Below are 281,792 nucleotides of genomic sequence, written 5' to 3'. Positions count from 1 at the left end.
TTGTAGTTGCTGATGTTCTTTCAGATTATGATTTAGAGCAGAATCACATCATTGTCTACTAATCCCATCTGACCTCTACTGAAACCTTGTGATTATGAGTATGGGACTAATGAAAGGTTAATTCAATTTTATGTCACTCAAACCAGTGTATGTGTGTTTGTGTGTGTATCTGTGTTTGCCCACATATGTACGCTTGTTTATTCCATGTGTAACTCTGTGTTGTTGTTTGTGTCGCACTGCTTTGCTTTATCTTGGCCAGGTCACAGTTGTAAATGAGAACTTGTTCTCAACTAGCTTACCTGGTTAAATAAAGGTGAAATTTAAAAAATATATAATTATAAATCTGTGTGTGCATGTTTTTGTGTTGTGTGCCTGTGTGACTGCGTGTCTGTCTTTAAGTGCGTCTGTGCGTATGTCTGTGTCATGGTGCTATGAGGACGGTGCCTGGTGTTTAGAATCCACGGACCCATCTAGTTAAGTAGACAGAAGCCTTGGCCAAACTACTATCAATGTGTGGCACGTACCGCAACAATAGTCTCACATAGCCTTTATTGAGACAGCATACAGACACTAACTATTGATTAATACTTTTAGTGAGACACATAGGTGCACAGTACCTACACATTCAATTTAAAAGACCAACACAGTGATATTTCAGAGCAATAACAGAGTCATTTGCGAGTATTGTACCCTCACAAAATATGGATTGAGAATCAGTCAAAGTAGAGTAAGAGCTTAAAATGACCTCTTGAGGGCGCACTTGTCAAGCTATTTGAATGACTAGACTGGTGCATTGGAATGACAAACCTTGTTCAAATCAAAGCAAATTTTATTAGTCACATACACATATTTAGCAGATGTTATTGCGGGTGTAGCGAAATGCTTGTGTTCCTAGCTCCAACAGTGTAGTAATATCTAACAATTTACAACAGTGCACACACATCTAAAGTAAAGTAATGGAGTTAAGAAGTATTAGGACAAGCAATGTCGGAGTGGCATTGACTAAAATACAGTAGAATAGAATACAGTATATACATATGAAATGAGTGTATGTAAACATTATTTAAGTGACTTGTGTTCCATTTTTAAAGTGACCAGTGATTCCATGTCTATGTATATAGGGCAGTTTTAACATTCATAGGCTTTAGCATTTGCACACAATGCACTCATCAATGGTTTGTCAGTAATGTGTGAAGAAGGTGTTAATTACTTTCCCTGCTCTGAGGGGTAAATTGATGGATTGGTCTCTAAGGGAGTGATAAGAGTTGCAGATAGAAACTATTGTAGCTTAGGGAGGGGATATTGAAATAGAGAAATGCACATAATATAAAAAGCTATTGCATCATTAAAATCACATGAAAATAACCATAACTGTCTAATTTTACACAATGACACTTCACTTATTATTGTCCCTGTACAAATGAATACTGGACTAAATATTATGATTTGTGCAGGATGTTCTACATCCTGCTTGAATATGTCAGAAATGCTCTGAAAAAAATTGTATCGTGGCAGAGGAAAACAGCTACGGTCTCTCTCAGAGTTGCTCCAGGCAAGATTGGCTATTGCCTGGCTGCATAAACATGTATGAAGATGAGTCAGAGGGAGGTTCAAGTCCTTTCACTTTTAGATGCAGTTAGTATGCCTACAGATATCAAGCTATAGGCGAGATCAATAAAGAAAGATTCTTTGGGTTGTTTTTTTCAACAATGTGACTTGTGGAATTTCTGTCCATAAACAGCCTTTTATGAATTAAAATACTGACACAATGATTGGGTTAATCAATACTGTCATTATTACTCTAGGTTCTTATCCGAAAACAAACTGACAGTAACACTGCTTTATGCTTCTGTGTGTGTGTGTGTGTGTGTGTGTGTGTGTGTGTGTGTGTGTGCGTGCGTGCGTGCGTGTGTATTTTGATGCAGTTAGTTTTGGGGTATAGGATCTGACAAAGTTGTATTGCATTCTATATTTGGCACTTAGTGACAAAGGGAAAATCTCAATTGCATACTCCTTGCGTCCTCCCTCCTTTCTTCTCATCTCCTTCTCAAAACCCATTGGATGAGAAAGCCAGAAGTCCCTCCCCTCTGTTCTCCTCCAATTGGTTTTGAGAAGGAGATAATGGGGGTGCCACAGGGTTTAATTCTTGGACCGACTCTCTTCTCTGTATACATCAATGATGTCGCTCTTGCTGCTGGTGAGTCTCTGATCCACCTCTACGCAGACGACACCATTCTGTATACTTCTGGCCCTTCTTTGGACACTGTGTTAACAACCCTCCAGGCAAGCTTCAATGCCATACAACTCTCCTTCCGTGGCCTCCAATTGCTCTTACAGTGCCTTGCGAAAGTATTCGGCCCTCTTGAACTTTGCGACCTTTTGCCACATTTCAGGCTTCAAACATAAAGATATAAAACTGTATTTTTTTGTGAAGAATCAACAACAAGTGGGACACAATCATGAAGTGGAACAACATTTATTGGATATTTCAAACTTTTTTAACAAATCAAAAACTGAAAAATTGGGCGTGCAAAATTATTCAGCCCCCTTAAGTTAATACTTTGTAGCGCCACCTTTTGCTGCGATTACAGCTGTAAGTCGCTTGGGGTATGTCTCTATCAGTTTTGCACATCGAGAGACTGAGATTTTTCCCCATTCCTCCTTGCAAAACAGCTCGAGCTCAGTGAGGTTGGATGGAGAGCATTTGTGAACAGCAGTTTTCAGTTCTTTCCACAGATTCTCGATTGGATTCAGGTCTGGACTTTGACTTGGCCATTCTAACACCTGGATATGTTTATTTTTGAACCATTCCATTGTAGATTTTGCTTTATGTTTTGGATCATTGTCTTGTTGGAAGACAAATCTCCGTCCCAGTCTCAGGTCTTTTGCAGACTCCATCAGGTTTTCTTCCAGAATGGTCCTGTATTTGGCTCCATCCATCTTCCCATCAATTTTAACCATCTTCCCTGTCCCTGCTGAAGAAAAGCAGGCCCAAACCATGATGCTGCCACCACCGTGTTTGACAGTGGGGATGGTGTGTTCAGCTGTGTTGCTTTTACGCCAAACATAACGTTTTGCATTGTTGCCAAAAAGTTCAATTTTGGTTTCATCTGACCAGAGCACCTTCTTCCACATGTTTGGTGTGCCTCCCAGGTGGCTTGTGGCAAACTTTAAACAACACTTTTTATGGATATCTTTAAGAAATGGCTTTCTTCTTGCCACTCTTCCATAAAGGCCAGATTTGTGCAATATACAACTGATTGTTGTCCTATGGACAGAGTCTCCCACCTCAGCTGTAGATCTCTGCAGTTCATCCAGAGTGATCATGGGCCTCTTGGCTGCATCTCTGATCAGTCTTCTCCTTGTATGAGCTGAAAGTTTAGAGGGACGGCCAGGTCTTGGTAGATTTGCAGTGGTCTAATACTCCTTCCATTTCAATATTATCGCTTGCACAGTGCTCCTTGGGATGTTTAAAGCTTGGGAAATCTTTTTGTATCCAAATCCGGCTTTAAACTTCTTCACAACAGTATCTCGGACCTGCCTGGTGTGTTCCTTGTTCTTCATGATGCTCTCTGCGCTTTTAACGGACCTCTGAGACTATCACAGTGCAGGTGCATTTATACGGAGACTTGATTACACACAGGTGGATTGTATTTATCATCATTAGTCATTTAGGTCAACATTGGATCATTCAGAGATCCTCACTGAACTTCTGGAGAGAGTTTGCTGCACTGAAAGTAAAGGGGCTGAATAATTTTGCACGCCCAATTTTTCAGTTTTTGATTTGTTAAAAAAGTTTGAAATATCCAATAAATGTCGTTCCACTTCATGATTGTGTCCCACTTGTTGTTGATTCTTCACAAAAAAATACAATTTTATATCTTTATGTTTGAAGCCTGAAATGTGGCAAAAGGTCGCAAAGTTCAAGGGGGCCGAATACTTTCGCAAGGCACTGTAAATACAAGTAAAACTAAATGCATGCTCTTCAACCGATCGCTGCCTGCACCTGCCCGCCTGTCCAATATCACTACTCTGGACGGCTCTGACTTAGAATACGTGGACAACTACAAATACCTAGGTGTCTGGTTAGACTGTAAACTCTCCTTCCAGACTCACATCAAACATTTCCAATCCAAAGTTAAATCTAGAATTGGCTTCCTATTTCGCAACAAAGCATGCTTCACTCATGCTGCCAAACATACCCTCGTAAAACTGACCATCCTACCGATCCTCGACTTCGGCGATGTCATTTACAAAATAGCCTCCAATACCCTACTCAACAAATTGGATGCAGTCTATCACAGTGACATCCGTTTTGTCACCAAAGCCCCATATACTACCCACCATTGCGACCTGTACGCTCTCGTTGGCTGGCCCTCGCTTCATACTCCTCGCCAAACCCACTGGCTCCATGTCATCTACAAGACCCTGCTAGGTAAAGTCCCCCCTTATCTCAGCTCGCTGGTCACCATAGCATCACCCACCTGTAGCACGCGCTCCAGCAGGTATATCTCTCTGGTCACCCCCAAAACCAATTCTTTCTTTGGCCGCCTCTCCTTCCAGTTCTCTGCTGCCAATGACAGGAACGAACTACAAAAATCTCTGAAACTGGAAACACTTATCAGAGCAGCTCACAGATTACTGCACCTGTACATAGCCCACCTATAATTTAGCCCAAACAACTACCTCTTTCCCTACTGTATTTATTTTATTTTATTTATTTTGCTCCTTTGCACCCCATTATTTTTATTTCTACTTTGCACATTCTTCCACTGCAAATCTACCATTCCAGTGTTTTACTTGCTATATTGTATTTACTTTGCCACCATGGCCTCTTTTTTTGCCTTTACCTCCCTTATCTCACCTAATTTGCTCACATCGTATATAGACTTATTTTTCTACTGTTTTTTCTACTCCATGTGCAACACTGTGTTGTTGTATGTGTCGAACTGCTTCGCTTTATCTTGGCCAGGTCGCAATTGTAAATGAGAACTTGTTCTCAATTTGCCTACCTGGTTAAATAAAGGTGAAATAAATACAAAATAAAAAATAAGGAGAGAAGAGTGAGGACGCAAGAATTATGCAATTGAGATCTTCCTAAGGACTTGAGGACTCTGTCTAGAGGACTATGTAATGTCTTAATAAGATGTGAGCATAAACAGCCCACTGTGCCATTATGACAGCCCGATCATAGACTACTCCAGACTTCCAATAGTTGCTTTAAAATGAGACTTGGAAGCTGTCTTCTTAACAATATGATTCAGGTGGCTATTGTATGGTTAGAGTTGAAATATTTTGTATTGGTTCAGGAGGAAGAAATAGATTGCATTTATTTGGATAAAAAACATACCACAATATGTACAATGTATTTCTAGAGGATAGTATTAACTATTAAGTATTTATTGAACACTTATTTAATCATAGAACAAGTAAAAATCTGTGGCACTAGCACCCCTGTATATTGATCCATTTTGTGAGATTTATAATTAAAAATGTAGTATTCTTTTATAATATCAGACCCTTTCAAGGTCAAGTTCAAGTTTCAACTTTATTTGTCCCAGAAGGCAATTGGTTTTGCAGCAGAGGAGCATATGAGACATAAGAAACATGTAAAAATCCACATACACAATGATACTGAATAACAATGGACTAGCACATCGTCCATGGGCTGACAGCCATCGATGTAAATATGTACAATACTAACATTAGCAGCAGCACACAAGTATAGCAATAGTACAAAGTTACATAACAAGTAGAGTGCACTGTGCACATCTTTGAATCATCACGTCAATATCATCAAAACTATGCTGACCAAAATCATCATCATCATCACAGTCATCAACCTCACTGTCACATTACCATCATCATCATCATGTTATGACAACCAATGATAATGATGCCAGTTCAAGTTTGGACAGACTACAAAGGGCAATAGAGTACCACAGTAAGAGTCATAATACCCATAAAACCTAGCGGTCAAACATGGAAATGGTTCCAATCATTTTTACACCATTAATTCTGCCCATAGGGGATTTAAGAAACAGTTAAAATAAGGGCTGTGTTTCATGTAGGCCTACCCTCACGTGACGTTTTGATAACTTTGTAAATCTCTCTAGGATAAGGTGACTTTTATCAATATAAAAGCTGTTAATGTGGCTATTATAAAGAACTACAAATGCCATGATGATATGGATGAGACTGACAAATCGAGGCAAAGGTAAGAATCTCTGGATTAACTCTCTAATGTTAGCTAAATGTAGTAATAAATAAATTGGCTTAATTTCTTTTAATGGACAATTCTGTGAACTGTCTTGTACTAGTTTTAAATTGACACAATACCTGTTCTCAAAAGCTAGAGATGCCATGCAGGAACTTGTACATATTTGTAGTTTTGTATGATGTCTACTTTGATGCTTATTACCATTTTTCATCTGAGAGTAAATAGAGCCTACACTAAACACTAAAATCCCCAATGTGAAAAATGAATGGTAGAAAAATGATTGGAACCATTTCCCTGTTTGACCACTAGGTTTTATGGGTATTATGACACCTCCACTGTGGAGCTCTATCGGATCTGGCAGGCAGCCAGGCAGTATTAAAAGTTCAATGCAGCCATTTTTATCTCAGAATAAAATCCTTTCTGGGTAACAATTAAGTACCTTACTGTGTTTGTAGCACATTGTAGCAATTTCTCAAGTCACAATTTTGCTAGAACTGGTAGTGGTCTGAGTGGGGAGGGGAGGGAAAACTGAAAACTAGCTGTTATTGGCAGAGAGGTTTGGAACTCTCTTTCACCAGGCATGCCAAAACTCCATCCCACCCAAACTGGCTGAAATTTCAGGTGGTCTTTTCAAACAGCTCTTACACTAAAAGGGAATTATCATCATCTTCACAATATCACAGTATTATTCAAACCTCGTAGTTTGGAAATATATATAAAACATAGGAAATCACTTTTTTGACTGCAATGGGCCTTTAGTAGAGTGCTGAGTCAGAGCTGGCCCACAGACTGAGCAGAGGATTTATTTATTTTATTTAACCTAGGCAAGTCAGTTAAGAACAAATTCTTATTTACAATGACGGCCTATCCCAGCCAAACCCGAACGACTATTGTGATCAGGGACGGAGAAAGAGAGGGAGTTATAGTTAACAGCTTTTAGAATCCTAGCATAAGACAAAGAAGGACATGTCAATGACAACGTTATGAAGGATACATGAAGCTACTCACTGGAGCCAAAGTTTCTAAGATGATCTGGTCCATTTTCTACCATTCTCCCCACCACCATATACACTGTGTATATGGTGGTGTACAAAACATTAGGAACACCTTCCTAATATTGAGTTGCACCCCCAACTTCGGCCCTCAGAACAGCCTCAATTCGTCAGGGCAAGAATTCCACAAGCTGCCAAAGCGTTCCACAGGTATGCTGGCCCATGTTGACTTCAATGCTTCCCACAGTTGTGTCATACACAATCCATGTCTCAATTCTCTAAAGGCTTAAAAATCCTTCTTTAATTAATCTGTATGCTCCCCTTCATCTACACTGATTGAAGTGGATTTAGCAAGTGACATCAATAAGGGAGCATTGCTTTAACCTGGATTCACCTGGTCACTCTATGTCATGGAAAGAGCTTAATGTTTTGAATACTCACTGTATTTCCTAGATCATATATAGTGTAGAGATTGATATAATTGTCCAATTCCCCTTCATTTGATCCTGGTCTGTATCTGGGTGCATTACACGTTGGCACTGGTTGGGCACAATGACAGGGGTTTTCAGTATGGAATCCACATCTTAGTTCTTGGCCCTCCTCCACCTCCCTCTATCTATCTCTCTCCTCTCTCTCTCTCTCTCTCTCTCTCTCTCTTTCCCTCTCTCTCTCTTGCTCTCTCTCTCTCTCTCAGATTCAGACTCAGATAAGCTTTATTAGCATGAATGACAAGGACAACGCTAAAGCGAAGTGAGATACATTTATAATTCTCTCTCTCTCTCTCTCTCTCTCTCTCTCTCTCTCTCTCTCTCTCGCTCTCTACGGCCGTCAGAATCATCCGCCTCTAGTCAGCAGCTACTGGCAGGCAGCGACAGAACCCACTGAAGGACACTCATATCTCTCTCTCTCTCTCTCTCTCAGAATCATCCGCCTCTAGTCAGAAGCTACTGTGAGAAAGAAACAGAATCCCCCGAATGGCGCTCATCTCTCTCTCCTCTTTTCTTACTCTCTACCTACTGCCTATCACTCTTCTCAGCCTGCTGCGTTTCACTGGACATGTTTCAAGTGAATATGTAGGAAATCATTTACATGTTATCAGTGGTGTAATTGCGTTGGCTCATTGTTGAATGATGCATTAGGAAAATGATGAGTAAGAGACTTGGAGGTGATGTATAATGGTGCTATATGGTCTAGGCTAGCAGATGTAGTAAGAACGGGCTGAAAGGACCTGTCAGTAAAGGATGGCCTTCCATAATGAACATGACACAAATACATGTGCTTATTATTCATAGAAACTCTATAACAGACAGAGAGAAGCAAGGTTACCATGCCGATAGAGAAGAAGAAAGTGAAAGATGGGTCGAGAAGTAAATAGAATACGGCATTGAATGAGGAAGTCTGAGAAAAAGAAACAATCTTTTTCAATTTCTCTTTCTCTTTCTCTTTCCCTGTTATTGATCTTTTTATATGAATATACGCCCTCAGTGCAACAGAGTTGTCTGTCCCAAAATGTCTTGCTATATAAAGGGTGGCAAGGAGGTTATGACACATTTGGCAAAGCACCAAGTGTAAATACCTTTTATTTCACCCTTTATGTGGTATGATTTTGCTTATAAATTAGTTGTAAAGCATCTATATAGCGCTTATGAAGACTCCATTAATGCTTTATAAGTTGTTACTTTAAAGTGTGACAGAGTTGTGGGACAGAGTTATCACCAGTCGTTTCAGAACACAAACTCAGGCATGAGGCATAGCCACTACTTCCTGTGTCGGTCAGCTTTCTATTGTAAAAACAACTGATGACAAGAAGCTACAGTCTCAGTGATACCAAAAGCAAATCATCTCTCTGTGATAATGTTAGACAACTGTAACATAGGTATGTGAGAATGAGAAATGTGAGTGAAAAAAAGCCTAAAATAATGGACACCTCTTTGTTTCTATCCTCAAGATCAGACAGCATTGAGACATGATAATGTCTACAGCCATCTGCCTTGCAATTTAACCATGAATGAAAGCAGAAGAGTTAAATATATACTTAGTGAGCACAGTTTTGAGGGAGAACTGTACAGGGATGTTAGTTCACCTCAGCCATTATGACACAGATACAGAGATGTTATGTCTATCTAAGTCTATGGTCCTGGCCCATCACCTTATACAATATCATTGCACCCTAGTGTCAAAACAATCTATAGGCCTACAACACATACTGTAAATGGCTCCTAGCCTTCTACGCATACAGCTACTTTCTGTCCCTAACACCAAAAGGGAAAATGAAATAAATATAAAAACTAAATATAAATGTTTTTATCAAACTGACACTAAATAAAAACTAGGGAAAAAATTGAAAAAATTGGAATAGAATTAAACACACCTGATTTCTGTGTTGTGATGCAGTAAATCAGACATTGTGTTTCTACAGTTTCCTGATTTCTGTGTTGTGTAGGGAGGGGGGAAATAGATAAGACTACATGTAGCACTCTGAATGCTTACAAACATTCCATGTTCCACTATAGCAATTCTCATCTTCTCGCTCGTCATGAATGCTTTAGACACTGCACATTCTAGGCAAAATGTTCTCTTAAATGTGACTGAACAGAAGGATACACAAACACGAATCAAACACGCAACACTAGATTTCATACTCGCAAAAAGTCATGATTAATTAATGAGCTAATTTTAAAACTGTACTGTAGTACGCCCTTAGAGTACCCCAGGAAGAGTAGCTGGTTCCTTAGCAACAGCTAATGGGGATCCATAAATACAAATACAGTTGAAGTCGGAAGTTTACATACACCTTAGCCAAATACATTTAAACTCAGTTTTTCACAATTCAATTTTTGTTTCATCAGACCAGAGAACATTTCTCCAAAAAATACAATCTTTGTCCCCATGTGCATTTGCAAACCGTAGTCTGGCTTTTAATGGCGGTTTTGGAGCAGTGGCTTCTTCCTTGCTGAGCGGCCTTTCAGGTTATGTCGATATAGGACTTGTTTTACTGTGGATATAGATACTTTTGTATCTGTTTCCTCCAGCATCTTCACAAGGTCCTTTGCTGTTGTTCTGATTGATTTGCACTTTTCGCACCAAAGTACGTTCATCTCTAGGAAAGAGGACACTTCTCTTTCCTGAGCGGTATGACGGCTGCGTGGTCCCATGGTGTTTATACTTGCGTACTATTTTTTGTACAGATGAACGTGGTACTTTCAGGCGTTTCGAAATTGCTCCCAAGGATGAACCAGACTTGTGGAGGTCTACAATTCCTTTTTTGAGGTTTTGGCTGATTTATTTAGATTTTCCCATGATGTTAAGCAAAAAGGCACTGAGTTTGAAGGTAGGCCTTAAAACACATCCACAGGTACACCTCCAATTGACTCAAATTATGTCAACTAGCCTATCAGAAGCTTCTACAGCCATGACATAATTTTCTGGAATTTTCCAAGCTGTTTAAAGGCACAGTCAATTTAGTGTATGTAAACTTCTGACCCACTGAAATTGTGATACAGTGAATTATAAGTGAAATAATCTGTTTGTAAACAATGTTGAAAAAATCACTTGTGTCATGCACAAAGTAGATGTCCTAACCGACTTGCCAAAACTATAGTTTGTTAACAAGACATGTGTGGAGTGGTTGAAAAATGAGTTTTTTAAATAATTTTTATTTTACCCACTTTTTTCCCCAATTTCGTGGTAGTTACTATCTTGTCTTATCACTACAACTCCCGTACAGGCTCGGGAGAGACGAAGGTCGAAAGCCATGCGTCCTCCGAAACACAACCCAACCAAGCCGCACTGCTTCTTAACACAGCACGCATCCAACCCGGAAGCCAGCCGCTCCAATGTGTCGGAGGAAACATTGGAGCGGCTGGCTTCCGGGTTAACCTGGTTAACGTGCACTGCGCCCGGCCCGCCACAGGAGTCGCTAGTGCGCGATGAGAAAAACCCTCCCTAACCCAGATGACGCTAGGTCAATTGTGCGTCGCCCCACGGACTTCCCGGTCGCGGCCGGCTGCGACAGAGCCTGGGCGCGAACCCAGAGTCTCTGGTGGCACAGCTAGCACTGTGACGCAGTGCCTTAGACCACTGCGCCACCCAGGAGGCCCGAAAAATGAGTTTTAATGACTCCAACCTAAGTGTATGTAAACCTCTGACTTCAACTGTATCTGTTTTTCTTCTCCCAAGGCAAGGGAATAGCAGTCTGCACGTACCTTGTAGTGTATGAATGTCTGCTATCTCCCGATTTTCAAGTCTCTCGGGAAACTTTTTAGCTCTCCTCTCCTCCCCTTTCTTGGGTTCGCGCCCAGGCTCTGTTCAGGGAAGTCAGGAACCAATACACGCAGTCAGTCAGGAAAGCAAAGGCCAGCTTCTTCAGGCAGAAATTTGCATCCTGTAGCTCTAACTCCAAAAAGTTCTGGGACACTGTAAAGTCCATGGAGAACAAGAGCATCTCCTCCCAGCTGCCTACTGCACTGAGGCTAGGTAACACGGTCACCACCGATAAATCCATGATTATCGAAAACTTCAACAAGCATTTCTCAACGGCTGGCCATGCCTTCCTCCTGGCTGCTCCAACCTCGGCCAACAGCCCCCCCCCCCCCCCCCCCCCGCAGCTACTCGCCCAAGCCTCTCCAGGTTGTCCTTTATCCAAATCTAGATAACAGATGTTCTGAAAGAGCTGCAAAACCTGGACCCGTACAAATCAGCTGGGCTTGACAATCTGGACCCTCTATTTCTGAAACTATCCGCCGCCATTGTCGCAACCCCTATTACCAGCCTGTTCAACCTCTCTTTCATATCATCTGAGATCCCCAAGGATTGGAAAGCTGCCGCAGTCATCCCCCTCTTCAAAGGGGGAGACACCCTGGACCCAAACTGTTACAGACCTATATCCATCCTGCCCTGCCTATCTAAGGTCTTCGAAAGCCAAGTCAACAAACAGGTCACTGACCATCTCGAATCCCACCGTACCTTCTCCGCTGTGCAATCTGGTTTCCGAGCCGGTCACGGGTGCACCTCAGCCACGCTCAAGGTACTAAACGATATCATAACAGCCATCGATAAAAGACAGTACTGTGCAGCCATCTTCATCGACCTTGCCAAGGCTTTCGACTCTGTCAATCACCATATTCTTATCGGCAGACTCAGTAGCCTCGGTTTTTCTAATGACTGCCTTGCCTGGTTCACCAACTACTTTGCAGACAGAGTTCAGTGTGTCAAATCGGAGGGCATGCTGTCCGGTCCTCTGGCAGTCTCTATGGGGGTGCCACAGGGTTCAATTCTCGGGCCGACTCTTTTCTCTGTATATATCAATGATGTTGCTCTTGCTGCGGGCGATTCCCTGATCCACCTCAACGCAGACGACACCATTCTGTATACTTCCGGCCCGTCCTTGGACACTGTGCTATCTAACCTCCAAATGAGCTTCAATGCCATACAACACTCCTTCCGTGGCCTCCAACTGCTCTTAAACGCTAGTAAAACTAAATGCATGCTTTTCAACCGTTCGCTGCCTGCACCCGCACGCCCCACTAGCATCACCACCCTGGATGGTTCCGACCTAGAATATGTGGACATCTATAAGTACCTAGGTGTCTGGCTAGACTGCAAACTCTCCTTCCAGACTCATATCAAACATCTCCAATCTAAAATCAAATCTAGACTCGGCTTTCTATACCTGGTTAAATAAAGGTGAAATAAAAAAAATAAAAATAAAAATCCTCTCCTCCCCTTCCCTTCCCACAAAACTATAATAACCTTGTTGCACACATGTTGTTACACATCATTTAATATATTGATGCACAAATTACAGGCAGTAGCCTACAATTAGCAACATGGAACTAAATTTATTGAACATGAAATGTGTATCACATAATTGAAATATATTGGTCTATGTAAGCTTGATTGTGAGTTGATTATTTGAATCAGCTGTGTAGTTGTGCTGGGGCAAATTGCCAACATGTCCACTCCTTGGGGTCCCCAGGACCGTGTTTGGGAAACGCTGCTATTGGTCCTTGAACGAGTCAGCTGTCCAATCAATCAACTCAGGAAGAACCTGAAAGAAACGGTAGCTGGACAAGTGGGGAGTTGCAGTAGGGTCTAAAAGCAGTTGGTCAGTGGTAGAACAGGACAAGTGGGGTCATGGTTCTAGGTTGACTCAGAATGGACAGCTCTGTGGGAACAGTAGGAATATAATACAAATATGGAGTTATATGTCAACTGGGCAGCAGACACCATTTGTTACACAGAAAGCCAAGCCAATAGCACATGGTTGCTGTTCCTGATGACTCGCTAACTTCTTCCCTGTGTGTGAATAGATTGACAGGGTGTGTCAATGTGTGTGAATCAGTGAATGTATTGTTGGGCACTTCAATATGCCATCATTATGTTGTTTTACATATTCATAAGCATGATCAAGTTGTCTCAGATTAACTTTTAATTAGTAATTTCATACTTCACATTTTCTTTACATAACAACTATAAGATTATCTTGACCCATCATCATAACAACTGTGCATTTTTACACAATTAAAAAATGGCAGACGTTTTACGTGCCCCCAGCCAATTGTGTTTTATTGTTTACTTATTTGCGTTGTTTGTAACTTATTATTTTACTTATTTTTGTACATTACTTATTTTTGTCCATGATGGCGCTACCGTCTCTTATGACCGAAAATAACTTATAGACTCAGGAATGCAATTACTCACCATGGACTAGCAGAATCCTCTTTTTCCTTTCACGACTGACAAGCCTTAAGCGAAGGATATGCTGATTCCTCGGGAAAAGACCCCAATCCCTGTGATATGCGTGAAGAGGAGGCGGAGAAAGAGGGGCCGAAGGTCCAGCTGCTTTCTGAGAGTTTGCAGGCGATCGAATAAACCCCCACTTTTCTCCATTCTGCTAGCAAACATGTAATCTTTGGATAATAAAATTGACGAGTTACACGGAAGATTAAACTACCAACGGGACATTAAAAACTTCCACATTTTATGCCTCACAGAGTCGACAACATCAACATACAGGTGGCTGGTTATACGATGTACCGGCAGGATAGAACAGCGGCGTCTGGTGGTCTTTGTATTTTTGTAAACAACAGCTGGTGCACGATATCTAAGGAAGTCTCGAGCTATTGCTCGCCTGAGGTAGAGTTTCTCATGATAAACTGTGGACCACACTACCTACTGAGAGAGTTTCATTTGTATTCTTGGTAGCTGTTTTACATACCACCACAGTCAGAGGCTAGCACTAAGACAGCATTTAATGAGGTGTATTCCGCCTTAAGCAAACAAGAAAACGCTCACCCAGAGGAGGCGCTACTAGTAGCCGGGGACTTTAATGCAGGGAAACTTAAATCAGTTTTTACCAAACTTCTATCAGCATGTTAAATGTGCAACCAGAGGAAAAATAACTCTGGACCACCTATACTCCACACACAGAGACACATACAAAGCTCTCCCTTGCCCTCCATTTGACAGACCTGACCATAATTATATCTTCCTGATTCCTGCTTACAAGAAAAATGAAAGCTGGAAGCACCAGTGACTAGATCAATAAAAAAGTGGTCAGATGAAACAGATGCTAAGCTACAGGACTGTTTTGTTATCACAGACTGGAATATGTTCCGGGTTTCCTCAGATGGCATTGAGGAGTACACCACATCAGTCATTGGCTTCATCAATAAGTGCATCGATGATGTCGTCCCCACAGTGACCGTATGTACATACCCCAACCAGAAGCCATGGATTACAGGCAGCATCCGCACTGAGCTAAAGGCTAGAGCTGCCGCTTTCAAGGAGTGGGACTATAACCCGGGAAGCTTATAAGAAATCCCGCTATGCCCTCTGACGAACCATCAAACAGGCAAAATGTCAATACAGGACTGAGATTGAATCGTACTTTGACGCTCATCGGATGCGGCAGGGCTTGCAAACCATTACAGAGTACAAGGGGAAGCACAGCCAAGAGCTGCCCAGTGACACAAGCCTACCAGAGGAGCTAAACTACTTCTATGCTCGCTTCGAGGCAAATAACACTGAAACATGCATGAGAGCACCAGCTGTTCCGGGAAGACTGTGTTATCACGCTCTCCGCAGCCGATGTAAGATCTTTAAACTAGTCAACATTCTCATGGCCGCAGGGACAGATGGATTACCAGGATGTGTACTGCGAGCATGCGCAGAGCAACTGGCAAGTGTCTCCACTGACATTTTCAACCTCTCCCTGTCCGAGTCTGTAATACCAACATGTTTTAAGCAGACCACCATAGTCCCTGTGCCCAAGAACACGAAGGTAACCTGCCTAAACTACTACCGACCCATAGCACTCATGTCTGTAGCCATGAAGTGCCTTGAAAGGCTGGCCATGGCTCACATCAACACCATCATTCCAGAAACCCTAGACCCACTCCAATTTGCATACCGCCCCAACAGATCCACAGATGATGCAATCTCCATTGCACTCCACACTGCCCTTTCCCACCTGGACAAAAAGAACACCTATGTGAGAATGCTATTCATTGACTACAGCTCAGCGTTCAACACCATAGTGCCCTCAAAGCTCATCAATAAGCTAAGAACCCTGGGACTAAACACCTCCCTCTGCAACTGGATCCTGTACTTCCTGACACCCCGCCCCTAGGTGGTAAGGGTAGGTATCAACACATCCGCCACGCTGATCCTCAACACAGGGGCCCCTCAGGGGTGCGTGCTCAGGTCTTTATTTGCTAGGTTTCCATCCAATTTGCGACAGATTTTCATGCAAATATTCTAACATCTGCATGAAATAATATGCGCATTTTCCCACCAAGAAATGTGTTTCCACCGAACTGACTTATAGCAAATAAAAGTCTGTGCGTGATGATGTCGTGTTTAATGGAAGTTAATGGAAGTCCTCGGATGGGGCCACAGTGTCTCCTGACCCCTCCTGTCTCAGCCTCCAGTATTTATGCTGCAGTAGTTTATGTGTCGGGGGGCTAGGGTCAGTTTGTTATATCTGGAGTACTTCTCCTGTCCTATTCGGTGTCCTGTGTGAATCTAAGTGTGCGTTCTCTAATTCTCTCCTTTTCTCTTTCTTTCTCTCTCTCGGAGGACCTGAGCCCTAGGACCATGCCCCAGGACTACCTGACATGATGACTCCTTGCTGTCCCCAGTCCACCTGGCCGTGCTGCTGCTCCAGTTTCAACTGTTCTGCCTTATTATTATTCGACCATGCTGGTTATTTATGAACATTTGAACATCTTGGCCATGTTCTGTTATAATCTCCACCCGGCACAGCCAGAAGAGGACTGGCCACCCCACGTATGCTCTCTCTAAAATTCTCTCATTCTTTCTCTCTCTCGGAGGACCTGAGCCCTATGACCATGCCCCAGGACTACCTGACATGATGACTCCTTGCTGTCCCCAGTCCACCTGACCGTGCTGCTGCTCCAGTTTCAACTGTTCTGCCTTATTATTATTCGACCATGCTGGTCATTTATGAACATTTGAACATCTTGGCCATGTTCTGTTATAATCTCCACCCGGCACAGCCAGAAGAGGACTGGCCACCCCACATAGCCTGGTTCCTCTCGAGGTTTCTTCCTAGGTTTTGGCCTTTCTAGGGAGTTTTTCCTAGCCACCGTGCTTCTACACCTGCATTGCTTGCTGTTTGGGGTTTTAGGCTGGGTTTCTGTACAGCATTTTGAGATATCAGCTGATGTACGAAGGGCTATATAAATACATTTGATTTGATTTTATTTAATCCAGGTAGAATCAGGAATTCCCCAGGGCAGATGTCTAAGCCCCTTACTTTTTTTAAGTTTTTACTAACGACATGCCACTGGCTTTCGAGTAAAGTCAAATCTGAGAGGTGCCGGATCCTGTTCTGGCAGGATCCAGCTCAAATTAAGCACTGACTGAAAGCATAAGCTACAGCTACAGTAGCCAGTGCATAAAATGTGGTGAGTTTTTGACTCAAAGAGAGAGAGAGATATTTCGTAGTATGTTTTTTTTAAACTTTCACTTACTTAGCTAGCATTGAATGCACCTGGCTCAAATGGAAAGGGATGCTATGCTAATTAGCTGGCTATGGCTATCCAATACTGGAACTCTTCCAAGTCAAGGTAAGCTTCTGGTTTTATTAATGTATTGCCACTGGGGCCTGCCGGTGTAGGTGCTAAACTGCTTTCTGCTGACTGTACACTATACTGCATGATTGGAGCGGTTTTACTAACGTGTTACATGCTGACCACTCCACTTGCGTTGTGTGCATGAGTTTTGCAAAATAAATGTACACATACATGTTATTCAACCATTGCACCCAGATTGCTCATGCATGTCAACAAGCGTCTGCATAGCCAGGGGCTAAAATAGAACTTGGCTGCAAGTCCCGCCTCTCCCATTTCCTCATTGGTTTTTAGGAGCATATACCCATGTGAGTGATTGAAAGATTAACTAAGGTCCACACTCCAGTCCAGTTGGTGGTGGTAATGCACCTTAAAGTTGGTTTCCAACCGCCATTTTAAGTCCAAAGAAGAAGCCTGAAGGAGGAGAGATTAATTCAGGGTTCGAAATTAATGTAGTTGATTCAACCTGCTTGTCCTGATCGCGCCTGGTGTGGGTGGACAAAATCAACATGGTCTGGTCAGCGCGGTCTGGTCAGCATGTTAGTTCAAGTAGCTATCTATGTTGACTATGAAGTTAGCTAATATGGTGACAACAATATAGGCTGTGTGTAGCAGTTAACGGTCAGGATATGAATGTTTGGAAAGTTTGTTTTGCCTGGTCACAGACAGCTGATGTGTTGTGCACTGAAGTAGATAGATCCGAGAAGGAATTGTGTATATACAACAAGCTGTTTGTATGTGGTTGCTATGAAAGGGAAGTTGCTTGCGTGTGATCAGGGGTGTATTCTTATTGTTCAAAAATGTGGTGGGTACTCTCTTCGTTCGCTGGACATTATCCTGCTTACTGTTCCAAATGTCCGAACTGAATTTGGTAAAAGGGCTTTTAGGTACTCTGTGCCATCGTCTTGGAACGCCAAACAAAATACTTTTAAATTGGAACAACTTGTCACGATTGGTATTTCTAAATCACTGATGAATGATCTTAAGACTAATTCCCTGACCTGTCAATGTTTTTAATTTGCTGTTTTTGATTTTGTTATACTCTTGTGAATTCTATGGTTTTTACTAGATTACTTGTAGTTTTTCATGTTGTTTGCCTGTAATTTTTGTAATGACTTGGTGCTGCCTATCTTGGCCAGGACGCTCTTGGAAAAATAGAGATTTTAAATCTTTATGAGCCCTTCCTGGTTAAATAAAGGTATAATAATAATACAAATTATTTTCTCTGATTCTATTGAAAAACATTTCTTTAACAGAAGCAAACGGAACAAAACTCTTGTTTGCAACTACACACTATATCAGCTAGATTCAGGCAAGAGTGTGCAAGGCGGTATTGAATGTGTCACTCTGTCACATTGATTCCTCAAAATTCTCTCGACCTGTTTACCTTCATTGTAAACTTTCATTCATAGGTTAGATTAATGCAACCGTATGATGGATAAAGGAAACATTTGAGTATTATGTAGCAGCCTAAACCTATCGATGTTACATTGAGCTGGGTGAATGGAATATGAATGACAGTCATCCAAGATGATGCAACAGAACAAGGTGACCGCCACTGACACACAATGACTATTGCAGCTGGAAACGGCTGTTTTTAATGGAACCTGATTTTAGTTGGAACTCAACTTGTCTAAAGAAGGCCAGTTTTATTGCTTCTTTAATCAGGTCCACAGTTTTCACCTGTGCTAACATAATTGCAAAAGGCTTTTCTAATGATCAATTAACCTTTTAAAATTATAAACTTGGATTAGCTAACACAACGTGCCATTGGAACACAGGAGTGATGGTTGCTGATAATGGGCCTCTATATGCCTATGTAGATATTTCATTAAAAACACCCGTTTCCAGCTACAATAGTCATTTACAACATTAACAGTGTCTAAACTGTATTTCTGATCAATTTAATGTTATTTTAATAAACGAAAAATGTACTTTTCTTTCACAAAGAAGGACATTTCTAAGTGACCCCAAACTTTTGAACGGTAGTGTATGTTTAGATTTAATTTTGATTACTTTTACAAATGCAATTTGAGTTAATTGGATTCGTTTTGACATTTCTTGATTACTTGTGTTGTTTTGTGTGATTATTTGTGTACTTGTTTGACATTTTACTGCATTGTTAGGAGGTAGTAACATAAGCATTTCACATAACATCTTCTAAACTGTGTACGCGACCAGTAAACTTTGATTTGATACACCACCATCAAAACATACATGTCACACACGTATGCGTACACTCATACACGCACGCAGAGAAAAACAACACGAAAATAAGTCATGGCAAATGGTGTATTTATGAGCATGCATAAACAACCTAGGAAATACTGAACAAGACATTCCACTTTTTCAGAGTCCACATCTTACAAAGGCTATCGTTCCATCTTCTTAATTTTGTAAATTAGACTGGATAAATTGAAACACTGCATGAAAATGACTTTTTTTTTATCATCCTTGTGCAAAACAAATCATGCTGACTTGCACAAATGCAATATTGTATCGATACATACAGGTCCAACCCAATTAAAAATATTTTTTTGTGGCAGCAAAAAGGCTACGGCTAAAATAGTTTGGTTCCCAAGTCCATAATATCACAAAAAAAATAAACAACTAAAAGAGATTATCAGCAGAAGACCAATAAATGAAATATATGAATGAAGGCATACACTAGGTAAACTCAGCAAAAAAACAAACATCCCTTTTTCAGGATCCTGTCTTTCAAAGATAATTCGTAAAAATCCAAATAACTTCACAGATCTTCATTGAAAAGGATTTAAACACTGTTTCCCATGCTTGTTCAATGAACCATAAACAATTAATGAACATGCACCTGTGGAACAGTCGTTAAGACACTAACAGCTTCAATTAAGGTCACAGTTATGAAAACTTAGGACACTAAAGAGGCCTTTCTACTTACTCTGAAAAACACACAAAAAAAGATGCCCAGGGTCCCTCTTCATCTGCGTGAACGTGCCTTGGGCATGCTGCAAGAAGGACTGCACATGTGGCTAGGGCAATAAATTGCAATGCCCGTACACCTAAGACAGCGCTACAGGGAGACAGGACGGACAGCTGATCGTCCTCACAGTGGCAAACCACGTCTAACAACACCTGCAAAGGATCGGTACATCTGAACATCACACATGCAGGACAGGTACAGGATGGCAACAACAACTGCCCGAGTTACACCAGGAACACACAATCCCTCCATCAGTGCACAGACTGTCCACAATAGGCTGAGAGAGGCTGGACTGAGGGCTTGTAGGCCTGTTATAAGGCAGGTCCTCACAAGACATCACCGGCAACAACGTAGCCTATGGGCACAAACCCACTGCCACTGGACCAAACAGGACTGGTAAAAAGAGCTCTTCACTGACGAGTAGTGGTTTTGTCTCACCCGGGGTGATGGTCAGATTCACGTTTATCGTCGAAGGAATGAGCGTTAAACTGAGGCCTGTACTCTGGAGCGGGATCGATTTGAAGGCGGAGGGTCCGTCATGGTCTGGGGCGGTGTGTTACAGCATCATTGGATTGAGCTTGTTGTGATTGCAGGCAATTTCAACGCAATGCGTTATGGGGAAAACATCCTCCTCCCTCATGTGGTACCCTTTCTGCAGGCTCATTCTGACATGACCCTCCAGCATGACAATGCCACCAGCCATACTACTCATTCTGTGCGTGATTTCCTGCAAGACAGGAATGTCAGTGTTCTGCCATGGCCAGCAGAGAGCCCGGATCTCAATCCCATTGAGCATGTCTGGGACCTGTCAGATCGGAGGGTGAGGGCTAGGACCATTCCCCCCAGAAATGTCCGGAAACTTGCAAGTGCCTTCGTGGAAGAGTGGGGTAACATCTCATAGCAAGAACTGGCAAATCTGGTGCAGTCCATGAGGAGGAGATGCACTGCAGTACTTAATGCATCTGGTGGCCACACCAGATATTGACTGTTACTTTTTATTTTGACCCCACCCCCTTTGTTCAGGGACACATTATTCCATTTCTGTTAGTCACATGTCTGTGGAACTTGTTCAGTTTATGTCTCAGTTGTTGAATCTTGTTATGTTCATAATATATTTACACATGTTAAGTTGAAAATAAACGCAGTTGACAGTGAGAGGACGTTTCTTTTTTTGCTGAGTTTATAAAGATATCAGGTATAATACATATTTTGTACACTTCAGTGAACATTCATGACTTTACCCAGACTGCATAGGTTTACTCAATGACTTTAACCCTCCAAAATACATTACATTTGGCTCACAAAGGCACAAACATAAGAGATCTTGCATGCATGCATGCATGCAATGCACACACACATGCACAGACACACACACATGCACAAACACCCAGAGACACACACGCAATCATCCGCACATACCCACGTCACACACACACACACACACACACACACCCATACACACACAAACACAGTGTCAATGGTAAGCCCAGGCCTGATGGAGACTTCTCACAGATGTTGTTCAGTCAGTGAGGCATGAAATAAGCATCATTACCAAACCGACAGTGTCTGTTTGGTTAATGCTTATTGCTGCAGGGAAGGCAAACAATATGGAATACACATACACATCTATCATGAAACTGCTAGCCTCAAACTAATCAAAACCTACTTTTGAAATTTATTTGGATAAGATAAATATTTAACCCAGTAGAAAAATCCCTGATCTAGACAACAATGATGCTATTTATTTTACATAATAGCCCATTTCAACGACAGCAGAAATATATTCATTTGGAGTCCAGTCCATCTCAACAATTGGTAGTTTTAACAATTGATAGTTTCCAGCAGAAACATACAAACAACATAATTGAAAGGAAATCAAAGAGCTTCCTAACGTCTCTTTTCTTAATATGCAAATGGACTAATCATGTGTGGACACATTTCAAAACCGTTAGAAAACCATTTCATACCTTCAAAGTACTGGGCAATATTTTGATCAAGTACAATTAAAAACATTTCAAAAGACAACAAGGGGTAAAGGTTGACAGACAGGAGGAAAGAGGAACGGGGGAAAAGAGGAAAAGGATGCAGAAGAGAAAGAGGAAGGTGAGGAGTGGTGGAATAGGCAGAAAGAAAAGAAAGAAACTGACAGCAGTGAGAACCAATAACATTAGATATACGCCAGTGTGGGCTCTCAAGCATTATGATTAGTTCAGTGGAAGAGAAAAGGTGGTAGAGACATTATAGAAGTCTTTGTAAATATGAATAAATATCAACACTACCACATTTTCTTTCTTTGAGTCATCAATGATCAAAATGTCTCCAACGAGCACATTTACCTCCCTCAAATAACATTTACTGCAAATACTGTAAATGAGGTCACCCAGATAGGACCTAATTGTGTGTATAGAAGTTATTGTCATCACAGATAAAGCTTATATGTAGGTCTAACGCAGCCTTAGACAGTAGGCCCTGATCAGGAAAAACTCTTGTCAGGAAAAACTCCTGACCTTACTTATATGGCTTCATAAAGCCAGGCTTTACAGATTCAAACAGGAGTTGAGGGCCTTGATAGATAGCCCTCAATAGAAAGGGCTCCAGCTGAGGGTCCCTATAGAGATGAGGGTCTGACAGGCGCTGGACGACAGCCACACCGTCTCCACCAGGCTGAAGTGCAGCAGGCCAAGGGCGAAGCCACACGCCATGTCGGTTAGGTGGTGCCTACCCAGCAACACCCGGGACATGCCCACCAGGAAGGCCCAGAGCACCAGCAGGATGCGGAGTGGAACGGCCAGGACCAGGTGGGAAAGCAGGAACTTGGACACCATGGCAGCGCGACTGGCGTGGGCCGCCGGGAAGGAGTACACGTCCATGGCACAGTAGTCCAGGAAGCCAGGAGTCATCTCCCAGGGTCCTTTGCGTTTGATCAGCTTCTGGACACCGGCCACAGTCATGATGTCAAGTAGGAGGGCTGAGGAGGGAGGATTTTAAAAAAAACAATGTTGCATGAAAAAGCCCAATTAGATCAATTAACCATAGGGCAGTAAACCACAACACGCAATATCAGTAGTCAAAAACCCATGGAGATTAATTACATTCTCAATTATGCAATATCTGTTACAAGGCTAAGCATCAGTGGTTAAGCAAAGAGCCAGGCCAGGCAGTACCTCAGCAATGCCGCAGTGGATTTAACGAAGAGCCGAGAGTTTGTGGAACAGTAGCGCATCGCCTCACCCCCCCTCTCTTCCCTGTATGTGATCAGAATGTATGAGCCTCTATGCTACAGCATCCCAATGGCAACATTATCAGGCTAGCAGCCTAGGTACTCTATAAATAGGTCTGGAAGCTAGCACAGGACTGGGAGAGTTCTTAGCTTATAGTTAGTTCAGCTTTGGCTTAATTTATGTGCACTGTCTGTGTAGTCATTTGATCTGAGGCGACTGTCGCTGAGAGTATTTGCAAGTGAAATACTGAGATAGAAACATTTTCCTCCTCAAACCCTTGTAATAAGACTGTAATAAACTGGTAATAGATGTATAATAGACTTACTTAACCATGCTTGGGTGTGATATAGATACCTATGAATGATTTAAATATGTTTGACTTGATGCAGGCCTAAAGTTGATATTTTCATGTCATGTCTTCTGCAGACCTCTTTTTAGAAGCATCCAACCCTCTTCGTGCAGCCCAAAATATCCCCACAATCACCACCTTTCATTTTTGATTACCCAGCTACCACCCCACCCTGTGGAATCTGTCAGGACTCAGGATTACAACATTGATTACGCTGTCTTCTTCCTGTATACCCACACACACATAACCCCCTAGTTCTGGACTAAAGTAAACTGTTAGCAATTAAAGAATTTACTGTGGTCACCGACATTAACATTACATAACATGGAATGGGACAAAAAAACTGGGTTAAGGAAAACTGGGTTAAGGATGAAAAAGGAAAAGGAATTTGGGGAAAATTAAAGAAGGCAAAGAGAAGAAAATGGACAGCATGGAAGTGAGTAGGTGGTACATTGGGGTCATTCTGGGACAGTGGGGACACAGCGCTGAGTCGCTTGGAAAGAAAGCAATTGGTACCAACTATAGGACCCAGCTCTGCTCCCTGATACAGCCCACCTCAGCACAACTGAAGGTAAGGGAGGAGACCCATGGATTTCACCAGTCTAGAATGTTATGTACTGTATGATGCCCTTCAAAGCAAAAAGATGTGTATCTTTTCTAAAATTGAGCACACAGCCATGTAATCTTCATAGACAAATATTGGCAGTAGAATGGCACGTACTGAAGAGCTCAGTGACTTTCAACGATGCCACCTTTCCAACAAGTCATTCATAAAATGTCTGCCCTGCTAGAGCTGCCCTGGTCAACTATAAGTGCTGTTATTGTGAAGTGGAAATGTCTAGGATCAACAACGGCTCAGCCGTGAAGTGGTAGGCCACACACACAAGCTCACAGAACAGAACCGCCGAGTGCTGAAGCGCAGAATGTGTAAAAATCATCTGTCCTTGGTTTCAACACTTACTCCCGAGTTCCAAACTGCCTCTGGAAGCAACGTCAGCACAATAACTGTTTGTTATCTTCATGAAATGGGTTTCCATGGCCAAGCAGCTGCACACAAGCCTAAGAGCACCATGTGCAATGCCAAGCGTCGGCTGGAGTGGTGTAAAGCTTGCCGCCATTGGACTCTAGAGCAGTGGAAACAAGTTCTCTGGAGTGATGAATCATGCTTCACCATCTACAGTTTGGGTTTGGCAGATGCCAGGAGAACGCTACCTGCCCCAATGCATAGTGCCAACTGTAGAGTTCGGGCGGAGGAGGAATAATGGTCCGGGGCTGTTTTTCATGGTTCAGGCTAGGCCCCTTAGTTCCAGTGAAGAGAAATCTTAACGCTACAGCATACAGTGACATTCTAGATGATTCTGTGCTTCCAACTTGTGGCAACAGTTTTGGGAAGGCTCTTTCCTGTTTCAGTATGACAATGCCCCCTTGCACAAAGCGAGGTCCATACAGAAATGGTTTGTCAAGATTTGTGTGGAAGAACTTGACTGGTCTGCACAGAGCCCTGACCTCAACCCAATCGGACTTTTGGGATGAATTGAAACGCAGACTGCGAGCCAGGCCTAATCGGCCAATATCAGTGCCCTACCTCACTAATGCTCTTGTTGCTGAATGGAAGCAAGTCCCTGCAGCAATGTTCCAACATCTAGTTTCAAGCCTTCCCAGAAGAGTGGAGTCTGTTATGGCAGCAATGTGGGGTCCAACTCCATATTAATGCCCATGATTTTGGAATGAGATGTTCAACGAGCAGGTGTCCACATAGTGTATCTGTCTATTTGACTGTGCCTGTCTATTCCTTGCAAAATTAAGTCAAAGAGAAGTGTTATTGAGAATTATACTGCATTCACAGCTCGCCTTAATCAGGATGTTTGTTTAGGCACAGTGGTTCCCTATCCCACCCTGGTTCACTATTAATGACCTGAACAATGACCTGAACACAATATCCCAAACGGTCCCAAATTAAACAGATTATAGACTGAACACAATACAGCTTCAGTCCACAGATTTGCAGTGTTTTTCTGAGTAATCCCACCTAAACCAGGCATCCGGCACAGGAGTAAAAATTAAATCCCTCAGGGGGGATATGGTGAATTCACAGGTATGAACCAGTCAACATGGTGGGCCTAATATAGCAAAGGGGTGTGTAGTAGTACACATAGCTGAATGAGAATAATACACACACCTGTGGCAATCTGTTGGATGTGTGTGGGCCTATAGCACTTTTGAAGTATCACACGCACACACGGATGTACACACACAAACACACACATGCACACACACACAATTTGTCACAGTGGCCCCAATTTGTTCTGAGAAATGCATAATTCACTCAAATCAATCTGGGGGATAGTCTGCTGCTCTCCTTCACAGAAGTGTGTAAAAATAACCACCTAAAATGAGTTCACCATCTAGGAGGATTCCATTACCTCTAGTTAGAGAAATCAGGGTCGTACTTTATGTTGGCTATGTCACATTCGTTTGACTAAAGCAACTGTAGGGAAATAACCTATTGATCCTATATCAAGGAGGTAAGTATCATAAAGTATTTATTACTTTCATAAGGTACTTTGGAAAATTATTCTACTGTAGCTTCTGTAGTAGCTGCCATAGTGGGGATAAGAAGTGCAAAGCAGTGTGTAGGCCTGTATCTTCATATAGGCCAATGCTTGACACTAATGATACTGACTTCACTGAGTCTTTCGATGTAGGCCCCTGGCTTGTTAAAATGTCTACTTATAGTTCTTCAGTCCAAAGTTGAATCATGATGTGTGGAGTCTTAAGCCTTGCACCTGTTCCCCAGGCCTGGTTCTGTGCTGGGTGATGGAGAGAGTAGAGACCATGGAGGGCTAGGATTTCATAATGACCTGCTTCTGATACTCTAAAATGATACTCTAGAATGCTCTAAAATCATATTCTGGTGGACAAGGACATCCTTTGGTGAGATGTTGTTAACAACGATGCTTTAAATATATCCTACATTGACATGGATTATATAGGCCTAATACAGGGTCTGGGTCCAGGGATAAGGAAGTAGAGGGAAATGTGATCATATCAGTAGGCTACACCAGAGGTTCCCAACTTTTTTTGCCCAGGCCCCCCTTTTTCATATTTGAAGAATATCACACCCCCTTAGGAAAATGTGGTTGTTTTTGAAGCTCAATTCCTGCAATTCTACATAGTTTAACAAGATGCATTACATATTTTAGGTAGGCTATATAATTATAATAATATTAATAATTATCATTATTATAATTTCCCAAATGGTATTCTGCTACCAAATATAGTTTATTATGATAATTTATATGAAACCCCAATTGAATTATACATATAGTTTTTTACAGAAAGTAATTAATTCAATTGATAGTGACAGAGTCACATATTGTATAAGATTACTTTCTAAGTAAATGAGGGTGGGCGAGCCCCTTAGGTTGGGGACCCCTGGGCTACACCTATTACAAATGCACTGATAGACACACTATAATAACCAAGCCATTAAAGAAGAGCTGAGTCACACATGTAGCGTACAATTCAATAACATAATTATTACACAATGTGTTTTGGGTACAGAGTGAGGAGTGCATTTACCAAGTAATAGATTGACCAAGACCTCTTGTCCAGCCAGCGTATTACTCCTTGTCAGACACACGATAGTGCCAAAGATCCACGTGATTCCGTGCCCTGTAAGCGCGAGCAGGGTGATCATGGAACGAACGCTGCCCCAAGACGACGACGTGTAGGCGCAGACCCCCAGGCGCTTGGACAGACAAATGTCAATGGCGAGGAGGGAGCTCATCGCTATCCCTTTGAAGGAAGGGTTCAGCTGGATACAGTCCTCATCGGGCAGTTTCGCGGGCTCTTTCCGATCCTTGTTGGCACTGTCGGTAGGTTCCTGCGGGTCGCACGGTTGGCTTGCTTGGTGTTTGGGTTGGGCCGGTCGCCTTGCGGTGCCACGGGTTTCAGAGTTAACGCACCGGAGAGGCTGATTCAGGGACATGAACTCGGGTCTGCTCAGGACGTTGTTCCGATCCCGCGTCCTGGACCTAGAACTCGGAATTGCGGGCATTTTGGATTGGTCTCACTTTACTACGTTTCAGAAGGACAATTTCTCGTTTTACGCACTTAGGCTAAATGTCCAAAGCTAAGCCCTGTCGCCCTGTCCTTCCCCTCCTGTGGCCCTATCAGATATATTTAGCCGGTTGGAATGCGCGCAGCCCATGCTGCTGTGTTTAGCCTGCAACGGGATCCCTGCAGGCATGAAGAGTCTTGACTGACATCTGCCTGGGCCAATCGAACGAGACACAATCTACAGCGAAAACAGAATGTCATCATCAGCTTTTAACATGTCATGAACTAAAATATACAATAATGAGCAACTAACATGGAATAGCATAGAGGTTTTGTCTTAATCCTGAACGGCAGGTGCAGTGGTGCAGTAGGCCTATCATGAACAGAAACTGAAGACACTGGTTTTATGCATAAATAGATGGGCCATATTGTACGTCTGTTATGCTCAAGGAGAAAGACAAATGGTATCATCTTACCAGGCCGAAGTATAGGAATGGGCTATCGTTCAGATCCCTTTCGCGCGCTGCACAACACTGGCTCTTGGATTGGAATTTAGAGAATGCGGAAAGAATTCTAGCTAGACAGTGTCGAGTTAATTAAAGGCAATCAACAAATCCATAGTCATCTCGGCGAGCCAGGTAAAATAAATGCAATATTTAGAAAACAATGAGAGCTCTTAGGGCCGTGTCAGTCGTGGACATGACGTAGCATACGCAACCGTGCTTATTCACGGACACGCTCTTCGGGATGGGAGTTCTCCAAGGTTCTTAAATTGACAGCAACAGAGACGCACACTCTCAGCACGAACCCATGGCACGTCTTCGTCAATTTGGCAATGACCAAATATAGAAGAAAATAAACCGCAAATCAAGAAGCAATAACAAACATTAAATTATGAAAAGTGACTTGATCAATTTCTTAAAAGGTTTCTTCTCATGAGGACTGAGGAGCATACATAAGTGGGACTATTATCAGGCGAAAACAATGGGAAGCAATTTAATTCAAAGTAGGCCTAAATGTATATTATTTTATTTTTATTAAATATTCACCACTGTATTTTTTATAATTAGACATGCAGCCAAACTGATGTGAGCTATAGCCTATAACATCATCCAAAACAGCTATTCGCTTAACATTGACATATAGAATTGGCCTATTATAGCCTATAATTATGTTATATTTAATAAGCGTAGCGAGAAGCCATCACTACATTTCCCAGAATGCTTGCAGTGGCGAGGGGAAGTGTCGTCTCAAAGGTACTTAAATAAAGGAGCTGAAGCTCAAGCCGCTAGAATAGACCAATGCGGGAGGGCGAACCTGCTGTGGCCGCGATGGGACCAGCACACAGAAATGACAGTCTGTCTTGGAATTGGGACTAAATTATATTCAAAGGACAGGGATCGAGGAGGGAGCCTGGTTGGGTTATCGGACATTCCATGTTTTAAAATAGTTTTTTATTAGTTGATCTACAAGAAGATATGGATCCAAACGGAGAGGGGAAAGTTAACCTGGTTGCCTTTGAATATTTCCGGTGTTCATTGTAACCCACGATTAAATAAATGTAAGTTGAAATTATACCACTACCGGACCTTGAAATTGAATGCAACAAAAAAAGAGAAGGGAACCAACTGGGAAGATAACGGAATTACCACTCGAACCATGCGCGCACGCATCTAGGGCAGTCCTAAAAACTGTCTTGAGGGGACAATTCACAAAGACGGGCTTGCATTGGACAAAAGTGTGGTAAACCTCTATTTCCAAAAAATAAAAAAATAGATTTGGTTTATGCTACCACAGGTTTTTTGCAACGAGACTACATTTATATTTACATTTGAGTTATTTAGCAGATGCTCTTATCCAGAGCGACTTGCAGTTAGTGCATTCATCTTAAGATGGCTAGGTGGGACAACCACAAATCACAGTCATAGTAATTACATTTCTCTTCAGTAAAGTAGCTATCAGCAAAATCAGAGTTAGTAAGGGGGAGGGGAAAGTCCAGTGCGAGTGTTAGTTCATTCAGCAAAGTAATATTTTCCAATTGTTTTATTGTAGGCTAAACGTCACTTTACCAATTTCCTTTTGCATACCATGTCTACAATTTGCGGCGTTGTAAGGACAGCAATATTTATGATAGATTTATTCTTATCCCTCATATAGTCCCCGTGCAAAGAGTTATTGTGGGATTGCACGCGGGCTGTGTATCTATTGTAGTGTGAACCTTAAACAACATATTCTAGAGGGGTCATTTTATATGTATAAAGGAATACTTTTGATACATATGATTAAATTAATGTGCACGTGCTCCTCATGTAGTCCATTTGTATGTGGCATTGTGGCAAAGGGGGCCTATTATAGCCTACTGTGGTATTAAATGTCAACAGTTTATTGTTACACAATTAAGACGTTGTTCAACACAAGCCATTGCTGACCTCCTATCCACACCAAAACTACTTTTTTTTGGAATGGAAACCTTTCACCAGTGTAAAAATGCTTAATTGAGGCAAAAGTTGATTTTACGCATGTTCATAATGAAAATTGACTTGAATAGGCTAAAAAATGAGTGGCGCTGAGCTCGGCCAATATGACGTCGAAATGCTATGTTAGCAGTTTTTGTAAATTATGCTTAGGTCACAATTATCAATTAAGTCTGCTTAATTAGACCACAAGGCACATGTGAGCAGTGGCTGTTGCACATATCCAACGGTCGCAAATTGCCAGTAATCCCGGTCGATTTCGCGCTGCTTGTGGAGGTGAGAGAGAGCACACAGCACACATCTGGAGGCACTTCTATTGATGGAGGAAGCTTCAAGACACGGAAAAGAAAGTTGCATCGGCTCTGTTTTGGTGATGTGATCTGATGGCCAATGAAAAGCAGAAAGCATGCTGATATGAATTTAATCACAACTCTTCCATTATTGAGTAAATTATTACATTTTCCATCATAGTGTTGGAATACAGAACTGGTTGCAAAGTGCATGGTTTTTATGAACATGCCAGCAAAGAGATAGCCTAGTCATTCTCAACGGAGAACACTGGCCATTTGACAGTGCCACCCTTTTTCGTTTTTTTTGTCTTTTTTGACTATTGAAAATGTGGATGCAATTGTGAATTTCTTGCTGTTTCCATGCGTCTTTCTCCTCCAGACCTCGGGACGTTGTTGTGGATTGTATTGCTATTTAATGCAATGGGCTGTATCCAGAGTATCAGGTGTAAACCCAAGAGTTTCCGTGAAAGTATCATCGTTCTCGAGGTGAACTCCTCCATTGACTCCACGCCAACCAGCATCGACGAGTCATCCAGCGTGGTTCTGCGCTATCGGACACCGCACTTCCGAGCCTCTGCTCGGGTACTAGTGCCGCCCGTGGCCGGAAAAGAGACGTGGACCGTTGGCTGGATTCAAGCATGCAACCACATGGAGTTCTACAACAAATATGGAACCAAAGGGATGTGAGTATCAACCTAAATCTAAACCCAACCCACATTACAATTAAATTATTATCACATTTGATTAGACAAAGGCCTAATAAAAAATAACTCAGAATTAAAATGGCAGACAATACCTGCCACTCGCAATCTACTTTATTATTCATGTTCACCTCTCAATGGCGCTGGGGCATTTGGAAAGTATTCAGACCCCTTTACTTTTTTCACATTTTTTTTTACATTACAGCCATATTCTAAAATGGATTGAATAAAATGTTCCCTCATATATCTTCACACAATATAAAATAAAGACTGAATTACCTTATTTACATAAGTATTCAGACCATTTGTTATGATACACGAAATTGAGCTCAGGTGCATCCTGTTTACATTTATCATCCTTGAGATGTTTATACAACTTGATTGGAGTCCACCTGTGGTAAATTCAATTTATTGGAAATTATTTGGAAAGGCACACACCTGTTTATATAAGGTCCCACAGTTGACAGTGCATGTCACAGCAAAAACCAAGCCATGAGGTCGAAGTAATTGTCCGTAGAGCTCCTAGACAGGATTGTGTCATGGCACAGATCTGGGCAATGGTACCAAAAAATGTCTGCAGCATTGAAGGTCCCCAAGAACACAGTGGCCTCCATCCTTCTTAAATGGAATCCTTCTTAAATGGAAGAAGTTTGGAACCACCAAGACTCTTCCTAGAGCTGGCAATCGGAGGAGAAGGGCCTTGGTCAGGGAGGTGACCAAGAACCTGATGGTCACTCTGACAGAGCTACATAGTTCCTCTGTGGCAATGGGAGAACCTTCCAGAAGGACAACCATCTCTGCAGCACTCCACCAATCAGGCCTTTATGGTAGAGTGGCCAGATGGAAGCCATTCCTCAGTAAAAGGCACATGACAGCCCGCTTTGAGTTTGCCAAAAGGCACTTAAATACTCTCAGACCACGAGAAACAAGATTCTCTGGTCTGATGAAACCAAGATTGAACTCTTTGGCCTGAATACCAAGTGTCACATCTGGAGGAAACCTGGCACTATCCCGGGTGAAGCATGGTGGTGGCAGCCTCATGCTGTGGGGATGTTTTTCAGTGCCAGGGACTGGGAGACTAGTCAGGATTGAGGGAAAGATGAACGGAGCAGAGTACAGAGAAATCCTTGATGGAAAACTTCTCCAGAGCACATAGGACCTCAGACTGGGCCCAAGGTTCACCTTCCAACGGGACAACGACTCTAAGCACAAAGCCAAGACAACGCAGGAGTGGCTTCGGGACAAGTCTCTGAATGTCCTTGAGTGGCCCAGCCAGAGCCCGGACTTGAACCCCATTGAACATCTCTGGAGAGACCTGAAAATAGCTGTGCAGCGACACTCCCCATCCAATATGACGGGAGCTTGAGAGGATCTGCAGGGAAGAATGGGAGAAACTCCCCAAATCCAGGTGTGCCAAGCTTTTAGCGTCATACCTAAGAATACTTGAGGCTGTAAACATGGTCAAAGGTGCTTCAACAAAGTACTGAGTAAATGGTCTGAATACTTATGTACATTTGATATTTATTTCATTTGCTTTGTCATTATGGAGTATTGTGTGTAGATTGATGAGGGAAAAAAACTATTTAATCCATTTTAGATTAAGGCTGTAACGTAACAACATGTGGAAAAAATAAAGGGGTCTGAATACTTTCCGAATGCACTGTATTTTCAGATAGATTGGAGGTGAGGTGTTAATTCTAGAACATCAACAGTCTACTTTAGGCTTCCTCGTAGCTGGATCACTGAACCATGTGTCATGATGAGTTAGTGATAATTAGAACTTAGAATTAGAACTTAGAACAGAATTAGAATTTAGAATTATAATTTTTATTCATACTGCAAATCCATCCTCTATTGCAGAATCAAATCAATTATTACACTGAACAAAAATATAAATGCAACATGTAAAGTTTCATGAGCTGAAATATAAAATCCCAGAAATTTTCCATATGCACAAAAAGCTTATTTCTCAGAAATTTTGTGCACACATTTCTTTACATTCCTGTTAATGAACATTTCTCCTTTGCCAAGATAATTCATCCACCTGACAGGTGTGGCATATCAAGAAGCTGATTAAACAGCATGATCATAACAGAGGTGTACCTCGTGCTGGGGGCAATGGGGACAATAAAAGGCCACTCTAAAATCTGCAGTTTCCCCTCATGTTTCAGCATGATAATGCACGGCCCCATTTCACAAAGATCTGTACACCATTCATGGAAGCTGAAAATGTCCCAGTTCTTCCATGGCCTGTATAATCACCAGACATGTCACCCATTGAGCATGTTGGGGATGCTCTGGAGCGACGTGTACGACAGCGTGTTCCAGTTCCCGCCAATATCCATCTACTTCACACAGCCATCAAAGGGGAGTGGCACAACATTCCACAAGCCACAATCACCAGCCTGATCAATTATATGCAAAGGAGATGTGACGCACTGCATGAAGCAAATGGTGGTCACACCAGATACTGACTGGTTTTCTGATCCACGCCCTTACTTAAAAAAAAGGTATCTGTGACCAACAGATGCATATCTGTATTCCCAGTCATGTAAAATCCATAGATTAGGGCCTAATGAATTGATTTCAATTGATCGATTTCCTTATATGAACAGTAACTCAGTAAAACCTTTGAAATTGTTGCATGTTGGGTTTATATTTTTGTTCAGTATAATTTTGATTTACGTTTGGTTGAGTTGTCAACTAATGTGAATTCAAAGTGAAATCAACAAAAAAGGTCACCATATCATTGGATTTAGGTTCAAAGTTGGTTAAAAAGAATACAAAATTCTTATGTTTATTACTTTTTGCAAATGCGATCAGTTAACCACATTGATTCCAAGTTATTATATACATTTTTGGGGTTGAAATTACGTTGAAACACCGTTGACTCAACCAGTTTTTCCCAGTGAGAAGGCTTTCACAAATACTGTTTGTAAAATGTATCAACTCAAGCTGGGTTTCATTGTGAGGTAGGCTACTGGAGTCAACACAAACTGTGTGGTATGAGAAATCAAATTATTCTCAAAATATTAGGAAATTAATTAAAGGCCAGACAATTCATTAAAATACCCCTTTCGTTCGGCTCGGTGACTGTTTACAGATGTCTGTGACTTACACAATGTTACACAAATTCAGTTTGTCCCACATCCTGTGGAGGCGACCACAAGTTGAGGTATACCCTGAGGGTTTATCTTCACCCGTTACAGCATGTGATGTTTGGGTCTGCATGTCACAGATTACACACACCATCCCAATACTGCGATCTCCTCCCCTACATTGCCTTCTCCCCTTTCACTAGTCTGGCTACGTGTGTTTGTCTGTGCGTGTTTGTCTCTGTGTGTGTGTGTGTTAATCTCTCGCTCTGGGCCTAAAGAGACACTGAATCGGAAAAACAATATTAATGCTGTGTGAGATTAGAGAGACATGTCCCTCTGCTCTGCAAACAAAACCTAATTTGAAGAGAGACTAGAGTAAGAGAAAAAGAGAGTGAGAGAGATGAAACAGGCATTAACAACCTCTCTCTTTCTCAGAGCAGCTATGACCTCAAAGCGACACATTTCTGCTGATTTGAGGTATAAAAAATGCCCCGGTAGTCAGATTTGTAAATATAGTAGCATTTCCCCCTTATGCTTTTCTGTGTAGTATAGAGCCTATTCTCTGAAAGAGAGAACCATGATTTCCCTGTAAAACTTGTCGTTAGTCTTGACAAATGCCTTCATACATTTAAGCTCATTGCCATTATCATTCAGTGTTGCCCTTTTGACTGCAATCTCAGAGAAAGACAAAATGTACTTAGTAGCTTCTTAATAACCCAGAGCTGTGTCATCCATGTTTGAGGAGTTAGTTAAGATGCAGGACGTAAGCTCTCCCTCTATTGAGACTCCTGTTCTGAGGTCTGTCAATTACTGCGGTAAACTTCCAGGATGCTCTGGTCTAATTGGACAGAGTGACTCAGGATAATACCCTGGATGATTTCTCTGTCAGCTTAGGTGCGTGCCCTGGTTTCTGAATTTGCCAGACACCCCAGTCTTACAGCTGCGGAATAGATCAGCAGTAGTCTATTATTCACTTTTAGTGGTATAGGAGTGTTAGGTGTATAGACACAGTGATGTAATGCAACACACACACACACACACACACACACACACACACACACACACACACACACACACACACACACACACACACACACACACACACACACACACACACACACACACACACACACACACACACACACAAGCATACAAGCATACAAGCACATACAGTGCCTTCAGAATGTATTCACACCCCTTGACTTTTTCCACATTTTGTTGTGGTACAGCTTGAATTTAAAAAGGATTACATTTTTTACACTAGAACAATACCCCACAGACATTGAATATATAATTGAAATGCATTCAAGGTGACTACCTCATAAAGCTGGTTGAGATAATGTCAAGAGTGTGCAAAGCTGTCATCAAAGCAAAGGGTGGCTATATGAAGAATCTCAAATCTCAAATATATTTTGATTTGTTTAACACTTTTTTGGTTACTACATGATTCCATATGTGTTATTTAATAGTTTTGATGTCTAAACTATTATTCTACAATGTAAAAATAGTAAAAATAAAGAAAAATACTTGAATGAGTACGTGTTCTAAAACCTTTGCCCGGAAGTGTAAATGACAGAGTGAAAAGAAGGAATTTTTTCATTTTACCTTTATTTAACTAGGCAAGTCAGTTAAGAACAAATTCTTATTTTCAGTGACAGCCTAGGAACAGTGGTTAACTGCCTTGTTCAGGGGCAGAACGACAGAATTGTACCTTGTCAGCTCGGGGATTCAATCTTGCAACCTTCCGGTTACTAGATCCAACGCTCTAACCACTAGGCTACCTGCCGCCCCCGGAAGCCTGTACAGAATAAAACATATTCTAAAACATGCATCCTGTTTGCAATAAGGCACTGAAGTAAAAATGAAAAAAAAGTGTCGCAATTTTTTTAACTTCATGTCCTGAATACTAAGTGTTAAGTTTGGGTCAAATCCAACACAACACATCACTGAGTACCACTCTTCATATTTTCAAGCATGGTGGTGGCTCCATCATGTTATGTGTATGCTTGTCATTGGCAAGGACTAAGGAGTTTTTGAGGATAAAAATAAATGGAATAGAGATAAGCACAGGCAAAATCCTAGAGGAAAACCTGGTTCAGTCTGCTTTCCAACAGACACTGGGAGACAAATTCACCTTTCAGCAGGACAATAACCTAAAACACAAGTCCAAATATACACTGGAGTTGCTCACCAAGAAAACATTGAATGTTCCTGAGTGGCCTACTTACAGTTTTGACTTAAATCAGCTTGAAAATCTATGACAATACTTGAAAATGGCTGTCTAGCAATGATGAACAACCAACTTGACAAAGTTTGAATAAAAATGTAATAATAATGTGCAAATATTGTACAATCCAGGTGTGCAAAGCTCTTAGAGACTTACCCAGAAAGACTCACAGCTGTAATCGCTGGCAAAGGTGATTCTAACATGTATTGATTGACTCAGGGGTCTGAATACTTTTGTAAATGAGATATTTCTGTATTTCATTTTCAATACATTTGCAAACATTTCTAAAAACATGTTTTTACTTTGTCATTATGGGGTATTGTGTATAGATGGTTGAGAAAACAATTATGTTTAATCCATTTTGAATTCAGGCTGTAACACAACAAAATGTGGAATAAGTCAATTATGAATACTTCCTGAAGGCACTGTAGGTGGGCACCATAGGAGGCTTGATAATTGCTGGAATGAAATGAACGGAACAGAGTCAAACATGTTGTTTCCATATGTTTGATGTGTTTGATACCGTTCCATTTATTCTATTCCAACCATTACAATGAGCCCGTCCTCCTATAGCTCCTTCCACCAGCCTCCACTGGTGGGCACGCATGCTGTATACATGCACACACACAGACCCCACACACTGTGGTAAGACTCAAGGGGGCTGTCCCAAGCAGTTTTTCCAGACTGTGCACACTCGCATCGGCACAGAGACACAGGTTCAGACACATCACATCCACTCGCCCACAACATCCAACAGACATACTAACACACCCACATTGTTTGTTGAGGATATGTCAAGAAGCCCAGACACAATCACACCCATTTATGTGTACACACACACGCAGACACGCATACAAATTCTCAAGGATGCTATGATTGATTACCCTGAATTAGTCAACTCGCCACCCATGTGTCTGAGTATCCCGTCTAAATAATCTCTCCCTTCACTGTTTGGTAAAAAAATTGTAATAAAACCTCCTTTATACTAGCACAATTGAGATATACAGTTGAAGTCGGAAGTTTACATACACCTTAGCCAAGTACATTTAAACTCAGTTTATCACAATTCCTGACATTTATTCCAAGTAAAAATTCTCTGTCTTAGGTTAGTTAGGTTCACCACATCATTTTAAGAATGTGAAATGTCCGAATGATAGGAGAGAGAATGGTTTATTTCAGCTTTTATTTCTTTCATCACATCTCCAGTGGGTCAGAAGTTTACATTTTAATTGTTTAACTTGGGTCAAACGTTTCGGGTAGCCTTCCACAAGCTTCCCACAATAGTTGGGTTAATTTTGGCCCATTCCTCCTGACAGAGCTGTTGTAACTGAGTCAGGTTTGTAGGCCTCCTTGCTTGCACACGCTTTTTCAGTTCTGCCAACACATTTTCTATAGGATTGAGGTCAAGGCTTTGTGATGGCCACTCCAATACCTTGACTTTGTTGTCCTTAAGCCATTTTGAAAGTATGCTTGGGGTCATTGTCCATTTGGAAGACCCATTTGCGACCAAGCTTTAACTTCCTGACTGATGTCTTGAGATGCTGCTTCAATATATCCACATAATTTTCCTCCCTCATGATGCCATCTATTTTTTTAAGTACACCAGACCCTTCTGCAGCAAGCACCTGTCACGCCCTGACCTTAGAGAGCTGTCCTTATTTCTCTATTTGGTTAGGTCAGGGTGTGATGTGGGGTGGGCATTCTATGTTCTATTTTCTATGTTTTGTATTTCTTTGTTTTGGCGTGGGTATGGCTCTCAATCAGGGACAGCTGTCTATCGTTGTCTCTGATTGGGAACCATACTTAGGCAGTCCTTTTTCCCACCTGTCTTTGTGGGTGGTTAACTTTGTTTGTGGCACATAGCCCTTAAGCTTCACGGTTGTTCGTTTTGTTTCTTGTTTTGTTGGTGTCATTCCAAAATAAAAAGGAAAATGGACGCTCGGTCCACTCGCTGCACCTTGGTCCACTTCTTACGATGGCCGTGACAGCACCCCCACAACATGATGCTGCCACCCATTTGGTATGGTTGGGATGGTGTTCTTCAGCTTCCAAGCCTCCCCTTTCTCCTCCAAACATAATGATGGTCATTATGGCCAAACAGTTTTATATTTATTTCATCAGACCGGAGGACATTTCTCCAAAAAGTATGATCTTCGTCCCCATGTGCATTTTCAAACCGTAGTCTGGCTTTTTTTATGGCAGTTTTGGAGCAGTGGCTTCTTCCTTGCTGAGCGGCCTTTCGTTATGTCGATATAGGACTCATTTTACTGTGGATATAGATACTTTGTACCTGTTTCCTCCAGCATCTTCACAATGTATTTTGCTGTTGTTCTGGGATTGATTCACACTTTGCACACCAAATTACGTTAATCTCTAGGAGACAGAACGCGTCTCCTTCCTGAGCGGTATGGTGGCTGCGTGGTCCCATGGTGTTTAAACTTGCATACTATTGTTTGTACAGATGAACATGGTACCTTCAGGCGTTTCGAAATTGCTCCCAAGGATGAACCAGACTTGTGGAGGTCTACAATTCTTTTTCTGAGGTCTTGGCTGATTTATTTTGATTTTCCCATGATGTCAATCAAAGAAGCACTGAGTTTGAAGGTAGGCCTTGAAATACATCCACAGGTACACCTCCAATTGACTCAAATGATGTCAATTAGCCTATCAGAAGCTTCTAAAGCCATGACATAATTTTCTGGAATTTTCCAAGCTGTTTAAAGGCACAGTCAACTTAGTGTATGTAAACTTCTGACCCACTGGAATTGTGATACAGTGAATTATAAGTGAAATAATCTGTCTGTAAACAATTATTGGAAAAATGACTTGTGTCATTCACGAAGTAGACCGACTTGCCAAAACTATAGTTTGTTAACAAGAAATGTGTGGAGTGGTTGAGAAACACGTTTTAATGATTCCAACCTAAGTGTATGTAAACTTCTGACTTCAACTGTGTAACTTTATAAGAGGGTATAGCAAATTGTTGGTGTCTCTGCTTGTCATGTATCTAGTCCGTCACTCAACATCAAAAGAAGCAATGCTCATCACTACAGTTGATTGGCTGTTTAGTCCATTGGGTCCTTTCTACAGATGTAAGATCTTAATTTTCCTTCTGTAGCCAGTTTGCTATAGTAGGAAAATAATCCTGCAGCAACAGGAAATATGAATTACTATGTGGATTATAATTAATGGGCATTTTGTAGGGGAAAATAATTAATGGACCATTTCTTTCACAAGGGCAAATCAGGTCTGACATTTCTATGTGGAAATGACAAACTTTAAAAGCCTTTTTAAAAGTCAAATACACTACAAGTTTGCATTTCCTGGAAAATTCTCAGCAACAACAGAGTGATCAAATTAAGATCCTACATCTGTAGGATCTATTTCAATAGAGCATCTCCCATGGTTTTGAACGAGAGCACTATACTGAAAATAGTATAGTACTGTAATAAAAATGCCATCAATAAAGAGTAGGTAGATCCTGTAGTATCATTCGACCTCCAATAGGGGGAGAGAGAAAAGGAGCATGATGAACACAAGGCAAATGTTCTTGCGCTTGGGCATGTTCTGTCCTCAAGAAACCATGTGTTATCAAGATAAAAATACGAGGAGAGTGCTTTGTTGCCATTGTCTGCAGTCGTTGGCCCTTCACAGTGGAATTGATGTAACAGTTTGGCTCCTGTCTGAGATATACTGTATTTATAAATAGAAAGATTGTTCAACTTGTTTTGGAGACAGATTGATAGAGGATATAGTGATTTGTAGCGACAAGAATGGACATGGATGAAACATAATCCTTGTTCTGTACAGACACACACACACACACACACAAAGAAAAACAATATTGCCCACTCACACCCACTCCCATAGACACACACACACGCTAAAATGTATATTCTATTCTACTGAGCCATTAACTTTATGTTCGTATTCTTATCTTTTATTAGTTCTTATTGATGTTGCATTGTCGAGAAGGAACCTGCAAGTAAGCATTTTGTTTATCTGTCGGCCCCAACTTAGGCCCTGTGTGTAGTTAACAGACCCTCTCTGCCCATTCATCGCCATTTTACCTGTTGTTGTTGTTGTTGTCTTAGTTGATTAGCTGTTGTTGTTGTCTTACCCGTTGTTGCCTTAACCAACTCTCCCAATCAACACCTGTGATTGCTTTATGCCTCGCTTTATGGCTCTCTCAAATGTCAATATGCCTTGTACACTGTTGTTTAGGATAGTTATTATTGTCTTCATTTACTACGGAGCCCCTAGTCCCACTCAACATGCCTCAGTTAACTCCTTTGTCCCACCTCCCACACATGTGGTGACCTCACCCAGCATAACTAGCCCGTCCAGAGATGCAACCTCTCTTATCATCACTCGGTGCCTGGGTTTACTTCCACTGTACCCACACTCCACCATACTGTACATTATGCCCAGAATCTATCCTACCACGCCCATAAATCTGCTCATTTTATTCTCTGCCCCCAATGCACTAGACGACCAGTTTTGATAGCCTTTAGCCGTACCCTCATCCTACTCCTCCTCTGTTCCTCGGGTGATGTGGAGGTTAATCCAGGCCCTGCATGTCCCCAGGCACTCTCATTTGTTGACTTCTGTAACCAAAAAAGCCTTGGTTTCATGCATGTTAACATCAGAAGCCTCCTCCCTAAGTTTGTTTTTCTCACTGCTTTAGCACACTCCACCAACCCTGATGTCCTTGCTGTGTCTGAATCCTGGCTTAGGAAGGCCACCAAAAATTTTGAGATTTCCATACCCAACTACAACATTTTCCGTCAAGATAGAACTGTCAAAGGGGGATGAGTTGCAATCTACTCCAGAGATAGCCTGCAAAGTTCTGTCATACTTTCCAGGTCTATGCCCAAACAGTTTGAGTTTCTAATTTTAAAAATGAATCTCTCCAGAAATAAGTCTCTCACTGTTGCCGCCTGTTATAGACCCCCCTCAGCTCCCAGCTGTGCCCTGGACACCATATGTGAATTGACTGCCCCCATCTATCTTCAGAGTTTGTTCTGTTAGGTGACCTAAACTGGGATATGCTTAACACCCCGGCAGTCCTACAATCTTAGCTAGATGCCTTCAATGTCACACAAATTATCAAGGAACCCACCAGGTACAACCCTAAATCCATAAACATGGGCAGCCTCATAGATATTATCCTGACCAACTTGCCCTGTAAATACACCTCTGCTGTTTTCAATCAGGATCTCAGCGATCACTGCCTCATTGCCTGCATCCGCTATGGGTCCATGGTCAAATGACCACCCCTAATCACTGTCAAACGCTCCCTAAAACACTTCTGCGAGCAGGCCTTTCTAATCGACCTGGCCCGGGTATCCTGGAAGGATATTGACCTCATCCCGTCAGTCGAGGATGCCTGGTCGTTCTTTAAAAGTAATTTCCTCACCATCTTAAATAAGCATGCCCCTTTCAAAAGGTAGAACTAAGAACAGATATAGCTCTTGGTTCACTCCAGATCTGACAGCCCTCGACCAGCACAAAAACATCCTGTGGCGGACTGCACTAGCATCGAATAGTCCCCGCGATATGCAACTTTTCAGGGAAGTCAGGAACCAATACACACAGTCAGTCAGGAAAGCAAAGGCTAGCTTTTTCAAACAGAAATTTGCATCCTGTAGCTCTAACTCCAAAAAGTTTTGGGACACTGTAAAGTCCATGGAGAATAAGAGCACCTCCTCCCAGCTGCCCACTGCACTTGAGGCTAGGTAACACTGTCACCACCGATACATCCACGATAATCGAGAATTTCAATAAGCATTTCTCTACGTCTGGCCATGCTTTCCTCCTGGCTACCCCAACCCCTGCCAACAGCTCCGCACCCCCCGCAGGTACTTGCCCAAGCCTTCCCAGCTTCTCTTTCACCCAAATCCAGATAAGATGTTCTGAAAGAGCTGTAAAACCTGGACCCGTACAAATCAGCTGGGCTAGACAATCTGGACCCTCTCTTTCTAAAATGATCCGCCGCCATTGTTGCAACCCCTATTACCAGTCTGTTCAACCTCTCTTTCGTATCGTCCGAGATCCCTAAAGTTTGGAAAGCTACCGCGGTCATCCCCCTCTTCAAAGGGGGTGACACTCTAGACCCCAACTGTTATAGACCTATAGCCATCCTGCCCTGCCTTTCTAAATTCTTCGAAAGCCAAGTTAATAAACAGCTCACCTACCATTTAGAATCCCACCGTACCTTCTCCGCTGTGCAATCCGGTTTCTGAGCTGGTAATTTCTCGGTCCGACTCTTTTCTCTATATATATCAACGATGTCGCTCTTGCTGCGGGTGATTCCCTGATCCACCTCTATGTAGACGACACCATTCTGTATACATCTGGCTCTTCTTTGGACACTGTGTTAAATAACCTCCAAACAAGCTTCAATGCCACTCAACACTCCTTCCGTGGCCTCCAACTGCTCTTAAACGGTAGTACAACCAAATGCATGCTTTTCAACCGTTCGCTGCTAACACCCGCCCGCCCGACTATCACTACTCTGGACGGTTCTGACTTAGAATATGTGGACAACTACACATACCTAGGTGTCTAGCTAGACTGTAAACTCTCCTTCCAGACTCATATTAAACATCTCCAATCCAAAATTAAATCTAGAATCGGCTTCCTATTTCGCAACAAAGCCTCCTTCACTAATGCTGACAAACATACCCTCGTAAAACTGACTATCCTACCGATCCTCGACTTTGGCGATGTAATTTACAAAATAGCTTCCAATACTCTACTCAGCAAACTGTCCACAGTGCCAATCTGCATTGTCACCAAAGCCCCATACCAACCTGTATGCTCTAGTCGGCTGGCCCTACATATTCGTCGCCAGACCCACTGGCTCCAGGTCATCTATAAGTCTATGCTAGGTAAAGCTCCGCCTTATCCCAGCTCACTGGTCTCGATAAAAACACCCACCTGCAGCACGTGCTCCAGCAGGCAAAGCCAACACCTATTTGGCCACCTTTCCTTCCAGTTCTCTGCTGCCTGTGACTGGAACGAATTGCAAAAATCGTTGAAGTTGGAGACTTATATTTCCCTCACTAACTTTAAACATCAGCTATCTGAGCAGCTAACCGATCGCTGCAGCTGTACATAGCCCATCTGTAAATAGCCCACCCAATCTACCTACCTCATCCCCATATTGTTTTTATTTACTGTTCTGCCCTTTTGCACACAAGTATTTCTACTTGCACATCATCATCTGCTTATCTATCACTCCAGTGTTAATTTGCTAAACTGTAATTACTTCGCTGCTATGGCCTATTTATTGCCTTACCTCCTCACGCCATTTTCACACACTGTATATAAACATTATTTTATTTCTATTGTGTTATTGACTGTACGCTTGTTTATTCCATGTGTAACTCTGTGTTGTTGTTTGTGTCGCACTGCTTTGCTTCATCTTGACCAGGTCGCAGTTATAAATGAGATTCTCAACTAGCCTAAACTTGTTCTCAACTAGCCTACCTGGTTAAATGGGGGTGAAATTAAAAAGACAGTGTATACGACGTGGATACTGTACACAACTAATAACACTTTCAACTGAAACACACACACTTTAACCCCCCCAACACACAGACTGGGGCTTACCTTTTACTATTATTATTATCCTAGAGATCATAATCTAGCTCCTCTGTGAATAAATGGCCATGCAGGCCTGCATGTGTCTGGTGATCACTGTTATCTGTAGTAGTTCTGCTGATTCCTTTACTTCTTCCTGCCGAGGGGGAATCTATAGGCGGACAGACCGGAGTGTTTATGATGTGCCTCTGTCCCACATTGTCCCCCACAGCGTCTCAATACTCCAAAGGGGCCTCCTTTCATAGTTTCCTTCACTTAATTCACTCAGATCTGAAATAATAGTGGATGAGGTAAAGCAATCCTGATAGGCTTTGGACATATTGCTTTCACCTATCCTGTGTTGACAGATCAGTAGTCAGTGCAGAGGTGGTAAAGGAAATGAGAAAAGAAAGCCACGTAAGACTATTGAGATGCACCTATAGTGACTTACTACACAGGTTAGACAGATGGGAGGCTCTTAACAATGGGAACCTGTGGTGTGCTGTGATTGTGCTGCCCTGACCTGAATCGCAATAGCTACTGAGCTGATGTTTGTAGAGCAAACCCACTCAGTCAGGCTGTTTGAGCCTCTCATGGACATAGATAGTCTCCTCCACTCTTCTTATCCTCCAGCTTTTATTTAACAGTGGGTAGGAGCCTATTACGATTGATATCTCTCTCAAGCGATTCTAGGCAGGAAAGCAGTAGCAACATGCAGAGAGATTCTCACTTGTAAAACAAGTCTCACCTTTTTGTTTCCACTTCCACGTTAAAGGATTTGTCCACCTAAAATCAACAATTTCTTCCTGTTTTCACACCGTAAAAGTGGTTGACAGTTCACATCACCTGTTGTGTAGATTTAGCTATATATTAGGATACTTTATTCCCATATGAATGGGAGTGATTCGCATCATTTTTTATCTTGTCGTGAACTATCCCTTTAAGCTTCACTCTGTTTTCCCTTCCGGGTAAAATCTCACTGCCTGCTTTTCCATGTCCAGGTCGAGCTGGGAACTCCCTGACCTACGGGATGGCAAGATCCAGGCCATCAGCGACTCGGACGGCGTCAACTACCCGTGGTATGGAAACACCACGGAGACGTGCACCATCGTGGGTCCCACCAAGAAGGCCACCAAGTTCACGGTTAGCATGAATGACAACTTCTACCCCAGCGTTACATGGGGTGTGCCTGTGAGCGATAGCAACCTGCCGCAGCTCAGCAGCATCCGCCGCGACCAGAGCTTCACCACCTGGCTGGTGGCCATCAATCAGGCCACGGCCGAGACCCTGGTGCTGCAGACCATCCGCTGGAGGATGCAGCTCCACATCGAGGTGGACCCGGACAAGCCTCTGGGCCAGAGGGCCACGCTGCGTGAGCCTGTGGCCCAGGAGCAGCCCCATGTCCTGGGCAAGAACGAGCCCATCCCCCCCAATGCCATGGTCAAGCCCAACGCCAACGACGCTCAAGTGCTCATGTGGCGGCCAAAGACCGGGGACCCCATCGTGGTCATCCCGCCCAAATATTGAATGACCTTGGTGGGGTTAAACACTCCTCCTCTTCTCCCACTCCTCTACCTACTCTCACTTTTCATTTTCTCTCTCTTTACCTACTTTTCTTTTTTCTCCTTTTCTCCTTCCCTCAAGCTCCTTGCCTCTATTTGCCTCTCTGTTTCTCTCATCTCCTCTCCTCTTTTTTTTGTAAGAACTGAGCAAAAGAGGGAGAGAGGGAGAGAGAGAGAGAGTGAAACAAGGACAAGAGCAGTTTGGAGAAAGAGGACGTCCCCTATAAGTGGGAGCTGGAGCTGACTTTAAAAACTGGAGTGAACAAACTGCAACCATTCTACCTTCAAACGGGGTCGGGTTTCACTGTGCTAGATAAAGTCATTGCAAAAAAAATCTAAAATAAGAAACTTTGCTTTTTGGGATTGGGGTTTGGGGTGGGAATGGATGGGGAGTGTGTGTGGGTTGACAAAAATATAGTATTTATGTTCATATTTATGTACATGGTACATACATGTATACATGCACAAAGTTTGCGTATACCAGTTGAGTTTTTATTTATGGGCTGGGAGAGAGCATTTTTTGTGAATAAGCGCTATTTTGTGCTCCACATGAGTGATATGTGAATACGAACCGTATCGGGGTGACATATGTAGTTTTAGTACTTTTTTAAACATGAGAGTCATTCAATCCATGCTGCCTTAAGTTTAAATCGCTTTCCACTGCAAATGTTTAGCCTTAAACCAAGTGCAATGCAGTATTCCTTCACCTGTCCTCTCTCTTCTTCCATCCAGACTGTTGGTGCTGGTGTGTGTGGGTTTAGGAACGGAACAGTGGCTTGTGGACAATGGGTTATCAGGAACCAAATTGGGTCCTAAAACTGCTGGAACCCTTTTTCTACCACAGAACAAAAGAGAATAGACATTCAAACAAACCCTTTCAAATAGTCAGTTAGGTCGTCATCTCATCATGCATGGCTGTGGAGAAGGTTTTTCTGACAACATTCAATTCCATTGAGACTGATATTCAGCTGACTTTTAGAGTTGTCAACAATCTCCCTTTACAGAAAGAAAACAGTATTTCATCATGTTATCTTTCATTTGCTTTATTACCACTCCCTCCATCTCAGAGCCCTGTCGCTGTACTCCTCTCTCCCTCTGCCTTTCTTCTCTCCTCTCCACAGATGTCGGAGGGGACAACCCTGCTAGCACCTGATCAATACTGTTATTACAGCAAGCAGCAGCCAGGGGAAATGACTGTGCATTTCATAACAGGGGCAATAAAAAATTGGTCCTCCATGCGATGCTATGCGAGATAAATAATCTCGGCTTTAGGGTGCCTGTGTGTGAATCCACATGGTGCAGAGGTGGTTGCAGCACACCGCCCTCCATCTCTGCTCTCTCTTTCTGTAGTCCCCCCTTGCTCTCCTCGCACTCTCTCTCTCGTCTGATGTTCATCCCCATTCATACTCTCTCACCCTGTCCCTACTTTCTCCTCTCTGATCCATCTTTCTCTCTCTGCTCCCATTGATTGGTCTCTATTTCCTCCATCCATCCCTCCACCCTTCGCCCTGTCCTCTGTCCTCTTTGCAGCAGTAGGCATGTGAGGCTCAGCCTGGCATGTAGATGACCCACTTCTGGGGTTGCCACTACCAGTTGTAGCCCGCTGCAGAAATGTGGTGCTTTTTTTCTCCTCTCACAGAGCCCCAGCTAGCTAAATACCTCTATAAACGTGACGATGCCCAGCCACTCGTTAATCTATGGGCAGGGCAGCTTTACCCAGAGCTGAAATCTCTCATGGAGGAGGGAGGGAGGGGGTGGGGGTTTAGAGGGATAGCTGGGGGATAGAATTTGGCATCAGGCTTTTTATCTCCTTATAATATCAACGACAACAAGAACAACAGCATCAGCAGTATGAGCTAAAAAAAAAAGGAACAGAGACTGATGTTTGAAGTGGTTAAGAAAACTGCATCTCTGCTTTTGTCACTGAAGGTATTGTTTTTTCATTAAGTTTATGCTAGTTATGATGTTGTGATATTTTATTGATGCAAAGCTTCCTTGGTAGAGGAATAGCATTTCCATCAAATGCCACCAACAACTGGGCAACATTGTTTGCTCATTATTTCAACCTACCTTATCAACGTTATCACACTGCATCAACCTGGCTACTTGATTGAGTTTGCCAAAAGTCATTGACATTTTGTCTTGATATAACCAAATAGTGTCGACAGGTTTTTGTGGTTTGGTATATTTCAAATTAAACTCAAATCTATTGACATCTCAACCAAATATCACCTGTAATTTGAAGTTTATCTGACATCTTTACCTGGTTAGAAAAGACAGAGCAGCAGGTCAGTAGCAGCTGAATAGAATTAAGAAAAACCAGGGCTCAGAAACCAGAGAGACTGATAGCCTGCTCTGGACTCAATCATCTGGGCCGGGAAGGAGGAGGGAGGAGGGGTCTGGTGGGGAGAAGTGCTGTCATTAATAGATTGTCTGTGAAATACTGAGCACCCTTCAGATGCATTGTGCTGTGCCAAGGCTGGCTATAGTAATATATGATGGCCTCTTGGGGCTAGAGGACAAAGGTCAGTGTTAGAAGGGGTTGGGGGTCGGGATTGAGGTGGAAGGGGGTAATGGTGGTAGTCAGGGTGATAGAGTGACAAGGAGGTGGGGTGGTGTCACAATCTGCACACTGCTGAGTGGTTTATTGGAAAGCCTAGCAGGGATTGCTTGTTACCATGTATAAAACACCTTGACACATCAGTAGCTGGCTAGCTGTCCTTAGTCACTGCATGACCTAAATACTCTCATTGATCTGGTGCAGCTGTAGCTGTTGTTGAACTATGGCTCCGTCTGTTCACTCACACAGGGCACATCCTTGTCATAAGACAGCAGGGGCGGTCTCTCCTTGCATGCTATCTGATCATCACAGCATCACACTGGAGCCGAGTGTTAACAGCGTTTATCAGCAGAGCACGTGGCCCCCAGCAACACACACACACACTAGAGAGAGGGAGGTCACGGGAAGGCGATTGCCTCGATTTGTGTCTTCACTCTGACAGTGTTATGTGCTACTGATGAGTCTATCTCATGTACAACTACTTCCTCAAAACACATCTCTAACCAAGTTCTGTTTTTAGAAATGGACAAATGGACATTTATGTAAATATTAATGAGATTTCGATTCCATCATTGAACAAGTGAAATTCATAGACTTCAAGTCTCCTTCTGGGGTTGTGCCACTGAGTAGCCTTCCATTCCTAAACCCACAGCTCTTAGTTCTGAGGGCGCCCACCTTTTCTATAGATCTTTATGTAAAAGAGTAATGTAAACTACAGCCCACTACACGTCATAGACCAGCAGAAAAGGTTTCTCTTCTAGTTACAAATAACAAGCCCAAGCTCACTCAGGATCACCCATCGTTGTTTCCTATCCTTTACTATTAGTTTACCCCATATAAACAAAAGAGTTGTCCGTCTATCTTGCCATTCGCTCCCTGCAACTCTGACTAGGTTTTCAGTAGAGTAGCCTTATGGCTAACTGTAGCAGACTATACACAACTGGCTACAATGTATTTCAAATGTTGGGTGTTTTTGATTTGTCTTCTGAAAAATCATCTAATATATTTTGCAGCACTGAAACAAAAATACAGTATGTTTTTTTTGTATTTGTCATTGACACTGATACTTGATACTTGAACACAGAACAGTACTGGCAAATATTTAAAACTGTGAAAATGCACAATGTTTAAAAAAAAAAAATGAAGAAAATGGAAAAGTATTTTTCATGAATAAATAAGAATGTGCGAATGTTATCTGTTCCCTGTCACTTTTCTCCAAACGTGTGGATAGACCTGTGTGGATAGACCTGTGTGGATAGACCTGTGTGGATAGACCTGTGTGGATAGACCTGTGTGGATAGACCTGTGTGGATAGACCTGTGTGGATAGACCTGTGTGGATAGACCTGTTCGGATAGACCTGGCTTTCACCTCAGCAGTGTGATGGGGAAATATGCATCCTGTAACATATGGGGATTCTTTCTACAGAAACGCCTTGTCAAGATGCTTCACAAACACCACCAACACCTTAGCTTTTATTAACTGTGATACCATGTCTGAAAAATCACACTTTTAACACTGAGACTTTCTCCCTTCTTTATGAGGAAAAAGAGTTGGTGACACTTTATTTGAAGGTCTGCTTATAAACTGCTTATTAACCATAATCAATAGTTAATAATAACCATTAGTAAACGTTGGAATACATAATCTATGAACAAAAGTAAATACAGTAAATAAACCATTTATTGCAATCCTATACAAATCACGAACAACAATCCATATACATGTACTTATGTGGTTAACAAATGATATTTACAGGCAGTTTATAAGCAGTTTATCGTCAAATAAAGTCATACTGAAAAAAAAGGATGTGGTGCATTTCCTATCACTTTTTTTACACTAAAGTTGACTTGTTTTAGAGCGTACGTGCATTAATTGAAATCCCTATTGAAGACCATAGGCGTTCATCCTTTCCCTCTGCTCTGGCCCTGCTAAGATGGACTTCCAAGGCGTTTGATCAGAAAGCCAGAGACATAATGGGCCATTTTACCACTGTAAGTATTTGACTAATTCAACCTCAATCTAGTGTTACACTTGTTTAAGGAAGTTGTTCTCATTTGTGCCCCATGACTCAAGCCTAGGAAAAGTAGACTCAAAGAAGTCCATGATGTAATTTGTTACCATATATGCTAGCTTAATTCACAACACTGGAGTACAAAGTTTCAAATGTTGCAGATAGAAATGCAATGTATAGAGCTGACACACTTCCCTAATCTACAAGGTGGAATGTCATTTCTGTTCTACACAATACATTTCTATCTGTGTAACGTTGCGCCACCCTGAATAAGTGGGGGAATCAGTCTATTCAAAGTCACAAGGACCATGTCACGTGTCTGCTGGTTTTTGCCTCCTCTTACTGCTGAACTGCTGATTCAGAGCAAAACCAGGTGAGTAGACACCTCCATGACTTCAGTCAATCCTTGGCTTTCATTCATTTACCTATAGTGTCAAGGGAAAGAACCCTGTATGCACCTCCTAGGGACAGGAGTTGGACACCTTGCTGTGCACAGCAAACACATTGCTGAACATTACTTATATTGATCGTATCAGTTTTGATTATGTAAGTCGTATACAAACTAGAGGGGTGGAAAGAGAGTGAAAGTATAGGGGAGGAATAGAGAGAGAGATGGTCGAAGAGAAAGAAAGAGATGTTCAAAGAGAGAGAGATGGTCAAAGAGAGAGAGAGATGGACAAAGAGAGAAATAAAGAGAGAGAGAGAGAGCAAGAGAGAGAGAGAAAGGAGAAGAGGTTATTGGCCAACCTGGCATCAGAGGATTATTCTGTACGTAAATCCGAGGCACTACATTTGCTATGATACTGTATGTTATGTTTCGTATGGTACGTATTCATTTGTGGATCTCCATAACCCATTTTGTACAATATGTTATGAATTACAATTCATATTATATTATTATATGAATTTGCTAAATGTACTATATGTAACAAATTTGCTAAATATATGACATGATACGGATTCTAGCTAGGTGACTAGGTGGCTAATATTAGCTAGCTGTCTAATGTTAGCTAGACCAGGGGTTAGGGGTAAGTTTAGGAGTTACAGCACCAGTCAAAAGTTTGGACACACCTACTCATTCAAGGGTTTTTCTATATTTTTTCAATTGTCCTACATTGTAGTATAATAGTGAAGATATCAACACTACAAAATAACACATATGGAATCATGTCATAACCAAAAGAGTTTCAAATCAAAATATATTTTATATTTGAGATTCTTCAAAGTAGCCAGCCACCCTTTGCCTTGATGACAGCTTTGCACACTCTGGGCATTCTCTCAACCTGCTTCATGAGGTAGTCACCTGGAATGCATTTCAATTAACAAGTGTGCCTTGTTAAAAGTGAATTTGTTTAAATTCTTTCCTTCTAAATGAGTCGGAGCCAATCAGTTGTGTTGTGACAAGGAGGTGGTGGTATACAGAAGATAGGGCTATTTGGTAAAAGACCAAGTCCATATTATGGCAAGAACAGCTCAAATAAGCAAAGAGAAATGACAGTCCATCATTACTTTAAGACATAAAGGTCAGTCAATCCGGAATATTTCAAGAACTTTTAAAGTTTCTTCAAGTGCAGTCGCAAATACCATCAAGCTCTTTGATGAAACTGGCTCTCATGAGGATCGCCACAGGAAAGGAAGGCCCAGAGTTACCTCTGCTGCAGAGGATAAGTTCATTAGAGTAAACTGCACCTCAGATTGCAGCCCAAATCTCTTACTATTGGAATTCTCTGTATGAGTAGCTACCATTTTTTCATATACAGTATACATACATTTTTTCATATACAGCTTCTAAAGCCATGACATAATTTTCTGGAATTTTCCAAGCTGTTTAAAGGCACAGTCACTTAGTGTATTGTGATACAATGAATTATATGTGAAATAATCTGTATGTACATTTTGGGGGGAAAAATTACTTGTCATTGCCAAAACTATAGTTTGTTAATAATACATTTGTGGAGTGTTTGAAAAACACATTTTAATGACTCCAACCTAAGTGTATGTAAACTTCCGACTTCAACTGTAGGAAGGTAATTGACCTCTCCTAAAACACATAAAAGAGTGTTTCTAAAGTGGTCAAAATAGATAATTTGGTGGGTGCTAATATTTGTCCTGTTTTTGGAGGGAAAAAAATATGTTTTTTTGCATATCCCAACTCCCCCTGAGACACCCTCAGAGAGTGGGGTCACGGCCAGGGTCCGCCATTATCAATTGCGACCCTGGAGCAATTAGAGTTAAGTACCTTACTCAACTGACAATTTTTAACCCTGTCAGCTCTGGGATTCAAACTAATAACCTTTCAGTTACTGGTCCAACGGTCTAACCCCTAGGCAACATGCCACATGTAGGTGGTTGTGGGGCAGACCGTTTTAGACTGGGAAAAAATCAAGCTTCTCAATTGTAAATATTTGAAGGAATGCCTCTACGGTAAGTCAAGTTGAAATTTAAGTTCTTCAAATGAGCCCCCTTTCATTGTATAATTCCATTACTCTAAATAATTGTCCTGGGTCATTTGGAAACTATATGCATCAGTCTGAGGAAGAGAAATCTCAGACTTCACCCATATTTTTATTGACAGTGCTGATTTTGTGAAGAGACTTCAAGACCAATTCTTCAATTAGAATTACCTAGAATGAGATCAGCAAGCAACATAAAAAATCTTACTTGATTGATTTCGACTTTCCTTGTGTGTGTGTGTATTCGTGTGTGTGTGTGTGTATGTGTGAGAGAGTATCTCTGGCAGGCCTCCTTCAAGGAGCAATCAGCAGTCCAGACTGATTGAAATATGACATCAAGCAGACCAGCCTTGGGGCTTATGGTATTAGAGGGAGAGGTGACATTTAGATTGGATCCCAAGGCTGTTCCTCTGCGACATCTCGACAAATGATATGAAAGGGCAGGCAAATAGAATCACAGCCACTGCACCGTCAGCAAGTTTTCCCAAAAGTATGACTTCTGAATATTCGATGTTATATAGTTTTGCTGAAGCCACGTGTTCATGAATTATGAATTACATTTGTATGGAATAGCTCCTTTCACCAGCTTCATAACTTACTTATATGTTGTACATGTTTAATTGACATGTGCATATTTTCTACCCTGCTTCAATATAACTACACAGCATGAGTGATAAAAAGGCATGTATGGTGTGTGGGAGGGATGATCTGATCTGGGAGGGATGATCAGTAATTTCATCCAATTGCAGCTCTCTTCATCAACTACCTTCTTTTAGCCATCAGTGGTAATTAATTGACAGCCCAGGTTGTGAGAATCCAGCCTTTCATCTCTGGGTGATGAAGTAAATAACTGAAATAGTAATGATGGATGTTCTTTGACTGATGCCGAGTCTATGTGACTGACTGACTGGCTGGTGCTTTTGATGCAGGGGTGGGACCAGGGGTGTGTGTGGTATTGTCCGCTGCTGTGAGCAGAATATCAACTCCTCCACTGGCCCCGTTGGTCTCTTTCCTAAGGGAATAGACAATCTTTGTCCAATAATGAACATAAAGCAACACAAAAGAAATGTACAAACAACTTGTTCCCACCATTTAACAAAAAAAACAAGTATATAAATGGGTAGAGAATATTGATTCTCAAAGGTTACAGTATCACAGTAAAGTGGAAGTAAAGGCAGACAGACACAAGGCAAGAGAAATAGCTGTTCCCCCCCACCTGTCTGTTGTCTGAAAGTCCCTCTCCCCTTGGACTTGTAACACTGGGCCCTCTGCTTTGTGTCTGTCACAGCGCTGCCAGTGTGGTGTGGGGAATGAGAAGTGGCATGGAACATGGACTTCTATGTGTGTCAATCAAAGCCCACCGTGTGTCACCCATGGAGAGAGAGGAGCGTTGGGATGGAACGGTCTGCTCCGTGGGTCACCAATCAGACGGCTGATACTGGCTTAGGCCATTCCACTGGGAGTGGGGTGAGGATGCATGTCACATGACAGACGAGTAGAGACTGACAGAGAGGAATAGATATAGCTAGCCAGACAGACAAACATTGGAGATACAACAGGAAGATATGACAGGGACTCTTCAACCTCGGCCTGTCCTCGAGAGCACACAGTGTTCTACAGGAGCACCATCGAGAGCATACTGTTGGGCTGCATCACAGCCTGGTACAGCAACTCCACTGCCGTGAACCTCAAGGCTCTACAGGGGGTGGTATATTGGGTGCACACTGCCTGTCTTACAGGACACCTACAACATCAGGTGTCGCAGGAAGGCCAAGAAGATCATCAGGGACCCCAGCCACCCAAGCCACTGCCTGTTCTCCCTACTTCCATCACTCAGACGCAGTATAGCAGTATCATGGCTAAAACGAACAGACTGGCCAATAGCGTCTACCCCAGACCATCAGGCTGCAGAATAACCACCACTAGTCAGCTAGCTACCTGTCCCCCTCCTGCCCCTCCAGAAAAGTATGTGGACACCTTCTTGTCGAACATCTCATTCCAAAACCATGGGCATTAATATTGAGTTGGTCCCCCTTTGCTGCTACAAAAGCCTCCACTCTTCTGGGAAGGCTTTCCACTAGATGTTGGAACATTGCTGCGGGGACTTGCTTCCATTCAGCCACAAGAACATTTGTGAGGTCAGATACTGATGTTGGCCGTTTAGGCCTGACTCGCAGTAGGGGTTCCAATTCATCCCAAAGGTGTTCGATGGGGTGAGGTCAGGGCTCTGTGCAGGCCAGTCAAATTCGCGCACCAGCGACTCCTGTTGCGGGCCGGGCGCAGTGTGCACTAACCAAGATGCACAGTGTTTCCTCTGACACATTGGTGCGGCTGGCTTCCGGGTTGGATGTGCGCTGTGTTCAGAAGCAGTGCGGCTTGGTTGGATTGTGTACAGTATCGGAGGACTCACGACTTTCATGTCTCTCCCGAGCCCGTTCGGGAGCTGTAGCGATGAGACAAGATAGTAGCTACTAAAACAATTGGATACCACGAAATTGGGGAGAAAAAGGATTAAAAAAAAAAAAAGAACATGCTTTTCCACTGCTCCAGAGTCCAAGTTGTGTGCTTGGCCATGGAAGCCCATTTCATGAAGCTCCCAACGAACAGTTATTGTTGCTTCCAGAGTCAGTTTGGCACTCGGTAGTGAGGACAGATGATTTTTACGCGCTATACTCTTCAGCGGTCCCGTTCTGTGAGATTGTGTGGACAACCACTTCGCGGCTGAGCCGTTGTTGCTCCTAGACGTTTCCCCTTCACAATAACAGCACTTACAGTTGACCGGGGTAGCTTTAGCAGGGGAGGAATTTGACAAACTGTCTTGCTGGAAAGGTGGCTTAATATTTATTTGATATTTTACCTTTATTTAACTAGGCAAGTCTGTTATGAACAAAATCTTATTGACAATGACGGCCTACCCCGGCCAAGCCTAACCAGGACGACGCTGGGCAAATTGTGCGCCACCCTATGGGACTCCCAATCACGGCTGGTTGTGACACAGCCTGGAATCGAACAAGAATCTGTAATGACGCCTCTAGCACTGAGATGCAGTACCTTAAACCGCTGTGCCACTTGAGAGCCCAATGATGGTGCCACGTTCAAAGTCACTGAGCCCATCTACTACCAATGTTTGTCAGCAAGGCTGTGCGTTCGATTTTGGCCACTCTACCATAAAGGCCTGATTGGTGAAGTGCTGCAGAGATGGTTGTCCTTCTGGAAGGTTCTCCAATCTCCATAGAGAAACTCTGCAGCTCTGTCAGAGTGACCATCGGGTTCTTGGTCATCTCCCTGACCAAGGCCCTCCCCCGATTGCTCAATTTGGCCGGGCGGCCAGCTCTAGGAAGAGTCACCCAGCTATTTAAGAATGATGTAGGCCACTATGTTCTTGGGGACCTTCAATGCCCCAGATCTGTTCCTAGACACAATCCTGTCTCGGAGCTCTAAGGACAATTCCTTCGACCTCATGGCTTGGTTTTTGCTCTGACATGCACTGTCAACTGTGGGAGCTTATATAGACAGGTATGTGTCTTTCCTAATCATGTCCATTCAATTTAATTTACCACAGGTGGATTCCAATCAAGTTGAAGAAACATCTCAAGAATTATCAATGGAAACAGGATGCACCTGAGCTCGATTTCGAGTCTCATAGCAAAGGGTCTGAATACTTATGTCAATAAGGTATTTGTTTTTAATTTTTTTCCTTTATGCGGTATTGTGTGGAGATTAATGTAGAAAAATATTTATTCAATCAACTTTAGAATAAGGCTGTAAAGTAACAAAATGTGGAAAAAGTCAAGGGGTATGAGTACTTTCCAAATGCACTGTTAATGTAAAGATTTAACTATATTTACATATAAAGTCATCCCCTTAAGAATGTCATAGCATATTTCTTGTTTGAATTTGTAGTGCATCTTAGTACTGAATGTGTCTTTTCTTTGAGGGGATCTAGATTTGACCCCAACTGCAGATTGCCCCGTCTGGATAGTTCAGTAAAATGCCCTCCTCAACCCCGTATACCAGAGGTATTCAACTACAATTTGAGAAGGTCCAGTCACACATACAGTGCATTGCGAAAGTATTCGGCCCCCTTGAACATTGCGACCTTTTGCCACATTTCAGGCTTCAAACATAAAGATATAAAACTGTATTTTTTTTGTGAAGAATCAACAACAAGTGGGACACAATCATGAAGTGGAACGACATTTATTGGATATTTCAAACTTTTTTAACAAATCAAAAACTGAAAAATTGGGCGTGCAAAATTATTCAGCCCCTTTACTTTCAGTGCAGCAAACTCTCTCCAGAAGTTCAGTGAGGATCTCTGAATGATCCAATGTTGACCTAAATGACTAATGATGATAAATACAATCCACCTGTGTGTAATCAAGTCTCCGTATAAATGCACCTGCACTGTGATAGTCTCAGAGGTCCGTTAAAAGCGCAGAGAGCATCATGAAGAACAAGGAACACACCAGGCAGGTCCGAGATACTGTTGTGAAGAAGTTTAAAGCCGGATTTGGATACAAAAAGATTTCCCAAGCTTTAAACATCCCAAGGAGCACTGTGCAAGCGATAATATTGAAATGGAAGGAGTATCAGACCACTGCAAATCTACCAAGACCTGGCCGTCCCTCTAAACTTTCAGCTCAACCAAAATTGAACTTTTTGGCAACAATGCAAGACGTTATGTTTGGCGTAAAAGCAACACAGCTCATCACCCTGAACACACCATCCCCACTGTCAAACATGGTGGTGGCAGCATCATGGTTTGGGCCTGTTTTTCTTCAGCAGGGACAGGGAAGATGGTTAAAATTGATGGGAAGATGGATGGAGCCAAATACAGGACCATTCTGGAAGAAAACCTGATGGAGTCTGCAAAAGACCTGAGACTGGGACGGAGATTTGTCTTCCAACAAGACAATGATCCAAAACATGAAGCAAAATCTACAATGGAATGGTTCAAAAATAAACATATCCAGGTGTTAGAATGGCCAAGTCAAAGTCCAGACCTGAATCCAATCGAGAATCTGTGGAAAGAACTGAAAACTGCTGTTCACAAATGCTCTCCATCCAACCTCACTGAGCTCGAGCTGTTTTGCAAGGAGGAATGGGAAAAAATGTCAGTCTCTCGATGTGCAAAACTGATAGAGACATACCCCAAGCGACTTACAGCTGTAATCGCAGCAAAAGGTGGCGCTACAAAGTATTAACTTAAGGGGACTGAATAATTTTGCACGCCCAATTTTTCAGTTTTTGATTTGTTAAAAAAGTTTGAAATATCCAATAAATGTCGTTCCACTTCATGATTGTGTCCCACTTGTTGTTGATTCTTCACAAAAAAATACAGTTTTATATCTTTATGTTTGAAGCCTGAAATGTGGCAAAAGGTCGCAAAGTTCAAGGGGGCCGAATACTTTCGCAATGCATTGTATTTCCTAGATCGCAGAGGTCCGGATTATTATTTTTAATTTACCTGCGTAGCAACAAACCCCCAACTCGCACCCCATGTGACCCCAAACTGTTGAAACTGTTCCCAACCCACTTGTTGGCGGAGAGGAAATACTGCCATTTTAAAGCTCAATCGCTGCAATTCTAACCATTTTGCCATGGAGCGGAGAGAACATTTTGATGTTTTAAAGCAAATTTCCTGCAATTCTATACATTTTTCCATGTCTTGTGTGTGTTATGATACCTGAGTGACTCAACAAAATCAAAATGGGGGCCCCCTCGGGGCATGTAATCTGGCCTTGAAAACTACAAACAATATTTTAAAAGCTGGTACGTCTAATTTACCCATTTAGCTAATATGGCCAGTAGTTGATCAACTGGCCATTTCTAAAAAATAGCTCTCTAAGGTCTGTCAGTGAATGACATATCATGTGGAAAACTGCCGATGCACTACCAAATTTAGAAATTGAACCTTGTGCATTTTACTATTACGTCTCTCAAAAGCGGTAAGTTAAAAGTCTGTACTGACCTTGTTCTGGGGCCAGATCCAGTTGAGTATGGCTGCCGTATACTCTATCTGGCCCTGCCAGCATTCCTCGCTTTCACATTCACAGCTATATTTATAAGGGTCAGTGCTTTATATACTGTAAACTGTGTGTAGCATGTGTGTCCTTGATGTCACAGCCCCATACACACACGCACATACAAACACACACACTCACCATATACTCTCTATTACACCAGGCTGCACACCTGTCCTTCTCTGTAATACGAAGTAATCACATTGCGACTTCCCTGTACTGTAGCTTTGGCACCAGCCACAAACTATTAATACCAGCCTGTGCTAATATTACGCTAGCAATAGCAGTGTGCTAGTACCCTGATCCCCCAAACAATGCTGTGTGTAGCAAGACACTGAGCCATGGATCTCTATCGTTCAGCCTCTCTGGCCCTATGGGGCTTATAGCTCCATCTCACTGCATCTCTACTGACCCCCGAGTGTTTTCACTGCTTCCCTGTTAGGACCTTCTCCCCCGATTGCTTAGTTTGGATGGGCGACCGGCCTGCTCAAGGAGTCTTGTTGGTTCCAAACTTGCATTTAAGAATGATGGAGGCCACTGTGTTCTTGGGGACTTTTAATGCTGCAAAAATGTTTTGGTACCCTTGCCCAGATCTGTGCCTCGACACAATCCTGTCTCAAAGCTCTACAGACAATTCATTTGACCTCATGGCTTGGTTTTTGCTCTGACATGCACTCTCAACTGTGGGTCCTTATATAGACATGTGTGTGTCTTTCCAAATCATGTCTTGTAAATTGAATTTACCACAGGTGGACTCCAGTCAAGTTGTACAAACATCTCAAGGATGCTCAACAGAAGCAGAAAGCACCTGAGCTCAATTTCGAGTCTCATAGCCAAGGGTGTGAACACTTATGTAAATAAGGTTTTTCTGTTTTTTATTTTATTTGTATAAATTTGTAACAATTTCTAAAAAAAAAAAAAAACTGTTTTTATGCTTTTTTTATGGAGTATTGTGTGTAGACGTATTAAATTGATGAAATAAATGATTTAAGAATAAGGCTGTTATGTAACTAAATGTGGAAAAAGTCAAGGGGTCTGAATACTTTCCGAATGCACTGTATATACAGTACCAGTCAAAAGTTTGGACACACCTACTCCTTCAAGGGTTTTTATTTTGAATACTTTCTACATTGTAGAATAAAAGTGGACATGAAAATGATGAAATAACACATGTAATCATGTAGTAACCAAAAAAAGTGTTAAACAAATCTAAATATATTTTATATTTGATATTCTTCAAAGTAGCCACCCTTTGCAGTGATGACAGCTTTGCACACTCTTGGCATTCTCTCAACCAGTTCATGACGTGGTCACCTGGAATGCATTTAAATGAACAGGTATGCCTTGTTAAAAGTTCATTTGTGAAATTTCTTTCCTTCTTAATGCGATTGAGCAAATCATTTGTGGTGTGAGGTAGGGGTGTTATACAGAAGATAGGCTTATTTGATAAAATACCAAGTCCATATCATGGCAAGAACAGCTCAAATAAGCAAAGAGAAACGACAGTCCATCATTACTTTAAGACATGAAGGTCAGTCAATCCGGAAAATTTAAAGAACTTTGAAAGTTTCTTCAAGTGCAGTCGCAAAAACCATCAAGCATCTCAACATTGTGAATCAGGCCTTCATGTTCGAATTGCTGCAAAGAAACCACTACTAAAAGGACACCAATAAGAAAAGACTTGCTTGGGCCAAGAAACCAGAGCAATGGACATTAGACCGGTGGAATTCTGTCCTTTGTGAAATCTGTCTTTGTGAGACACAGGTGAACGGATGTGTGGTTCCCACCGTGAAGCATGGCGGAGGTGGTGTGATGGTGCTTTGCTGGTGACACTGTCTGTGATTTATTTAGAATTCAAGGCACACTTAATTAGCATGGCTACCACAGCATTCTGCAGCGATATGCCAACCCATCTGGTTTGCACTTAGTGGGACTATCATATGTTTTTTAACAGGACAATGACCCAAAACACATCTCCAGGCTGTTTAAGGGCTATTTGACCAAGAAGGAGAGTGATGGAGTGCTGCATCCTCTACAATCACCCAACCTCAACCAAATTGAGATGGTTTGGGATGAGTTGGACCGCTGAGTGTCGGAAAAGCATATGTGGGAACTCTTTTAAGTCTGTTGGAAAATCATTCCTCATGAAGCTGGTTGAGAGAATGCCAAGAGTGTACAAAGCTGTCATCAAGGCAAAGTGTGACTACTTTGAACAATCTAAAACACTACATTTTTTTGAAACCCTTTTTTGGCTAGTACATGATTCCATTTGTGTTATTTCAAAGTTTTGATGTCTTCACAATTATTCTACAATGTAGAAAATAGTAATAATAATAGAAAAACCCTTCAATAAGTAGGTGTGTCCAAACTTTTGACTGGAAATATAGGTAACGGCCAAAATAAAGGAAACACCAACAAAGTTTCTTAATAGGGCGTTGGGCTACCCCAGCCGCCAAAACGGCTTCAATGTGCTTTGGCATAGATTCTACAAGTTTCAGGAACTCTATTGGAAGGGTGTTTTGTTGATGGTGGTGGAAAATGCTGTCTCAGGCACCTCTCCAGAAGTGTTCAATTAAACCCCCTACACTCCTTTGAGACCCCACTTTCAAAGTCACTGAGATCTCATCTAGCTACAGTAGCCAAAATAATGGCCAGCATTTGCATGTATGGACCTAAGCATGATGGGATGCTAATTGCTTAATTTACTCAGGAATCATACCTAAGTGGAAGCATCTGCTTTCAATATACTTTTTCAGTGCATTCAAAAAGTATTCAGACCACTTCACTTTTCCACATTGTTACGTTACAGCCTTATTCTAAAATTGATTAAAAATTTTCCTCAATCTACACACAATACCCCATTATGACAAAGCAAAAACCGGTTTGTAGAAATAAAAAAACAGAAATAAATTAGTTTCATAAGTGTTCAGACCCTTTGCTCTGAGACTAGAAATTGAGCTCAAGTGCATCCTGTTTCCATTGATCATCCTTGAGATGTTTCTACAATTTGATTTGATTCCACCTGTGGTAAATTCAATTGATGGGACATGATTTGGAAAGGCACACATTAGTCTATATTAGGTCCCACAGTTGATGGTTTATGCTCTGACATACAAAGGTTTAAGGAATTGTCCTTAGAGCTCAGAGACAGGATTGTGTCGAGGCACAGATCTGAGGAAGGGTACCAAAAAATGTCTGCAGCATTCAAGGTCCCACGAACACAGTGGCCTCCATCATTCTTAAATGGAAGAAGTTTGGAAACACCAAGACTCTTCCTAGAGCTGGACGCCGGACCAAACTGAGCAATCAGGGGAGAAGGACCTTGGTCAGGGAGGTGACCAAGAACCTGATGGTCACTAACAGAGCTCCAGAGTTCCTCTGTGGAGATTACTCTGCAGCACTCCACCAATCAGGTCTTTATGGTAGAGTGGCCAGATAGGAGCTACTCCTCTGTAAAAGGCACAACAGCCTGCTTGGAATTTGCCAACAGGTACCTAATTGACAATAATAAACAAGATTATCTGGTCTTATAAATCCTAGATTGAACTTTTCGGCCTGAATAAGCTTAACTTCTGGTGGAAACCTGGTACCATCCCTACGGTGAAGCACGGTGGTGGCAGCAACATGCTGTAGGGATGTTTTTCAGCGGCAGGGAGAATAGTCAGGATTAAGGGAAAGATGAACAGAGCAAAGTACAGAGAGATCCTTAATGAAAACCTGCTCAAGAGCGCTCAGGGCCAGACTGGCAAAAATAAATATCCAAATGTGGACCCCAAGTGTTTGAGATGCCACCAGAGTCCAGTGACTGTGAGATACATGTTTTGGTCATGACAATCTTTGAGTGGCTTCTGTGACCCCATTTTTGAGGCACTCTCACATATGTGTAATACAACTGGTAGCCCCAACCCGTTCACTGCCATTTTTGGGGTACTTCCCCTAGACCAGAATGCTACAATGCATCAGGCGAATGCGAGAGCATTTTCCGCCGCCTTGTCCTCATTCACTGGAAGTCTGCAAAGCCGCCCTCCTTTATGCAGTGGGTTAAGGAGGTGATGTCATCTCTGCCTCTGCAGAAGGTTAGGTACACTGTACCTGGGTCCCGACAAAAGTTCAACTTAACCTGGTCTCCATTAATACAATACGTGGAGAGCCTGTATTTTACTTAGTGTAACTTGCATATTTTGGCAACAAGTCATGTCTGCTCTAGTGGCCATTTGTGCTGATAATAATTTTTACTGGACTTTTTCCATTGTTTTTGTTTCTATTACTGTTTTTCTGTTTGTTTTTGTCCTATTGAATTGACTTGAATACTATCTACTTGTAAGATGCCTTGGTGGATTGAAGGGAGGTAGGGTGGACAGGAGGGAGGGAAGGATGGGTGGGAGAATGAGAGTATGGGGTTATACCGTTTTTGTTCTCATATTTGAAAATCTATAAATAAAGTAAAGAGCGTGCTTTTAAAGACTGGGGCGAAGGTTCACCTTCCAATAGGACAACGACCCTAAGCACGAAGCCAAGACAATGGGACGAATGTCCTTGAGTGGCCAGATCCTGGACTTGAACCTGATCGAACATCGCTGGAGACCTGAAAATAGCTGTGCAGTGACGCTCTCTATCCAACCTGACAGAGCTCGAGAGGATCCGCAGAGAAGAATAGGAGAAACTCCCCAGATACAGGTGTGCCAAGCTTGTAGCGTCATACCCAGAAGACTCGATGCTGTAATCGCTGCCAAAGGTGCTTTAACACTTTAGTTTTTTTTTCTTCATAAATTTGCAAAAATATTCAAAAAACCTGTTTTTGCTTTGTCATTATGGGGTATTATGTTTAGACTGATGAGGGAAAACATTATTTTCATCAATTTTAGAATAAGGCTGTAACGTAACAAAATGTGGAAAAAGTCAAGGGGTCTGAATACTTTCTGAATGCACCGTATACCCCATTTACTGAAGTGTTTTCTTTATTTTGGCAGTTACCTGTATATGTACAATACATACTGTCGACAATCGGTGGCTCATGCAAGAATCTACAATTGAAATGTAAAGTGCCAATTGTATTTCCAGCCATTACTAATGATGTGGGGAAACTGGGAGGGAATTAGTCCTGTGTAATTTCCATATCCAAAAGAGTTAGGAAAAATAATACCATCCATAGCACTTTAATCGTGGTAAACAACCACAGTTAGAGAGCAATAAGTCATGATTTGACCTCTGTAGTCATCCTGAAATCTTCCAGTCACCAAAAAGGTTAGAAAAACACCTATGTACAGAAGTAGGATCTTAATTTGAGCCAGTTTAACATAGCAGGAAAATAATCCTGCTATGGAAATGTCAATTTTGTCTCATCGCTACAACTCCCGTACGAAGGTCGAAAGCCCCATTTTTGAGGCACTCTCACATATGTGTCATACAACTGTTAGCCCCAACCCGTTCACTGGCATTTTTGGGGTACTTCCCCTGTTGTCCAGGCCAGCACTGTTTCTTAACCCAACCCGGAAGCCAGCCGCACCAATGCTCCCGGTGACCTTGGTTAGCGTGCACTGCCCGCCACAGGAGTCGCTGGTGCGCAATGAGACAAGGATATCCCTACCGGCCAAACCCTCACTAACCCGGACGACACTAGGCCAATTGTGCGTCTGGGCGCGAACCCAGAGTCTCTGATGGCACAGCTAGCGCTGCAGTGCTCTAGACCACTGCGCCACCCGGGAGGCCCCAATTAATGGTAATTTTTGTAGCGATTGCTAGAAATAAAAGTGTAAGTGGAAATCACATACTTCAAAAGCCTGTTTTTACTCTGGTGTCATGGAAAGGTCAATAATGTGCTACCCTTTCTGGAATTGGCAAGGCTCCAATCTATTTCAGCAATGAAGGTACAGTAAAACATGATGGCTACAAAGATCAAATTAGAGTTTTATTAAGCTCTTTTACTGTGATTAAACAAACAATACATGTTTAAAACAGACACTGGACAAAACTTTCATATCAAACATTTTTGTAGGCAAAAAAACTAAACAGAAAACCGTCTTCAAAAAATGACAAAAAGGGTATATTCTTTATTGTTGTCCAGGCCATCTTGGTCTGTGAAAGCACAGAAACATCAGTGTTAGACATGGCATGGCTGTACTGGCATCCATTATCAACTGTAGCAGGTTTGTTCTCAACTCGAAAACACACCATTTTGTTTCCTCCTGGATTAGGGGACCCCACTGGATCATCTGAAAGAAACAACTTTTTAGGGTATTCATGTTTAAACACAATTTCCTACTTGATAGGTTAATGTCCAAACAATGAACGTGGGGGACACCATTAACTAACACCAACCGAAAAGGGGGAGTTAAATCATTGGCTGAAATAAGAGGAAATTCACTCATCACTAAGCTAATACTTTATGATCACATGGGATTCAATCAGAGGCTGAATTCACAGTAAGCCGTCTACAACCAGGGAATATATAAACATACACACACACACACACACACACACACACACACACACACACACACACACACACACACACACACACACACACACACACACACACACACACACACACACACACACACACACACACACACACACACACACACACACACACACACAGTACTGTATTATCAGAGGGGAGAAAAAAGAGAAGATGTTTTCATAGTAGCGAGAGTTTCCACTCAGTGCATAAATAACTAGTCTCCACTAATAGAGCTAAGGCTGAGAGCCTCTTAAACAAGATTACTGCAGCCTTCAGTGGACACTAATGTTGATTCATATTCATTTACGATGTCCGCCACACTCCTCTCTCGACTGAGGTCAAATCGATACATCCATAGAGAAACACAAACAGTACAGATTGAGATACGGAAAATGATTTCTCTGTCCTCAGTCAGTGGATTATGTATCTGTCAGATAACTGGCTGGCTGCTGTGATGTTCGTGTCGGACAGCATCGGCTGATTTCACTGGCGCACACTCGCACAGACGCCGATCAAATATGAAACGTTCGCATGGAATTACTGTAAAAGCCCTAGAGGGCACAGAGACTGATGCCTGCACTTACCGTCCAATCAGACAAGGCCATACAGACAAGTATCTATCACACACACTAAACAATATACGCACACAGATGCATACACACACAGAGCAGTACTTCAAAACCTCTGACCACGTGAAGGGAACTTTGACCAGGAACATTGGCTACATGCACTTGACATGTTGTTGTTTGGATAGATAGCACTGGGCAGCTGGGAGATTGGAGGTCAACCAGGTCAAACAGCCTCCATGGTCAGAATTACTCTACTGTATGGTAAACACACTCATCATCTAACTACACCTCTAATGCCACTGTATATTAGGCAATAGGAAAACAATGACAGAAGTTTACAGCGCAAATTTGCAAACCTCTCAATAATCTTACATATGAAGCCTCTGATGTGCTCCTGTTTACTTGCATCTCATTGCACAATAAATAAGCTGCCAGCCACAGCAAGACTATGGTGATTACACTTTCCAAATCAGCCTCTAAAATGTCTGTTTACTGCTCTCCCGGTCTAATCTGTGTGGTGGGTCGTTTTTACCTGTCACTCCACCACTCTACCCTCACCTGGCACCCATGCCTCTGTCACCCCCCTCAAAAATAGTTTTTTTGTGTGAAGACAATCAATTCCAATTCTCCAGAGATGAACGGGTTGTAAAGCAAGTAAGTCCTTTCAGGGCTTATAGCTCTAAATACTACATAGAATGTCTTTGGGTAAATTAACATAGGTTGACCCCCCCCACACATCACTTCAGCACGTTGACTGCATTACAGTCTCAGACGGCTTGTAGACGAGCCAGTGAGTTGTAAGGGCCGGACCGACAAAGCAGCGAGAACAATGCCAATCATCCCTCCGTAAAAAGAGAGGTAGAGAGAAACAGAATGCTTCTTTTTATCTGGATTCCTCAAACAGCTGCCATCCCCGCGAGTGTCTGTGTGACTGGCCTGCTCCCTCTGCCAGGGCGATGCACTGACGGCGAGAAAAGAGAGCGAAGACAGTGCTGCACTCGGAGTTGTCATTGTTGAGCACAACGTGACACGGGAGTATGAGTCAGTGCTGCACAGCTACAACACCAAGTAGACGGTCCTTGACATGTTCAAATGAGTCAATTGTGGGAAGGAGAGAGGGTACTGTGCTGAAAACCTCTTCAGCTTAACCTCTTTAGCTACAAATCACATCAGTGCAGAGTTTTAGCTCCATGACAGGCTGCGTCGCAAAATCTATAATGCATTGCCAAGTGAGTCATCAAAACGTATCAGCTATTCCACATATGTATACCTATGATTTACATTTCACACACGCACTGTGCCTCCCTGAACCGGGAAAACATACATCAGTATGAAGGACAAGCGGTAGAAAAACATCCAGAAGCCCAATACAAATGTAACTCCCTCTCTCTAGTCTTGCCCACCTCTAATACCACTGTTATCCATCTCTAATATTAGCTGCCCTGAACACAGTGTGTGTGACCAATCATATCATAGCGGGCCTGGGAGGAGAATTCCACTGTTACAGTGGGAAGCGAGGACTCTTGGTCACATGTTGTGAACCCAACATTCCCCAACCACTTCAGTGTCTGATTGGCAGGGCCAGCGGGCCTGCAACATTTCCATCCATCGCCGGGCACACCAGAGGGGACAGGGCGACAGTGACATTCTCCATGGCGGTGACCATTGATGGTAATCTGATGACAGCCACATGCCAAAGAAAAGATGCCACTACACAAGACCAGCACCCCTCTATTCAATATACCCTCATTCCTGCAATGTCTTAGGCTTACATCCAAATGTCTATTAATTAATAATGGCCAGTGAATTCCTTGATGAAGGAGAGGGCTACAAAACCAAAACGAAGGCTGCTCCACGTCAAAGATGGTATGCTAATTAGCAGCTAGCAAAGCCCCCATCACTGTCTAAACATAGCCCAGAGCTTCCTTACCTTTCTCCATGCTGCGTTAAAATGATTACATTTATTACATTAACAGGCCTGCTAATGCCATAGACAAAACCCCTCAGCGCCTCTTTTCTCTGGACTAATGACTCAAATACTTTTAATCAAAGGTTGACTCATGAAATACATCAACATTTAGTCCAAAGGTCTAATTGTTGGGCCTTTTAAACAGTAGGCTAATCGTAAATGAAATCTCTGTTTAATAAGCACACAGCCAGACACAAAGGCAAGAGGAAAATAGCCAGAGGCTGTCATCATTAAAACAACACAGGCGATCAATTAGTGCTCATCATCAGTAGGATGCCAAAAAAAAAGAAAGGGACTACATTAGATACAGATTTTAGAATTGCCAAGTTTATTTCCCATTTTCCATGTATAAAATATACACATTTATAGGAATAGGGGGTTCCAGCAGTATGGATTTTAAAAAGCAGCATACATTTTTTCCTAATATTTCAGTTCATTGTATGCAATCAAGAGAGGATACTTTTATCAACGACCTGTCCAAGTCTTGCCTAGAGTCAGTTACTGATTACAGTATTTAAAAAAAAAAACTTTCTTTACTAAGAAAATACACGAGTTTTGAGAAACAGAGGACATGTTTCTTATCATAATTGCTAAAGCTTGGAAAATATGATATCTTAAAACTTCAAATGAAAGCATAGAACTTTTCCCTGATTCAAAGTGCAAACAAGGCTTCATTACTATTTTATAGAGCAAAGCAAAGTCCAGATGGATGAACATAAATCTACACTAGAGTTACAGTCCACAGTGGATAACAGATATATACAAACAGTATTCTATGTCATATGAATACAGGTGTTATTCCAAGAAAGTTCATGATACATTTATTATTGAATTATGACCAAAACCTTTCATTTGATTTTGCTACATTAGGTGCCCTTAGAGATGTTTCCTAGTCGATGATAAACTTAATAAATAATTACTGTACTGATTTAAAAAAATTGATACACAAAATGCCAATTAATTAATCCAACTACACATTCCACATTTTAGTTGGCCACTGACGTACTTCACGTAAGCTTATGCGATGGTCTGTAAGGTCAGTTCCATACTATACAACTAGTTTTGACCTGTCATCTCAACCATCCCACCCACCCTCTCCATCCACCCTTCCCCCTTTAAGAGACGTCTACTCAGAGAGCTTGATTGCAGAGAGCAGTGTTGACTGGCCACACACAGCATGGGTGCACTTGCCAATGGGGGGGGCTGGGGGGGGGGGGTCTACAAAAACTAGCTTCTCCAACCCGAACTGGCTCCAAACATTTGAGAAGATCTGGAGGATAAAAATGAAGACAAACCAACATATATATAAAAAAGAGGTTGATGAAAATGGGAGGCTGGTTGGGAAGCTAGCTACCTTTGTGAAGGTTTGGACTTTTCCCTTAGCCCCTGCCTGGCCCCGACTGATCAATATGAGGAGTACTAGTGCTTTCTGACAGTAGTGTGAGGGATGTACGTAAGTATTGTATACCAAGGTTATTGTAGTTTTGAGATTTTCTATTTAAGTGATAACGCCCTCAAAGCCGGTGTTTGGAGGATATATTAGCATGGGTGTTAGGCTCTAAACACCGGCTTAGAGGGCATTATCACTTTTATACAACGGTTACCAACATATTCAAATAACGATTGACATATTTTCATTAAAAACGTTAGTCCCGACACAAATTGTTCAGAGGAGCTAGCCAACAACACAGCTAACACAATCACTTCAAATATTGAAGCTGTAAAGACTGCAAAAATAAATGATGCCAGCTGATTCATGATTTCGAGTGACTGAGAAACGCTGCCTGCCTGTCTTGTCCCGACCCATTCATTACTATGGGAAAGCTGGAGATTGAATTTGAATATGGAAAACAATGTCGCAAATGTCGGAGACACAAGGTTTATACAAATCTCCGCTGTTGAAACCGAAATGTTAGTCTAAAAGAAATGTGAGATAATGTCTAGATGCTTTTTATAGTGGAGATCAAGTTTATAAATTGTCTGGCTGGGCTGATGAGACAGTGGATTGCGCAGTCAGATGGAACAGAGTAAATAGGCATTTTAACGTCATAGATTTAGCCGGTGGTAACTTGTAGAATAGACACTGGCTGGAATGTGGTTTTAACCAACCAGCATTAGACACACCCGATATATTTTTTTGTTCGTATTAGTTTTTAGATGTGTATTTGAAATTCAGTTAGTTTCAGGTAGATATCATACTTGATTTACTAGTTTTTATTTAATTAGAGTTTAATACAATTATTTATATTAGTTTCTATATTATTTTAGTTTTAGGGACAGAAACTAGCCTATGTGCGGCAGGCTAAGAGCCATTTATGTGTTGTAGGCCAATAGTCAGCTTTTTTTGTGATGTCACTGTTTGCCACTGGGGGTGGATGGTCTGGTCATGGGTTTGGTTAGGTTTAAATCAATCTTAATGTGACTTGGATTTAAAAGGATAATCGTCAGTGTCTGTTTCTGTTCTTTTCACGCAAACTGCTCAAGTTGGTTGTCCTGACTTGCAGCTACTAACAGCTGTTGGCATTCTAACCTTGTCTTTAGCCTGAAATTCTGTTGGTGCTGTTCAGATGAACTTTGAGCTTCGTTGGGTTTTTCCCCTTTGATCTCTGTTCCACACAGGCTGCCATCTTCTGACACAACAATCCAGTTGCTTTTGTCCTTCCTTTTGCTGCCGCCAATGTACAAGCCTATCGTTTATGTTCACGCTCACGCTCCGCACTCGCCCTCGGATTTCTTCCGTTAGCTACTGATACACAAGCTAGGCCTATTTGAAACAATGCCATCTACTGGCAGCATTTAACTGCCAGATAAAACATTTAAAAAATGGATTATAATTTTATTGCAGTCAAAGGTAAGTCTCAGGATAGTTCATCACTAAATTGTTTTTCCAATGTTTGTTTTTATTTTTGTTTCAGTTTTCATTTACTATAATAACCTTGCTGTTTACACACAAAATATAAGGAGGGAGTCCTGGACGGAACACATATCCACACATACTACAGTAGAGGGAAGACGTAGGCGTAAATATAGGGGTGGAACAGAAAATAATAGAGGGGGTTTAGAGAGGGGTATAGACCTGAGTAGAGAGGGGTATAGACCTGAGTAGAGAGGGGTGTAGACCTGAGAGGGGTATAGACCTGAGTAGAGAGGGGTGTAGACCTGAGTAGAGAGGGGTGTAGACCTGAGTAGAGAGGGGTATAGACCCGAGTAGAGAGGGGTATAGACCTGAGTAGAGAGGGGTATAGACCTGAGTAGAGAGGGGTATAGACCTGAGTAGAGAGGGGTGTAGACCTGAGTAGAGAGGGGTGTAGACCTGAGTAGAGAGGGGTGTAGACCTGAGTAGAGAGGGGTATAGACCTGAGGAGAGAGGGGTATAGACCTGAGTAGAGAGGGGTATAGACCTGAGTAGAGAGGGGTATAGACCTGAGTAGAGAGGGGTATAGACCTGAGTAGAGAGGGGTATAGACCTGAGTAGAGAGGGGTATAGACCTGAGTAGAGAGGGGTATAGACCTGAGTAGAGAGGGGTATAGACCTGAGTAGAGAGGGGTATAGACCTGAGTAGAGAGGGGTATAGACCTGAGTAGAGAGGGGTATAGACCTGAGTAGAGAGGGGTATAGACCTGAGTAGAGAGGGGTGTAGACCTGAGTAGAGAGGGGTATAGACCTGAGTAGAGAGGGGTATAGACCTGAGTAGAGAGGGGTGTAGAACTGAGTAGAGGGGTGTAGAACTGAGTAGAGGGGTGTAGAACTGAGTAGAGAGGGGTGTAGAAGTGAGTAGAGAGGGGTGTAGAACTGAGTAGAGAGGGGTGTAGAATTGAGTAGAGAGGGAGGTAGAACTGAGTAGAGAGGGAGGTAGAACTGAGTAGAGAGGGAGGTAGAACTGAGGGAAGTGGAGAGAAGAAAAATAGGAATGGGACTAGAAGAAAAGAGAAAGAGAGGGAAGAGAGGAAAGCAGGAATGATGAGATGGACTTCAGACATGAGATCTGTCCAGATAAAGTCAACACTGTTAAGCAGATACATGAAGAGTGGTATCAGTTTCTATGGAAACGGAGGTGAGAATGAAATGCACTAAAATTAAGAAGTACATTTCGCTGTAGTTGTTATGTACTATACGTTCTGTCTACATGAAAATGCTTTGCCGCTCATAAAAATGTATTCAGAATGATATAAGAACTTACTAAATAATATGCACCAAAGTGACTCGAAAGGTCATGTTTACTTGTGTTGAAGTGTATTAATATAAACCTTGTTTCTTTAAACATACATTCTATTTTGAACAAATTAAACTATACTGAACGAAATATAAACGCAACATACAAAGTGTTGGTCCCATGAGCTGAACTAAAAGTTCCCAGACATTTCCATATGCACAAAAAGCTTATTTTGTGCACACATTTGTTTTACATCCCTTATAGTGAGCATTTCTCTTTTTCCAAGATAACCCTGACAGGTGTGGCATATCAAGAAGCTGATTAAACAGCATGATCCTTACACAAGTGTACCTTGTGCTGGGGACAATAAAAGGCCACTAAAATGTGCAGTTGTCACCATAGATGTACATAGCCCATCTATAATTTAGCCCAAACAACTACCTCTTTCACCAACTGTATTTATTTAATTTAATTATTTAGCTCATTTGCACCCCATTATTTTTATTTCTACTTTGCACATTCTTCCACTGCAAATCTACCATTCCAGTGTTTTACTTGCTATATTGTATTTACTTTGCCACCATGGCATTTTTTTGCCTTTACCTCCCTTATGTCACCTCATTTGCTCACATCGTATATAGACTTGTTTCTACTGTATTATTGACTGTATGTTTGTTTTACTCCATGTGCAACTCTGTGTTGTTGTATGTGTCGAACTGCTTTGCTTCATCTTGGCCAGGTCGCAATTGTAAATGAGAACTTGTTCTCAACTTGCCTACCTGGTTAAATAAAGGTGAAATAAAAATAAATAAAATAGTCTCTAGGGAGCGTGCAATTAGCATGGAGACTACAGGAATATCCACCAGAGCTGTTGTCAGATAATTAAATGTTAATTTCTCTACCACAAGCCGCCTCCGTCATTTTAGAGAATTAGGCAGTACGTCCAACTGGTCTCACAACCGTAAACCACGTAAAACCACACCAGCCCAGAACCTCCACATCCGGCTTCTTCAGCTGCGGGATCATCTGAGACCAGCCACCCGGACAGCTAATGAAACTAAGGAGTATTTCTGTCTGTAATAAAGCTCTTTTGTGAGAGAAAAACTAATTCTGATTGGCTGCGCCCCTGCCCAGTCATGTGAAATCCATAGATTAGGGCTAAATGAATTTAATTTAATTGACTGATTTCCTTATATGCACTGAAATCATTGAAAGTGTTGCATGTTGCGTTTATTTTTTTGTTCAGTATAAAACATAAACAGATATCCCTTCTCAGAGCATGTTGGCACAGAATTTTGCTTTCATCAATAATAATAAATGGGTATGATGAGAGGAAGAGGACGAGGAAGAAAGGGACAAAGAGGAGAGTGAGTGAGGAGAGTGGAGAAGGAAGAGGAAGATGGGGGAGATGGAGGGAGCAAAATGGGGAGGAATAAAGAGGGGAGAGAAAGGAATAGAAGAAGACGAGAACAGGAAGAAGAGCAGGAGGGGGAGAGGGTGAAGCAGAACAGAGGGAGAGAGAGGAGCTTATCTAACAAAGCCCGGGCTGCGTCGCCACTCTCCTGAGCACTTCAGATCGCATTCCACTAAAATGCACCTTGGGGGAAGCGGCTATGTGACACAGCAGCACAGGGAGAGGAGGAAGGGGAGGAAGAGGAGGAAAAGGAGGGGAGCGGGAGAGAGGGAGGAGGTAGAGTGTAGATAGTGGTAGATGAGGTAGGGGGAAAAGGAGAGCAATTAGGGGGTAGTGGGGGCGAGTGTCTGGGGTAAGGGTACAGAGATCAGTGGTTTGAGGGAGGAGAAGGGCGAGGGTTGAAAAAGGTACAGGAGGGAGAAGAGAAAGGAGTGAGGAAGACTAGAGGGGGAGAAAAGAGTGGAGGGGGGATGGTGGGGAAGGAGGGAGTAGGAAAGCCAGCTGTGACTTCATGCTGCCCTTCAGATTCTCAGAAGTGTGCTGTGGTCACACTTTTCCTCCAAACACTACTGACAGAGACACACATGCGAGTGTGTGTGTAGGGAGGGTTCAAACACTTAGACAAATGTATACACTCAAGCACAACGAGACACACTCTTATGTGAACACAACAAATGAGCGCACACTACCGAAACACGTACCCCCACACAGAAGAGCCCAACGATGAGTGATACTTACTGATTGGACCCAAATCCACCAGCAGACCCAAAGCCTGCAAGAAAACCAACAAACACAATTAACCATGTAGATGAAGACGTATCAGTGGAAAAAATTCAAACACCTCTGTATAATGTAGACTGAATCAGAGAGAAAACTACTACCATTTCCACCGTATTACCAATGGTACAGAGCCAGTCAACCACATAAGACAAAACACAAACCACAATAATATGACTTGTTCTAGACCTAACGATCGGACATACGCAAACAGCACCATCCAGGGCTCCAGAGCAGGAGTGGAGGGAGACAGAGGGAAAAATAAGAGGGAGGCTGAACGATTTGAATAGTAAAAAGTGTGTGTGTGTGTAAGTGTGTGTGTGTGTAAGTGTGTGTGTGTGTGTGTGTGTAAGTGTGTGTGTGTGTGTAAGTGTGTGTGTGAGAGAGTGACATTTTGAGAGCAAGACACAAAGCAAGAGGGAGAGAGGGCAAGCATGTGAGGGAGTAGAGGAATGAGAGAGAAATACAGTGAGAGAACAAGAAGAAAGAGAGAACGAGAGAGTGAAACTAAGATGTTAAAAGTGGTCTTCCCACCCTCCTCTTCCTGTTTTGAGAAAACTGGGCCATATACAAACATTATTCTGACAGAAAGTAGCTTGCGTGGCGGCATGCGGCCATAGCAGGTATTTGGGTTAATAGGAAGTCGCTGGTGGGATTCCACCATCCCCACGGCTATCCTAGCATTAGCCTAGCACTGCATCTTGTGGCCCTGTTGTACTGCACAGCAGACAGAGTGCTGGGGGATAGCATTAGCCACTAGGCTAACTGACTGCTATTTATCCAGCCACTAATGAGTTGAGCTAACCAGTGGCTCTACTTCGGGGAATATTGGAAGAGACTCATTGGCAGCACTTCAAACGAAGACTTGAGCTCTTTTGTTTGTTCCTTGTTAGCATGGCTGGGAGAGTGGGGAGGAGACCGCAGGGGCAGATAAGACTAAGCCGGGTGTTGGAATCATTTCATACGCTTTGTACAGTTTTAGTCACTAGAAGAGGGAGGGAAGGGAACATGTCAATGAAGACTTGGAGTGCATCCTCTAGAGTGGCATCCTCTGCACTGATCTGAAAGAACTGAATGGGTGAGATAGTAGTACACACCTCCTCCTCCCTGCTGTCCGAACGCAGAGAAGCCGCTGAGCTGAGGAGCTCCAAACCCTGACCCCTGCTGCTGCTGGGCCAGGTTACCAAAGGACGGGGCACTCTGGTTGGCCAGTGCACCAAACGACGGTGTGCTTTGTTGAGTGGAGGCAAAGCTGTGAGGGGAGAGAGAAACAAACGACTAAAAATAGATTCAGATTGAATAGATCTAACAATAACCTAATCAAAATTCAGGAAGATGTGTTGCTTAGAAAAACAATTGGTACAATTGATTTATTACATTATTGACACACAAACTGGGAAATATACTGGTCAGTTTCCATCCACCCTAAATACTACATCAGTCCTGAACCCCCTGACGCCATACAGAGGGAGGTCGAATTACTATGACCTGTGCTCCTCTCTCCTCCAGGTTACAGACTGTCTAGTATAGTCACTGTAGCACACTGCCCCAGTCCCTCTACTCTGCTCACATTACCATTCTAACCCAGAGGACAGGTTCCTAAAATATGCAGAGAAACAGCCTTGCCTGGAAAAATATCAGAGCCCATTACATCAAAGCATATTGCAATAATAGTTTATTTGAATTACAATGGAATAAGCCGCTGACGCTCCCACGGCACTTCCCTTACTGATCTGGGATCTGTATGTGGAGGCTGGGTCACTGTCAGGGAGAGGAGTGTGTTTGAATGTTTTATTCAGTTTAAATGTGTAGTAGAACAGTCTAAATGAAAGCTAGATGTCTTCTGTAGCTCAGTTGGTAGAGCATGGCTCTTGCAATGGCAGGATAGCTGGTTTGATTCCCGGGACCACCCATATGTAGAATGTATGCACGCATGACTAAGTCGTTTCGGATAAAAGCATCTGATAAATGGCATATCTTAAATTATTATATTTTGACATGGAGGCTTCATTTGCCCTGAGTGAGATACAAGAGCAGCACCAGTCACACAGCTGTACCTCCAGGATTAGTTTTCGAGAGTCAAACATCAGCAGAGACGAGGGGAGGAGGAAGGGGAATTGACGTAGAATATAGCATGTGTGTGTGTGAGGCCGTTCAGAGAGGAGAGAGAAGGAAAGAGGGGAAGATAACAGAAACAAGGGCAAAAAGATAGTGACATTAAAGAAGAGAGTGAGACAGAGTAATGAAGAGAGAGGGGTAGAGAATAGTCCAGGCCACAGCCAGCTCAGCTGCTCTGCTGGTTCTAATCTGGGAAGCAGACCCCTGGACCGAAATATAGGCTGACCTCTGACCTTAATACGGGAGCCAATCACTTGCCGGCCGGCCTGCCGGCTGTCTTTAACCGCTCTTGGGTCAATCCGGGACCAGGTTCATCTTTAACTACAAGGCTTGGGAGATATACGGTTTATACCGTATACAGGGTTATTTACAAATACCACCGGTATGATTTCCAATACCTCGCGGGGGCTTCGTGCAAAGCCACTGCTTATTACTATAGGTTGATTATAACTATAATAAATCTAAGAGGTGTCAAATAAATGATATCCAACTCAGGGTTCCAGCTAAGCATTAGGTTAGCTAACTTGCCTACTGCCTAGATGTCAAAATCACGCTTCTTGGTTACAGCAGGGACATTTAATACCCTCCTGGATCAAGATCCCTGTCGCCTAAATTGTTTTGTGCATCCCCACAAAAAATATATATTTTTGGAAATAGCACCCCTTGTGTGTACTTCCGGTAATAGCTTACACCCCGGTAGGGTACAGAAACGGTATGAAAATCTGGAAATCGCCCAAGCCCACTGCTAAATTGAGGAACCACTTCTAAAGATAGGGAGGGTGACATTTACTGGCTGTAGGGAGTCCTGAGGCGTTTTATCTTTGAACTATCTTTTAATAAATCTCTGCAGAGGTTTGGAAAACAACTAAACTAGGACCGGCATTCGTAAACAACCTAAATATTTATCTTTGTGAACAGGACGACGGGTGATGACAAGCGAAATAAAGAGCGGTAAAATATTACCTCACGAGTCCTGACATTATGAAAAGAACTAGACTGAAAAAAACTGACTGAACCGAGGAAAGGAATGACTGAAAACACTAAGCCTGCTGCCATTTGACAGTCCCATGGGATTAAACCCTGACAAGACAGAACTGAGAAATGACTTCAGGGCAAGGCTAGCTCGTCTTCCTGAAACCAACAGGACCTAAGGCAGAGGTTGTAAAGTGTGTGTGTGTGTGCACGCGAGTGAGAGTAGGGGGTGGTAGAGGATTGAGGGGTGGGGATTTAGCCGGTAATCCCCCCCCTGACAACTTGTGCCCAATACACGACCCCCAGGGGTAGATAGAAGATAGATAGAAGGAAGGAACCAGCCCCTCTTAAAATCATCTGGCAGTATGACCCCAGAGTGGGATTATCTGGGTGGAATAATCTCTCTTTGCATGGCTCCGTGGTTTGGGTCTTGGCAGAAGTGCACAGCACCCCAGCAGGCCTGCACGTGGGGGGGGGGGGGGGGGGGGGGGGGGGGGGGGTCGCTGAACGGTAGGGGATGGAGGAATAATCCCATTTTCTCCCATAATCTTACAATGAGGGTTGCAGTTAAACTCGGAATAGAGTTTGACTCAGCAGGGGTCTGGGTGGTTAGAGCTGACTGAATCCCATCCCCTGATGAATTGTGTTTAAAACATACCAGCAATGCTTGCCCTCAACTATTGTGGACTTTTCTAAACAAAATTTCAAACTCATTGAAGGCAAGACGAAGCACACAATGTGTGCCAGTAACCATATTCTCAAGTCATACCGTATTGAAAAACAGGACATTTCAGTACAATTTTATAAATGCTGACAGATCATTTGTTCATTCGACATGGTGGGAACTTTTTGCGTCTGAAAAATGTGTTATGAGAGAAACGGTAGTGGAAAGGCCTTAATGCGAAAATATTGATATAATAACCATCATATTGAAGTCAACTTGGAGTCACCCGATGACATGGTGTGTCGTCCTCCCAATACAAATCTGGAAACCATGCAGTTTATTACCCTACAGATGAAATAAGTTATGATGAATGTTACAGAGTGGTGAAAGTGTAAATTGATGAGCTTTATGCTCCTCTCCAATAGACAGACTCAGGGTCTTATTCTGGTGACATGATTGATGCTTGAATGTCATTAAATGATCCATAATAATGTCATCATGTAGACTACCCGCACTGCATCTGTGAGCTGTTGGGTAAAGCGCACATACCAAGACCAGACTGGGCACATTTGTTATTTAACGCAACAGCTGTGACAAAACTATCGGTTGAAAATGAAATGGAAACACATTGAACTTTAGATTTTTATTCAGTACAGTGCCTTCAGAAAGTATTCATACCATTTGACTTTTTCCAAACACTATTGTGTTACAGCCAGAATTTTAAAAATGGCTAAATTGAGATTGTGTCAATGGCCTACAAATAATGTCAGAGCAGTCAAGCAGTGAATTCCCAACATAGATTCAACCACAAAGATCAGGGAGGTTTTCCAATGCCTTGACAAAGGGCACCTATTGGTAGATGGGTAAAAAAAAAAGCAGCAGCAAACATGGACTACCCCTTTGAGCATAGTGAAGTTATTAATTATACTTTGGATGGTGTATCAATGGATACACATTGTAGTTACTCCACAATACTAACCACTTGACTTTTTCAAAATTGTTTTACAAGGTGGTATTAAAATGGTTTGAATCGTCTTTTTGTGTCAACAATCTACACAAAATACTAATGTCAAAGTGAGTAAGTAAGTATTCTAACCCCCAGAGTCAAAAATACATGTTAGAATCACCTTTTGCAGAGATTACAACGGAGTCTTTCTGGGTATGTCTCTAAGAGCTTTGCACAACTGGATTGTACGATATTTGCACATTATTCTTTAAAATATTCTTCAATCTCTGTTAAATGAGTTCCTGATCATTGCTAGATAGCCATTTTCAAGTCTTGCCATAGATATTCAAGCAGATTTAAGTCAAAACTGTAACTAGGCCACTCATTAACATTCAATGTCGTCTTGGTAAGCAACTCCAGTCTATATTTGGCCTGGTGTTTTAGGTTATTGTCCTGCTGAAAGATTAATTAATCTCCCAGTGTCTGTTGGTTTTCCTGTAGGATTTTGCTTAGCTCTATTCCATTTATTTGTATCCCAAAAAACATCCTAATCCTTGCCGATGACAAGCATACCCATAACATGATGCAGCCACCACCATGCTTGAAAATATGAAGAGTGGTACTCCGTGATGTGTTGGATTTACCCAGACATAACGCATTGTATTCAGAACATGAAGTAAAAAAAAGAAGACGTTTTTTTGCCGTTTTACTTTAGTGATTTATTGCAAACAGGATGCATGTTTTGGAATATTTTTTACTCTGGATAGGCTTCCTTTTCACTGTCATTTAGGGATAAATACTTTCTGAAGGCACTGTACATGAAAACTTAAGCAAAAAAGTACCTTGTGTGCACTACATCATCACGCACTGATTTGTATCCACAACAAGTCAGTTTGGTGGAAACACCACTGGTAGGAAAATGCACATATATTCTTTATGCTAATGTTTTAATATTTGCATGAAAATCTGTCACCAATTGGATGGAAACCTGGCTAGTGTAGCTGAGCAGGGCTTAGGGCGGTATGCCCAAGTTGAGAAATGAGGTCGGGGGTTAGCCTGCAATTGCTTATTTACCATGTGTGAATATGAAAACACTGTCAGGGACGTGTCATCGTGCTGTCAGCTGGAACGTGAGGTGTTGCATAACTAGCCCCTCAGGTGGCTGAAACCCTTGCCCATAATGCTTTCCTTTTATTAGTCAACCTTTTTAATATACATGACAACCAACCCAGACAATATCACATACACAGCAATAAATGCATAAAAACATTTAAAGACATTCTGAAGCCTGTATGGTCAGTATTATCAAGAATATTCAGCTGTAATTTCAGAACAATTCTAAAAGTCTTCACTCTTCATATCCAATACATGTCTAACAGGGGTGTCTCTCTTACCCGAATCCTCCCACGTTGGCGGCTGCCGTTCCCTCTCCAAACACCTTGCTGGCTGAGGAGCCCATGGGACTGCTAAAAGAGGGTGCCGAGCCAAACGCTGCTGCCCCCCCAAAAGCCGGGGAGCCCCCAAAAGCAGGGGGGCTACCGAACACAGGGGCGCTCCCAAAACCACCTGTAGGGGTACAGAGAGAGGGGTGTGTGAGGAAGGGTCAGGTGGTTGACTTTGCATTTGATAAAATACGTGTGAGAGGGATGGTTATATGAATACACTTGACATGTGTATGAGCAATATTGTTGTATTGGTTGAGACGGGGGATGGAAGAACGTCTCAGGGGACACTAACCATACATAACAGCAAAAGCTTAAAAAATAGAGACACCGTTTACCTTATTCCTACATTTTGAGCCATGTGTATATGTCATGTGATGTGATGCCCTAAAACTAACATCCCAACATGATTAATAATGTTGTATTATCATCTGCTCTACAACACTCCATTTCCGGTCAGGGACAATTGCTCTCACACACACATAGCATAAGGGCTAGGAGGGCTTGACGGGAATTGATTGCCAACCACACACTCTTTGGGGCTGAGAAAGGAGGAGGAGTTAAAGAGAGGGAGCACTGAAATTACAGCCTGGCTACGAGACGAGCACGGCCCAGTGAATAATTGATTGAGCTAATGTAATAGGATTACATTCCTTGGAGCAGCACTGAAAACCCCCAGGTCCCGTATTCACAAAGCCTCTCAGAGTAGGAGTGCTGATCTAGGATCAGTTACTCCTACTCTGAGAGGCTTTGTGAATATGGGCCCAAGAGTTTAGGGGGTAGATGCCTATGATAAAGCTAGGAGAGGTGATGTCCTTTGGCAGTGCCAGCTGAGTAAAATGCCAAGGCAAAACTGCAGTGGTAATAACTTTTGGGGAACACTATGACTTTCTATTTGCTAAGACATGCTATAATTTTAGCAAGCTTGAGGAAATATTAGAACTGCGTTGACAAAATGTATGCTATGACTGCTCTGGCCAAATAGACACCAAGACTGTTCACTAGCTATGAAAGACGCAGCATTGTGGAATGTAGCCTGACCATGTTCCACTAGTGCTGTACTGGCAGAAAGAGATAAGGTGACTCTCACTGTAGCTCAGATGATAAAGGAGGACAGAGTGAGTCTCTCCTTTGGGAGCTAGAGCTGAGGGCAGCTGAGGTTGCAGGGAGTGGAGCCACCCCCACCGCATCGCTGGGGAGGAAGTGATGCGTGTGTGGAGTGTTCATCCATCAGCACCTGCCCCACTCTCTGACCCTCACACGACACTGAGCCAACCACCGCACCAACAGACAGAGGAAGACAGGACGACATCAGAGACGGAGCCAAGAATGTAAAGGGTCGTTACTATCACTGTCAAAAAGACTAGAGGGGCTAGTGATGGGGAATGTGTTTAAAGAGGGTAGGTATTGCAGAATAAAGTACAACTACCCTATTGTACCACCCTGTATTGTGTAAGTTAGGCCGGCAGGTGGGATATTACCTTGAAGAAATTTAGCAATTGAAAGATATTTGCTTGAAAAAGTTAGAATCGACATACTCTTGAAAGTGATATATTTTGTAAGATAGGCTATTGAGACCCAAAGTTTAATAACAGATGGGTTATTTGTGACATCGTTGGACAACACTTTTGAAAATAACCATGGACACAAGTCTGTAGTTGACAGAGCTGTGTGACTATTGTCACTGATTTTGGGTTGAGGGTGTAGCCTACCTGTCTGTTTGGCAGGGGTGGAGAAGGAGCCGAACCCCTGAGCGGCCACACTCCCGCCTCCCGTGCTAAAGGTCCCACTGGCCGTCTGCTCCCCCCCTCCGAATGTTGATGCTGGAGAGCCAAAGCCAAAGGTTTTGGCCCCGCTGTTCCCAAACAGGGTGGGTCCTCCTGTAGGACAGACAGAGGTTAAAAGTGGAGTTATAGCAGTGAATTTATAGCAGTATAGCATGTAGACAGAAATAGGTGCTGTGCAAATGTTTTGTGCCGGTCCGGTTCATATTTACAGTGCATTCGGAAAGTATTCAGACCCCTTGACTTTGTCTACATTTTGTTACGTTACAGCCTTATTTGAAAATTGATTAAATATTTGTTTTCCTCAGCAATCCACACACAATACCCCATAACGACAAAGTGAAAACAGTTAAAAGGTAGAAAATATATCACAAATAAAATACAGAAATACCTTATGTAAGTATTCAGACCCTTTGCTATGAGACTCGAAATTGAGCTCAGGTGCATCATGTTTCCGTTGATCATCCTTGAGATGTTTCTACAACTTCATTGGAGTCCACCTGTGGTAAATTCAATTGATTGGACATGATTTGGAAATATCTCACAGTTGACCGTGCATGTCAGAGCAACAACCAAGCCATGAGGTCAAAGGAATTGTCCGTAGAGTTCCGAGACAGGATTGTGTCGAGGCACAGATCTGGGGAATGGTACCAAAAGATTTCTGCAGAACACAGTGGCCCGGCCAAACTGAGCAATCAGGGAAGAAGGGCCTTGGTCAGGGAAGGGACCAAGAGACCGATGGTCACTCTGACAGAGCTCCAGAGTTCCTCTGTGGAGATGGGAGAAACTTTCAGAAGGACAAGCATCTCTGCATTACCTTACCAATCAGGCCTTTATGGTAGAGTGGCCAGACAGAAGCGACTCCTCAGTAAAAAGGTACATGATAGCCCTCTTGGAGTTTGCCAAAAGGGACCTAAAGAACTCAGACCATGAGAAACAATATTCTCTGATCTGATGAAACCAAGTTTGAACTTTGGCCTAAATGCAAAGCGTCACATCAAAGAAACCTGGCACCATCCCTACGGTGAAGCATGGTGGCGGCAACATCATGCTGTGGGGATTTTATTCAGTGGCAGGGACTGGGAGACTAGTGAAGGGGAAAAAAGATTGAGGGAAAGATGAACGGAGCAAAGTACAGAGATACACTTCAGTAAAAACTACTCAAGAGCACTCAGTACCTCAGACTGGGGCGAAGGTTCACCTTCCAACAGGATAACAACCCTAAGTACACAGCCAAGACAACACAGGAGTGGCTTCGGGACAAGTCTTTGAATGTCATTAGGGGTCCAGCCAGAGCCCGGACTTGAACCTCTGAAAATAGCTGTGCAGCCACGCACCTCATCCAACCATGACAGAGCTTGAAAGGATCTCCAGAGAAGAATGGGAGAAATTCCCCAAATACAGGTGTACCGAGCTTGTAGTGTCGTACCCAAGAAGACTGTAATCGCTGCCAAAAGTGCTACAACAAAGTACTGAGTAAAGGGTCAGAATACTTATGTAAATGTGATATTTCATTCATTAAAAAAAAGTACTTGCAGAAAGGTCTAAAAAGCTGTTTTTGCTTCGTCATTATGGGGGTAGTGTGTGTAGATTGATGAGGGGAAAAAACAATTGAATCAATTTTAGAATAAGGCTGAAATGTAAAAAAAAATGTGGGAAAAGTCTGAATACTTCCCAAATGATCTTCAGGTACAGGAACTCTGCAATTGTTGAACTAACATTCTATAACAAATGCAGGACCTCAGAGAGGTCTGGAACTCTTTGTTATTGGTCTATTAACTAACTTACCGCACATACCACGATGTTGCCATGGAAAGTCGAAACTACCGCACATGCAAACCTGCTGATTAGAAGGTCCTGTGTAGATTGTATTTTCAAATTATCAAATGTTTTCACTCTAACAGTTTGCTTCATCCTCTGTTGTACAATATGATATAAAACAAAGAAAAAACAGAATTTTGACGCAACTGGGCCTTTAAAATCGACGTAAAAGGATCCCAAAAGATTTCTAGACAGGGCGCCACTGAGCAAAGCTTCTCACCTAAGTAATGGAATGGGAAACCCTAAACAAGTTATCAAATTGGCTATTGGTCCCCTCCAAGAGGATGAGTGCGAGGACAAGAGAGATGTAGCAAACCTGAATAATCCTCTATTGCATGAGTAGGGCACCTAAATACAGACATTTTTATCGGAACAAATAAATCAAATCAACTAATCAATTTTTATTTTATTTTTCGCAATACACCAAATACAACAGGTGTAGACATTACAGTGAAATGCTTACTTACAAGCCCTTAACCAACAATGCAGTATAATATTATTTTTTTAATAAGAAAGTAACAAATAATTAAAGAGCAGCAGTAAAATAGCAACAGCGAGGCTATATACAGGGGGCACCGGTACAGAGTCAATGTGCGGGGGCACAGGTTAGTTGAGGTAATATGTACATGTCGTTAGAGTTATTATAGTGACTATGCATAGATAATAACAGAGAGCAGCAGCAGCGTAAAAGAGGGGTGGGGGGGTAAGGCAAATATTCTGGGTAGCCATTTGATTAGATGTTCAGGAGTCTTATGGCTTGGGGGTAGAGGCCTCTTGGACTTAGATTTGGTGCTCCGGTACCGCTTGCCGTGCGGTATTAGAGAGAACAGTCTGACACCGCCTAGGATAAAGGACCTGGATGGCAGGAAGCTTGGCCCCAGTGATGTACTAGGCCTTATGCACTACCCTCCGTAGTGCCTTGCGGTCGGATGCCGAGCAGTTGCCATACTAGGCAATGATGCAACCAGTCAGGACGCTCTCGATGGTGGAGCTGTAGAACCTTTTGAGGACCTGAGGACCCATGCCAAAGCTTTTCAGTCTCCTGAGGGAGAATAGGTTTTGTCGTGCCCTCTTCACGACTGTCTTGGCCAGGTCACTGACCTCCTCCCTATAGGCTGTCTTGTTGTTGCCGGTAATCAGGCCTACCACTGTCATGTCATCGGCAAACTTGATGGTGATGTTGGAGTCGTGCTTGGCCATGCAGTCATGACTGAATAGGGAGTATAGGAGGGGACTGAGCACACACCCCTGAAGGGCCCTCATGTTGAGGATCCTTACCTACCCTTACTACCTGGGGGCGGCCCAGAAGGAAGTCCAGGATCCTGTTGCAGAGGGAAGTGTTATGTCCCAGGGTCCTTAGCTTAGTGATGAGCTTTGAAGACACTATGGTGTTGAACGCTGAGCTGTTGTAAATTAATAGCATTCTCACATACAGTGGGGCAAAAAAGTTATTAGTCAGCCACCAATTGTGCAAGTTCTCCCAATTTTCATCATAGGTACACTTCAACAATGACAGACAAAATGAGAAGAAAAAAAATCCAGAAAATCACTTTGTAGGATTTTTTATGAATTTATTAGCAAATTATGGTGGAAAATAAGTATTTGGTCACCTACAAACAAGCAAGATTTCTGGCTCTCACAGACCTGTAACTTCTTCAAGAGGCTCCTCTGTCCTCCACTCGTTACCTGTTTGAACTTGTTATCAGTATAAAAGACACCTGTCCACAACCTCAAACAGTCACACTCCAAACTCCACTATGGCCAAGACCAAAGAGCTGTCATTGGACACCAGAAACAAAATTGTAGACCTGCACCAGGCTGGGAAGACTGAATCTGCAATAGGTAAGCAGCTTGGTTTGAATAAATCAACTGTGGGAGCTATTATTAGGAAATGGAAGGCATACTATCCTGTTCTATCCTGCCGATACAATGTAAAAACCGCCAGCTGTATGTTATTCATGTCGTCGTTCAGCTATGACTTGGTGATAGTTTTTAATGTCCCGTTGGTAGTTTAATCTTGTTCGTAGGTCATCGATTTTATTTTCCATTGATTTCACGTTAGCCAATAGAACGGATGGCAGTGAGGATTTACTCGCTCGCCCTTGAATTCTCAGAAGGCAGCCCGACCTCCGCCCCATTTTTCTCAGTCTTCTCTTCACGCAAATTACGGAGATTTAGGCCTGTTCCCGGCAAAGCAGTATATCCTTCACGTCGGACTCGTAAAAGGAAAAAGCTTCTACCAGTTCTTGGTGAGTAATCTCTGTTCTGAAGTGATTTTTGGTAGCAGCAACATTATGTACAAAATAAGTAAACAAATAAGTTATAAACTATGCAAAAAAAACTAACAAAATAACAGCTGGTTAGGAGCAAGTAAAATGTCAGCCATCCTCTCCGGCGCCATTACACTAAGCCCCAAAATAGATTATTTTCAAATACAATCATTTCATACTTTGATTACATTCAGACATGATCAAGTGTCTTTTTGTGTGTGAATACTTGGGAACAGATTTCCTAAATTAAACACATTTTAGCTGATTTAAATACGTTTGTTTTTTTAACCAAAATAAACAAACAAATAAAAAAAAACTGTGGGCCAAAAAATTTTATATTGGTGGGCCGGTTTTGGCCCGCAGGCCTCCTGTTGCCAATCCCTGCTCTACAGTTTACTGAGCATGAAGAGGACAACATTTTACAGAATTTCCAGCCATGAGTCATCACTCACTGATCACCATTTCAAAATTCAATCATGCAAGGAAAATGTAAACTTCTCTCCCTCCACGTTCATTAGATATTCATCTCCAGAACGATGTGGTGGAATATCGTTTCAGGGGTGTCATGACAGCAACACACTTTACAGTTAACCCAGGTCTCCCTCAGTCTTTTTATATTTACAGCGTGTTTCACTTTTAATTGGCTGGGAATGTCGGTCTCTTCATCTGACCTGGCTTTTATACATCTCTCCAGTGGTATAAAAAAAGAGGAAAGATTAAATGGGTCTTGAAACATTAATTTCCTGCAATTCTAAAGACTTTGCGATTGGGCAGAGAATAATTAGCAGCTTTATAACACACTTTATGCAATTCTACTCATTTTTCCATAGGGTGGAAAGAAATGTTTGCAGTTCTTAATTTGATATCTGAGTGAGAGTAACTAACAAAATCAATGGGTCGGTAATTCGACCGATTTTGCCTTGATGACAGCTTTGCACACTCTTGGCATTCTCTCAACCAACTTCATGAGGTAGTCACCTGGAATGGATTTCAATTAACAGGTGTGCCTTGTTAAAAGTTAATTTGTGGAAATGTCTTTCCTTCTTAATGCGTTTGAGCCAATCAGTTGTGTTCTGACAAGGTAGGGGTAAGTATCCAGAAGATGTCCATATTACGGCAAGAACAGCTCAAATAAGGCAAGAGGAACGACAGTCCAGTCTCTCTTTTTTATACCACTGGAGAGATGTATAAGGATTCTATCGTTAAATCCTCTCTGGGCTTTTAGCAAGGTGCTAGTGAGAGTCCGCTGGTGACAGACTGGAAATGGCCTTTCGCGTTCATAGAGGAGGCTATTTTCTAGGGGCCATTTTCATACTTTTCCAAGGCTGAGTGTTTTTGCACAATGCATTGGCCATATGGTAATACTGCTCACTGCAAGTACTTCACTACATTTAAGGTGTAAATGACACAGAACACTGCAATCTCATTGGAGATTCTGCACAGGTGGAACATTTCCAAACATCACATCCACTTTCAGCAATTTAGCACTTTCACGCTCCAACAATTTACAAGACAGTAACTTGAAGGCAACCAATGTGAGAGAAAAGAAAAGAAACACCTTTCAAATCAAAATGGATTCTCAAAGAGTTGGGTGATTACATGGACAAGTTACATGACTGACTGACTGACTGACTGACTATGATGCCAATCAATAACTGGGGGCAGGAGAAGAAGACATCTTTGGGCATTAAGGAGCTTGATCAGCAATATCAGATAAAGGGTTTCACTTTTCATCAGTAACAGGCAGAAGGAAGAAATGGATATGTGACTGCCACAGTGGCTGAATGGTATTAGGTGTGTGTGGAAGACATTGGGACGGACACTTGATGTATTACGCAGCATGGCACAATGCCTACTGTCCGTTAAGAGCTACTCAAGGAAATTACTCATTTGCAGTGCTCTTCCCAAAGGTGAGTGTCAAAGAAGTAATGGAATTTAGGAATTTGACTAAAAGCTAAAATAGTCTACATGCATGTCATGCAGCGCATTGAGAAAATAAACATGGGTGAAGACATGGGTGAAACAATGTGGGTTGGGATATATGTTCAGGGAAAATGTCCTAGAAGGCAATACTTGAGTGGCAGAGAATGACATTTCTCATAAGAATCAAAGCTTTGGGCATGCAAGGGAATACTATCCTATCAAATAGTCCCCTTGAAATGGGTCATACATATTCAGATAGCCATAATCAGAATTCTGCCCCATTTCAATTTGGAACAAAAGAGGGTACAGTAGAATGGTACGGGGGCGGCTCAAATGCATATCAAGGTGGATATTTCTACTCATCTAGCCTACATGTTTAACAGAAATGAATCACGTACCACCACAAGGTTGGGAAAATATGAACAGATTTGCATTAATCTACAGAACAAACATGGATGATTAGATGCTGTTTGTGTGCATTAGAATAAGAAAACGTGCAGATAGTAGCCTATTTGCTATGTAAAACTATGCCAGTCAGTCTGTTGAGCAGTAACATGACCAGGAGCTATAGAGGATGGTGCAGACTCGTGCTGTCACAGATAGGACAACACATACACTGTCAGTGCCTCCGGCATCAACAGGTTAAATCACACCGCTATGTGACACTGTGTTCATAAACTAAATTGATTATATTGGCTACTTCCCTACATTTACATGAACATATTTACCTTGATAATATTTGTGCTCTTATCAAAGCTCTGGTGATTCTCATTGTATTGCTTGCTGGTATGAAACAAAGTGAGTATATCAGTCAACTTCATCATCCTGTCAATCAAAGGGTATCTTGCTAATGATAACTGTCCTAAAATTACACAGGAAGTTTAATTATAAGATGAGTCATCCTTTCTGCTACAACTTCTCCACCCCTATGGGTCTTCTCACCTGTCTGGTTGGGCTGACTGAAGCCCCCGGAGGCGGCGGTCGTGCCGAAGGGGTTCTTGTTGGCGGCGTCCTCACTGGGTTTCCCCCCCAGGCCACTGAAGAAGCCTCCCCCTGCCTGCTGGGAGCCTGCTACCGTGGCAGAGCTAGACCCAAACAGACCCCCACCACTGGATGGTTGCTGCAGGGGAGAAGGGAGGGGGCACAGTCACAACAAGGTCATAATGATCATAATTGGTTATGCAGTAGTTAGTGTATGGGCTCTCGGCTGAGTTCTTACCCAAATGCAATAATACATCTACCGTGTATGTGAGTGGTGTGGTCGCATTTGAAGAGGGATATTTGGGGGTCTTCTACTGAAGTGTTACATATCAAATGGTAGGAAGGTTTCATATTTTACACACATAGTAAAATGTGAATGTTACCTGTCCAAAGACACTCCCACCACTGGGCTGTTGACCAAACACTGAGGTAGTGGAGGAGCTTCCGAAAGCTGGGAGCGAAGAAGACAGAAAACAAATTAGATATATACTGAGAGAACAAAACATTAGGAACACCTTCCTAATATTGAGTTTCATCCTCTTCTGCCCTCAGAACAGCCTCAATTAGTCGGGGAATGGAATCTCCAAGGTGTTGAAATAGCTCCACAGGGATGCTGGCCCATGTTGACTCCAATGCCCATGTTGACTCCAAGTTGTGTCAAGTTTGCTGGATGTCCTTTGGGTATTGGACTATTCTTGATAAACACGGGAAACTGTTGACTCAAACTGGTGTGTCTGGCACCTAGTACCGTTCAAAGACATTTAAATATTTTGTCTTGCCCATTCACCCTCAATGGCACACATACACAATCCATGTCTCAAGGTTTAAAAATCATTCTTTAACCGGTCTATTTCTCTTCATCTACACTGATTTGAAGTGGATTTAACATGTGACATCAATAAGGGATCATAGCTTTCACGTGATCAGTCCGTCATGGAAAGTGTTCCAAATGTCTTGTACTCTCAGTGTATTTTGCAGGCTATGCACTTCTACAATAAATCCATGCACAACATCACAAATTACGCTTGGGATGTGCAGTCTTAAGGTTAGCGATGATGACAGTGGTAGGAAGTAAGAAATGTGGGTGTGTGTACACTGCTAGTGCAGTCATTTGATGGCTGGTCTCGTTCCAGTAGCATTAGACTAAGGCGACAGAGAACCCTTTTCCTCACAGGTTATTGATGACTGAAGGGGGGGGGGGGGGGGGGGGAGACGATGGAGCAGAAAGAGACAAATTCCCACCCTCTCCACTAGGGTTGCACATTTTGGGGAATATTAAGAGGTGGAAACTTTCCGTGGGAATTAAAGGGAATATATGGGAATTAACGGAAATATATGCAAACTAATATTAATACCATTTAAATGTAGATGTTTTTTTGCATTGGATATATTTACCATATCATATGGAGACAGAAACAAACCCTTTACCTTATCATAAGCAGACAACTGCAAATGATTAAATCATTCCAATAGAAATAAAATAAAAATATTTAGTTACGAATTGAACTTTAATTCAATGAGTCGACTCTCCACATTGGATGATTTCACTGAACAACAAAAAGGGAATATTGAATGATCCCCAATGATCCATTGCATCTCCCAAAAACATTTTCAACATACATCTGTAAAATTATAGTCTAGAAACTAAAGCTTTGGTTGTCTTCCTCTCAGGCTTTCATGTCTTCTCCCTGGACCTCCTCAATGTCCACCTTTTGAACATCAGACTCTGAAGCCTCATCTTCACTGTCACTTTCCAACCTTGAGGATGGCTCGTTGTCGGGCTCAAAAAGCCTCAAATTTGCCCGGATGGCCAGGTCAGCCTATTGCGTGCTTTGGTGTGTGTGTTCCCAAACAAGGACCAGTTGCGCTCTGAGGCGACTGATGTTGGTGGGATTTGGAGGATGGAGGCAACAGGGGAAAGAGCCTCAGATGCAAAGTCCCTTCCACCAGGTGGCTGATGAGATATGTTGGCACAACTGCCATATTGCATCTCCATCCCAAAGCCCTTGCTTGGAAGTGTACTTCGCCAGACTGCCAAGAACCTTGTCCTCATCCAGGCCAAGGAGGCGAGACAAGGCAGTGATTACACTATAGGCCTTGTCGATTTCTGCACCAGACAGGATGCTCTTGCCAGCATACTTGGGGTCCAACATGTACGCTGCGGCGTGTATGGGCCTCAGGCAGAAGTCTTCAAGACTTTTGATGCATTTCAGAACTGCAGTTTCTTCTTCTTGGAGCAACAGTGAAGTGGGAAGGGCAGTACGGATTTATTCTCTTACATCTGCAAGCAGAATCTGAACATCAGACAGGATGGCATTGTCTCCCTCAATCGGTGCAATGGCTAATGCTATAGGTTTCAGGCTGCTTACCACTCTCTCCCAAAATATATCATCCAGGAGGATCCTCTAGATGGGGCTGTCCATATCGGCAGACTGTGATATGGCCATTTCTTGGAGAGACTCCTTTCCCTCCAGGAGACTGTCATAAATGACAACACCACCCCAACGGGTATTGCTGGGCATCTTCAATGTGGTGCTCTTATTCTTCTCACTGCTTGGTGAGGTAGATTGCTGCAAAAACTTGATGAACCTTCACATACCTAACCATTTCTCTTGCACAGTGTATCCATTGTTCTCAGTTCCATGATGTCCTTGAGGAGCAGATTCAATGCATGAGCAGCACAGCCAATGGGTGTGATGTGAGGGTAGGAATCCTCCACTTTAGACCAAGCAGCAGTTCGTTTTTGCTACCATGTGGGTTTTAGCTTGTTTGAGCCTGCTAACTGAGGAGTGTTAATTCACCTGTTTCCATACATGTTTCATTTTAAAACATTTATCTTACTAAGGAGTTGTTAAATTGAACTGCTTAACTATTTATCTGTATATGAAATTGTTTTTTTCAACTAATCTTTACAGGAAAATGCCACTGGCACTATCTGATGTGTGGAGACATTTCACTGCAGCTAATATAGAAATTGTTAAAAAGTTAGAAATGATTTAAACACTTTGTTGCAGGCTACTATTTACTAGAAAACAAAAAAATCCTGTATGTCATCTAAAATATATTCACCCCACCCAGTATTGTAATCAAACCTTACCAGAAAGCATGTAGTCCTTGGCTCAGACAGTGTAGTAGTGTGGGTTCAAAAGCATCTCATTAGTGTGCAAGATCTTGAGAATCAGGTGTACATGTGATGGAAGAATGCACTGTGCATGCAGAGGTTTGCGATTCCATTGAATTCAGGATACTTTAACCAAAATATGCCACAAGACCTAGAATTGCCTTGTGTATCTCACCAAAAAAGGTTCACTGTTATAAGCTAACTTTTTAATGAATTTAAGTAAAAATTCCAGAAACTTACCGGAAAGTTTACGACCCTTTGTAACCCTACTCTCTACTTATATTTCTGACACAATGCCCCTGGGTACACTGGAAATGTATGAAGTGTGATCAGCCTTCTGACAAATTCTAGATGGATGGAACTTTTGTGTGTGCGGCAAAGCGTGTGCTGTGTGTGAGAAAGCCAGCGGATCCCAGGATATCTCCCAACTCCCCATATCCCTGGGCCTCTGCTCATTCCCTGTTTAAAATTGGCATCTTTTAGAAAGCTGGCTGTACGACTGTCCATAAAATCCCTCATGCCCAGAGTCAATTTCCCCATAATAATCCATCGGAAAATGTTGTCTTTTCAGCGTATGGGGACTGCCCTTCAAATGAATGCTGTGACTGCCTTTAGTCTGGGCCCAGGAACTTGGCAATGGAACTCACCCATCTCTGAAATTACAAAACTAATTCAAGACACCCACGCACAACATTGTGTGGGGCTCGAATTAGTCCATGTGTGGTGTTTTTTTTTTTTTAAACAGGCAGAGGCGTAAAATAAATGCTTCTGACTCTGTATACACATTCTCTAAAAAGTAACACTATTTGTCAATGGGGCATTAACAGTTTTTTATGAATGAGCGTTCATAGGCACAGTTTGAAAACGTGCTCCAAAATAAAAACGTAACAGTCCGTTGGCAAGTTCACATACCGTATCTACACTGACAATATGCTGAGTGTAATAACTCCCCAGCCATGAAGGGGACAGACATAATACATGGGAATGAAGAACACGCATCCAGACTCAATAGGAATTCTAGGGACATTTACAGTGTGACATGTTGCTGTACTGGCGTGGCTAGTTGGCTATTGTAGATCGAACACAGCCTGCTGGTCACCTCAGGCCCACACAAAGACATTTAGAAACAGACAGACTATGACCCTGGCTATTAACACTCCCTTAGATATCACTCAGCATCTCTCTACATAATGAATTCATAAAAATCACCCCTAGGGATATACTGCAAAGTATCTCTGATTTCCTCAAAATGGAGCATTCTTATTGGACAAGTTCAGGTGGTTAAGCCTACTCCTCGGTTTCAAGACAGATTCCACAGTCTGGTCTTCGGCTATGTCTTACTCAATCAAGCTCTGTTAAGTGTGACAGGGACCAGGCCTGCTCTGATGCAGGGTAATGTAATTCATGTTGAACATTCTATAGGCTCTGCAGTGCAGACAAATGACCGTCTGACCCAGGGCTGCTCTCCTCACTGCATCGATTGCCTTGCTTAAACAGTAAAAACTGACAAAGGCATGTAAACCAGTGAGCACACACACCTTAGTTCAATTAACCCCCCATCACAACCTCCTCCTTTACAGATAAATAGGAACATATTTTCTCTTCACCTCATGACTTTCAGACCGTGTGACCCTGCTTCCTCCAAACAATATCAACATAATGCATGCGTCAGGCACAACTTCCTCTAGGTAGATCTGATTATGTCCAGTTAGCCGGAACAATTATGGGGGATTAAATGTTAAGAGCTTTGTATAGATAAAAGGAAAAAGTAATCACATCATGGAATGTAAGCCTCTCTCTACTATTTGCAATGTAGGCCTACGGCCAGACAGATACACTGAGGTAAAACAGAATTAACCTATCTGGTTGGGAACACTTAACCCTAGGACAGACACAGTGAACTTGGTCCTGTAACTGCGGAGTTGTACCACATAGAGATCAGCTGTCTCTCCCTGCGGCCAACCCATCCTTTTGGCACGCGGGAGAATTCAGAGAATCCCTGGGAATGGGGAAACTCTCTCAGCCCAACACCCCAATTTTCTCACCCACTGCCACGCCTTAGCCTACACTGCCGACAACATTCACAGTTCACACCCTCTCCTTTTACCCACCCAACAGTCTCCAACCCAAAGCCACCCCACATATCCCATCACTCCCACCCCCTCCATCTGACTGACTCCAGTAACCCAGAGAGGCCAGCCAGCTGCTGGGCTGTCTGGGACACACTAACCTCTGACCTGGGTTACTTTCCCTAGCAGTCAAATCCACACTTTGACAGCCCACTTCTGCTTAATTAAAAAGGTTCAGTATATAATCTCTTCAAAACACATTACAAGGGCTTAGTTTATTTCATCATCATTATGGCACTTGGTTAGTGGTAGTGTAATTTTTTTTATTTTAAGGGGTGGATCAGCTTAATATTGCAGAAAGATTGTTGCTTCCATCAATGTAATTGTCTGCATCATTTCATTTCATTTTTGGTAAATACACTGCTCAAAAAAAATAAAGGGAACACTTAAACAACGCAATGTAACTCCAAGTCAATCACACTTCTGTGAAATCAAACTGTCCACTTAGGAAGCAACACTGATTGACAATAAATTTCACATGCTGTTGTGCAAATGGAATAGACAACAGGTGGAAATTATATGCAATTAGCAAGACACCCCCAATAAAGGAGTGGTTCTGCAGGTGATAACCAGACCACTTCTCAGTTCCTATGCTTCCTGGCTGATGTTTTGGTCACTTTTGAATGCTGCCGGTGCTTTCACTCTAGTGGTAGCATGAGACGGAGTCTACAACCCACACAAGTGGCTCAGGTAGTGTAGCTCATCCAGGATTGCACATCAATGCGAGATGTGGCAAGAAGGTTTGCTGTGTCTGTCAGCGTAGTGTCCAGAGCATGGAGGCGCTACCAGGAGACAGGCCAGTACATCAGGAGACGTGGAGGAGGCCGTAGGAGGGCAACAACCCAGCAGCAGGACCGCTACCTCCACCTTTGTGCAAGGAGGAGCAGGAGGAGCACTGCCAGAGCCCTGCAAAATGACCTCCAGCAGGCCACAAATGTGCATGTGTCTGCTCAAACGGTCAGAAACAGACTCCATAAGGGTGGTATGAGGGCCCGACGTCCACAGGTGAGGGCTGTGCTTACACCGTGCAGGACGTTTGGCATTTGCCAGAGAACACCAAGATTGGCAAATTCGCCACTGGCGCCCTGTGCTCTTCACAGATGAAAGCAGGTTCACACTGAGCACATGTGACAGACGTGACAGTCTGGAGACGCCGTGGAGAACGTTCTGCTGCCTGCAACATTCTCCAGCATGACGGGTTTGGCGGTGGGTCAGTCATGGTGGGGGTGGCATTTCTTTGGGGGGGCCGCACAGCCCTCTATGTGCTTGCCAGAGGTAGCCTGACTGCCATTAGGTACCTAGATGAGATCCTCAGACTCCTTGTGAGACCATATGCTGGTGCGGTTGGCCCTGGATTCCTCCTAATGCAAGACAATGCTAGACCTCATGTGGCTGGAGTGTGTCAGCAGTTCCTGCAAGAGGAAGGCATTGATGCTATGGACCGCCCGTTCCCCAGACCTGAATCCAATTGAGCACATCTGGGACATCATGTCTCGTTCCATCCACCAACGCCACGTTGCACCACAGACTGTCCAGGAGTTGGCGGATGCTTTAGTCCAGGTCTGGGAGGAGATCCCTCAGGAGACCATCCGCCACCTCATCAGGAGCATGCCCAGACGTTGTAGGGAGGTCATACAGGCACGTGGAGGCCACACACACTACTGAGCCTCATTTTGACTTGTTTTAAGGACATTACATCAAAGTTGGATCAGCCTGTAGTGTGGTTTTCCACTTTAATTTTGAGTGTGACTCCAAATCCAGACCTCCATGGGTTGATAAATTTGATTTCCATTGATCATTTTTGTGTGATTTTGTTGTCAGCACATTCAACTATGTAAAGAAATAAGTATTTAATAAGAATATTTCATTCATTCAGATCTAGGATGTGTTATTTTAGTGTTCCCTTTATTTTTTTGAGCAGTGTATATACAGTGGGGCAAAAAAGTATTTAGTCAGACACCAATTGTGCAAGTTCTCCCAGTCCCTGGCGACGTAGTGTGTTACTGATGGTAGGCTTTGTTACTTTGGTCCCAGCTCTCTGCAGGTCATTCACTAGGTCCCCCCGTGTGGTTCTGAGATTTTTGCTCACTGTTCTTGTGATCATTTTGACCCCACGGGGTGAGATCTTGAGTGGAGCCCCAGATCGAGGGAGATTATCAGTGGTCTTGTATGTCTTCCATTTCCTAATAATTGCTCCCACAGTTGATTTCTTCAAACCAAGCTGCTTACCTATTGCAGATTAAGTCACCCCAGCCTGGTGCAGGTCTACAATTTTGTTTCTGGTGTCCTTTGACAGCTCTTTGGTCTTGGCCATAGTGGAGTTTGGAGTGTGACTGTTTGAGGTTGTGGACATGTGTCTTTTATACTGATAACAAGTTCAAACAGGTGCCATTAATACAGGTAACGAGTGGAGGACAGAGGAGCCTCTTAAAGAAGAAGTTACAGGTCTGTGAGAGCCAGAAATCTTGCTTGTTTGTAGGTGACCAAATACTTATTTTCCACCATAATTTGCAAATAAATTCATTAAAAATCCTACAAATGTGATTTTTTGTGGAATTTTTTTTCTCATTTTGTCGGTCATAGTTGAAGTGTACTTATGATGAAAATTACAGGCCTCTCATCTTTTTAAGTGGGAGAACTTGCACAATTGGTGGCTGACTAAATACTTTTTTGCCCCACTGTATATCCATGTACATACACATATGCATACCTATATAGATTTTTTTTATTTTTTATATACATTTATTATTCCCCGCAAACCCTACTGGGGGTAGGGTTTGCGGGGAATAATAAATGTATATTAAAAAAAAAAAAAATCTATATAGGTATGCATATGTGTATGTACATGGATATACAGTGGGGCAAAAAAGTGGAGTAAACAAATAAACAATAACACTTAGGCTTCTTCCTTCAGTTTATACATCTTATTACACATTTTACAGACACAATCTATTTTACAATAATTATATTTTGTTTGTTTTTAGTCCTGGCCTTCCTCTATTTCTGACGTCCATCCAGTTTCATTTCTATTTGTAACTGTGCTATTTTACAAAATGTTTGAACCTATATACATTTTACAGACCCCATATGTTTTACATTGGTTATCTTGTTATTAGTCCCACCCTTCAGCTCCATTCAACCTCTCCCATCTATCTCTCAACACCATCCATTTTGGATTTCTATTTGCCATATATTTTTCAACTGTGCTGTGATGCATCACAAAAGTACATAACCTTTCTATTCTCATAGCTTCTACAGATTGTAAATTAAAAATAAACATTGTTGCTAAAATAATTATTTTATTATTGATTGATTGACTATGGCTTTTCAAATCACCCAGTATTACCATCTGCAGCATTAGTTCTAGGCAAACGTTGCAATTCTTCAGCCATTCCTGGACCTGTGACCAAAAACGAGCTACATTTTGGACAGTACCAAAATAAATGATCTAATGACTCTGCCTCCTCACAGCAAAATCTGCAGAGCTGGGAATATTGTATCCCCATTTATATAACATTCTATTGGTTGCAAGAATTTTGTATTGTAATTTAAATAGAAAAATTTGAAGTTATGAATCCGGCTTTGTTTTGCGCATCAGTTCATAAACCATGTGCCATGGAATGTGTACATTGAAAATCACTGGTGGTAGTGTAATTTGCATGTAGCCTAAAGTGTGCACCTTATCATACTGGGGGTTACAGTGTCAAAGTCGAACAAACTTGCCCCTATATGTACAGATCGGTAATCAGCTAACCACCATTCCAACCCTAACCATATCTGTACCAGGTGAAACACAAAACTGACCCTAGACCTGTGTTTAGTGCCAACTTCCTCCAACATAGTAGTTTACAGAGTCCCTATTTGTATTTATATTGGATCCCCTCTTCCTGGGATCCAGCAAAATTGAGGCAGTTACAGTGCCTTGCGAAAGTATTCGGCCCCCTTGAACTTTGCGACCTTTTGCCACATTTCAGGCTTCAAACATAAAGATATAAAACTGTATTTTTTTGTGAAGAATCAACAACAAGTGGGACACAATCATGAAGTGGAACGACATTTATTGGATATTTCAAACTTTTTTAACAAATCAAAAACTGAAAAATTGGGCGTGCAAAATTATTCAGCCCCCTTAAGTTAATACTTTGTAGCGCCACCTTTTGCTGCGATTAAAGCTGTAAGTCGCTTGGGGTATGTCTCTATCAGTTTTGCACATCGAGAGACTGACATTTTTTCCCATTCCTCCTTGCAAAACAGCTCGAGCTCAGTGAGGTTGGATGGAGAGCATTTGTGAACAGCAGTTTTCAGTTCTTTCCACAGATTCTCGATTGGATTCAGGTCTGGACTTTGACTTGGCCATTCTAACACCTGGATATGTTTATTTTTGAACCATTCCATTGTAGATTTTGCTTTATGTTTTGGATCATTGTCTTGTTGGAAGACAAATCTCCGTCCCAGTCTCAGGTCTTTTGCAGACTCCATCAGGTTTTCTTCCAGAATGGTCCTGTATTTGGCTCCATCCATCTTCCCATCAATTTTAACCATCTTCCCTGTCCCTGCTGAAGAAAAGCAGGCCCAAACCATGATGCTGCCACCACCATGTTTGACAGTGGGGATGGTGTGTTCAGCTGTGTTGCTTTTACGCCAAACATAACATTTTGCATTGTTGCCAAAAAGTTCAATTTTGGTTTCATCTGACCAGAGCACCTTCTTCCACATGTTTGGTGTGTCTCCCAGGTGGCTTGTGGCAAACTTTAAACAACACTTTTTATGGATATCTTTAAGAAATGGCTTTCTTCTTGCCACTCTTCCATAAAGGCCAGATTTGTGGTCTTGGTAGATTTGCAGTGGTCTGATACTCCTTCCATTTCAATATTATCGCTTGCACAGTGCTCCTTGGGATGTTTAAAGCTTGGGAAATCTTTTTGTATCCAAATCCGGCTTTAAACTTCTTCACAACAGTATCTCGGACCTGCCTGGTGTGTTTCTTGTTCTTCATGATGCTCTCTGCGCTTTTAACGGACCTCTGAGACTATCACAGTGCAGGTGCATTTATACGGAGACTTGATTACACACAGGTGGATTGTATTTATCATCATTAGTCATTTAGGTCAACATTGGATCATTCAGAGATCCTCACTGAACTTCTGGAGAGAGTTTGCTGCACTGAAAGTAAAGGGGCTGAATAATTTTGCACGCCCAATTTTTCAGTTTTTGATTTGTTAAAAAAGTTTGAAATATCCAATAAATGTCGTTCCACTTCATGATTGTGTCCCACTTGTTGTTGATTCTTCACAAAAAAATACAGTTTTATATCTTTATGTTTGAAGCCTGAAATGTGGCAAAAGGTCGCAAAGTTCAAGGGGGCCGAATACTTTCGCAAGGCACTGTATATACAATAAAACACCATTACATTTCTCAACACATTAAGTGTGTGCCACTACTATACTACCACATATCCACAACACAAAATCCATGTGTACGTGTGTGTACAGTGCATATGTTATCACGTGTGTGTCTTGTACCTGTTATCATGTGTGTCTGTACCTATGACCCATGAACATACGGAGCAGTATGGCCTGCCAGTACCAGCAGATCCTAACAGGCCCAGATGGATGGACTGGATGAGGCTGTATCAGAGAGTAGAGGGCTCCTCTCCTAGCTGCATTATCCTAATGGCCGTGATAAACACCTAATGATGCTGTTCAGTCCCAGACGGAAAACATCCATTTAAACACTTTGGCCGCAGCTCTGACTGTCAAGGATGCCCCATTGCCTATTTCCCTACCTATGCTATGTTTGTATAGGTGAACATAGTATTGCTAAAATTATAGTAGTCCTAAATACGGAATTTGGAGAGTATTTGTCGAAATCAACTAGAATCTGGTGATCCAATCCTGAAGCATTGAAGGTATTGTCTGATCCCTAAACAGATTGTAAATCCAGTCTAGAAGAGATAGAATGGCAGCTTGAGATGCCATCTGTGTAAATACTAGACTGGCTTAAAACAACCTCATACAGTTACGTGGTGACGTCCAAGGGACGGACCAAGTTCCAATAAGACGCTAACCTGAGCTGTCTGACACTACACTACTACATACAATACATTGGTGATGAATTCAAGGATGGAACCAGTATTAGTGCCTTTTCACAAACACAAACACACTCACCTGCAGTCTGTCCAAAGCTGAAACCAGTGGAGGATGTAGTGGTGGTGTTGCTTCCAAATGCAGAGCCTTGTCCAAACCCAGCACTCTGCTGCCCGAAGGCCGGGGTGGCGCTCGGCTGCCCAAACAGGCCTGTGCCCGTACTGCTGGCCGTACTGGCGCTGGGGGAGCCAAAGGAAAAGCCACTTGCATTGCTGACACTGAGGGCTCCAAACAAACCACCTCCACTAGCAGCGGTACTGGCAACTGCAGCAGGGGAGGCCACTGCGGGCTGTCCAAATCCGGGGTTGGCCCCAAATGCAGACTGGCCAAAACCGAAGCCACCGGCTACATTAGCAGCAGGCTGGCCAAACCCGCCTACTGTCTGTCCGAATACGGGTTTCCCGAAGCCAGCTGCTGCGCCTGTAGCAAGGGGAGCACCGAAGCCGGTGGAACCAAAGCCTCCAGCAGCCGATGAGGCTGGAGCGGGCTGCCCAAATACAGAGTTGGAGTTGGTAGGGGTGGTGGAGGCGGGGGCTGCAGTGTTGATGACCGGGGTGAGACTGGTGACGGCTACAGTTGTGCTAACTGCGATGACGGCTGGTGGCTGGGTGAAGATGGAGCCAGGTTTGTCCGAGCTGGGGGCCGGGTAGGCTAGTGGTGGGGCCTCCGGGGTGGGGGTGATTGCGGGTGGTGAGGCCTCAGGGGCAGGCGTGGACTCATGGACAGGCTCTGGGGTGGTGCTTGGGGCTGCCTGGGCTGGTGGGGTGATGGAGGCAGGGGGGAAAGAGGTGGTAGAGGTGGCGGGGGGAGCTGGGGGCGTTGGGGCTTTTTCAGGGATGGTAGGGGTGGGGGTGACAGAGGACTCTGGGGAGGTAGTAACCTCAGGCTCAGCAATAGGGGGGCTGACGGAGGGGCTGGGCTGTGAGGAAGAAGGCTCTAGGGGTGGAGTGGAGTCTGCCGGGGTGGTGGGGGTTTTGTGGTGCTCATTCTCCAGGGTGGTTGAGGGGGAAGAGAGGGGTGCCGCTAGGAGGCTGCTGAAGGAGGTGGCTGCTGATGTGGAGAACACAGGTTTAGTGACAGACAGGGCGGTTGGTTCGGGAGGCTTAAATGCAGCCTTGGATAAGTCTGTCAGGGTAGAATCTGCCTCACCAAATGCAGCCTCGGCTAGCTTCCCTTGCTGGAGGGCCAACCCAAAACTAAACTGGGCTGCCCCCGTGCCTAACCCTAGCGCCGCTCCGTTGTCCGGCTGACCAAAGCTAAACGCGGCCGCTGAGGGCTTCTCTTCGTCCCCCTGGCCAACACGTAGACCTGAGAAACTCCCCAGGGTCTCTCCTCCTACCACCTTGGGGGCCTGGGGCTCCACTCTGAGGGTGGGGGTGATGGAGGTGGGCTTCACAGGCTCGCCTGACATGCTGGGAAGAGGGGTCGGGGAGCCGTTGGCCCCCAGGGCGAGGGAGGTGGATTTGGGGGTGAAGGAGAAGGGTTCCTCCCCGGTAGAGGAGCCAAACATCATCTTGCCTGTGCTGCCGCCAGCGCTGCTGAAGGAGAATTTACTCACATCCTTTACTGGGAAGAGAGAAATGAACAGCAAATTTACAAACTACGCCCAACTCTTTCGAGTAATGGATTTCATAGATTATTACTTCATTGATATGGCATTCAACACACTATAACACTGACTTTACTGTCTACTAAAACTGATGTGTGGCATACATGGCTGTGCATGAGCGAGAAAGGTACCTGGTGGAGCTCCTTGGGGCGCAGAGGAGAAACTGAAGCCCCCGGCAGACCTGTCCAAAAGCATCATATAGTATGAGAAAACACAGTCAGCCAGTGGTCTATTTCTTTGATTCAACTTCCCTGTTTTCTAATCAAGGTCTGAAATGAAGTGTCCCTCTTTGACCCCTGACCCCAGAGACTCACGCTGCGATGAAGGAGAAGGCTTTGCTGCTCTGCTCCCCCAGTGACGGGGCTGAGCTGGAGGGGGGCAGGGAGACTAGGGCATCAGCTTTAGGGGGTCCGCCTGGGGGAGAGGAGATGGCATTAAATGAAGTATGATAATTAGGTTCAGTACACCTTTTTATACTAAGAGCTTATCAAATATGTAACGTACGGAATGTAATCAAATGGATGTAATGTATGAATGGTTCACTCAGATATTTTGTAGATTTCTAGTATATAAAAACCCTGGGAAAAATATATCAACTCTAGGTGGAAGGTGTTTTCCAGCATGTTTTGATGAGCATCTAAAACATCTCATCTTTACAGTGTGTACTTACCAAACACAAAACCCTGGGGGGAAGCTGAGCAGACACTCTCAGCGGACACCTTCAGTATGCCTTGAGTAGAATTCTGACAAGAAAAACAACAGAAGGACAGTTTAAACGTCTCTCTTTGCCAAGGCTTCAAAAACAACTACTAACAAAGAGGGTGAAAATAAGGCGGAGAAAAACACCCCCCCAAAAATGAAAAAGCCATGTTATTTTAGAGAACCCCAAAATCTACTTTCATGTTTATCATAAGTCAGAGCAAAATGTCATTTAGTTAATCTCAGTACTCAGACTTTGGAAACTGTTTATCACAAAACAGTGTTTTAGTGTTAACATTGTCTGTGTTTTTTCTGTGAGTGTATCGGTGTGTAGGCTATGCGTCATGAGTGCTTGGGTCTTCCCGTAAACTTGAACCTGGTTCGGAATGGGGTGTAATGTGTGTGTGAGAGTTCCCCTGTATGATTCAGTTCCCACCCAGTTGCGACTTCTATCGATCCATCGCTGGGACATGGGAGGAACCTGGGGCATTTCACAGCCCTGTGCACTCTAACCCATAACAACGCAGCCCAGCAGTCAGCCAACTAGACTGGAACTCCAGGAACTACACAGAGTTGGGGTGTAGGAGAGATATTCGGCCACTGATAGCACACAGATGAAACTCCTTGGTATTTATAAATAAACAATAACTTTCTATTGAACTTCCATTTGCCTCCGGTTGTAGCTGAATATCTCTTGCACGTGTATTCAGTTGGTTCCGTCTGCAAGTTGGTGACGTTTTACCTTGACTTGACTTTCTTAGAGCAGGGAGAAATGAGGCCTCTAGCTAGTAATACCCAGACAGCTGGCTTAAATGTATGGGAGTGTGATGTAGTTCACAGGATTTGACAGTTGGGAGGATGCCATACGGGCTGCTGATACTCACTCGTTTGGCCTGGTTGGTGTTGGCCACTGTAGCCAAAACCTGCTGAACAACCTGACCGACCGGGGCTGGGACTGAGGAGCTGAGAGAGGGAGAAAGAGGAAATAAAAAGAACCGTGCGCAACGAGTTGGATTCAAAGCATACATCACATTTCAAATACAGCCTAATTTCTCATCTCCTCCACTCCATTTCATCAGGAATTGCTTTCCGAAAGTTAACGAATACAAGTCAGCGATGAGGAGACACGCACATACTTACAACTGAGGTGTGATTGCTATTCACGCCACAAGTGATTAATTGGGGTGTTTGAGTGTGTGCATCAGCGCTTTGCATCAGCCTATAATTTACTACCCCACCTGCAAACACGCTGCATAACCCAAGGATAGTCTCATCCCAGACAAAAGCCAAGGCCATGTACGATACCTACAGTAGCGGATAGAATACAGAAGACAAAAGCCATAGAGCAATAGGCCTGCACTGCATTACTAAATATTCTTCAACATCAACCACTGCCACGGACAGACTATAGACAACTGAACCAAAACCATACTGGCGTGGATGGACACAATACAGGCCCAGTGTTGTGTCTGAGGGACCGACTGGCAGGGGAATGCATCTCTAAAATAAGCTGCCTATCAGACTGTCTGGCTGTGGTGGACTCGTTATTGTGAGCAGGGCTAATTTGGAAAATGGCCCCAGGGAGAATCCTGCCAAAATATTCAACCGCATCACAATAGAGCAGCAAGGCCTAGTAGAGAGTGAGGACCATCAATTACATCCTCTCAGAGAAACAGGGGCAGAGGGTTAGAGAACGAGCAAGGGTGAGATAGGGAGGCAAAGACATTGGGAGAGGGCAGAGAAGGAAAGAGAGCATGGCAGACAGTGACCGATTGGGAGAGAGGCATGGGAGAACTAAAGATGAAGAGGGATGGAGATAGAGGACAGAGAGAGAGCTGTTTGTGAGAGAGGTGATAAAAGAGAGGGAGATTGGGGCAGTGAATGCCGTGGGGGATGGCGAGACAAAGATGCACTCAGATTGCTAGCCTCTGCCGGCAGTGAATCAGATGTGATGGAGGCAGTGACCTGATAAAGCCGCCTAGCTGGAGCCTGTTTCTCTCGGCTGAGGCCCACATACACAAACCAGGGATGATGGCTCATCTCATGTGATGGACTCACCTCCAATAAGCTAGGACTCCACATCAGAGAACTACTGTACAGGGGACATCAACCTGACTAGGGACATAGTGGATCTTCTCTCTGGTGGAGGTGTGTGTATTTGGTAAAGTGACTGTGTTTCCTATGAGGTAGGTAGTGGTGATGAGTATGTATGTATGTATGTGTATAGATGCATAATATTTGGGTTAAGTGTGTGTTTAGTGGTTCTTTCAATGTGGGTGTCTGTCTGGTGGTTCTTGTAGTTCTGGATGAGGGGGCACAGAGCAGGTGGCAGAGCTGGGGATGATTACTCCGCTCATCAGCAACTCTACTCACGGCCGTCTCAGTGCTGCATCAGTATGAGCACCGCATCACCACAGGGCCTTGGGCAGCCCGCATCGATCAATACGCACAGGCACACACACAAAAGGAATGTGTGTGTTGAAGAAATGGCCTAAGCACTAAACAAAAGAAGAAACAGGCACACTGAACAGGCCTGACAGATAAGAGGTGATCAAAAAGCTAATGGGAAGCTCTACAGATCCTAGATCTTCCACTACAGATGTAAGCCGCTAAGGCCAGTGAGTTAGTAGAGAGGAGGATGTGTAGTGTAAAGTAACAGCTGAACCTGTGACAGGTTCAATCAAACGTTGATGAGTTTGAACTGTGAGGTACCAATGCTGTCATCTTGAGCCCCCACTTACTCAAGCATGCCCAAGTCAGGCCAGGAATGGCCACTGAAATCTCATTGACAACAGGGCCCCCTCCAGGGAGAAAGAGGTAGTGCAGGCTCTCCCCGTTAGCCAGTACTGTGCAGGAACCGGAGTAGCCTACATAACAGTAGTAGTCAGTAAACAGTGAAGCAAGCTATACATTTTAGAACTACTCAAACACCAGACACAACAGAGCTCCACACACTGCAGGAATTGGAAAGGTGTAATCGAAATGGTCTTCAATTGGAACCTCCATCATTTTGCTTATACCCATCTTATTCTTTCAGATCTGCAAAGGTGGGGGCTAGGAGTTGTTTAGGAACAGGGCCAAGTTCTCTTTGCTACAACATTTCCATAGTTACAAACATGTCCGTTTGGTGAGCGGCGTCTGTGTGTTGACCACTCCCCCTGTGCAGTGTGGACCTATCACCTTGGGTCAGCAACACACACTGTCAATTATTCAGTATCTCTCCATCAAAGTTGCATGGGCAGGCCTTACCCATGCATTAACTCAGAGAGATGGAAGAGCGCTCTGCCGTTGTCTGCTGTTTCCTTGGTACTAGAGGTCAAGCACAAACATAAGTACGCGCACGCACTGTAACCTGGCACCAACAGACATTTAGAAGCACTGCCATATATCAGCCTAGGTTTACAACTTGGCCGGCTTCATCACTGCCAGGCAGGCTAGGCCAGGCACCAGTGACCACCCTCTCCAGTGCAATGTTCCTGCTGCTAACACACTATAACTCTATCACACAGCCACTGAAGCCTAGAAATGGAAAGACCACCCCACAGATAAAATGAAATGAATTAATTGAAGTAAATCTTAATAGGAAGGATGCTACAGCTGGCTATATGCTTTGAGGTGTTCTGCTCTGTTTAAGTCATGTTGTGTGTGTGTGTGTGTGTGTGTGTGTGTGTGTGTGTGTGTGTGTGTGTAAGTAAAAGGCCATTAGATGACAGACGTGACACGAAAGAGAGAGACAGGGAAAGAAAGGGAGAGCGGAGGACAAAAAAGACAGAGGAGTTAGAGAGAGAAGTTGTGTGAGAGAAAACCCTATACTGCTGCGGCTGTGTTTTCCCCCATACACCAAATCCCATTCTCTGTCCGGATGTTGGCATCTGGCTGGCAGCAGCGCCTCTGATAATCTATACTGTCCACCCCAGTTCCACACTGTGGCTGGGGCAGGACAACACTACTGCAGTGAAGACAGGACAGGCTGGGGATATGGGTTCCTGCATATAACTCGTCTGAGAAGTAATCAGACCGGTTGTTATGGGTGACTCTTAGCTATGGGTGATTTAATGTGATGTCATGGGGAAAGATAAGGGACCAGGGTGAGACTAAGAGAGAAAGAGGATCTCCCTAGATAAGGATGATGGATAAAGTGCATTTCACACTCAAACGTAAGACTAACAACTATTCAAAACTCTATTTGTAAGCAAGGAAGGTCTTCTGAATAAACTGACATTTGGTGCAGTCAAACAATTTCATTCCAAAATACCAGATATTATCTAGAAAGAGCAGAACGTGTGCATTTATTTCTTATCGGCACTTAAGCATAAAATGAACTTTCCTTTTCCCCTTCCCCCAATAACATTTATTATAAAAACAAACTGCTGACGGTGCCAATTAAAGGGCCCCTCTCCCTCCAGTCTGACTGTGACATTGGGGACGTTGACATTCTCCCTCTGTCACTTTATGGGAACAGTTATACAGGGCTGTGCCAACATCTGTCCATCCTGGCGCCCCTTAGTCACTCCGGTATTGACATGACATGCACAGATGTCATCAACAGCCCTTTTATCACCAATGGCAGGGACTATTTAACTATTTAGTGCTACATAGTTAAATAGTTAACTAAATGGCTACCTGGACTGTCTGCATTGACTGTTTTTCCACTAACTCTTTTTTTTTTTTTTACCCCTTTTTCTCCCCAATTTTCGTGGTATCCAATTGTTGTAGTAGCTACTATCTTGTCTCATCGCTACAACTCCCGTACGGGCTCGGGAGAGACGAAGGTTGAAAGTCATGCGTCCTCCGATACACAACCACTGCGCCACCCGGGAGGCCTTCCACTAACTCTTGACTCATCACCTACGCTGCCGTTTCTGTTTATTATCTATCCTGTTGCCTAGTCACTTTATTCCTATCTACAGTAGGTACATATCTACCTCAATTTCCTCGTACCCCTGCACATCGACTCAGCACTGGTACCTCGTGTATATAACCAAGTTATCGTTACTCATTGTGTATTTTTTCCCTTGTGTTATATCATTTGTAAAATATTTCTCTGCATCGTTGGGAACCACTCACACTGTACACTGAAGTACAGTATGCAGCCCCACACACACAACCAGCATAGGCTCGTGCTGAAGTGGGCCCTCGTCCCTCAGGACGTAAACTCACCCACACACACACTTTATAACACGGTCCATTGCCCATGTGTGTGCCCATCCCCCACACACATGGACCCTTCATGCAGCACCAGTCTAGTCCCGTCACTGTCTGTACAGCACACCCGCTCACCCTGTTCTTTCTATTGCCCTTATTTGTGTGTGTAGCTGTCTCTTTCTGCATCAGCGAGTCATTGTAAATTTGCCTCGCCAAGCTAAAATAGCGATAACCCCTCTCTCCATCCACCATAGAGTAATCTGGCCCTCAGCAGAACCTCATTTTAAAGCCTTGCCTATCAGAAGACCCTGCATGGTTCAAACTAAAATACAGTATATACTGTACACCTTACGTTTATTAGACTACAAAGAGAGACTTTGTATTTCCGTGACTTTAAAAACATGTTTGTTTTTTAAAAGAGACAGTCTGTGGCAGACCCTGAGGGTCACAGCACTGTCAGCAGACCCTCACACTGCAGCACACAGAAGTTTTCAAATTAGACAAACAAAAACAAACAAGAAAGCTGCAGTGTACAGTAGTTATGTGGACTGTAGGTTATTTTTTACAGTAATGGTTAGATTGGAATCAGCCAACTATTGTAACGATATTAGATAGGACCCACTCAGCCCGTTCCTAATGAAATGTATTCACTGTCTACACATTTCTTATCTACATAATATTTTGTTTCATTTAATGTCCTTTCTAACTTTTGGGAATTTTAATCAGAAAAGGTGCCAAGCATTCTTGAGCCTAGACCCAAGGTGACGCCCTGATGAAGAGGGATAGTAATATTGATGATGATGGATTACCTGATCACAGTGGAGACAGGCGGTGGCAATCCTTTGTCATTGAGCTCCTGTACGTTGACCACCTGGGGAACAGTCTTCAGGGTGGACTCTGTCAGAGAGCCACTGACTGCTGGTTGACCACAAAGAAGAAACGTCAATGACAATTTGTCATTACAACTGACATTGGGACAACCAGACGCACATATTTTGTCACCTTTTCATTCAATCAATTCAAAATCATACCGGTCATGTTATTTTGGGTTAGCAACAGACTGATGTACACTTTATTCAGACGAATAGTCTCAATTGATTAAAACTTTAAACGTACTGTTTAAATAATTTAATGTAATAATTGAATTTATTGATTAAACTATTGTCAACCATTATTCTGCATAGTAAAGTCATGAGGCTGTCAGTTCACCTCTGATCCTGAGGTCTTTGTCTCCCCCTGGTGTCTGAGTATGAACATAGCATTGAGTTTTACTGTTCAAAGTGAACCGACAGTGAGCAGAAGACGCTCTACCGGTCTTCAAACTGTTTTATTGTAGCGAGATTAACAATGAAAGTTTCTTCCTAGCTTGTTCTTTTTTCAAACTAGAACATTATACTGTTAAGGTAACAGAGCCTAACATGGTCACACAACACAGAAACAGGTCCCTCAGCCCATGTCCTTTGCAGAGCAGAAAATAAAAAATTTAAATAAATGTCATAATAGGTCTCAAGGCAACGTTGTATGTTGTTACAGTGACAGAAAAACGATCACAAATGCAATGTACTTCCCATTAACTGCAACCCACCTACCTGGTTTCTGATTGGCCATTTGTCTGAGGAAAGCGGCTTTAGCAGCAGCCTGTTGGGCAGGAAGGGGGACGGGTGTGGCCTTCTCAGTAGGCGGGGCTCCGTGCTTCACCGTCTTAGTGGCTAGTGCCGTGCTGTCGGCACCTCCCATGTTGATCTTATTGGTTGGAACTGGAGAAAAATTTGATGACTTACTGTACTACAGAATAGCTCTCTTAAAACCACATAGTACAGCACTTTGACATAAGGTTGGCTGTCCTCTCTGTGACCTGACGGTTGATACTAGAGGGTAAAACATACAATATAAATGACATACTACTTCACAACAGCAAAGTTGTATTACCTGTTGTTCTCCGACCAACCTGGTTAAATAAAAGTAAAATAAGCTCAATAGTTTCCTACCTGGGCTCATGATGGGGCTGAGGCCCAGGCCTTGGCGCACCTTGCTGAAGGGAGTGGACTGGATGGCCCCAAACCCCGGGGCTATGGAGGGGGTGCGTACCACCGTGGGGTGGCGGGGCATAGAGAGGGGGAGCATGGGGAGGGGGGCAGGCTCAGGCTCTGGTTCTTCCTCTGCAAAATAATGGGAGTATTCTGGGTCTAGGGCCTGAGACAGGGAGGAGGTGGAGCTCACATCGTCCAGGTCTGCGTAGTATTTGGGAGAGAGGAAGGCCGAGCGGGACAGGTTGACTGGGGAAAGATATAGGACAATCAGGAGGGGTAAACGCCACACGTTACTTATATTTCACTGCTCAGCACTGGTCACTGTGTTCTGTGTGTTGGTGTTGGGAGTACCTGGAGCGGTGGAGCGGACTGGTGGTGTCTGCCTCTTGGAGAGAAAGTTACGCAGCTGAGACTGCTTCATCGGAGACATTTTGGCTGCAGAAGTTGAAGGAGTCAAATTACATTTACATCACTCAAGCACAATAGATAATACAGTGACACGTGTTGGAAAATGTAAGTATTTTGCCTGGCGATTTCGAGGTGGTCTTGGGAATGGTCTCCAGACTGGCTTTCAGGAGTGCATCCCTCAAACTCTCCAGCTCGTTGTCCAAACTAGTAAACACAGAGGTAATTCATAAGTGACCATTGATTTTTAAGCCACTATGCATAAATAAATAAAAACACGACTTTGTACCACACATACCCCAGTGAAAAATTTGACATAAATCTTTAAAAAAAGTTTTACTTACTGCCTTTAAACAGATCCTCATGCTACAATAAATCTGCCCATTGTATTTCAGGTATACACCCTTGTACATACCCCTGTTCAGTGGGGGTGGTAGCAGCAGGATGGCAGGGCTGGCTGGGGGCAGGAGTGCTCCAGGCTGCAGTCTTGTTGTAGAGCCGCAGGGCGTGGAGGTCTTTGACCAGTGTGTCCAGCCTCTGCTTCTGCTGGTTGATGATGTCCAGGTTGTTGGCCAGGGCTGTGAATAGAGCCTCCCTCTCTGGGACAATCATGTGTCTGGGAGAGACAGAGGAGTACCACAGAGGAAACTGGTTAGAAAGGAAACATACAATGACAATTGGAAATTGACTGTGAAAGAATTCTCACTCACTTCTGTTTCTTCTTCTTCTCCAGATGTTTCTCCCACTCCAGATCCAACACGTCGTTCACATCCTCCACAGCAAACTTTACATACTGGTACAGCCTGCGGATCTCCTGGTTATGGGGAGAAAACCCAAAAATAAATGACGGTCCAACAAAAAGTCTTCTACACGGTGAATGATTTTCAATAGTGTTCTGCTTTTGACATTTCTACCACATCCCGCCTGAGGAATGATAGACGTTCGATATACACATCTAACCATCCATTCCTTATCTATCCAGAGGCTTACCTTGAGTTGGTCTTCACTGCGTGGGTCCAGTGGTTTCTTGTACAGCAGCTGCAGGTAGCCCCGGTGTCTGTTGAGCTCACTCTGGGCCTTTGCGTCCTCCGCCCCAGCAAAGCCCTCCAGCATGGTGGTCTTCAGAGTGCTGATGTCCCCGTGGAGAGACTGGGGACAACAAGCACACATACACATGGTAAGAGCCTACGAGGTCTAGGTGGCTGTACTTAAGTTGAAATGGCTCTTTTTGTTGTCATAGACCTGGCAACACCAGGGGGTGTGAGTTCATGGGCCACGTGAATGCAGCTGATTGAATTTGACACGACAGGGTACATTAATTAACAATGGCAACTAGAGAGAGCTTCATATTCTGACTCACGCGGGCCTTATCTCTGAAATAATTACATCTAATCAAATTAAATTAAATCCGTACTGTACCTCAGTGGTGTCTTTGATCTCCAGGGTGAAGACATGGAGGTCCTCAGACTCCTTCCTCAGCTCCTTCATCTCCTCTGTGGTGCCCACTCTGAAGTCTGCCTTGTGGCTGCGTGCCTTCAGGTCATCCAACTCCTTCTGGAAGTGGGCGATCTGAGAGGAACACAACCTGCATGAAGCTACATTGATGAACCATATGGGTCTTTCTATAAACTCGGGTACATGTGAGGATTTCCTACACTGGACAACTTCTTACAGTTGATAATCTGCCATTATTTTTTATGTCAATACATTAAGGGGGGAGCCAGCTACATTCAATAAAATGTAAGTGTTGATTTAAAACCTGTTTAACCCTTTCTCATGGTTGGTGTCTGGGCGGATGTGTCTAAAATCACGTGACAAAACATTACTCTTCAGTCCTTGCAATTATGGCAGTGCAAGTTGTCATTTATCATTATATTAGGCATTAATCAGTCAAATTAGCCATTGAACGAGTGTCTTCTAAATGAGTAACCTTACCTACATACTTAAAACCTAAATCAATACCGTCATGAACGTGGTTCTTCAATAATTATGCACAATATTTGTTGGACGCGCATTGGTGAAGAGCTATTTTCACACAAATTCATCTTATCCAGGAAGATATTTTCTTATTGATAGTCAAGTGACAAACAGCTGATGTGATAGCGCATGCAACGCAACAGCCCTGCTGGAAGTGCTGGAAAAAAGGTGCTAATGAGGAATGTCCAGAATATTTTACAGTCTCATTCTTTACACTGGTGAGGACAGTTGTGTCTGGATCCATGTTGGATCTAATATCCCTAATGAACTGATCTTGAACATCAGTTGTTTGCTTTATTTACAGTCAGGTCTCGTTACACTTAACATCAAGGTAACGAGTTCATGTTTTCATGCGTTCTTGTGCCTTGGATTGGACGCCGAGTCTACTGTGCGCAGTTGTGTAGAAAAGACTATTGCACAACACAACGCTTAATTATTCTGGATATAATTACATTGCCTAGTGGGCTTCTTCACAAAATGATGGTAATGAAATAACATGACAAATACATTTTGGTGTTGTTACACCGGTCATTTTAGAAACAATACAAGGGGCTTGAAGTAGCCTACCTGAACTTGGGAGCTCAGAAATTAAAGTACTCCAAAAGGCTAACCTTGAAAATCAGACATTTCCTCAGATAGGTGTTTGAAAAGTCCTTGTAATTACTGTAACCAATTAAAAAAGGATCCTGCTCCCTTATAATTGTCCTTGCTTTCATTCTTTATCCATTTTTGTGAGAGATGTGACCACTTTCGTTTGTTTCCCACAGCTTCATATGAAGGGTGTTGTGCTACTCTGTTGCAGTAAAACCATATGGTTATTATGAGGACAACATTAATGTTGGCTTCAACTTGGCCATAAATACAAATCCTTCCATTAAAAAAGGAACCTGGTCTTTGGTCACTTTCTCATTATAAAAACAGCAATGGTGAGATTCAAATGGTGAGATTAATGCTACAGCAAGTCATGGCTTTATTATGTGTGCCTGCGTTGGCCACATAGGCTACAGAAAAATCGGCACGCATCCAATTTACACTCAACAACAATATAAAATGCAAGAAGTATAGTGTTGCTCCCATGTTTCATTAGATTAAATAAAATATCCCATACGCACAAAAGGTCTCAAATTTTGAATACAAATTTGTTTACATTCCTGTTAGTGAGCATTTCTCCATTGCCAAGATAATCCATCCACCTGACAGGTGTGGCATATGAAGAAGCTGATTAAACAGCATGATCATTACACAGGTACACTTTGTGCTGGGGCCAATAAAAAGGCCACTCTGAAAATGTGCAGTTTTGTCACAACACAATGACACAGATGTCTTAAGTTGAGGGAGCATGCAATTGGCATGCTGACTGCAGGAATGTCTACCAGTGCTGTCGCCAGAGAATTTAATTGTAATTTCTCTATCATAAATCACCTCCAACGTCATTTTAGGCAATACGCTCAACTGGCCTCACAATCTCAGACCACGTGTAACCACGCCAGACCAGGACCTCCACATCCGGCTTCTTCACCTGCAGGGTAGTCTGAGACCAGCCACCCAGACAACTGATGATACTGTGGGTTTGCATAACTAAGACTTTTGCACAAACTGTCAGAAACAGTGTAAGGGAAGCTCATCTGCGTCCTCACCAAGGTCTTGACCTGACTTCAGTTCAGCGTCGTATCCGACTTCAATGTGCAAATACTCACCTTTGATGGCCACTGGCACAATGAAGAAGTGAGCTCTTCACAGATGAATCCCAGTTTCATGTGTACTGGGCAGATGGCGTCGTGTGGGCGAGCGGTTTGCTGATGTCAACATTGTGAATAGAGTGCCCCATGGTGGTGGTGTGGTTATGGTATGGGCTGGCATAAGACACGGACAACGAACACAACTGCATTTTATCGATGGCAATTTGAATGCACAAAGATACTGCGACGAGATCCTGAGGCCCATTGTCGTGCCATTCATCAGCCACCATGACCTCATGTTTCAGCATGATAATGCACGGCCCCATGTCGCAAAGATCTGTACACAATTCCTGGATGCTGAAAATGTCCCAGTTCTTTCATGGCCTGCATACTCACCAGACATGTCACCCATTGAGTTTGTTTTTGATGCTCTGGATCGATGTGTATGACATTGTGTTCTAGTTCCTGCCAATATCAAGCAACTTAGTACAGCCATTGAAGAGGAGTTGGACAACATTACACAGGGCACAATTAACTGCCTAATAAAGTACATTTGAAGAAGATGTGTCGTGCTGCATAAGGCAAATGGTGGTCACACCTGATATTGACTGGTTTTCTGATCCACACCCATAAGTTAAGGTTTCTGTGACCAACAGATGGATATCTACAGTGCATTTCCTTAGAGTATTCAGACCTCTTTCCATTTTTCCACATTTTGTTACATTACAGCCTTATTCTAAAATATTCTAAAATGTCTAAATGTCCTCAATCTAGATACAATAGCACATAATGAGAAAGCTAAAACAGGTTTTTAGAAATGTTTGCACATATATGAAAAATTATAGAAATACCTTATATAAATAAGTATTCAGACCCTTTGCTATGAGATGTGAAATTGATCTCAGGTGCATCCTGTTTCCATTGATCATCCTTGAGATGTTTCTATAACTTTATTGGAGTCCACCTGTGGTAAATTCAATTGACTGGACATGATTTGGAAAGACACACACGTCTATATAAGGACTCACAGTTGACAGTGCACGTCAGAGCAAAAACCAAGCCATGAGGTCAAAGGACTTGTCCGTAGAGCTCCAAGACAGAATTGTACCGAGGCAAATATCTGGGGAAGGGTACCAAAACCTTTCTGCAGCATTGAAGAACAGTGAACAGTGGCCTCCATCATTCTTAAATGGAAGGAGTTTGGATCCACCAAGACTCTCCCCAGAGCTGGCAACCCAGCCAAACTGAGCAATGAGGGGAGAAGGGCCTTGGTCAGGGAGGTGACCTGATGGTCACTCTGACAGAGCTCCAGAGTTCCTCTGTGGAGATGGGAGATCCGTCCAGAAGGACAACCATCTGTGAGCACTCCACCATTCAGGCCTTTATGGTAGAGTGGCCAAACGGAAGCCACTCTTCAGTAAAAGGCAAATTACAGCCTGCTTGGAGCTTGCCAAAAGGCAACAAAAAGGACTCTGACCACAAGAAACAAGATTCTCTGGTCTGATAAAACCAAAATTGAACTCTTTGGCCTGAATGCCAAGCATCACGTCTGTCTGAAACCTGGCACCATCCATACTGTGAAGCATGGGGGTGACAGCATTATGCTCTGGGAAAGTTTTTCAGTGGCAGGGAGACTAGTCAGGATCGAGGGAAAGACAAATGGAGCAAAGTACAGAGAGATCCTTGATGAAAACCTGCTCCAGAGCGCTCAGGACCTCAGACAGGAGGTCAGGACAACGACCCTAAATAGCCAAGACAACGCAGTAGTGGCTTCGGGACAAGTCTCTGAATGTCCTTGAGTGGCCCAGCTAGAGCCTGGACTTGAACACGATTTAACATCTCTGGAGAGACCTGAAAATAGCTGTGCAGAGACGCTCCCATTCCAACCTGACAGAGCTTGAGGGGATCTGCAGAAAATAATGAGAAATTCCCCAAATACAGGTGTGCTGTAATTGCTGCCAATAGTGCTTCAACAAAGTACTGAGTAAAATGGTCTGAATACTTATGTAAATGTCATATAAATTTGCTAATATTAAAAATAAATAAAAAATATTTATTGGGTATTGTGTGTAGATTGATGAAAGAAAACAGCATATTTAATACATTTTATAATAAGGCTGTAATGTAACAAATGTGGAAAAAGTCAAATGGTCTGAATACTTTCCAAATGCACTATATATTCCCGGTCCATAGATTGAAATAAATACATTAGGACTATTTACTGATTTCCTTAAATGAACTGTAACTCAGTAAAATCTTAGAAATTGTTGCATGTTGCGTTTATACATTTTCTTTCAGTGTATTTAGTGAAGTCGAGGGGGGGGGGGGGATCTATATTAGGCCCTATATGTACAATTATAAAATGTATAAAATTGTATAACATTGAGGTCCTTGAAAATATAAATGAAGAGCTTGAAAAAAAAAAATCACTAAAAGTCCTTGTCTGTATGAACCCTGCTTAAAGGATGTATAGTCCTAGGCCCATGTTGTAAAGGTGGAATTATGGGCCAATTTGCAAATATATTCCCCCAAGTACACAAGTGGAACTGCATTAAAAAAAAAAAAAGTTTTGTTGTTGTTTCAAAGCATTTTGAAATGTTTATACCAACGTCACACATTAGACCCATTATTTATAGCAAGACCCATATCTCGTAAATTGGTTGGAGCATGGTGCTGGGTTCGATTCCTTTGTGGGTTAACTCCACTGAATGTGTGTGGTTATGATAATAAATAGGATTCATAATCAAATAAAAAAGTTATTAAGAACAGTAGTTTGAGAGAAATACTACTGGATTAATCTGTTACCTCCTCCAGTATTCCAGCCATGACTGGGTCTGAGCCCTTCCTCTGCTGCAGCTGCCTTTCCAGGGCATTCACACTCAGCGCTGCCTAGAGGACGGCAAACAGACAGATGTCTCGAGACACTGCATTTGTCTCTACTATTATGACCTGTACTACAATAAATTGATTGCTGGTCTAATATCTTATTTATTTGAAAAGGCAGATTATGTTTTTAGTACCTGTGGTGTGGGTGCACTTGTCTGGGTGGCTGGGGAATATTTCTGTACAACCGTGGAGGGTGTACCGGTTTGGACTGGGCCTGAAACAGAAAGACAGAATGGATATCAACAATATCACAAACCAAAACAATAAAGATGCTAATGTTGAAAAAACAAGTACAGTGCCTTCAGATATTATTCATACCCCTTGACTTTTCACCACATTCTGTTATGTTACAGCCGGAATTCAAAATAGATTAACATTAATTTATTTAATCTCACCCACCACACACACACACACACAATACCCCATAATGTCAAAGTGAAAACATGTCACATTTTTGGGGTGCAAATGTACAGTTAAAGTCGGAAGTTTACATACCCAAATACATTTAAACTCAGTTTTTCACAATTCCTGACATTTAATGTAAGTACAAATTCCCTGTCTTAGGTCAGTTTGGATCACCACTTTATTTTAAGAATGCGAAATAATAATAGTAGAGAATTATTTATTTCATCACATTCCCAGTGGGTCAGAAGTTTACATACACTCAATAGGTATTTGGTAGCATTGCCTTTAAATTGTTTAACTTGGAACAAACGTTTCAGTTAGCCTTCCACAAGCTTCCCACAATAAGTTGGGTGAATGTTGGCCTATTCCTGACAGAGCTGGTGTAACTGAGTCAGGTTTGTAGGCCTCCTTGCTCGCACACGCTTTTATCAGTTCTGCCCACAAATGTTTGATGGGATTGAGGTCAGGGCTTTACGATGGCCACTCCAATACCTTGACTTTGTTGTCCTTAAGCCATTTCGCCACAACTTTGGAAGTATGCTTGGGGTCATTTGGAAGACCCATTTGCCTCAATATATCCACATCATTTCTCTTCCTCATGATGCCATCTATTTTGTGAAGTGCACCAGTCCCTCCTGCAGCAAAGCACCCCCACAACATGATGTGCCACCCCCTGTGCTTCAAGGCTGAGATGGTGTTCTTCGGCTTGCAAGCCTCCTCCTTTTTCCTCCAAACATAACGATGGTCATTATGGCCAAACAGTTCTATTTATGTTTCATCAGACCAGAGGACATTTCTCCAAAAAGTACTATCTTTGTCCCCATGTGCAGTTGCAATCCGTAGTCTGGCTTTTTTATGGCGGTTTTGGAGCAGTGGCTTCTTCCTTGCTGAGCGGCCTTTCGTTATGTCGATATAGGACTCGTTTTACTGTGGATATAGATACTTTTGTACCCATTTCCTCCAGCATCTTCCAGCAATTGACTCAGGCTAATTGACATAATTTATCAGAAGCTTCTAAAGCCATGACATCATTTTTTGGAATTCTCAAACTGTTTAATGGCAGTCAACTTAGTGTATGTAAACTTCTGACCCACTGGAATTGTGATACAGTGAGTTGTAAGTGAAATATGTTTGTAAACAATTGTTGGAAAAATGACTTGTGTCATGCACAAAGTAGATGTCCTAACAGACTTGCCAAAACTATAGTTTGTTAACAAGACATTTGTGGAGTGGTTGAAAAACAAGTTTTAACCTAAGTGTATGTAAACTTCCAACTTCAACACTATAACACTCCAAACTGAGCACAGGTGCATGCCATTTCATTTGATCAGCCTTGAGATGTTTCTACAATTTGGAGTCTACCTGACAATTCAATTAACTGGACATGATTTGGAAAGGCACACACCTGTCTATATAAGGTCCCACAGTTGACAGTGCATGTCAGAGCAAAAACCAAGCCATGAGGTCAGGGGAATTGTGCGTAGATCATCAAGGTAGAATTGCAATGAGGCATATCTGGGGACAGTTATGAAACAATTTCTAGAGTGTTGAAAGTTTCCAAGAGCACAGTGTTCTTTAGCATTGGGAAATTGAAAATATGGAACTACCCAGACTCTGCCTAGAGATGGCCATCCGACCAAACTGAGCAACCAGGCAAGAACGACCTTGGTCATGGAGGTGACCAAGAACCCAATGACCACTCTGACAGAACTACAGCTATCCTTGGCAGAGATGGGAGAACCTGCCAGTAGGACAAGAGTCTCTACAGCACTTCACCATTTTGGGCTTTATGGGAGTGGCCAGACAGAAGCCACTCCTGAGAAAAATGCACATGACAGCATACCTGAAGTTTTCAAAAAGGCATGTGAAAGACTAAGAGCATAAGGCCAAAGATTCTGTGGTCTGATGAGATTTTTTATAAACTATTTGGCCTGAATACAAAGCTCTATTTCTGGAGATAACCTGTCACAGCTCATCACCTGTCTAACACCATCCCTATCGTGAATCATGGTGGTGGCAGCATCGTGCTATGGGATGCTTTTCAGCGGCAGGCACTGGGAGACTGGTAAGGATAGAGGGAACAGTGAATAGAGCCAAATCCTTGATGAGAACCTGCTTCAGTGTAAAAATGACCGGGGGCGTAGATCTATGTTCCAACTGGACAATGACCTCAAGCATACAGCCGAAGCAACACTGGAATGGCTTCAGAACAAGAATGTGAAAGACCTTGAGTGACCCAGCCAAAGCCCGGACTTGAATCCCATTGAAAATCTACGGAAATAATTGAAGATTGCTGTTCACCGCAGCTCCCTATCGAACTCAACAGAGCTTGAGGAAATCTGCAAGGGAAAAAAATGGGAGAAAGTCCCCAAATCCAGATGTGCAAAGCTGATAGACATACCCAAGACAACTCAAAGCTGTAATCACTGCCAAATGTACTCATACAAAGTATTGACTCAGGGGTGTGAATACTTATGTAAATTACATTTAATTTTCAATACATTTGCTAACATTTCTTTGTCATTATGTGGTGTTGTGTGTATATGGGTGAAAACATGTTTATATTTAATCAATTTTGAATTCAGGCTGCAACAAACTGTGGAATAAGTCAAGGGGTATGAATACTTTCTGAAGGCACTGTACAGCTGTATGAATTATGCTGTATAAACAAAGCTTATTATTCTCCTTACCTGGCATGGCTGCAGACTTGGTGACTATGGGCAGAGGAGCAGAATGGCTGCTGGGCTCAGAGAAGGCAGCTTTGGGTGTGGAGTTGAAGGAGAAGGGCTGGGAGGCTGGAGCTGCAGCAAGGGTCTCTACTGCCATGAATCTGAGGGACAGAAACATAAGCATATCTAGCTAAGCCAGCCAACAAACATCTAAGTCAGGGATGGGCAACTTTGATGGGGGTAGGGGCCATAAAACACAGAACTCATCATGAGGGGCCGGCAGTGGCTCGTGGGTCTGCGTACCCACATCCAGACGCTGCACTTGATGAATTTATGAAATTGCTTCTTCCAATTATTGATAAACATGCACCTGTTAAGAAACTGACTGTTAGAAGGGTTAAGGCTCCATGGATTGATCAGGAAATGAAAAACTGTATGGTTGAAAGAGATGGGGCAAAAGAAGCAGATAATAAGTCTGGCTGGGTGACTTACTGCAAATTGAGAAAAGATGTGACTAAACTCAACAAAAAGAAGAAGAAACTGTATCATGAAGCCAAGATCAATGATATAAAGAATGATGGGAAAAAAACTTGAGCACTTTAAATGAAATGATGGGCAGAAAGAGAAATTTAACTCCTTCTTTCATTGAATCAGGCCCAAACAAAAAACCATTTGATGTTGCCAATTAATTTAATGATTATTTCATTGGCAAAGTGGGCAAACAGTGAGCCATCGTATTCATGCATAAAAAAACAAGCATTGCAAGTTTGAATTTTGTAAAGTTAGTGTGGGAGGTGGAAAAATTATTGTTATCGATCAATAATGACAAACCTCCTGGCGTTGACAACTTAGATGGAAAGCTACTGAGGATGGTAGCTGACTCTATATCCACTCCTATCTGTCATTTCTTTCATCTGAGCCTAGAGGAAAGTCTTCATTCTCAGGCCTGGAGGGAAGCCAAAGTAATGCCGCTACACAAGAGTGGTAAAGGGGCCTTTACTGGTTCTAACAGCAGACCTATAAGTTTGCTGCCAGCTCTTAGCAAACTCTTTTTTTTTTTTTTTACCAAATACAATGCTATTTCTCTGTTAACAAATGAAGAACAGACGTTCAGTATGCTAATAAAGGGCACTCAACATGTACTGCATTGACACAAATGGCAGATGTTTTATTGAAAGAAATTGATAATAAGATTGTGGGAGCTGTACTGTTCGATTTCAGTGCAGCCTTTGATATTATTGACCATAACCTGTTGTTGAAAAAAACGTGTGTTTTATGGCTTTTCAACCTCAGCTCTGAATCCAGGATATGGCAATCTACAAAATATAACTCAAAGGGTTTTCTTTAATGGAAGCTTCTCTAATATAAAACATGTAAAGTGTGGTGTACCGCAGGGCCCTCTACTCTTTTCTATTTTTACCAATGACCTGCCACTGGCATTAAAACAACATGTGTGTCCATGTATGCTGATGTTCAACCATTTACACATCTGAAATCACAGCTAATGAAGTAATTGAAACCCTTAACAAAGAGCTGCAGTCTGTTTTGGAATGGGTGGCCAGTAATGAACTGGTCTTGAACATCTCTAAAACTAAGAGCATTGTATTTGGTACAAATCAATTCCCTAAGTTCTAAACCTCAGCTGAATCTGGTAATGAACAGTGTGGCTGATGAACAAGTTGAGACTAAATTACTTGCCATTACCTTAGATTGTAAACTGTCAAGGTCAAAACATATGGTTGTAAAAATGGGGAGAGGTCTGTCCGTAATAAAAAGAGATGCTCTGCTTTTTTGACACCATACTCCAAAAAGCAAGTTCTGCAGACTGTAGTTTTGTCTTTTCTTGATTATTGTCCAGTCATGTGGTCAAATGCTGGCGTAGTTAAGCTCCAGCTGGCCCAGAACAGAGTGGCACGTCTTGCTCTTCATTGTAATCAGAGGGCTGATATAAATACAAGACTGACTGCATCACTTCTTTTAATAAGAAACATTAAATGTGTTGAAAATCCCAAATTGTTTGCATAGTCTACTTATAAACAGCTGACACACACACTTACCCCACCAGACATGCCATCAGGGGTCTTTTCACAGTCCCCAAATCCAGAACAAATTCAAAAAGCGTACATATTAGAGTCATTATTGCATGGAACTCCATTCCATCTTATACTGCCCAAATAAACAGCAAACCTTGTTTCAAAAACAGATAAAGCAACACCTCACAACGCCTCTCCCCTATTTGACCTAGATAGTTTGTGTGTATGTACTGACATGTAGGCTGTGTGCCTTTACACTTTTTTTATGTAGTTCTGTCCTTGAGCTGTGCTTGTGTATTAATGTTTTGTATTATGTCATGCTTCATGTTTTGTGTGGACCCCAGGAATAGTAGCTGCTCCTTTGGATCCTAATAAAATACCAAATTCAGCCCCCCCACCACCTAGCGAACAAAACATTTATGTGACACTCCTCATGACATCAAAGAGGATAAAAAGTATATTTGAAAGATTTTTTGCGATGGGGCGGAGAGAAGATTTAGCAATTTGATAACTAATTTCATGCAAATCTACACATTTTGCCATAGGGTGGATGATAAGTGATGATCAATGGGCCCCACCCCAGTCGGTAATTCATCCATGCTTACTACAAGTTTAGATAGCGGGCCACTAGACTAACTTAACAGTAAATAAATAAGTAAATAACAAATTAAATAAAACAAATTTGCCGACATGGGCTAATTAAGTTACTGCTGGTGCACAAACAAATTTCAAAACTGCACCTTGTGTATTCTATTACTCGAACTCTCAACAGTAAGTTGAGGCCCTAACGGAGTTGTTTTTAATAGAGTTGAAATTGGTCCGCAAGCCTACAAAAGGGGGGCCGTCAAAGTTATTCAGGTACTTATATCAACCTCTCACCTGTCATTGAGGTTCATCTTCACAGCGGGAGTGGTTGGCTCGGGGGTGCCTCGGAGCACCATGATGGGGGAGGCGGTGGCCAGGCGCTGGGGGATGGGCTTTGGAGTGGGGGCCGGAACTGGAGCCATTTCGACCACTGGAAGTTTGGGGGCACTGACGGAGAAGGCCGAAGCTGCGGCTGGGGTCTCTGTCAGGGGCTTGGAGGAGAAGGAGAAGCTACCCGAGGTGCCTAAGGCTGCGCTCGCGCTGAAGGCCGTAGAGCCCCCCAGAAAGAAGGCGTGGGGAGCAGTGGAAGAGGGGGGCATGGAGAACGAGAAGCCGGATGAGGAGGCTGGAGCTGGGGCTGCGGTGAACAGTGAAACAGAGGCAGGGGAGGAGGCAGGGGGAGGAGGGTTTGGTGTGGTGGCCAAGGGGAGGCGGAGCGGAGGGAACGCCGCCGGGGCTGATGGGAGAGAGGAGGTAGGGTAAGGGGGTGGGGGAGCTGCAGATCCTGCAATGCAGAGAGGAGAGCTGCTTTTAGTGGATCCTATCAAAACACTATTATAAATACTTTAGGTATTGCAAGTTTCATAAGACAAATGTATTCAGTGAGATAGAAAAAAAATACACGATATGAAAAAGCTGGAGGTCATCCAGACCTGCAGGGGGCAGTCTCTCTCCGTCCAGGGCCAGGCTGGTGGGGGCAGCGACCAGCTGCTTGACCCCAGGGCCAGGGTTGAAGTTGAGCAGTGAAAAGGGGCACAGCACTCCGTCTGTAGACAGCAGCAACAGAGTGGGCGCCGGGGGCAAAGTCTTCTCATCGGCTGGAATAGCGGGAAAGAGAGACATCAAGTACAGTATATGTTTTTATTTTACCTTTATTTAACTAGGCAAGTCAGTTAAGAACAAATAATTATTTTCAATGATGGCCTAGGAACAGTGGGTAGAACGACAGATTTGTACCTCGTCAGCTCGGGGGTTTGAACTTGCAACCTTCCGGTTACTAGTCCAACGCTCTAACCACTAGGCTACCCTGCCTCCCAGTATAACTAACTAAGTATAACTATTGGTAGTAAGAGAGAAACACACATGAATACACACACTTTAACTTAAACAAAAAGGCAAACAGCCAGACAGACACACACACACTGAAGCTCATGGAAGATGCCCACCCACACACAAGTACCCAGGACATTAACAAAAGCTGAGACAAGTACAAGGACAGAGCATATGAATTGCTATATTGCTGTGAGACGTGAGAGACCTTGAGTTCTTAGTAAGAAACAAAGCCCAGAGCACTTGGAGAAAAACCAGCACTAAAGCCAGTGTGATGAGACAAATAATGAGTCTGCTTGCCTGAGACTGCTCTCCAGAGAGAGAACAACAGTTTGTAAAGCTCAAGGTAAACCTCATCAGCATTCTCAGACATGCTTGTCTGGTTCTGTTGTTTGTTGATGTTCTCTCATTCGTCCGAGTCATTGTAATGAACGTGGGCCTCCACCCCCTCTCTTTCTATCCAATACAGCCTAGGTCTCTCGAGACAGGGTTTGATCAGAATACAATCATTTAAAAATGCTACTCAAATTGATAGTTTGGTTTGCTGGTGGAGTCTTTTAAGCAGGGAGCCCAGACAGCAACATCAGATACCAGATACCAGTAGATACCGAGACAGTAGACAGTAGCTTATCACTATTCATCTGACAGCTGCCAAAAAGCTGCCAAAAAGAATGTGCAAACCAGCGTCGCATACCAAATGCTACTGACTGACACTGAGGAGCGGAACATTGCATAAAAAAAAAAAACTTCACAGACGAGAGTAGTGTTTTCTTTCGACCAATCGATTGGTAGACATTTTAAAATGTATATTTTTTCCCATATATAGACAAACCCCATGTGTTTTAATAAAATCAACTATACAGTGCTTTCGGAAAGCATTCAGACACCTTGACTTTTTCCACATTTTGTTACATTTACAGCCTTATTCTAAAATTGGTTTAAAAAAAATAATTATCATCAATCTACATACAATACCCCATAACGACAAAGCGTAAACAGGTTTTAAGAAAAGAAAACAGAAAAACCTTATTTACATAAGTATTCAGACACTTTGCTATGAGACTCTAAATTGAGATCAGGTGTTTCCACTGATCATCCTTGAGATGTTTCTACAACTTGATTGGAGTCCACCTGTGGTAAATTCAATTGACAAGACATGATTTGGAAAGGCACACACCAGTCTATATAAGGTCCCCCAGTTGCCAGTGCACGTCAGAGCAAAAACAGAACAAAAACCAAGCCATGAGGTCGAGGGAATTGTCCGTAGAGCTCCGAGACAGGATTGGGTCGAGGTACAGATTTGGGGAAGGATACCAAAAAATGTCCTCAACATTGAAGGTCCCCAAGAACACAGTGGCCTCCATCATTCTTAAAATGGAAGACTCTTCCTAGAGCTGGCCGCCCAGCCAAACTGAACAATCGGGGGAGAAGGGCCTTGGTCAGGGAAGTGACCAAGAACCTGATGGTCACTGACAAAGCTCCAAAGTTCCTCTGTGGGGATGGGAGAACTGTCCAGAAGGACAACCATCACTGCAGCATTGCACCAATCAGGCCTTTATGGTAGAGTGGCCAGACGGAAGCCACTCCTAAGTAAAAGGCACATGACAGCCTGCTTGGAGTTTGCCAAAAGGCACCTAAAGGACTCTGACCATGAGAAACAAGATTCTCTCGAACTCTGACCTGAATGCCAAGCATCACATCTGGAAGAAACCTGGCACCATTCCTACCGTGAAGCATGGTGGTGACAGCATCATGCTGTGGGGATGTTTCTCAACGGCAGAGACTTGGAGACTAGTCAGGATCAAGGGAAAGATCAATGGAGCAAAGTAGAGAGATCCTTGATGAAAACCTGCTCAGGACCTCAGACTGGGACGAAGGTTCCCTTCCAACAGGACAACGACCCTAATCACACAGACAAGACAACGCAGAAGTAACTTCGGGACAAGTCTCTGAATGTCCTTGAGTGGCTCAGCCAGAGCCCAGACTTGAACCTGATCAAACATCTCTGGAGACCTGAAATTAGCTGTGCAGCGACACTCCCCATTCAACTTGACAGAGCTTGAGAGGTTCTGCAGAGAAGAATGGGAGAAACTCATCAAATACAGGTGTGCCAAGCTTGTAGCGTCATACCCAAGAAGACTTGAGGCTGTAATCGCTGCCAAAGGTGCTTCAACAAAGTACTGAGTAAAGGGTCTGAATACAATTGTCTTAAGGCTTAAAAATCCTTCCTTATTCCCCTTCATCTACACTGATTGAAGAAAATTGAACAGGTTACATCAATAAGGGATCATAGCTTTCACCAGGATTCACTTGGTCAGTCTGTCATGGAAAGAGCAGGTGTCCTTAATGTTTTGTATACTCTTAATATTGAATGCATGAAGAGAAATGACCATATCTACAATGTTTGTTTGGTTTAGAAATTATGGGAATTAACGGTAAATGTAGGCTACTACTGGTGATATATGTCATGGGGAATTGATAGACACTAACCATCACAAGAGTACTCCACTATAACTTGTCCTGCCATGGTTGTAGGGCTGTCCCAGACTAAAATAAAGATCTTGGTCTGCCTAGAAGGTCAGCATCCTGGAGTCGCCTCTTCACTGTTGACGTTGAGACTGGTGTTTTGCATGTACGATTTAACGAAGCTGCCAGTTGAGGACTTGTTAGGCGTCTGTTTCTCAAACTAGACACTAATGTACTTGTCCTCTTGCTCAGTTGTGCACCGGAGCCTCCCACTCTTTCTATTCTGGTTAGAGCCAGTTTGCGCTGTTCTGTGAAGGGAGTAGTACACAGAGTTGTACAAGATCTTCAGTTTCTTAGCAATTTCTCACATGGAATAGCTTTCATTTCTCAGAACAAGAATAGACTAACAAGTTTCAGAAGAAAGGTATTTGTTTCTGGCGATTTGGAGCTTGTAATCAAACCACAAATGCTGATGCTCCAGATACTCAGCTAGTCTAAAGGCCAGTTTTATTGCTTCTTTATATATATATATATGGGGCGGCAGCGTAGCCTAGTGGTTAGAGCGTTGGACTAGTAACCGGAAGGTTGCGAGTTCAAACCCCCGAGCTGACAAGGTACAAATCTGTCGTTCTGCCCCTGAACAGGCAGTTAACCCACTGTTCCCAGGCCGTCATTGAAAATAAGAATTTGTTCTTAACTGACTTGCCTGGTTAAATAAAGGTAAAAAAATAAAAAATAAAAAAATAAAAAAAATATCAGGACAACAGTTTTCAGCTGTGCTAACATAATTGCAAAAGGATTTTCTAATGATCAATTAGCCTTTTAAAATGATACACTTGGATTAGCTAACACAACGTGCCATTGGAACAGGAGTGATGGTTGCTAAAAAATTGGCCTCAATGTCTATATAGATTTTTTTTTTTTAATCTGCCGTTTCCAGCTACAATAGTCATTTACAACATTAACAATATCTACACCGTATTTCTGATCAATTTGTTATTTTAATGAACAAAAAATGTGCTTTTCTTTCAAAAACAAGGACATTTCTAAGTGACCCCAAACTTTTGAACGGTAGTGTATATGGATGATGATATAGGAACGGTAGTGTATATGGATGATGATATATGAACGGTAGTGTTTATGGATGATGATATATGAACGGTAGTGTATATGGATGATGATATATGAACGGTAGTGTATATGGATGATGATATATGAACGGTAGTGTATATGGATGATGACATATGAACGGTAGTCTATATGGATGATGACATATGAACGGTAGTGTATATGGATGATGATATGAACGGTAGTGTATATGGATGATGATATATGAACGGTAGTGTATATGGATGATGATATATGAACAGTAGTGTATATGGATGATGATATATGAACGGTAGTGAAAGGTAGTCTATATGTATGACGATGATTGATGAACGGTAGTGTATATGGATGATGATATATGAATGGTAGTGTGTATGGATGACGATGATATATGAACGGTAGTGAATATGGATGATATATAAACGGTAGTGTATATGGATGCCAAAGATATATGAACGGTAGTGAATGGCAGTGTATATGGATGACGATGATATGAACGGTAGTGTATATGGATGACAATGCTATATAAACGGTAGTGTATATGGATGACAATGCTATTTAAACGGTAGTGTATATGGATGACAATGCTATATAAACGGTAGTGTGTATGGATGACGATGATATATGAACGGTAGTGAATATGGATGATATATAAACGGTAGTGTATATGGATGACAATGCTATATAAACTGTAGTGTATATGGATGACAATGATATATGAACGGTAGTGTATATGGATGATGATATGAACGGTAGTGTATATGGATGATGATATATGAACGGTAGTGTATATGGATGATGATATGAACGGTAGTGTATATGGATGATGATATATGAACAGTAGTGTATATGGATGATGATACGAACAGTAGTGTATATGGATGATGATATATGAACGGTAGTGTATATGGATGATGATATATCGTCATATAGACTTCCAGCACCGACAGAGATGGCTGTCTCGCTTCATGTTCCTAGGAAACTATGCGGTATTTTGTTTTTTTTACGTGTTATTTCTTACATTGGTACCCCAGGTAATCTTAGGTTTCATTACATACAATCGGGAGGAACTACTGAATATAAACGCAACGTCAACTCTCCATCATTACGACCATTAATGTGACTTTCCCGAAGCGGATCCTGTGTTCTACCTTCCACCCAGGACAAAGGATCGGATCCCAGCCAGCGACCCAAAACAACGACGTCGTAAAAGAGGCAAAACGAAACGGTCTTCAGGTCAGGCTCCGGAGACGGGCACATCGCGCAGCACTCCCTAGCATACTACTCGCCAATGTCCAGTCTCTTGAAAACAAGGTTGATGAAATCCGAGCAAGGGTAGCGTTCCAGAGAGACATCAGAGACTAACGTTCTTTGCTTCACGGAAACATGGCTCACTCGAGAGACTATCGGAGTCGGTGCAGCCAGCTGGTTTCTTCACGCATCGCACCGACAGAAACAACCATCTTTCTGGTAAGAAGAGGGGCGGGGGGTTATGCCTTATGATTAATGAGAGATGGTGTGATCATAACAACATACAGGAACTCAAGTCCTTCTGTTCACCTGACTTCCTCACAATCAAATCAAAGAATTCCTCACAATCAAATGTCGACCGCATTATCTACCAAGGGAATTCTCTTCGATTATAACCACAGCCGTATATATCCCCCACCAAGCAGACACATCGATGGCCCTGAACGAACTTTATTTGACTCTATGTAAACTGGAAACCACATATCCTGAGGCTGCATTCATTGTAGCTGGGGATTTTAACACGGCTAATCTGAAAACAAGACTCCCTAAATTGTATCAGCATATCGATTGCGCAACCAGGGCTGGTAAAACCCTGGATCATTGTTATTCTAACTTCCTCAACGCATATAAGGCCCTCCCCCCGCCCCCCTTTCGGAAAAGCTGACCACGACTCCATTTTGTTGCTCCCAGCCTACAGACAGAAACTAAAACAAGAAGCTCCCGCGCTCAGGTCTGTTCAACGCTGGTCCGACCAATCTGATTCCACGCTTCAAGACTGCTTCGATCACGTGGATTGGGATATGTTCCACATCGCGTCCAACAACAACATTGACGAATGCGCTGATTCGGTGAGCGAGTTCATTAGAAAGTGCATTGACGATGTCGTAGCCATAGCAATGATTAAAACATTCCCAAACTAGAAACTGTGGATTGATGGCAGCATTTGCGTGAAACTGAAAGCGTGAACCACCGCTTTTAACCAGGGCAAAGTGACCGGAAACATGACCGAATACAAACAGTGTAGCTATTCCCTCCGCAAGGCAATCAAACAAGCTAAGCGTCAGTATAGAGACAAAGTAGAGTCGCAATTCAACGGCTCAGACACAAGAGGTATGTGGCAGTGTCTATAGTCAATCACGATTACAAAAAGAAAACCAGCCCCGTCGCGGACCAGGATGTCTTGCTCCCAGACAGACTAAATAACTTTTTTGCCCGCTTTGAGGACAATACAGTGCCACCGAAACCTGCGGACTCTCCTTCACTGCAGCCGACGTGAGTAAAACATTTAAACGTGTCAACACTCGCAAGGCTGCCGGCCCAGACGGCATCCCCAGCCGCGTCCTCAGAGCATGCGCAGACCAGCTGGCTGGTGTGTTTACGGACATATTCAATCAACCCTTATCCCAGTCTGCTGTTCCCACATGCTTCAAGAGGGCCAACATTGTCCCTGTTCCCAAGAAAGCTAAGGTAACGGAGCTAAACGACTACCGCCCCGTAGCACTCACTTCCGTCATCATGAAGTGCTTTGAGAGACTAGTCAAGGACCATATCACCTCCACCCTACCTGACACCCTAGACACACTCCAATTTGTTTACCGCCCAAATAGGTCCATAGACGACGCAATTGCAACCACACAGCACACTGGCCTAACCCATCTGGACAAGAGGAATACCTATGTGAGAATGCTGTTCATGGACTACAGCTCAGCATTTAACGCCATAGTACCCTCCAAACTCATAATCAAGCTCGAGACCCTGGGTCTCGACCCCGCCCTGTGCAACTGGGTACTGGACTTCCTGACGGGCCGCTCCAAGGTGGTGAGGGTAGGTAACAACATCTCCACCCCGCTGATCCTCAACACTGGGGCCCCACAAGGGTGCGTTCTGAGCCCTCTCCTGTACTCCCTGTTCACCCACGACTGCGTGGCCACGCACGCCTCCAACTCAATCATCAAGTTTGCGGACGACACTACAGTGGTAGGCTTGATTACCAACAAGAACGAGACGGCCTACAGGGAGGAGGTGAGGGCCCTCGGAGTGTGGTGTCAGGAAAATAACCTCACACTCAATGTCAACAAAACAAAGGAGATGATTGTGGACTTCAGGAAACAGCAGAGGGAGCACCCCCCTATCCACATTGACAGGACAGTAGTGTAGAGGGTAGTAAGTTAAGTTCCTCGGCGAACACATCACGGACAAACTGAATTGGTCCACAGACAAAGACAGCGTCATGAAGAAGGCGCAGCAGCAGTAGTGTATATGGATGACAATGATATAGGAACGGTAGTGTACATGGATGATGATATAGGAACGGTAGTGTACATGGATGATGATATAGGAACGGTAGTGTACATGGATGATGATATAGGAACGGTAGCGTACATGGATGATGATATAGGAACGGTAGCGTACATGGATGATGATATAGGAACGGTAGCGTACATGGATGATGATATAGGAACGGTAGCGTACATGGATGATGATATAGGAACGGTAGCGTACATGGATGATGATATAGGAACGGTAGTGAACATGGATGATGATATAGGAACGGTAGTGAACATGGATGATGATATAGGAACGGTAGTGAACATGGATGATAATATAGGAACGGTAATGAATGGTAGGGTATATGGATGATGATATGAATGGTAGTGTATATGGATGATGACATGAACGGTAGTGTATATGGATGATGATATGAACGGTAGTGTATATGGATGATGATATGAACGGTAGTGTATATGGATGATGATATAGGAACGGTAGTGTACATGGATGATGATATAGGAACGGTAGTGTACATGGATGATGATATAGGAACGGTAGTGAACATGGATGATGATATAGGAACGGTAGTGAACATGGATGATAATATAGGAACGGTAGTGAACATGGATGATAATATAGGAACGGTAATGAATGGTAGGGTATATGGATGATGATATGAACGGTAGTGTATATGGATGATGATATGAACGGTAGTGTATATGGATGATGATATGAACGGTAGTGTATATGGATGATGATGATATAAATCCAGGCACATTTCACGGTTAGGCGATTTTGATTATAGACCTAATTAAGTTGGTGTTACCTCTCTCCTCACTTTTCTTAAACAATTAAGACAGGGGCTATTTTCTCATCTCCTAACTCTGCTGTTGCCTCCGGCACATTGTTCTCCACACCAATATGCTGGTTAAATGTGCTATTATGCACATTGCAACATGGTCTAGGAAAAGGTGCCAATTCAAGTGCACCGATGTGTTTCAGAACCGCAGACAGCGACCACTATCCAACGCAGGAGAAAGCACATCTGTTATAAAATAATATCATTTGTATTTGTGTTGCACCATTGTTCTTACATATTATAACAATATACAATTTCAGTAGCACGTCTTAGACTGATGGACTGGGCCATCCCCACGGCTTCCACAATGGATCAGTCCACTCAGACAGGTGTCTTGCTTTTTTTTTTGCTACTGCTCGAGTAAAGAAATCTTGGTCGACCATCAGCCTATCGACCAAACAATCGACCAGTCGACGAAATGGGGTCAGCCCTACATTGTTGACAAACATATCAGCTGATTCCAAATGGTTCACCAGCTTCTTTTGCTTGACCCTTTCTGCCTACGCCACACTCTTAGATCTGAATGAACTGGTAACAATATGGCAAAGTCCTTTCATTCAGCGAGGGGAGAATTACAAATCCATCAAGGAGAAAGTGACCGGTTTGGAATGGGGTCAGAAGAATGTGGAAAGCTGGAAGGGGAGAGAGCAGCAACCACTCACTGATGTGGATCTCCTGCTGGCTGGTGTAGTCGATGGCCAGGCCCAGGGGCAGCGTGTCATCGTTATTCTGAGAGACAGGCAGCTCTCCCCTGCTGGCATCCTCCAGCAGCCACAGCTCCCAGTTAGTCTGAACAACACAAAAGCACATTGCACAGAGAGGTTACATGACAACATAGACACTCAGGGGCTCAATTGATCAATATCAGTTGGCCTTTGATTAGGGCTTTACTATTCCATAATCATTTATCAGAAGATGCTAAGGTGATGTCTTGTCCAATGGATGAGACTATGTTCTGCACAAAGATATCTGAAATCCACATCGAACTTGAACTGCTTTAGTTTCTAAGGCCCAGAGTGAGAATCAAGCCTGATTGACAAATATTACCTTATCTTCTTGCTTGGCGATGACACTGACTTCAATGGAGGCTGCTGATGCGGCAAGAACAACATCCCTGAACGAAGAAAAAATAACAATGAGCATAAGTGATTCACCAACCTCACAGCTGTTCCTCGAACATTGAAGTTGAGAGCCAGAGGGAAATGGAACAGAGCTTATACCAACTGAGTTTGCATACAAAAGCCACTTTCTACAAACAAGAAAATAAAAAATATCTGCAGACAGGCAGGGCAGAATACAGAGTGAGGAGCGTCTCACCAGTCCTCTATGTGGCTGAGGAAGTAGTGGTGCTGTCTCTCTGTGCAGGTGCCGTACACCGGGTCGTTGAAGTTCAGGTACCTCTCCTCCCTCTTCTCTGTCTTTGTCTGACATATCAAAATATTAATTGTCAAAATGGTTTCAGTAATAATGAAAAAGACAAATCCATAAATTATCATTTAGGAGAGAAAACATTTCAGTCACTGAGTGAAATGACCCTATTAGTATTAGAACAGTGAACAATTAGCACTGCAAAATGATCTCATAATCATTCAGATGCATGACATCTGGTACTACTCACAGGGAGGGAGATCACCACCAATTCAGGAGGTGTTTCCGGACAGCCGTCTGCTGCTGCATATGCCACAGCAAACACAAACGTACTCAGCCACTGCACATCCAGCACTGACAGAGAAAGGACAACACAAAGAAAACATATAATTGAGATTAAGGTTATCAGGCAGGAAAATAAAGGCACTGAAATGTTCAATTTCAGGTTTATTACTTCAGGCCAGCCTGATCTGTGTCAAGTTTACCTTTGACAGGGTTGTCAGAGCTGTAGAAGCTTGGGCAGGGGATCACTTTCTTCTCCTGAAGCCCCTGTTCAGGAGAGCAGAGTTAGACCAGGGCATAATCAATATAAATCACAGGAACGGAGCAAATGGAATGGCATCAAACACCTGGAAACCACACGTTTGATGTATTTAATACCATTCCACTATTTCAGCTCCAGTCATTAAGGTGCCACCAACCTCCTGTGGGCAAAATACATCATAAACTCCAGACTTCACAGGAATAATAAGTGTGTGTAACGTTGTTAAATGTATTATACTGAGAGTTGTTGGTACAGACTTACTGGAGTATACTGACTGACTGTTGCATTCATTTTTCCTGCTGCTACTTGCTTTCCTTTGGGACTCCAGCATACTGTATTAAGGGAGAAGATGACAAAAAGCGAAAACAAATTGTATAAAATTCCAATCACATGAAAAATGTATTCCTCAAAGTTATTACACACTATGTCACACTTACCACAGGTGATGCCCGCTGTGGCGGGTAGCTGGGCCTGCACTGTGACGCTGTCTGTGACCTCCAGCACCATCATGCTGCCGTCAGACAGACAGGTGGCCAGCATGGACACCTGCACAGGGTTCCATTTGAGGTCCTGCACAATAATGCCCAGGCCGGCTCTCAGTTGCAGAGTCGCAAATGGCAACTTCTGCGGTCGGGCCTGGAGAGAGGGGGCAGCCATGGAAGTGAGGGGATTAGGTGTGTGGGAAAAATATGGAACTGAAGAAGTTGGGGTGACTAGTCTTGATGTGCTTTCAAACGATATCAAAGCATGGACTCTGAACTCTGTTTCACCATGACGAAACCGTACCACCCCATTAGCAGTGGGGGGTTGTTATGAGAGTTAATCACCTTGTTGATGAAGGTGCGGACGTCATAGAAGGCCAGTGACAGGCCTGATGCTTCTGACATGCCACTGACTGACAGGGTGAGCTCATCACTGCTGAGTCCCAGGTTGTGCACAGGCAACTCCACATGAACATCAGCTAAGGCTGCTATCCCCTCAACTGAGAAAGAGTAAGATTGAGAGAAAAAAGTAAAGTCAAGTTACATTGGCCAAGGCACGTCATAACTGTCATTGCTTAGGAAAACTGTACGAGACAGAATGACCTATGTACAGAAAATCTTACCTATTTCATTGGAGTTTCCATCAACTTTGTCTGAAGCTAGGATGTCTCCTGTGAGGTACACCTTGATCTTTCTGTCTAGTCCGACAAATGTCAGTCCAAATTTGTTGGAGATGGCGAGCAGACTTGATCTATCCTTCGGCAGGTCATCAGGTGAATCAAAGACACGGGTTTTCTTCATTTGCCGGAACTGAAAATCCTGCATAAAATAATAGAATACTTCATGACTGTGATGGCACTGAATTTAGTCTCATGTATGCTACTCGTTTAACCCTTGTCTAATCTTAACATTCTGTATACTCACTCCCCTTGTCCTAAGGGGAAAAAAAAAAAGAAGACCCGCCTTCACTAAACCCCTAAAATAAAGCATTTTAACTGAATTTTAAACCCCAAATCTATTTTGCATGAAGAAACAATTCAAACTTTGTGAATATCTGGGTTTCCCTCTTCACAATGCAGAAAGAATTTATTTATTACAATACATCTGTCATAATTATTTTCTTTACTAAAGTAGAGGATCATAATTGTTATTGCTAAAGGTACTGCATAGGTGTAAACCTACATTTTTAACAAGAGATAGCACTAGTATGGCCTAAGAAAGTAGCAGACATGTGCAGAAAGTAGTTTTGAATGCATTTTATTGAAGGGAAACAATAAGTCTTGAACATTTTTGGCAAAATAGTAATATATTCTTATATACTGTACAATGACGAATTCAACTACAAAATACTAGTCTTCTCCCATTTTTTAACCATTGCCCCCAGCCAAAAAGTGCATAAACAACAATAAATAAGATAGATTTATGTTCTTCACATTTCTGTTTTGCATCTATCAACTAATTAGCACATGTAGGACAGTATGCAAGTGTGTGTGCATGGACTTTGCAGATGTATTTCTCACATGTGCAGCACATAGTATTTGTTTTACAGTCCTTCTTTGGGGGGCAGAATTGGCATCTCCTCCTCTTGCCTGCCCCAGCCTCAGGTGGATCAGGACAAGATTCAGCCCCCTGAAGAGCTTTCACAAGCGCTGCAGAGGCTGCTGTGCAGGGGAGGAGGTGCTCCCTTCAGTGAATGTGTGGGGTTACAAGTGCCTTTCCCAGATGCTCCAGGAACACCCTCCTCTTGTTCCGCTTATCAGGCATTCAGGTAGGGTTGATCTTGCTCCATATCATGAAGGCATTGTATGAGGACACATTAATTATGTTATGGAAGATGACCAGGGGCCGACGGGCAGTTATCCTGCTGCAGCTGTAAGTTCAATCACCTTGTCCATGTTGTCCATGTTGTCCACGCCTCCTTTGTTGTGGTTGTAGTCCAGGATGATGGCTGGCTTCCTGTCCTCACGATCACTGCAGTGTGCTCAGGAGGACCACATTCTTGTTCCTCTTTGGGAGGTAAGAAACTAGAGTGGTGGTGGGGTGAAGGCAAACTTTGATGAGATGGCCTCTCTCCCCCTTGTTGAGAGGAGCTACACTCCTCACCCTACAGGTGGAGCTCAGGCTTGTTCTTTCTAACTGTGCCAACCATGGTGATCTTCCTCTTCAGGAGCTGCTGGCTGAGTTCATAAGAGTTTAAGAAATTGTCATTTGATATTGTGCCCCTTCAGTCCATCTGTCACATCAAGCACAGCCCGCATCCCCTGGTTCTTCTCCAGGCCTCCACTGGTCAGCTTCTCTGTGTAGACTTGCATCTTCCAAGCGTAGATGGATTGTGCGTCACAGACCACCCACATCTTGATGCGATACTTTGCTTGCTTGCTGGGCATATACTGCCGGAAAGGACAGTGACCTTTTGACAAAAGAGATTACTATCAGTATTTAGTATCAGTGTCACAGAAAACAATCACATAAATCAATGATATTACAGCAATACATAATCAAATTAACTGTGAAAATCACTTACATTACAGATATGAAAATAAAAATGTACCTCAATGGAACCAGTTGCTCATCCGCTGTTACTTCATGCTCAAGGTTGTAGAGGTATGGCAGACGCTCCACCCACTTCTCCCAGACCTCTCTTTTGGCCGCCAGTTTGTCTCTCACATGTCTTGCAGGTCTTGACTCACGGTTATCAAATCGCAGCACTCTTGAGAAAGTGTGAAAGACTTTCAGTGGCATCGTGGCACAAACATTCACCTTTCCACTCTCTGCATTCCAGAGACTACATGTAGCCTCGCCTTGGGACCTATACACACCCAACTGCATGTCTTGTGAGCCCTGGAGTCATCCTTATGCCATGTTGTGCTGCCATCCTGCCCTGGTTGTCATATGGTGACAAGGACCATGTTATTTTGTTTTTCTTTGACAGAAACGTCTCTCTTTCAGCTTGGGGGATTTCTTCATCTGAAGATGATGCATTGCACTCTGGGTTGTATTCTTCCCCATCTTCTTCTTCAGATACCACCTGCACATCTAAATCATTCTTCTCTTGTTCCTCCTGGACATCTAAAAAAAATCTGATCTAAGACTTGTTGGGCACTGAATTTCACACTTTCTCAATTACTCATTTCTTCAGCAAAGAGAGTACTGGGGGGACTGTCATCAGAAGCACCTTGATGGCCTCTGACTGCATTCCCCATTAGTAAACAATGCTTAAGTGAAAATACTTAATATTTGTTGTTGTTGGTATCTGTACTTTACTTCACTACATTCCAAAGAAAATACTGTACCTTTTACTCCATAAATTTTTACTGACACCTAAAAGTACTCGTTACATTTTGAATGCTTAGCAGGACAGGAAAATGGTCCAATACACGCACTTGTCAAGAGAACATCCCTGGTAATCTACTGCCTCTGATCTGGAGGACTCACTGAACACAAATGCTTTGTTTGTAAATTATGTCTGAGTGCTGAAGTGTGCCCCTGGCTATCCATAAATTAAAAAAATGGTGCCGGCCTCCCGGGTGGTACAGTGGTCTAAGACACTGCATCGCAGTGCTAGCTGTGCCACCAGAGATTCTGGGTTTGAGCCCAGGCTCTGTCGCAGCCGGCCTCAACCGGGAGGCCCATGGGGCAACGCACAATTGGTCCAGCGTCGCCCAGGTTAGGGAGGGTTTGGCCGGCAGGGATATCCTTGTCTCATCACGCACTCGTGACTCCCGTGGTGGGCCGGGCGCAGTGCACGCTGACCAGGTCGTCAGGTGTACAGTGTTTCCTCCGACACATTGGTGCGGCTGGCTTCCGGGTTGGATGTGCATTGTGTCAAGAAGCAGTGCGGCTAGGTTGTGTTTCGGAGGACGCATGGCTCTTGACCTTCGCCTCTCCCGAGTCCGTACGGGAGTTGCAGCGATGAGACAATACTACTACCAATTGGATACCACAAAATTGGGGAGAAAAAAGGGGGGTAAAATAAGGAAATTATTTAAACTTTTACTTCTGATACTTAAGCACATTTTATCAATTACATTTACTTTTGATAGTTAAGTATATTTAAAACCAAATACTTTTACACTTTTACTGGGTAATTTTCTATTAAAATATCTTTACTTTTACTCAAGTATGACAATTGGGTACTTTTTTCACCACTGCAATATAGTGCAGGAAATGCAGAAATGCTGAAATTTGTTTTGGTTGAAGTTGAATTGAACAGTATAAAACAATCAGAATGGAGCAAGACACATTGAAATCACTTAGAATGTATGTGTTGCCACCCTAGGATCACTCACTACCAATAAAGCAAAAGTAGAACTTGTATTATTCAAAAACTAAAAATACCTTCATACCATCCTTTTTTAAAATTTGTATAAATACCGTGATATATTTTGGCCATATTGCCCAGCCCTACCATGGTGGTGTACAGCCTTCATGGAAATATGAACAAAGGCGATGTTTCACTTTTTCTAAATGTTGGGGTCTCTAGGAAATGTTGAAAAAATATCATTTCGGGGGTTTTCTCTGCTGTTAAACATAGTGGCGGTCTTCTTTTTTTTACCCATTAAACAACACAAGGGTTAATATCCGTAAAGCCCATTTTGACTATGTTAACAACAAAATATTGTTGACAGGACGAGGTGGATTTGGAAATAAATTACGTTGGGATAGCTAGCAGCTGAATGAATGCCTCCTAGAATAAATGCTACTAATAGCAAAAACAATATTATTTAGGTAGAGCACAATAGCATTCATAAATGGATGTAACTAACTAGTTAGCTTGTAGGTAGCTAATGATCTGACATAGCTAGTTACTGTTGAAGAAAGTCAGTGTTAGACACCCAAATGTATACAGCTAGCTAGCTAAACACTTGTTAATCCATACATCGTTTAGTTGTTTCATGTTCATGACTTTGTTGTTAGCTAGTTGAGTCTGGCTTAGCTAGCCATCTTTGACTAAAATATAGGATAACTACTAGCTAGTAACATTATGAGAATTGGGCAGTAAGAAACAGACAATAACGTAACGTTACTTCAGTTGGAAGGTTATCCCCAGATCGCTATCTAACTTACTAACTAGCAGAAACACTAGCTAGTTGACAGGCTAGCTAGCAAGCTAATGCTACAAGCTTGTTAACTTGCTAGCTACGTAGCTACAATAGTTTGCCTTACCTTCATTTCCCTTTCGGGAGGAGAGTCAGGGTCTTCACTCATTTTGAAATTAACAGCAGATATAATTATTTTAGCTACAACAGAACTTTACGAAATATACACGGGCTGGTTCTAGCCTTTCCTTTCCACATGAAACGAAATCATACCGCGCTCGAATTTGCGAAATACAATAAGGAAGTGACGTACAAAATCTGCAAGGCAGAATAATCCATCCCAGAGCGATTGGCTTGCTTGTTCAATTCAGACAAGAGTAATCGGCCTAAGACTCACATGTGACGTGACTTCAATGATTTCAAATTTGGAAGTGTAAATCAATGATCCAACATTAAATGATCTCAAAAGGCCTTGGCAGTCAGATTAATGGGGAAAGGTGACTAGAAGAGCGGGACAGCATAACATTACTGTCGATCATAAACCCTAGAGCCGATGGAAAGATGGCGGAATCGGATGATGAAGTGGATTCGGAATACAATGGCTGTAGAATCAAGGAGAATTGGAGTATTATCCAAAATAATGGAAAACAAAGCAAAGTAGTGTACAGTGATGAGAATGATCCTTTGTATTGAGTACTGTTTCTTAATGAGGAGCAGCTGAGCAGAGTACCAATCTTAAATAAACCATTTGAGTTATTCAAACTGGTGGAGAGATTGCTGGGTAAAGTGAAGGCTGTAAGGATCACGAGATGTGGGCTTGTTTAGATTTTTTGTGCTTCTGCGGATCAGAGGGAACGTGCATTGTGTCTTAACCGATTTGACAAGTTTGAAGTGTCGTGTGTGTCAGGCTACCCCTCAAGGGGGTTATATCTGACGTCTCGTGGGAAGTCAATTTTGAAGAGATGAAAAATATTCCTGGAGTGATTGAAGCATGTCGGATGAATTGTGTGGTGAATGGTGAACAAGTGAAGTATCTATCTGTTCTTTTGTTTTTTGATATGGAGTCTCTCCCGAGTGGCGCAGCGGTCTAAGTCATTGCATCTCAGTGCTAGAGGCGTCACTACAGACCCTGGTTTGATTCCAGGCTGTATCACAACCGGCTGTGATTGGGAGTCCCATAGGGTGCCGCACAATTGGCCCAGCGTCGTCTGGGTTAGGGTTTGGCTGGGTTAGACTGTCATTGTAAATAAGAATTTGTTCTTAACTGACTTGCCTAGTTAAATATAGGTTATAAAAAAATCAAAAATACTCAAGTACAGTTAGGGTATATTAACTACAGAGTCAGAGCATTTATCCCAAGACCAATGCAGTGTGATCATTGTAAAGCTTTTGGTCATGTATCAAGCGTTTGCAGAAGGGATAAGCCGAGATGTCGTGGAAAATATCATATTATGTGTTTTAAAAGTGATAAAAATGTGACATGTTGCAATTGCGGTGGGAACCATGAAGCCACGTCTTTCAAATGCCCCACAAGGGTGAAGGCGAATGAGGTGGCCAAAGTCAGGGTTGTACAGAGCATTTCATATGCAGCAGCTGGGTTGGGTTGGGAGTTTGAATGGTGCACCAGAAGAGTCCATGGTGGTGGATAGGCCTACACTGCAGGCTGCAGGGATTGCCTTTCATCAGCAGGATCCTGACATTTTAAAGGTTTGGACTTTGTTGCCTTTTATAGCTATGGTAATTAATGGCTCTGCCAAGGTGGAGAGAAGGTCCAGGAAGATAGAAACCATAGTGGATACGGCGGAGCGGTTCCTGGGGCTGAAAGATTTCTCAGCATAGGAGTTACATGGAATATTGGAACAAGCCATACCACCCTCTCGGGTCCTAGAGCCTGAGAAGGGAGATATGGATAATTAAAAGAAGGAAGAAGTGGGAGTTTTGTTTGTTTTGGTAATGTTGGTGGCGGCAATACACCTTTTGGGGTTGTAGTCCGCCATAAAACTCACAGAAGAAGAAGAAGAAGAAGAAGAAGAAGAAGAAAGGATCTCAAGCCAAGATGGCGTCGCTGTGAGAGGGACTGTTTTCTCGCTTGTCCAAGCAACTTTGAGGGTTAGGTGGTTAACAGTCAAATATTGGCAATCAATCTAGCAAGAAATTAACTATAACTTGTTTCAGCTACAAAATAAAATCTAACGGCACTCAAAATGAATGATGTATTATGCAAGGATCCCATTACAATATCAACATTGGTCAATTATGAAGGTTTTACAACTCACAATTTCAGGAAGATGGTTATGAAAGCTACATTTGCCACATTCAGAATTATGTCCCTGCAATTGAGGATGATTTCCACTCAGGTCGCAATTTACCAATGTCAATCGAACAAACCCAAGAATATATTTAATAATTGGCTACAAAGGGATATTTCTATACTTGGGAGAGTGCTTCTGTCCAAGGCAGAGGGACTGTCTTCGCTTTGTATACCCCTCGTGATCTTTATTTGTAAATCCCTCTACCTGTAAAGAGATCAACAAGACGTTTCTTGACATCATCTGGAAAAATAAGTCTCACAAACTAAAAAAGTCAGTCCTCTCAAATCAAAGATCTGAAGGAAGTCTGGAAGTGTTGGATTTTGTTCACATAAATAACACTTTCAAGATCAATTGGTTGAAAAGATGTTTGAATCAATTTGTTATTTCATTCCAAACAATGTTTAATAAATTGGGAGGTCTTTAATTTTGACTGAAAAATAATTACATTCCCGAAAGATTACCCGCTAAATTGGCTAGGTTTCACCAACCAGCTTTAATGTCCTGGAAAATGTGTTTTTGTCCCCACATTTTGTGGAATAATTCAGAAATACCATAACTGTAAGGAATACATCATTGTTCTACCCTAGCTGGCATGATAATAATATTAACTTTGTTCTTGATGTTTTTCAACAACAGGGGTAATATTCTTTCATATAAACAATTTATAACATTGAATGGGTTTCCAATACCTTTCAGAGAGTTTATTTCTGTGATCAAAGCCATTCCCAGTGGTCTAACTACACAGATTAAAACTCATCTTAGCTTTGGTGATGATCACAGAGTTTATCCAGAACTCAGTTTGGAAGGCGTGGGCGTACTTGAGAAATCTTGTAGCAAATACATAAGACACATTTTCCATTCACAGAATCAATTTACGCCTGGAGGAAAACATTTCTGGAACATGCTTATTCCTGACATTGTCTGGAAAAAAGCTTTCTTGATCCCTTACAAATATTGTATTCCAAACAAATTTAAGGACGTGCACTTTAAGATTCTACATAAGATATATCCTTGTAATTCTTTGTCCAAATTTGTTGATATTGATGATATCTGCGTTTTCTGTTCAAATCTGACTAACTTGTTCTATGAATGTAAATCTGTGATAGATTTTTGGAAAAACCTTGCAGAATACTTATTTACCTTTCTGAACACTACCCATGTTTTTTTTATTGTTGTTGCCAAATACTTTATACATGAACAATGATTACAGAATTCCATACCAAATATTTTTTATTGAATTTAACAATTTTGTAAAGACTTATCCAGAGTGAATAACAAAAATAATAACATATTCCGGAATCATTATAATGAGATATTTTTCTGAGTGAATACAATTGCACTGGAATGATCATATTTAAAAAAAATGTTTTAATATATATTTCTGTATATTATGTATTTAGTATATTGTTTGATGTAGGGATGTAAATTGTTGATAATTTTGTATAATGAATAAAAATTATCTGTGGTCCAAATCAGACAGGAGCTTCTGATGGAGCAAACCAACCTTGAGTCTGTAAGAGCCAGAAAAACAATCCACAAATATTGGTAGAATGATGGAAGTTACAGATAAAATCCTGTTAGTGTCACGCCCTGATCTGTTTTACCTGTCCTTGTGATTGTCTCCATTCCCTCCAGGTGTCGCTTATTTTCCCCAGTGTATTTATCCCTGTGTTTCCTGTCTCTGTCCCAGTTCGTCTTGTATTTCTACCAGTGTGCTTTTCCTGTGCGCCTGCCTTTTCTATTCTCTTTTTGCTAGTCCTCCCAGTTTTGACCCTTGCCTGTTTCTGGACTCTGTACCCACCTGCCTGACTATTCTGCCTGCCTTGACCTCGAGCCTGCCTTCCACTCTGAACCTCCTGGATTCTGAACTAGTTTTGACCTTTTGTCTGTCCACGACCATTCTCTTGCCTACCCCTTTTTGGATCAATAAACATCTAAGACTCCAACCATCTGCCTCCTGTGTCTGCATCTGGGTCTCGCCTTGTGCCCTGATAGTACGTACTGGCCATGACAGACCCAGCAGACTTGGACCAGCTCCGCCACGTTGTCTCCCTGCAGGGAGCCACTATTGGCAGGCATGAGGAGCTACTACAGGACCTGTTGGAAGGGCTTAATTCCCTGACGGAACGCCACGACCAAGGGTTTAAGGGTACCATGGAGCTAATTAAGGAGTTAACTCATAGGCTGCCTGCCATCCCTGAGAATCCCCAATCTCCCGGTACATTTTCTTCCTTTTAGTGGTGAGTTGTGTTAGTGTTCAAATACTGGAGAGTTGAGACCAAATCACGGACGCTGGACAGAGTGGATTTCAGTTGTAACAAAAGACAGTTTTAATGAGTCAGAGATATCTTGTCCCGCAGTTTTACGTGCACGGACCTAGTTCACATAACTCGGCAAGGAGCCAGGTGAAAAAGAGGCCTATACAATGGTTACATTCATTTTTATACATAGAATAAAGTAGGTGGAGTCTTGTCGTTTCGGTCTTCTTGACTGGTCGGAGGGTTGGAGGCGGGCCTTGCTCTAGCCAGAGCGGGCCCCATTGGTGCACAGCAAAAGTTCTTTGCTCTTGGGACCGGCCAGTTAGAGGGAGATGAGATGTGTGTTTATATAAGGAAGAGGGGGTCAGTCTTATGGCTGGGTGTATGTGTTCTTACGACGGAATGTCTTTGTTTATATGAGCTATGTGTATGAATATTTATATAACAGTTGGTATAGCCTACACCGGTTCCCCAAGAACCCTGCTTACCTCCTCCGGAGAGACATTCTGGGAATTTTGGTACCTGTCAGGGTTTTCTTTCTCAGTGCTCTCTTATTTTTGAGTTACAGCTATCTTCATTCCCTTCGGACCGATTGAAGATAGCGTATATTATTACGCTAATGTCGGGAAGGGCGCTCTCCTGGGCCATGGCTGTTTGGGAGCAATAATCCACCCTTTGTTGTCATCTGGAGGAATTCATGGCAGAGGTGAGAAAGGTATTCGATTCTCCGGTATCCGGAAAGGAGGTTGCCAGTAAGCTTCGTGAATTACGTCAAAACTCCCGTAGTGTGGCAGACTACATGGTTGATTTTTGTATGTTGGCCACCAAGAGTGCCTGGAACCCGGAGTCTCTTTCGATACCTTTCTTCACGGACTATCTGAGGTGGTTAAAGATGAGCTAGCTGCTCGGGAATTACCGGTGGACCTCAACTCCCTCATCGCTCTCACCATTAGAATTGATGGACGTCTAAGGGAACGCTAGAGTGAGAAGAAGTCTGGCCTCGGGCACACTCGTTCATTCGCTAGGGCTGGCTCACCTTCGAAGGAATCCAGAAGTTTCCAAAGGCAGTTTTTCTGAGAGGATCCGACGCCACCTGAGTCCCCTCGTGAATCATCATCGACGGGTGAGTTGGATACTCCTGAGTCAATGCAACTGGGAAGAGCTCTGTTATCGGTTAGGGAACGCTCACGAAGGTTGAGTTCTAACTGTTGTCTGTACTGTGGTGAGGCAGACATTATATAGCTAACTGCCCTATTAGGAAACCCCTGTATCTGGTCGGTACAAGTACTCTGGTTAGCCAGACTGGGAATTCCTTCATTCCCATCACCCACACACCTTTGTTTGTGCTTTTGCTGTGGGGAGACCAATCTAAGTCTTTCCGAGTGCTCATTAACTCTGGGGCTGATGAACGTTTTATGGATGCTACCATGGTTTCTGAATTGGGTATTCCCACTCAACCTCTCTCTGTCCCCATGAATGCAAGGGCACTGGATGGCCGTTCTATTGGAAGAGTCACCCATAGCACTGTGCCCGTTCATATTTGGGTATCAAGAAACCATAGTGAGACTATACAGCTCCATCCAGGGTTGGAGTCTGTTTTGTTATTCTCATTGCCTTAAAACGGCACACAGCTGTGCTTGAGACAGGACGGGAAAAAAACTGGAAAAAACTGGAAAAAAAACTTTCAGGCTCAGGACGTGAGCAAAGGCAGTACCATGACCTCCTGGAGGCACGGCCTACTTCTTTTCCTCCGCACCGTCCTTATGATTGTGCCATTGATCTCCTCCCAGGCACCACACCACCTCATTGTCGTCTATATTCTCTATCCGGCCCAGAGACCAAGGCCATGGAGGAGTATGTTGAGGAATCTCTGGCTACTGGAGGCATCTGTTCGTCTGCATCTCCTGCCAGTGCATGGTTTTTCTTTGTGGAGAAGCGTCCGTGCATTGACTACAGGGGTCTTAATGATATAAAGAATCGTTATCCCCTACCACACCTCGGCCTTCGAACATCTCCAGGGAGCCACCATTTTTTCCAAACTGGACCTTCGGAATGCCTACCACTTGGTTCGGATACGCAAAGGAGATGAGTGGAAGACAGCCTTTAATACAGCCAGTGGACATTATGAGTACCAGGTCATGCCGTTTGGACTCACCAACGCACCCGCTGTTTTTCAGGCTCTGGTAAACAATGTGCTCCGGGACATGCAAAACCGTTTCGTGGTCGTTTACCTGGACAACATCCAGTTTTTTTCCCAGTCTGCCCAAGATCACATTCTTCATGTCAGAGAAGTCCTTCCGTGTCTCATGGAGAACCAATTGTTTGTGAAGGACGAGAAATGTGAGTTTCACCGCTCAAAAATCTCCTTTATGGGATATGTCATCACGGATGGGAATGTCCAAATGGATCAGGAAAAAGTGAAAGCGGTGGTGGGGTGGCCTCAGCCTACGTCCAGGGTGCAGTTGCAACATTTCCTGGGGTTCGCTAATTTCTACCGCCGTTTCATTCGGGACGATAGCACTCTGGCGGCCCACCTGTCAGCACTCACCTCTCCCAAAGTTCCGTTCACATGGTCTCCAGCGGTTGATAAAGCCTTCGTGGACCTGAAACATTGGTTCACCACAGCACCCATCTTTGTCCATCCGGATCCATCCCGTCAATTTGTGGTAGAGGTTGATGCTTCTGATGTTGGAGTGGGGGCCATCCTGTCCCAGTGATATGCACAGGACCAGAAGCTCCATCCTTGTGCCTTCCTGTCTCATCGTCTCAGTCCGGCATTGAGGAACTATGACGTTGACAACAGAGAACTCCTGGCTGTCAAGTTGGCACTGGAGGAGTGGAGGCATTGGCTAGAAGGAGCAGAACAGCACTTCGTGGTCTGGACCGACCATAAAACTTTGGAATATCTCTGTACAGCCAAACGCCTTAACTCCAGGCAGGCCCGGTGGGCTTTGTTGTTCACCAGATTCAACTTCACCATTTCCTACCACCCAGGTCCCAAAAATGTGAACGGATGCCCTCTCCAGCATATACAGTTCCTCTGCCACACCCTCTGTCTCCGAAACCATTCTTCCTACCTCACACCTTGCTGCTTCAGTGGATTGGGGTATTTAAACCTTGGTTCGCAAGGCCCAACGTTCCCAACCTGAATCTGAAGCGGGCCCAGCTAAACGGTTATTTGTTCCTAACTCAGTCCGGTCCCGGGTCCTGGAATGGGCTCATTCCTCAAGGCTGACCTGTCATCCAGGTTCCCGTCGTACCTAGCCTTCATCCGATAACGTTTCTGGTGGACCACAATGGTTCCTGATGTCTCTGCTTTCGTCACCGCGTGCACAGTGTGTGCTCAGAACAAGACTCCACGGCAAGCTCCTTCTGGCCTCCTTCAGCCACTACCTGGTCTCATATTTCTCTGGACTTTGACACTGGGCTCCCTCCGTCTGATGACAACACTGTCATTCTGACGGTAGTGGATCAATTCTCTAAGGTCGCTCACTTCATCCTTCTCCCCAAACTACCCTCTGCCAAGGAGACTGCCCAGCTTATGGTGCAGCACGTCTTCCTGATCCATGGACATGGTCCCAACCGGGGTTCTCAGTTCTGGAAGGCATTCCGGATTTCATCCCCACTCCAACGGCCAGTCGGAGCGAGCCAACCAGGGCCTAGAAACCACCCTGAGATGCCTGGTCTCAACCAACCCCACTACCTGGAGCCGACAACTGGTCTGGGTGGAGTAAGGCCGGAACACTCTTCCCTGTTCGGTCACAGGACTCTCTCCTTTTGAGTGCTTTTTGGGGTATCAACCTCCACTCTTCCCGGAACAAGAGCAGGAGGTCAGCGTACCCTCGGCCCAGATGTTTGTCCGCCGCTGTCGACGTACCTGGAGAAGAGCTCGGGCGGCAATTCTCAAGACCAACTCCAGGTATCGTCGACAAGCGGACCGTCATCGGACCCCAGCTCCCCGCTACCGCATTGGGCAGAGGGTGGGGCTTTCCACTCGGGACCTGCCCCTTCGGTTGGAGTCACGCAAACTGTCCCCCTGTTTCATTGGTCCTTTTCCCATCTCTAGAGTCCTTAGTTCCACTGCTGTCCGTCTTGTGTTACCCCGTACCCTCTGTATTCACCCTACCTTCCATGCGTCTAGGATTAAGCCCGTGTCTCACAGTCCTTTGTCTTCTGTTTGTAGGCCCCTCCCTCCCCACTGGGTCATCGATGGCCAGCCAGCGTATACGGTGAGACGCCTCCTGAGTGTTCGACCACGGGGCAGGGGTTTCCAGTACCTGGTTGACTGGGAGGGTTAAGGCCCGGAGGAGAGGTGCTGGGTCCCTGCTAAAGACATCCTGGACCCGGCCCTCATTGCTGATTTTCACCGTCGACACCCCGGTCAGCCAAGTATACGCCCGGGTAGGACGCCAGGTGGCGCCTCTAGGGGGGTACTGTCACACCCTGATCTGTTTCACCTGTCCTTGTGACTGTCTCCACCCCCTTCAGGTGTTGTTTGTTTTTCCCAGTGTATTTATCCATGTGTTTCCTGTCTCTCTGTGCCAGTTCGTCTTGTATGTCCAAGTCAACCAGCATGCTTTTCCCGTGCTCCTGCCTTTTCTATTCTCTTTTTGCTAGTCCTCCCGGTTTTTACCCTTGCCTGTTTCTGGACTCTGTACCTGCCTGCCTGCCTTGACCTCGAGCCTGCCTGCCACTCTGTACCTCCTGGACTCTGAACTGGTTTAGACCTTTTGCCTGTCCACGACCATTGTCTTGCCTACCCCTTTTTGTTTCAATAAACATCTAAGACTCCAACCATCTGCCTCCTGTCTCTGCATCTGGGTCTGGCCTGTGTATAGCCTCACTATAGTTATTTTATTGCGTAACTTTTTTTAAAACTTTAGTTTATTTAGTAAATATAAAACCATTTTTGCATTGTTGGTTAAGGGCTTGTAAGTAAGCATTTCACGGTAAGGTGTTGTATTTGGCGCATGTGAGAAATACCATTTTATTTTATTTAAGGCTGAAAAGATTTGTCATGGGCCCTCAGATCCTCAAAGTTATTCAACTGCACCATGACTGGCTGCATCACCGCTTGGTATGGCAACGGCTTGGCATCCGACCGCAAGGCGCTATAGAGGGTAGTGCGTACGGCCCAGTATATCACTGGGGCTGAGCTCCGTGCCATCCAGGACCTCTATACCAGGCGGTGTCAGAGGAAGGCCCAACATTTATCAAAGACTCCAGCCACCCAGAGCCACTTTCACCACATACGCTGCTGCTACTGTCTATTATCTATCATATTGCCTAGTCACTTTACCCCTACCTACTGTATATGTACAGTTCATAGTTGCCTTAATTACCTCGTACCACTGCACATCGACTCGGTACTAGTACTCCCTTTATATAGCCATGTTTTTCCACTCCCTATATACAGTACCTTCAGAAAGTATTCATGCCCCTTATTTCACATATTGTTGTGTTACAACCTGAAATCAAAATGAATTAAATTGATATTTTTCTCCCCCATCTACACACAATACTACACAATTCTTTTTAAACAACTGTCTTCTTGGTAAGCAGCGTCAGTGTAGATATGGCCTTGTGTTTTAGGTTATTGTCTTGCTGAAAGGTGAATTAATCTCCCAGTGTCTGGTGGAAAGCAGACTGAATCAAGTTTTCCTCTAGTGTTCTGCCTGTGCTTAGCTCCATTCCGTTACTTTTTTTATACTTAAACTCCCCTAGTCCTTAACGATTACAAGCATACTCATAACATGATGCAGCCACCACTATGCTTGAATATATGGAGATATGTTTGTGGCAAATCCAATAAAACATAACACTTTGTATTAGGACAAAAAGTTAATTGCTTTGCCAAGTCTTTTGTAATATTACTTTAATGCCTTGTTGCAAACAGGATGCATGTTTTAGAATATTTGTATTCTGTTCCTTATTTTCACTCTATCAATTAGGTTAGTATTATGGAGTAATTACAATGTTGTTGATTTACCCTCAGTTTTCTCCTATCACAGCCATTAAACTCGAAATGTTTTAACATCACCATTGGCCTCATGGTAAAATCACTGAGCAGTTTCCTTCCTCTCTGGTAACGCTCCCCTAACCCGGACAATGCTGGGCCAATGTGCGCCGCCCTATGGGACTCCCGATAACTGCCGGTTGTGACACAGCCTGGGAATGAACCAGTGTCTGTAGTGACGCTTCTAGCACGGCTATGCAGTGCCTTAAACTGCTGCGCCACTCGGGAGGCCAGGACTTCTGTATCTTTGTAGTGACTGAGTCTATTGATACACCATCAATAGACTCAGTCGAGGGTTATTCGATGTCTGCTTTAAAAAAAAATATCCATCTATCAATAGTTGCATTTCTTTGTGAGACGTTGTGGTTGAACCTGAGTTTGAAATTCACTGCTCAACTAAGGGACCTTACAATTATCTGTATGTGTGTAGTACAGAGATGAGGTAGTCATCTCATGCTTTTACTCCTGAACTTATTTAGGCTTTCCATAATAAAGTGGTTGAATACTTATTGACTCAAGGCATTCCAGCTTTTCATTTTTAATTAATTTGTTTAAAAAAATGTTAACTATTCCACTTTGGCACACTTTGTGTGTAGGCCAGTGACCAACAAATCTCAATTGAATCCATTTTAAATTCAGGCTGGAACACAACAAAATGTGGAGAAAGGGTTGTGAATACTTTCTGAAGGCACTGTATAGCCATGTTATTTTTACTTGTTATTTTTATTTGCTATTCACTTTGTATTTATTCCTATATATAATATACTATATATTTATTCCTATATATAATATATATATATATATATATATATAATGTGTATCTTATCTTTAACTCTGCATTGGAAAAGGACACCTAAGTAAACATTTCACTGTTAGTCTACACCTGTTGTCTACAAAGCATGTGACAATTTTTATTACATTTTTTATTTATTCCACGTTGTTTCAATGTCATAACAACATTGAATCAACAAAGTGTATGCCCAGTGGGGAATTTTGCTGTTTTAGAGCAAATTTCTTGTAATTTTACCAATATCTTATTATCTTATCTTATAAAATCTTATCTTATTTTTTGGTTTGGGTGATCGAACCAAAAAGTAACGGAATGGAGCTAAGCACAGGCAGAACACTAGAGGAAACCCCATTGGCCTTGGCTTTGTCCCAATAGCTTTTTATTTTCCATACTGTCGTGTGACTAAAAGTGATACACCTGAGCAGGGGTATATCTTACCCTATGATTGAGGTGGGGAGTACTGCTGGTTCTGTTCTACCTGATAATGAATTGCACCTTCCTGGTGTCCCAGGTCTAAATCAGACCTTGATTAGAGGGAAGGAATAAGAATAATAAAAGAAGCAGTGAAACCGCTTCGAGGTCTAGATTATAATTTGAGGGACCTAGAGTAACTACTAATCATTTTGAGAAACCTTTTCTATTTGTTTCCAGAGTTTTCTGAACACTGTATTGGACTACCATGCCAATTGCTCTATTCATGTTGATACCAGTTCAACAAGGACTGGTACATGTTGAAGTGGCCAGTTTAAAGAAGAAGAATAACGACAAACAGGGAATATAAAACAAGAAGACTGGAATATATGTTGAAGTAATGAGTTTTATTAGAAGGCAGACTTCAAAGTATTGCATTTGAAAGAAATCAATTTACTCGTGAACTACACAATGTCAACCTCAACTAAAACTGGCGGTGGAAGGAAAAAACATATTTGGAATGGAGATTTGTTTGTTCTTTATGCAACATCGAAAGTAGCATCTTATGTTTCTCTTGTATATATTATTGATGCTTGAGTCAGAAGGCGCATATACATTTGAATCATTATCTTTTAAAATATAAAGTGGTCACAGAGTTCCACCCCCATTAAAACCAACCCCATTCTCCTGTCCCATTTTGACAGGTTCCAGCTTAATGGAACTCAATCTCTCAGACATCGACAAATGTCAAAAGTCACTTCCCACTGGGGACAAGCATCAATTTAACGTCTATTCCAAATTGGTTCAACATCATTTCATTGAAATGATGTGGAAACAACGTTGATTCAAGCAGTGTATGCCCTGTGGGTTGTCATAAAGGCCTAGATTAGTCAAGTAAGCTAAGTTACCCCAAAGTGCTGCTCTAGAATCAACTTAAACTATCCACATCCTGACCGTGACATTTAGGAGTAAAAAACACAGCAGGTCCTAGATCAATCAGGTTCTCAGTCAAATCTACAGTAGCTGAGAGAGGTGCACAGAGAACATGCAGTTGCCTAGGCAACCCCGAGGGCCAGAGTTGGCACTGCCACAGGCCTCCTTTCTGGAGTAGGTAGCTCACATGGACCAATAGCAAAGCTGGAAGCAACAAGGCAGGAATTAGCAGGAGCCCAGCTATTGATGACACATCTCCCATAGTGCAGGTGGGTCTTCCCTGTTCTGATTGTCAGCGCTCTAAGAACATGGCTTTAAAGGTTGCTCCCAGAGACTTAAGACTGTCCTCCAACCTTCACTCTTACATTTTGAAAGATTTTTTTATTTTGTTATTTCTAAAGTGCTGGCATTATGTTCAAAGACAAACAAACAATCTTAGTGCAGTTATTTTCCGAGTCTGTCTATAGGTTCACATGCACATCCATTACAGTAGTCAGTCTTACAATACCTCAAGCCTTACTGTAGTTATTACAATTTCTGTAAGCTGGGTGGGTTTATGCAAACGGTCAATAGGAGGTTTTGTATCGGTAGACGAAATGCACTCAAATATAATATTTTTCTTTGTCCTAGGCTCAGAGCTGACCATAGCAAAGAGCCTGATATACAGTGCCTTGCGAAAGTATTCGGCCCCCTTGAACTTTGCGACCTTTTGCCACATTTCAGGCTTCAAACATAAAGATATAAAACTGTATTTTTTGTGAAGAATCAACAAAAAGTGGGACACAATCATGAAGTGGAACGACATTTATTGGATATTTCAAACTTTTTTAACAAATCAAAAACTGAAAAATTGGGCGTACAAAATTATTCAGCCCCTTTACTTTCAGTGCAACAAACTCTCTCCAGAAGTTCAGTGAGGATCTCTGAATGATCCAATGTTGACCTAAATGACTAATGAGGATAAATACAATCCACCTGTGTGTAATCAAGTCTCCGTATAAATGCACCTGCACTGTGATAGTCTCAGAGGTCCGTTAAAAGCGCAGAGAGCATCATGAAGAACAAGGAACACACCAGGCAGGTCCGAGATACTGTCGTGAAGAAGTTTAAAGCCGGATTTGGATACAAAAAGATTTCCCAAGCTTTAACATCCCAAGGAGCACTGTGCAAGCGATAATATTGAAATGGAAGGAGTATCAGACCACTGCAAATCTACCAAGACCTGGCCGTCCCTCTAAACTTTCAGCTCATACAAGGAGAAGACTGATCAGAGATGCAGCCAAGAGGCCCATGATCACTCTGGATGAACTGCAGAGATCTACAGCTGAGGTGGGAGACTCTGTCCATAGGACAACAATCAGTCGTATATTGCACAAATCTGGCCTTTATGGAAGAGTGGCAAGAAGAAAGCCATTTCTTAAAGATATCCATAAAAAGTGTTGTTTAAAGTTTGCCACAAGCCACCTGGGAGACACACCAAACATGTGGAAGAAGGTGCTCTGGTCAGATGAAACCAAAATTGAACTTTTTGGCAACAATGAAAAACGTTATGTTTGGCGTAAAAACAACACAGCTGAACACACCATCCCCCCTGTCAAACATGGTGGTGGCAGCATCATGGTTTGGGCCTGCTTTTCTTCAGCAGGGACAGGGAAGATGGTTAAAATTGATGGGAAGATGGATGGAGCCAAATACAGGACCATTCTGGAAGAAAACCTGATGGAGTCTGCAAAAGACCTGAGACTGGGACGGAGATTTGTCTTCCAACAAGACAATGATCAAAAACATAAAGCAAAATCTACAATGGAATGGTTCTAAAATAAACATATCCAGGTGTTAGAATGGCCAAGTCAAAGTCCAGACCTGAATCCAATCGAGAATCTGTGGAAAGAACTGAAAACTGCTGTTCACAAATGCTCTCCATCCAACCTCACTGAGCTCGAGCTGTTTTGCAAGGAGGAATGGGAAAAAATTTCAGTCTCTCGATGTGCAAAACTGATAGAGACATACCCCAAGCGACTTACAGCTGTAATCGCAGCAAAAGGTGGCGCTACAAAGTATTAACTTAAGGGGGCTGAATAATTTTGCACGCCCAATTTTTCAGTTTTTGATTTGTTAAAAAAGTTTGAAATATCCAATAAATGTCGTTCCACTTCATGATTGTGTCCCACTTGTTGTTGATTCTTCACAATAAAATACAGTTTTATATCTTTATGTTTGAAGCCTGAAATGTGGTAAAAGGTCGCAAAGTTCAAGGGGGCCGAATACTTTCACAAGGCACTGTACCTTTGAAATGAATTGCATGGTGTGTCTGGATCATGGACTCAGTTACGTAGGACTAATTTAATGGGCGTCTCAATGTTTCAGCATGCATTATATAACAGTCATTGAACAAAGACCTGTTGTTATTTCGTCACTGATCCTAAGAAGAAACACACAGGGATTTCCTGACGGATTTCGTCATATCGGCAATCCATACGAAAGGACCTGTAGTTAGTGTAGAACCTCCCCTTCCATGACCACCACACTAGAGGAATGAACACTGTATAAGTGGGTTCTGTAGGAATTGGGTAACCAAATGGCACACAAAGCAGTTGGTACGGGGAACACTTAACAGCTCAGTGTAGGCTACTGTGTGCAGACCATCCACAGCGCGTTGCCAAATTGGTGGACCTCAGCACCCACTCGCTACAATCCCACAATCTTTCCTGCTCATTGTGTTCATTCAGTTTTGTTGGACAAGTTGGACTAAAATGCAGTTTCAGATTAGGCCTCTATTTGAAGAAATAGCTAAGTGCTACACTAAGTAAACATTGTAAACTAGAACATTATATTACATACATATGGGACAGCATTCTTTTCAGCAACCACAAACAGAGCTCACTCTCTTTAGGTTAGCCACAACATTCTCTGAGTTTCACTCAGTTTTCTAGCGCAGCATAATTTCATTTATAACTTCGACCCCACATAAAGTGGGGTTAAGTTATTTTTTGTTGTGTGGCTTGGAAAGATTTAGGTACAACAGATGCAGTAAGGCAGGCAGGAAGTGAATCAGATATAAACAGGTTGAAGCATTAAACAAAGACAATGTATAAAAACAAGGGTTCCTATGGGTAAAGTTTGTACTACTGTAGCCTACTCCATGGCTCATTTGAAGCCTTTCCAGTCTGTGATCATTCATGGTGATAACTGTTGAGTGTGTGATATATATTTCAGATTGATCAAGTCTACATGTTATTCAGGTGGTTTTGAAATAACAAATGACACCAATAACTAAATATTCTGCTACTCAGGCAGTATAGATCACTACTGACAAGAAGTGGAGTAAACTTAGTCATTATTTGATCAAGTAGCATGAAACTAACAAAGGTTTCTAATCTACTGTGTATGTGATAATATGCCACTATTCTAGCCTGTCAGAAATGCTAGACCTATAGAAGCATGCCCATGCAAAACAGTATAGTGTTTCTCGTGTTGACACATACTGTGCTGCAATTCAAGAAGGCAAATGGATTGGAGCTAAAGTCCAGAATATGGAGCGATTTCAGTGTCAACAGAAATTGTGTGTGAATTCCATACTTTTGTATTTGTATTAGGATATTTAATTTAAATTTAATATTTTTGAATTTGTAATGCACAAATGTAATCATTGAATTCATAAATTGAACTTGTATTTCAAGATTTGAAACTGAATTGAATGAATATTGCATTCCGTTTTAAATTCTATTTAAATTTAATTGAATATTAAAATTCAATATTTATACATTCAGTTTCAATATGGTAGATATTGCATTAATTGTATGTGTATCAATTTGACAAAGTAGCATTTCAAGGGTATCAAAGTTTCATACATTCAAATGATCAGATGCATTCAGATTTAGTTTTCAAATTCATTTTTTCAAATTTTATTTTACTTTTATTTAACTAGGCAAGTCAGTTAAGAACAAATTCTTATTTTCAACGATGGCCCGAGGAACAGTGAGTTTACTGCCTTGTTCAGGGGCAGAAGTTCTCTAAATTCAGATTCAAAACCAGAGACAACATTCTGATACTTTCCCAGCCAGGAAAGGTAGAGGAGAACAGATAGAATCAAACACTCTCTGTGGTAAACGGAAGCTTCTAGAGCCAATGTGACATGTTGAATTGATTTTCTTTCTATGGATTTGGCTCTAGTGTTTGAATAATTTTTGGTTATAAGCTATTATGACCCGGTTCCTGAAAGCTAAGACAGTCTGGAACATGGACGTGCCTTCTGTTCACCTCTATAATGATCACAGGCTGCGCAGGACACGTAAGAAGGGAGTGTCACAAAAAAACACAATTTGGCCCCCATAAGAATATATAGTTGAATAGCCCCGGTCATAGCCCTTCTAAGGATAGCCTTTCCACTCCCTATTTAATATTTATCTTGTGAGTGAAAAGGTTTGAAACAGATCTCCTGCATGTCACAAGACTGTGTTAGCCCATTTAGCTAAAGCCTAGAAATTTGAATAGATTTTGATTTGATTATAGGTAAAAATTCAAGAAGTTCATGTAAAGGACGACTCGCTGCTGGCTTATTAAAGGAAAACTCCACCCAAAATATATATATATTTTTTTTTAAAGTCCACTGTTGATACAATCCCAAAATGTTTTGCATGTCAGCAGTCAGGTTTACAAGATATAGGATTTTCAAAAAGCAAAGTGTCACATGCCATATGTCTTTTGCGTCATATGATGCATTTTGCATCATCATGATGATGTGGCAAGTGACACTTTACTTCTTGAAAGTCCAATATCTTGAAAACTTAACAGCTGACATGCAAAACATTTTGGGACTGTATTATTGAAAAAAATACAAAAATATAGTTTTTAGGTGGATTTTTCCTTTAACGTTACTGCTTCCCAATGATTCAGCTCATACTGAGACTCGAACTCAGGTTACTCATGAAATGAGCGTGTTTGGTGGTTCACGCTCATTTGATGAGTCACCTTGCCTGAGACCTAAAGATGTGTTAGTTTGACATGTCTGAGTTTGTGTTAGAAGTGTTAGTTTCAAGTCTCTGGTAAGGATAGTCATTACAAGAGTAACGTGATTTACTGGGTTGACTGTGTTAGCCTAGACATTGGTTCTGTGACTTGGAAGGGTCTCTTCAAGGAGGAGGTCAAAGGGGGGTGAAGTGTAAGACAGGTGGTTCGGTGACCACGCTCGCATAATGAGTAACTTGTCTTGAGACCTGAAAAATTGCATTGTCTGGCGCACATGAGCCCTGGGTTAGAACCCCATCAGTCAAATAAACACGTCTTCAGGTCTCAGGCAAGGTTGCTCATCACATGCATGGATCACCAAACCACCTCTGTTGCACTCTCATTAAATGGGGTGGACAGATCCTTCTGCTTCTGTTTGCCACAGAATGTTGTGCAGTAGGCCTGATTTCAAACCCAGTTAGCTATATTGGTGCCGTGATCTCTGAGTATGAGGTCAAAGGGGGTGAAATGTAACTGAGGTGGTTCAAAGAACCACGCTCTTTTGATGAGTAACCTTGCTGAACACATTAAGACTTGTGTTAGCTTCCTGAATTCATCCCTTTGAGTTTCAGCTTAGAGGGCTAACACAGTCTTGTGACATGCAAGAGACCTGGTTCTAACCCAGTCAGTCACAAGAACAATAAGAAATAGGGAGTGGAAAGGCTATCCTTAGAATAGCTATGACAGGGCTATTCTACTATATTCTTATGGGGACCAAATAGCATTTTTTGTATGACACTCCCTTTTAACGTGTCCTGTGCACCTGTGATTCATCATAGACGGGAACAGAAGGCATGTCCATGTTCCAGAGAGTCTTAGCTTCCTGGAATGGGGTTATAATAGCTTATAGCCAAAACAGCTGAGACAAATTCATAGGAAGAAAATTGGCTTTAGAAACCGCCAGAAGCTTTGGTTTACCACAGAGAGCATCTGTTCTCCTCTACCTCTCCTGGCTGGCAAAGTACAAGGATGTTGTCTGTAGTTTTGAATCTACATTTAGAGAGTTTAATTTGAAAACTAAATCTGAATTAATCTGAGAAATTGAATATATGAAACTTCGATGAATTTTAAATTATAGTTTGTAAACTTGATAAACAGACAATGAATGCAATATCTACCATATTGAAACTGAATGAATTGAAATATAATTTTAAAACTGAATGCAATATTCATTCAATTCAAGTTCAATTCATGCATTTGTGCATTACAAATTCAAAAATATTAAATTCAAATGTAATATCCTAATACAAATAAAATATTATGGAATTCAAATACAATTTATGTTGAAACTGAAATCACTCCATACCAGAGTCTTAATATTTGTATTATTTGCTTACAGGAGCACACAGTAAAGGGGTACTTTTCTAAGCAAGTCCCCTCCAACATTCTAACCTCGCCTGCCAATGTATTCTGTGAAAACAAAGCCTATTTATTGTCAGCACTTATTTTACCTTAGCATTCAGAACTGTACATAAAAAACAATACCTGGCTCTCCATTCTGTCATCATGACTCTAATAAAGCTAGTTTAATTATTTGTCGAAGTCCCAAAACAAACAGATGATTAAGCACAATACACTCTTCCCCTGCAGTCTCGATTAAGGCACTGATCCCCCCGCCCCTTCTTCAGAACAGGACACGTATCAACATTTCCCATCACAGGGAAACTCCCTACCTGATGACAGTATTGCACTGGAAAGCATTTCACTTCCCCTTAGAGCCAGTAGTGGTTGCACATGCAAATCGACCAAAGGAGAAAGCAGTTATTACTTATATTACAGGCTTGGTATTCGGACCGTCTATCTGTCCTATCTTATTAATGAGTTGCAACAAGCAGGTTTAATTATAGATGAGATAAAGAACAAGGAACATAATTGGTTTCTTGTTGGGGATGTAGATAGAATAAGTGAACAACCTATCAATAGGCCAACAAACATGGCAAGTTTGACTGTATATTTGGGTATTCACCGACATCGGCAGACATCTTCACCATCCTTCTTTATTGAAATCACACAGCAGCTCTAGTGCCCTTAAGACGGAAAGTCGGTCACCTTTCTTTCAAATAATTGTTAATGTTATTCCATTCTCCGGCCCACTTTATATGAGCAGATGCAACAAGATGCTAGAAAATAATTGTATCTTGTGGCACCAAGATCCTGTACTTTAATGTACAGTACTGTTCCTATGCTCTACCAGGGCTAGAAACCAGCTGAAGCAGTGCTACAGTTTACATTCACCCACAGTCTCAAACAACCGTTCACTCATCCCACTTCCCTGCAGGTCACATTTCTCAAAAAATACTCTTGTAAACTTATTTGTTTTCTCATTTCCTAGCTAGTGCAATTATAAATCTGGACTCCTAATTACAGAAACAGGACCATCCCCAAAAGAACCATACGACAGGATCATATATATATTAAACACAACACAACTGGCCCAATCTTGAAAATGGCACATATAATAAAGCATTGGAAAGAGGAAATGTGATCTTGTTTGTTCTCTCTTGTTTCATTGTTATGTTATGCCAAGCATGCCAGCGTTTTGAAAGTTGGCCCAGTGTAAGCTGTAGTCGAATGACATTGGGGACAAAAATAGATTTGTTTCTGAAACCAGATCAATCTTGTTTTTTTTAGTAAATATAGATGTTTCCAGAACAATAATATCTAACAAACATGATGTGCTTTCCCATCATGCAATTATAAAACAACAAAAAAAGGCTGTCCATTCAAATGACTGTTTTGGGAGTTGATTAAACCTCATGTTTTTAACCAGGTGTTAGATTAAGTACACATTCATAAACTATAACATACATACCGTGTGGGTGTCTGATAGGCCTATCAATATGTTACCCCAAGCAACCCTTCCATTTAGACTCCCTACTTGTGGCAGCTAGAACAGAAAAAGTGCGACAAAACTAGTAAATGCCGCTGTGCAACATTTTGTCTCTCATCTCCCTAACTGTCGTCGTCAGCATGACCGCCCGTCCAAGTCCACTAACCTCAAACCTTCCAAGATAAGGGGGCAAATGTCAGTTACTTCTTTAGAACAGTCATATCTCAGCAGCTCCATAAGTTTATCATCAATACCCTCCCTATAACCTCTTCAAATAAGCCAGAAGAAATTTCTCATATTAGTTTCATTCAATAATTTACAACAACAAAAATTTGTTGGAGGATGAAAGGAAGCTGTAGGCTGGGTGCTGCAGTCGGTGTCAATCCTTTCTTCTCAGCATGTCTCTAGCATGCCTCCACCCCAGGCCAAGGCCAAACCCAGGTTACACTAATCTGGGTCAAACGTAGGCCAAACGCATGACTCCGAAGAGAAACACATATACCAGTCTCTCCTCCTTGGAGTATTAATGATCTATCTTCAGGCAACTGCTGATTGTTTTCTGTATGCAGATTCATAAATGGCTCTGTTGTTGTTGTTGATTCTCTGTACTCATTTTGCATGCAAGCGTTGTGTTAGTGCATGTTTGTGTCTCTGCCATTGTGATACTGTGTGTTTTTTTGTAAAGGTGTGCTAAATGATGCAAACACTGTTAAGCTGGTTGGTCAGTGTCTCAGATGCATCTGTACTGCACCAGATGTTAAAATCACAAGGTGTGTGGGAACAGTGTGTGTATATACGTGAGTCTATCCACCAAAAGACACAGGCATTGCATTGACTGGCTAATAGAAGAAATCATCTTGTATAAGGATGATCCATAGACAAAAAAGCCCTTCATATTTCCAGATCAAGTGTTCAATCAGTTGGAAAACCACAACCCTTAAGCAACAGGGTAAGAGGTTAAAAGTTTCTCTTCTCTGTCACAAAATCACATGCTTGGTTTTTCCCCCACATGCAATTGTTCAACTGATTTGTTGCTCTGTATGTTGAGATGAGATCATATGATATCTTCCAAGAATTTGTGTGGCACTTAAAGAAGGAACATGGTCATTTGTGTTAAATACACTGATCCATGTTGTTCCTGTAGAGAACTGTACGTTCAGTCTTTTACACAGCCAGTGCAGTGTGAGCTGCTTCAGCGTTACTGAGGTTATTTTCAGAACCCATTCTGCTTTCATTTGAAAAGCGCAATACAGGTTAAACAATAATGTATTCATTATTATTATATCTGTAACCCAAGTATGTCTGGTAGTTTAGGTCTACTGTGTACCCTAGGATTACTATGTTTATGTTTTAACCATTTATTTAAGAGGATCACAATGGAGATATGTTTTCAAACTTTTTTTGTGTCAAACTTGATGATTTTAAATGCATTATCCACATGTGTGGTTGTATTGTGTTTTAAATGATCATATACATCTATCTATCTATTCCAAGAAGAGGGCTATCATTTTACAGTCTTATCTGATCTATTCCATAGATGAAACTGTTATGTAGCAAGTTCTACTGCTATGCAGGAATGATAACACAACAGTGTTACTTTGTTCAGTTTTCTACAATTGGGTCTTGAAGATGAACCAGAACACAAAAAATTATCTAGAGAAATAGTAAAGTAATGTTTTTCCATTTTTAAATGAGAGATTTCTTATATTCGCTAAGTCATTCTGCTTGTTCCCCAGCAATGCCTGTGTCTGTTCAGCATAAAACATCTTGTACTTCTTGTACTCCCTGTCCTGCTAAAGAATACACTGCAGTGTGTGTGTTTTTGTGTGTGTGTTTGTTCATTGCACAGTACTATAAGTTCTGCAAGCGTGGCTTCTCGTGCTGAGAGGTTCCCTTTGGAGAGCGTGGAGGAGGACAAGAGATGGAGGAGAAAAGAAATAGCAAGCGATAGACAAAGTGTGGCGCTGGATGGATCGGAGACAGTAGTCAGGGGATATTCACTGCCCGTTCACTATCAGGCCGTCTCAAAACTCCTCCCCTTCCTGTCCCGGGGCCATGTTGCCCCGCTCTCCGGCCTCGCCTCCCGGCATCATCGTTCCCTCCACACCATCCAACCCCATTTCCTCCTCCTCCTCCTGCTGCTCATCCCCCCCTGCCTGGGAAACAACAATCTCTGCATCCACGTCCTCCCCTACAGCCACCCCCGATCCCGGGCTGCCCATGTCCAACAGGGCGTGAGTTCTGAGTGGGTCCTTGAGTTCCGGGTACAGCCTCTGGTCCAGGGAAAGGCTAGAGGGGGTCAGGGATTTGAAGTCGGTTTCGAAGGGGAGCACCACCCCGGGTCCGGCGGCTCCCAGGGCCAGGCCCAGGCCCACACCAGCGGCCACCCCCACACCGGCCCGGTAGACCTCCATGCCGTCGGGTAGCATGGACTTGATCTTGGGCAGCCAGCGTTTGCGGACGCGCCGCGCGTTGGTGCACATGTCAGCGGCGATCACGTTCATCTCACTCTCCTTGAAGTTGGGCGCAAAGTTCTGACAGTAGACTAGAGAGAGAGGGGGGGGGGGGGAGTTGGAAGACATTCAGCTTTGTAAATCAGTAGCCGTTTTGCCTGTTGCTCAGTCAACAGTACCAGTCAAAAGTTTGTACACACCTACTCATTCAAGGGTTTTTCTTTATTTTTAATACTTTCTACATAGTAGAATAATAGTGGACATCAAAACTATGAAATAACACATATGGAAATGATGTAGTAACCAAAAACTTTTAAACAAATCAAAATATATGCTATAATTTAGATTCTTCAAAGAAGCCACCCTTTGCCTTGATTACAGCTTTGCACACTCTTGACATTTTCTCAGCCAGCTTCATGAGGAATGCTTTTCCAAAAGTCTTGAAGGAGTTCCCACATATGCTGAGCACTTCACTTGGCGGTCCAACTAATCCCAAACCATCTCAATTGGGTTGAGGTTGGGTGATTGTGGAGGCCAGGTCATCTGATGCAGCACTCCATCACTCTCCTTGGTCAAATAGCCCTTACACAGCCTGGAGGTGTGTTTTGGGTCATTGTCCTGTTGAAAAACAAATTATAGTCTCACTAAGCGCAAACCAGATGGGATGGCGTATTGCTGCAGAATGCTGTGGTAGACAGTGTCACCAGCAAAAGACACAGACAGTGTCACCAGCAAAAGACCCCACACCATCACATCTCCTCCTCCATGCTTCATGATGGGAACCACACATGCGGAGATTATCCGTTCACTTACTCTGCATCTCACAAAGACACGGCGGTTGGAACTAAAAATTTCACATTTGGACTTATCAGACCGAAAGACAGATTGCCACCTTTCTAATGTCCATTGCTCGTGTTTCTTGGCCCAAGCAAGTCTCATCTTCTATTGGTGTCCTTTAGTAGTGGTTTCTTTGCAGCAATTCGACCATGAAGGCTTGATTCACACAGTCTCCTCTGAACAGTTGATGTTGAGATGTGTCTCAAGTCAATTCACAAGGTGCAGTTAACTCTAATGAACTTATCCTCTGCAGCGGAGGTAACTCTAGGTCTTCCTTTCCTGTGTAGGTCCTCATGAAAGCCAGTTTCATCATAGTGCTTGATGGTTTTTGCGACTGCACTTGAATAAACTTTTAAAGTTCTTGAAATGTCCTAAACGCATTAAGAAAGAAAGAAATTCCACAAATGAACTTTTAACAAGGCACACTTGTTATTTTAATTGCATTCCAGGTGACTACCTCATGAAACTGGTTGAGAGAATGCCAAGAGTGTGCAAAGATGTCATCAAGGCAAAGGATGGCTACTTTGAAGAATCTAAATTATAGCATATATTTTGATTTGTTTAACCCTTTTTTGATGACTACATGATTCCATGTGTTATTTCATAGTTTTGATGTCATCACTATTATTCTAGAATTAGATTTTTTTTTTTAAACCTTCAATGAGCAGTTGTGCCCAATTTTTTGACTGGAACTGTATATGCATAGTTGATCGTTGTTTTTTAAAATAATAAAACAAATATTACACTTAAACAAGTGATGTTAAAATGTACTTGAACTTCCATGAATTCACACCTCTTCAGTCATAATCTCACAAATCATCTACAACAGTTTGACTCTTAAACAATAATCATTCAACAGAGGCTGCCATCCCCATGAACCATTATCCTCCATATTTCACAATGTAAGATCAACATTTGACCAGCGCCAGACTCACGTTTGACAGCATTGAGCACACGGCTGTCCAGAGGTTTTCTACTGGGGTCACTGGTAGAGGAACGGATGCCAGTTCCACAGCTGTTAGCCAGGGTGTTCCTGCAGGCACACAGAGCCAACACCAGAGGGCAGCGGTAACACCAAACCCATAGGATTACATGTCTCAACACGATTGACTGTGCTGCACTCCAAAACCATAGATTTATGCTGACTTGAGAATATACATTCATACATATATATTACACTTAGAAAGCAAGGAATGTAAATGTAAGTTGGATATGTGGAAAGATTTTGAGTATGAATATGACCCCACATGAAACAGATCATTATAAATCTATACTGACAAGGTTAACATCTTCTGAATCTGAGTCACACCTAAAACATGTAAATAATGTCATTATTAATCAATACCTTCAGACTAGCTTTGACTTACCTGTCGAAGAACGTGGCGAGCAGGCGACGCAGTAGGACTTTGTGTTTGATGCCAGCACACAGGTGACAGTTCATCAGCTGGCCCCGTGTCATAAACACAGATGTACCTTGGGTGGTATGATAGAGAGCTCCCTGAGTGAAATAGGTTTCCCTATCACTAGTCCATTACCCTGTGTTTCTGTCACTACTCCATTACCCTGTGTTTCTGTCACTACTCCATTACCCTGTGTTTCTATCACTAATCCATTACCCTGTTTCTATCACTACTCCATTACACTGTGTTTCTATCGCTACTCCATTACCATGTGTTTCTGTCACTACTCCATTACCCTGTGTTTCTATCACTAATCCATTACCCTGTTTCTATCACTACTCCATTACACTGTGTTTCTATCGCTACTCCATTACCCTGTGTTTCTGTCACTACTCCATTACCCTGTGTTTCTTTCACTAATCCATTACCCTGTGTTTCTATCACTAATCCATTACCCTGTTTCTATCACTACTCCATTTCACTGTGTTTCTATCGTTACTCCATTACCCTGTGTTTCTATCACTAATCCATTACCCTGTTTCTATCACTACTCCATTACACTGTGTTTCTATCGCTACTCCATTACCCTGTGTTTCTGTCACTACTCCATTACCCTGTCTTTCTATCACTAATCCATTACCCTGTTTCTATCACTACTCCATTACACTGTGTTTCTATCACTACTCCATTACCCTGTGTTTCTGTCACTACTCCATTACCCTGTGTTTCTTTCACTACTCCATTACCCTGTGTTTCTATCACTAATCCATTACCCTGTTTCTATCACTACTCCATTACACTGTGTTTCTATCGTTACTCCATTACTCTGTGTTTCTATCACTAATCCATTACCCTGTTTCTATCACTACTCCATTACACTGTGTTTCTATCACTTCTCCATTACCCTGTGTTTCTGTCACTACTCCATTACCCTGTGTTTCTATCACTAATCCATTACCCTGTTTCTATCACTACTCCATTACACTGTGTTTCTATCACTACGCCATTACCCTGTGTTTCTGTCACTACTCCATTACCCTGTGTTTCTTTCACTACTCCATTACCCTGTGTTTCTATCACTAATCCATTACACTGTGTTTCTATCATTACTCCATTACCCTGTGTTTCTATCACTACTCCATTACCCTGTGTTTCTGTCACTACTCCATTACCCTGTGTTTCTATCACTACTCCATTACCCTGTGTTTCTATCACTAATCCATTACACTGTGTTTCTATCGTTACTCCATTACCCTGTGTTTCTATCACTACCCCATTACCCTGTGTTTCTATCACTATTCCATTACCGTTTCTATCACTACTCCATTACACTGTGTTTCTATCACTACTCCATTACCCTGTGTTTCTGTCACTACTCCATTGCCCTGTGTTTCTATCGCTACTTTACAACCCAACTCTGCCAGCCTCTCATTTCTTTCATGAAACATTTATGCTGTAAAAGTACTCTATCACCCTGACAGTGCTATTTCACTCCATCACTTATTTTGTAACCCTTTATTCCCATCACTTATGTGACAACTCTTATGAATACGATTTCCAAAGTATTTATAGCAAATGGCAAATCAACTTGAACTTGAACATTTCATACAGCATTTGATCTAATCTCAACCTGACTAGGTATCCCCCTTTCCATTCCTTTTACCTCAACCCTTTTACCAAAGACCAACAGAGACCTTGCACTATTCATCAATCTCCCCTGCAGCATACCTCCCACTAGCTCCAGTTTCTCCCCCGGGTCTCCTTCGGTGTAGAGCTTGGGGTGGCAGCGGTATCCGATCTGGCTGATGAGGCTGGCGGGCAGGGCCACCAGGTCCCTACGGACCAGCACACAGGAGCGGTTCTCCAGGGACAGGGGTATGGCTGCCATCTCTGGCTTGTCCTGGACTGGAGAGGGACAGGTGAGGAGAGGGGGAGGGTTAACTCTGTAGTGTAGGAATTCATAGGGAAGAGTTATGGATAGAACTATAAACCCTTTCTATAGAGAGGGAGGCGTTCACCCTACGTGAAATACAGAGAGACAGAATGACAAAGAGAATGAGAGTCACACACATACACACACTACTATCTAGTCGTGAGGGTGTTTAATACATTCTAAGTTCCAGAGGGACACAGGAGAGAGAGTTACTGGTTTCAAACTTTGGATTCCCTCCCAAAAACATCCCATTAACCTCAAGATACTGTACATACAAACACTTACACCAGACACGTCCACACACACCAGATGTGCTCTCTCACACACACACACATTTCTTCTTCTATCCTTGTGGGGACCAAACAATTGATTCCAGTTCAAAATCCTATTTTCCCTAAACCCTAACCCCAACCCTAATTCTAACCCTAACCCTAATTCTAACCTCAACCCTAATTCTAACCCCAACCCTAATTCTAACCCTAACCCTAATTGTAACTCGAATCCTAAACCTAAGCCTAAAATAGCAATTTTCCTTGTGGGGGCCAGCAAAATGTCACCACCTGTCCGAATTGTACTTCTGGTCTCCACAAGGATAGTAAAAACACACATGCTCGTGCACGCACGCACACAACGCACGCATGCACAAAACACATGCACGAAACGCACACACACACACACACACACACACACACACACACACACACACACACACACACACACACCACTCTCAAATATCCCACAATGTCACCCTGGGGTGCTCTGACTGATTGCAGATAGAATGCTGAAACTCTAGACTTTGACAAACCTGTCCAATAACAATGCCTTGAGCAGCAAAAAATATGAAGCACTGCAGTAGAGAGAGTGAAGTGTGTGTGTGTGTGCATTAGAGTTGTGATAAAGGAGCTGTTGTTGGTCACGATGTACAGTAAAATGTATAACTTCATACAGCGTTCCCAAATGCCTATATAAAGTCCCATAAGCAGTGGCGACCTGTCATTCAGTGCCTGTTTTGAGCCCCACAGCAACAACATTTTTCCATTAATACGTGTCACATATCAGTTTGCAATCAATGTAAAAGAAAAGTCAAATACATTTCATTGAGTTAATAAACCCTCCATACAAACATGGTCTTTTTTATGCTTTCTTGAGTAAGGCAGCTCCAAAATGCAGGGGTTTCAGCCTAGCTCAGTGCTTTCTGTGGTGGTGAGGCAGCCAGCGGAAAATACGGAGCGTAGGGGTTGGTAATGTTCTCTAGGTGCGCCGTGATTGGCTCAGTGTTCTGTCACTCATGGTGACACTGCTTCACTGCCAAATCTAAGGGTAGAGCTCGAACATTCAAGTCCCTTGGATGCTGCCATAGAGTTACATTAGAAGTGCCCATCCAAGAAGGCTCAAGATTATTGGCTACAGATAAAATCAAGTTATATCTACAGTAGCTTTGTTGGGACTGATCATGTCAACATCATACTTTCAAATTCTTAGCTAGCAGTCATCATCATGAATCAAGTCAAATCTACTGGTAAATCATTTTTAATCCTTGTCATATGAAGACAAATAATGGAAAGAAATTCTAGATAAAACAATGCTCTTCGGCCTTTGGACATAAACATTACACAACCAGTTCTAAATCGCAAATTCAACTATGAGTGGTTTGGAAGGAATCAGTGGCTAACTGTAAGCATTGCAAAGCAATCACTGGTCTGCAATTCAGTGGAGTGGGTGTGTGGTACCAATTCTGGGTTTAAGGGTCTCTTTTCCAAGCTTAAAATTATAAACATTCAACATTAGCCATACTTTCAATCCAGCATGATTTCTGCCTCTCTCAAAACAACTGTTTACTCAGAACTGGGAAATCAGACCTAAGTGAGTTCAAGACAACTGGGAACTCGGGGAAAAAACGTTTGGAATGGTCATCCAACTCGGAATTGTAAGTCGGGAACTCAGGCCTCTTTCTAGAGCTACGACCTGAAGATCACTGACGTCATCATGATTCTACCCCCCCCCCCAGAGTTCCCAGTTGTCCTGAAAGCACCATAAATCCAGAGAATGCCAGACTTTGATGACAAAGTTTGATGACAAAATTAGTCCAACGAAGGACCGCCGCGCCACCTTCCTGTTCCAAGTAAGCACAGCACAATAAGGTAAGTCCAGAAATGTCTTGTATGCTGCTGCATAAATGATGTAATATGCCAGGGAGATATGTACACTGTAGATAAGAAAGTAATACCAAGTGTATGTAGTGTAGTAAGCTGTCAGTAGTCCATGTGCCTCACCCTAATAATTTGGTCTATTTTCCCCTCTTAATTTCGCCTACTGTTCTGATTTGGTGGTGCACATGTAGCCTGTAACCTGTTTTAGAGAAATATAATCATTGAATTTTGTAAGATCTTTCATTGTCTGCTTATATGCCCCCTATATTTATTCTATGGTTCTTACTTGGTGTAAAGGGAGAACACTGTAAGAACGGCCCATGTTCTGAATTCTGTCGCTGTACATTCAAAAGTGCAGAACAAATACTGTAGTTATATTGACTATGTTCGTCCTAACTCGCTCATTAATGTATTAATCGAAATTACAGATTGCATCTTATCTGCTTGTTGTCCCCTTATGACATAGTTTGTACATCTCAATTGTCAGTAGAAACCACATTTGTTTAAGCAAGTCAGCCATATCAGCTATGCTTTTTTTTAAAGGCAGTAAATGTGGTTGAACTGTTTCACTGCCAGACAAGACTCAGCTGATAGCCAGGTGAAACAGTGGTAAGGTGTTGGGACTGCTGTTGGGACTCTGCTGTTGGGACAGCTTTATGTAAGCCCTAGCAGTTTGTGGACACCGTTTGTCACCGTTATAGTGCAATTAATCTATTGTTTAGTGTTGTGTAGTGGTTTTGCTGGCATGCATCCCCCAACATTGCTTTGGGTTTTCCCCACCAAGATTTACATGCTAAAATCACCACTGACTATAAACATGACATGATGCAATGCTAATGTTAAGCAGGCCTAAATTATCTATATCATTTATGACATGCTATGAGATGCATTATATGAAACCCATTTTATGAAGCCACATGTGACATTATTTATGACACATCCATTCATGATTTTGTAAGAACAATGTATAGGACAGCTTACAAAACTGGCACGCTTGGATATCAAATGTGTTACCTGATACAAGAGTACTAACCTGATCCATTCTCCAGCTCAACATTTAGTAATACGTTTCTTAAATATTGCCCCCTAAAACCATTTTTCTACATGGCTGTTTTTGTCTGTATAATACGCAACATATTCTTTGATTCTTACATTTCAAAATGAAAGGAATATTGCTTCATTTGACTCATGAAGTGAGATATTGCAAGGGAGCCTTTGCTTTGACATCAAAGGATATTCTCATGCTAAGAGGTTATCAGAGAATTGGGCAGCACTTTATGTGACGCAGTCCTGGAAAGTATTTTCTAGAAAACTACAATTGCTAGCATGTAGTTCTAAGGTAAATACCAGGTAAAAGATATACAGTAACAGCATTATCAAGCAACAGTTGATACTTACTTCCGTATGGGTTGGCTGAGCGCCCATAGATCTGACTGTAGGCCTCTTCCGTGATCCCGTCGTACGGTTCTTCCTCAAACTCCTCATCCTCGTTCTGGTAGGAGGTAGGGCTGTCTGTGGTGGGCAGGCTGGAGGCCCCAGGACTGGACCTCTCTCCCCCGGCCATTGGGTAGGGCTGCATCCCCGGGAAGATGGTGGTCCCGACCGAACCTGTGTAAAACAATGAGCTTCCCCTGGAGAGCCGTCCCCCCAGCTCAGATGAAGAGGACCCTCTCTTATGATGACTCAGGCTGGGCAACCCCAGTGGGGTCGGATCGCATCCCTCCAGTTTGATCTTCCGTGTGGGCAGCACCAGGGACGGGGACCAGCCCTGCGGCCTCAGGATGGAGGTCCCTGCCCCAGCCATGGTGTTGTTGCTGGGACTCTGTGGCTCTGAGCCTGATTGCTGCTCCTCCATAGCAGCCGTTTGGGAGTCGCAGTGGGGCGAGTTGGCCTTGAACATCAGGTCCATGCCTCTCTCCACAATATGCTGGATCTGAAGATACCCGGCGGTGTACATCACCACCAGCTGCTCGCTGGCTGCCATGGTCAGCTTGCCCGTGTAGCAGAAGGATAATATAAGCTGGAAGCAGGCAGGAGTCACCGATGAGGGCAGCTCGAACTGGCTCTTGGATGAGCCACTGAACAGGTCTCGGAAGTAGAGGCTGCTGGCGGCTAGTACAGCCCGGTGGGCCTTAAAGGGCTGGCCTTTAACCAGGATGGAGACATCACAATACTGGCCCAGCAGGCGCTGCTCGTTGAGGGAGCCCAGCACGGTGCTGCCGAAGCTGGGGATCTCCACGTGGAGCAGCTGGGACATGGTGGTGGAGGAAGAGGAGGAGGAGGAAGAGGGTCTTTAAAGAGTCACCACAGACAAGATCAGTGAGAGGGACATCTGTAGAAGGAAAGGGATGGATTAGACAAATTGGAAAAGTTGAGAAGAAAGGAGGATACAGTTCAGTGTGTTAGAAACAGAGCAAAAAGAGAGGAGAAAGACAAGTGAAAGAGATGTGTGACAGAGAGGCTAGAGTGGGCTGGGGTGAGAGAAAGAAAGAGTGAAGTGAGAGATCAGAAAAAGAAAGGTGAGAGAAGAGTGTGTGAACAAAGAGAGAGAAAAGAGGGTGGGAAATAGACAGAAAGAGAAAAAGGCAGAGGAAGCTATTTAAACACATGAACATCGATTCCTTTGAATGAGGGCATTGTAAAACGCCCATTTTGGTTAAGATGGCTTGATTTCACAGAACTATAAAAAGCTGAAATTCTTAAAATAATATTTTAAAAAATCACATTTTCTGCAAAGTATGAAATAATTAAATGATGTCATCATTTTGGCAGACCTCACTGAAAACATAGAAACTGCAGAAATATGGTATAAAAACATGAATGAATAATGTTCTGTTAATATGCAAAGTAAGAATTCAAAGTAGTTGAATTCAGTGATAAAAGGAAGTCAATATAACCAGAGTAATGATATAATTGACACATATTATTCACACTCGTAAGTGTGATCCCTTCACTTTGACTATATAAACTAAACTGTAGCCAGCAAGGAAACATATGCATTATCCCTGGAAACACATAACTTCGGAGAGACAAATATATTTAACTTTGATAGCTCCCTTTACAATAACAACCAGTTACAGGTCGACAAGCTCCCCAGATGTATTTGCATACGCTCCTTCATTCCATGAACCTTATCTTTGTGTGCTTCCCCACTCACTCGCCAGTTTCATTATTGAGCAATGCTGCAGAAAGGTTTCCAGGAATACAAACTGAAAAGTGTCATCCCCCTCTCCCGCCTCCACAGACACACACACATCCCTCTCTCCCGCCTCCACAGACACACACACACATCCCTCTCTCCCGCCTCCACAGACACACACACATCCCTCTCTCCCGCCTCCACAGACACACACACATCCCTCTCTCCCGCCTCCACAGACACACACACATCTCTCTCTCCCGCCTCCACAGACACACACACATCCCCCTCTCCCGCCTCCACAGACACACACACATCCCCCTCTCCCGCCTCCACAGACACACACACATCCCTCTCTCCCGCCTCCACAGACACACACACATCCCTCTCTCCCGCCTCCACAGACACACACACACATCTCTCTCTCCCGCCTCCACAGACACACACACATCCCTCTCTCCCGCCTCCACAAACACACACACATCCCCCTCTCCCGCCTCCACAGACACACACACATCCCCCTCTCCCGCCTCCACAGACACACACACATCCCTCTCTCCCGCCTCCACAGACACACACACATCGCTCTCTCCCGCCTCCACAGACACACACACATCCCTCTCTCCCGCCTCCACAGACACACACACATCCCCCTCTCCCGCCTCCACAGACATACACACATCCCTCTCTCCCGCCTCCACAGACACACACACATCCCCCTCTCCCGCCTCCACAGACACACACACATCCCTCTCTCCTGCCTCCACAGACACTCACACATCCCTCTCTCCCGCCTCCACAGACACACACACATCCCCCTCTCCCGCCTCCACAGACACACACACACATCCCTCTCTCCCGCCTCCACAGACACACACACATCCCCCTCTCCCGCCTCCACAGACACACACACATCCCTCTCTCCCGCCTCCACAGACACACACACATCGCTCTCTCCCGCCTCCACAGACACACACACATCCCTCTCTCCCGCCTCCACAGACACACACACATCTCTCTCCCGCCTCCACAGACACACACACATCCCTTTCTCCCGCCTCCACAGACACACACATCCCCCTCTCCCGCCTCCACAGACACACACACATCCCCCTCTCCCGCCTCCACAGACACACACACATCCCCCTCTCCCGCCTCCACAGACACACACACATCCCTCTCTCCCACCTCCACAGACACACACACATCCCTCTCTCCCGCCTCCACAGACACACACACATCCCTCTCTCCCGCCTCCACAGACACACACACATCTCTCTCCCGCCTCCACAGACACACACACATCCCTTTCTCCCGCCTCCACAGACACACACATCCCCCTCTCCCGCCTCCACAGACACACACACATCCCCCTCTCCCGCCTCCACAGACACACACACATCCCCCTCTCCCGCCTCCACAGACACACACACATCCCTCTCTCCCACCTCCACAGACACACACACATCCCTCTCTCCCGCCTCCACAGACACACACACATCCCTCTCTCCCGCCTCCACAGACACACACACATCCCTCTCTCTCGCCTCCACAGACACATCCCTCTCTTCTCTTCTCCTCTTTCTCGCACACACATGGATGGACACACACAGACACCACACACACACACACACACACACACACACACACACACACACACACACACACACGCACATGCACACACATCCCATCCATCGCAGACAGCTCTGACCTGTACAACCCAATCCTCAGGAAAGGAGAGTGGACACACCATGAAGCTTTCACGCGCCAACACCAGAAAAGAAAGCAGGAAGAGAGAAAAAAGCACTCTGTTGCTCTCTCTTATTCTCAAAGCCTCCCTCTCTGACTCTATCTTGCTCTCTGTCTCACTTGAGCTCGGAGCTTTTCTCCCTCCCTCTGTTTTCATTCTCTCTCGCAAAGCTTTTCTCCCTCGCTCTTTTCTCTCTCACTCTCCTTTTACTCTCCCTCTCCCTCACCTTCTCCCTCTCCCAGGGCTGAATTCAACAAGTGCTGCTGCAGCTGGAGAGAGCGCATCAATGATGAAAGGAGTGGGAGGCTCTCTGTGTGCAATCAATGCAGCATCTATACGTATGTCACAGGGAGAGGGAGGGATGGAGCGAGAGAAAAAAACAGGGTAGAGTTACAGACAAACAGAGACGGAGACTGGGTGGAGGGGGTTGGGGGGGAGTTGAGACAGAGGGAATGTCGCTAAGAAAGGCAATTGCGTTGTAGCAACTTCAGCTCCTATCTGAACCTAAGCAGCGGCCAAAAAATAGAAAACGTCATAAAAATAGCAAGTTAATAAAATAAGAGTTGAATGAGAAAAAAGTAAGGAGAGAAAAGGAGCTCATTATACTGTCTGAAATGTGCAGTTGAAAGTAGCCCTGTCATTCACCCTGAAATCTCCAGTTTGATGCAAGAACATATTGAGAATGTGACTCATACTTAAACAGCTCATACCACTACCACTACTGATTCTGAATGCCGGAAAATATTAATCTTGCTAGCGTTTGTGCAAGTATCACATTGGGAGTGTCTGTTAAAACGCTGTGACTGTCTCTTGGGGGATTTTAAACATGAGTGAGTGAGTTCTCTAAGTGAGATGTCACTGGGTTCACTATGTTAGCTTGTTCAGGTAGACAGCTCCCTCTGTTGTCTGGTTGCATTTTTGGACAGGCACTGAGCAGGTCTCCCGGACTGCTGTTTGTCGGTGGATTAGAGCGGGAAAAAGGACCCCAGACGTCATTGAGTGTGACAGAGGAAAGCCCAGGGAAACGTTAGACAGCAGCTTACTGTACAGAGAGTGTCTCTGCTAAGGACTGTGAAGGAAGCTGTGAACATAAAACAACCATGACACAGATTGACACACGTAAGAGAGAGAGAGACTGAGAGAGGGAGAGATGAACGGGAACAACTGAGTGAGAGGGATAGAGAGAGGGAAAGAGGGAGTGTCTAGTGTGTGGGCAACATGATGTGTGTATGTGTGTGTGTGCCAATCCTTTTTTCCCTCTTAACATTTGGCATATTAAGAAAACTTGTAGATTCACTGGTAATTTACTCACTGCTTAGCAATGTAAACAACACCAGCTAGAATACACACTGTAGGCGCAATGATGGCACAAATACATGAAATTACAGATAATCGGAAATTAGATAAAAGTATCTTGTTATTCTTGTCATGTGGTATTTCCCCCCTCCCTCCCTCCCTCCCTCCCTCCCTCCCTCCCTCACTCACTCCCTCCCTCCAGCCAGACAACGACCCAGCCTGCCAAATGTAATGCAAATAGAGATATCCAAACTGGGCAAACTTCTCACTTCACATCCCCACAGGGAAAGACATCACCCCCTTTCTCTTCCCCTCTTCCTCTCTTCATATCACGGCACTTTCCCTCTGAGCTGCTGTCTTTCTGCCAATTAATGCACACAGGGCTGCAATGCAGTGAGTCCCACGCGCGCCACAGCACAGAGAGAAGTGAAGCATGCTGGGTATAGAGTCTACAGACATGCATGTACGTGCCAGCCTGGGCAGAGAGGGGGAGGGGGATCCAGAAATATGTTGAGTCAGGCAGACGGGAGGACACAGCACTGCGCACAGCACATCAGCTCTGAAACAGCCCACTAAATTTAGACTTTGTACATCTCTGATAACAAACATAAAGAAATGAACTCCATCAACCGGCTGTCTATTTCTGGCTAATCTTGGTTAAATCAACCGGCTGTCTATGTCTGGCTAATCTTGGTTAAATCAACCGGCTGTCCATTGCTGGCTAATCTTGGTTAAATCAACCGGCTGTCCATTGCTGGCTAATCTTGGTTAAATCAACCGGCTGTCTATGTCTGGCTAATCTTGGTTAAATCAACCGGCTGTCAATTTCTGGCTAATCTTGGGTAAATCAACCGGCTGTCTATGTCTGGCTAATCTTGGTTAAATCAACCGGCTGTCCATTGCTGGCTAATCTTGGTTAAATCAACCGGCTGTCTATGTCTGGCTAATCTTGGTTAAATCAACCGGCTGTCAATTTCTGGCTAATCTTGGTTAACCCAGAACTAAAATCTCATGTAATTTAGTCAGATTTATGTTTACGTGGTCTGTCCACGAGAGATTAATGTTTGGCTGTCGTGTGCTCTGTGTGTATCTGTTTGTGTCTCTGAAGTTGAGAGAGGGAGCGGGATAGAGAGAAATATATATATTTGAATATATATATATTTGAGAGAGAGAGAAACAAATAGAGTGCCCTGTGTCAGAGTGTGTGTGTGTTTGTGTGTGTTTGTGTGTCCACGCCCGCACGCTGCTCTACGTCAAAGCCTCATTGACAGCGCCCTCTCTTTTTTTTTTACTAGGTGTGTTTTTAGAATCATGTCTTTATGTGGCACTGTGAGTTATGAGTGTGTAGGTGTAGTTTATGGAACGGGAGATTTGAATGCTGTTACTGCTCCTACCAACTGTATTGGAATGTGTTAATCAGGGCTGCACTCTGGTTGCTGGTGCTGATTATTTGTAATAGCAGGCTGGAGTATTTGAATATGCAATGCAGGCTTATAGACCAGATGGTATAGGTCAACCCTACTCCCTACTCTCCACACACACAACACTGAAATTATAAAATTTTAGAGAATATGCACAAAGGGACAATATAACACAAAACATGTTTTAAAGCACAGCAGCACTTTTTAATGTTTGTAATGGGAGCTATTGTTTAAACCTGTGATGATTCTATGTCCCTTTGATGAGTCCATTCAAATTCTTTGCAATATTAAACTGAGGCAATATATGCTAAAAGCCTTCCAGTGTAAAGTCTATAGCCACCGCTATAACGGTGAGGCTATACAATCTCAATATGAACAATCCATCTCTATAAATATTCAGATACTGCAGTTGTTCTCATGTCTAAAGTGTAACAGACAACAGATTCCATCCACGTTGTTGAGACGGCCGACTCCCTGGCAACAGTTCTACCAATCGGGACGGACTGACGGAGCGTCTGCCACGGCTCTCGTTGATGCATTGAGAGAAGAGAGCGATTGAGGAGAGAGTGAGAGAAGAGAGATGTCTGACTGCTTATAGCTGCTTATAACGCAACATCAGGCATGACCTCCCCTGGGATAAGTTGTCTATACAAAGTCAATGTCAGATCATTTTTGTTTGACGTTGGAATCGGCTGAATCACCGGCTTATGTAATATGGATACAGTGATTTTTTTGTTGGTGATATGATATTGTCTAGATTTTCTTTCTAATCTGAAGCAGAGCACTTAGACTAAAACTTTGGATGGAAGGTTTTGTCTAACATTGGATGGAAACAGCCAAGTTCCAAGTTTTTAAGCTGTCTCCAAGCTCTCGTTGTCATCACAATGGGAACACATACAGCACAACATACAGTGTAAACGTATAGTGCATAATACATATTTATCATACAATGCATCATCCACATATTTCTTACCTAGTCTGGTGCATATGCTTATTGCAGTAACTAACTACCTTCAATTCCCTCAACCTAAACACTAACATTTCAACCACCCTCCACTTGAGTCCCTCTACACAGGTTTCTGACAGTGTACTCCTGTAGTGGTACCTGTCTCTATCCCTCAGTAGCAGAGATGAGGGGGTAGACTCAGAAGAGGGACTGCCAGTGAGTTCTAGGCAGGCAGACTGGTGTTAGACTAATGGACTCCAAGTGGGCGTAGGAGGTAAACAAACAAACAGTCACAGCAGCTACATCAGCCCCACTGACAATGACAGCAGGACATCAGGGCTTTTAGAAATACAGCATGAGAAAGAGGGATAGAGAGAGAGAGAGAGAGAGAGAGAGAGAGAGAGCGAGCAAGCAAGCGAGCGAGGCACAGTGAGGAATGAGTAAGATAGAGATATAAACTGTAGTAGGCTATACGCATATTGAAATTGGAAAGTGAGCGAGAGAGTGAGAAAAATGTATTTTACAATAAACATATACAAATTCCAATTGGCTACACTTAAACTATTTAACACCATCCTCAGCTCTGGCATCTTCCCCAATATTTGGAGCCAAGGACTGATCACCCCAATCCAGAAAAATGGAGACAAATTTGATCCCAATAACTACTGTGGGATCTGCTTCAACAGCAACCTCAAGTAAATCCTTTGCATTATCATTAACAGCAGACTCCTATATTTCCTCAGTGACAACAACATCCTGAGCAAATGACAAATTGGCTTTTTACCAAATTATCATATGACAGACCACGTATTCACCCTGTACACCATACCTGACAAACAAACAAAACAAACCAAACCAAAAACTATTCTCATGCTTTGTTGATTTCAAAAAAGCTTTTGACTCAATTTGGCATGAGGGTCTGCTATATTAATTGATGGAAAGTGGAGTTGGGGGCAAAACATACGACATTATAAAATCCATGTACACAAACAACAAGGGTTTCTGTTAAAATGTTTAAAAAAAACACACTTATTTCATTTCTCAGGGGTGAGACAGGGATGCAGCTTGAGTCCCACCCTTTTCAACATATACATCAATGAATTGGCGAGGGCACTAGAACAGTCTGGTGCATCTGTCCACAACCAAGGATGGTATACAGCAGCACCTAGCTCTTCTGCACATATTCTGTTAGACCTGGGCCCTGACAGTGAATCTCATTAAGACAAAAACAATTCCAAAAAAAGTATATTTGCCAGGACCACAAATACAAATTCCATCTAGATACCCTTGCCCTAGAGCACACAAAAAACGATACCTACCTCTGCCTAAACATCAGCACCACAGGTAACTTTCACAAAGCTGTGAACGATCTGAGTGACAAGGTCAGAAGGGCCTTCTACGCCATCAAAATAAACATACATTTCAACATCTCATTTAGGATCTGGCAAAAAAATACTTGAATCAGTTATAGAACCCATTGCCCTCTACGGTTCTGAGGTCTGGGGTCCACTCACCAACTAAGAATTCACAAAATGGAACAAACACCAAATTGAGACTCTGCAAAAACACCCTCCATGTACAACGTAAAACACCAAATAATGGATGCAGAGCAGAATTAGGACGATACCCACAAATAATCCAAATGCAGAAAATAGCTGTTACATGCTACAACCTCCCAAAAGGAAGTGATTCCCAAACCTTCAATAAAAAAGACATCACCTACAGAGAGATTAACCCACAGAAAAGTCGGCACAGCAATCTGGTCCTGGAGCTCTGTTCACAAACACAAACAGGACAGCAACACAATTAGACCCAACCAAATCATGAGAAAACAGAAAAAAATATTACTTGACACATAGGAAAGAAATAACCAAAAAACAAAGCAAACTGGAATACTATTTGGCCCTTAACAGAGAGTAACCAGTGGCAGAATATCTGACCACTCTTGACTGACCTAAATTTAAGGAAAGCTTTGACTATGTGCAGACTCAGTGAGCATAACCTTGCTATTGAATGAGGCTGCCGTAAGCAGACCTGGCTCTCGAGAGAAGACAGGCTGTTTGCCCACTGCCCACAAAATGAGGTGGAAACTGAGCTGCACCTCCTAACCTCCTGCCAAATGTATGAGCATATTGGAGACACACAGACTATTTGAAAACCAATCCAATTCTGATAAACTCCCATATCTATTAGGTGAAATACAACAGTGTGCCATCACAGCAGCAAGATGTATGACCTGTTGCCACAATGGCAACCAGTGAAGCACAAACACCATTGTAAATACAAACTATATTCATCTGTCTATTTATTTTCCCTTTTGTACTTCAACTATTTGCACATTTTTACAACACTGTACATTGCCAGTAATATAACATTTGAAATGTCTCTATTCTTTTGAATCTTTTACTGTTGTGTATAATGTTTACAGTTCATTTCTGATTAATCTATTTATTTCACTTTTGTTAATTATCTATTCCACTTGCTTTGGCAATGTAAACATGTTCCCATGAGAGAGAGCGAGAGAGAGAAAGAAAAAGCATTAGTGTGGGCTATGCCACTGCTTATAACTAACTATAAGTTAAGTATAACTACAAGAAATCTGAGACGTGTCAAATAAATTATATCCCGCTATGCATTTTGTTTGCTAACTTGCTAGCTAAGTGGCTAGATGTCAAGATCAAGCTTCTTGGTTACAGCACAGACATTATATCCCCTTCCGGTAATACTGTATACCTCGGTATGAAATGGTATGACGGTATGAAAATCTGGATGCCTCCCAACCCTAGTGTGTGTGCATGTGTGTGTCGTGTGTGTGCATGTGTGTGTTGTGTGTGTGTGTGTAGAGTCACTGTGATGTAAGTGTGCACTTAATACTTGTGTGTGTGTTAGAGAAAGATGCAAGTCAGCATTTCACGATACCATTTACACCCTGTATTCTGTATATGTGACCAATAAACTACCATCTAGAAGGCGGAGACAGTAGAGATGCATCAAAGCTGGGACTGAGAGACTGAAAAACAGCTTCTATCTCCAGGCCATCAGACTGTTAAATAATCACCACTAGCTGTCCTCCTGTACCCTGCCCTGAACTTAGTCCCTGTTACTAGCTGGCTACCACTGGTACTCTACCCTGCACCTTAGAGACTGCTGTCCTATGTACATAGTAATTGAACATTGGTCACTTTAATTATGTTTACATACTGTTTTATTCACTTTATATGTACAGTGGGGAGAACAAGTATTTGATACACTGCCGATTTTGCAAGTTTTCCCACTTAAAACGCATGTAGAGGTCTGTAATTTTGATCTCGCGATACATGTCCCCATCCATCCTCCCCTCAATACGGTGCAGTCGTCCTGTCCCCTTTGCAGAAAAGCATCCTCAAAGAATGATGTTTCCACCTCCATGCTTCATGGTTGGGATGGTGTTCTTGGGGTTGTACTCATCCTTCTTCTTCCTCCAAACACGGCGAGTGGAGTTTAGACCAAAAAGCTCTATTTTTGTCTCATCAGACCACATGACCTTCTCCCATTCCTCCTCTGGATCATCCAGATGGTCATTGGCACACTTCAGACGGGCCTGGACATGCGCTGGCTTGAGCAGGGGGACCTTGCGTGCCCTGCAGGATTTTAATACATGACTGCGTAGTGTGTTACTAATGGTTTTCTCTGTCTGCCTGATTTATATAGCAAGCCACGACCACGTGACTCACTGTCTGTTGTAGTGATCAATTTTCATGAATGGGGTGGTGTACCTAATAAAATGACCACTGAGTGTATGTATATATATATATATATATATACATACACATATATACATACACTCAGTGGTCACTAGTTCCATACATTTTTATTGGTCGTTGACACATATTTGCTGATGTTATCGCATTAAGATATTAAATGAATACATTTAGAAATATCAGAACAAGCAATGTCAGTGTCCAGAATATATATATATAGATATATAGATATATAGATATATATATATATATTCTGGACACTGACATTGCTTGTTCTGATATTTCTAAATGTATTCATTTAATTTCTTAATGCGATAACATCAGCAAATATGTGTCAACGACCAATAAAAATGTATGGAACTAGTCAATCCTAATAACAGCTACAGTAAGATGACAGTCACATAGAGTATATGTCATAGACCTTGTGCGAATCCGGTGTAACAATCAACACAACAGATACTGTATGTACATGATTCCATGGCCAAATACATAGGGCATTCATTGAGAGACCTTCAAAGGAAGTATCTGTATTATAAGATCCATATTCATACATCATCAAATATGGCTTATGTATTCTTAGGGTTCAATTCAATCCGTATCGCGGAATATCCGTGTTCTAGCTTGATTTAAATTTAAAGGCAACGTTCACGCGTTCGAGGAGACTGCATTCATGGTAAACGCTGCATACAGTATGTCGGCTCAATTGTAAATGACCATTAAAATGTAATGAGGAACGTCTGCGATATGGATTGACTCCAGCCCTTAGTGATCATAAAACTGCAGTAACAATACGATGTAGCAACAGTATCCCCTAATAGCAATCTAGCCAGGGACACAAAGTTTGCTGTAAGCATTGGATCAATCACAGCAATCAAAGGAGTAGTGCTGTAACATGGCTCCCTTCACTGCTTGCTCTCCTGGCTTGTCCTCTAGACATATTCCATGCAAATGTGTCATTGTCATTTACATGCATACTGCCAATGGTGTGGCCTTGTGATTCAGGACAGCAGGGTCATCAACAGACTCAGGCAGGCAGAATGTCACTGTCTTATACAGGGACGTAGTTTCCGCTCAGTCTGAGGTAATGTGAGGTGTGTGTATGCATGTGTGTGTGTGTGTGTGCGTGAGTGTGTGTGTGTGCGTGAGTGTGTGTATGTGTGTGAGAGAGGTGGTGAGAAAGTGTAGCATGTGCATGAGAGTGAGTGTGTGTGAGTTTGAAAGAGAGAGGGAGAGAGAGTGTTGGCTTGTGCATGAGTGTGATTGTGTGTGCATTTGAAAGAGAGAGAGAGACTGTTGGCTTGTGCTTGAGAGTGAGTGTGTGTGAGTTTGAAAGAGAGAGGGAAAGAGAGTGTTGGCTTGTGCATGAGTGTGATTGTGTGTGCATTTGAAAGAGAGAGAGAGACTGTTGGCTTGTGCTTGAGAGTGAGTGTGTGTGAGTTTGAAAGAGAGGGAGGGGAGAGTGTTGGCTTGTGTGTGTAATATATGACACACAGAGAACGACAAGGGTAGACGTGTGTGTGTGTGTGTGTGCATGCGTGTGTGGAGGACAGAGCTCGGTACACTATCCTCTGCAGTGTTCCTGTGCCATTGAGTCACCTGTTTTTAAGAGCGGACCTCCCTGATTCTATATGAGTCAGCAGAAGAGAGGGGAGAGAGAAAGGGAAAGAGTGAGAAACGAGATTTGAAACACAGAGCTACAGTACATGTTATGTGCAGGGAAAGTGAGTGAGCCAGAGAAAGGGGGAGAGAGAGAGAGAGAGAGAGAGAGAGAGAGAGAGAGGGAGGGAGGCACAGTGAGGAATGTGAAAGTCAGAAACTGTAGTAGGCTATATGCATATCAAGATTGGAAAATAAAAGAGTTTAAAAAATGCTAGTCAGTGAATTATATCATGTGACGCATGTCTGACATCAGAGTGGGACAACATGGCTGCTGAAAGGAGGACATCATTCAGCATCACCGGTCACTGTCAGTGCACTCCCGTCACACCAAAACTTGCACAACGCCCTCAGTATACTTCTGAACTGGGGCACAGAGAAATGGTTACAGGGAAACAACTATATTGAATTCCACATCCATATTGAATTCCACATCCAGCAAGGTCTATCACATAACCTACAGAACTTCCATGATAAGGACTTGATACACTTCTGCTGTACTTTGCTGTGGGTCCGTCCATCTAAAAATTGGGACACACACATACACACACAGGCACGTCGCTTTCCACGAGCACATACAGTGCCTTGCGAAAGTATTCGGCCCCCTTGAACTTTGCGACCTTTTGCCACATTTCAGGCTTCAAACATAAAGATATACACAACAGTATAAAAGCAACACAGCTGAACACACCATCCCCACTGTCAAACATGGTGGTGGCAGCATCATGGTTTGGGCCTGCTTTTCTTCAGCAGGGACAGGGAAGATGGTTAAAATGGATGGGAAGATGGATGGAGCCAAATACAGGACCATTCTGGAAGAAAACCTGATGGAGTCTGCAAAAGACCTGAGACTGGGACGGAGATTTGTCTTCCAACAAGACAATGATCCAAAACATAAAGCAAAATCTACAATGGAATGGTTCAAAAATAAACATATCCAGGTGTTAGAATGGCCAAGTCAAAGTCCAGACCTGAATCCAATCGAGAATCTGTGGAAAGAATTGAAAACTGCTGTTCACAAATGCTCTCCATCCAACCTCACTGAGCTCGAGCTGTTTTGCAAGGAGGAATGGGAAAAAATTTCAGTCTCTCGATGTGCAAAACTGATAGAGACATACCCGAAGCGACTTACAGTTGTAATCGCAGCAAAAGGTGGCGCTACAAAGTATTAACTTAAGGGGGCTGAATAATTTTGCATGCCCAATTTTTCAGTTTTTGATTTGTTAAAAAAGTTTGAAATATCCAATAAATGTCGTTCCACTTCATGATTGTGTCCCACTTGTTGTTGATTCTTCACAAAAAAATACAGTTTTATATCTTTATGTTTGAAGCCTGAAATGTGGCAAAAGGTCGCAAAGTTCAATAGGGCCGAATACTTTCGCAAGGCACTGTAGATCGATATGTAGGCACTATTGCGTATTTTCCAGAACATGTATGGCCATTATACATTAGAGGAGCCAGCAAGAATAACGCACTGTACGTGTGCTCTGGGTCATTAGACACCATTAGACATGCACCTGTCTGGGGAGTGGACATGACTGTTTATTTCTGTACTAGTGCTATAGCCTAATAATTACTGTTGCTGTGGTTACGCCTATTGGAATTTTTCCAGAACATATGTGTTCATTTCTGAGGAGTTAGCAGGATGACATGTCTTTTTATTTTTGTACCATTGCTACGGCCTAATGTTTACGGTTGCTATGGTTACATCTATGACCTACATTCATGCACCCGTCTTAGGCGAGAGCATGGCTCTGTTTCCATGCCCTTAATATGAAAGGCAAAAAGGATAACGGTGGCCAAATGCCAGAGGGGATGAATCATAAAGAGGAGTTACTATGTGTGTGACGTAAGGATATAACCTGTATAAAGAGTGTGTGCCAAGACTGGAAAGGGAGTTGTTTTAATGAAACAGCTCGGCTTTTATTATATTGTAATAAAAATATATTTGAACTCACAGGCTCCGGTATTTGAGAAATATTATTGACTGAATATTTCCACGACAGCACACGCACGCACGCACGCACGTACACACAGAATTTCACGTCAGCGGACTACCAGACTTGGCTAGGTACTGTAGCAGTTACACCCCTCCATACTCCACATATACGTGTACTCAAATTACATGTCCCCTTAAATAACCTGTATTACTGGACACCCCTGGCCAGTCCAATCATAGGAGCTGTCTTTTCCTATAGACTTGGAGAAGGTTGCCTAAACACTATGCAAATAAACAGCATAGACAAACAATGACCTGGACGTGTTTTTACATTAGATTTCCTTATATTTACATGGGATCGACCTCGAGTGAGCTTAGTTAAGTTGAGGAGGGAGATTCACGGGTTTTGCGTAATTTGGCCAGATGCTTGATGCTTATGCTGTCTGTCCAAGAGAGATTAGTCTCCATGTTACATGGTAGGATTCATATTAAGATTTTTGATTGTGGCAGTGTAGCAATGTAGCAATAGCATATTATAGTAATAAATACACTGAACAAAAATATAAACACAACATGCAACAATTTTGAAGATTGACTTCCTTCAATGAACTCAGTACAGTCAAATGAAATAAATTCATTAGGCCCTAATCTATGAATTTCACATGACTGGGAATACAGATATACATACATCTGTTGGTCACAGATGCTTTCAAATAAAAGGTAGGGCATGGATCAGAAAACCAGTCAGTATCTGGTGTGACCACCATTTGCCTCATGCAGCACGACACATCTCCTTCTCATAGAGTTGATTAGGCTGTTGATTGTGGCCTGTGGAATGTTGTCCCACTCCTCTTCAATGGCTGTGTGAAGTTGCAGGATATTGGCGGGAACTGGAACTTGATGTTGTACACGTCGATCCAGAGCATCCCAAACATGCTCAATGGGTCTGGTGAGTATGCAGGCCATGGAAGAACTGGGACATTTTCAGCTTCCAGGAATTGTACAGTGTACAGATCCTTGTGACATGGGGCCGTGCATTATCATGCTGAAATGTGAGGTGATGGCAGCGGATGAATGGCACAACAATGGGCCTCGGGATCTTGTCACATTATCTCTGTGCATTCAAATTGCCATCGATAAAATGCAATTGTGTTTGTTGTCCGTAGCTTATGCCTGCCTATACCATAACCCCACCACCACCATGGGGCACTCTACTCACAATGTTGACATTAGCAAACTGTTCGCCCACACAATGCCATACACGCTGTCTGCCATCTGCCCGGTACAGTTGAAACCGGGATTCATCCGTGAAGAGCACACTTCTCCAGCATGCCAGTGGCCATCGAAGATGAGCATTTGCACACTGAAGTCTGTTACGACGCAAACTGCAGTCAGGTCAAAGGTGAGGACGACAAGCACGCAGATGAGCTTCACTGAGATGGTTTCTGACAGTTTGTGCAGAAATTATTTGATTGCTCAAACCTACAGTTTCATCAGCTGTCTGGGTGGCTGGGATCTCAGACGATCCCGCAGGTGAAGAAGCCGGATGTGGAGGTCCTAGGCTGGCTTGGATACACGTGGTCTGCGATTATGAGGCCAGTTGGACTTAATGCCAAATTCTCTAAAATGACTTTGGTAGAGAAATTAACATTCAATTCTCTGGCAACTGCTCAGGTGGACATTCTTGCAGTCAGCATTCCAATTGCGCCCTCTCACAAAATTTGAGACATCTGTGGCATTGTGTTGTGTGACAAAACTACACATTTTAGAGTGGCCTTTTATTGTCTCCAGCACAAGGTGCACCTGTGTAATGATCATGCTGTTAAATCAGCTTTTTGATATGCCATACCTGTCAGGTGGATGGATTATGTACAAAATTGTTCACCAAATTTGAGCAAAACAAGTTTTTTGCGCATCTGGAAAATTATATTTTATTTCAGCTCATGAAACATGGGACCAACACTTTACATGTTGCGTTTATATTTTTGTTCAGTGTATACTACTTCTAAAGTGTTACTGCACATTTGATTTATATTTCTATAACATGTTTCCTATCCTAATGACGCTACTCACAAACTGCAAAAAGCCAACCAATTGCTTAATCAGCGTTATTCTGTGAGTTGACCGGACTTGAATTTGAACTAATGTGTTAAAGTTTGTTTACTCAACAAACTCTGCTCGAAGTGAGCTGAATTTGAACAAGCTTGTTGAGTAATATTGTTGAGTATAATTACAAATTCATTCTGAAAACCACACCCATCCGTATCATATTTCCCAGCATGCTCTATTACAGGTTGATTTTCAGAAGTGTTTATTTCAATACTTGTGTTTTTGCATGTATATTCATTAGTTGATTAATCTTATGCTACACAAACAAAAATAATCATCATTTCCCGAAACTAATCCAGCACAGTTAACAGTCAAGACATAATTACAAAAATTCCAGCAACACAATGACCATGACAGGATCATTCGGAGCATCAGATAATGCTATGCTAATTTGCAGTGGTATAAGGGGGCTGTGTAGCAGAGACTGTGGCCGACTCAGATTCCAGGCTTTTCCACTGCCCTGCACTGGCAGTCCACCAAGCTCTCTGGCACAGATTGAACATACAGAGTACATACAGGGCAGGACTCCAGAGAGAGGGTTACTGGTGCTAACTCCTGCTGAGGTCTGACTTCTCACAGAGGTTTGATTTAGGTTAAGCATTCGCTCTTCAGAGAAATGCGTTTGTTACAATGTCATAATAATATCATGACTGTGAGGGTCTAACTGCAAAAATAACTTCTACATATAAAGGCTTTATACACTGTATCATACTTGAAGTCTTCATAAGAATGACATAGATGCTTCACAAATCATCTATAAGGTTATATCATACTTTACAAAGTGTATGACGGGTGACATAACAGCTCCCTATGTCGGGTGCATTGCCTAATGTGACATAACCCACTATATCAATTCCCCCCAGGGCTCAAAACTGCGACCAAAACACTCGCATTTGCGACCCTTTGACTTAGCAGTGCGACACTAATTTGTTAATGATCGCGAGGGTGCCAGTAAACAAAAATATAGCTGGTCACATTATTTCTTTGTTGACAATTACATGTTTTTATTAACACGATTTAACAGTAATGTGCAATTGACCAAAAATAAACCATATGAAAGCATCTGCCTGCCCCTATTTCGCTGTCAGACTACTGTGCGCATGGAGAAGAGAGAGATGCATCCTAATAAGCACAAGGTTATGACTGTTGCTCAAAATGCAATTGCGGGAAAAATACAGTTTTCAAAGCAACTACGGTTGTCCTAGTTACAGAAAGTTACAGCTTTCTGTGAGTATATCAATTATTTTGCACCTGTATTGACAAATACATATTGAGTTCATGGCATCACTTTACGACCAGAGTCGGCTATGAATATGGTTTTGTTCCACCTGCAGAGCGGAGCGCGCCATTTGGGTGAATAGTCCTACATCAAGTAACCTATATAGGCCTAGGCTTGGAAAGGTTTTGTAGGACATTGCATTTAATGAAAGATTAATCAATTACCCTACATGGCTATCTAGCAACATGATCATATTTAGAGTTAGCAATCTAGTGTTTTGAGTTCCCACTTCCTCAGGTGGTGAATAATATAGCCTAGTGCCCTAGGTCAAAATGCAAAGATATAAAAAGTAAGCATACATGACTCCAATGCATTTACAAACTGCCAGTGAGAAAAATAGTTACCTTTGAACCCTTTGTAAATCTATCCAAATCAATGTAAGAACAAAAGGGCATGCTAATTTAAAAGATGACTAGTCATTATTTGCCTGGTTCTGTATAGAATGCATTATGGGACCCAGATCAGGCCATTATCGTTGCGCAGTGGCGAATATTTGGTGCGACCAAATCATGTACTGGGGCTATCAACTGAAAAAGTTAGTCTAGAGCCCTGTTAAGATGCAATTGCTGATATTACATGTGAGATTACACATTACATTATGTGCCCTATAAACTTGGTGCTTACCTCATGCTCTGGCCTGGAGCAGGGCAGGTAAACAGTCATGTGAGGCCTACAGTGTGCTTTATGCTAAACTAAGGCTATAACAGCTAACAGTAAACTGGAAAAGTAAAATAAAGGCCAGGGATCCCCAATTACATTCAGCCGTGGGCCGATACTCCTTGAGCGAATGGTCGGGGGCCGATACTCCTTGAGCGAATGGTCGGGGGCCGGAACATAGTTCTAAATCATTTGTACACTAAAAAATGACTGCAAGAATCCCAAACAGATAATAGTTTTTGACAAAAACAGAATCATTTCAAACCTTGATTACATTGGGATACGATCACATACAGTGGGGCAAAAAAGTATTTAGTCAGTCACCAATTGTGCAAGTTCTCCCACTTAAAAAGATGAGAGAGGCCTGTAACTTTCATCATAGGTACACTTCAACTATGACAGACAAATTAGAAAAAAAAATCCAGAAAATCACATTGTAGGATTTTTAATGAATTTATTTGCAAATTATGGTGGAAAATAATTATTTGGTCAATAACAAAAGTTTATCTCAATACTTTGTTATATACCCTTTGTTGGCAATGACAGAGGTCAAACATTTTCTGTAAGTCTTCACAAGGTTTTCACACACTGTTGCTGGTATTTTGGCCCATTCCTCCATGCAGATCTCCTCTAGAGCAGTGATGTTTTGGGGCTGTTGCTGGGCAACACGGACTTTCAACTCCCTCCAAAGATTTTCTATGGGGTTGAGATCTGGAGACTGGCTAGGCCACTCCAGGACCTTGAAACGTTTCTTCCTTCGTTGCCCGGGAGGTGTGTTTGGGATCATTGTCATGCTGAAAGACCCAGCCATGTTTCATCTTCAATGCCCTTGCTGATGGAAGGAGGTTTTCACTCAAAATCTTACGATACATGGCTCCATTCATTCTTTCCTTTAGACAGATCAGTCGTCCTGGTCCCTTTGCAGAAAAACAGCCCCAAAGCATGATGTTTCCACCCCCATGCTTCACAGTAGGTATGGTGTTCTTTGGATGCAACTAAGCATTCTTTGTCCTCCAAACACGACGAGTTGAGTTTTACCAAAAAGTTATATTTTGGTTTCATCTGACCATATGACATTCTCCCAATCTTCTTCTGGATCATCCAAATGCTCTCTAGCAAACTTCAGACAGGCCTGGACATGTACTGGCTTAAGCAGGGGGACACGTCTGGCACTGCAGGATTTGAGTCCCTGGCGGCGTAGTGTGTTACTGATGGTAGGCTTTGTTACTTTGGTCCCAGCTCTCTGCAGGTCATTCACTAGGTCCCCCTGTGTGGTTCTGGGATTTTTGCTCACCGTTCTTGTGATCATTTTGACCCCACGGGGTGAGATCTTGCGTGGAGCCCCAGATCGAGGGAGATTATCAGTGGTCTTGTATGTCTACCATTTCCTAATAATTGCTCCCACAGTTGATTTCTTCAAACCAAGCTGCTTACCTATTGCAGATTCAGTCTTCCCAGCCTGGTGCAGGTCTACAATTTTGTTTCTGGTGTCCTTTGACAGCTCTTTGGTCTTGGCCATAGTGGAGTTTGGAGTGTGACTGTTTGAGGTTGTGGACAGGTGTCTTTTATACTGATAACAAGTTCAAAAGGTGCCATTAATACAGGTAACGAGTGGAGGACATAGGAGCCTCTTAAAGAAGAAGTTACAGGTCTGTGAGAGAGAAATCTTGCTTGTTTGTAGGTGACCAAATACTTATTTTCCACCATAATTTGCAAATAAATTCATTAAAAATCCTACAATGTGATTTTCTGGATTTTTTTGCTCATTTTGTCTGTCATAGTTTAAGTGTACCTATGATGAAAATTACAGGCCTCTCTCATCTTTTTAAGTGGGAGGACTTGCACAATTGGTGGCTGACTAAATACTTTTTTGCCCCACTGTATGCCTCTCTATTTATTCATGTGTCTATGTGTTTGACCAAAACTGGCTCTTCTTCAGCGCCATGGAGTGGACAGGTATTATGATCGCTGTCCTTTCAGCCCCATGAACCTGACACCTTTGATGTGTCACTTGTTGTCGCTATTGATGACAGTGTGACTGTGGTGTTAGGCTACCATAGGTTGTTTAAAAAGTTCTGTTTTGCTGGTCGCATTATTTTATGCTGTGTGTCAAATGTTTTGTCGGTGCCAGTTCTGTCTCTGTGTGATTCATTCATAATGTTTTCAAAAAGCATTGCTCTTCCTTCATTAGGAATAGGATGGTCCAACTACAGCAGATAAAATGTTGGCCGCATTAACTGATGTTATGCTTTCTGTTATTTTCTAGATTTCTTTGTTTGACACAACATTTTGGAAAATGTTTGGTCCCTCTGAAGGGGGTCCTATAGTCATAGTTCCCCACTGGCGTATACTATATAAAGCATTTATACGTTGTACTTCATTTTAAGGGGGACTAAGATACTGTGCGGAGTGAATAACATGGTAATTGAGATATCTTAGCATGCAATTGAGCCATCAGAAAAAGACAAGGTAAATTCAAATGCTGTCAAGACCACACAATCTCAAGACCCATTTAGTGATCGCTGGAGAGATGACTCCCATTGTATTGTGTTCCGCCTTAGAACAAATGAATTTACATTTCACCTCAAGGTCTATGGACAGATAGGCTACAGAAAAGTAATACCATTGACAGAGTGCTTCTGTATAGCCAAGTCTTATAGGTACTGTAGGGAACACTTAATTTCGAAGGTCTGCTATACGTTTTATACACATTAATCTAGTTTGTTCAAAACCTATGTAAATTAATTTACTATTATGATGACAAGTCCTCATAATAAATTATTAATATGTAGTGTATTGTATGTATTCACAAATGCTAATGATACCATACATGAACAATGACTTACAATGATTACACAACTATTCATGGTCTACAAACTATTTACTGATGGTTTTATAAGTGGAAACCTTTAGGAAAAGTGCAAATAGATTCTACTGATTTCTTTTCAGTCACACCAAGACAAATCTACTCTTGAGTTTTAGTATACATTGTAAAGGGAAACTGGACTCGTGATGCTATCAAAATGTCATTCGAATTCCATAATCATCCCACCCCTCAGTACTTCTCTTCATTTGCTGTAATGTCTATGTGCTGTCATTCATAGTGAAACACTTGGAACAGTAAAAGGCACACATGCTCTCTGCCGCTCTCTCATTCTCCTCCTCTAACACACACACACACACACGCACACACATACACACGCACACACATACACACGCACACAGACGCACACACATACACGCGCACACACGCACACGCACACACACATGCACACACACGCACACACACACACACACGCGCACACACACACACACACACGCACACAGACGCACACACAAACTGGCGTGACATCCATGCCATGTGATCTTGCCAGGCGTTATGCCAAAGGCCAACCATGTCACTTACCAGAAACCTCACACAGAGAGTAAGAGAGAGAGGGAGAGAAAGGGAGGGAGAGAAAATGGCTTTTAGTTTTGCAAGAGCTACTTGTCAAACCTCTCCACATGGAACACTGAAAAAGCGTATGAAGCATTATGACATTTCTCTGTTATCGTCAATGTTCTTGAGGCAGTAGGTTCCAAGTCAAAAAGGAGCACATTAGTTAGTCCTTATGTTAAATTAATATGGAGAGCATGTTTACTGCCCATTGTCTCAGTTCTTGGAAGACTTCCTCTAAAGCACAGAATGAGCCAAAGCAATCAAATCAGTTACCTTTCAAGAATCTTAATAGCTCTTTCTCTCTCTCGCTTTCAGTGAATGTGTAGGTTAATAGTTTGTCAGTTTGTATGTGTGTGCATGAGTTTATGTATACTGTTTAAGTAGGTGAACAGTTAAAAAAAACTCTTATCTTCTCTACTTTTCTTTTAAACCTTCCTGGTACAAGGAGTTACACTGCTCAAGCTTTCTGAGGAAAACTGAAGAAAGAAATATATAAATATTAAGCACACCTTCCTAATATTGAGATGTACACCCTTTGGCCTTCACAACAGCTTCAATTGGTCGGGGCATGGACTCTACAGGGTGTTGAAAGCGTTCCACAGGGATGCTGGCTCGTGTTGACTCCAATGCTTCTCACAGTTATGTCAAGTTGGCTGGATCTCCTTCGGGTGGTGGACCATTGTTGTTACACACAGGAAATTGTTGAGCGTGAAAAACCTAGCAGTGTTGCAGTTCTTGACACAAATTGGTGCGCCTGGCACCTACTACCATACCCCGTTCAAAGGCACCTAAATCTTTAGTCTTGCCCATTCACCATCTGAATGGCACACAATCCATGTCTCAGTTGTCTCATGGCTTAAAAATCCTTCTTTAATCTGTCTCCTCCCCTTCATCTACACTGATTGAAGTGGATTTGACATGTGACATCAATAAGGGATCACTGCTTTCACCTGGATTCACCTGGTCAGGCTATGTCGTAGAAAGACAACGTGTTCCGAATGTTTTATACACTCTTCTGTTTACCACCCCTACCTTGTCACAACGCAACTGATTGGCTAATTAAGAAGGAAAGAAATTCCACAAATGTACTTTTTACAAGTCACACCTGTTAATTGAAATTCATTCCAGGTGACTACATCCTGAAGCTGGTTGAGAGAATGCTAAGAGTGTGCAAAGCTTATTTTTACTATTTTCTATACTGTAGAATAATAGTGAGGACATAAAAACTATGAAATATGACAGCTTTGCACATTCTTGGCATTCTCTCAACCAGCTTCATGAGGTAGTCACCTGGAATGCATTTTAATTAACAGGTGTGCCTTGTTAAAAGTTCATTTGTGGAATTTGTTTCCTTCTTAATGTGTTTGAGTCAATCAGTTGCATTGTGACAAGGTAGGGGTGGTAAACAGAAGATAGCCCTATTTGGTAAAAGACCAAGTCCATATTATGGCAAGAACAGCTCAAATAAGCAAAGAGAAATGACAGTCCATCGTTACTTTAAGACATGAAGGTCAGTCAATCTGTAAAGTTTAAACAAGTGCAGTCACAAAAACCATCAAGCACTATGATGATACTGGCTCTCATGAGGACCGCCAAAGGAAAGAAATACCCAGAGTTACCTCTGCTGCAGTGGATAAGTTCATTAGAGTTAACTGCACCTCAGAAATTGCATCCCAAATAAATGATTAACAGAGCTCAAGTAACAGACACATCTCAACATCAACTGTTCAGAGGAGATTGTGTGAATCAGGCCTTCATGGTTGAATTGCTGCAAAGAAACCACTACTAAAGGACACCAATAAGAAGAAAATACTTACTTATTGGGGAAAGAAACACGAGCAATTGATATTAGACCTGTGGAAATCTTTCCTTTGGTCTGATGAGCCCAAATTTTGACCGCCGTGTCTTTGTGAGATGCAGAGTAGGTGAATGGATGATCTCTGCATGTCTGGTTCCCACCGTGAAGCATGGAGGAGGTGTGATGGTGCTTTGCTGTTGACACTGTCTGTGATTTATTTAGAATTCAAGGCACACTTAAACAGCATGGCCACCATAGTATTCTGCAGCGATACACCATCCCATCTGGTTTGCGCTTAGTCGGACCATCATTTGTTTTTCAACAAGACAATGACCCAAAACACACCTCCAGGCTGGGTAAGGACTATTTGACCAACAAGGAGAGTGATGGAGTGCTGCATCAGGTGACCTGGCCTCCACAATCAGCCGACCTCAACCCAATTGAGATGGTTTGGGATGAGTTGGAGCGCCGAGTGAAGGAAAAGCAGCCAACAAGTGCTCAGCATATGTGGGAACTCCTTCAAGACTGTTGGAAAAGCATTCCAGGTGAAGCTGGTTGAGAGAATGCCAAGTGTGCAAAGCTGTCATCAAGGCAAAGGGTGGCCACTTTGAAGACTTAAAAAAAAACGTATGTGGTTTCTACATGATTCCATATGTGTTATGTCATAGTTTTGATGTCTTCACTATTATTCTACAATGTAGAAAATAGTCAAAATAAAGAAAAACCTTGAATGAGTGGGTGTGTCCAAACTTTTGACTGGTACTGTATATATCTGACAAACAATCCACTGTTGACCAAACAAGAACCAATGCCATGCTACACCATCTACAGTTTAATGTCATCTTCCATCCAATATGCCAACATTAGTTCATATAATGCAACATACAACTTCGCTAGTTAGGCTCTATTGATAGGACAACCCACACTGTAGCTAAGGCCAGACACAATCTGAGAAGGCAGAATTTCCTTAAGCCCTCAGAAATTATTTGAAATGAACAATATAATCAACATATCAAATCAAACACTGCTACTACAAATGCACTGTAATGGTAACAGAATAACTACAAATTAATTGACTAGATATTCTCAGAATTCTTGAAAAATGGTGAAAAACATCTCTACAGATTGTGTCTCACCATTCCAGATAAACATCTAGCAAACTTTATTTTCAGTCCATTTCAGACAATAATCCCAAAACACATATTATATGGGGAAAAAGTGGAGAAAATGGAAATAAAAAGTTTTGAAAACATACCAATAACTAAACACACACACACGTCAAACAGAATCAGGCAGCACAGTATGACAGAACCCACTTCACATCTAAATGACAGGAACTGTGTACTGGACTCAGTTGACGTCATGATGGGATCTGTGACAACACTGCTGGCCCAGAGCAACCATACATACAGTAAAGATGATGAGTAAATAATGTATGTCTGCCCTGTATCACCTACCATGCACACTGCCATCCCATTGCCTCATCATCATCTCTAGATGGCCTCACAGAAAGAAGCCAGATGGGTAGGGCCTTTTTACACAGAGCATTTGTAGTGTGGTCCCTCCCTCCCTCTCGTCAAGTGCACTAGTTAAACCAAGGAGCCAAAGAGACAGAAATCAAGGCGTTATTTTTCAGCTAGCACTGTAAACAAAGAATTAGAATCTCATCTCAAATATTGGTTGTCAAATGAATAACATTTACTCCCAAATACTATAAGTGAAATATTTTCTCGCACTCAAAGCACCAAGTACAGTAGCAACAGTAGTACAACAATATGTACTGGTAAAGCAACATAGTGGGTGGGTCCTACAATGCTGGATAATAAACACAGAGGTGGAAGGTGACAGTAAACCTAAACATTTCCTTTACAGTTGATCGCTCCGATGTTAAAGAGTCCATACTGTTCAGCCAAGCGTCTGATGAAGGGTAAAGCCAGTTAAGCGAACCCTACAACCTCTCTCTCTCTCTCCCTCTTTCTCTACCCTTTCTCCCCATGTACGTGTCTCTAACTGTGTGTGTGTGTCTCTCTCTCTCTCTTCTCACCGCCCCCCTTTGCCCCCCGTGGAATGTTTCGTAGTGTGGAGCCTATGGAGGAAGGGCATCCCAGGACACAGCATACAAAAATACAGCTGTTGGGCGCCATCACAGTGTTTGGCAGCCGTCCAACTCAAAGATGGGCGACGGTAAAGGCCTCGGGTTGAGAAAAAAAAGAACACTCTTTCCATGTATGTCGTTGTTAAACATTAAAGATAAGAACTTGGCAGTACACCTCGTGGCCCTCACTGACTTCCCAGCAATAAAGCAAAGAACTATGAAAGAGGTGTCATCGTGTGGAGTCTATAGACAGGCAGGAACGTACAGACCTACACACAAACATACACTGAGCCTTTAGGTTTAGATTGAGATCATAAGCAGAGTGTTGGGAGTCTCTCTGTCTGTATATCCTTCTCTTGTTTGGTATGACAGCTGAGATGGATTTCACAGTGTTGAGAGCTGTGTGTGAAAGGCAAACCTGTAGGCTTGGAGTGCTGGATGTCAGCCATGTTAGTTAAAGCTACACACACACACATACAAGAAGCAAATGAGGCCAACCTCTAACCTGACACCGCCCATTCCACCTCATATTGATGAAAACATCTTGGAAAGATAAAATAGAGGGGCCATCTTGCAATGTACTGGTCTAAGAGTTATGAATCATCTCTAAACAAGAAACACTAAACAACAGAAAGTGTGTGTGTGTGTGTGTGTGTGTGCCTGCGTGCGTGCGTATGTGTGTGTGTGAGAGAGAGAGAGAGACAAAAATAGAGAAAGACAGCAAGAGAGAGAGAGAGAGAGAGAGAAAGAGAGAGAAAGCGAGAGTAAGAGGGAGAGCAGGAAATGAAGAAATTGCCACGAGCTACATGCAAGGCCCAAACAATACAGTAGGCATTGTGTGTAGTCACATGTCAGGGGTTTCATGGGATGCAGACAGTAACACAGAAGTCAGACCCCAGGTCATAGAGAAGCACTGATCCAGTATGGTACTGTCAGAGTAAATGGTTGTAAATCAGGGACTCTGTCAAAATTCTGCCATTTTTAGCCAACAAACATCATGGATGTAGCCTATTGATTCCATCGAATCAATAATGGACTATATAAACTGTACTATGCATTTATTCACAAACAACATCATTTATAAGTATCCTATGGAGACACGTGAATAAGGCAGGCACATTCAAACGAGTACAGACCCATAATACAGTATCAGATAGAATTACAAGAAAACATCTTGCATACATTTATAAGCACTTCTCTAAACTGAAACCTTTATAGTCTACTCCTAATGCTTTGACAGGTATAGATTGATTTTCTGTACACTATGACTTAACATGTTAAGTTAGCACTGAGGACATAAAAGTACTAATATATATATATATAAGGTGGTTGAATCCTATATTAATAGCACACAATATGCCGGTCTGATTGCAGTGAGTTACTGTAGCCTCTCTCATTTGGATACCATAACTTTAAGATCCACAGCTATGAATAGGCTACATGGTATGCAACATATGTGTGGGTCTATGGTTAGGCGGCTACATGTGTTGTATAATGCCTATAGCCTACAGGGGTGCGTTTTTGGTTGAACTTGATAATGACGCAATGACCGATATCATTCCACTTTCGCCACTCATCCTGTTTGAAACATTGCAGGATATATTGTTGACTAATACAAAGTGTTACATTTCATACAGTTAATTGCCAAAGTATCATAACATTTCAAAACATCTGCACAAATTCCTGTAGTCTACTTGAGGGTTATATTTTTCGGAAATTCAGTTGCATTAAATCAACATCATGGTTCTAACAAAACCTCAAAATCTACGAAATTGTTATTCTACAAAACTATTAAAGTGAAATATCTGTTTAGCCTATGTCAATGTCGCTATGTCATCCGATGATGTAGGCTATCAAGCGATGGATATGAAAGATGGGTAGATTAACTCTACATTACGAGGAAATAAAACATGGCAAAACATATGCGTTAAATAAACACTATAGGCGTGTATATCAAACCAAGATGAAGACGAATGTTTACCCGGTATGTCGGTCCTCCATAAAAGGGAAGACAGTAGTCGGCACTCCGCACAGCGTTATTTCTTCAGATGTAAAGTTTGCAGGGTCCGTGGCCGTCTGTAGCACAGGCAGGCCCCGAGTGCACCTCGATTGCTAGCTCCAAGGACTGTATCGCTCGCTCTCCTATCTTGAACGATCGCCCCCCATCTCTCTCCTTCTTTGCGTGCCTCTAGTCCTTGTGCCGGGTGTGAATTCCGATCACATGGACGCTATATGAATTGTGCGCAGACTGACATCATTATACATGTGATATACTTTCATCAAGACAGCCTAGGCGTCTAGAGGCTACTGTATAGTCTTTCAGATGTTACTGTACTTTATTGTAAATACAATAAACAGTTGCCATAAAGGGCATGTGGTAGGCGTACTCACCTTTTAGTTGACACCTTTACATGAACTCGAAACACTCTGATGAGTCTTAAATGCGTATTTCCAAACCAAATTGTATTCATATGGCAGAATTCAGGACAAAGGAAGCAGCTATACTTGACCAAGTGAATTGTTTTACTCTATGAAGGGTGCGCTCTGGAGTGCATTTACATGCACGGTTAACTCACGTGGCCTATGCGACGACTGTTGCATGACGTGCATGTGTGTAGTTTATAACTTTGGGGACCGACTGCGGGCTACATAACATAACATGACCTCAAGTCAACTGTCCCCTAACTACTGTATCCGTTTTACTGTAGTGAATCCACATACCACCCCCTAATGTCAGAAAACAAAATTGATATACATTCACTGACATGCCTCAGTCCATCCATGACTACAGTATATACTGTATTTCCATAAAATCTGATATATTTAATGTTTGTAAGCCATGCCCTTAAGCCTTAACTAACTGTGCTTTTCGAAACCTAAAGCAGTTGATCTTAACTATGTCTGATTGATAATTAAAATTAGCCAGAAAATAGTCCCACAAATCATTAAACATATTTGAATGTGTGCATATCAACACTGGGGTGCAGTGTGTACTATACCCACTGGTTATATAAAGTCATTGGTAATGGTTAAAATCACTCTGTCATTATTACTGTATACATTTTAGAATGTATCCTAATGTACAGTATATCCTTATACAAGGCAATATTGTAAAATAACTATTACAACACAATAGGGAAATGTGTCTATACAGTACCAGTCAAAAGTTTGGACACACCTACTCATTCAAGGGTTTTTCTTTATTTTTTACTATTTTCTACATTGTAGAATAATAGCGAATACATCAATACTATGAAATAACACTTATTGAATCAAAGTGGCCACCCTTTAACAAGAGTATGCAAAGCTGTCATGAACGTATCCTCTGCAGCAAAGGTAACTCTGGGTATTCCTTTCCTGTGGTGGTCCTCACGAGAGCCAGTTTCATCATAGCGCTTGATGGTTTTTGCGACTGCACTTCAAGAAACTTCAAAAGTTCTTGAAATTTTCCGGATTGACTGACCTTCATGGCTTAAAGTAATGATGGACTGTATTTTCTCTTTGCTTATTTGAGCTTTTCCTGACATAAAATGGGCTTCGTCTTTGACCAAATAGGGCTATCTTCTATATACCAACCCTATCTTGTCACAACACAACTAATTGGCTCAAATGCATTATGAAGGAAAGAAATTCCACGAATGAACTTAACAAGGCACACCTGTTAATTGAAATGCATTCCGGGTGACTACCTCATGAAAGCTGGTTGAGAAAAGCTAAAGCTGTTGTCAAGGCAAAAGGTTGCTACTTTGAAGAATCTCAAATATAAAATAGATTTAGATTTGTTTTAACACTTTTTTTTATTCCATGTGTCATTTCATAGTTTTGATGTCTTCAATATTATTCTACAATGTAGAAAATAGTAAAAATAAAGAAAAACCCTTGAATGAGTTGGTGTGGAGCTGGGTTCATCCAAAGTCTTGGGCATGTCCCAAATCATTCAAATGGTTTTCTTAACTCCTTTCCTTAATATTGAGCGCTGATCTGAAACAGACTGACTAGAGAAAGCAGTACGGTGGAAACTCAGCTCTCTTTCCGTTTAAGTACTGAAACAGAAGCTGTGACTATAACTAGTGCTCCATTTGTAACCAAGTGGGAAGTGGGAATTTACCACACTACTGGAGAAATATCCACTTGAATGGCCTCTAACTGATAATTACTAGTGTGAAACTCGTCCATCATCCTGAGCTCCCGCATGCTGACCTCTGACGACACTTACCTCGGAAATGACCTGGATAACAGAATTTTCTGCAGTTAAATGCAACAAAAACATTGCTTTTTATAAATTATCTGTTAATATGGTTTTTGAACACTATAATTTGTTAAGAAGCATGATAACTGCACATAGTTTATGGTTTACACAGTTTGTTGGCCATTAGCCAATCAGCGTTTCTGAACAAGTTCAAAGCATGTGAATGCATCCAACTGGTATTTACGACTTCACAACTGGTTGATTCACACCTCCCACTTGGTTACGAATGCAGCATTGGGCACGGACCTTCTCCTGGACAGGCCCTAGGGTTGCAGGAAAGGGAACAAGGAAAGGAGAAATTAAGCAGGATCTTGGTACTTAAAATGAACAATGAGACACAGTTATAATCACTGATAGATAAATGTTATGAATAGGTTTTCATTCAATAATTTCAGCCTGTCCTTACCAGATCAGTCCTAGTGTAGGAAAGAAGATGAGGAAAGGAGGCTATATAAGGCCATTGGGACACAGCCATGGCCATTGTTATGGTTGGCAGAGACCGAAGGTGTCTGGCTGTGATTGGCTACTGTGTTCTCAGGGAGGCAGAACAGAGAGTTGTCTCTGTGAGAGCGATTCTGGGACCATGTGAGGAACTACATTTTGATATTATGAGTGCTTCACCCAAAGCCACTCACAATAACTAACTTGCATTGTTACAGACTTGATGACACAGCCCCAGCAACAGGCCATGTCCATGGCAGATATTATTGGTATCAATAAGACAATATGTACACAGGCTTATCCATATATTTTACAGCACGATACATTAGCTTTTTTTTCTCAACAGAGGATGTATAAAATAATAATGTTAGCTACAAATATAATGTCTGTCACCTGGGCAGTCAATTTAAACACCCATACTGAACATATCCTTTATTTTTAGAATTAAACATTGTCACTTGTTTTCCTCCAGTCATACAAGACAGCATGTTTTTTTCCTTCTAGAGTGTTGAGGGGCATACTATCCCTCATACGCCAAACTAAAGTAAGATTTATTATTACAGAAGTCTTAGTGATATGGTATATACGCACCCACAAGTATTTAGTCAGCCACCAATTGTGCAAATTCTCCCACTTAAAAAGATGAGAGAGGCCTGTAATTTTCAGACAAAACTAGAAAAAAAATCCAGAAAATCACATTGTAGGATTTTTAATGAATTTATTAGCAAAATGTGGTGGAAAATAAGTATTTGGTCAATAACAAAAGTTTATCTCAATACTTTGTTATATACCCTTTGTTGGCAGTGACAGAGGTCAAACGTTTTCTGTAATTCTTCACAAGGTTTTCACACACTGTTGCTGGTATTTTGGCCCATTCCTCCATGCAGATCTCCTCTAGAACAGTGAGGTTTTGTGGCTGTTGCTGGGAAACACAGACTTTCAACTCCCTTCAAAGATTTTCTATGAGGTTGAGATCTGGAGACTGGCTAGGCCACTCCAGGACCTTGAAATGCTTCTTACGAAGCCACTCCTTCGTTGCCCGGGCGGTGTGTTTGGGATCATTGTCATGCTGAAAGACCCAGCCACATTTCATCTTCAATGCCCTTGCTGATGGAAGGAGGTTTTCACTCAAAATCTCACAATACATGGCCCCATTCATTCTTTCCTTTACACGGATCAGTCGTCCTGGTCCCTTTGCAGAAAAACAGCCCCAAAGCATGATGTTTCCACCCCCATGCTTCACAGTAGGTATGGTGTTCTTTGGATGCAACTCAGCATTCTTTGTCTTCCAAACACGACGAGTTGAGTTTTTACCAAAAAGTTATATTTTGGTTTCATCTGACCATATGACATTCTCCCAATCTTCTTCTGGGTCATCCAAATGCTCTCTAGCAGACTTCAGGCGGGCCTGGACATGTACTGGCTTAAGCAGGGGGACACGTCTGGCACTGCAGGATTTGAGTCCCTGGCGGCGTAGTGTGTTACTGATGGTAGGCTTTGTTACTTTGGTCCCAGCTCTCTGCAGGTCATTCACTAGGTCCCCCCGTGTGGTTTGGGGATTTTTGCTCACCGTTCTTGTGATCATTTTGACCCCGTGGGGTGAGATCTTGCATGGAGGCCCAGATCGAGGGAGATTATCAGTGGTCTTGTATGTCTTCCATTTCCTAATAATTGCTCCCACAGTTGATTTCTTCAAACCAAGCTGCTTACCTAATGCAGATTCAGTCTTGCCAGCCTGGTGCAGGTCTATAATTTTGTTTCTGGTGTCCTTTGACAGCTCTCTGGTCTTGGCCATAGTGGAGTTTGGAGTGTGACTGTTTGAGGTTGTGGACAGGTGTCTTTTATACTGATAACAAGTTCAAACAGGTGCCATTAATACAGGTAACGAGTAGAGGACAGAGGAGCTTCTTAAAGAAGAAGTTACAGGTCTGTGAGAGCCAGAAATATTGCTTGTTTGTAGGTGACCAAATACTTATTTTCCACCATAATTTGCAAATAAATTAATTAAAAATATTTTTTTTATTTTTCATTTTGTCTGTCAGTTGAAGTGTACCTATGATGAAAATTACAGGCCTCTCTCATCTTTTTAAGTGGGAGAACTTGCACAATTGGTGGCTGACTAAATACTTTTTTGCCCCAATGTAGTTTTGTACTTTATAAAGGGGAATTAAAATAATATATTTTCAATATTACTAATTTCCATATCGGCTCTGTAACTTCAAATTCCATTGTCCTGAGCAAAGGATGCCAATTTGAAACTCTCTCTCAAAAAAAACAGCCAATAGTTAATGTAAACTGAAAAATGACCTTATGTAGTTTCTTGCAATAGCCCCTTGAGTTTAAAGAGTATTTCTCTCAAAAACTGTAATTCCTAAAAAATGTGTCCGGTGATGTTGTGAACTCCGTCACGTTTAAAATCCTAAATGAATCAGGAATGAGCATGGTCAGCTCCACCATTCATGTCCCCATTATACGTGTATGTAATGCAACAAGGCCACACATGGTCTGTCATTTAAAAAAAACTTTTGATAGATTTAAACAAAACATTGAAATCACCACGGTGACAAGTTCACAACCATAAACTCCATCTGCATGATAGGATATTAATTTTGGAACAAATATATATTTTTATTTTATTTAACTAGGCAAGTCAGTTAAGAACAAATTCTGCTTTACAATGACGGCCTACACCGGCCAAACTTGGACGACACTGGGCCAATTGTGCGCCGCCCAATACGATCCCAATCACGTCCGGTTGTGATACAGCCTGGATACGTTAGAATAATTCGATTTTAGAGTCATACAGCAACTCCGGAAGAACACATTTGCTACTTTGTATAGCACTTTAATGAAGATGAAAAAATAGTTTTTTTGTCAACTCCGTAAAACATCAACTCTGTCAGATTTTTGTCTAACATTAACTCCGTCAGAGTGCTGAAAGATCTGATAGAATGGTTATATTTCTATTGGGGGTTTTCAAATAAAACATTTTTGTACATTTGACAAATGTTTCTATTGAAGCAAAAATGTCTGTTTTGAGTATTTGTTGTCAACTCCGTCAGTGGCTTGTCAACTCCGTCAATGATGGCCAGCCCTATTAAAATCGATATATGTTAACATTCAGAAAAAAATATTTTAAATCACTGTTCTGCAACACATGCTTCAACTATTGACACATTTGCTGTGCTAGACCGAAGGGATAATGTTTGCTTTATAAACGTTGTTTTATGTTTTAAATCAGGAAAAACATGCCAAAATGCTAACGAAATTAGTCCTGAAGCATTATATAGCGCTATAAAACAAAACAAAAAGAAGTTTGGAGATTAGATTATTCAAATATGTAATAATACCCGTGTTAGAATGAAACAAGCAAGGCCTTTAAACACTTGTTGGACAATACATGTAAAAATGAAATGCCTTTTATGGTGTCTGACAGAGTTGACATAAATCCAGTTAGTTGCATTTTTTTAAATAAATATACAGAATTAGGTTGTTCCTTTACATGGTTTGATAGCTAATACTAATATACACTACATGACCAAAAGTATGTGGATACCCGCTCAATGAAAATCTCATTCCAAAATCATGGGCATTCATATGGAATGGTTTTCCCTTTGCTGCTATAACAGCCTCCACTCTTCAGGGAAGGCTTTCCACTAGATGTTGGAACATTGCTGTGGCGACTTGCTTTCAGCCAGACACAAGAGCATTATGAGGCCTGGCATTGATGTTCGGCGATTGGGCATGGCTCGCAGTTGGCGTTCCAATTCATCCCAATGGTGTTTTAAAGGGTTGAGGTCAGGGCTCTGTGCAGGCCAGTCAAGTTCTTTCACACCAATCTCGACAAACCATTTATGTATGAACCTCGCCCCAGGACATCCTTCCTCCTCCAACAAACTTTACAGTTGGCACTATTGGAGCAGGTAGCGTTCTCCTGGCATCCGACAAATCCAGATTAGTCCGTTGGACTACCAGATGGTGAAGCGGGATTCATCACTCCAGAGAACGCATTTCCACTGCTCCAGAGTCCAATGGTGGTGAGCTTTACACCATTCCAGCCGACGCTTGTCATTGCACATGGTGGTCTTAGGCTTGTGTGTGGCTGCTCGGCAATGGAAACCCATTTCACGAAGCTCCCAACTAACAGTTTTTGTGCTGAAGTTGCTTCCGGAGGCAGTTTGGAACTCGGTAGCGAGTGTTACAATTGAGTATAGATGATTTTTACGCGCTTCAGCCATCCCGTTCTGTGAGCTTGTGTGGCCTACCATTTCGTGGCTAAGTTCTCGACGTTTCCACTTCACAATAACAGCACTTACAGTTGACCGGGGCAGCTCTAGCACGGCAGAAATTTTACGAATTGACTTGTTGGAAATGTCGCATCCTATGATGGTGCCACGTTGAAAGTAACTGAGCTCTTCAGTAAGGCCACTCTACTGCCAATGTTTGTGTATGGAGATTGCATGGCTGTGTGCTTGACTTTATACAACTGTCAGCAAAGGGTGATCCTGAAATAGCTAAATCCACTAATTTGAAGGGCTGTCCACATACTTTTCTGTGTGTGTATGTGTGTGTGTTTGTGAAAAAAGTATGATTGTCTGGTCTTTCATGAATCCCTGCACTATATAATCTGTCCACCTTTTATTCCTGGTCATACTCACACCTTCATCACAACTGCTGCTGTGTGTAGTGTTTTGGTACAAAATGGCTGCCGTGCATCACTCAGGTGGATGTCTGACATTGGCATAAAATAGTGATCCATGGTCTGTTGTAACCAGACGCTACATGTCCACAAACACCAAGAAGCACCAGCCCAGGCCTCCCACCAGGAACATTGTGACCTGCATACTGTAGATGAACAGGTTGTTGAGCACCCCAAAGTCAAAGCGCCGGTGTCCTAGCAACAGCAGGATCACGGACAGCTTGTACTGCAGCCGCAGGAAAAGGCGCGCGCTCACGTACTGCAGGCAGAAGAGAGCAGACAGCGACACCCAGAGGAGGGAGGTCAGAAGGCTGCAGCCAAAGTAGAGCAGGAAGCGCAGGAAGCCGTACATGCAGCGCGAGCGCAGGTACAGGTCAAAGTTGTTGTACTTGGTGCGCACAAGCTGGGTGGTGCGCGCCGTCCCGCAGGCCGAGTGCATGCAGGTAGTGTGGGGGCCATGGAAGCTGCGCACTCGCCGAGGGATAGGGATCACAGGCATGAGTGGGTGAATTGAGGTCTAGGTTTCTGCGGGGAGTCCCGGCAACAGGCTTCCTCCTCTGCTTCAGTGGTGGTGAAGGTTAGCATCATTGGCTGGCTTTTAGTGCTTAGCACGGGACCACAGGCATGGAATGTAGGTCTCTGATTAGGCCTGTTTGGTGTATGTTGCTACGTGCATCCAAAAGGCAACAGGGCTCTGTAAAGAGGGAACAACATATTTACAAATACACATGGACAAGGAGCTCTCCATCTCTCTTTCTCACACACACACACACACACACACACACACACACACACACACACACACACACACACACACACACACACACACACACACACACACACACACACACACACACACTCCTATTATAGATGTAACCTAGACTTGGTCACTAGGCCTAATGTGCTCAAATTGTACACACCGTCCGTTTAGAAAATGGACATTGAGTTTTCTTGAAAGATGTCGTGAACACTGAATTCTCAGCAATCGATTCGATGCTGCATGACTTTCTCAAACGTCTTCCTATTCACCACAATGGTGGTGGTGCGCTCTGAAACGACTGATGCAAGTCAACATGTTATAACTCATTGCACAAAGATATATACACAAAGTAACAAACTGAGTAGTTGCAGCAATTCCCTCGGATACCACGTTCCTTTGATATAAATGGCTATACTTGCTAATGTAACTCAACAGCGGCGGTAGGGTGTTGCTCTGACAACCGGTGAATACGTCCTGTCGTAAAATATTTGTCATTCTTCTCAAGACAAAATCTGAAATTTAAAGGAGAAGAGCTCTAATTATTTGGGATTTTACTGTAGCCAATACAGTACCACAGTATGATTCATAATACCCAGCAGTCAAATAGGGAAATGGTTCCAATCGTTTTTCCATAGGGAATTTAAGAAACACTTATATATTTCGTGTAGGCGTACCCTGGTGTGACCTTTTGATAACTGTGTAAATCTCTCTAGGACAAGGTGACTTTTATCAATATATTTACCTGCAAAAAATTTAATGTTAATTAGCTGCTAATGGGGCTATCATAAAGAACTGCAAATACCATGTGATCTGGACAAGACTGCCAAATCGAGGCAATGGTATGTATCTCTGGATTAACTATCTAATGTTAGCTAAATGTAGTAATGAATAGTTAGCAACAGCTAGCTAAATTTCCATAAATGTTTAATGCTTTTCGACCTGTCCCCAAATTAATATAGTTGGTTCAGAGTTTGTTTTGATATTTCAACCTACATGTTCTGATCGTGTCTGATCTGGGTGGACAAAATCAACATGCATGTGATGGCACACGCGGTCGCACGCACGCAAGTGGTCTGGTCAGCATGCAAGTCTACACGAAACACAGCACTTATTTTAAGTGTTTCTAAAATCCGCTATGGGGAAAAAGTTATGGTGTAAAAACGGTTGGAACCATTTCTCTGTTTGACCGCTATGTTGTATGGGTATTATGACACCTCCACTGAGGGTCTCTATTACATTTTTTATTGGTTTCTTACCTGTATTTGCAACGAATTGTACAACACCAAACAACTGTAAATTATGAATAGGAAAAAAAACATTGTGATGAATAAACATGTTATTGTGAGAAATGGAAACGCCAGGCTACCTCCTCAAAGTTAAATTTGTTTTAAACTTGACAGGCTAATAATTTTCATGAATGTGTGAAAACTAAAGAAATCAAGCCAAACTGTAATAGTATTTGAAATTAGTATTTGAGAGAGATTGGAGGTAAAATACATGGCCACCTCATGTGATAGCCTCACAGACAAAGATTACCCCCAATCTGTCATTGGAATAGTGGGAGAGCGAACTGATAGTGTCACTCAAACATAAAAGGCCTAAACTCTAGATTTGGTCATAGCCAGCCCATTGCAATCATTCCTAAAACATGTAGGCCTAGTAAGTGTGTTTTGAAACCTTAAAATGTATGAAATTGATATCTAAATATGTTTCATAGATGATAGCCTACATCAAGGCTGTCAAACACATTCCATGTAGGGCCTAGTGTATGCTGGTTTTTCCTTTCAATTAAGACCTAGACCACCAGGTGAGGAGAGTTTCTTACTAATTAGTGACCTTAATTCATCAATCAAGTAGAATGGAGGAGCTAAAGACTGCAGACACTTAGCCCTCCATGGAATGAATTTGACACATATGGCCTACTTTAAAGTTTATCTAAAAAATAACTTATGGCTTACGATCAGTAACCATAAATTCTTCATAGCCATAAGATCCTCAAAGACAATACAGTATTTCAATGCACTGAGACACATTTAGGAAGCATTGCAGCTTCTGATGTCACTAGGTCCTGGAGGGGGGCACGTGTCACCCCGGTAAACTTGCTCTAACCTCTCTATAACTTTTCCAGCAGATCAAGCAACCTTCATTGGGCAGATTTATGAGGTGGTCGAATGATTACATCCTGGCCATTTGTCAACCGGCCAGACGGCCAAGGGAGAGACAAGGCAGCCGCAGATAAATCATAAACAGAAGCGTTTTTAAAGAGTTTATTACAGTCGTTAATGGTGCGCCGGATCACTTTGTGCAGGATTTAAAGGTATATTATGCAAAATCAGAAACACTAACCTTATAATACTTGATCAAACACGCATAAAGCTGTCACCGAGGCTGAATAAATTCTCCCAATTAACTTGCTTCCAGATTGTGATTGCTTTTACTAATTAAATCAACAGTGTAATAATTTGAGTGTGGCTGATCTGATGTCTGATTTGGGAAAACAGAGATAAGGACTTCTGCTGAGACCTCTGGTGAGGATGATTAAAAACAGGAGGGCATCTATTCCATCCATAACAAAATGCTTTATTTCTCTACATGTCCCATTGTCGCCCAACTGAGCTGCTTTGTAGGGAGGTATCTACTAATCTTATTAGGTTATCACCACATTGTCACGTGGTCACATCACAACCAACCTTCTCACAGCTTATTTGCAACATTGTGACAATGTCATGCAGCCTATTAGTAACAAAACCATGTCAACTGTACAAATGAGGAGAAGTGCCATGAAAGATTATAAGAAAGATACCTAGAGCCTCAGATTTGTAGGCTAGGCCTAATGGATGGCACTGGCGACTAGAGGGTATCTGTAGCCCAGCTCAGTTGGTAGAGCATAATGCTTGCAACGTCAATATAGTGTGGGTTCAATTCCTGGGACCACCCATATGTACACACATGACTGTAAGTCACTTTGGATAAAAGCAGCTGCATTTATATAATATATTTGAATATATTAAATTGTTGGTGGAGTGGAAGGAGGGAGTCGCGGCACCAGGAATCCAAGTTTCATTTTTTTTTTCTTGTACGACTCCAAAGAGAAAAAGGCAAAAGTCTTGCAGGAACTTTGGTAAATTAATACAGTATTGGCACAAAAAGAAAATCTAAGTAAACGGCTGGTTTAAATAATGACAATTATAACCTTGCAGTAGGCCTATAATAAGCATGCATTCACTTGGACACATTCACATGCTTTGAACTCATTCAGAAATGCTGATTGGTTAATGGCAAACAAGCTGCATCAGCCATAAACTAAAAGTACAGCTATCATGCTCGCAAACAAATTATAGTGTTCAAAAACCATATTAATAAATAGCTTTTTATAAATAATGTTTTGTTGTTGCATTTAACTGCCGAAAATGCTGTTATCCTTTAGTAGGTGACGTAAGAGGTCAGCATGTGGAAGAAATCGGAGCTCAGGGATAATAGAAAAGTTGCCCACTAGTTCGAGGGGCGTTCAAGTGGATTTTTCCCAGTCATATGTGGTAAATACCACCTTCTCACTTGGCTACTAACACAAGGGAACACTGGCCTGTTGGCTCCGTAGTCACACTACTTCAACAATAATCAGATTCTGAATCTGTCTTCTTCTGTGTTATTATGGTGGTCCGCAAGCAAGCGTTAATAATAATTTGTAACATTTTTATAGTGTTTTTCATAGAATCTCAAAGCGTTTCAAGGGTAAAAAAAACGAACAAACAAGCAATATATCATGACAGGTCAACCAATAGATGCCAAATCTTTTAAAGCTGCATCCTCAGAAGATAGAGAGGGTCATTGCTTGAGTTTGTCATCTTCACTAGGAACACTCTGTCTCAGCACTGCTGTATTCCTCTCTCTCCCATTCCTCTCACGCATCAGGCAACTCCTCAAATTATGTTCTTACAAGATCAGGAATTGGCAGACAGGTTAAACAAAAAAGCTGGTACTCTGTCCAGATTTATTTTTCAAACAAAAACATTAGCCAGCTAGCTAGCCAATCCAAAGAGTGTTAACCTGTCAGTCGATCTGTTAGAGGTGCATGCCACCACCTATTGTACGGGTGGTAAACTATAGAAAAAATATCCATTGTAGGAAAAAAGGGGGAAAGACCAACATAATACAAAAGACAAAAATAGACGTGTAAAAAAATGAATCCCACTCCTTCAGTCACATTCCAATGTAAGTCACATCCCTACACAGGCTCAGGGGCCTGTGATGCCAGAACATCCTTTGACAGGATTTCTTGCAATGCCTTGGCTGTAAACTCAGTCCCAAAAAGCGTTCTGCGGCACTCACAATAATTAACATTTTCTCAGATTTCTTCTTTGTTTGTGCTGTGCAATTTATGATCATTGCAATTAATGTTACAAAGCCCATATTTTTCACATGTAACATATCAGGTTCCCTTGATTGCCAAGCAACATTCCCTGGTGCAGTCTTATTTACCATGGCGTCTTCAACGCCACTCGCTCCTTCCACTCTTCTCACCGCCTCCAGGTAGGAGGCACGCTGGACAACCCTTATTTTTGCTACCTCGGCCTTCTTCGTCCTAACAGAGCAATCCAGGTGCTCAAGTGCATGTTCGCCACCACAGTTGCAGCATATAACTTCAGCTGGCATACAATATTCTTCCCGTATGCATACACTTGATACATGCCCAAATCCTTTGCATTTATTACACTGGAGGGGCTTGTGCACAAAAGCTCTTACAAGGTACAGTGTCTCATAAAGCCTAGCTTTACATGAGAAAGGAGAGACTCATCAAAAAACAACAATATGGATGAAGTGGATTTCCTTACTCAATCCACCATACGGGTCAGTTGACTTGCACCAATCACTTCACCTACTTCCTCAGGTATATAATCTGCATCCACATCATGCGCAACCCCAGAAATAACCCCCTTGACATGCACCCTGCTTCGGAAATCAATACACAACATTACATCAAATATTATTGGGCTCCCGAGTGGCACAGTGGTCTAAGGCACTGCATCTCAGTGCTAGAGGTGTCATTATAGACCCTGGTTTGATTCCAGGCTGTATCACAACCGGCTGTGATTGGGAGTCCCATAGGGCGGCGCACAACTGGCCCAGCGTCGTCCGTGTTAGGGTTTGGTCGGGGTAGGCCGTCATTGTAAATAAGAATTTATTCTTAACTGACTTTCCTAGTTAAATAAAGGTTAAATAAAATAAATAAAAAGCATGCTTCTGTTCCGCAGACATATCAAAAGATCTGAATACGACCAGCTCTTGTGACTCTCACTGACGCCACCTCTCTCCTCGTGACTTCAAACGGAACCCCCGGGTAACATTGATCCAAAACCCTTACTCCGACTATAATCTAATCTAGGGATTTCTTAGTTTCATCACAACTTTACTTATTTTGTTTCCTTTATTTTTCATGACTGTAGCTGCCTCATTCTCACTCTCTGTACTCTCATCTTCACCCGACCACCATCAGTTTCAAACAGAACATCCGTTTTCCGCCATCTTCCTCTCCACCTCTCGTCTACTTCTGCCACAATGAATCTGTGTCCATGCCAGATAGTTGCTTAAGTATCCCCGCCGATACCCGGAAGTTACCAAAGCAGTGTTGGAAAAAGTACCTAATTGTTATTCTTGAATAAAAATAAAGGTACCTTAATAGAAAATGACTGAAGTAAAAGTGAAAGTCACCCAGTAAAATATTAGTTGAGTAAAAGTGTAAAAGTATTTGGTTTTTGGTTTTTGGTATTTGGTTTCAACATATAAGTATCAAAAGTAAAAGTATAAATCATTTCACGTTTCTTATATTAAATAAATCAGACAATTTTTTTTTACGGATAGCCAGGGGCACTCCTACACAATAATTTACAAACTAAGCATTTGTCTTTAGGGAGTCCGCCAGATCAGAGGCAGTAGGGATAGGTGTGTGAATTGGACCATTTTCCTGTCCTGCTAAATGTAGGGATTATTTGTAAGGAAATGTAATGTAAGGAGTACTTTTGTGTGTCAGAGAAAATGTATGGAGTAAAAAGTACATGATTTTATTTAGGAATGTAGTGTAGTAAAAGTAAAAATTGCCCAAAATATAAATAGTAAACTAAAGTACAGATACCCAAAAAGATACCATTCCGTCTCCAAGGACAGAGTAGCAGCTGCGCAGAATTTTTTTTGCTAAATTAGCTCCGCCCCTACGGCTGAGTACCCCAACAGTTCCCTTTATTCACCAATCACCACTCTGTCCTGGAGAGAAAAACTTAGATGACAATTTAACAAACTAAACTTCTACAAATGAGCAAAATAAACAATGCCGCAGCCGCTAACCCGTTGCTGCAGCTACCGATAATTTGGGTTTCTCCACAAGTATGAAAGTAAAGAAGAGAAAAACTATTTTGTAGGTCTACATTTCTAGTAGGCTACTTTTATCTGATGCATCAGGGGTGTATTCACTAAGAACCAAACAAACCAAACGGAAGCCAACAGGAGCAAACAGAACGAAACGGGGAGGGATCTACCTGAATTTGTCCAATAAAAATACTTGCTGCGTTGCAACACGTTTTGCAAATGTTTGCAACTATTTGCTATGGTCTTGATCTAAACGAATACACCCCAGATTTAGGCCTTAGAGAGCGACAAAGGCATGCTGTAAAATCAACGTGGCTGCTCTCCTACTGAAACTATATGTAAGCAACATTGGGTCATCATTGGGTCAACATTGGGTCAACATTGGGTCATCGAAAAGCCACTGCCAACTAGGTTCATACAGATAATTTAGCAAGTGTTGTGGTCACATGTTGGCATTTACACAGGCTATGAAGATAATCTTATGTGGAGAGTATAGGTAGAGGAATGGAATAGTTCACCCCCACACACCACCTACAAACCTCATAGCCTGTAGGCCTGCTGCATTTGCTTAGTCTGACATTGCCCTGTAGCTGTGCCTACAGTATATCAGTTTAGCCTGCCTGAATGCCTTTAACATGTTCATTTTAAGGCCTTGTGTGATACATCTACATCGTGGGTTGTGTATTGTGCAGTATGGGTTGTGGATTTTCTGCTCTTTTCCCCATAGGAGGAGCACACACCTGGAAAAATAGAAATAACACCCTGCTGTGTGTACTTTCACCACCAGAGAGAGCTATTTGTCCAGGTTTTCTGTCCACTGATCTTTTTCAGTGATTAGAATGTGACGTTGATGTGCAGTGAGAGACTTATGGTGAGCTCCACTTTCTTATTTTGATACAGATGGACATTATAACTCACTGCTTCTATGTGTAGCATATTTCACATTTTGCTTTCTGGTCTGTTTTTGGAATAACATAACTTATTTAATTAGCCTACAATTAAAACATTCCCATCCATGCACACACTAACTTACGCACACACACTCATTCACGTACAAACGAATGCACCCCCACATACTTGGGTCAACGGTAAAGAGGCTGCCATGACTAAGGTCATGGCAGCAAAATGCCTTCGTTCATGTTAGAGGGCAAATTTGAACAATGTCCAGTTTATACAGTAGTAACAACATCTCCTTTGATAATTGATCAGATTCAGCAGTTTCTACCTCTTTAAGGCGAACAGTACTAAAATGGTGCCAAGAGTTGATGTCCTCCCCTTCTACAGCATCTTCTTAATAAATGCATTTAGCTGTGGAACTCCAGTGCCCACACTGTTATCAAGAGAAACGACCCCCATAAACCAGTGTTGGTGATTTGGGTTTCCCAAGCCCCTCATAAAGGAGGTATTCTGGTCCTAGACATTAATTATGGAAATATTAGAGCGTCACATTTTGTTCCCTGTTCTCTGCTGGCTACTGCCTCTTTCCAAAGTTATAGGGCTACAAATAGTGTATGCGCTTTTCTTTGGGATTTAAGTTGTTCACATTCACAACACTGTTCACAACACTCCGATTTCAACCCTGAATCACATACAAATACGTTTATATTTATATTGCTGATATCTTTACTTTTCCTGACGCGAAGTTTGCAGTTGTGTGAAAGGCCAGGCCTGTGAATATGGCCTTGTACGTTGAGCACTGTTGGCCTAAACCTGCAGCAAAATCCCAGCGGAATTTCCCAATACATCTCTGTCCAGCCCCAGAGTGACCACATGCATAAGATTAAAGGGTTAAGATGTCAGAATCCTCTTAGAAAGCCCAAATACACTTGGGGTAAATCAATTAATTAATTAACTAAGTAGAGGTCAAAGCCAATAGTTGAGGAAAGACAAATTAAATCAATTAGGATGGCCTAATAAGAAGAGAGACTTTAATTAGAGGAAGTTTAATTAAAAGTGTGTTTGGGGATGTGGTGCTATGAGCTAGTTCAATGCATCTCCCTCTAAAGAACCATGAGGCCATCTACTGTTCTGTGTATAGGTGTATTGGCTGTCTCCTTAGAAACCTGGGTGTGGTCTTAAGTGGAATTTATATTTGGGTTTTCAGTTTTTGTCAAATTGTTTTGAATTTTGTGTTGAGTTTGCTTTGTTAGTTTGTTATAGTGTAAAGATGTGAAGAGAGTGTGTGTGTGTGTCAGGGGTTGGAACTGAAATATTTTGTTCTAAATAGAACCACTATTTGTTTAGAAAATAAAGTTCTGACCAGTTCGAACAACAAAAAAAAAGTACTGGTTTTATATTGTTCCTTTCTGTTCATTTTTGAACCTGTGAAATCAGCCATTTTTTCCATTTAGCTCATTCAATGACTTCACCAATCAGTGTGGATAGAGCAAGCTACACTACACAAAAATAAAAACAATTTCTAACATTTTACTGAGTTACAGTTCATATAAGCAAATCAGTCAATTTAAAGAAATAAATTATTTAGGACCTAATCTATGGATTTCACATGACTGGGAATAAAAATATGTATCTGTTGGTCACAGATACCTTAAAAAATGTTTAGGGGCGTGGATCAGATAACCAGTCAGTATCTGGTGTGACCACCATTTGCCTCATGCAGCACGACACATCTAATTTGCATAGAGTTGATCGGGGTGTTGATTGTGGCCTGTGGAATGATGTCCCACTCCCGTTCCATGGCTGTGTGAAGTTGCTGGATATTGGAGGGAACTGGAACATGCTATTGTATATGTCGATCCAGAGCATCCCAAACATGCTCAATGGGTGACGTCTGGTGAGTATGTAGGCCTTGGAAGAACTGGGACATTTTCAGCATCCAGGAATTGTGTACAGACCCTTGCGAAATAGGGCCATGCATTATCATGCTGAAACATGAGGTGATGGCGGTGGATGAATGGCATAACATTGTATCATTGTGCATTCAAATTGCCATCAATAAAATGCAATTGTGTTTGTTATCCGTAGTTTATGCCTGCCCATGCCATAATCCCACTGCCACTATGGGGCGCTCTGTTCACAATGTTGACATCAGCAAATCTCTCGCCCACATGACGCCCTACATCTGCCATCTGCCCGGTACAGTTGAAACCGGGATTCATCCGTGAAGAGCACACTTCTCCAGCATGCCAGTGGCCATCGAAGGTGAGCATTTGCCCACTGAAGTTGGTTATGACGACAAACTGCAGTCAGGTCAATGGTGAGGAAATCGAGCACGCACATGAGCTTCCCTGTGATGGTTTCTGACAGTTTGTGCAAAGATTCTTTGGTAGTACAAACCCACAGTTTCACCAGCTGTCCAGGTGGCTGGTCTCAGTTGATCCTGGAGGTGAAGACGCCGGATGTGGAGGTCCTTGGTTGACTTGGCTACACGTGGTCTGCGGTTGTGAGGCCGGTTGGACTTACTAACAAATTCTCTAAAACGAGAATTGATGCGGCTTATGGTAGAAATATGTACATTAAATTCTCTGGCAATAGCTCTGGTGGACATTCCTGCAGTCAGCATGCCAATTGCATGCTGACTGCACTTGACTGACATCTGTGGCATTGTGTTGTGTGACAAAACTGCACATTTTAGAGTGGCCTTTTGTCTCCAGCTCAAAGTGCACCTGTGTAATGATCATGCCGTGTAAATCAGCTTCTTGACATGCTACTCCTGGCAGGTTGATGGATTATCTTGGCAAAGGAGAAATTCTCACTAACATGGTTGTAAACTAACATTTTTGAGAAATAAGCTTTTTGTGTGTATGGAACATTTCTGGGATCTTTTATTTCAGCTCATGAAACATTGAACCAAAACATTAGATGTTGTGTTTATATTTTTGTTCAGTATAGTTGTTCACATGTGTGATGGACAGACAAGTATAGCCTATGGCGCAAGATGTGACTGAAATGTTGTATTTGGGGAGAGAGCAAAAGAAGGTTGGAGAGGAAGCTTGAAGCACTGGGCATCTTGTTATGACATGCATTATCTGAATTAGGTCCACAGAATTATACCTAGGGGGAGCGGCTTCTATGAAGGAACTTTGAATGTCCTTTGAGCTAGCTAGCTATCAAGCTTGTGTGTGCAGAGTGGCACCAAAATAAAAAACACGTCTTACCGTTTTGTAGTTAATAAATCCATAGTGAGGGCTTTGCAGAGTGATGTGTGTGTGTGTGTGTGTGTGTGTGTGTCTGGGAACAATTAGTTTGGGCAAAAAACAAACAAATTTACAATTTTTTTAACAAAAAAATATAACTTCCATTTGAAAGATTGAATGTTTCCTCCTTTCCTCTACTATCCCACAATCTTGGCTGGTGGTTGTCCATGGAATTAGGAGCTGGGAATAGGTTAAAAACACACTGATCTTTTTTTTTTACAGGAATTTGAATTGCTCTTCCGTGTGTAGCTCTGCCTACCTATGACATATTGGATTTTTTGGGGACACAATCAGTAATATATTGATATTATAGAGCACTGAGTCCTAAATCCAGCAGGCCTGTCCCTCACCAATTATTACGCTCTCTCTCTCTCACTCACTCACTCACTCACTCACTCACTCAATCACTCACACACTCACAACACCATCTGTTGTCATTAAAACCTGCATGGCACTACTGGAAATAAGACTCTCTGTTCTCATCTCCAGATGTTATTCATTGCTATTATATCAGCCAATCTTTTTAAATGCTGCATGTTTTTTTAGCATATAATGGAGCTGTGTAGCTTAAATGAAAAATGTACACTATGTGAAATTGTTTTCATGTGTGATCAAATTCTAATTTTGGCAATGTTAAGAACAGTGTTATAAGCACCAAAAAGGTTATGCAATAAGTCATATGTGTTTAGGGGTAAATACATTATTCATGATTGAATTAATTGCAAAGTCCTTTTTCCTGCAAATATCCTGTGTAATTGATTAATGAGAAATAATAGATTGTAGGCCTACTTGCTTTATTTGTCTAACCACTTTTCATTTGAGTAGAAAACAAGATAAATGTCAAGATTTTAAAAGAAAATCTATCTTTTCTTTGTTTTTTTGGACAAGAACAGCCTTGGTTTGGGGCGAACGGGTGCAGAGACACAACCCCTCACCTCCTCTCCTCTTTGACTCCTCTCTCCATTTCTGTCCCCTTGGATCAACCAGATTGGGCCTGGTGTTAATCCCTGGCATAAGGGGGCTTGGCTGGATTAGAAGCTGATGTGGTAACATCTGTATGGCGTCTGGATTAGCAGGGAGAGGGCCTGGGGGGAGCAGGGGTGTGTCTGTGTGGATGTTGGGGCTATGATGTGACAGGAAGGGGGGGTTTGAGCCCAAGATATCCTGGATTTCCTAGGATGTCAATTACAGTGCCTTGCGAAAGTATTCGGCCCCCTTGAACTTTGCGACCTTTTGCCACATTTCAGGCTTCAAACATAAAGATATAAAACTGTATTTTTTTGTGAAGAATCAACAACAAGTGGGACACAATCATGAAGTGGAACGACATTTATTGGATATTTCTAACTTTTTTAACAAATCAAAAACTGAAAAATTGGGCGTGCAAAATTATTCAGCCCCTTTACTTTCAGTGCAGCAAACTCTCTCCAGAAGTTCAGTGAGGATCTCTGAATGATCCAATGTTGACCTAAATGACTAATGATGATAAATACAATCCACCTGTGTGTAATCAAGTCTCCGTATAAATGCACCTGCACTGTGATAGTCTCAGAGGTCCGTTAAAAGCGCAGAGAGCATCATGAAGAACAAGGAACACACCAGGCAGGTCCGAGATACTGTTGTGAAGAAGTTTAAAGCCGGATTTGGATACAAAAATATTTCCCAAGCTTTAAACATCCCAAGGAGCACTGTGCAAGCGATAATATTGAAATGGAAGGAGTATCAGACCACTGCAAATCTACCAAGACCTGGCCGTCCCTCTAAACTTTCAGCTCATACAAGGAGAAGACTGATCAGAGATGCAGCCAAGAGGCCCATGATCACTCTGGATGAACTGCAGAGATCTACAGCTGAGGTGGGAGACTCTGTCCATAGGACAACAATCAGTCGTATATTGCACAAATCTGGCCTTTATGGAAGAGTGGCAAGAAGAAAGCCATTTCTTAAAGATATCCATAAAAAGTGTTGTTTAAAGTTTGCCACAAGCCACCTGGGAGACACACCAAACATGTGGAAGAAGGTGCTCTGGTCAGATGAAACCAAAATTGAACTTTTTGGCAACAATGCAAAACGTTATGTTTGGCGTAAAAGCAACACAGCTGAACACACCATCCCCACTGTCAAACATGGTGGTGGCAGCATCATGGTTTGGGCCTGCTTTTCTTCAGCAGGGACAGGGAAGATGGTTAAAATTGATGGGAAGATGGATGGAGCCAAATACAGGACCATTCTGGAAGAAAACCTGATGTAGTCTGCAAAAGACCTGAGACTGGGACGGAGATTTGTCTTCCAACAAGACAATGATCCAAAACATAAAGCAAAATCTACAATGGAATGGTTCAAAAATAAACATATCCAGGTGTTAGAATGGCCAAGTCAAAGTCCAGACCTGAATCCAATCGAGAATCTGTAGAAAGAACTGAAAACTGCTGTTCACAAATGCTCTCCATCCAACCTCACTGAGCTCGAGCTGTTTTGCAAGGAGGAATGGGAAAAAATTTCAGTCTCTCGATGTGCAAAACTGATAGAGACATACCCCAAGCGACTTACAGCTGTAATCGCAGCAAAAGGTGGCGCTACAAAGTATTAACTTAAGGGGGCTGAATAATTTTGCACGCCCAATTTTTCAGTTTTTGATTTGTTAAAAAAGTTTGAAATATCCAATAACATGTCGTTCCACTTCATGATTGTGTCCCACTTGTTGTTGATTCTTCACAAAAAAATACAGTTTTATATCTTTATGTTTGAAGCCTGAAATGTGGCAAAAGGTCGCAAAGTTCAAGGGGGCCGAATACTTTCGCAAGGCACTGTATATTGGGGATGTCTATATGGTCAGGAATTACAGCCTGGATCTATTTCTGTATTCATTCAACAACCTGCTTGGCAGTTCACATGGTCAAAGTGTGTGTGTGTGTGTGTGTGTGTGTGTGTGTGTGTGTGTGTGTGTGTGTGTGTGTAATAGTGTATGAGTGTTCTTGTATTTGTGTGTGTGTCTGTGTAGATAGGGGGTGGGGAGCAGCTGGATATCTTTGACATTTGACCCTGTTGAGCTTGACATGTCAATATTTGTTATAATACTTTCAGTATTTTAATGCAATAATCAATAAATATATTTATGCATATTTAAAATGGGGGTGCAATGTATTGTATTTTGCAGGTTTGGTTTTTGTATGAAAATAGTAATGAAAGTGGCATGAAAGTGACACTGTAAATGACTGCCCTTGCATGCTACATTTTTTTATTCATAAATCTTTATTTGGGCTCTTAAATAATCATAGTTTTACTATATTGAATCTGAAGAAAAACAAAATGACACAAAACATATTTATAAGCTATGATGGAGAGTCTTTGTTTATTAAGAGAAAGATCTCTGTACAGTCTATAGGTTGTTATTGAGGTGTACCTTCAGAATGTCATTGTTAATTATTTAAAAAAAACATAATAATAATAGTCTGGACATAATCACTAGCCCCCACTCTCAGAACACAATCCAATTTACATACAAAATACACCATTTGAAGTAGGACCATTTGCTAAGAACACAATATCCACAATTGATTAATTAGGAACTGCTGGTTTATACTGAGACCACACCGCAGGCGCTAGTGTAGCATTTAGCATATATTCATATTTTCTAGATAATATACAGAGCCATTCATATCTCAGGATGATTTAGAAGCCAGGGGGGACATGGGGATTAGACTTTTGGCTGCCGTTGTAGGTTTGCATCCGAAGGAGTAGGTTTGCATCCACAAGACCTGATTTACGTCGTGGGGCAGATGGCAGAGAAATTGCTCTGTTTGGAAAAGATGTGCAATTTATTCCTGTTGACATAGTCTGTATAGCCGGAGAAGGCCCTCTTGGCATGCAGCAAAACAGAAACACAGTTGGTGGAGAGAGAGAAAGGTTTTTTGTTTTGGTGCGTGTGATGATGAGTAAAGCCAGCTCTGGGACCATTAGGTGGATGTCAGGGAAGAAGGATGGGGGGGACGAGGGAAGAGACATTCGTGAGAGAGTGGTGAGGAGGCTGTGGGTGGGTGGTGCGTTGCAGTTGTGTGTGAGTGTCTGCAGTGGGGCTGATGCACCACACACGCATATTCACATACATGTGGGAACACGCATTCACGCACACACACGCACGCACACACACACGCACGCACGCACCCACCCACCCACACACACACACAAATAACCTGCGCAGCTGTCCCACACTGGACAGCTTAAGTCCCTCTGACACGTCGCCTGCCAGGCTGGAGGGCTCAGGAAGAGAAGACAGATCAGTAAACTTAGTGTGCAGCTTACAGTGGCTAATCCTCCTCCCAAGCCTCCAGCCACACAGCTCCTCCTCCACCACCACCTCCCCTAACCCAAATCACTGGGATTTACAGTACACCCTACCAGCCTTATTCCACCACTCGCCAACTAATGCTCTCTCCACATCCCGCAGGCAGGAGATGACCTGTGGAGTGGAGGCTTTTCAAGTCCTGGTGTCAACTTCATGCTGGTCCTGTGGATCCTTGTTTTCCTCATATAAAGGGCTGGAATCCAACCAAACCTGCACTGCAGATATATGATTGTTTTTGCATTGTGAAAGTGATGCTTTTGTGTTGTTCGTTTTTTAGACAATGCTCTGTATCTGTGCCCAACATGAAACTGCACAGTTTCCATATAGGGCTCTATGTCCGGCTGCCGCTATGGAGGCACAATTGTCCAACGCACGTTAGTTTGCAACTTTGTCATGTAAAAACTGTCACACTGGCATTTTCCCAGCCCTAACGCCAGATTCTGCAATTTACCTGTCAAAATCATCTCGCATGCGCTGAGGTGGGAGGGGTGGCTCTATTTGAGGTCTGTCCATTTTGCACTTGCTTTTAAGGACAATTTCATGCAGCACTAATAGGATATTTTAAGACTCTCAAAATGACATGGATTTTCAGAGCGGAAGCGCAGCCTAACCATCCATGGCACACAGTGCCCATGGAGGTTTTTGACCTCGTGCCTTTTCATTATTCACAATTCACATACCTGCATTTTGCTTGTTCAAGCAAGCTATCCATCCCCATTTTCAAACAGTGCCCTTCATCTGATTACCAAAGACCTGCTCATCCATACTATAATAAAATATAAATATAAACTACAGTCCTCTTATAATGCCGTATCAACATCAGATTATTATGAGAATCTGCCTTACATATAGGCAACAATACAATTGACAAGAGCCTAGTATTTTGTATAGATGTGCGAATGTTATGTATAAAGACATTTAGGCCATGGAACGAGAGGTGATTTATGATCTCATGCTTCAAACCCGATCCTACTTAGAAATATTGTTGTTAGTTTAAAAAACAGTAACTGTTTTTCATTTAATTTGATTAAAAAAGCCAACGTATTACAAAGATTCACCATCCATGGGTTTATGGTAAGAACGTACATGGCTCGAATGTAATTACATTTTGTCTGTTATTTCTGGAGAAGGGAAAATATGATCTGTAAGACGGTTCCATGATGTTTGTAAAACATTATATTTGCAAGCAGTATAATGGTGAGTGGACATTCCCCCTTTTTCTTTATATTGGATCTTTATCCAGTTCCTGTGAGAAGTTTGGACGTACGTAAAACCCTCCATAGTCTACAGTTGAAGTCGGAACTTTATATACACCTTAGCCAAATACATTTAAACTCAGTTTTTCACAATTCCTGACATTTCATCCTAGTAAAAATTCCCTGTCTTGGGTCAGTTAGGATCACCACTTTATTTTAAGAATGTGAAATCTCAGAATAATAGTAGGGAGAATGATTTATTTCAGTTTTTATTTCTTTCATCACATTCCCAGTGGGCCAGAAGTTTACATACACTCAATCAGTATTTGGTAGCATTGTTTAACTAGGGTCTAACATTTCGGGTAGCCTTCCACACGCTTCCCACAATAGGTTGTGTCAATTTTGGCCCATTCCTCCTGACAGAGCTGGTGTAACTGAGTCAGGTTTGTAGGCCTCCTTGCGCGCACACACTTTTTCAGTTCTGCCCACAAATGTTCTATGGGATTGAGGTCAGGGCTTTGTAATGGCCACTCCAATACCTTGACCTCGTTGTCCTTAAGCCATTTTGGTACAACAGTGGAAGTACGCTTGGGGTCATTGTCCATTTGGAAAACACATTTGTGACCAAGCTTTAACTTCCTGACTGATGTCTTGAGATATTGCTTCAATATATTCACATAACCTCATGATGCCATCTATTTTGTGAAGTGCACCAGTCCCTCTTGCAGCAAAGCACCCCCACAGCATGATGCTGCCATCCCAGTGCTTCACGGTTGGGATGTGTTCTTTGGTATTTTCTTCCCCCTTTTTCCTCCAAACATAACGATGGTCATTACGGCCAAACAGTTCTATTTTTGTTTCATCAGACCAGAGGACATTTCTCCAAAAGTCCGATCTTTGTCCCCATGTGCAGTTGCAAACTGTAGTCTGTCTTTTTTATTGCGGTTTTGGAGCAGTGGCTTCTTCCTTGCTGAGCGGCTTTTCAGGGTATGTCAATATAGGACTCGTTTTCTCTTCTCTTTTGTACCTGTTTCCTCCAGCATCTTCACAAGGTCCTTTGCTGTTGTTCTGGGATTGATTTGTACTTTTCGCACCAAAGTTTGATCATCTCTAGGATTCGGAAAGCGTCTCCTTCCTGAGCGGTATGATGAATGCGAAGTCCCATGGTGTTTATGAATGTGTACTATTGTTTGTACAGATGAACGTGGTACCTTCAGGCTTTTGGAAATTGTTCCCAAGGATGAACCAGACTTGTGGCGGTCTACAATTTTTTTTCTGAGGTCTTGGCTGATTTCTTTTGATTTTCCCATGATGTCAAGCAAAGAGGCACTGAGTTTGAAGGTAGGCCATGAAAAACATCCACAGGTACACCTCCAATTGACTCAAATGATGTCAATTAGCCTATCAGAAGCTTTTAAAGCCATGACATCATTTTCTGGAATTTTCAAACTGTTTAAAGGCACAGTCAACTTAGTGTATGTAAACTTCTGACCCCACTGGAATTGTGATACAGTGAGTTGTAAGTGAAATAATCTGTCTGTAAACAATAAAAAATGACTTGTGTCATGCATAAAGTAGATGTCCTAACCGACTTGCCAAAACTATAGTTTGTTAACAAGAATTGTGGAGTGGATGAAAAACAAGTTTTAATGAGTCCAACCTAAGTGTATGTAAACTTCTGACTTCAACTGTATGTTGCCCTACTTGTATTATACGGCCACTGGGAGCAATTATGGTGTCTGTCTGTAACTGTATTTAGACCTAGCCTATTTAAATCAAGTTGTTGTTTTGAACTAGGCTATAACGGACTAACAATCAAAATGGAGTTGATGACAGCGGTATGCATAAAAGACCGTAAATACACAACTTGAAGCAACCACATATTTAGCAATGGAGCATGTTCTGATCGGCCAGTGAGGGGCCAAGTCTCGACACACCTACAACTTGTTTATAATTCCACATGCTGCTCTTACCAGGTGACAAGGATCTGTGTCTGCACCACGTACCTTCACTACTGGTGTCCCCCAGTGCTCGGCTCTAGACTCTCTCCTCTTCTCTCCATACACCAAGTCACTCGACTCCGTCATATCCTCACATGGTCTCTCCTTGGTATGCGGATGACACTCAACTACTTTTCTCCTTCCCCCTTCTGACACCCAGATGGTGACACGCATCTCTGCGAGCCTGACTTGGATGTCGGCCCACTACCTCAAGCTCACCTTCGACAAGACAGAGCTGCTCTTCCTCCTGGGAAAGGCCTGCCCGCTCAAAGACGTCTCCATCACGGCTGACAACTCCACAGTGTTGCCCTCCCAGAGTGCAAATTAATCTTGGGGTGACCCTGGACAACACCCTGTCATTCTCTGCAAACAACAAAGCAGTGCAGGTGCTGACCTTAATCCAGGCACTTGTCGTCTCCCATCTGGACTACTGCAACTCGCTGCAACCCGCTTGTGCCATCAAACCCCTGCAACTTATCTAGAATGCTGCAGCCTGCCTGGTTTCAACCTTACCAAGTTCTGCCATGTCACCCCGCTCCTCTGCACACTCCACTGGCTTCGGGTCGAAGCTTGCATCCACTACAAGACCATGGTGATTTTTCATTATGCCCACCTACCTTCAGGCTATGCTCAAACCCTACACCTCAACCTGGGCACTCCGCTCTGTCACTTCTGGTCTTTTGTCCCTCCCACCCCTACGGGAGGGCAGCTCCCGCTCATCCCAGTCCAAGCTCTTATTTGTCCTGGCACTTCAATGGTGGAACCAGCTTCCCCCTGAAGCTAGGACAGCAGAGTCCCTGCCTGTGTTCCGAAAGCACCTGAAACCCTACCTCTTCAAAGAGTATCTTTAAAATGTAAATCAATAAATTAGCATAAGGGGGTGGAACAGGGCTGCAACCACCAAAAACTTGGTCTGTCTACCCTACCTGTACTCACCTGCACTGTCTACCCTACCTGTACTCACCTGCACTGTCTACCCTACCTGTACTCACCTGCACTGTCTAACCTACCTGTACTCACCTGCACTGTCTAACCTACCTGTACTCACCTGCACTTCTACCCTACCTGCACTCACCTGCACTGTCTACTCTACCTGTACTCACTTGCACTTCTACCCTACCTGTACTCACCTGCACTTCTACCCTACCTGTACTCACCTGCACTTCTACTCTACCTGTACTCACCTGCACTTCTACCCTATCTGTACTCACCTGCACTGTCTACCCTACCTGTACTCGCCTGCACTGTCTACCCGACCTGTACTCACCTGCACTGTCTACCCTACCTGTACTCGCCTGCACTGTCTAACCTACCTGTACTCACCTGCTCTGTCTACCCAACCTGTACTCACCTGCACTTCTACCCTACCTCTACTCACCTGCACTGTCTACCTACCTGTACTCACCTGCACTGTCTACCCTACCTGTACTCACCTGCACTGTCTAACCTACCTGTACTGTCTACCCTACCTGCACTCACCTGCACTGTCTACCCTACCTGTAATCTACCTGCTCTGTCTACCCTACCTGTACTCACCTGCACTGTCTACCCTACCTGTACTCACCTGCAATGTCTACCCTACCTGTACTCACCTGCACTGTCTAACCTACCTGTACTCACCTGCACTGTCTAACCTATCTGTACTCACCTGCACTTCTACCCTTCCTGCACTCACCTGCACTGTCTACCCTACCCGTACTCACCTGCACTGTCTACCCTACCTGTACTCACCTGCACTTCTACCCTACCTGCACTCATCTGTAATGTCTACCCTACCTGTACTCACCTGCACTGTCTACCCTACCTGTACTCACCTGCACTGTCTAGACTGCCTCATTAATTACTGTTGTTGTCATGTTCTGTTGCATAATTCAACAAGTGTTTCAATTGCAGTATATTACTCCTATCTATACATACTTTACATTGTTTGCGAGGTCAGACATAATACCACTATAATCTGAATGTTAAGTTTCAGGAAGTTGCTTTTAGTCAGCGCATCTAATTAGTAAACATTTCAAACTGTATTAAATTTCAACTGTATGAAAAACAATGTGTTCCACTGAGCCCATTTCAGCTATTACCGGGGTGTGTTTGACAGGTCATTACAAACATTTCCACGGTCGTAACGTCAACCCGGAAAAAACATAAGCCACAAGCAAGAGTATGAAAGAGTCGCAGGTAAAATGAAAGCAATCAATCCAGCGAGATTTAAGCAGAGGAAGAGGAAGAGAGAGGCCTAACTCTGGAAAATCTGTCTCCGGCAGGTGGCTTTTCTTTTCTGTTTCGCCCACCAGCAGGGAGTTTTTGTCAAATTTGTCAAATAAAAACATTTATGGCATATTTGCTACGTGAGGTTTATTTGATCGAATATACGTTTCGTAATGCTTAAGATGTTACGAGTGTACTGATATATGTAATAGGTGACATCTCAGCAACTTTGAGAAAAAAACACAATATATCGGATTTGTCTCAAGATGGCTATGCATATTCATGGCATGAGGCTAGTAGCATAGCATCTCTCTCCATTGAATACAGGCGGTTGACGTCAACAACCCTCATCGAATATTCTGAAAAGGATTACAATAATGAGATGTATCCACCAATCCAAAGAAAGGATACGAGGGAGCTAGTCAGCCTGCCGTGCCGCTTTGTGGACAACGACTCCCATTGTTAGGGCGAAGAGACATATATCTTGTCAATATATCCATAATATTTTATTTAACTGACAAGTGGATTTTGCACCCCTTAAACACAGGAAATAGATGTCTGTAAAAGTCAGATCCTCATGTGGGCGGGGCATGCACATTGCTAGTGAAAATAACGAACTGCCGCTACTGTTCTACTATCTGTCACTTTATTCCTAGTTATATGTACATGCCTACCTCAATTACCTCGTACCCCTGCACATTGACTTGGTGCTGGTACCCCTTGTATATATGAGTTATCATTACTCATTACTACTTTTATTATTACGTGTTTTACTTTTCTATTATTTCTCTATTTTCTTTCTCCCTGCATTGTTGGGACGGGCCCGTAAGTAAGCACTTCACTGTTAGTCTACACCTGTTGTTTACGAAGCATGAGACAAATAAAATTTGATTTGATTTGAATAGCAAACATATTTCTGACACACCCCCGAACCTATAATGATACTGACAGCACTAAGATTTACCATTGCGTTAGGTTTGTTCAAATTACAGCCTATAGTGTCTAATCAATGTGCTGTAATACTAGCTACCTTGCCACAGTCCCAAGTCCTCACATGTCCATTCTCCAGCCTGTCCAATTCCCTTCGTTTTATGGTAATTTATTTATGCAGAAATCTATTGGTCCATATGAGATGGTCTGGATGGAATATGGTTATTTCAAGGTTTTATGGCACACCTTACGATACACAAGTGGTTATTGGGATTCACCCTCAAATCTCACCGTCTTGGCCTAGAAGTTTGCTTTGAACTGACACTTATCCTTCCTTTGCATTGTAGACACTAGTGAAAGCCCATATTGTTTAACTAGTCTTTGGCTGCATTATTATACAGTGATCGACGGCAGGGGCTGTTAATTTTAACTGCCATGCATAGAGGGAGAGAGGTCAGCACTAATGAGACTGCCTCAATGAAGCAAAGCGACAAACCAGGCAGTTTAAGTGGAGACGGGTTAGAGACCCATGATGTGAGATCACAGGGTAGGGTGAGAGGTGTGTGTGTGTGTGTGTGTGTGTGTGTGTGTGTGTGTGTGTGCATGGTAAGGGAGGGTCACTGAGGTCTAGCCTGGACCTTCACACCACCATTAGCCTGATTGGCCAAAGAGGTCAACAGGGGTCAATCAAGGGGTCAACCACATTGTTGATTGGGTGATCCGCCCCATTGCAGTAGTGCACGGAAGGTCGGTCCTTTAGTTCCTTTAGCTCCCTTAGCCTGAGTTATTTGCCAAGACCGGGCTACATTAACACAGAAAAATCTATCAGGTCACTTATTGTGATTTACGCCTGGGCTACTGAGCCCCACAAGCCTCTTGACCAGCTCAAGTGAACATTTTAAATGCATGCATTATGTCTTAGTTACTTGACTGTAGTTAGACATGGGGGAGTGTTTTGATATCTGAACAATGCATGTTTTTGATGATAGTTGACTGCCTCTAAAAAGAAGACTGAATGAAATGGTTGTTTGTCAAAAAATGATAAGTGGCAAGTAACAATTTATAACCTCTAGCTTTGTCAAATCTGTCATTAGTTTTCTAAAATCTGCATAATGTTATATTCTAATATAATAAACCCAGTGAATGCTGTTGTGAATCTGCCTTACACCCTAACCAAGCTCAGAAGTTCACCCATGAATAATAAACTAATCAAACCCACATGAGATATGAACCTAAACATGACCTGGCTAGATATAGAAAGCATCGGTTTTTGAACAGAGCAACGAAATCCATCGCCCATGCTATGGGATCAATTTTCATCAGGGTCCATTCAAGTTACAGCAGGTACAAAAGTATCGCGGCTCGGATACCACTCTTCCTTTAACCCATTCAAACCGGATCTCCTAACGCCACCGGAAAAAAATAAACTCCACACTCCTCTATGACTAAGGGACATGAAGTCAGAGGTCAGCAGGTTAAGGGTGGGGAAACGGCCTAACGGGTGACCTAACCCTGTGGTTACATCATCCTGAATGGAAGGATGAAGGAATGAGGGGACAAATGAGTGGAAGTTGAGGGGAATGGGGACTGGTCTTTCTCTCTATTCCTTTCTTTCTCTCATTCTGTCTAATTCTCATTTCATGCTTTACTCATCTCTTTCTCCTTCACTTCTTATAACACTTATCACTCTGCCTACAGTATAACTCCTTTCCCTCCGTCTTCTCCCTTCCTCCCTTACTATCTTGCTCCCTTTCCAGCACCTGACTGAGATTTTACCACCTCTCCCACCTCCTCCTCTCCTCCTCCCCCCTACCTCGTTTCAGACGTCAGCGCGGAGCTCTAAGTATCTGATTGATCACTCTCTGTGGTCATATTTCTCCACTCCGTGGCAGGAGATTACCGACGGCAATTTGTGTTTATGGGATTCCCGAAATTCGCTTAACAACTGGCCTCTTATTAAAAGGTCAGGCTGCGAGGTGGGAGGGAGATGTTTTCCCCTCCTGTTTTCTCTCTGTTTCTCTCTGTTTCTCTATGTCTCTGTCTGTCATTCCAGTCTGCAGATAGATATGGCTCATAAATGGGAGGATTGGTTCTGTCTGACCTCCAGAGTTAGGGCAGGGAAGATACCAACCACAGGGGCAGTCTGTGAGTATAGGTCCTTCTGGAGGTGAACCAGTGTGTCTCATCACTGGCTTATTGGAGAGATTTTCTCAAGTCATAAATTCTTTAGGACTTTGACTGGAGCTAGCTGAAAAACTATAACCTCCAGAACCTGTAAATTGTACGCTGAAGCTATGCATGCTTCATGTTAATGTACAGTAGCATCTGGAACACCTGTCTTGTGGTATAGTAATGCCACTCTGTATTAATACAGTAATCTAATCCCAGTAATTGGATGAACTATTTCTAATGCATTCAGGTATATGAGAAAACAAATATTGTAAGTGTATACAAATAAAACCAAAATCAGGTTAAAGATATTATTCCTGTTTTTCGCTGTGTTTAAAATGGCTGCAGGTCTGGTTTCAGGCTTCACACGTGGTGCCCCCAGGTTGGCAGGTTTGCGGTTACCTCAGCTCTTCTAATATTAATCACCCCCTTATTATCTCCTTCTGGGCTCCCTTTACACAGGCAGGGGTGAGGTGCTCTTTAACACACACACACACACACACACACACACCCTGTCCAGCCCCACAAGTGTGTGTGAACCGAGGAAGATGGACAGGCCGAAGATTAAATATTTATAAAAGCACAGATAAAGAAGAGTGAGGGGAGTTATACCCTGACATGCACAGTGAAACCCCTTGATGTGTGCGCTCAGTGTCAGTGTCGCTGATGCATAGCTGTACAGTGTTCAAATAAGCATTTCCTTGGTTTCTCCAATGTACAGTAGAGCTAAAACAGCATCTGCATGGTATGGCTGTGGGCTTGCAGCTAGTTGTGTCCCAGTCAGCTTGATACAAAGAGCGTTTAGCCGTTTCTGAATGATCCAGACGGCCAGAGTGAGCCTGCCGGCCGGCAGATGGGGATCTGGGATTGGTTGAAACAGGAGAGCAGAGGGACACCTGAGGAGGGACACAGGAGAGACTGGCTGGTCCTTGGGTGTGGTTGCCCAGCGTGTCACCTGATCCCATGCATCCCCCTTCTGCTTCCCCTGCCTTCCTCTCTTCATCTCCCAGGACCACTGTAAGGAAGAGAGAGACAGAGGATCGTAACTGGGTTAAATGCACCCATCCACCTGGCTATGTGAACAGTGTCTGGTTGCAGTTGGTCGTCTTGGGATGCTTGTTGTGCCAACTGTGTGGTGGTGGTCTTTTACAAGTGTATGTGTTGAAGGCTTGGTGGTGTTTTTTGTGTTATTAAAATACCAAAAGGGTACTCAACATGTCTCAGGTACAGTGCCTTGCGAAAGTATTCGGCCCCCTTGAACTTTGCGACCTTTTGCCACATTTCAGGCTTCAAATATAAAGATATAAAACTGTATTTTTTTGTGAAGAATCAACAACAAGTGGGACACAATCATGAAGTGGAACGACATTTATTGGATATTTCAAACTTTTTTAACAAATTAAAAACTGAAAAATTGGGCGTGCAAAATTATTCAGCCCCTTTACTTTCAGTGCAGCAAACTCTCTCCAGAAGTTCAGTGAGGATCTCTGAATGATCCAATGTTGTCCTAAATGACTAATGATGATAAATACAATCCACCTGTGTGTAATCAAGTCTCCGTATAAATGCACCTGCACTGTGATAGTCTCAGAGGTCCGTTAAAAGCGCAGAGAGCATCATGAAGAACAAGGAACACACCAGGCAGGTCCGAGATACTGTTGTGAAGAAGTTTAAAGCCGGATTTGGATACAAAAATATTTCCCAAGCTTTAAACATCCCAAGGAGCACTGTGCAAGCGATAATATTGAAATGGAAGGAGTATCAGACCACTGCAAATCTACCAAGACCTGGCCGTCCCTCTAAACTTTCAGCTCATACAAGGAGAAGACTGATCAGAGATGCAGCCAAGAGGCCCATGATCACTCTGGATGAACTGCAGAGATCTACAGCTGAGGTGGGAGACTCTGTCCATAGGACAACAATCAGTATATTGCACAAATCTGGCCTTTATGGAAGAGTGGCAGGAAGAAAGCCATTTCTTAAAGATATCCATAAAAAGTGTTGTTTAAAGTTTGCCACAAGCCACCTGGGAGACACACCAAACATGTGAAAGAAGGTGCTCTGGTCAGATGAAACCAAAATTGAACTTTTTGGCAACAATGCAAAACGTTATGTTTGGCGTAAAAGCAACACCCTGAACACACCATCCCCACTGTCAAACATGGTGGTGGCAGCATCATGGTTTGGGCCTGCTTTTCTTCAGCAGGGACAGGGAAGATGGTTAAAATTGATGGGAAGATGGATGGAGCCAAATACAGGACCATTCTGGAAGAAAACCTGATGGAGTCTGCAAAAGACCTGAGACTGGGACGGAGATTTGTCTTCCAACAAGACAATGATCCAAAACATAAAGCAAAATCTACAATGGAAAGGTTCAAAAATAAACATATCCAGGTGTTAGAATGGCCAAGTCAAAGTCCAGACCTGAATCCAATCGAGAATCTGTGGAAAGAACTGAAAACTGCTGTTCACAAATGCTCTCCATCCAACCTCACTGAGCTCGAGCTGTTTTGCAAGGAGGAATGGGAAAAATTTCAGTCTCTCGATGTGCAAAACTGATAGAGACATACCCCAAGCGACTTACAGCTGTAATCGCAGCAAAAGGTGGCGCTACAAAGTATTAACTTAAGGGGGCTGAATAATTTTGCACGCCCAATTTTTCAGTTTTTGATTTGTTAAAAAAGTTTGAAATATCCAATAAATGTCGTTCCACTTCATGATTGTGTCCCAGTTGTTGTTGATTCTTCACAAAAAAATACAGTTTTATATCTTGATGTTTGAAGCCTGAAATGTGGCAAAAGGTCGCAAAGTTCAAGGGGGCCGAATACTTTCGCAAGGCACTGTATATTGTGTATTATGGTTTGTAACTTATTCTGAGGTGCATTACTTCTAATTTTTGGAAGAAAACTATTTTTGAGGACTATTGATGACAATGCAAGGTTGTTCTCTGCATCTTTTAAGCGTGTTTCCCACCAAACGGTCCATGTGTTCTAAGCTGTCAAGCTTTTACACATTTACTGTATCCGCTATAGCCTGACTGCAACGACCCGCCCGCGCTGAAGGCACAGCCCAGCTCAGTAACTTATCCCCATGTCCCTAACCTTTCTGTGCAGGAGGGGTATCCATCATCTTAAAGTGCGATCCATTCGAGCCCAACTTCAGCCGGTGGAAAGGCCTTAGCCAGCGTGTGTGTGGGTACAACTTATGAGCTGTCACTGCAAAGTGCAGAGCCTTGCTGGAAAATGACGACCAGCGAATGACTGACATTGACATTGCAGCTAGAATAAGTGTGTGCGTTTGTGCGTGCATGTGTGAAGGCCACGTGCTCGCTTTTCTCTCTTTCTCCTCTTTTACATTTCCCCCCTCTTCCCCCTCCCCTCCTCTCTCATCACTCCTTGCAATGCTGTGCACAAAAGTCCCACTTATCACAGAGACTGCTTAATCAGTGTCACCTCCTGAACTCCCACTGAACTGGGGCTAGGGAGGGCAGCAACACACCCACTTCTACCAGCTCTCACGGTCTCACGTCAGAATTAGACTTTCATCCATGTTTCTCAAACGTCAAATTTCTAAGTTGTTCCAAATGTCAAGTGTTTAAGGGTAAGTTTAGATATTAACTCAAAATTCTTAAGGTTAGGCATTAATTGCAAATGGTTAAGGTTTGGGATAGTATGCCAAAACTATAAAAACAACTTTCTATCGCTGGATTTGAACTTGCAACCTTTCAAATCAGAGGCAGATGCCCATCCCCCATCCACAACACCAGCAAAACTGAAACCTACTTGAGGGTAACAGCTCTCTCATTGTTACCGCTAGTGGCTGTTTTCCACGTCTTCTCCCGACGTCCTCAGACATGGATGGATGTTGAAAAATGACTTGTATCACTGGTGACCCGGCTGCCCACTGAACTGGGGCTAGTGAGGGCAGCAATGTTCACACTGAACTTGGGCTAGCGAGGGCAGCAATGTTCACACTGAACTGGGGCTAGGAAGGGCAGCAACGTTCACACTGAACTGGGACTAGTGAGGGCAGCAACGTTCACACTGAACTGGGGCTAGGAAGGGCAGCAACGTTCACACTGAACTGGGGCTAGTGAGGGCAGCAAAGTTCACACTGAACTGGGGCTAGTGAGGGCAGCAACGTTCACACTGAACTGGGGCTAGTGAGGGCAGCAACGTTCACACTGAACTGGGGCTAGTGAGGGCAGCAGCATTCACACTGAACTGGGGCTAGTGAGGGCAGCAATGTTCACACTGAACTGGGGCTAGGAAGGGCAGCAACGTTCACACTGAACTGGGGCTAGTGAGGGCAGCAATGTTCACACTGAACTGGGGCTAGTGAGGGCAGCAGCGTTCACACTGAACTGGGGCTAGTGAGGGCAGCAGCGTTCACACTGAACTTGGGCTAGTGAGGGCAGCAATGTTCACACTGAACTGGGGCTAGGAAGGGCAGCAACGTTCACACTGAACTTGGGCTAGTGAGGGCAGCAGCGTTCACACTGAACTGGGGCTAGTGAGGGCAGCAGCATTCACACTGCTGGGGCTAGTGAGGGCAGCAATGTTCACACTGAACTGGGGCTAGGAAGGGCAGCAACGTTCACACTGAACTGGGGCTAGTGAGGGCAGCAATGTTCACACTGAACTGGGGCTAGTGAGGGCAGCAGCGTTCACACTGAACTGGGGCTAGTGAGGGCAGCAGCGTTCACACTGAACTTGGGCTAGTGAGGGCAGCAATGTTCACACTGAACTGGGGCTAGGAAGGGCAGCAACGTTCACACTGAACTTGGGCTAGTGAGGGCAGCAATGTCCACACTGAACTGGGGCTAGTGAGGGCAGCAACGTTCATACTGAACTGGGGCTAGTGAGGGCAGCAACGTTCACACTGAACTGGGGCTAGTGAGGGCAGCAACGTTCATACTGAACTGGGGCTAGTGAGAGCAGCAACGTTCACACTGAACTGGGGCTAGTGAGGGCAGCAACACTCCCACTGATCTGGGGCTAGTGAGGGCAGCAACGTTCACTCTGAACTGGGGCTAGTGAGGGCAGCAACGTTAACTCTGAACTGGGGCTAGTGAGGGCAGCAACGTTAACTCTGAACTGGGGCTAGTGAGGGCAGCAACGTTCACTCTGAACTGGGGCTAGTGAGGGCAGCAACACTCCCACTGAACTGGGGCTAGTGAGGGCAGCAACATTCACTCTGAACTGGGGCTAGTGAGGGTAGCAACACTCCCACTGAACTGGGGCTAATGAGGGCAGCAACGTTCACTCTGAACTGGGGCTAGTGAGGGCAGCAACGTTCACACTGAACTGGTGCTAGTGAGGGCAGCAACACTCCCACTGAACTAGTGCTTAGGAGGGCAGCAACACTCCCACTGAACTAGTGCTTAAGAGGGCAGCAACACTCCCACTGAACTAGTGCTTAGTAGGGCAGCAACACTCCCACTGAACTAGTGCTTAGGAGGGCAGCAACACTCCCACTGAACTAGTGCTTAGGAGGGCAGCAACACTCCCACTGAACTAGTGCTTAGGAGGGATGCAACACTCCCACTGAACTGGTGCTTAGGAGGGCAGCAACACTCCCACTGAACTAGTGCTTAGGAGGGATGCAACACTCCCACTGAACTGGTGCTTAGGAGGGCAACAACACTCCCACTGAACTAGTGCTTAGGAGGGCAGCAACACTCCCACTGAACTAGTGCTTAGGAGGGCAGCAACACTCCCACTGAACTAGTGCTTAGGAGGGCAGCAACACTCCCACTGAACTAGTGCTTAGGAGGGCAACAACACTCTCACTGAACTAGTGCTAAGGAGGGCAACAACACTCCCACTGAACTAGTGCTTAGGAGGGCAACAACACTCCCACTGAACTAGTGCTTAGGAGGGCAACAACACTCCCACTGAACTAGTGCTTAGGAAGGCAACAACACTCCCACTGAACTAGTGCTTATGGGGGGGCAGCAACACTCCCACTGAACTGGGGCTAGTGAGGGCAGCAGCGTTCACACTGAACTGGGGCTAGTGAGGGCAGCAGCATTCACACTGAACTGGGGCTAGTGAGGGCAGCAATGTTCACACTGAACTGGGGCTAGGAAGGGCAGCAACGTTCACACTGAACTGGGGCTAGTGAGGGCAGCAATGTTCACACTGAACTGGGGCTAGTGAGGGCAGCAGCGTTCACACTGAACTGGGGCTAGTGAGGGCAGCAGCGTTCACACTGAACTTGGGCTAGTGAGGGCAGCAATGTTCACACTGAACTGGGGCTAGGAAGGGCAGCAACGTTCACACTGAACTTGGGCTAGTGAGGGCAGCAATGTCCACACTGAACTGGGGCTAGTGAGGGCAGCAACGTTCACACTGAACTGGGGCTAGTGAGGGCAGCAACGTTCATACTGAACTGGGGCTAGTGAGGGCAGCAACGTTCACACTGAACTGGGGCTAGTGAGGGCAGCAACACTCCCACTGATCTGGGGCTAGTGAGGGCAGCAACGTTCACTCTGAACTGGGGCTAGTGAGGGCAGCAACGTTAACTCTGAACTGGGGCTAGTGAGGGCAGCAACGTTCACTCTGAACTGGGGCTAGTGAGGGCAGCAACACTCCCACTGAACTGGGGCTAGTGAGGGCAGCAACATTCACTCTGAACTGGGGCTAGTGAGGGTAGCAACACTCCCACTGAACTGGGGCTAGTGAGGGCAGCAACGTTCACACTGAACTGGTGCTAGTGAGGGCAGCAACACTCCCACTGAACTAGTGCTTAGGAGGGCAGCAACACTCCCACTGAACAAGTGCTTAAGAGGGCAGCAACACTCCCACTGAACTAGTGCTTAGTAGGGCAGCAACACTCCCACTGAACTAGTGCTTAGGAGGGCAGCAACACTCCCACTGAACTAGTGCTTAGGAGGGCAGCAACACTCCCACTGAACTAGTGCTTAGGAGGGATGCAACACTCCCACTGAACTGGTGCTTAGGAGGGCAGCAACACTCCCACTGAACTAGTGCTTAGGAGGGCAGCAACACTCCCACTGAACTAGTGCTTAGGAGGGCAGCAACACTCCCACTGAACTAGTGCTTAGGAGTGCAGCAACACTCCCACTGAACTAGTGCTTAGGAGGGCAACAACACTCTCACTGAACTAGTGCTAAGGAGGGCAACAACACTCCCACTGAACTAGTGCTTAGGAGGGCAACAACACTCCCACTGAACTAGTGCTTAGGAGGGCAACAACACTCCCACTGAACTAGTGCTTAGGAGGGCAGCAACACTCCCACTGAACTAGTGCTTATGTGGGGGCAGCAACACTCCCACTGAACTGGGGCTAGTGAGGGCAGCAACACTCCCACTGAACAAATGCTTTTGGGGGGCAGAAACACTCCCACTGAACTGGGGGTAGTGTGGGCAGGAACACTCCCACTGACCTGGGGCTAGTGAGGACAGGAACACTCCCACTGAACTGGGGCTAGTGAGGGCAGGAACACTCTCACTGAACTGGGGCTAGTGAGGGCAGCAACATTCACACTGAACTGGGGCTAGTGAGGGCAGGAAAACTCCCACTGAACTGGGGCTAGTGAGGGCAGGAACACTCTCACTGAACTGGGGCTAGTGAGGGCAGCAACGTTCACTCTGAACTGGGGCTCGTGAGGGCAGCAACGTTCACACTGAACTGGGGCTAGTGAGGGCAGCAACATTCACACTGAACTGGTTCTAGTGAGGGCAGCAACACTCCCACTGAACTAGGGCTAGGGCTCAAACTCCTCAAATCAAATCAAATCAAATTTATTTATATAGCCCTTCGTACATCAGTTGATATCTCAAAGTGCCGTACAGAAACCCAGCCTAAAACCCCAAACAGCAAGCAATGCAGGTGTAGAAGCACGGTGGCTAGGAAAAACTACCTAGAAAGGCCAAAACCTAGGAAGAAACCTAGAGAGGCTATGTGGGGTGGCCAGTCCTCTTCTGGCTGTGCCGGGTGGAGATTATAACAGAACATGGCCAAGATGTTCAAATGTTCATAAATGACCAGCATGGTCGAATAATAATAAAGCAGAACAGTTGAAACTGGAGCAGCAGCACAGCCAGGTGGACTGGGGACAGCAAGGAGTCATCATGTCAGGTAGTCCTTGGGCATGGTCCTAGGGCTCAGGTCCTCCGAGAGAAAGAAAGTAAGAGAGAATTAGAGAGAGCATATGTGGGATGGCCAGTCCTCTTCTGGCTGTGCCGGGTGGAGATTATAACAGAACATGGCCAAGATGTTCAAATGTTCATAAATGACCAGCATGGTCGAATAATAATAAGGCAGAACAGTTGAAACTGGAGCAGCAGCACGGCCAGGTGGACTGGGGACAGCAAGGAGTCATCATGTCAGGTAGTCCTGGGGCATGGTCCTAGGGCTCAGGTCCTCCGAGAGAGAGAAAGAAAGAGAGAAGGAGAGAATTAGAGAACGCACACTTAGATTCACACAGGACACCGAATAGGACAGGAGAAGTACTCCAGATATAACAAACTGACCCTAGCCCCCCGACACATAAACTACTGCAGCATAAATACTGGAGGCTGAGACAGGATGGGTCAGGAGACACTGTGGCCCCATCCGAGGACACCCCCGGACAGGGCCAAACAGGAAGGATATAACCCCAACATTCATGTATCAGATAATGGGTGCGCTCCAAGGAACTATGTTGTTACCTTTCTTTTGTTTAGTTTCAGATAAATTAACAAATATACAGTTGAAGTCGGAAGTTTACATACACTTGTTGGAGTCATTAAAACTTTTCAACCACTCCACAAATTTCTTGTTACAAACTATAGTTTTGGCAAGTCGGTGCATGACACAAGTATTTTTTCCAACAATTGTTTACAGACAGATTATTTCACTTATAATTCAGTGTATCACAATTCCAGTGGGTCAGAAGATTACATACACTAAGCTGACTGTGCCTTTAAACAGCTTGGAGAATTCCAGAAAACTATATCATTGCTTTAGATGCTTCTGATAGGCTAATTGACATAATTTGAGTCATTTGGAGTTGTACCTGTGGATGTATTTCAAGGCCTACATTCAAACTCAGTGCCTCTTCACTTGACATCATGGGAAAATCAATTGAAATCAGCCAAGACCTCAGAAAAAAAATTGTAGACCTCAACAAGTCTGGTTCATCCTTGGGAGCAATTTCCAAATGCCTGAAGGTACCCCGTTCATCTGTACAAACAATAGTATGCAAGTTTAAACACCATGGGACCACTCAGATGTCATACCGCTCAGAAAGGAGACGCGTTCTGTCTCCTAGAGATGAACGTACTTTGGTGAACAAAGTGCAAATCAATCCTAGAACAACAGCAAAGGACCTTGTGAAGAATCCGGTAGGAAACAGATAAGCACTGGGTTAGGGCACTGGGGTGGCAGCATCATGTTGTGGGGGTGCTTTGCTGCAGGAGGGACTGGTGCACTTCACAAAATAGATGGCAACATGAGGAACATGATGTGGATATATTGAAGCAACATCTCAAGACATCAGTCAGGAAGTTAAAGCTTAGTTGCAAATGGGTCTTCCAAATGGACAATGACCCCAAGCATACTTCCAAAGTTGTGCCAAAATGGCTTAAGGACAACAAAGTCAAGGTATTGGAATGGCCATCACAACGCTCTGACCTTGTGGGCAGAAATTTGTGAGCAGAACTGAAAAAGTGTATGCGAGCAAGGAGGCCTGCAAACCTGACTCAGTTACACCAGCTCTGTCAGGAGGAATGGGCCAAAATTCACCCAACTTATTGTGGGAAGCTTGTGGGAGGCTACCTGAAACGTTTGACCCAAGTTAAACAATTTAAAGGCAATGCTACCAAATACCAATTGAGTGTATGTAAACTTATCACCCAATGGGAATGTGATGAAAGAAATAAAAGCTGAAATCAATAATTCTCTGTACTTTTACTCTGAGATTTCACATTCTTAAAATAAAATGGCGATCCTAACTGACCTAAAACAGGGAATTTTTACTAGGATTAAATGTCAGGAATTGTGAAAAACTGAATCTAAATGTAGTTGGCTAAGGTGTATGTAAACTTCCGACTTCAACTGTAATTCCTATCTTGACTAACGTTTATCCTGCCATCACCTGTGGAAAGAGAAGAGAACCTCTTTAAGCTACTGATGCATCTATCTTTGCTTCTTAGTGCCTTCTTGTTCTGCCCTTTTCCTTTCTGCTTTTCTCTATTTTCTGCCTTTTCCCTGTTATTCCCCTGTTCATGATTCCGCCCGACTCAGCCCCCTCAGAATCACCCCCCAAACCACGTGATCCCCCCCACGCCTCCTCTCCCCCTTCACCCCCTCCCCTTCACCCATCCCTCTTCCCATCAGCACCAGGGGCTGATGAATGCATGGCCTCCTATTGATCGCGATGGGTGATGGATGATGGGCCTGAGATGAGTGATGGGGTGCAGTGGAAGGTGCCGATAAGGGAGCTGTGAGGGGGCGGGGCTTCCCCTGCCGAGCTTAATGCCACGAGACTGGGGGCCACGACCGCTGTGGAAACCACTCTGCCCCACCCCTTAACCCCCCACCCTCACACACATGCACACTCATCCGTTTGCGTTTCTTCCCACACATCAACCCTAATTTCTTCCTCCACTCTTTCCCTTTCAGCTCTGTGCTATCTGGATCTATTGGGGAGGGAAGGGTGCGAGGGGGAGGTGGGGAGAGGTGGAACATGGTGTGGGTGAGGGGGGATGAAGAGTAGGGGGGGAGTAGTGGAGTGGTGGGCTCACGAAAAGATGATGGATGATGGGGCAGGGGGGGAAGACTGCTTCTCCGCTCCAAATTGATATCCAAGCAAACGTTTTTGTCTGCTGTGAAAAATGGTGCCGCAACTCTCATCTCTACTACCCCCTCCTCCTCCCTCTCTTCTCTCCTCTTACTCCTCTCCCCTCCCCCTTTCCTCACCTCCCTGCTCCCCCTTCCCTCTGTAGCCTTCCCTGACTGCAGTGAATCAAATGCAGCAATCCATTCCCGGCCTCTTGCGTTCCGATAGTGCCAGATCATTGCTCTGGCTTCCCGACTTTCTGCAGCCATTCCTCACCTGCTTTTATTTCCTTGTCGTCATGGAAACCTACCCGGATTATTGCCCAGCGCTCTTCGTTCCTCATCCTCTCCCCATGTAGCTGTCTTGATGTATCATTTACAGACAAATACCTTGCAAAGCATGCTATCAATTGTGGGCAGAGAGGTGGCTATTGAGGGCCAGACCAGAGTAATGCTAAAAGTCCACTTGGGGATAGAGTTGTTAATTTGCAATGTTTTCTATTTCCCTACTAATAGTGGCAGATGAACGGAAAGTTTGGTTAAACTTTTCAAAGCTTTATAAAGGTACATATTTAGAATACAGCCTTTTAGGTGATCAACATTTATTGTGGTTTGAAGGTTGCCTCATTAAAATCATGTAGTTCGTCAGTTGTTTGACTGTAGGTAGGTTTTGGGCTAGATTGGCATGGAGAGGCCTGATGCTCCCACCTCTTGACATCAGGGATCAGGGAAGAGAGGGGGAGGGAGAGAGAAAGCAAAAGAGGATAAAAATACAGTGAGCTCCAAAAGTATTGGGATATTGACACATGTTTTGTTGTTTTGTCTCTGTACTCTAGCACTTTGGATTTGAAATGATACAACTGAATGGTAAATAATGTATTCTGTCCTTTTGGTGACACTTTTATTTTAAGTAAGAATATGTTTCTAAACACTTCTACATTAATATGGATGCTACCATGATTACGGATAGTCCTGAATGAATCGTCCAATTCGCATACCGCCCCAACAGATCCACAGATGACGCAATCTCAATCGCACTGCACACTGCCCTTTAACCTGGACATAATGACCACCTATGTGAGAATGCTGTTCATTGACTTTAACACCATAGTGCCCACAAAGCTCATCACTAAGCTAAGGACCCTGGGACTAAACACCTCCCTTTGCAACTGGATCCTGGACTTCCTGACGGGCTGCCCCCAGGTGGTAAGTGTAGGCAACAACACATCTCCCACGCTGATCCTCAATGCTGGGGCCTCTCAGGGTTGTGTACATAGTCCCCTCCTGTACTCCCTGTTCACCCACGACTGCGTGGCAAACACGACTCCAACATCATCATTACGTTTGCTGATGACCCAACAGTGGTAGGCCTGATTATCGACAATGATGAGACAGCCTATAGGAGGAGGTCTGAGACCTGGCAGTGTGGTGCCAGGACAACTACCTCTCCCTCAATGTGAGCAAGACAAAGGATATGATTGTGGACTACAGGAAAAGGCGGAACAGACCCCCATTAACATCGACGGGGCTGTAGTGGAGTGGGTAGAGAGCTTCAAGGTCCTTGGTATCCACATCAGCAACGAACTATCATGGTCCAAACACACCAAGACAGTTGTGAAGAGGGCACGACAAAACCTTTTCCCTCTCAGGAGACTGAAAAGATTTAGCATGAGTCCCCAGGTCCTCAAAAAGTTCTATAGCTGCACCATTGAGAGCATCCTGACCGGTTGCATCACTGCCTGGTATGGCAACTGCTTGGCATCTGACTATAAGGTGCTACAAAGGGTAGTGCGTACAACGCAGTACATCACTGGGGCCAAGCTTCCTGCCATCCAGGACCTATATAATAGGCGGTGTCAGAGGAAAGCCCACAAAATTGTCAGAGACTCCAGTCACTCCAGTCACCCAAGTCTTGGACCAAAAGGCTCCTTAGCTGCTTCTACCCCCAAGTGACAAGACTGCTGAATAATTAAGCAAATGGCCACTGGACTATTTACATTGACCACCCCCACCCTCCGTTTGTTTTGTACACTGTTGCTACTTGCTGTTTATTATCTATCCCTACCTACATGTACAAATTACCTCAACTAACCTGTACCCCCGCACACTGACTCGGCACCAGTACCCCCTCAATATAGCCTCGTTATTATTATTTTATTGTGTAACTTTTTATTATTTTTTACTTTCGTTTATTTGGTAAATATTTTCTTAACTCTTCTTTAACTGCACTGTTGGTTAAGGGTTTGTAAGTAAGCATTTCACGGTATACACTTGTTGTATTTGGCTCACGTGACAAATAAAGTTTGATTCGAATAATAATGAGAGAGAAAGTATTACAATAACAGGGGAGGTTAGCATTTGTTTGGGGGGGGGGGGGGGAATTTATGCCTCTGCAACTTTCTGACTCATCATTATATATATTATTAACAATACACAATACATTATTTACCATTCATTTCTATTGGGCACAAAATAATCTGAAACACAACCAAAACAAACAGCAAATGCATCCAACAAATTTGTAGAGTCACAAGCTTGATGTATTCATTGCATGCTATGAATATGAGACCAAATACAAAACTTTTGACTACTTTAATACTCATATAAGTGAATTTGTCCCAATAATTTTGGGAATTTGTACAATAAGTGCTGTAATTTCTAAACGGTTCACCCGATATGGATGAAAATACCCTAAAATTAAAGGTTACAGTCTGCACTTTAACCTCATAGTTATTGTATAATTTCAAATCAAAACATTTGTCACTGTCCCAACACTTTTGGAGCTCACTGTAGAGCGAGAGAGAGGTATGAGCTCAGTGCAGTGCTTCAGGAGGGAACCATCTGCAGGAGAGATTCAGGGTTAGATTAGGAGAGAGGCTCCAGCGCCAGGATTACGGGTGCGAGACAGCAACAACACGATTAGGAGACAATCCAGCTGCATGGAACAAGCTCTGCCACCCATCCACCCGGGAACACGCACACACGCATGCACACACACACTCTCACACACACATATACACACACAAACACACACACACACACACACACACACACACACACACACACACACAGATTGACTTCAATGGATTTGGCGAGCAGTGTGTGTCTGTGGCATCAGCAGCAGTGTGGCCATGGTCTAGGGGTCACATCTGGGTGATAAATATTTATTAATAAGCAGAGACGTCATAAAACAACCTCATAATGCCTCACCTTCATTATTATAAAACTGAGATGACGTGCTAATTGTTATTTATATCTTGGACTTTGTCCTTATAATAGGATTATCGAACGTTCATTGTTCTACATTATATATTAGTGTAAAGACTATCAGAGACAGGGTCAAATGAATGAACGTAGTAAAATCCACATTTATAATAATATTAAACAACTTGCAAATACAAATTGGTCGCCTTGTGAAATATGTCAAGTGTAAACAGTATAGTTTTATGCATCTTAATGCATGATCAGATATGGAGGCAGGGTACCAGTTGTGCCTGGGCACCAGATGTACTGTAACCATAATCCCAGTTCACCCACTGGGCAGCCCACTGAAGTAAGGGACCATACAGGAACAGGATGCCACCATGCTACTCTCATAAAACAAATCTTCCTGACATCTTGGCCTCAGCCTTTCTCCTGACTTCAGACAGATGTTAGCCTCTGATGCTGCATCATTTTTAAGCTCAGCCTCTTAGGGTGCATAAAGACTTTACTGTTCTTTACCATGAGGTTTACCATGAGGTTTACCATGCTTTAAACTCCAGCAACCTATAGGGTCAAGGTCAAAAGGGTACAGGAGGGATTTAAAATAAACGGTGACATTTGGTGTCAGCGGTTGATCCCTTTTTACTGCTTCCAGAAGGTTCCTTAAAGACATGGGTGGATGCAAAGTACAGTAGGTGGATGTGTTCTAGGTCTTTGTGTTTTCTCTGCTGTAGTTTAGTGTTTATATGCTGTGTGTATTATGTACAGGTATTATAGAGAATTAGGGCAGATGTAGCAGAGGTCGGATAGTCGTAGCTAGCTTAGCTTGGTGCAGTGACGTCACCGTCCCTAAGTAACGGTTGCCCCAAAGTGAATAGTTTTCACGGTTTAAACTTTAGGGGTACTGTTGATTGACTTTGGAATATGCAGTGCTTGTATTGAATATAAGAAGGTTTGGTACATACATAGCACACAAAGTTGATTGTTTTAACCTATCACATATAAAATACCATAATGAAAACAGAATGACCTTCCCCAAAATCAAACATTTTAACATTGGTAAAAAAAAAGTATTAGATCCGTATCCCTCCCTTCAGCAACTATTTCAGCCCCAAGCCAGATTTACAGTTGGGGGTCAAATCCCTTGTTATACCCAGTCTCAGTGGATTTATAGAGTTTTGCCCAGTCTGTTTGGTTGGCCACCACAGTAAAAATTAAAGGGATGATTTGTTGAGCTGAACTTAGGGGTCAGTTGTCACCATAAATTTTGCTTATGTAATTAATAATGAATGCAACCATCCAGGACACACACACACACACACACACATTCAGATGCAGTTTTTATCCATTTTGGCCATGCTGTGGTGCTCATTGCTATGAATTGCGGCAATGTGGGTGGAACTATCAATATATTTGTTTTGTGTGTGAAATAGTTAATTAAAGGGATACTTCAGGATACTTCGGGATTTTGGCAAACTCCTTCCCCAGAGTCCGATGAACTCATGGATTCCATTTTTATGTCTCTGCATTCAGTATGAAGGAAGTTAGAGGTAGTTTCGGGAGCCAATGATAACTAGCGTTAGTGTAATGACTGGAAGTCTATGGTATATATTAGCATGCTAACAGTTACCATAGACTTCCAGTCTTTGTGCTAACGCTAGTTAGCAATTGAGCTACTGGTACTATAGTTAACCACTTCCTTCAAACTGCACACAGAGATATACAGCAGTGGAGGCTCCTCAGAGGAGGAAGGGGAGGACCATCCTTCTCAGAGAATTTCATAAAAATATATATTTTTATACATTTCAAAAGTTATCCTTTTTAGATAAAACTGTACTGAATATATTCACATCACCAAATCATTTATTAAAACACACTGTTTTGCAATGAAGGTCTTCAGTAGCCTCAACAGCACTCTGTAGGGTAGCACAAAGGTGTATCTGGAGGACAGCAAGCTTCCGTCCTCCTCTGCGCACATTGACTTCAATATAAAACCCAGGAAGCTCATGGTTCTCGCCCCATTCCATAGACTTACAGAGTAATTATGACAACTTCCGGAGGATGTCCTCCAACATATCAGGGCTCTTGCAACATGAACTGACATGTTGCCCACCCAATCAAAGGATCAGATAATGGATCTAGTACTGAAAGCATAAGCTACAGATAGCTAGCACTGCAGTGCATAAAATGTGGTGAGTAGTTGACTCACAGAAAGACAATAGTTAAACCGTTTTGAACAAATTCATTTCTTCCAAAAACGAAGGAGACGCAAGAGAGAGAGATTGTCATTTGTTTCAGTTACTTAGCTTGCAAATGCAGCCAGCTAGTTTAGCCTACACAAAAAGAGGGATGCTATGTTAGCTTGCTGGCTATGACTATCCAACACAACACTGGAGCTTTACTAATTTATTGCCACCGGGGCCTGCCGGTAAGTGCTAAACTGCTTACACTGTACACTGTACCGTTACTGCATGATTGTTGCGGGTTTACTAATGCAGTAGTTCTATTAGCTATGATGTTACTTTAGCTAATATGGTGACAACGATGTAGGCTGTGTGTAGCGGTTATGATATGGTTTGGTTTGGAAAGGTTTAGCCGCCTGGTCACATACAGCTGATGTGTTGTGCATTGAAGTACACAAGTGAACGGAAAAGTCGAGAAGAGGAGAGCACATAGATTCGAGAAGGAATACAACGTGGCTCCTTCCTCCAATTCTGTTAAAAACATTTCTTAAACGGAAGAAAATGAAACGAAACAGTGATAAACATACCTGAATTTGTCCAACAGAAACTCTCGTTTGCAAGTGTTGGACTAATGATTACACACTAGATCAGCTAGATGGAGGCAAGAGTGCGCAAAGCAGTATTGAAAGTGTCACTGTCTCTCCATCTGTCACTGTATGTCACCTCAAATCTTTCTCTCGACTTGTGCACACACGTTATAAACTTGAATTCATTGGCTAGGTTGTAGAAACTTCATGATGTGTATGAAGAAAATCTGAGTATCATGTAGTAGCTTTAACCTATCGCTGTTACATTGAACTGGGTGAATGGAATATGAATGACAGTCATCCAATATGCTGTGATAAAGGCCAAGCTCATTAAAAAACGAAAAAACATCCTCCCTCATCTTAAACGGCACTGACCGCCACTGATATACAGTAAAAATGGTATCCACAAGTTCATCTGCCTCCGCGGAAGTAAATAAAGTGCTGAATTTCCACATTATGAGGTTGGAATAATACTGTGAAATTGTGAAAATGATGATAATGCCCTTTCCAACAAGCTCTCACAGTCTCATGTCAGAATTAGATGTTCATCCATGTTTTTAAAACGTCAAATTTTAAAGTTGTTCCAAATGTCAAATTTCTAAGTGTTTAAGGTTACGTTTAGGCATTAACCATGAATGGTTAAGGTAAGGGTTAAGATTTGGGATAGGCTTAAAACTAAAATATCAAAAAACAACTTTCTATCGCTGGATTTGAACATACAACCTGACTCTTTGCCCCTTTGGAACCAGAGGCAGATGCTTACGCTCATCCATCATCCCCACCACAATGCTTCAGCAAAATCTAAGCCTACTTGAAATTTCTACCTGTTTTGGTGGGAAGGAGTTCAAATCAAATCAATTTTATTGGACACATACACATATCTAGTAAAAGTTGTTGCGGGTGTAGCGAAATGCTTGTGTTCCTAACGCCATCAGAGCAGTAGTATCTAACAATTCACAACAATACACAAATCTAAAAGTAAAAGAATGGAATGAAGAAATCTATACAAATTAGGACGAACAGTGGTATTGACTAAATACAGTATATACATATGAGATGAGTAAAGCAGTATGTAAACATTATTAAAGTGACTAGTGCTCCATTGTTAAAGTGGCCAGTGTTTTGGCCAAATTGGTTAATTGGTGAATAAACATCCAAACCTCTCTGCCAATAACAGCTAGTTTTCCGTTTCCCCCTCCACATTCAGACCACTCCCAGACAGTCTTATCAAAATTCTTGCTTGTGAAATTGCTGTCAACTAAGAAGCTATTTTTGTTTCTTTTTGAACAGTTTAATTGAAAACGATCTTAATGGTTTCCAAGAAATTATTTGATATTGAGATTTTTTTTGAAAGGCTGCATGGGACCTTTAAAGCCAGACTCAGTAAGTCCCAAATAAAATATATATTTTTTATTGTTTAATATATCCCAAAATGGATATATGAAAGCTTAATTTGCCATTTGGGTCACTTCAAAGTGATACAAAATACGTTTTCACGAGTTATAAATACAGCAGCTTTATTTACAAATTGCTAGATTATTATGACGCATTTTTGTCACGTTCTATCTGTTGCTCTGATGCATCCACTACTAAAGCAACACATCAACAATTCAAATAGGCCTCTCTATATCCCTCTCATTATAAACAAGACTCATTATAAATGATAGTTGAGTGGTACAGAATAAAAGTGTCATTTAGCTGACAAATTTAGCTAACGGTTTATTTATGGGCTCCTGGCTGTCAGTCCGTCTGTCTACACCTTTTTAGGATGTAGTCTGCCATAAAACCCACAGAAGAAGAAGTCCGATGATGCATAGCAGAGGTTTTTTGAAAACACCGACCGGCGGATCTGTAACAAAGTTGCTCTGATGTTGCTAGCTTGATTTACTGAATAAAACTGGAAACTGGAATTGTGAGCGATTTACATTCAATAAGACAGGGATTCCTCACTCACGACTAGTGCCAGGGTCATGCTGCTGTGGACACTGCCAATAATAATCACGAAAGCCTGAGCTAGCTGGTAAGTGAAACTACAGTACAGTAGTTACACAGCAAATTAGCGAGATAATTTAGCTGGCTAGCAAACAGCTGTCGATATATTAAAGCATTGCTAAATGTTCAAATTGGTGGTGTAGCCTATAATAGTAAAACCAAAAGTTTGTGCACTTACTTGCAAACTTTGCTGGAGTTGTTAGCTGGCTAATTGTTTTCCTCTTGAGTGTTTTGTTTACTATTGCAACCTTTTGATGGCTTATTTATTTTATAATTCAACATAGGCTACCTAGTTGCCACACAAGTTTTTGCACTGCAAGACTGAGATTGAGCAGATAACGGCACTACTGCATTATATTGTTGTCTAGCTATGCACATTTGAATTTCATTTGACTGCTATTACGTTCGTGGCTGACTTGTTATTTTATAATACAGCAGCCTTATGCTTGTTGTAACTCGAAGAGGCCCGGTTGATATGGATCAAAGGGTGGCTGGCCCAGCAGCTGCTTAAAAGAACTCTCAGGTAGCCTAGACTCTAGAGCATGTTATGACGTCTTTGTTTTATTGACCCGACAAAACAAAATATAAAATGTAAACAAAATGAGGAAACTGACTTACCAATTCTGGCTTTAAGTGTTCCATACACACAGTAGACAAACACAAGTCAATTTTAGATACCTCACATCACATCAAAACATTTAGTCACTGTATACAAAGAGTACCTATTTTCAGCACTGGACAGCTCCTGTTGAAGTACAGCCTGATACAAAAACAGCATGCCTGGTGATGTCATATTATTATGTGGAGTGGGTCATGTTATGAGAGTGAGATAATGGAGGCTACTGAAGATGAAATGGAAATGGATAGGTGTTATGCAATAAGAAAGGAGACACCATCAACCGGTGGTAAAATAATAGCTGGAAGGGGTACTGCTTATCGTTACTCAAATCCTCCCTGACACACACTCCCGCGCACAGTCTCTCTCTCTCTCTCTCTCTCTCTCTCTCTCTCTCTCTCTCTCTCTCTCTCTCTCTCACACACACACACACACACACACACACACACACACACCACACACAAATGTAGTGATCCACTCAATTCCCCTATTGTCCATCTGAAATCTACCACCAGCCTGGCAGACATTGCCTGCAGGGCATATCTCTCTTCACAATGACCAATCTCTCTGCCTGTAGCTAAAGAAAACCAGTTGATCTATCCATCCCCAGGGTCATCTAGGGTAGTCCCAGCCTCAGACACAATCTCCAAATCATCCGCTGCTGAAATCTATGCTGCTGTAAAGTAAGGGATTACACTGGTACTGGTTATAGGAGATCCCTCAGTACTTACTCCATGCTCTTATATTCAGAGATGGAACAGATATCTTTGGGAGGAGAAGATTCTTCAAAACACATGTTCATAGATGGGATTATGTGACTAAGTTCTGTCATGTGTAGTTCTTTAAGTTTTCATCTTACACTGATCTCTGTATTGCTTTTCTGGATGTCATATCTTATCCTGGGCATATCTTCTTTGTAGACATAGGTACAATATAAATATGCCATTTAGCAGACGCTTTTATCAAAATTGACTTACAGTCATTCGTGTATACATTTTACATGTGGTGATCCCAGGAATTGAACCCACTATCCTGCTGTTGCAAGCACCATGCTCTACAAACTGAGCCAAATAGGACTACATGAGTACTCAAAAGTCAACTTCAGACTTGTCACTCACAGGAACCTATTGTGCCAACCCTTCTACAGATAATACAGATGATACAGTTTGATTGGCGAATTAAATGACAACTCCTCCTTCAAGTCCGCCTCATCGATTCCCTCCCACCGCCTCCCTGACCCCCTTTTTAAAGGTGAGGTAGAAGCTCACTCTGATAAATGGCCTAGGATTGATTTGTATTTAATTAACAATTTGCCCGAGACGTTTGAAAACTCTCCCTCTCTCTCTGTGTTATTGGCCTGGTCTCTGAGGGTTGGTGAGGCACGGACAGGGAGGAGAGGGGATGCATGGGTAATTTATGGTGTGATCGATAAGTCCTGGTCTAACATCCAAGGGCTGGGATAAGAGGGCTGGGAGGACTGTCAGGGCCTACACACTGAAGGGAGTGTGAATGGAGAGATGAGAGATGGAGAGGAAAAGGGATGGAGGGCATGTATATTTGGGATGAAGAAAGTGCACATTAAAATGGAACAGGAAGAGGGACAAAGGAAGGTTCACTAGGGGAAAGAGGAGAGATGGGAGAAATAACGAATTGTGTGAATGGAGGATAGGGAGAGTTTGAGGAAGGTAAAGGGGGATGGAGAAAGTGAGGAATGAAGAAAAGAGCCATTCTGATGATGTGAGAGGCAGGGAGAGGGATGAGTGGGAGACAGAGAAAGAGGGAATTTACATCAGAGGAAGCGGGATAGACCAGATGAGGATGGTGGGAGAGGAAACGAGAAGAGAAGAATAAATGATGAATGGGACTGGGAGAAAAAGAGAGTTGAGAGAATAATACTGTTGTAATCTAGGAAACCGTATGCTTACCAAATATCATTCTTATTCAGTCCTGTACACAGCACAAGAGAGCCTCACTCACACTGCCATTGAAGACAAGTCAGGTGACTGCAAAGCATGTAGACCTGGCTATCTGATAACACTCTAAAATCAATGACTACTTGTGTATCCAGTCTAGCAAGTTAATCTCTGAGAGACTGAGAACCATTTGTGTTCAATCCAAATACAAAGATGTCAACAAGCTAGCGTAGTTGAAGCATGCATACATATTTATCTACTATATGATTTACCTGCCATCATCCCTTCTGTTATACAGTGTTATTCTGTGACGTCCCCAATAGGGGGCAATAGTGGGTTTGGGGACTAGTATCCCCATCCCCATTACTGCACTCCTCCAGAGAGCATCCTCTGTGCAAAGATGGATGGCACAACCGTCTCCCTCCAAATGGACAAACTAAACACCTTTAGGGGCCAACCTGTACAAACCTATATATTGCCTGCTGCGCGCTGTAAAATGAACGTCTCATTATGGTAAAATCTCCTTAAGAGAGAAGAGACGCCTGTAAAATTAATGCACTTCAAGACACAGACACACAGTGACATATCCTCCATCGAAGAGGCTCATAACAGGTTGACGCACACGCCGAGTAATAAGGCGAACCGTTTATGCGGCAGAACTTGGGCCAAGGTGAGAACAAAAACATTAGTCATAGGCAGCACTCACCCCGTAGATTGCCGGTCGCTGGTTCCTGACCCATTTTGCGGATGCGGCCTTCAAATGGGGCCCTGAGCAGGCACGGTTTGGGACGACACTGCACCTTTTACTACCAGCCCATAAAAGTGTTTTATATCATACCTTGTAATGTAGCACATTAAGGTTGCTGTTGTTCTTGCAAGGTCATTTTTCCTTCCTTCCTCCCTCCCTCGAACAAACCCCCCTCTCGTCTTGCTGGATGGGACATACTTAGAATGCTGTGACACTGTGATGTTATTACTTATAAAGAGATGAGCATGGAGAAAATATACACACGTATGAATAACTATGAGGACTATCAATAGTATCAGACGCAGATGTCCTGTGTTGGAACAGCCACATAGTAGCCATTGGTTAGTGGATCTGTGTGTGTGTGTGCTTATGTCTTTGGTTTTACTTCTAGCTAACCTCCACCATTCGAGTTTAGCTAAGGATTAGCACTCTATCCACAGTAGACCTAGTTCTCCTACCTTTTTTTATTCATAGCTTTTCATAATTCATATTTCTGCTTTTCTCGTCTTCATACTTTTTTTTTATTATTCCTCTCTTCAATATTAAATCCCAGGGTTTTTCTCCTAATCCCGTCAGTCAATCCAGCCCCCCACCCCTCCGTTCTGCCGAGCAGTAATAAAAGAAATACATAATCCAGTGTTGAAAAATATGAGATTTGCTTGTTGGAATGCAGCGGCGCAGATTGGATTACGGGTGGCCTTGGCCTGGTCTGGTTTGTCTGGTGAGGCGGTGGGCAGGGGATTTACCGTTATTTATGACTGCCCGGATCTGAGATGATGGGACTGGAAAACCTGACGTTTTTTTTCTCCCTTTTTCCCCTCCTTTTTATTTTTACTGCGCCACACTCATTTCTTTAATACCTTCTAAAATGTAAATCCGTAGCAGACACATACATCCCGGACAATGCGCCCGATATGAATTTTATGTAAAACGTACCCATAACTCTAGCCCATGATGGAACATATGACTCCTTGAAATTTCATTAAGTAAAAGGGTTGCGTGTTTGTGGGAGAGAGTGGGAGGGGGGTGGGGGTTGTTGGGAAGACAGAGGGAGGTCTTATTAGCAAAGGTTTGTGTATGCATGCGTGTTTGTGGGGGGAAGTCTGCATGCGACTGTGCATGTGCGTGTGTATCTGTGTGTCAAGAATGAAGTAAGGAGGGGGATAGCATCAAGATCAGTGAAATACAAAGAGGACCATTATATTAACTAAAGGGGAGAGCCTTTTACCAACATTAGAATAATCCAAGCAAGGGTAGTAGCATAGCATAGGGGGCTCGGCTTAGATTTAACATGCACTAATGCAGGTGACCAATCTGAATACAGGACTGAATAAATAAGGACAATCTCAATAATTATAATATTTTAAGAAAAGCAGAAAGGGGACTGAGTGACCTTGGTCTGATCCTCAATCAACCTTAATAATAAAACACACAGAGAGTGGATGGGAGGAATGTATACTCCTGTGTGTTAGGCTGTGGGCTGTACTGTACCAGCTGTATCTAATGTTAAATTGTGACAATCCATGCATCTACTGTATCTGTTCTTCTATGCTGAAAATGTCCATGTCTGCAAACATTTGTTGTTCATGTTCAGTGTCTTATTGATACCCACTACCCAGTCATGTGAATTCCCCATGTAAGGTTGCAAGCCATATGTTCCTCCATGAAGGTGTGTGTGCATATGTGTGTGTATAGCACTGTGCGTGTGTGTATTAATGTGAGAGAGTGTATACTGTGTGTTTTATACAGTATGTGTGTTGCTGTGAGCATGTGAACATGTGTGTATGTCTCTGTGTGTGTGTCTGACACCATGTTGGGGTGGTTGCCTCTCATTCTATTAGTAGACGAGTGGGACTGTGCCTCTCTGTCTCCCCCCCTCCCTCCAAGGCCCTGCATGCATTTGACTTAAAGCTGCTGTTTGATGATGTCCACTGAGCCGTCCATTGGGCCATCTGCCCATTGAACTTGGAAGTGGCCCAGAAGAATTAGTCTTTGAAAGGCTGCTTGGATTGGAAGATCAAATAGCCTCTCCAGTCCAGTGACAGACAGGTCCACTGTCATCACACAGAGTAGAACAAACACATGTAAGTCCTGAAATAGTTTAGTTTGGTATTCTGGCCAATACTATTTATATGTAGATTTCTGAACTGAGCATGAAACTTTTTTTATTACCTTTTGAAATGATCCCAATCCACTTTTGGAATTCACATTTTTGCTACATGTTATATGAATATTAGTGAGAGGTGTAAAAATGTCAAGATCATAAGACAATATGCAGCACGTAGGATTCAAGGATTTGTCTTGAATAAATACTGTAAATGTTGGAATGTGCACAGGATAATGGGCATAATTGCCCATTGAATGCAGAATCTGAAGTAAAGATATGGGCACACACACACACACACACACACCTATTCTATTAATAAGGAGGCTGCCAATCCATAATGTGGAAATCATGCTCCAGTGGGCGAGGAGGGAGTGTGTATGTGTGATGGTGGTGGGGGAGGCAAGGAGCCCAGACACTCCAGTCTATTGGATTGAGATTCATTCGCTATTTAAGGGTCAGAGATCGGGCCATGGGCGCTGTGGAGCCTCTCTGATCAATACCAACGCCACACACCCTGCCTGATCTGGGCATTTCGTCACCGTAAATCCACTGCTTGCTTTTTCTCCTCCTCCTCCGCCTACTCTTTTTTTTCTCTAAACTCAGTCATTTATAAGAAGAGATAGAGTCAACCGGGACCATTTTGTAAGATCTCAATGCATCAAAAAAAATCAAATCAAATCAAATTGTATTAGTCACGTGCGCCGAATACAACAGGTGTAGACTTTAGAGTGAAATACTTACTTACGAGCCCCTAACCAACAATGCAGTTTTAAAAAATACGGATAAGAATAGGAAATAAAAGTAACAAGTAATTAAAGAGCAGCAGTAAAATAACAATAGCGAGACTATATACAGGGGGGTACCGGTACAGGATCAATGTGCCGGTTAGTTGAGGTAATATGTACATGTGGGTAGAGTTATTAAAGTGACTATGCATAGATGATAACAACAGAGAGTAGCAGTAGTGTATAAGAGGGGAAGGGGGTGCAGTGGAAATAGTCTGGGTAGCCATTTTATTAGGTTTTCAGGAGTCTTATGGCTTGGGGGTAGAAGCTGTTTAGAAGCTGCAGGGGCAGTATTGAGTAGCTTAGATGAAAGGTGCCCAGAGGTACCCAGAGTAAACGGCCTGCTCCTCAGTCCCAGTTGCTAATATATGCATATTATTATTATTGGATAGAAAACACTGAAGTTTCTAAAACTGTTTGAATGATGTATGTGAGTATAACAGAACTCATATGGCAGGCAAAAACCTGAGAAGAAATCCAAACAGATAGTGGGAAATCTGAGGTTGGTCGATTTTCAACAAAGCCCCTATTGAATACACAGTGGGAAATTGGTTATGCTGCACTTCCTAAGGCTTACACTAGATGTCAACCGTCTTTAGAAACTTGTTTATGGCTTCTACTGTGAAGTGGGACCGGATGAGAGAGGAATGAGTCAGGTGTCTGGCAGAGTGCCACAGGCTCTGAGGCGCGGTCACGATAGAGTTAGCTCTCGTTCCATTGCTGTTCTACAGACATAGGAATTCTCCGGTTGGAACATTATTGACGTTTTATCCTAAAGATTGATTCTATACATCGTTTGACATCTGTCAACGGACAGGAACGGAACTTTTTGACATTTCGTCTGCAACTAGGGAACGCGCTTCATGACTTTGGATTTGTTTACCAAACGCCTAACAAAAGTAGCTCTTTGGACATAAATGATGGACATTATCGAACTAAATCAAACATTTAATGTGAACTGGGATTCCTGGGAGTGCATTCTGATGAAGATCATCAAAGGTAAGTGAATATTTATAATGCTATTTCTGACTTCTGTTGACTACCCAATATGGCAGATATCTTTTTGGCTGCTTTGTTGTCTGAAAGCTGTACTCAGATTATTGCATGGTTTGCTTTTTTCATAATTAAAAAAAAAAATCTGACACAGCGGTTGCATTAAGGAGAAGTGTATTTATATTTCCATGTCTAACAATTGTATTTTCATCTACATTTATAATGAATGTTTCTGTAAAATGATGTGGCTCTCTGCAATATCACTGGATGTTTTTGGAACTAGTGAACGTAATGCGCCAATGTATAGTGAGATGTTTTTATATAAATATGCACTTTATCGAACAAAATATTTATGTATTGTGTAACATGAAGTCCTATGAGTGTCATCTGATGAAGATCATCAAAGGTTAGTGATTCATTTTATCTCTATTTGTGTTTTTTTGTGACTCCTCTCTTTGGCTGGAAAAATGGCTGAATTTTTCTGTGACTTGGTGGTGACCTAACATATTCGTTTGTGGTGCTTTCGCTGTAAAGCCTATTTGAAATCGGACACTTTGGTGGGATTAACAACAAGATTACCTTTAAAATGGTTTGACATGTATGTTTGAGGAATTGTAATTCTAAGATTTCTGTTGTTTGAATTTGGCGCTCTGCACTTTCACTGGCTGTTGTCATATCAATCCCGTTAACGGGATTGCAGCCGTAAGAAGTTTTAACATGCTGATAGAAATTTGGGAAAACGGATTTAAGTTTCCCTACATTAAAGTCCCCGGCTACTAGGAGCGCCGCCTCTGGATGAGCGTTTTCTTGTTTACTTATGGCAGAATACAGCTCATTCAATGCTATCTTAGTGCCAGTCTCTGACTGTGGTGGTATGTAAAAAGTTAAGAAAAATACAGATGAAAACTCTCTATAGGTAGATAATGTGGTCTACAGCTTATAATGAGATACTCCTCCTCAGGCGAGCAATAATTAGAGACTTCCTTAGATATCGTGCACTAGCTGTTATTTACAAAAATACTTAGCCCAGCGCCCCTTGTCTTACCAGACGCCGTTGTTCTATCCTGCTGGTACAGCGTATAACCAGCCAGCTGTATGTTGATAGTGTTGTCATTCAGCCACGACTCCGTGAAGCATAAGATATTGCAGTTTTGAATGTCCCGTCGGTAGTTTAATCTTGCGTCATCTATTTTCTTCTCCAAAGATTGCACCTTTGCTAGAAGAATGGAAGAAAGTGGGGGTTTATTCGATTGCCTATGAATTCTCAGAAGGCAGCCCGCCTGTTGGCCCCTTTTTCTCTGCCTCCTCTTCATGTAAATCACGGGGATCTGGGCCTGTTCCCGAGAAAGTAGTATATTGTTCGCATCAGGGGTTGTCAGACTCGTTAAAGGTGAATTTTTTTTCTGCCAGTCTGTGGTGAGTAATCGCAGTCCTTATGTCCAGAGGTTCTTTTCGGTCATAAGAGACGATAGCTGCAACATTATGTACAAAAATAAGTCACAAAAAACGCAAATAAACAAACAAAAAAACACAATCCGTTGGGGACCCGTAAAATGTCTGCCTTCTTCCCCTGGCGTCATCTTTCACCCATTTAATATATCTGAGGACAGCTGTTGAATGTTGGATGACCAGTGCTGGGCTTATCTTGGAGCAACAAGATCTCATAGTTTCCCTTCGAAATTTGAAGTATTAAGGATGAACGTCAATTTTTTGCGCATTCATTCTGCGTGGTTACAGGGTTAAAACAGAACCCACTCAAAGGTTAACAGTTTAAGCATTAATTCTGAGTGGTTAAGGTTAGGGCTATGGTTTGGGGAAAGCTTTGCAATACTACAGACCTCATACCATGAAGTATCATCAAGAATTCTCACGGCTTGCTAGAGCATTGTGAACTGCCGTAGTGCAGTGTTTTGAGCAGCGTCTTTCTATTTTTGTGTCGGCGCCGAGGAAGGCCTTCAGAAAGTATTCATACCCCTTGACTTATTCCACATTGTATTAAGATACAGCCTGACTTAAAAATTGTATTCAATTGTTTTGTTTTTCTCTCACCCATCTCCACCCAATACCCCATAATGACAAAGTGAAAACATGTTTTAAAAAATCTTTCCAAATGTATTGAAAAGGAAATACAGAAATATCTCATTTACTTAAGTATTCACACCCCTGCGTCAATGCTTTGTAGAAGCACCTTTGGCAGCACTTACAGCTGTTAGTCTTTCTGGGTAAGTCTCTAAGAGTTCCACACCTGGATTGTGCAACATTTGCACATTATTCTTTTAAAAATTCTTCAAGCTCTGTCAAAATGGTTGTTGATCATTGATAGACAACCATTTTCAGGTCTTGCCATAGATTTTCTAAGAGATAGTATTTAATTTAAGTCAAAACATGGCCACTCAGAAACATTCACTGTCTTCTTGGTAAGGAACTCCTGTGTAGATTTGGCATTGTGTTTTAGGTTATTTTCCTTCTGAAAGGTGAATTCATCTCCCAGTGGAAAGCTGACAGAACCAGGTTTTCCTCTAGGATTTTGTTTGTGCTTTGCTCCACTCCGTTTATTATTTTATCCTGGAAAACTCTCCAGTCCTTTTTTACCCATCCACCAATAGGTTCCTTTTTTTGCGAGGCATTGGAAAACTTCCCTGGTCTTTGTGGTTGAATCTGGGTTTGAAATTCAATACTCGACTGAGGGAGCTCACAGATAATTGTATGTGTGGGGTACAGAGATGAGGTAGTCATTAAAAAATAATTTAAAACCCTATTATTGCACACAGAGTGAGTCCCTGGAACTTGTTAAAGGGAAACGTCCAAATGTTCGACTTCATAGTCATCATCTCCAGAAACCACCCCAACATCAATTTATGTAAAAATTGCACGTTTCTATGTTTTGTAGTAAAACATATTGAGGAAGATGAGTGCTTCCAATGACGACATCGGATTGCATCGTGTAATTTTAACCAATTATGAGTTGGCATGCTAATTGCCTACAAATTGATTGATGATGTCATTGGAAACACTTATCTTACTCTATATTATTTACTACAATACATAGCAACGTGCCATTTTGGCATATGTTGATGTTGGGGTGGTGCGGGAGATGATGAATTGGAAGTTGAACATTTGAAACATTTGTAAAAGTTTTTACTCCTGAACATATTTAGGCTTGCCGTAAAAAAGGAGTTGAATACTTATTGACTCGAGACATTTCAGCTTTTCATTTTTTATTCATTAGAAAAAATGAAGAAAAACATAATACCCCATATTGTCAAAGGGGAATTATGTGTGTAGGCCAGTGACAAAAAATCTCAATGAATCTGTTTAAAATTCAGGCTGTAACACAATAACATTTTGAAAAAGTCAACATGTGAGAATACTTTCTGAAGGCACTGTACTGTATAAAACTTAATTAGGACATTTTCACAAGTTGGAGACCTTGCCTTGGAACGTTTGAGCTTGAAGGAAACCTGTAATTTTATTCCTATTACATTTATTAATTTTTTATTCTTGACACCAGATATCATTGTATATTTTTTGACATGTGGATACACATGTATCCTCAAAGATATCTGACTGTGTGTTTTGAATTAGGAGATGTTGCTTGCTTCTCTCAAACCCTTCTCTTACTCTTAGGATCAGAGGTGTGTTTTTGTCCCCTTCACATGAATATATATCTCTATCTCTGTAGTGGCCTCCCCCTCACCCTCTCTTTGGCACGCACGCACGCACGCACGCACACACCCACACACACACACGCACACACACACACACACACACACACACACACACACACACACACACACACACGCACACACACACACACACACATACACACACACACACACACACACACACACACACCTTCCTCATTGTCCTTCACATACCCTTCAGCTCCTCCTCATTTCCATACGGAATGCAAACAAGGTGTCCCCGCCACCACGCTCCCCCCACCTCTCCTCCTCTACATGCTCCCTCCATCCCTCCTTCCCTCCTTCCTTCCTTCCCTTCATCCCCCCATCTTCAGCTTGACAGTGGCAGGCATCAGACAGCACAGGTTTCCTCTGACTGCTTGCCTGTCTGCCTGCCTGACCTGATATATTGTAGTAGGATGAGATTTCGATGAACACCAAGGTCTGGGACGACGCATTCATTCAATCCACTCACTTATTAGGGATATAAATTATTTGGATTGGGACTGAACCTTGAACCTTGAACCCTTACCCTGAAAGAGAATGTATATGTTTTCAATTTTTTTCTCTACTACCCCTCTATCCTCATCCCTTGCTCCCTGGCCTGGCGTGCATGCCGCTGATTCATTAGGCGGATGAGATGGACACCGTCACTCTGCATATGCAATATTCACAGACACAATTTCAATATGGCGAGAAAATAAAATATTTTCTTCTCCATGCACCGTTCCTGGACAAGTGGGTTAATATGGGACTATTTATGTTGCTGTGTTTATGGGGTGAATGACCTTTTCTAGAAGTCCCAAATATAGGAGAAGAGGGGGGGGGGGTTTAAGTAACGTAACACCTCTAAAGGGGAACATTTATGGTCTGTGACAGGATGAACACAAACAATGGTGTCCCACTGCTCCCTATGTGTTAAGTTTCAAAGTGTCAAGTGAGAAGTTTTACTTGGGACTTGGGGCTTTACAGATATTAATTTCACCACAAGGATAACGGCCTGTTGAAATATGCATATGTCCTTAGAGATATAACATCCTATTGTTAAGAAAGGTCAGGCTCGTTTTTTACTTTCAGTATGTTGTATTATCAGAGAGAGGGGGGGGGGGGGGGTGATAGTCAATAGTTACACGTCATGTCCCGTAAGGCCACATAAACCTCTCTCTGTACCTTTTCAGATATTAATTTTGTTCCCTAAATCTGAAAATCTTCCTCTTTGCCCCCTGATCCTCCACGGAACAAAATGATAAAATCATAGAGAGCATGATGAGATTGCTGCTCTATTATTAATCTTCAATAAATACATCTTGACCCAGGGATTAACTCCGCCCCCTCCTCCTCCATCCTCCCCCCATTCCTCTGGAGATAACGCAATCTGATCATGCTGACATGAATTATGAAAAAACAATGGATTGGGGGAACAAATGTTCCAACCTGGATTGAGTGTTGGGACTAGTGGTGTCTTTGAAGCCTTGGTGTGTCTAATACTTCTGCTCTGGAAAAAATGCCCCCTCCTCCTCCCCCCTCCCCCCATTCCTCTGGAGATAACGCAATCTGATCATGCTGACATGAATTATGAAAAAACAATGGATTGGGGGAACAAATGTTCCAACCTGGATTGAGTGTTGGGACTAGTGGTGTCATTGAAGCCTTGGTGTGTCTAATACTTCTGCTCTGGAAAAAATGTCATCAAGGGAATACTAGTACTTTGGCGTCTTTGACTTGTGTGGGTGTTGATACAGTATTAATATCACTTTTATTGCATACATTTTTTCCCGCCAAAACCCCAAACATAAACAACAGTCAAGGATGCTAGTGAAATGGAATAAGACAACATTTTGCATAACGTAATTAATTCCAAGGTAAAAATAAAAAAAAAAGAAAGGAAAATGGTTTACCAGATACGTTGTAGATACAGGTAGTTACAAAATCTACCAAACGTTTATTCTTGTTTCTTACAATTCCGAAAATGTATACATACAGTATTACTCCTCCAGAAACGATTCAAATCTCAATTAATTCAAATAGCATTCGGAAATGATCAGTCACCTCGCCATGTCGCCTATGTATCCATCTAGCATGTTAATGATGTCCCCCTGTCTCCTCTAGCCTAATGAGAGAAGACCTGGGTCCTGCCTGCTGCCGCTGGCCTCATCGATTACCTGTCCCCCCGCCACAACATGCTACTAATGAATATGCTGCAAGTTGGAAACACAGACAATGGCTTTGCTGAAAAACTGTTTGCTTATGTTCACTAGGCAAGCTCTGATGACTGTGATGGAATATATTGTAAATGGATTATGAACATGTATTTTGTTGCTCGGCTTGAGTATCTATACAAATGAAAGGACTTCCATAGTTTGGTTGGAGTGTTCAGTGGTGTGGTATTGCACTTACATTCCACTCTAGCCAAGATATGTGGTTATAACTGCCAAAACTCATTGAATGGAAACTTGAAAATTAAATATAAAACATATATTCCTGTTTCTAGAACAAGCTGTTAGCTGTATAAACGAGGTCTTAGGAATTTCTTAGCCAAACATTAGGTGATGAAACCAAGACTAATTCCAGGTTTGGAGTAAGGTTTTTTGTAATTTCATGGATAAAATTGATTGAATATGTTTTTGAAATAAACTGTAAACACATTGTAAAATGTACAGAAGGCCTGGTGATGTTATGCTCAGAAATATTATTTGAACTATTTAACTTCTAAAAAAAAATATATAAATGTGAAAAATTACGAAAAAAATCACACAAGAGAGGCCTGGGTGGTAGAGACCTAATCCTTCACAATGCATAAGGGATGGACAATAACCATTCTCAGAAAAACAGATTCACGTAATCTTGTTTTCATTTCAATGCTGGCACCTATCCTCACTGTCTTCCAGGATAACACTGTGTTTATCACCTTCAACAGCCTGCGGTCAACAAGAAACTGGCCTCTTAGGAGAGGGAGGGTCGGGTTATGGTGGAATGGGGGGCTGAAAAATAAGAGTCTTAAACTGCTTTAACACTCCCAAGCCCTGTAAAGCCATATTTAAATGAAATACTAACGAGCGTACACAGGGGTGTCAGCTGAGCCCATGCCCCTTGGGCCTCACCCCGGCACCCCAACTTGCTTTCTCTGCCTCGGAGGACACATGCGTGGGCAGGAGTGCTCAGACCTCCCCTTCCCTTCTCCCCTCCTCTTCTCCGGAGCAACAATCCCACTAAGTGATTTATTACCTCCTTCAGTCAGATATCAGGCTGATACTAGGCTTGGAAGGCCTCTTTTGTTCCTGGACTGAGACACTCTACCACCCACCAAAGACATGCTGCTGCTCACTTATACCAAACAATGTGATTCCCCTGTTGTCAACATGTCGCTGCTTCAGTCCCTCTGCTACAGGAGGAATGTGTAATCTATGCAGATCAATATACTGTCAGCTGTGTGCTGGGCGATGTGCTCTCTTTTTCTCTTTCTCTCTCTCTTGTTCTCTCTTTTTCTCCCTCACCTCCTTTTTTTCTGCATATACTGTATCTCCCTTTTTCCTGCCCCCATTTTCCTCTCTCGTCTCTCTTCAACCATTCCTCTCCCTCCCCTCTCCCTCCCTGTACTGTCACAGAGTGGTGTCTGGTGAGGAATAGCCTCTGCCGGGGGGTGGTAATTGAAAAGTGTGGTGGATGGAGGGCGGCTGTTGGGCCCATCTGTGTCTGAGCTGTGGGGTCTGGGCCAGACAGGGCCCCCCTGGGAGCTGTTAACACCTCATAGATGCCAGGGGCCCCCAGGGACCCGAAGAGCAGCACTGGGGCCTTAATGAGAAAGCCGTTCTGGTGGCATGCATTGAAACACGTCCCCTTATCTTGGCTATCTTTTGAAAATTACTATGGATTAACAGACTTATTTCCTAAAACCTGTCAATACTAAATATCATATTAAGGTGCAGGGCATTATTAATTGTGTGACAAGAAATAACTAACAGGTCTATTTTGCTTCAGTGGACAGAATTTGTCCGTTCACAATTCAATTGTGGGAACATGGCGGCTCTCAACACTAGACAACAGAAAGAGCTGGCCAGTACTATATGAGAGGTTGTCCGTAAGATTTTTTTTTGTACATATTTTTGGGGCAAATTACCCTAAACATTGCACACCACACAGGTCAACTCCGCAACGGATCTCGCTGTATGATTGTAAGGATCCACAGCTTTGAAGTCAAGCTTGCAGTGAAATCCGGGGGTCAGACCTACGTGCCGAACTGCTGAAGCAGGGAGACGAGACCCAGCTAGTCAAGCTAAACCTGAGATGCATCTTCATCCACCTGGCAAAACTCATCTTGACCTTCCAGAATTCAACACACACGTTTTCCACTACCAGGGAGGCTCAAGGCTTCCTGGAGAAGCACATCAAACCCAACACACAAGGGGACAAGCCGACAGATGGAACCCCATGACTAGCTCATTATTCAGGTATGCTATCCATGCACAATCAAACAGCCTAGCCTATGGCTATGATGTTACCCTCAGCATAAGACAATGATGAGGACATCCCCTCATGTTTGGGTACAAGCAACAATATGACTATTATTGCTGAGTATTGAACTTTTTATAATTATATTGCCTATGGTCCAAGACACTTACACAGTGATGACGCGCACCAATAAATAAACGATGGACAATATATGGAGGTGTCATAAATACTGAGACTGCTTTCTAGTGTGGCTGCAGCGCATTGAATCCATTTGGGCTAAATATGGCAATGTATGTTGGTTGGTGGTGGTGGTGGTGGGGGGTGGGTTTCCCTCCAGGTCCTGCTTCTTATTTTACATACATGGGCTAATCAACATTAATAATCAACATGAATAATCAACATTAATAATCAACATTAATAATCAACATTAATAATCTGTCACGTTCTGACCTCTATTTCTGTTGTTTTGTATTTATTTAGTATGGTCAGGGCGTGAGTTGGGTGGGCAGTCTATGTTTGTTTTTCTATGTTTTGGGGCATTTCTATGTTTTCGGCCTAGTATGGTTCTCAATCAGAGGCAGGTGTCATTAGTTGTCTCTGATTGAGAATCATACTTAGGTAGCCTGGGTTTCACTGTGTGTTGGTGGGTGATTGTTCCTGTCACTGTGTTTGTTGTCACAGGATAGGCTGTATAGGTTTTCACGTTCCGTTTGTTGTTTTATAGATTTGAGTTATTTCATGTATCGTTCAGTTTTCCATTAAAGAACATGAGTAACCACCACGCTGCTTTTTGGTCCGCTTCTCCTCCTACAGACGAACGTCGTTACAGAATCACCCACCAGGACAGGACCAAGCGGCGTGGTAACGGGCAACGGCAAAGGCAGCAGCAGGAGAAGCAACAGCGGCACAAGGAGGAATGGACTTGGGACGATGTGTTGGACGGCAAGGGTTGCTACACATGGGAAGAGATCCTGGCGGGAAAAGATCGCCTTCCATGGGAACAGGTGGAGGCAGCGAGGAGAGCAGAGGCAGCCGGAGAGAGGAGCCGGCGATATGAGGGAACACGGTTGGCAAGGAAGCCCCGGAGTCTCCCGCCTGTTCGGCGCTACGAGAGCTACTCAGTCCGGTGCTTCCAGAGCCTTCCTCCTCTCCAGCGCCGCCAGTGCCGCCCGTCTGCCCAGCGCCGCCAGTGCGCCCAGCGCCGCCAGTGCCGTCCGTCTGCCCAGCGCCGCCAGTGCCGCCCGTCTGCCCAGCGCCGCCAGTGCCGTCCGTCTGCCAGGGGCTGCCAGTGCCGCCCGTCTGCCAGGGGCTGCCAGTGCCGCCCGTCTGCCAGGGGCCGCCAGTGCCGCCAGTCAGCCAGGGGCCGCCAGTGCCGCCAGTCAGCCAGGGGCCGCCAGTGCCGCCAGTCAGCCAGGGGCCACCAGTGCCGCCAGTCAGCCAGGGGCCACCAGTGCCGCCAGTCAGCCAGGGCCGCCAGTGCCGCCAGTCAGCCAGGTGCCGCCAGTGCCGCCAGTCAGCCAGGTGCCGCCAGTGCCGCCAGTCAGCCAGGGGCCGCCAGTGCCGCCAGTCAGCCAGGGGCCGCCAGTGCCGCCAGGGGCCGCCAGTGCCGCCAGGGGCCGCCAGTGCCGCCAGTCAACCAGGGGCCGCCAGTGGCGCCAGTCAGCCAGGGGCCGCCAGTAAGCCAGGGGCCGCCAGTGCCGCCAGTCAGCCAGGGGCCGCCAGTAAGCCAGGGGCCGCCAGTGCCGTCAGTCAGCCAGGGGCCGCCCGAGCAGCTGCCCCTCTGTCCAGAGCAGCTGCCGCCCCTCTGTCCCGAGCTGCTATCGCCCCTCTGTCCCAAGCCGCTGCCGCCCCTCTGTCCCGAGCAGCTGCCCCTCTGTCCCGAGCAGCTGCCCCTCTGTCCCGAGCAGCTGCCCCTCTGTCCCGAGCAGTTGTCCCTCTGTCCCGAGCAGCTGCTTCACCTCTGTCCCGAGCTGCCCCTCTGTCCCAAGCAGCCCCTCTGTCCAGTGGGGTCATTGAGAGGGGTGGCCATGGTGATTAAACCACGGAGGCGGACAATAAGGCGGACTAAGACAATGGTGAAGTGGGGTCCGCGTCCCGCGCCAGAGCCGCCACCGCGGACAGACGCCCACCCAGACCCTCCCCTATAGGTCAAGGTTTTGCGGCCGGAGTCCGCACCTTTGGGGGGGGTACTGTCACGTTCTGACCTCTATTTCTGTTTTGTATTTATTTAGTATGGTCAGGGCGTGAGTTGGGTGGGCAGTCTATGTTTGTTTTTCTATGTTTTGGGGCATTTCTATGTTTTCGGCCTAGTATGGTTCTCAATCAGAGGCAGGTGTCATTAGTTGTCTCTGATTGAGAATCATACTTAGGTAGCCTGGGTTTCACTGTGTGTTGGTGGGTGATTGTTCCTGTCACTGTGTTTGTTGTCACAGGATAGGCTGTATAGGTTTTCACGTTCCGTTTGTTGTTTTGTAGATTTGAGTTATTTCATGTATCGTTCAGTTTTCCATTAAAGAACATGAGTAACCACCACGCTGCTTTTTGGTCCGCTTCTCCTCCTACAGACGAACGTCGTTACATAATCAACATTAATAATCAACATTAAAGTCAACAATTACATTTCAGAAAAACAATGACAGCACAAGCTATTCTCTCATGGATTTGAAAGGCCTTAATAGTCCTATCAAATGTTCCAGCTATCTTGATATTCTAGCAAGAAGAACCATATTGATATAGCAATGCTCCAAGAAACACACCTCCAAAACTACGTACATAAAATAGAAAAACATTTGTGCAAACTGTACAAAGCTTGTTCATCAGCCCCAAACAAAACTAAGGGTGCAATCATAATGATACATAATAAACCAAAACAATCACCATCCTTGGTAAAAGCAAAGGTGAAGGCACAATCACTTTCCTTAAATGTATCCATAATGGAAAAGAAATTGCATTTGTTAATGTGTATACTTCAAATTCATATGATCGTAAGTTTTTAATTCTCTGAACAGCATATTGTTAGAATTAACTGAATTCCATCTGGTTATTGGGACAGACATGAAGCCATTCTGGACATGTGGGACAAATCTAATTACACCAACTACTATCCATAGGCAACTAAGGCTCTCCAACATATACTCTCTGATTACAACCATATTGATGCCTGGCGAGCTCATAACCCTAAAGCAAAAGTGTACACTTTCTATTCAAAGAGGCACAAACATTCTCCCGAATCGATTTCCTACTATTCTCTACTCTATTTTCTTGATTAAAGAATGAGAGGATAATAGTAGGAAACAATTTGACATGTGAGACATCTGATCATCATGCCAGTTGAACATTCCATAATTTTCTAAAAGAGCCATAAGATGGAGCTTTAATATTTTCTTACTATAAAATCCTATTTTCTGTGAACAATTTTAAACTGAATTGAATTCATTCATAGGGATGAACAAACATTCAGTTGATGACCCCCAGATTTTATGGGATGCCACCTACGTCTTTATAAAAAATAATGCAACTGCATTTGCATGGAAGAAGACATCAGAATTGGAAATGTTAACTGTGTTAGAGCGTTCTCAACAAATACTCTTTCAGACCAGGTATATTCAGACCGGGTAGCTATTACTCTTTCCAAAGTCAACACATAATTTATTGATAAGACAGAGAGCAGAATTTGCCATCCATCAAGTTAGACTCAACAATTACTTATTTGGCAATCGTCTTAGTTGGCCAACAAGCTATGCAGTAATGATCAATTAGCTGATATAACAATTATTGAATCTGAAACAAGGGAATTACTATCACAACCAACAATAATCAATCAAAGATTCTCCAGGTTCTATAAAGAACTGTACACCTCTGATTGTAAATCCATACCAAGGCAGACAAAGTCCTTTCTAGAAGAATTAAGAACTCCTCTTTCAACAAGGAAGCCACCTCGCTGGCTTCCTTGTTGAAAGACACAGTTAACATTTCCAAGCTTAGAAGAAATCCCGCTATGCCCTTTGACGAACCATCAAACAGGCAAAGCATCAATACAGGACTAAGATTGAATCATACTACACTGGCTCCGACGCTCATCGGATGTGGCAGGGCTTGCAAACTATTACAGACAACCTGCCTAAATGACTACAGACCCGTAGCACTCGTGTCCGTAGCCATGAAGTGCTTTGAAAGGCTGGTAATGGCTCACATTAACACCATTATCCCAGAAACTAGTAGTAGTGGAGCAGGTTGAGAGCTTCAAATTCCTTGGTGTCCACATCAACAACAAACTAGATTGGTCCAAACACACCATGATAGTCGTGAAGAGGGCACGACAAAGCCTATTCCCCCTCAGGAAACTAAAAAGATTTGGCATGGGTCCTGAGATCCTCAAAAGGTTCTACAACTGCAACATCGAGAGCATCCTGATCGGTTGCATCACTGCCTGGTGCAGCAATTGCTGGGCCTCTGATCGCAAGGCACTTCAGAGGGTAGTGCGTATGGCCCAGTACATCACTGGGGCAAAGCTGCCTGCCATCCAGGACCTCTACACCAGGCGGTGTCAGAGGAAGGCCCTAAAAATTGTCAAAGACCCCAGCCACCCCAGTCATAGACTGTTCTCTCTACTACCGCATGACAAGTGGTACCGGAGTGCCAAGTCTAGTACAAAAGGGCTTCTCAACAGTTTTTATCCCCTAGCCATAAGACTCCTGAACAGGTAACCAAATGGTTACCCGGACTATTTGCATTGTGTGCCCTCCCCTACCCCTCTTTTACACTGCTGCTACTCTCTGTTTATCTTATATGCATAGTCACTTTAACTATACATTCATGTACATACTACCTAAATTGGCCCGACCAACCAGTGCTCCCGCACATTGGCTAACCAGGCTATCTTCATTGTGTTCCACCACCCGCCAACCCCTCTTTTTACATTTCTGCTACTTTCTGTTCACTTTAACGATACCTACATGTACATACTACTTCAATAAGCCTGAGTAACAGGTGTCTGTATATAACCTTTTCAAATGTCTTTTTACTTTTGTTTTATTTCTTTACTTACCTACACACACACATACCTTTTTTTTCTCGCACCATTGGTTAGAGCCTGTAAATAAGCATTTCACTGTAAGGTCTACAACTGTTGTATTCTGCGCATGTGACAAATACACTTTGATTTGAGCCCACATCTCTCTCAAAAACTCAAAAATGCATTGGCTAGCATTAATAAAGGCAAATCACCTGGATGGGATGGTATTCCTCCTGGTATTCCTCCTATTTAAAATATTGAATCCAATTAGGTCCACTATTGCTCGAAATTATTAACACAGTCGTTCACAATGGTTCATTTGGGAGAGATGTGAATACAGCACTAATTTCGCTTTTATAGAAAAAAGGTGTGGATGACACCCAGTGTTCTCACTATTAAACTGTTTTCCAAAATGTTGTCATACCGTCTCGAGACTTACACCAATTGGTCCATACAGACCAAAGCAGGTTTGTTAAAAATAATTTATCATCGGATAACCTCTGTCGACTATTGCATATGCTTAAACAGAAACAACAGTTACTTGGGCTGTATTATCTCGATGCATAAAAAGCTTTTGATAGACTAAAATGGTCATATGTCTGGTCTGCCTTGGAACATATGGGAATTGGCTCCAATTTCATTAATATGAATAAAATGCTATATGCCTATCCCTCAGCCATAGTTTATAAGAGGCAATATCTGCTCTATTCAGAATTTTTTTAACCTTTTTTTTTTAGCTAGGCAAGTCAGTTAAGAACAAATTCTTATTTACAATGACAACCTAGGAACAGTGGGTTAACTGCCTTGTTCAGGGGCAGAATGACAGATTTTTACCTTGTCAGCCCGGGGATTCGATCTAGCATTTGGTTACTGGCCCAATGCTCTAACCACAAGGCTACCTGCCGCCCCTTCTAGAATCACTAGAAGAAGCAGAAAAGGCGATCCAATTTTAACTTAGCTATTTTTGTTGTCTATGGAACCCCTGGCCCAGGCAATTCATCAATAGAAGGAAATAACACAAATATTCCTCAAATCTACTGAGCATTTTATCTCATTATAAGTAGACAATATTTTACTATATCTAGACAATATATATCAATTTCTCTCAAATGTATTGAAGATCTCATACTGTAGATAAATTCAGCTTCATCTCAAGTTATAAAATGTATCTAACCAAATCAGCCCTACTGCCTCTCAAGACCCTGACAGAGGACTCCATCTCTACTCATAAAATGTGACATATCAGAATAATAGTAGAGAGAATTGTTTATTTCAGATTTTTTTTATTTCATCACATTCTCAGTGGGTCAGAAGTTTACATTCACTCAGTTAGTATTTGGTTGCATTGCCTTTAAATTGTTTATCTTGGGTGAAACGTTTCAGGTAGCCTTCCACAAGCTTCCCACAATAATTTGGGTGAATTGTGGCCCATTCCTCCTGACAGAGCTGGTGTAACTGATTCAGGTTTGTAGGCCTCCTTGCTCGCACACGCTTTTTCAGTTGTGCCCACAAATTTTCTGTAGGATTGAGGTCAAGACTTTGTGATTGCCACTCCAATACCTTGACTTTGTTGTCCTTAAGCCATTTTGGCACAACTTTGGAAGTATGCTTGGGGTCATTGTCCATTTGGAAGACCCATTTGCAACTAAGCTTTAACTTCCTGACTGATGTCTTCAGATGTTGCTTCAATATTTCCACATAATTTTCCTTTCTCATGACGCCATCTATTTTGTGAAGTGCACCAGTCCTTCCTGCAGCAAAGAACCCTCACAACATGATGCTGCCACCCCCGTGCTTCACGGTTGGGATGGGGTTCTTAGGCTTGCAAGCCTCCCCCTTTTCCCTCCAAACATAACAATGGTCAAAATAGCCAAACAGTTTTATTTTTGTTTCATCAGACCAAAGGATATTTCTCCAAAAAGTACAATCTTTGTCCCCATGTGCAGTTGCAAACCGTAGCCTGGCTTTTTTTATGGTGGTTTTGGAGCAGTTGCTTCATCCTTGCTGAGCAGCCTTTCAGGTTATGTCGATATATAACTCATTTTTACTGTGGATATAGATACTTTTGTACAGCAAAGAACCCCCACAACATGATGCTGCCACCCCCGTGCTTCACGGTTGGGATGGGGTTCTTCGGCTTGCAAGCCTCCCCCTTTTTTCTTCAAACATAACGATGGTCATTATGGCCAAACAGTTCTATTTTTGTTTCATCAGACCAGAGGACATTTCTCCAAATAGTACAATCTTTGTCCCCATGTGCAGTTTGGAGCAATGGCTTCTTCCTTGCTGAGCGGCCTTTCAGGCTATGTCGATATAGGACTCGCTTTACTGTGGATATAGATACTTTTGTACCTGTTTCCTCCAGCATCTTCACAAGGTCCTTTGCTGTTATTCTGGGATTGATTTGCACTTTTCGCACCAAAGTACGTTCATCTCGAGGAGACAGAACACGTTTCCTTCCTGAGTGGTATGATGGCTGCGTGGTCCCATGGTGTTTATACTTGCATGCTATTGTTTGTACAGATGAATGTGGTACCTTCAGGTGTTTGGAAATTGCTCCCAAGGATGAACGAGACTTGTGGAGGTCTACATTTTTTTTCTGAGGACTTGTCTGTTTTCTTTTGATTTTCCCATGATGTCAAGCATTGAGGCACTGAGTTTGAAGGTACAGTGCCTTGCGAAAGTATTCGGCCCCCTTGAACTTTGCGACCTTTTGCCACATTTCAGGCTTCAAACATAAAGATATAAAACTGTATTTTTTTGTGAAGAATCAACAACAAGTGGGACACAATCATGAAGTGGAACGACATTTATTGGATATTTCAAACTTTTTTAACAAATCAAAAACTGAAAAATTGGGCGTGCAAAATTATTCAGCCCCCTTAAGTTAATACTTTGTAGCGCCACCTTTTGCTGCGATTACAGCTGTAAGTCGCTTGGGGTATGTCTCTATCAGTTTTGCACATCGAGAGACTGAAATTTTTTCTCATTCCTCCTTGCAAAACAGCTCAAGCTCAGTGAGGTTGGATGGAGAGCATTTGTGAACAGCAGTTTTCAGTTCTTTCCACAGATTCTCGATTGGATTCAGGTCTGGACGTTGACTTGGCCATTCTAACACCTGGATATGTTTATTTTTGAACCATTCCATTGTAGATTTTGCTTTATGTTTTGGATAATTGTCTTGTTGGAAGACAAATCTCCGTCCCAGTCTCAGGTCTTTTGCAGACTCCATCAGGTTTTCTTCCAGAATGGTCCTGTATTTGGCTCCATCCATCAACCCATCAATTTTAACCATCTTCCCTGTCCCTGCTGAAGAAAAGCAGGCCCAAACCATGATGCTGCCACCACCATGTTTGACAGTGGGGATGGTGTGTTCAGTGTGATGAGCTGTGTTGCTTTTACGCCAAACATAACGTTTTGCATTGTTGCCAAACAGTTCAATTTTGGTTTCATCTGACCAGAGCACTTTCTTCCACATGTTTGGTGTGTCTCCAAGGTGGCTTGTGGCAAACTTGAAACAACACTTTTTATGGATATCTTTAAGAAATGGCTTTCTTCTTGCCACTCTTCCATAAAGGCCAGATTTGTGCAATATACGACTGATTGTTGTCCTATGGACAGAGTCTCCCACCTCAGCTGTAGATCTCTGCAGTTCATCCAGAGTGATCATGGGCCTCTTGGCTGCATCTCTGATCAGTCTTCTCCTTGTATGAGCTGAAAGTTTAGAGGGACGGCCAGGTCTTGGTAGATTTGCAGTGGTCTGATACTCCTTCCATTTCAATATTATCGCTTGCACAGTGCTCCTTGGGATGTTTAAAGCTTGGGAAATCTTTTTGTATCCAAATCCGGCTTTAAACTTCTTCACAACAGTATCTCGGACCTGCCTGGTGTGTTCCTTGTTCTTCATGATGCTCTCTGCGCTTTTAACGGACCTCTGAGACTATCACAGTGCAGGTGCATTTATACGGAGACTTGATTACACACAGGTGGATTGTATTTATCATCATTAGTCATTTAGGTCAACATTGGATCATTCAGAGATCCTCACTGAACTTCTGGAGAGAGTTTGCTGCACTGAAAGTAAAGGGGCTGAATAATTTTGCACGCCCAATTTTTCAGTTTTTGATTTGTTAAAAAAGTTTGAAATATCCAATAAATTTCGTTCCACTTCATGATTGTGTCCCACTTGTTGTTGATTCTTCACAAAAAAATACAGTTTCATATCTTTATGTTTGAAGCCTGAAATGTGGCAAAAGGTCTCAAAGTTCAAGGGGGCCGAATACTTTCGCAAGGCACTGTAGGCCTTGAAATACAGACTGACGAGCAATCCTAGTTGAATGGAGACATGTTGACTGGCAGGGAATGGGTTGGAAGGTTGAGGGTGGAGGCCCACTTCTTCTTTGTTTTCTTTTCTAGTTTATACTGAATTTATTATTACTTCAACTCTGTATGTATTCCTTACAGTTTGAGTGGCAGCCTACAGGTACAGGTTATGTAAACTTATAATTTGAAATCTATATTACCCCCCCCCCAACAAGAAATAACAAAACACATTTTTTTTAAAGAAAGCAGATGATTATCCCACCTTGGAAACTAAACATATGCCATTATAAATTGTGATGACAACTCTGAGGAGCTACTCTGTCAACTGCAGCATGCAGCCACAGGGTTATGAGCTGTGTGTAGTGGCAATAGGACCCATGTTGTAATGAGTGCACCAGTATGATACAAGTTCACTCCTGATAGATAGTTAGTAAATCTCAGTCAAATAATGATAAAATAAAAACATTATATTAACAGTTTACATTACACAAGCCTTATACCAGAGTCAAGACAAGAATAAACTGTTATCCTGTAACAAGCTGGTAAGTACATGGAATAATGCTCCACATTTTCTTGGAAAACAATTTTAACAATGGTAAGTGTTTTATTTATTTTTTATTTAACTAGGCAAGTCAATTAAGAACACATTTACAGTGACAGCATATCCTGGACGAATTTGGCACTGCGCTATGGGATTCCCAATCACAGTCAGATGTGCTTCAGCCTGGATTTGAATCCAGGCTGGGAGCCCAAGTGTTACATGCACACAGTCACTAACATACTTGTTGCATGTTAATTATTTACGTTGTTCACTTATAGTTGCCCTGGTATTATCCTGTGTAATATATGATGTGCTTCCCAGTGATCTGACATCAATGAAAAATGGCCGACATCTGAGTGCCAGCTTGAGGACGAGGGATCAGATGATACATAGATTACACATTTGCAATATGACTGGTCCTGAATGTATTTCAGTCAACCATTCTAGACAGATTAACAAATATTGCATTCCAGTAAAAGTATGAAATGAAGAGATAATTATGCTGAGAGCGGATGATTGAGAGGCACGCCCGTAACGGATTTGATTAAAGTCGTCAGTAAAAACATGCTAATGGTGGTGTTGATTAGTTGGATCACTCTAACGATGCTGTGAACATTAATCTGCAGTATAAACAAAAGTGTTGATGCTGTATTCACAGTTTTTACACGTTTGTGTGTGCACGTGTCTGTGTGTGTACGTGTGTATTTGGCATGAACTTGCTAGAATGTTCGAGCATGCATGAAAGATTCTGTGCATGTATGTAAGATACAAGATACTGTGCATGCATGTAAGATACAAGATACTGTGCATATATGTAAGACACAAGATACTGTGCATGTATGTAAGACACAAGATACTGTGCAAATTATTTACATTTGCAATCATTTGATCATCATGATGAGGAACAAAACTTCATCCAAACATCCAAACTCGGCAAAACTGTATTTTCTAAAACTACAATATGCTTTAAAATGATGATGCCTGCAAAATTGTTAAGTAGCAACATTCCTGTCAAACTGTCAAACCACTTCCAAACCATTTCTAGAAACCAAAACTCATAACCCCAGTTCTCTGATAATATGAGTGAGATGTTTCACATATGAGGTATTCGATCCAGGCGGATCACTAACGAAGAACCAATCACACAATGTTTGTCGGAGACAGACAGGTAGAGTGGCAAATGAGGTGAGACCCTACTTTTTTACAAGGTGCTACTCGCCCATCATCTGGTCATTCTCAAGCATGCCTCTATTCCTTGCGCTCTTACGAGCTGGGAAATGTGGTGATACATCTCACTCAAATTATCACAGAACTGGGGTTTACGAAAGTAAGTAACTTGTGCTTAGCCGTGAGGCTTTTGTATTCGCTAGCTAGTGTTCACCCATAGGGCTTATAGCTTTGCTAGTGTTCACCCAGAGGGCTTATAGCCAGAGGGCTTATAGCCTTGGCCAGCAAACTAGCCAAGTTAGCTTAAGCTTTGCAGCGTGAGCTAACCAAGTCTTGATAGTTAGCCGTAAGCTAGCTAGTGTTCGCCTCATGGGCTAATAGCCTAGCTAGTAAGCACAAAGCTAGCCGGAGAAAGAGCGTGCTTTCTTGGTCTCTCAACTAACAAAATTGTTTATTTCGACCGTCGAGCTGTGAAGCTAGGGCAGTCGGTCAGTCTAGTCAACACAACACGAGAGAACGTGTGCTGAACTAAATGAGAGAGGAGAGCTTGCAAATATACCTTTCCAGGTAGAACATTTAGCTAGTACAGTGCTAGCCAAAGGGAACCGTGTGGGGGCAGGGTTCGACTTCTGGTTAGTACCTCCCACAACTGTGGAGCCGTGAGGCTATGCCAGTCTATCTAGTTAACACAAATGTGTGAACGCATGATAAACTAAACAAGAAAAGCTAGGAATGTGGTTTGCTTGCTTTCCAGGCTAACAAAGTATCGATAGGTAGCCGTGTGAAGCTAGCTACCACAGGAGACTGAGAGGTAGAAAACAACTTCTACTCTAAGCAAAACTTTCCTTTTGGTCAGTACTCCACACTATTGTCAGGAGCAGAGGTTCTACGTTCGGCAGCTTCAGGAGCCGTAGTGACTCTTCCGCAAGGAAGAGAAGCGAGAATGACTAGATGACGGGCGTGTTGCGCATTATGAAGAGGGAGGGGCTCACCTCATTAGCCACACGACCAGTCTGTCTCTGATAGACGTTGTGTGATTGGTTCTTTGTTAGTGATCCGCCTGGAGCGAATCCCCCATACAGTATGTGATACATTGAAACTAGTATTTGAAAGAGATATTCAGTATATCCTTGAAGCCTGTGATTACACCTCTACCATACGCCGGCACAGCACCATAACCTATCTCAGCAGTCTCCCCCTCCTCAACCAACCACTAAACCACTGCATCTGTGCTGCTACAGGACCACAGAGACACCACCACCACACCACAGGATCCTATTTTGGGTTAATTGATTGTTTAGTTATATCAGCGCCTGGGGTAATCTTCTGAGCCCCTCATTACCTCCTCCCTTTCCCTCCTCCCCATCTCCCTCCAACCTTCCTCCTCCCTACCCAATGCAACATGACTGGCTGGTGGCCCTCCCCCTTATGGTGCACACCCCCACCCACCACAGAGCTGCTCCATTAGGCCTGAATTGTTGTTGTGACGTGTGGGGCCCAGGGGAGGTGTTACTGTCAGGCCTGATTTACTTCCAACCATCTGACACGAGGTGGCCGCTCGCTGGGGGCGTGGAGGGAACGAGAGAGAGGAGAAAGCCAGCAGCCAGGCCTCAAGCTGCCTATGGCAGGGATAGCTCAATGCAACAGCCTGAATCAACAGTACAATGCAACAACCTATTATAGCAACACCAAAATGCAAGAGCTTAAAGCAACAATCCAATATAATAGTAGGCTAAAGTGCAACAGCCTATAGCAAGAACCTCATGCAAAAAAACAATGTAACAGTCAACTAATGTAACAACCAAGAAACAGCTGACATCAAAGTCAAACTGACATTATATCCTATAACCACTGACTGTGACTGCCCTTTTTGCTACTGATTATCTTGTCAAAAATATTTGGGGGTGAAATTAAGAATTACTATATAAGTGTGTGGATGTCAGTTGTATTTAATTCAGGTTTTTTACATAGTTAGTTTTTGCTTATTTGTGCATATCTGCATTGTGGATTATATATCTTTACTCTACTTTATTACGTTTATTTTTACAGGGAAAGTGCACATTAATCAGCATTTCTGTTGCCGATTTTAGCCAGCCGACACGACAAATTTTCGTCCACGGTCCTTGGGCAGGTTATTAAAAACACTTAAAAGGACATACAGTTAGACAATAAGCTCATAAAGAACAACATATGACAAGCAACACTAATCAGTGCAGACAGACAGAGCCATAACACAAAAAGCAAGCAAACAACATTTTAAAAACAAAATAGAAAAAAAATAAACGTCTGACAGGCAACATGGAAAACGGCTATACACAGCTAGAGAATGTGTTCACACACCTGATTTTTCTTATATGTCGCATATCTGGTTGAGTAGCCTTCAATCACAGGCTGCTACTGCCAACAGCAATTTAGACCTCCTGGGAAGTGGTCTACAGGATCCAGCTATTGTCTGCTGAAGAATATGTGCCAGTCACCTGTCATGTCAAACATGGAACACAGACACATACACATCGAGGCCTTGTACCATACAATTAATGATTATACCCTAAATACTTACAACGTACACCTGATATCATCACACATTCACCGTCCTCAAAAGATAACACACATTTGTCTAATTCCTTTCTCACCATTTCCTCCATCCACTTAAAACTACCCAGCTACATTCAAACCCCCACATTCACTTATACACACAAAGCCACTGGGGAAACTCAAGTTAATCTGAAAGAGTGGAGGGGATAATCTCACTTGTTTACATTAAGAGTTCATCCCGAGGTCATCCTGATCGCATCTTTTGTTCTCTCAGGGTTCCTCACACCTGTCGAGGGAGAGGAGGGAAGGGAAGGGGCTGCGACATGTTAAACCAGGAAGCTGGTAGGATTTAGCGAGTCTGTTGTGGAGGCTTCAGACTTCCTGATGTGTTGTGTTCCTCTGTCTCATTGACAAATCCTCCTGGCTCAGCCCAAATGGAAACTGCCCAGTAAACTGACCATGGCAGGGATCGAGGGAGATTAGTGAGGCCTTTGACACTTCACTCTCACCCGCACTGACTTTGCAGGGCACCCTGGGATAGGGTTACGCACCTGTTGCCTTAGTACAGCAATACTGACAGCCGTCACTCAGTTGGAAGGATTCGATTTTAAGTCGAAGTGTTATGTCCTTGTTCTGGCAACCTGAGAACAAGAGCCAGCAGTCCAACCCTAAAATGAAGAAGTAAAGAACCTGTATCAAAAATCTAAAATACCTGTGTGAAAAAATTATATTATAAGGCCATTTTTATTTTCAAACTTATTGTATGTGTCTGTCAAAACACACACAATTCACTGTCTGAGAAACTTTCTTCAGCCAGTGTTTCTAAAAGCACCAATCTTCCAACCCCTGGATTTGTTTTTGGAGTAATTATAGTAAGTGCTTGGGTTAAATCTGACAATCCACAGTTATTCAAACACAGTGCCTATTGTTAATCAGTGGTCTTGGCATACTACTCTCATATCAGGGTGAGGGTGGGGTGGATCCTCCTGTTGTTTTGTTGCCATAGGCAGATAATTTTTATAAGACTAGGGAGGTGTCTTTTAGACAAACCTCTGTTTTTGCAGATTTTATTTTATTTTTTCACAAATTTTTAGGATTTTGTAGGTTATAAAACTATAGTTTAACTAGAGTCCAGAGTTGTTCATAGTCAGGTCTCCTGGTTCTATAGAATCCAGATTTTTCCAATTATGCCTGTTTATTTGCATTGTCAGTACTGTAGTTCCTGTTGGAACTGCATATTGCTGGAAGATGGTGAAAGGATCCATCTATAAAGAATGTGCAGATTGATGGTCTTTGTCAGAGTGAGGATTGTTTTAAATGTACTGTCTGTGATGCTATTCCCAGATGAAACTGCAATGCAAGTCTTTCTGTCACTGGTAGAAAAAAATGAAAGACATTGACGGTCACTTACACAGTCCGAGCACACACACACATGCGCGCACCAAGCACACACCAACGCACACACGCATGCACACACTACACACTGTTTAATCTATTTAATTGAACCTGACTTTGAATAAGTAAACAAATTAGGAAATTCACAAGAGGCATTCGATCCCTCATAAGCTAATGGATTGAAGATTTCTATCCCGTAGGGGCATTTGGGCAAACAAGGCACAGTTATCTCCAAATCGACATGTTGACTCTCAGTCTGCATCAAATTTCTGCACTAAAGAGCCGTTGAACTCTTGATACAGCTTTGGTAATTAGCCAGACGGCCAATCTGCAGATTCAGCCATGTCTCTGGATCGCTCCGGTTCCCCTACATTATCTGTATTCTGATGTAAGATCAATGTGATTATTACTTCAGGAAAATAAGGGATGATATCGAAGATTAGCCACCACCCCAATTACCCTAGCTTCTGTCTGTGTTTTGAGAAATTAAGATGTGTATATACTGTATAGAAAAACTACATTTTCTGTTATGTCTAACGTAGATAGTGTCCCACCCTGATCTGTTTCACCCACCAGGTGTCTCCCATTTTGTCCCCGTTATCTCCTGTGTATTTATACCTGCGTTTTCTGTTTGTCTGTTGCTAGTTCATCAAATCCTACCAGCATGTTCCCGTGTTTCCTGTGCTCTGGTTTGAGTTTTTCCTAGTCTTCCCAGTTCTGACCTTTCTGCCTGCCCTGACCCTGATCCTGCCTGCCGTCCTGCACCTGCCTGACTCTGATTTGTATTACGACTCTTTGCCTGCCTTGACTTACCTTTTGCCTGCCCCTTGTACTGTTTTTAACTCTGAGACTCGTACTATCTGCCTTCTGTGTCTGCATCTGGGTTTTAGCCTGAGCCTTGATAAATAGAAGAGAACCCAAGACAACGTCTATAGTCAACATAATAAAGATCTGATACAAGAGTCAGTGGTCAGTTTGGATTTAGCTGACAAATTTATTAAAGACCTGTATCACTTAATCATAATCATCATCAGAGAGAATAAATAAGACATAAAACATCTTCCACATAAACAAACACGTACACCAGCCTGGGTTTCAGCATGCCCAGGTAATTTCAATAGAATGAAACAAACAAGATACATCTGAGAACACACAAATGCATAGAAGTAACTGGACCTCTACTTATCGGTGGGAGGCGACATCTACAACCTGATCCCTAGCCGTACAAAGTCCTAATATCTGTGGTATTCATGTTGTCGTAGGGGTTGTATAAAAATAAATTCTCCACAATGATAAACCTTAATATACACAGACATTTGGCAACAACCAGACACATAAAAACTCTGACTTGAACCAAAACCTGCATCGGTACACTTTTTCTTTTTTTTTTTAAACAGAGAGAAGAATAAGGTGGAAAGGATTGGAGTCTATTGAAATCCAATTGGGCAAAAGTCTGAATTTGCTAAGTTGTCACAACGATATCACAGCTGGAAATGGTGTGTATCTGTGAGCTTCCTCTGGTGTAATATTGATGACACCATAGGGATCAAAAGCATGATGGTGGAAAGTCACTGTACACATAGTTCAATGGTGGAGGGCTGTTTGATGAGTGCTGTGAAGACTTCAGGCTGAGAGAGGGAGTATGTCTGTCTGACCGTTACAAGTTCAGATTGTAGAAGTGAGATTGCTTTCCTTTCAGACCCTACTCTTGACGATATTTGAGCAACGTATCAACACTTCGTCAGTAGCTAAATGATCATTCAGAACAGGCCAGCACTCCATTCTTCTCAGTCTTGTTATCTTTAAGGAATGGTGTGTGAGTTCCAAGTGCTACTATTCATATTTTTTGAGGCCCAATCCTTCCTTTCAGTTCACTCAGATCAGGAGAAATGAAAAATATTAATTGACAGTTCATTGACAGAGAGAGAGAGTGATCCAAGGAGGGTGAAAGACAGCAACCGTCTGACCCGGTCTCTCTGTTTCACAGGTCTTGCGTGACTGTCTCTTTCCAGTTTTTGACACCCGCAGGAGAAGACACAGAAAAAACACCTTTGAGTCCTTAGACAACGTTGACCAATCAACCCAGCTCATCAAAACTGTCCGTGGTCCACTTCATCCAACCAGGAAGCTGGACTCGCTGGGAAGTCTGGGTAGCCCCCACTGCTGCCAGTGGACAGATCTGAGCTAGGGCCGTTAGTGCCCCCCAACACTCCTCTCATGCCTGGGTTTAGCCCCGGGGCCCCACCTTGGGTCATGATTGACAGGCCGGAGTCAGGGTAGACCAGGCTGGAGATGAGGGGCTGGTGCCTGGGCAGTGCCTGAAGCGAACCTGGGGACTGGGGTAGGCCGTAGGGGCTGCTGGAGCGGATGTCACGGTACTGGTCCTGAGAGGGGAGGACTCCATGCTCCAGGGGGAAGGGGCCGTGGCTGCCCCCCATGGCTGGAGACGACTCGCTCAGGCCGCTGTAGATGCCATTGGAGTGACTGAGCTCCGACATGGGTGGCTCGTCTGGAACAAAAGGGAGGACACTTGGTCAGGGTGTGGCATTATAGAAGCCTTATGGAATATAGTGCTGATATTATTAGTTTGATTCTGGTCATTCATATAAAATTTGATTTATAAGATTTTCCCTCGTTGGAATTATTTGGGTTTCATTCACATTTGAGTGGGTATAAACCAAAATGTGTGGTTTACAAATGTGCTATGTCCATTTCCACTATGCACTTCACGGGCTAATAAATCATATAAAAAGAGTTGGTATTATAATTGTGATAATAACTCATTTTTTATCATCTCTCATAATTCCTCAAACAGGAACTTAAAGGCGCCCTCTGTATCCCATTCCCTTTAATTTGGTTATTGTGAATACATCATCTCAGATATGTCTGTTTGTTTTCTCATCCTACCTGTAAAGGAGACCTCAGCGTCGCTGTCCATGCCCTCCTCCTGGATGCTGTCCTTGTCTGATTTGGAACTACCTCGCGACCTCTTCATGTTGCGGAAGTACTGTCCCCACCTCTGTCTGCCTGCATCCTTCTTCAGCCTCTTCTCTTTTGCTCGCCTGTTCTGAAACCAGACCTGGAGGACAGAGGTGTTGTATGGTTAGTTACATATGTTTTGTTCTATTTATTTTAGGTATACAATTGGAGAGTTGGGAATTTCCTGTTGAAGGCAGCTCCTCCAATAAATATCCTATTTTTCTAAGTAGAAGCCTTTTTCTACAATCAAATCAAATCAAATGTATTTAAATAGCCCTTCTTACATCAGCTGA

The 281,792-nt window shown here is 42.8% G+C and overlaps 6 protein-coding genes and 1 long non-coding RNA gene across 14 annotated transcripts in view; 1 reads left to right on the top strand and 6 right to left on the bottom strand.

Annotated features, from left to right (window-relative positions):
• Nucleotides 1–19,587: 19,587 nt before the first annotated feature.
• Nucleotides 19,588–28,643, bottom strand: LOC139408649 (inactive phospholipid phosphatase 7-like). Its single transcript, XM_071152803.1, has 3 exons — nucleotides 28,377–28,643; nucleotides 27,421–28,138; nucleotides 19,588–23,236 (listed from the first exon to the last, which is right to left on the bottom strand). The coding sequence occupies exons 2-3, from the start codon at nucleotides 27,896–27,898 to the stop codon at nucleotides 22,848–22,850; spliced, it is 867 nt and encodes a 288-aa protein (XP_071008904.1). The 5' UTR covers nucleotides 27,899–28,138; nucleotides 28,377–28,643; the 3' UTR covers nucleotides 19,588–22,847.
• LOC139408650 (family with sequence similarity 78 member Ab) lies at nucleotides 27,505–49,593 on the top strand. Of its 3 annotated transcripts, none has more exons than XM_071152805.1 (3): nucleotides 27,505–27,716; nucleotides 31,044–31,347; nucleotides 45,279–49,593. In XM_071152805.1, the coding sequence occupies exons 2-3, from the start codon at nucleotides 31,085–31,087 to the stop codon at nucleotides 45,802–45,804; spliced, it is 789 nt and encodes a 262-aa protein (XP_071008906.1). In that variant the 5' UTR covers nucleotides 27,505–27,716; nucleotides 31,044–31,084; the 3' UTR covers nucleotides 45,805–49,593. The 3 variants fall into 3 exon arrangements, with proteins under 3 accessions (XP_071008906.1, XP_071008907.1, XP_071008905.1); XM_071152806.1 differs by lacking the exon at nucleotides 27,505–27,716 and adding an exon at nucleotides 29,191–29,461; XM_071152804.1 differs by lacking the exon at nucleotides 27,505–27,716 and having other exon boundaries at nucleotides 31,025–31,347; nucleotides 45,279–49,587.
• A 15,193-nt stretch (nucleotides 49,594–64,786) lies between these two features.
• Nucleotides 64,787–139,740, bottom strand: LOC139408647 (nucleoporin 214). 3 transcript variants are annotated; one of them, XM_071152802.1, is made up of 37 exons: nucleotides 139,517–139,721; nucleotides 134,974–135,169; nucleotides 134,696–134,850; nucleotides 134,306–134,504; nucleotides 134,130–134,200; nucleotides 133,810–133,873; nucleotides 133,575–133,678; nucleotides 133,274–133,380; nucleotides 133,004–133,070; nucleotides 132,619–132,745; nucleotides 123,606–123,770; nucleotides 122,968–123,457; nucleotides 120,077–120,216; nucleotides 117,116–117,195; nucleotides 116,901–116,984; nucleotides 111,859–112,008; nucleotides 111,430–111,588; nucleotides 111,150–111,253; nucleotides 110,855–111,055; nucleotides 110,561–110,646; nucleotides 110,386–110,469; nucleotides 109,993–110,280; nucleotides 109,594–109,761; nucleotides 108,814–108,922; nucleotides 103,744–103,822; nucleotides 102,831–102,903; nucleotides 102,475–102,574; nucleotides 102,292–102,341; nucleotides 100,573–102,117; nucleotides 89,539–89,606; nucleotides 89,117–89,294; nucleotides 82,089–82,256; nucleotides 80,329–80,500; nucleotides 75,332–75,486; nucleotides 74,196–74,229; nucleotides 65,063–65,103; nucleotides 64,787–64,966 (listed from the first exon to the last, which is right to left on the bottom strand). In XM_071152802.1, the coding sequence occupies exons 1-36, from the start codon at nucleotides 139,556–139,558 to the stop codon at nucleotides 65,100–65,102; spliced, it is 6,066 nt and encodes a 2,021-aa protein (XP_071008903.1). In that variant the 5' UTR covers nucleotides 139,559–139,721; the 3' UTR covers nucleotides 64,787–64,966; nucleotides 65,063–65,099. The 3 variants fall into 3 exon arrangements, with proteins under 3 accessions (XP_071008903.1, XP_071008902.1, XP_071008901.1); XM_071152801.1 differs by lacking the exon at nucleotides 65,063–65,103 and having other exon boundaries at nucleotides 139,517–139,740; XM_071152800.1 differs by lacking the exons at nucleotides 64,787–64,966; nucleotides 65,063–65,103 and adding an exon at nucleotides 68,197–69,159 and having other exon boundaries at nucleotides 139,517–139,696.
• On the bottom strand, nucleotides 135,594–137,061 carry LOC139408648 (uncharacterized). Its single transcript, XR_011634308.1, has 2 exons — nucleotides 136,902–137,061; nucleotides 135,594–136,760 (listed from the first exon to the last, which is right to left on the bottom strand). It is a non-coding gene; the product is annotated as an uncharacterized lncRNA (long non-coding RNA).
• Nucleotides 139,741–159,112: 19,372 nt separating the features above from the next.
• LOC139408667 (nucleus accumbens-associated protein 2-like) lies at nucleotides 159,113–199,746 on the bottom strand. 3 transcript variants are annotated; one of them, XM_071152847.1, is made up of 8 exons: nucleotides 198,375–199,746; nucleotides 197,965–198,211; nucleotides 195,346–195,473; nucleotides 170,118–171,051; nucleotides 166,365–166,541; nucleotides 164,604–164,709; nucleotides 164,172–164,269; nucleotides 160,007–162,491 (listed from the first exon to the last, which is right to left on the bottom strand). In XM_071152847.1, exons 4-8 carry the CDS (start codon nucleotides 170,974–170,976, stop codon nucleotides 161,971–161,973), a joined length of 1,761 nt encoding a protein of 586 aa, XP_071008948.1. In that variant the 5' UTR covers nucleotides 170,977–171,051; nucleotides 195,346–195,473; nucleotides 197,965–198,211; nucleotides 198,375–199,746; the 3' UTR covers nucleotides 160,007–161,970. The 3 variants fall into 3 exon arrangements, with proteins under 3 accessions (XP_071008949.1, XP_071008948.1, XP_071008947.1); XM_071152846.1 differs by lacking the exon at nucleotides 195,346–195,473; XM_071152848.1 differs by lacking the exons at nucleotides 195,346–195,473; nucleotides 197,965–198,211; nucleotides 198,375–199,746 and adding an exon at nucleotides 173,570–173,862 and having other exon boundaries at nucleotides 159,113–162,491.
• Nucleotides 199,747–203,279: 3,533 nt separating this feature from the next.
• LOC139408666 (transmembrane protein 250-like) lies at nucleotides 203,280–206,603 on the bottom strand. Its single transcript, XM_071152845.1, has 2 exons — nucleotides 206,293–206,603; nucleotides 203,280–206,066 (listed from the first exon to the last, which is right to left on the bottom strand). Exon 2 carries the CDS (start codon nucleotides 205,869–205,871, stop codon nucleotides 205,452–205,454), a length of 420 nt encoding a protein of 139 aa, XP_071008946.1. The 5' UTR covers nucleotides 205,872–206,066; nucleotides 206,293–206,603; the 3' UTR covers nucleotides 203,280–205,451.
• A 72,906-nt stretch (nucleotides 206,604–279,509) lies between these two features.
• LOC139409953 (LIM homeobox 3) overlaps nucleotides 279,510–281,792 on the bottom strand; it is a 12,532-nt gene continuing 10,249 nt past the window's right edge. For both annotated transcript variants that reach the window (XM_071155363.1, XM_071155364.1), the window contains exons 5-6: nucleotides 281,428–281,599; nucleotides 279,510–281,029 (exon numbers count right to left, since the gene is read on the bottom strand). In XM_071155363.1, the coding sequence (XP_071011464.1) occupies nucleotides 280,611–281,029; nucleotides 281,428–281,599 (591 nt within the window). In that variant the 3' untranslated portion in view covers nucleotides 279,510–280,610. The remainder of the gene's footprint in view (nucleotides 281,030–281,427; nucleotides 281,600–281,792) is intronic.

This window comes from Oncorhynchus clarkii, chromosome 5 (assembly GCF_045791955.1).
Source record: "Oncorhynchus clarkii lewisi isolate Uvic-CL-2024 chromosome 5, UVic_Ocla_1.0, whole genome shotgun sequence".
NCBI classification, from domain to species: domain Eukaryota; kingdom Metazoa; phylum Chordata; class Actinopteri; order Salmoniformes; family Salmonidae; genus Oncorhynchus; species Oncorhynchus clarkii.
The sequence above is the reverse complement of the archived record's forward strand: the minus strand, read 5'-3'. Positions and strand labels throughout refer to the sequence as shown.

Excerpts from the sequence above, each read along its gene's own strand:
- LOC139408649 (XM_071152803.1), bottom strand. The coding sequence starts at position 27,898 with ATGCCCGCAATTCCGAGTTCTAGGTCCAGGACGCGGGATCGGAACAAC. Across the intron at positions 23,237-27,420 it reads CTTGGTCAATCTATTACTTG|CCCTCCTACTTGACATCATG; the intron begins GTAAATGCACTC and ends CTCCCTCCTCAG.
- LOC139408650 (XM_071152804.1), top strand. The coding sequence starts at position 31,025 with ATGCGTCTTTCTCCTCCAGACCTCGGGACGTTGTTGTGGATTGTATTG. Across the intron at positions 31,348-45,278 it reads AAATATGGAACCAAAGGGAT|GTCGAGCTGGGAACTCCCTG; the intron begins GTGAGTATCAAC and ends TTCCATGTCCAG.
- LOC139408647 (XM_071152800.1), bottom strand. The coding sequence starts at position 139,558 with ATGAGTGAAGACCCTGACTCTCCTCCCGAAAGGGAAATGAAG. Across the intron at positions 111,056-111,149 it reads GAGAAGAAGAAGAAACAGAA|ACACATGATTGTCCCAGAGA; the intron begins GTGAGTGAGAAT and ends TGTCTCTCCCAG. Across the intron at positions 89,295-89,538 it reads GTGGGAGTGTCTTTGGACAG|CAACCATCCAGTGGTGGGGG; the intron begins GTAACATTCACA and ends TCTCCCCTGCAG.
- LOC139408667 (XM_071152847.1), bottom strand. The coding sequence starts at position 170,976 with ATGTCCCAGCTGCTCCACGTGGAGATCCCCAGCTTCGGCAGCACCGTG. Across the intron at positions 166,542-170,117 it reads CTCAGCCAACCCATACGGAA|TCCAGGACAAGCCAGAGATG; the intron begins GTAAGTATCAAC and ends GTCCCTCTCCAG. Across the intron at positions 164,270-164,603 it reads CTCGCCACGTTCTTCGACAG|GAACACCCTGGCTAACAGCT; the intron begins GTAAGTCAAAGC and ends GTGTGCCTGCAG.
- LOC139408666 (XM_071152845.1), bottom strand. The coding sequence starts at position 205,871 with ATGCCTGTGATCCCTATCCCTCGGCGAGTGCGCAGCTTCCATGGCCCC.